General features: G+C 39.8%; 2 protein-coding genes across 4 annotated transcripts; both read left to right on the top strand.

Annotated features, from left to right (window-relative positions):
• The first annotated feature begins 6,961 nt into the window (after positions 1–6,961).
• BCLAF3 (BCLAF1 and THRAP3 family member 3) lies at positions 6,962–42,446 on the top strand. The gene is made up of 12 exons (XM_065637727.1): positions 6,962–7,098; positions 15,697–15,770; positions 17,767–18,345; positions 18,689–19,348; positions 21,663–21,841; positions 22,477–22,591; positions 22,786–22,849; positions 23,680–23,798; positions 25,650–25,764; positions 31,195–31,290; positions 35,813–35,968; positions 37,423–42,446. The coding sequence occupies exons 2-12, from the start codon at positions 15,730–15,732 to the stop codon at positions 37,450–37,452; spliced, it is 2,154 nt and encodes a 717-aa protein (XP_065493799.1). The 5' UTR covers positions 6,962–7,098; positions 15,697–15,729; the 3' UTR covers positions 37,453–42,446.
• A 3,370-nt stretch (positions 42,447–45,816) lies between these two features.
• Positions 45,817–282,151, top strand: SH3KBP1 (SH3 domain containing kinase binding protein 1). Of its 3 annotated transcripts, XM_065646464.1 has the most exons (19): positions 45,817–46,298; positions 75,479–75,636; positions 133,059–133,182; positions 162,016–162,122; positions 171,649–171,772; positions 176,953–177,027; positions 187,784–187,980; positions 212,222–212,297; positions 223,627–223,721; positions 242,802–242,903; positions 250,028–250,079; positions 253,903–253,983; positions 256,389–256,551; positions 261,702–261,787; positions 271,468–271,577; positions 272,891–273,016; positions 276,676–276,947; positions 278,365–278,428; positions 280,376–282,151. In XM_065646464.1, exons 1-19 carry the CDS (start codon positions 46,295–46,297, stop codon positions 280,415–280,417), a joined length of 2,058 nt encoding a protein of 685 aa, XP_065502536.1. In that variant the 5' UTR covers positions 45,817–46,294; the 3' UTR covers positions 280,418–282,151. The 3 variants fall into 3 exon arrangements, with proteins under 3 accessions (XP_065502536.1, XP_065502545.1, XP_065502554.1); XM_065646473.1 differs by lacking the exon at positions 176,953–177,027; XM_065646482.1 differs by lacking the exon at positions 45,817–46,298 and having other exon boundaries at positions 75,489–75,610.
• Positions 282,152–284,946: the final 2,795 nt, after the last annotated feature.

Genomic DNA, 284,946 nt, shown 5'->3' with positions numbered 1-284,946 from the left:
GTCTCTCCCTCACTTCTTAATCCCATCGTTTTATCTTCTCCTTATGATCTCCTGCAGCTGAAGAGCAGGTGATACCATTGACTCAGTTCGCCAATTTAACTTGTCTGTTCAAGCAATATTTTAAGTGTAAAAGCCCTTAAAATTGCAGGTAGAAACAATAAGAGAAAGGGTGTTTAAGCTTTTAAAATAAAGTATAAGAAAATGGTTTCTTGACCACCAGAATAATTTTTGGCACTTGCTTCTCAGTTGCCTTGTTCTTGAGCTTGTAGTACCAAAGTACAATAATAGGTTTGGTAGTATTTCTAATGACTCAAGACTGAGGTAGTAATGTTTTTAAACTAGGGGCTTTGATGATTACCTGAGGCCTGCAATTTTCAGGATCAAAATAAACGCTCTGGAAACCAGTGTGTGATGTTTGCTTGGGAGCTTTACAAAACCAGATTTGTATCCCTGCTGTAATCAAACCTTCGTGATTTCCAGAGAAAAAAACAACTGTGGTGCAGGAGAGGTTCAGTGAACCTCAGTGAAAGAAATGGTAAGCCATGTGCTGCATGCTCTATGAAGTCCTTGCTTTAAGAATAAACTTTTAAAGTAGTTACATATATAGCTCAAACCAGAAGCTTTGCATTATCACTCATATCTTCTTGCTGTGTCCAGAAGGAATAACTGGAAGCCAATGGCAATTGTAGGTGATTGATGTTGTATGGGAATGGACCCAAGAACCTAAAATTACATAGTTGGAGAAAAAAAATTAATGGGTGTGAGAGATGTTCACTATAAGGGGAATTACTCTGACAGTATTTTGTCTTTTTTTTTTTTTTTCCTAGAAATAACAGCCACTCTCACCAAATTCAATACATGAGCAGCACAATAAGGAGGATCAGGGCACTATCTGTAACACCATATTAACATTATGTTCACACATCCCTTTTAAGAATAACTTCTCTCTTTTAAAATACATGACAACATTATCTAAAATAATATTAGTGCCTTAAATAGGCAGAGCTATGGGGGTTTATACCAATAAATTATATGGAGTTACTCATTTTCCTGGTGTGAAATCTCAGGAATAGTTTTCACTCTCATCCACTCCTCTTTCCTTTTTCTTTTCTTTTCTTAAACCTCTTATCAGTTCAAATACACAAATAAAAATACAAATAATACAAATTCTGGTCATCGCCTGCTGGAATGAGTTTGTTCTTTTAGTTCCTGGACAAAGAGCCTTGGCACTGCAGCTGGCAGAGAAACAAAAAGCCTGAGGAGTCTTTTAGAGACTAATTATCTGCAGTGGTGTGTTGGAGACAGCAATGAGACACCACTGGCACAGGCAGTGAAAAAAATCCTGGTCAGAAACAGCTAAAACTTCCCTAGGTGAAGACCAGGCCAGAATTTCTTTCCTTTTGGCAAGAAATATTTACATTCCTAACCCACGTTTTTACAAGGTTAATTTACGCTGATGTTCTTGGGTCAGTGCTGGTGTTAAGGGCAGAAGGTGTTCTGTAGCAAATGAAACTGCTGGTGGATTTAGCAAGTAAATGAGTTGATGGAATGAGGGATGGAGGCCAGACGGGTGAAGGTAACAGCCGCTGAAGAATGCTAAGGTATTTGCACATATTCACTACCAAGTAATTACCATTAAAATTCCTAAGACAAATTAACATCCCTCACGCCCACAATGTCCTGTCAAGCTGGACATTTTGAAATTTGATCTCTCCTCCGATGCCTCATCCTGCTGTTTCATTGCAATTTCCCTTTCCCGAGACGTGGCTCTTGCACAGGTGAAGAACTGCAGCCTGTCTGCGCCTCTGCCTTCCTCCTCAAATTCATCTGCTGGGGCCGCTTGGGTGCTAAGCCTGGTTCAAAGCCTTTGCTTTAAAAATCCTGTTACTGTATTTATGTCACACATTGGTGTTAATTCATACACCGCGATTGTTTTCACTGGTACATTGCCAAAAACCTCTTGAGTTTACACAGGCTCTACGCCTAGCGGCAACAGCCCAGTGTGCACATGTTGCTACAGGAAAGTCATGATAACCTCATAAATAAAACATACGGACATCGTTACCTCACGAGAGCCCAGCCCCACTAAAGGCTCCCTTTAAAGAATAATTTGGTGATACTACCAGAGCCAAGTCATGCAGTCAGTCATCCTCTCATGTTCCTTCAGGTTTTAACAAAACAATTACTTCACAGCTTTCCTTTAATTTCAAAGCTAAATAATGTAGGACTTATTTCCTCAATTAAATAGGGAATCGTTATCTGTTACTCTGAGCCTAGACTGAAAAAATATCACTGTTCCACAGAAAGCTGTTAAAGGTCTTACAACTGAACTTGGTTTTGTTGTTGTTTTTGTTTTGCTTTATTCTGGATCAAATTCTTTCCTTCCCTGGATGAGGTGTTACAGATCTGAAGGTGTTTTGACAAGTAACCTCAGGAGTTGTCCTAAGCACCAGTGTCTCAGTTTCTATAAAGTAAAAGAAACAGCTGACGTGCCTTTGCTGGAGGCTCAGAGGTTTAGCTAATTTTGTTCCACTGAATGATAGAAATATAATTTTTCTATTAGAAGAAGCAAATGAGTAGCATGCCCGCAAACGATTAGGCATCTTGTTCTCCTTTCAAGACAGGAGACATGCTTTGTGGTTTGGCAAAAGTATTTTGATAAAACTCGAAGAAAAAAATCACCCGGTTGTGCTAAGGGGCAGGGGTGGATGAGAAGTGTAAGAAGAAAGCATAAATGTGACACTCCTCCAAAAGCAGAGATGAAAGCAATGAAGCCATGCAAGTCTTATCAGGAGGTGTAATGAGATAGCGAAGTACAAACAAAACATTTCCCTTTAGAAGTTGGCTGGTAAAACCATGATTACCCTTGGGCAGCAGTTCTCGATGGTGGATCCTGCCTTTGGAGATGTTGATTCCACCAGACTCTCACTGCTCAGTCGTCTTTTTTCCCTGTGTTACCATCTATGGGGTCTCTCTGCAGACACCACAATGAATGGTGTGTAACAACCAAGCTAACTCGCTCCCGACAAACAGCTTTTAATTTCATTTATCTGGTCCACCTCAGTGGAGAACAGGCACCTTGCCAGGGATCAAGGAACGCTTTATTTCTACTTAAAAAAATAAATTAATATAATACAGTTCAGCAAAGTTCAGCTCCAATAGTAATGTTTCATGTGGCAAACGCAATGCCTTCTCAAAGAACAGATAAGCAGAATCTGTCTGCTGTCGAGGGCTTGTTTCTGCCTTTGAATTCTAGGTGACTTCCATTCATCATTCCCAAGTATTTAGCATGCAAAACGCAGCCGTGCTCTTTCCAAAGGGAATGTTTACTAAATTAAACATTAAAGGAATATGAAAGCTATGTTGTATTCTAATGATACTTCATTAGAAAAAAACACGGAAATAAATTAAAATAATTAGTCTTAATGAGCAGTAAGTGCCAAGTCTTGTGCAATAGAATAGCCTTCACAATTTAGAGATGAAGAATAATGATGTGGAACTAATAATAGACACTTCTTTGAATATTACTCTAATTTGTAAAGCATATTTAGGTTCTTATTTTGTTAGACTACGTGGTCCCAACCACTGAGACCCTTGTACACTTTCTTAAGGCTATCCATCAGGATAAAGGCATATTGGATCAAGACCATCCAAGGAGAATTCTAAGAGAGAGGTTAACACTGAAGATTAATAATTTAGTTTATGTAATGTAGAAGTTTATCATATGCACATAGGGGTGGGCTGTCCATAGTTTCTTTTTTTGAGCAGTTCTTGCTTCAAGTGAGGTGTCTGATCACTAAGCCAGGTGAAGCTGGCGTAAACCCAAATACTTTCTTTTTCTGTTAGTTTGAATTTCCTAGTCTTGCGAATGAAGCCATAACTACCTATACAGGGATTGTCCCGCGTGTTGTAGGAGCTACGCCAAACTTGTACAGCACATTATCTGGTTGAGCCCCCGCCCTGGCTGGCCCAGGTTTCTTTGGGAAAGTGCAGATTAACTGCAGTCTCTCTCGCTCGACCTAAAGCTCACTCTGCCCAGTTCTCACCCTGAGCTCCTATTAACAAAAATACCACCATGGCAAAGAGGAAGCAAGCCTTGTATAATGCAGCTTGCCACTGTGTTTCTATGCCATATAGCTCAGTAAGTCTTTTGCTTTTTAACTGGAAAGAGACTACTACTAAATTTTAAAATAATCTTATATGTGCTTCTCTTATGAAAATGTCCAAGTGTTTTAGTGAGGACGCAGGAAAGTATTTTGTATGGCAATTGCGGTGTTGCTCAGGTTTGAGCTAGTCTATAAAGGGCTAAGGAACCAAGCAGGATCCTGCAGACACTCAGATTTATAGCTGTGAAGGGGGATCTTTCAGTCCCACCTACAGCAACTCTACCAAGGTTGAGAAGATGGAGAACAGAAGATAATGCTCTGCCAAAAGATCAGTCCTATAAAAGGAGGGCAAGATGTCAACAGCTGTAAGTTTGAAGGATAGCCAAAGTCAGCAGCCCACTCTGGTGTTGGGAACATAAGGAAACTGAGACTACGTCTTTGAAGTACATCTAATTATGAGCCAACGGTAGGTGACCCTTTCTCTCCCCTCTTGATCCAGTGAATATAAACATCTAACTTCACCCTGTGAGGCCATGGCTTGATGACAGAGTAAACACAGCACAACGGCTCTGAGCTGTATCAGAAATGTCAAGCCTGTGTAATACGGAGTGCTAAGTCTGGCTCTTTTTTGTTCTTAAATTATTATTTGCTTTAAAAAAAATGTTGACAGGCTAACTTGATTTTGGCAAGCTTTACACCAGATCAGGTATCTTCTGCCTGTGCTGCTCTAGTGATGCAGTATCAGGTATCGCTCATCTTCCTGCACCTACTGTAAAAATACAAAACTAGCATCAATTCTGTGCTTGGGTTAAAACAAAGGCCTGTTCCTGCATCTGATCGATCTGAATGAAATTTATATTAATGAGTTGATCTGACAATGCACCAAACTAGTATTCACGGTCCTCCACCAACGGCCTCAGATTCCTAATGTAATCTAGATAGATAGCGTTGATGACTAATTGTTAGAAGTTATGGTGACATTATTTACTCTAACAAGGAATATACTGAAGATAATGAGTAACAGGATATCTGTAACGAGGAGTAGAAGGTCAAAAGGATTTAAAGCAATGGACATACATCCTTGAATGTCAGCATCCTTATCTAGACTAACTTGGTAAATCAGCAAAGTTCCGCTAATTGGTGTTCTGAAACCTGAGCTATCTAATCAAAATATGAAAACCACACCTCTACTCTGGAAGTCACCCTCTGCCCAAAGACCCCTACCCACTGAATGTATGCAATGAATTTTTAAGACACTATATTTTTAAACGAAAGTGAGAAGACTCTCAGCCAATTAACATATAGGTAGGAATGTATATGTATTAGAAAGGATGGGTTCGATACAGACCAATGTATAAATAACTTGGAAATTGAGTTGTGCTAGTTTAGCGGATTACTGCCTAGCACACGTTTCTGCACAGAATTGTAATTGGTCATTGCACACCAAGTGCACACGCCAACTTTGGGACAACAGTGTCAGCGTCTCCTCTTACATGTGGTTTTGCATGATCTTTAAATCTATTTCTCAGTTATCTTCTACCATAAAAAGATACTCGGTTTCAAAAGAGCTTCAGTACGTGTTGGCATGTGCTCCTGCTGTTTACAGCTCCTGAAGAAAAAACTCACTCAAACGCCAAACCTGTTAGGCCTGCTGCGTATCACGATTGACAATCAAGGGAGTGCATCCCAGCTGCCGAGAGAGGAGAGTGTTCAAATCGCTGGGATCGATCCTGACTCCCAGGGAAAGAGGAGAGCTGCAGCACACGCCCCAGTGGGCACTCTGCGGACCTGAAAAGAGCCTTGGAAAAACCCACCAAGGCCTTGCTCAAGCCCCAGAGCAGCGGCCCCGGCAAGCCTGCCATGACCGCCCCACCGGCGGGCCAGCGGCAGCACCGACAAGGCTGTTGCTGCCCGGCAGTTTGCAGCCTCTCCACAGCCCCGCAGGGTGTTTATCTGCGGGGACTGACCCCTAAGGCCTCGGGAGAGCTTTTGGCCGAGTCCTTCCTGCCCAACGCACCAGGTCACAGCTGAGATCGGCAAAAGGGCTGGGACCACGGCGCCCCCCCAGTAAACCCCGGCGCTTCGGGCCTGCCCCACTCCAGCCACCCTTGGCTCTGTGTGGGAGCTGGTGGCTGCTCCCCGGGCTGAGGGTGGGATGAGTGGGAAGCGTCATGGGTGGGGTCTCCTTTTCATAGAACCATATGATAGTTTGGGTTGGAAGGGACCTTCAGAGGTCATCTAGCCCAACCCCCTGCAGTGAGCAGGGACACCTTCAACTAGATCAGGTTGCTCAGAGCCCCGTCCAGCCTGGCCTGGAATGTCTCCAGGGATGGGGCATCTACCACCTCTCTGGGCAACCTGGGGCAGTGTTTCATCACCCTCGTTGTAAACAATTTATTCCTCATGTCTGGCCTGAATCTCCCCTCCTTTATTTTAAAACCATTACCCCTTGTCCTGTCATAACAGGCCCTGCTAAAAAGCCCGTCCCCATCTTTCTTATAAGCTCCTTTTAAGTACAGAAAGGCCGCAGTAAGGTCTTTGCACCCGGCTTTGCAGCTGAGCGGCTCCTCCGAGCACTGAATAACCCCCAGCAAGGGCCAGGGCTCCCCGGCTTCTCTGCGCTGCCGCCGCCGGGAAAGAGCGGCCGGCACGGAGCCGCCCCGCGCCTGCCCCCACAGCGCCCAGCCCGGCCGGCCACGGCGGCTGCGGGGAAGGCGGCACCACGACGGGACACCCGGGAGCGGCCGGGAGGGGAACGGGACGGAGACCCCGCCCCGCCCGGCACCGCCCACGCGCCCCTCCTCTTCCGGGGCGCCCGCCCCGCGCCCGCCTTTTCTCTCCGCCGTGCCCGTGGGCAGCGGCTGCCGCCGGCGCGGCCCGCCGGGACCCGCCCCGCCTCCTCGCCGGGCACCTGCTCGGGGCGGAGCGGCGGCGGTGGCGGCCGGAGGAGCGGCGGGAGGCGGCGGCGGCTCCGGAAGCGGTCCCACTGGTGGTGAGTGCGGGGACTGACGGCGGGCCCGAGCGGCGCCGCGGTGGGGTTTGGGCAGGCCCGGGGACGGTGGGGCGGGGGCCGGGCCTGTGCCGCGGGCAGCGTGAGGTGGAGCGGGAGCCGGGCGTTCGGGGCCCGGGGGCGGCGGTCATTGTCCCTGTGGGCGCCTCCTGGGCCTGGCCTGTCCCCCGCCTTGCAGGCCGGGAAGGAGCGGGCCGGGCCTCGGGGGCTCCGGCCGGCCGGGATGCACGGAGCTCGCCCGCCCCGCGCTGCGCCCTCCGGAGGGCCTGCCCGGCCGCGGGGAGGTGGCGGAGGCGAGTGGGAGTTGCCGCTTTCCTTCCCCACGCTGACCGGAGAGGTGTTGGCCGGTGGCTCCGGTTGCTGCGGGGACGGGAGGTCAGCGGGGATTCTGCTGAAGCCGTCTGGGGTCTGTGGCTGCCTGGGTGGCCTGGAGCAGCGGTGTCTGTGGCCCGCCTCTGCCCCCGTGTGTGCCCGCGTGTGTCTGTGCATGCACACGTCCGTGCGTGTGTGTTCTGTGGTACCATGCGTGTAGCTCGGGCATTCAGCGAGGTTTGGGGGGGCCAGGAACAAAGCACGGGGCAAGGGCGATGAGATGCTTGCGGGGCTGCCGGTGCCGTGTCCCTGTGTCTTGATGGTTCCAGAAAACCCACGTTGCTGTGAACCCCCGGGCGAGCAGCAGAGCTGAGGTTGCTGCTCGCTGTTACTGTAAGGACAGCGTTTTCCTCAGAGGTGAGCAAAGCATAAGCACCAGCAGTCCCTATTCCTAGTAATTTATCTGTTGTCACATGCAGATGTGTACCAGTTAGTGTTTTTTAGAATAACTTCAATCAGTACACGTTTAGTATAGTGGTCACATCTTAGTTTTAGCATGTCTTTGGTTTAGCGTAATATTTTTTTCAGGTTTGAGTCAAACCAAAGCAAGATGAATTGGTGCTGATTCGACTAAATCCTGTGGTTTTTGATAATTCTTTAGTCGATTTAGTTGATTATGCGCAATTATTCATATGCATCTGAGGGGGCAGTAGTTTCTCAGGAGGAATCAGTGATAGCAGTCTCTTCACTTGGCTCTGCTCCATTCAAAACAGCAACACCTAATTTTTATTGCAATTCTTAAATACCCTAAGTTGGTTGTAAATATAGTTTAGGCCCCTGAATTACAAAGGTTTAAAACAGAGGGTACTCAAATTACTGGGAGATTTTAATTACCTGCTTACGTTGTGTGTTTGTGAGTTTCGAGGAAAGGTGAATCTTTAGTGAAAGTTTTGCTGGGTGTGGGCAGCTGCGGGAAGAGTGTGGAAAAAGATGCCAGGGAGGGGAAGAAATATGCAAAAGGCATGGAAGAATCTCTGCTGATGGAAACCACATTGTGACAGGCTGTGAGACAGAGGGTTGGGCAGAGAGGGGCAGAGAACATAGGTGACTAAGGCTTTCCCCTTGTTTTCATCCTTCCACTCTGATGGACTGATCAGAAGCTATGAGAATTTTTCTGGCTTTTTTTTTTTTTTTTAAATATTGGTGTTGATGAGGTGAGCTGAAATTAATTAACTTCCTTTAGAGGCACACCCTGTTACCCTGATAAACAGCTGTCTGTCTTACTGACTGTCCATGCACTCCTTCACATTGCCTTCAGCAAAATGACTGGTATTTCTGCCACCGCTTTTGTAAGAGTGATCAAACCCAACTCTCCATCTGCCTGCGCTGTGATGAGATGGGCTTTATTTTGGCAGAGTCTTGCCTTGTGGGTGTTCACCTGTCAGGAGGTAACGTAGGCTGGGTTGGTGTCACAGTGAGCTCCTGATGGATGTGGTTGCACACAGTTAGGTTTGCTTTTCCTCTCAGGTGGCAGCAGGTGCTTGCTGTCTGTAGGGAAGGGAGGAAATGTTCTGGGAGTCTTCCAGCAAGGGCTTATTTCTCTGGTGTGGCCGGGTAAGGCAGCCAGGACTTACCAGCCTCCTGGCAGTGCTGCTGTGTGGCATTGTCCATTCTGAATAAATAAAGGGGTTATTTTATCTTTTTTTTTCTTTTTTTTTTTTTTGTGGTGTTTTTGTGACTTAAGGTGAAAAAGCAAAGGCCTTCTTTATGGTTTGTACACATTGAAGAGCTTTCAGTGGGCAAGGACGTTGTTGCGGGTTGTCTTTAGGACTGTGACAGGAGTGGATTTAACAGGAAGGCAGGGGATGGTGCTGTGACATTTAAGGCTCTGTAACAGACGAGTTAAAGGCCTGTAATTCAATGTGTTACAGAAATGGCTTGATAGTATGCTTATAGGTTGTGACTTCTTAATGTAAAAAAAAAACCCAAACAAAACCCAAAAAACCAAAAGCCATGGAAAAGGTGTTTGAGAGTGAAAGACCTAAATTATCATGTAATACAGATTTATCCTGCTCAGTCTTTCCAAGTTGGCACTGTGATCTGTTTTTCTGCAAAGGTGAGGCATTGCGTGCTAATTAGTGTCATTAAAGAGGTCAGTTTTAAATGAGAGCACACTGAGCTTAAGTTACATGCTCAGTAGATCTACTCAGTTATTTTTGTTCTTTTGCTTGAATATGCAGGGAAAGGGGAATGCTTTTTATGTATCCCAAGGAACTGCTTAAAATTTGTTTGGTGATCCATTAAGAACTATTGTATGCTTCTGCTGGGGCTGTACTTTCTGTAATAGGTCTTCATCCTACTGGGAGTGTAAGGGGGAACAATCATTTTTATTTATTTATATATCTATAAAGATATTCTGTACAGCAAGCAGAGGGGAGTGATGCTGTGTGGGATGGTTACCTTGCTAGCATGAGGCCTGGTTGTCTGTTAATGATCCTCAGTATTGGGATAGAACCTGTGTAAAGCCTGCCTTTCATATCTTGTGCCAAAGAAAAAGGTTAGAGCTGAGGAGGAGGACGACAAGAAGTTATCTAAAGCTGCAGTGGCTGTGGTTTCAGGAAGCCAGAGGGGTGCTCCTGGTGCCAGGGAGGACCCTATGTCTCAGCATGCAAACTGGAGTGGCAGAGCTCACTTTGCTCAGGTTGTGAGGTATTCAGCAGGAGTGTGAGCTTGTGGGAGATGCCATGGACCAGATCAGGAGATTTGGTAAAATGTGATTTAAAAAAAAAAAAAGAGAAAGGAAAGGGCGGGGGGGAAATAGCCCTGTCATCTCTCTGGTGGTGTCATCTCCAGGCTGTGTTGCCAGAGCAACTGGAGCTGCAGTGGTCTGGGGGTGCTGCCAGACCTGCTAGAAAATACTCAGGAAATTCAAAGAATGACCTTGGAAATGTGACGGGTGCCCCGAGGTGCGACAAAAGCCTGGGAGAAAGGGTCTGCAATCAAAAGGAGCACTCATGGACTATTGGAGAGTGATGAGGAAACTGAGGATGAAAACTTTGGATCTTGGTCATTTGCATTGGTCAGTTACCTGCTGTGGCATCTGAAAGAGGGAACTGTTTAGAAATCCCTCAGCTGAGTTTCATTTGCCTCGGGTAGGGGGGAGTGGGGTGTGTCCTTAAGTCAAACAACTGTTCTAGCTCATAGTTCTCAAACCTGTCACAGATATCCTGCCCTGGGGCAGTGTGCCTTGGGTTGGGAGTTACCTCCATGCACTGGTAGAGCTGTAACTTGGCTCCAGGCACCTCTCTGGTGCTGGGGCATGGGGCAGGGTTGGGCTGCATGCTTCTTCATGGCATGCTTCAGCCTCCAAAGGGTTGGAGGTGCCAACTGGGAGCTGTGATTTTGAGGCTGAAGGTGTTTAGTAGAAAAATCAGGAAGAAATGAGTGTGCGTGTGGCCTAGCGCAGCACTGGGAGCCTCTGCCTGTGGTAATGGCACCCAAGCCAGTCTGGGAAAGCGTGGCTAAAGGAGATGTGCAGATATCCTGTTGCAGTTCAGAAATGGTCAGACTGGTTTGCTGGGGGATGTTTCTCTGTTCTTATGCCCTTCCTTGGATGCTTGCTGTTGGAGGTGATAAGATTTGCCTGGAAGCCGAATTGGCAAGAACATACCAGACTTGTGTCCTGCTTGGACAGTCACTGTGGTGGGAGCTGTGTGGAACAACCTTTGAATCAGCTTTAATAACTTGCCTACTAGAAAAGTTGCCAGTACGATACTTCTCATTTCAGGGTGGGATAAATGGCTTTCTATATTGTAGGCTTCAAGATTTTTTTTCTTAAGTCTGGATTGCAGCTGAGCTTTTAATTTGATTGTATTTCTGTCAAATACTTGGCTACCTTGGTGTTGAGACTCTCAATTCCTGGTTTTTCTTTCTTGACAGACTCTGCAGCAATACATGCTCTGGCATGTTGCTTGGAACCTGTGATTGATCCCTCTCAAAGAAGACAGTCAGATGGAAAGCTTGCAGCTGCTCCTTATCTTTTTGGGCAGAGTGAGAGAATAGTGAGCTGGGTAGCTTTTGCAGTGAGGGTTAGTATCCGTCTTCTTGTCTGCTCTGTGGCCCAACCTACAAAAGACTCACTTAGTTCTTCCTCCTCTAAAAGATTTGGGAGACTGTGGCAATGGCAGTTGGGCAGTCCCTTACAAAGAGGTGAGGAATGACATCTCCCTTCACTACAGGTGAAATGGCAATTGAAGAGCATCTCCTTGATAGTAAGCAGTACTACTATTGGTCTTCCCTTTGTGTTTTCTGCATAGGGTTTCTTCCATCTTCTTTGTTGTATGTTGATGAGTTTTTACAGGATTATGGACATATAAATGTGAACAACCCAGTATTTCAAATAAAGTAAAAGTGTACTATAGATCAAGCACGTAGAAGCAGTAAGAGGAGATAGATGCAGATGAGGGATGTGCCCAGCTTGATGTAACTGCAAGTCGCATCCTGAACCATTTGCTCCTGCCAAATGGATAAGACTGTTACCGCTTGCTCCTGCCAAAGGGATAAGATTGTGCTTTTGTGTGATAGATAGTAACTGTTCAATGTCCTTCTTTCTTTGTGTAATAGATAGCCATTGTTCAAGTTGTAACATAGATGTAGTACGTAATTGAGTAAAGAATGGATAAATACATCAGTGTAACCAGCAATAAATTGGCTCATGTTGATCATATTGATCGTGGTGTGAAGTCCATAGATCCCTCGCAACAGTTGTAGATGCTGGAAGGTGCCCAAAAGGCATGTAAAGCAGTCCACGTATTTATGGTCTGTTTATGGGAGAGTTAATTACTTCTGTACTTTATCTGCAAGGTCTTACTGGTATGGGGCTGTTTACATTAGGAAGAGCTCCAGTTTCCCTCTATTCAGCTAGATGACTGCAGTCACGTGTGATTTCTTATATTTCATACTGGAGAAAATAAAGGAGGTTGAAGATTGTTCTGTTCAGGAGAGCAGGTTGCTAAAAATTGATAGCCTTTCTGAAAGACTGTGTGTTCAGGCTGGCACATCACATACAGTGTCTGGTCATTTTTGAGTTACTTCTCTCAAGATATTCCTTTTAGGTTCAGAGTAGATAGATACTACAAGAATTTTGTACTTGTCAGAGCACTGATCTCTCACGGGTGGAATCAAAGGAGAGCTGGCAGCAGGCTTGAAGCCATCTCTCCTGAGAGGGTACTTGTCTTGTTTCAATTCCAAAGTCAAGGAAAATAAAAGATGGGACTTCCATTAATGTTTAAGAACTGTCTAAGCACAGTTAATGATAACTCCTCCTCTGAGTCACTTATTGTAACACAACAAACACAGGCAGCACTGTGAACCTATTTTTTTTAACTAGGAAGGAATATTGTCAGTTCATGTTTTCATAGTGCCAGCATTCCATAAAGTACAGCGGAGGACCTGGTGAAATTTAGAACCCAGAGCATAACAGGTCCCTGGCACCTCTGCTCCAACATGACCTGGCCTTTCAAAGCACCCGATGACTGACTTGGGAATTGTAGGGCCTTCGCTTGATTCAAGTAATTCTGCTATGGACAGGCTGCGGCTGTCGTGCAACAAGCTTCTTTTGGTATGAAACCATGTTGTTGGTCTAGGTGAGATGATTTAAACCTGAATTTAGCAACATGCTTACAAAATCTGTGTAGATTAAGTTGTGATTCTGGTGTTACACTGGAAGTGTTGATGGGTATTGAGTATCTGCTGCCTTCATATGCTCTGTATTGCATCTCGAATCTCACTGTGAGGAAATCGTATTGCATGGGCCACTTCTTAGGAGGTGCATGGAAACAAATGAATGCTTTCTTTCCACTAAACAAAAGGAGTGTCTTCGCTGGGAATTACAGTAGTCCTCTTTATCCTAAGGCAAGATCTAGGACATACTGTCACAGTCCTTCTCATGCTTTTAGTATGATTGTTTAGCCAGTCTCAAAACAACAAGGAATCTGTGGTTATGTATGTTCAGTTTCCAGCTTGATCGGTCTGCGATGAGAGATCCTGGCAGATCAAGTTCTGTGCGATGGCTGAGTGGGGTTTAATGGTGCTTTTGTCTTTTTAGTGTTTGCATACTTGAAAATGAAGGATAAAGTTCAGAATTGAAGGGAAGATAGAAAGAAAGGATTTGAATGGCATATAAAATACTGTCACTTTTTAAAGTTTACAAGAAGAGAGGGTAGTAATGAATCTTTGAAGCTTGCAGGACATACACCTCTTTTTGAAATGTGTTAGCCAGGGGGTGTGGTTTTTCGTTTCTGAAATGTTTAGTTTGTGTTTTTGTTGGTGAGAAATAGGAAAGTATTTTGGTTGTGATGTTACTTTTATTTGAAAAATAATATTTAATATGAGTACTGGCATAGGAGCATCCTATTTAACTGGCTAGTATGGTCTTTGAGCAAAAGGCCTGAAGTTAATTCATGCTATGCAGTCCTCAGAAACATGCCTTTAGCATCTAAGAGGCAATGCTAACCTCATATTTAAAAGTTCAGGGAACAAACGTTGCATGTAGTCTTTGGGGTACTTTGGAGTTGGGTTTTTTTGGCTTCACTATCCCTTGCAACGCTTCTTACTTCATGCCTTGTCACATGGAAAGATTAATTGCAGAGCAAATACTCTCATGGTAAACAGGAGACTTCTGAGGTTTAAAAAATGAATTCAAGAGGTTTTCTCCAGAACTAGCCTATTGCTGTGTCTTACATATCATTGTCTGGTTGCCTTATGGTGCAACGTAATGAGCAGGAAGTGAATATTTCCTGAATTGCTCTGGAATATTAGAAGGTGGCTTGTCTCATGTCCACCTGTGGTGGTAGGCATCAGAAAGAGGCTGTGCATTCTCCTCTAAGATACTGCTGGTTTAGCCATGAGCTAACCATACCAAAAAAATTGGGTAGAGCAAGGGGTAATATTTTATTTGACCCATTAGTGTGATGGGGGGGCGGTGAGGCAATGGGTCAGGTGTACGGGTACACACATACTGCTCCAGGTTTCTTATGTGCCTTAAAGCTTGCTGTGTGTGGTGTGTTTTTTCCTTCCCCTTTCAATTTTAGTTGGTCAGGTAAAAAGATTCAGCTAAAGAAATAATTTGAACACTGGGAGTGTCAAAAAGGCCATGCTTGGCCAGTCCAGACTAGTCTTCTGTCTTCATGGGTGTCTGTGAGAAAATAATTACAGAAAATACCAGAGCATATAAAGAGCGACATTGACCTGGGCATATTCTTCCAGTTTCAAGTGACTGGTTGTTCATTAATTTCAGAGCTGTTGATGGATCTGGGTTTGTAGCTATTTATATTTCTGGCCTTTACAGCATCTTGTGGTAAATTAGGAGCTGTAGGCATGGACATGTGGTCCAAATTCCAGCTTTTAACCAGTGATGTGATAATTTGACTCTGGTTTAGTCCTTGTGTTTGCTAAATAGTAATCATTCCATTCCTATTCACCAGTTGTCACTGATGAGTTTGTGTATCCTTTTATCACTTGTTTTCCAAGTTTCTTTTTCCAATATCTTTTTGCAAAGAAGAGCAAGGAGGGTAGATTCTACTGATATTTTTCTCATTCTTCCGTAACTTTTATGAGGAGGAATGCCCAGAGTTACTTCCAAGATTCAGGAGCAGTTAAGGTATAAAAATGAAAAGTGATCTCTTTTACATGGTTTTATTTGGATGAAGTGTGTGATGATACAACAGTTAATACTTGATGGAACAGTTAAAGCTTAGAGGAGGACTGTAACTGTGTAAAATTATCAGTGTATATTACAAATTTGAAGCTCGATATGTATATGAGGTTCAGAATATAAGTTGATGCAAAAATACTTTTCTTCGTAAACTTGATTTTAAAACTGGCTATATCTTCCTTCTCTATCATCTATAGCATTTAATGCATACTAACAAATACAGCATTTTTTTCAGTTGCTGCAGCTTGCTTGTGAGATAATTTAACATTTAAAACCAGAGTGAATAGACGACATTAGAAACTGGAGAGAAAAGGGGAGCAATGGTCAAATATTTGAGTATTTATAAAGAAAACAAGCTGTGTTCTAAGATCAGCAATCAGGGAAGAAGTTACTTGCTTTAAAATGGGAATTAGAGGTAAAAGTAAAACATCCTAAAAATATACCTCACCCCAACCTTGAAGCATCTAATACTGGACTTCTTGAAAACAACTGTGTGTGTTGCAATTTGTCATGTGATTCTGTTACTAGACTAGTAAATCGTATCATTTTTACAGCTTCAAGAAACTCATATAAACACGTCAGAGAAGATGACAAGATCTAGATCAAGATCACCACGATGGAAACAAAGGTAAATATTTGTCTATAACTTGTCTTCTGAACTGTAGCTCTATATAAGGATTTATAATTGGGACTTAAAACTTGCATAAAAGAAATAAAATTGCATCTAGAATTGCAATTTGTAAAGTGTATTATATAAATTTTAATTAGTTTTCCTAGCTGAACTGCTTCTGTATTTTTCCCCAACTTGTTTTGTTTTTTAAAGCTGGAGGTGTTAAGGTTTTGCTATCTGCCAAGAATGTTCAGCTCGTGTGTTTTGGGACTTGGAACTACCTTAAGCACAAAATCCAAGCACCAAACTAGTTAAAGTTATTTTTACTCAAACACCACCTGATGCACTGAATGTCTGTAGCTCGCTCCTGTTTTGCCACTTGGTCTCCAGGAAGGGCAAGATTGACTGTTAAAAAAATACTGCTTAGTCCAAACACCTCAGGCTTTCTGTTTCTGAGCCTTTGGAGCTGATCTGCAAACTGATCTCTAGCACAGTAAGATATGGCTTGCAACATCAAGTGAACTGAAAACATGGGAGTCAGTGCCCCTCTTTTTGGACACTAGCCTAGCAGCGTATGTCATTGATATGTCACCAGAATAACTTGTCGGTTACTTCAGGCTGTTACCTGTCTAATTTTTAGGACTGGCACTGCGAATTTGAGGCGTTAAAACTAGGTGGCTGGAGTACAATTTGAAGCTTTCAAGAGCTAGTAGTGTGTAATGTGAGACTACTTTTTTGCTGGTTTTGGGTTGCTTTTCTAAACAGACTAAGTTGTGATGGTCAAGACCAAGAAAGTTTTTTGGATAACACAGAAAAATTTATGTGAGTTTTTATTTTTGTTTTTTAAGAAGGTGAATTCTATCTACTTACATACTAGATTGGTAGTTGTGAATACTTCCTTTGAGTGAAGGGCAGGGAGGAATGTCCCAGCTCATGTTAAAATGGAAGCCTTAACCAGAACAACACAGGGCACCAGCAGTACGGATGCTGTTGGAAGTTGGCCATTACATTTTTATGAAGAACTGTGGTTCTCAGTTTGAACTCATTTGCAGAAATGGAGCAGTTGTGCCAAATTGTACATTTGCAATAGGTGTGCAAAGCAAGGGACTTCCTTGAATTTTTTCAACTTGTATTTTTAAATGTTTTTATTAAAGAGTGTATTGAGACCCTACAGTGAATACTTGAACACAAACAGAACTGTTCTGTCTAGTATTACTTTCTCGTTCTTGTTCGTGGCTTGTGCTGCTTTTTTAAAAATTTATTTAAGGAGATTTTGGCTAAAAGCTCTTAACAGGTTACTTTAATTTTTGTAATTGTAGGTGAAGATGGAAAGCTGAGTGATAAAATTGAGTGGATCTTAGAAAATGTATCTTTAATAGCAAAAGCTGTGATAAGTGTGGAAGTGCCTATGTATGTATGTGTATACATGTATGTACATGTATGCACAATTATACAAAAAGAACAAACTCGGTCTTTCCTGCAGTAAAAAGCCTACCTGTGTGACATTTTAAATAGGATATTTGCTAATGTTTTCAATCAGTTTTTGGGGTTATTTTGGCATGCAAAGAAAACCTGAGAAGGTTGGGTGTGTGTGTTTTTTTTTTTTTTTTTCTTATATGCTTTTTTCTTCCCCTTTTTTCTTTTGGCACTGAAAAAGATAGGGAATACTTGAGAAGTGTGAAAATGTATATAACAGGTTTTTTCCAATGTAGTGGAAACTTCATATGTATGATATTATTTTTAGTTTTTTCTCTCTTTGCATTTTTTCATTTAAATGATTGACTTACTAGTATTTTGAGTGTGTATTTTTACTACAGGAACTTTCAACACAGTGAAAATAAGCTTGGTACTCTAGCCAGGCAAATGACACTTCTAATATCTTGGTTTGCTTTTAATTTTTTTACCTGTGTAAAATTGTGTACTAAACTGTACTACTTTAGGGAATAGATGCTCTCACAAAGAGGCGGATTCAATTTTATGGAACAACTCAAAGTGGGTTTTGTTTTTGCCTCAGGTCCTTATCTCCAGCATTTAGGAGTCCAGAGCACCATAGGCAAAGGCATGCTCACATTAATTATGACTGTGAATATAAAAGCTTTCGTAAGGACCCAAGGAAACCTATGCCTTGGAGAACAGAAGATGAAAAATACGGACAAAGCAATTCCAGGTTTGCACCTCATAGAAATAACCACCAGAGAATATACGAACGTAGATCACCTTCACCAAACCTGAAAAGAATTTCCATGGAAGATACTTACAGTCATAAGCCCTACAGAACACATTCATCTGAAAGAACTGAAAGCAATAGGAGATGCCAGTTACCACCAAAATACTTGGAAATACCATATAAAGAGCACGATCATCCATTTTACCAACACAAAATGGAAGAAAGATACACGTTTGAGCACTACAAAGTCACTGGAAATGAAAAAGGCATGAAACCTTTTCATAGACCTTTAGGGCCTTCATGTAAACTGGAAAGAAAATGGCATGAAGATGACTTGAGGCACCAGAGGTTACATGAAGAGAAGTATGGTCAGTCACCCAGAAGAGTTTCTGATGAATTTACGGCAAGGAGCTCTTTACAGAAGAGGTATAGGAATAAAATAATTAAAACCTGGGTATTGTGGTGTAAAGCCTCAAGTGAAAGTCTGTTTTCATTATAGTTGAAGATATCCACCTTGAAACACGTTGGCCACTTTGTAGTTTAATTATGGGCGACTGGTAGTAGTGAAGTATTTGTCTTTTAAGTAAATCGTATTGATGGCTAGAGTATGAAAGGATAATATTTCCCTCTTAAGAGCCCCTGCACATCTATACCTTGGCCTGAGGGATTATGGGTTAACTTGCCACGCATTCTGCTGTCCAACATTCTGCACATATAAGTTCTCGCTTTCTTCTCTAGTGCAAGTGTAAATTGCTTTATGTCAACACAGGTATCCTGAAGATCACGATTACAGAGAATATGGGCACACGTCTAAAAGGGCTAGAGAAATGGAGAGGTATGACGGTGGTGAAGTAGCAAGAAATTCCAAGTGGAAGCAAGAACATTCTTTTCCACCCTACCAAGAAAAGGACGAGCAAAGAAATCTGGGTGCCCAGTCCCACCGGTCGGCTGAAAGGGAGTACTCGGAGGGTTCTGTCACAAAGATAGCCTACGAGTATAGTCATAAACGGCGCAGGCATCTGGATGGGGAAAAGCCTTTTTCAGATGATAGAGTTCAGAAGTATGTGAAGCAGGAAGACCAGAAATACGGTTCTTCTAAGGGCGCCCGGAATAGCAAAGAGTTAGATTACTTCAGCGGTGGAAGAACGAGACGGACTGAAGAAGGACACGTTGATGTACCTCTTAAATGTAGTTCAAAGAAAGGCTGCAATGCTTGTGTTAACTCTTCCAAAACGGATGTTAATCTGAGGTCTTTTAAACCGAAGGAAAGAGTAAGGGAAGAAGGGGAATTCAGGAAAAAAGTAGATTCCTCCGATAGTCAGCATGACTCAAGTCATACTGTTTCAGATGTGAAAATGTCAGAGGTGAACTGTAGGAGGGAGCATCTCACAATCAAAGTGGATATGAAGAAAATGGTGACCAAGTACAGGTATTGGTTTTCTCTCACCTCTTCTGTCTTCCTGTCTCTTTACAGTTTATGAATATTGAAGGAAAGCACAGTTTCTTTAAAGAGGTAACCAGGACAAACTAAGGTTGTATGTTTTAAATTTTATTTTGTTTAAAATGTTAACTTGCCTGGCCTGGAAACTTGCAGCCTATCTCTATTAAAAAACAAACAAGACCAAACCTTAGTTAATTTCATGGAGAAGTAGTAGGAAGAGGAAAGAGCAGATATGCCTCATACAAACCTGTAGTTAAAAGTTGTTTATGATCAGTAAGTGTGTTACCTGCTGGGGAGAGGAGGGGGAGGGGGAAAAAACCCCCACAACACAAAACCAAACAAAAACCACAAAAACCCCACCAACCAAAAAAAGAAACAACAACAAAAAGCACAACAGAAGAGCCTAGTCCTGTGCTTTCTTCTGGAGTATCATGGCATTTTTTTGACTGAGTCATCCCTCATTTCTTCTAAAAAACAGAGAACCTTTAAATTACATAAATCTCAGGCACACATTCAGATGTTCAAGATTTCAAGTTCAATAAAGCTGCTGAAAAATTCGAGATCCCTGGGTGGTTATTTATTGTTGTAACAAATGAAGTGGCAATCTGTTGAGGCATCAGAACTGAAAAGCAGTAGAGTCTCCTTCTGTCTTCTGTGTAGTACTTGCAGTTGCCTTTAACGTTCCCATGCCCACTGAATTGGAAAAAAAGTAACATTATGAAAACCTGAATGATGTATACATGGTAGAGAGTAGGCAGCTGGGTTTGTGTAGACTTTTGCAGTCTTATGGTTTGTTGCCTTGCTGTTGCAGACAGGAATGTCATATAATGGCAATAACCCCCTTTGGAAGGGATTACCTTCCCTTCCAAAAAGATCAGCATTCATTTTAAATGTATTTTGCCTCTTAGCCCAAATAAAACCTCTATATCAATTTTTTCCCTTTCCAGTATTTCAGAAAGGTCTAATAAAATGGAGAGTTACAAAAACAAGTTACTGTCTGCATGTAAGGGGCTACTATTTAAGACTGAAGAAAGAGAAGTGGAGTAATGCCTACTCCACCCCCTGCCCCCTGGGCTAGGACAAGCATTTAACTTCCTGAATAATAATGCAAGGAAAATAACATAATTATTGTTGGGTTTTGTTGTAAGCCCACAGAATGGTTCCTGTATCTGGTAGCCTTGTGCTTCTGCTTTTGAAAGTCACACATAATAGACTTGGTAATTATCTGCAGACTCTACATTGTTTGCAGCTAATTTCATGTGTGGAAGGTTTGCTTCCACAGTTGAAAGTGCTAAGTATTTTATTTTTTTGAAGATGATAACACTAATTTCGCAGAAGCTGATGACTGGGAATATTAACGATGCATATCTTAGGCATTTAACTAACACCTGACTTGAAATGACTCAGCTGAGAAGAACACTTTCTTTATAAACCTGGGGAGCAGGTAGATAATACATCTTGCATGTGTTTATTTCCAGTTTACTGGGGGCAAACAGGTGACTTCTGGCACCTGCTAGAGGCTATTTCTGATTCAATTTTTGTATGAAATTATAGTCTTGTATGCTTCAAATGCAAGATGGGCAGGCACATAATCACTTTGCAGAATGCACAGTAAACATGGTCTTTATCTGAAAAGCTTTTGCATGGGCCGGGTCCTCAATTTATCTTTCCAAAGGACAAGCATTTTCCTTGCAACAAGAACAGCAGGATTTTTGAAGTGCTAGTTTCCTTGTCAAAATAACTCTTAAGCAGCAGTGCAACCATTTGGGGTGTAAACTTATTTAGAATGAGTAAAATTTGACAGAAAAATGCTAAACATGTTCTTAAGTTCACACACTGCCACTGGAAAGCTGTTTCACTAGGCTCAAGTGATGATTCAGTTCCCAAAGATACTCTGAGATTTTTACATCTCTGAACTGTTCCTGAAAATTGTCTGGTAGCTCCATATAAACAGACACACAATTTCCTTCTAGAATTATACTAAAGAAGTATATCAAGATCTGCATTTGCCTGTTTTATTTGATAATCTAGATGAAGTTTAAAATTCACAAATTTTGTATTGCATACTTCACTGAAACAAGGATTCCTGAGACTGTAGTCATATCTCTTTGTATTTTATTATAGCTTTTCTTCTTTATGGTCTAGGAGTTTTTTAATTTTAAAAAAAAGGAACAAAATGAGATTTTGGTTTCATCACATTCCTAAAATGAACTTCATTTATTGTTTTGTTTTACTTGTCTATTGGAAGTTTTCAGATACAGTGAATTATTTTTAAGTGAATATCTGCAAAATTTTATTCTAGGACTGCTACTAGTCATACTACAGAGAGACAGATGTCACATGATCTGGTTGCTGTTGGCAGGAAAAATGAAAATTTTCATCCCGTGTTTGAGCACATGGAATCTGTAACACAAAACATTGAAAACGACCCATCAAGAGAGTTTACTCAGGAAATAATCACAATTATCCATCAAGTTAAAGGTGGCTGTAATATTTGGAGTATATGTATGTGTTTATGTATTTGTAATTATTAAAACCAAATCTAATTAGTTAGATATGCTGTTCTTGTCAATCTCGGGTGTTTAAGGAAAATGTAGGTTGAGAATTTAAAGTAGTTGGGTGGAGAATGATTAGAAGAAGATCTCAGTCTATAGTAGAGGGATCGTTGTGGAGTCTTTAAGTCAGAAGTATTTTGTGCTAGTACTTTAGAGTAACCTACCTGTTTTGGAACAAGAGAAGTAAAAAGGAGCTTTGCTATAGTCACAAACTCCTAGTTATATATAGTTCTTTAATTTTTCAGATTAGCGTTTAGACTGCTGCGTAATATTGAGTGTTGAACTTTATTTGTAGATTCTAGTCATTTAAGTACTACTGTTATAGAGCTGACAAATAGTTAACTTTCTATTGAGCTTAATTGTATTAAGTAACAAGGATGTCTAAGTTAGGCTGGCCTAGTCTTTCGTTTGTGAATGTCAAATTGCAAGTGGAAATAGTTTGAAATTTAGTCTCAGAAGTTGTCTTGGTATCCTTAAGAGCTGATCTTTTAAAAGATACAATTTCCCACCATGCCTTTCAAATACTACAAATAAACATTCTTGTATTTAATATCTTCACAGCAAATTATTTTACGTCCTCTGACATAACTCTACATGAACGGTTCTCAAAAATTCAGGAAAAACCAGTTGCAAATATGAATGAAGTTAAAATACATTTGGATCCAGAGATTCACAGGTAATTGGTGTGCTTTTTGCCTTAATTTATTTGCATTAAGATAGTAGTTAATCTTCAGTGGACTTTACATGATGTAAAGTGTGTTTTCACTGGCTCTAACTGTCTAAAGTCTGTAAAGATTCTGTAAAGCATTCAATAATGCTTTTGCTATTTATAGTGATGGCACTTGTTCTTATGTAATTTTTGTGTTCCAGGAGGATTGACATGTCTCTAGCAGAACTTCAGAACAAAAGAACTGTGCCCTCTGAATCTCCCCAGGTATCTTGAATACTTAACTTTTTTTTGGCAAATAGCAAGGTAAAATGATAGAGATGTAAACAGCATCTTCCCCTCGCTATTGCTAAGTCATTTTTATGTGCTTTGAAGACCATCAGTAATTCTGACTGTTTTCAAAGAAATGGACACTTGAGCATATTTACACATACCACAGTGGTGCAAGTATACTGTGTTCACTGATGAACACATCTGCATTTTATTAAGAGTAGCTGCAGTGTGGTTATTCCTGCTGCTTGAACCTTTAGCTGTTTCTATATTGTGTAAATACTGAGTAGGTGACTGACACGTGGCTCTTTCCCTCTGAGATTAGAAAAAACCTTAATGTTTGTTCTATCCTAATGTTAAAATGGCCCAACAAGCACATAATTTTTTAGAATGCTATTTTATCCCATGTGTTCATCCAGGGACATAAGACTTTGTCTTCCCCTTTCGAGCTACGCTACTGTCATTTAGTTACCATATTTTTTCTGTAGTGCAGGTATGTGGAGATTCAGCTTAGTTGTAGAACTGCCTAAGACTTACTGGAATAAATGTGGATATTTTTGCCTTGACAACTCCATGCAGAATTCCAGTGGTCTGTTCGCTGTTGTTTGGACACTTGTAAAAAGGCAGATGGTGTAAGAAATGTTTGGGACTGCTTTTTGGTTTTGTTTTGGACTTTGGATCCTTGGGTTGATGTGCATCTATCCTGTGTGCAGATAGTTGAACTACATTAACAAGGTTGTATACCAGATGCAACCCCTGAAGGACAGAATCACATTAGTGTTTAGTTATTACTAGCTAACTTTACTTTAACCCTTCCTCTTAACTAGAACGTTATGAGAGTGTTAGAAGATCCAAATGATTTACGGCATGATATAGAAAGGAGGAGAAAAGAGAGGTTGAAGAATGAAGATGAGAGAGTGTTTCATGTAGATGGTGTAACTCCAAGGTAATTCGCAAATAACCATCTTGTTGGCCCAAGCCTGTAGTTCTCTTATGCGTTTATTTTCTGACTCTTCCACAGTTGGATTCGTATCTGTTGTGATTCTTTTCCATAGTTTGTCCTTTTTAAGTCTGACTCAGACTGAAATTCAACTGACACACATTGCAAACCACTCTGTAATGGAGTGTTACCTTGAAAGAGGTTAAGCTGCAGTGGGAAAATAATGAAAAGCTCAAACTGTATCACTAAAGCAGAAGAGGGGAAGAAATTAATTTAAAGATGCTCAACTGTTTTTAATCTCCTTGATGTGCCATATAACATATTTTGTAGTTCCATAAAAGCATCTTGGGATGAATACATTGTTGTGTTGCCCTGGTTGTTTTGTGTTGTCATGTGGAATATTAACAAAGAATTGGATTTTTTTTCTGATTTTTTGGAGAATTTTATGAAGAAAAGCTAGATTTTTGGAATAGCTTTTTACTGCTATGAATTCCTCCAATGGGTTTGTTAAAGGTGTTTGCCTCAAAGGTATTTGCTAACCTCAGTCATCCTGTTTCACTTGTGATGTTGTGAGGTTGGTCGATTAGAGATGACCTGACTTGTTTGTGTTAGAAGAAATGTTGATTAAAGAATTGCCAGAGTGTAACAAAATGTATCTACACTGTAGTCATGATCTGCAGATAGCTCTTAATATGCTGCTGTTTGTTCATTTTAAATACAATTATAATGGCAAATAGTGGCAATGCACACGTACTTGGGAAATCTAACTTGTGAAGCTGCAGAATAAGTATTTCTTGTATTTGAGATTCTTTAAAGAAAAAAGAGTAGAAGTTATCAAGAGGGAAAAAAAAATATTGGCCTGTTGCATATAGCCTTTTATGTACCCCAGGCTATGTCTTCCGTGTATGTTTGGCCTGATCATTTGGGAAGGCTTTTAGTTGCCACTTGTGCAGTTGCTGCCTCGCTTACCTTTTGTGTGTGCTGCTCAAAGCAGGAGGCTCAAGTTTCTGCAGTAAGTGTGGCTGTCCTGGAGTTCAGTGTAAGGAGGGGGTCACACTGTCAGAGTAATATGAGCTGAGAGCAGTAATGGTATGAACAAGTAGAATTTTCCTGAGAATCGGAGGTTTTTCATAGTTCACATACGAGATGCTGGCAATGCCTTTGAGCTAGTTCAGTGTGCCTCTATTTTTGTCATAGTCATTTATTTTGCAGCTATGAAAACTGTTTCCATATGTTTTGTGAGCTATGAATTTTGACTTCTGGTGGTTAGTTTTCATGCTACATGTTTTATTTAGAGATTTAGGGACATATCTGTATTAGCAACGTGCTCATTAAAAAAAGCCCAAGCAAGCAAAACCCCAAAGCCCGAGCACCCTGCTTGCTGAGGATAAAACTGGAGCATCTAGCCATTTATCTGAGTTTGTGTCAGATTTGAGATTGCATAAAATGAAAAGTTCTGTACGGCTTTAAAGTTAGTTCAGTGTAACCCAAGTGCAGAAAGCATTTCAACCAGTGGAGGGCAGCAGTGACCAGCCGTGCAGGCCTAATGGGGTGAGCCAGAGAAACCTCATTTGTGCGGTGAGGATTTCGAGGAGGTAGAGTATCCCTGTTAATTTGTCATTGCATAAGAGAGTACAGCTTGCTACATAATTCTGTGCAACTTAGGCTTGAGTTTAGTCAGAGGACTGGTAATTTGTCAAATGTTCTAGAAAAAAATTACTTAAACCCCCTCACTTTGTACTTCTGAGTGATACAGATACTAGTCTACAGTTATTTAAAATACAGGGTCTTGATACGCTGTGGCTTTAGATTTTAATTGTTCTCTTTCTCTCTCTCTCTCATACACATACATATCAGGAACCACCAAAGCTGCAATCTTTCAAAATTACAAAACTCTCAACTTGATGGCTTCCAAAAGCCTATGAGGTTCATTAAGCCACCTTTCAGGAAATTTATTGGGAAACCTCACCTGGTAAGCCTAAATGTAGCTTCTGTGTTGTTTGTTCTTACATTTATAATTCATTTTTTGCGCTCATAATTTCACAATTCTAGTGCTATACTTCCTCAGATATTCGTTGAAGTATAGATTAATACAAGTGAGCTAAAACCACTCTTATGAGCAAATGCTGATACAACAAAAATAATTCTTGTGTTTTTGCATGCCTGTGCACTACTCTGTAACAACTTTGCTACTGTTCTTTATAACCTAACAGCAAGTTGGCCAGGGGTTTGTTCTTTGGGAAAGCTAGTTTAGATTGTATGTTGGGTGAAATCAAAACATTTTTCAGCTAGTCCAGAAATAAAGTGGTGGACTTTAGATCACTTATCAAATAGCAGGAACAGGTCATGCTAAGCATCTGAGCTAAATTTTAGGTTCAAAATGACTTAATGAAATTAATTCATTAAAGGGCTTTATGAAATACAAAGTTACAAACAATACATGTTTTTAAGAGAAATTGGTACCTAATATTGCATTTCTTCCACTTGGTGATGTGCTTCCTAAACTATAAATTAGAAGGCCTTGTTATTGAGCACATAACCCGAGGTAAACTGGAAGAGTTTGAGAAAAAGAATACTCTCATGCATTCTATTTGTCAGTGGCTGGAAGAGAAAGTCTGAATCTTGTCTGGTGTGTATTAGTTTCAGCAGAAATAAATTTGTAAAGTCAAGTCCCCAAACATAAGTAGTAATTGCTCATTAAGTAATATAGTAATTGCAAATAAAAGGAGTTAGCTTGAAATAGAAGCTGAGCTATTGTTAGATGTGCTGAAAGTTCAGGAAGGTTGCATTTTTATATCTAATAATGAACTGCAAACATGCAGTTTTTAGAAAATTCTGCACTGCAGTGAGGAGTTATCTGTTGAGAACAACAGTAGCTGTGAAGGCATGGGTATTACAGATGCAAAGCATCCTAAAGAAGGAATGACTCTTCATGAAGTCATCCATGAAAAAGCTGGCTTGTAGACAAGTGGGAAAATGAAATACTTCACTTCGCTATTCACATTTGTCAGTAAAATTAGGATTAATCAATGCTTGACAACTGGCTCGGAGAGCTTACAGATACTTCGTGAATGTGTCTGCAGTACAGACACATTGGCACTTTTTTATTGCGTCTCCTCTTCTGTTATTGTGTTTTTGTTCTTGCCTTTTGATTCTTTTTCTGCTCCCCTTGTCTCTTTTCTGATTTATCTCATATGTCTGATGCTCCTGCTTATCTAATATGTCTAATACTCAATATGGAAAGTAATGTAGAAGATGGTAATATTTTCCTGGGCAGAGCAGATCACTAATACAGTTAACTCGTATCTGAGGCAGTACAAATAATTTGGCTGAACAAGCTCACTCCAGTAGTGTGGCACTTACCATGACATGTAGATGTCTGGGGTCCAGTGGTGAGCTACAAAGATGATGAGGGATCTGGGGCACCTTTCTTATGAGGAGAGACTGAGAGAGCTGGGTCTGTTCAGCCTGGAGAAGAGAAGGCTGAGAGGGGATCTCATCAATGTTTATAAATATCTCAAGGGTGGATGTCAAGAGGATGGGACCAGACTCCTTTCAGTGGTGCCCAATGATAGGATGAGGGGCAACGGGCACAGACTGAAGCACAGGAGGCTTCACCTGAATATGAGGAGAAACTTCTTTACTTTGAGAGTGCCAGAGCCCTGGAACAGGCTGCCCAGAGAGGTTGTGGAGTCTCCTTCTCTGGAGACATTCAAAACCTGCCTGGACACATTCCTGTGCGATCTGCTCCACATGAACCTGCTTTAGGAGGTGGGTTGGACTAGATGATCTCCAGAGGTCCCTTCCAGCCCCAAACATTCTGTGGTTCTGTGTGTTGTGTGAGAATATATGGTGCTCAAAATGGCTTTCCTTGAAGGAGTTCTTCATGTCTGGATTTGACTGGAGAAGAGCTTATCCTGGTGGACAACAGCTCAAGCTCAGTCTCCATACCTGTAAGCTGCTACAGTTGCTTTAGTGTTTTTCGTGGGAGTTCAATGGAGCGGCAGCCAACTGCCATGTCAGCCACGTGTATCATTTCTGTGTTGAGTAGGTTTTCTGTAATACATTCAGAGCTGCGTGACTGTATTTACTACTACTTTGTTTGGAAGTGTAGTGTTAGTAGAGGTGAAAGTAGCCTTAGAAGAACAAAAATGAATGAAGGTAAAGGCTGTTTGTAGCTGCTTTCTGCAAGAGGGCAAGCATTTGGCATTTGCCATTCGGAGAGTTTTGTATCAGGATAGTATGGTTCAGGTGTCAACACTGCCGAGCACCTTGAAAAGTGTAAGGGCCATGACTAACAGGAGGTGTTTGGAGACCAATGCATTGGATTTAAGAAGTGGTTTGATGGGTCGTTAGAACATTGGTGTTGGGTTGGCCACACCTTTTTAAATAGGAAACATCTGAAAATGAAGGATATGTTGCTAGGATACACCAATATATGGAAAAATTGAGGAAGAGTTTGAAAAACAAGCAAGAGCTAAGGTAATAGTTGTTAAAAAGAAAGTAACTTTTTGTGATTTTTTTTTTTTTTTTTTTCCCCCTCAGTCTTCTTACAGATTCTTGGGTAGATATTGGTTCAGTTGGTTTCACAGTCCAAGCAGAGCTTTCCAGTTTTTGTGGGAGGCTGTTTTATGCTGCAGAAGAGAGGTAGCAATGGCACATTGTGTTGGCAAAATTGTAAAGGTGTGAGAAAACACAGGAAAAAGTAAGCAACAGACATCTCTTACCACTTTTATTGAGGAGAGTTCCACTTGTAATGGTAAAAGGAAACCCTTGGAAATCCAAAACAAAAGCTCAAACCTTCAACATTCTCTGAGGTTTGTTTGCTCATGTTTATAGGTAAATATAAAGAGAAAAGTACATCAGGGAGCCAGGTTTCAAATGACAAGCATAACAATGCCAAGGTTCAGAAAATACAGCAAAAATGAGTTCCAGAAGGGATGTTTAACAGGAAAAACACTACAGCATCTTAAATTATAACACAGGACTTTTAAAAAATTAATTTACTGGATAAATACTTGCACATTTTCATTTTTGTTAGTAAAATTCATTGTGGTTTTTATCACTGTTGCTTAAGGAGCTGTATGTATCAGCATTCATAAAAGATGGATGCTTTAAAACTAAGCCTGATGAGTAGTTCATATCTGATGCTTGGATGTTGCGTAATGTGAAAACAGGTAATGTGTTGGTCATATTAAAATGTCCTTACAGTAACTATGAGAATGGGATATTAACACCACTTCTTGCTCTCTTGTTAAATGGATGATATTAGTCATCCATTTAATTGGTTTAAAATTAAACAGGAAAATGGTCTTGCCTTGGTTGTGACCTACTTTTGGTGTCCCATGATTAACCAATATGAACTGGTCAGTGCAAGGTATGAGCAGCTTTTACAGAAGGCCAGTGAAGGGGAGTGTTTCTTGTGTTAATAATCAATAACTGGGGCTTGAGCTTAAACCTCAGAAGAACTTGTGCCTTGAAGGTGCAAATGTCTATCTAGCCTTGATTGTAACGAATGTCCATCTAGCCTTCTACCCTATTGACAAAAAAGAGCTAAAGAGTAGAAGATCAGAACAAGTATTTTCCCCCCCCTTTTTTTTTCTTTTCCATTTAAAACCTATGGTTTAGGAAATTCCTGAAGAGTAGATTGCTGTATGTTTGCATTAAGCTGTTCTAATGTTTTTGTTTCTGTGAATGTGCTTGAATCTTGAGGTGGGGATGGGGAGGGGTGTATCCACAGTTAGTTGAGAAAAGCTTTCTTTTAATTCCCAAAGGTTTATTTTTAACTATAACAGGAAACTTTATTGAATTTTTTTTTTCCCTTGCTGAATTCTCAGTTTTAAGGAGGAGAGAGCTTCCTGATTTCATTATGTGTTGTATGGAGAAAGTTAATTTGATTTCATGGAGTATCTTCATATTCTTAGAATAAGAAGGGTGCTGGGAAGTTCCTGACATGCTTCTTCCTCTGTGTATTTAGTTTTCCATAGCTTTTTTTTTTCTTGGAAAAGCCATTTTGACTACTTTGATCTCACTTCATAAAGTCTTCCTTCCTCTCTTTTTGTTCCCTGAATCCCCTCTTGTCAAGGCATTTTAAGAAGCTAAATAGTTGACTTGCAATGGTGTATTTGCAAAAAAAAAAAAAGCTAGCCACATCCCAGATAAAAGTTAACTTGGATTCTATGGATTCTAACACTGTTCTGTTGCATTTATAGCCTTACCCCCAATTAGTGACAGTGCTAGAATGCATATCCTGAAGTGGTTTTGCCACTGAAAAGGTATGGTACTTTGTTAAAGAACAGAAATTCTGTAAACAGCAAAGTATGCATTTGCATTTATTATTAGATGTTAGTACACACAAAATATTTCATGAGAGTTCTCAGGCTCCTTTTAAATTGTATTTGAAGCTGTTAAAATTTCCTTGGAAAAAACAAGTTCAACAGCATTGGAACACTTTTGTGATTATTCAAGAATAGACCATTAAAAAATGGTTAATTTGATTGCTAGGAGTTTGCTAGCAACTCTATTTTGTCTGCATTAGATGACTTTAATGTAGTAAATGCCAGTATGTAATATTTGTGTGAATATTTGTAATCGTATGCAATGATAGAAGAGAATGGTATTTTAGCCCTGTGCATCCTCTCAAGGTAGCTGTCATGGGAAATGTTGGAAAAGGGCCAAAATACACAGGTAGGACAGTGGCTGGAAGGAGTGCTCTATTTTAGGCAACTGCAGCTGTTCAGTGTGACACACAACAACTTCACCACCACTTGTCTGTGCCTCTTGCTTTTGAAGTCATGTGTGTTTCTGTGGCAGGCAAGTAATCTTCAAAATGCTCTGCTGTAATATAGAATTAAAAGTAGAGTCTTCTAAGGACTGGTGTAACATGCAGCACATCTGTTGTCTGGTTGCTGCGGTGGTGTGCACAGTAACAGCGTGTGTCTCTTCTAAAAGATGCTAACATGTATGATGCCCATATGCCACCCAGGGATGTCCAGAGTACTAGAGTACTAATCTTGTTGCCCTTACGTCTGACTCAAGGGATGATTGCTATAGCAGCCTGTCTGCTGCACTTTCCTGTGTGAAAATTGAGGTGTCTGTTCTTGGGGGAGCAGGGGTGGAGAACCTTAATTGGGTTGTTACCTGCTTAGATCTCTCTGAGATTATGATATTCCAGTAGGATGGTCTGTATCATCTTTGGGTTCTGTGGGCTCTGCCATCGCTCCAGCAAGCCTGGACTCCAGGCCCTGTGCTCCTGTTACTCTTGTTCCTTTAAACAGTGTCATTGTTCAAATACTACCAGTTTGAAAGCGTTGCAATATTTCTTAGTATAAGCTGAAATTTTTTTGTTTTCTTGAATAATTTAGTAACATTAAGCTAATAACTCTGTCTATTTTCCTACTAGAATTCTTACTATTCTTCAAAATCAAGTGATACTTACCCCCACAGACATATTAGAGGACACCTTGAAAATGCAGGACCCATCAGAAGACACTTTAAGGTACAGATCAGCTTTTATCAGATGTATGTTACCTGAAATGGTGATTCAATCCTGTTGAATTTGGTAACAGGAGACACATTTTTGAAGATTAAGTGCCATGAAAAATAGTGTTGTCATAGCCTAATTGTTTCCATTGAAATAATGAGAGGCTTAGCTTTTAGTAGGTAAGAGGGCTGGCAGGATTGCCCAGTATTGTATCTGTGCAGTTGAAATAAATAAATTAAATGCAAAGTTGAGAATAAGAATTGCAGACATTAGACAATGACTAGAAAGTTGTCTATCCAAAAAAACCAAGCTGTTCAGCTTTTTTCTTTCACTTGATGAGTGTGGAAGCTTGAACTATTTCCTAAGACTGGGAGACATGAATTGTATTGCTTTCAAAATTGTATTACTATTATTTTATTAGCCCTTTCGTACAGGGATTTCTGTGGAAGCTTTATTTTCAGGACCTCAAGATCATAAAGGAACAGACAACTGTGCTTCTTCCTGGGGTAGTGCAGTGGCTTTCTAATGCCTTTGGATTGCAAAATGTATCATGGGTTCAGAAGAAAACCAAAACCTACTTTTTTCCTTTTCTGCTGGCAGTGACGTGCTATGCATGGATCCAGTTAAAGCTCTTCAGATTAGAAAAGTATTAATCAAATCTAGAACAATGTACACTCCTTTTCTTCTGTAAAATGACTCCTACTTAACAGGTGTGTTCTCAAGAGTAAAATAACGTACAGAATAGGAGTCATCTTTCCTGTTTGTAGATAGCCATCAAAACTTTACTTGAACTAAGTTAAGTAGCTGGCATTTTTGGATAACATTTTGAAAGGAGGGCAGTGTAGGTGTGTTTGTGTGGGGGTTGTTTTGTTTTGGTTGTGTGTTGTGGGGGGGGATTGTTTTGGGGTGGTTTTTTTGGTGTTGTTCCCACCCCCACTTCAGTCTAAACAGAAGAGAATTGTTGGATAAAAAGGCTTTCAGGCTCTCCCATTTAGGTGTGCTTTGCCAGTCCATCTTAATCAGATAGCATTTTTTTATTAGCATTAGCTTAGCTAACTTTGGGAAAAAAAAAGTCTTTTTCCAAGCTGAAGTTAACAAGTTTAAAGTATCAGTCTGATATAACCGTTCCACCATATAAGGACATCATAACCTCTTCATCAGTATCCTCTCTGTATTGTCAGCCTATAGGGGATGGGGGGATCTTTAGCACTGGCTGCCATATCATTGAGGCAGTGTTGGTAGTTGATGTAATATAAAGAAAATGGAAGGTTGCCTTCATTTACATGAGCCTACACTTCTGGAAATTATGCAAGCATGAAAATGTTAACTTAAGTTGTCATCACACATACATATGAATATTGCTGTATCTAATGATCTGTCCCGTAGTGCTTTAATATTTGTAGGGAAAATAGCATATGCACTTGTATTGCAGTTTGCATATGTGTACAGCACATTTATCATTGCTATGGAAACAGCAGTACTGACTTGATTTAATTTCATCGACTCTTTTTTTTTTTTTTTTTTTTTTTACATTTAATTTCCTCCTGCGTAACATAGAGGGCTTTTCCTTCCCATGCTGCTGCTAAAACCTGCTCAGGAAGGTGATTTGACTATCTTCTATATTCAACAGACTTTATTGGCTTATTATTTAGAAAAACCCCAAACACACAAACAATAAAAACCCCACCAAAACCACACAGAATCCCATTCCCTGCCACTCCCTCTCTGCCAAAAAGAAAAACAAACAAAACCCAAACAAAGAAAAAACCCCAAACAACAAACCCCACCACATTTCTTCTAGATATAGAAAACAGGGGCATTTTAACTTAATAAGCACAAAAGAGGGTCTATTTAGAGTATTTTTAAAAAATATATGGTCTTGCAGTATGTTAAACTTCTTGGAAAAATATTTCAGAACAGCAGTGTTTATGAAGGATCTGGAGAAATGTTATAAAATTTAAAAGGTCTTTTTTTTTGTGATGACACTTTGCAGTGAATCACTAAGTCAACCTTTAAGTGGGTACATGCATGGTAATCTTTAGAACTAAACTTCACTGGCTGTTTAACGCAGTTCAGTGTATGAATGGCTGTGGTGGGTTCACCCCAGCCAGCAGCTGAGCACCACACAGCTGCTTGTGCACTCTCCTCTTAGCTCCCCTTGTCCACCGGCATGATGGAGGAGAGAAAACAGAGAGCAAAAATCAAACTCGTGGCTTGAGATGAAGGTAGTTTAAGGAAAGAGGAAGAAAACAGTGATGCAAAGGCAGTCACCACCTCCCACAAGCTGACTGATGCTCAGCTGGTCCCCAGGCAATGGTTACCTATTTTCAAGTGCCCTCCCCTCAGTTTCTGTTGCTGAGGTTCTGTGGTGGAATATCCCCTTGCTCAGCTGTCCTGGCTGTGTCCCCTCCCAGCTTCTTGCCCATCCTTGGCCTACTTGCAGAGCAGGGAAGATGAGAAGGCCTTGGTGCTGTGCAGGTGCTGCTCAGCAACAGCCAAAACACTGGTGTGTTATCAATGCTGTTGTAGTTCCAAATCCAAAATACAGCACTCTGATGGCTGCTGTGAAAAAATTAACTCCATCGTAGCCAGAATCAGTGCAATGGCATATATTTGCTCATATAGAAATATTTCTGAGATTGAGGCCATTGGTTCATAGACATTGTCATTAGTGTTATTTATTAAATAGTCTGAATGTAAAACTAGATGTCACTTTAGCAGATTTTTTTTTCTTGCTTTAGACCAGAAGCTATTGATGTTTTCCACACACCTTAGATTACCTCATTTTGCTCTAAGCTATGTGTGACTGCAGTGCCTACATACCAACTCTGTCAACTTTGTCTACAGCTGATTCTGGTCTACATTTATAATACCACTATTCCCCTCCCTCCCCACTTATGGAACATGTAGATACTTGAGCTGAAACTTTTAAGCTGTGTGTAATCTTGTTTTCAGTATCTTGTACCTCCTCCTTCTCTGTTATTTGGCCTGCTCGTTAGCTTGTTGTCATACAAATGCAGTGGCAGAGCACTAAGGCCTCCTCCTTTCCAGCCACCGATGTCAGAGCAGAGAACCACAGCAGCTGTGGGGGAAATTGGAACTTTTAGCTGTGTTCAGGGGCTTAAGGCAGCATTAAAAATGCCTTTCAATTTTCCCTGTAGTAGGCATATACCTCTTAAAGAATTGACTTGCACTTAGTTGTATTGTGCCTCGACTCTGATACTTTTCAGGAAAGGGTTTAGCAGTTAATAACCTTCTGCGAGTGTCCGCTGCCTACAAGCACTGTAAGAGTAATGCTGGGGGACTGATGGGGCCAACTTCTCAGTTACCACCTACGTAGTAGGTGGGTGAAGTGATTTAGGAAGTAACAAACCCTCTGCATTTGCATAAAGGAACTTCTGTTTTGTACAGTCCTTTCTCAGCTGTTCACCAGCCACACAGTGGAAAACACAGTGGAAAAACCTGGTACTGAACGTATTGCAACCTCAGAGCATGTGATTTGTCTTGAAGTGATCCTTACTCTGTCACAAAGAAGCCCTGTTCGCTGAAGGAATTGGGTCATACTGAAGAAGGTCTATTCCTGTGACAGATTTTGTTCTCTCCTACCCTTTAAAAGGGTTTGTAAAAGATGACAAGAATTTTATATGGTCAGGATGTTTCCTCTTTTTTTAGCTGGAAAGCCATTGTTTGTTTAAATTTCGGAGAGGGAAAACCTTTAAATTTAATGATGAATGTATACAGGAATGCTTTCTGTCTGGACAGTGTTGGAAAACGTAAAACAGCAGTACTGGAAAACTGAGAGAAATTATAATAAGCAGGGTTTTTCTTATTCTAAACATTTTGACAGCATATTTTGTTGGAGGTCTGAGTGCTCAGGAATAAAAACATTATGTAACTTTTAATGGCTGTGGTCAGTGGTGATCTTGCCGTATTCTTTCTGTGTGTTTATAATGCCATTCACCTTTAAGCCTTTTGTTACCTCTGTGGCCTCTGCTTCTGGTCCCACACTAGGTTAGTTTACAATATTGCAGTCTGGAGGTGACAAAGGCACAGAGCAATGTTCCTACTGTAAAGTCTCAAAACTATACGAAAAATATATTTACTGACTTCTGTTTAGTATGATTTTTTTTTAGACTCACCATGTGTGCCCACTGCAGGCCTTACATTACTGAATTTATTAGCAACAGTGAGATGTCTTCAACTTTTTGTTGATGCTGGTTTACTGTCAGTAAAGTTTGAAAAAATGTTAATGTTGTATAATACATTTACTTTTTTCTATGAGGAAGATAATTTTGGATGTTTTAAACAATAAGTACACTATAGCAGCTCTTTGAGCCACGTGGTAGCTAGTGGTCTGAGGAATATTAAATGAGAAATAAAGGAAGAGGCTCTGCGCTTGCAAATGCACACTTCTGTTGTTCAGTACTACAAGTTTTACGTCTGTATAATTGTAAATATAAACTATTGAGTTTTGGTGCCCTCATCTTGTGATTGATTTTTTTTTTTTTTTTTTTCTCCCCTCCCTCCACCTTTACAGAGCAACTTTGCAGATGGCCGTTTGCAATCCCATTATAAATCGGGCTTAGTACAGAAGGGTTTATATATTCAGGCTAAGTACCAGCGGTTACGTTCTGTTGGTGTAAGGGGATTTACCACTAATAAATTCAGAGATGGATTTTTGAGGAAAGAAAAGGTAAGTTGGCTTAATTTATTTCTCACTAAGCCATTAAAAATATTCATATTCATATGATCCATTCCAATTTTTAAATCCCCATGGAATAACTCAGATGGGATTTTCTGGAATATTGGCTCTTCGCACTTTACAGGCAAACTTGATTCTGCACTCCTATTTCCTCCATGTTTATTCCATGGAAACTTTCTGAAACTTGCTTTGGGTGATCGTGAATCAGAGGCAGCCTCTGAAATTCTACAGTGGCCTCTATTTCATTATTCTGTCCTTGAGCTCAGTTGATCGCTCTTCCTATTGATAGGAACTGCAGAAGAACTTTTGAACTGTATAAAATGTTACAGCTTTTGTGAGGATCAGTAGTTAAAACATTCTAAATCCTTTATTAGAATTGATCAAGTATGATCAAAGTAGTACGAGGTTACTTGTGACATCAGAGAATTGGAATAGACAACATATACAGCCCCTTGCAGTTCAGCATTCCTGTGTGAATTCTTGTTTGCTTTGTAATTGTGTCCACCTAGCTACAAGTAAATACACTTGCATAAGCATTTGTAGTTGGATTAGAGTTCAGTTCTTAGAGCACAGAAGCACAGGTTCTTAAGAGCCATTTTCAAAAAAACTCAAGTTTGCTTTTTCCCCCCTATTGTACTGTAAAACAAAAAATCACACCAAAACACAAACAATAGAAAAAAAAAATTTAAAAAACCCACACAAGAAAGAAAACCAAGTGCTTTGGGGAAATCTGTCATTTGTTACAGAAGTATACTGGTGAATACCTTTTACATTGGCAAGGACTCTAAGAAGTATGATCTCCGAAGGCTAAATTGAATGGGAATTAGTGGAAAATAGATGGAGAAGGTTTTTTTCCAAAAACTATGACCTTGTAAAATGGGCATAGAAGTGCCATAATTATGTTTTAAGTGAGTTTTTCCCCAATAATTTCCAATGCTCTTCTATAATTGAATATTCAGGTTCTTGTCTGGAACCTATAAAGCACATTTAAGACAATCTGGCTGCTGGAGATTGACTTGAATTAGAGGAGCATAATAAGATCTGAATACTGATTTTTAGGCCCAATGAAGAGTTTGAATATCTTTGAGTTAAAGTGAAATAAATCCTGAAGAATGACAACCATTTTCTTAACAACATACTGATTGCTGGTTGGCTAATTCTTAAAAACTAAAACTGTTCCTCATATTCTAGCAATTCCCATATTTTGCCTATTGTAATGATTGAACTTGTTTTTGAGATTTGTTAAACATCTTATTTCACCCTTTTGAAATAATTATGCATATGCATGCTTTAAGGTATTCTCTTTGAAGTTTTGCTGTTTCAATGCATAATTGAAAGAATCTTGTGTATTACATTCTATAATAATACAGTACTTTTGAAAGTTCGAAGGCTTTTTTCCACTGTTACAACTTGAGAGTAATGATTTTTTTTTTTCTACTCTGTAGGGAAATCTAAATATTGCAACGGAAACCTGAACTGAGCTGTGATCCTGAAGTTGAAACACATAACACAGCAAAGGGAGCATCTGTTCATTTTTTGACACCTTTGTCAAGACTTAAAATAGGATAAAGGAACTAACTCTGTAACTTTCTTGATTAAAAATTATTTTTCAGTAGTGGAATGCTGCAGGACTTTTTTTTACAGTTTTAATAATTGCTTTTAAAGTACAGTATTCAACTGAAACATTGTAGTATGTACCTTTTAGTTCCTTTTGCGTACCAGTCTCAAGTAAAGAAGTCATTGAAGGTGGTCTTATTTATTGAATACTTGTTCTCTGAGCATGATGTTACAGATGGAACTTGAGTTGTGACACCCAGAGGTTTATATGTTGAAAGTGTATTGCTTATGTAATAAAAAAGGGGAAAAAAAAAAGTGCCTGAATTGTTTGGTAATAGGACATTAGCTCAGGATTTTCCAAGTAATGACCTTTTAGGTTACACAATAGATTTTACACCTCTGTTCAATCATTTCCGTAAAACAGTATTTTGTATTACTTTAGTTTAATAATGTACTTGGGTTTCTGATGTGTATATACATTTGTAAATTGTTAGAACATTGGGACAACTTTCAGTGTTTGACTAAAATGAATGGTAATGGGCAGGTATGTAATGTACTGTAGCAGTAGCTGATAACTGCACTGAAAGCATGCTTTGGGCTGTTAGAGGATTAGTTGGTCTGTATTCAAAATTATTCTGTCTCATTTTGGTGTATGACACTCTTGACCAAGCCACATGTTCTCTTTTTTGTTGTAAGTGACTTGGTGGTTTCCTGGATTCTGAAATTGGGGTCTGAAATATTTAATTACAAGAAAAACAAAAAGTTTTTATAAGCATGTCTTCTAACAAAGCTGTTAATAATTGACACTGCTTTAAATGCAGATAGCTTGTAATTTTCTTCAAAATCCCAGTAATTCTCTGAAGCTTACTGTACTGCAATATTGTTATGCTGTATGCAGAACTAATAGCCAGAGATGTTTTCCAAGCAGCTATAAACAATATTGTGCTTATTTCCTGTTTATAGCCTTTGCCTTAATATATATGATAGGGTTGCGTGTATGTATTACAGAATTGTTTGGACTTTTTATTGCAGGTAAATTAAAGATGCATAGCAAGTAGTTTTCGGAGATGTTTTTATTTCAGAAAAAAGTTGTTCACAATATCCACAACATTTGCAGGCTAATGTGTTTCTGTCACTTCCAAGACAGTGTTAGCTGTATGGAATGCAGGCTAGTCTCTGTTGTGGATGGTAGATCAAAATTCTAATACTGGGTAGAGGTATGTTCAGAGGAAAGGAAATCTGGGTTTTGGGGTGGAACGTCAGGATGTGATTGCTGCATGCTTTTTTGTAATGGTTTCTCTTTTTTTTGACAGTGCTTTCAGTAGAGAGACTATTTGAAAGTGTGGGTATGGCTCAGAAACCTAAATAGTGTTTACTTAAGATATTCAGATTCTGAGGGGTGCTGCTTAGTGTTCATAGGGAGTAGGCAGGCAGGACGTTTGCCATGTTCATTGACGTTATGGTCATTCAACAATGACACCAGATGGCTTGTTTCTAAACCCCAAATTTTCGGTTTAAATAAGTCATTAATGATTCAGCTAGTTTTTCAGTAACTTTATGCATACACAAAATGGGAAGCTAAAGGAAAGAAATACCCTGGTCAAATAGAGGCAGGTAACTTTGTGCAGATAAGAAAATATATATTTATTAACACTTATGCTGTCAGTGATGAATCTGGCAAAATCATCCTGTATAGATTTACTGGGAGATGAAAATAAGGAATTGGAAGAACAGGTTGAGTCAACCTGAAGAAAAAGTAGTTGCAGTTGAGCAGCCTGCTGGCAGGGGAGTGCTGCATGTACCCCTGCAGATGAGGGAAGGTTTACCGTCAAGCCGACAAGCTGTTCACACTGCTCCTGAATGTGCTAAGGCACTGTAAAACACATCAGAAGTGAAACCATGTAAGATATAGGACAAGCTACTGAAGCTATATTGTCTTATTCAACAGGATACTACTGTTTCTGTAAGCTTTCTGCAGTGTTCTTGTTAAAGCCTGGAAGAGAACTCATTGAGCAAATGGGGAAAATGGATACGTGAAGAAACTTCTGACATGGCAGTTTTGCTAACACTGTTCGGAAGTAATGCTGAAGTAGTCAGACTTCAGTCAGTTAATGCTGCTTTATCTAGGTTTAGAAGTATGCCTGGCTCCTCTGATTTTGTGCTTTCTTATTTTAACTGTGCATGACTAGGTATCTCTAATTTGGTTTGTACTTCAACAGTTTAGCCTTGTTTTTTATTTCTACAACTGTGAGCAACCTATTACAAACAGGCTTTTTTGGGCATGCTTACTGACTTTTTTTGCTTTACCCACTTGCCCACCCTTGGCCCCAAATGAATGTCATTTGATGAAATTTAGTCACTGTTTGAGTTGCCTTAGCTTTTACTTAAGGTAATAACATTTGCTTGAATCACATTCTTTACTGAGAACTAATTTAGGATTCTGTCATGGTAAAACTTCCTGTATTTTATAAAATCGATACAGAAATTGAATTCTGTGACTGGCTTTGGTGCTGGAGGCATCTACTCTGTGCTGGTATCTGGTATGAGGCATTGCTATGTAGATTTATCTTTGTGAATTACAGACACTTGTTTTATAAACTCATACACAACTCAGCTTATTTATTCTTCTAGCACAGAAGAGTTCTGTTGTACTGGAATATACTGTTTGGTTGAGAACAATGTATTGAAGTTACTGATTGGGTGGTGAAGGCACAAGAAAAAGTATTAAGTAGAAGAAAGGTCAATTTACTTGAATAACTTGGTGCCTTTCTGTATTGTGACTGCATTGTAGAAAACGCCTGTACGAAGACTTAAGTAATATCCTGGTTATTTCATTTTTTCCAATGGGAGCATGGACTGATAATGCTTCTTAAAATAACCCCTTTAAATATGTGTATAAGCCTCACCCTGAGAAAGAAAAGTGTCTCTTGTATTAGTGAAGTCTGTCACTGCATTTGCATTGCAAGGGCAAGTTAAAAATGTGACTGTCTAAGAGCTTTCTAGCTTTCTGTTTTATACTTTGAAAGTATAAATGTGAAATGCTTTTCTTTTGGTTGACTTGAAATGACTGTTAAATGCTCATGCCGTATTCTCAATTGTTCACCTGTGAAATTGTTTTGGTTTTAATTTCTATCCAAAATGCAATGGGTTTAATATGACTAGAGTCTTCCTTATAAGTGTTTGAAATAATAAGTTGTTGTGATGTTAGCATTTATATTGCTGATCCATTTAATCTCTACATAGATTGGTTAGAATCTTCATTTTAAACTTTGATGATTGAGTTCACAAGGTTAACAAATTTCTGGGGCTAGTAAGAAGCAACACATTGCAGGGCTTCTACAAGCCTGCCTTAACTCTAATTATTACTTATACGTTTAAAATCACCTTACCTGATGGATTTAGATGGTCTTGAGACCTGGACATAACTGTCCTAACTCGGGTAACTGACAGCAGAAGATGGGAGTAAATTCAGCTGATTGCCAGTTGTGGTAATGGTTTACCTGCTGCCTTCTCTCCCAGGGCCTCAGGGTGAAATGCTGAATTTTCTTTATATGAACTTAGTTGCTTTAAAAACAAAACAAAAAACCCCCAAGATTACACTTATGTGGCATTAAAAAAGGCAGGGTTCTCAAAATTTGCTTGTTATGCATTGTAAAGTCATTTTTCTGTCTTGAAAATGGATAGTGAGAGCTGCCTGGAGAAGATGATTACAGATTATAGCAAAGAGAGACTTGGTTTCTCACTATTCATTGTAGAAGACTGTAGATCTTTAACCTCCCTGCTTCCTGAAAGGATCTTTTTCCATGCTGTGTAGAAACATGCCTCTTGCCTTTCTTTAAGCATCTGAACAGCCATCTACAAAGTTTTCTGTGGGAGAGCTCTCTCAAAGAAAGACTTCAGACTTGCATCCTAATGAATCTGGAAAAAAAAAAAAAGGATGTTTCTGGACATAATTCTGGCCCTTGACAGACTTCATTCCATTGCTGCAGGATTTGAAGATAGGAGGTTCCTCAGCCTCCATATGAAGGGGAAAAAAAAAGCCATTTCAAGATCTTTGAAAGCCTACTTGTAACACTTGACTTCTTAATAGACCTTAAAGACAATGATGAACATTTAAGACTGTTCTGTTTCAAGCTTGGTGAGCATAAATTTTCAGTGTTAAGATCAGAGAAAACTATTGTCATAACACCTGCCCCTTCCTTCCATGCCTGATGGTTTTTGTTGGTGGGAGGGGGTTTTGAGTAGGCATTTAGCCATGTGGTTTAATGGCTCTATGCTGCCTGCCATTTCAATAGAGTTTTCTGTTCATTGCTCTGAATTTTGTCTAAGCAGGCTAAATCTTATGTTGTCTTTTAAATATTTCATTTTCTGTAAATAATGTAGTAGATGGCTTTTATTTTGTGATTGGCTTCTCCTACATCTTTATTGTTGAGGGAAGAGACAAGGTGCAAACAGCTGTTATTTGAGTATATTTCATGGAATTTTTAAAAAGCCTCATTGTTTTGTTTTAAGAATAGTAGGTGTTTTTCCCCCAATTGAATGAGTATGTGGATTAATGGCCACTTCCAAGAAATATATTAATGTTGACCTTATTTATACTGTAGTTTCACAAGGACCATCTAACACATGTGCACGGGGGTACACATGCAAACACAATATCAGAAACCTCTAATGTAATTACTTCTAAGTGTGGATAAGAAATGACATTTTTAAACTACTGAGGATGGAGTTAAATGCAAACACATTTTAAGTCTGTAGTCTTTGGAGTCCACAATGGTGCTTTTGACAATGTTTTCCCATATCTAAAAGCCTCATAAGTACGTATAAGATGTAGGTATGTTTATATGTATGTTTAACAGTTTATATAAAATCAATGTACATTAGGTTTCTACAGACAATAAATGTTTTAACAAAATTTTTACTTAAATAATTCAGTAGTTATTAATATTTAGTGTCAGAGTATTTTACTTGGATCTGTGTAGCCATTGAAATTTTTTTGTAGAACTGTTGCTTCTATAACTTATTGCTTCTTTTGGGGATTAAAGTATATCTACATTCTAGGCACACTTTTTTGGCTAAAAGAAGCTCCCTTTCCAAAGACACAAAATATGAATGTCCTCTCATTACTAGCACAAAGTAGATGTTGTTTCAAAAAGCTTTGAAAGTGGGTATGTTCATCTCCTCTGTGGCATTCAAAATCCTTAGCATCTCTGACAAATCCTGATTCTTGCCCTGTAAAGGGGCAGAATGGGGGAAGGTGCACACTTGGTTAACTTTGCCAAAGTTTATAATCAATAAAATAGTGTGCATTTCTAAGACTTCCCTTAATACAGTATCATCAGTGTGAGATGAGAATAACCATGTTAAATACTAAGAGTTCATAACAGGGTGGAGTGAGAATGAGGTGAAGCTAGAATACACTTGCAGTGTTTCATTAAAGGAAAAGGGAGAACTTGCCCATTATTAACTTCAGCTTTCCATAATCCAGTCTGTCTTGAGCCTCGCTGTATGTCAATAATTTGGGCTTCTTAAAAATAATTCTCCTAATCTGGTTATCATCATCCAGCTGGACAGTAAAGCAAAACTCCTTCACGTGTGATAAATCTGTGATGTAGAGTAGCTACAGTGGGGAGACATTGTTCCTCTTTTCCCCTCAGGGAAAATGTTTAAATAATACTGGGGGGGATATAATAATAATGCTTCCCAACTATGACACTACAGTCTTCAGAAGCGCATGTCAGTTAAGATAAAGTGCAGTAGGTCATGTTCTGAAGTGCATGTCACTCTAGATAAAAGTTGCTAATTTTCATCAAGATCACTTTAAAAGCCTGTCTACCTTCTCTAAGCAGTTCCTTAACAGGTGAAGTTTCCTTTCTAAATGCCATCGTGATGTATAATTGGTTCAGCTCTTCTCCCACAAAGGTGAAGTATCTGAATAAGCCACATACATTGTAATGTTACTTTGAAGTCCCAGCTGAGGGGTGCCCATTAAGGTAGGCATTATAGGAACATAAGAGCAGTCCTACAGAAATTCTTTGGCTTAGCAACAATGGGAAGTTAAGTCTTGGAGGTACTACAACAGTGCTCCCCCCAGTTCAGCATGATTTTTTTTTTCTACCTTCTAGAGAGGACAACTTGCTGTACTGTGTTACTGCTTTACTTGGGAAAGCCAAGAAATTCCCATACATTACTTGTTAGTGATAGTTGACATTGGAAATATGTTTGAGCCAGCCATCTAAATGGCTTTCTCCTATGCATTGTAACACTGACTTGTGACATGACTACTTTGTATTATTCCTTACCACTTCTACTACCAGCCCTGAAGAGTTCTAATAGAAGCAATGCTATTGGTATGTACCAAGCTAAATTATTGAGTTATACATTGTTTTATTAAGATGTGTATAAATGAGTGAATGTTGCCTTTCTGGTAGCACATGACTGGCTAAAAGATGCTCTGTGTATGTGTGAAGATAAAATGTGCTTGTTTGTGTTTTTCCTCCTCCCTGCAGTCTTGGAACTCTGTCAGTGGTTTGTGCCTTGGTGTCCCAGTCTTCCTGAAAACAATACTGAGGTGGTTCAAGTCTGATTTTTCAGTGAAATGCTGAACTGGAGGCTGTCTACACCTACATCCAGCCAATTCCTGTTGTATTCCTTTTCATTGTTGGACTTTTTTTAGTTATGTTTAAAAACTTTTTTAAAAACTGAGTTTCTCTGAAGGTTTTGTTGTGTCACAATAAATATTTTTTTGCAAAAAAATAGAAAAGACAAACTGCATTAGTCCCAACATTCCAGTGCTGCTATGGCACCTAAATAAGTAACTTACACAAAAGTAAGTTGTCATAGCTGTGGTTAAAGTTTTCTTAAAAAAAAATTAGTAAGTCAAGAATTAGGAATTCTGTCTAAATACTTAAGCCTCTCATTGGTTAAACTCCTCTACTTTTCTCCCAGTTCACTAATATCACAGTATCAGAAATGTGGATTTTCATAGCCAAGAAGCCAGATGCCACCTGGAAATATTTCTATTCTTTTTACACATTTCTAACCTGACACTTTTCTTCAAAACAGACTCTGTTGTACTTAGGTGGGAGCAGGGGAAGAAGTAAAAAACCTTATCCTTTGTCATTTGTAGTTTTCTGTCTTTGTACCAAAACTAACTACCTGAGGCTAGAACAGGCTCTCTTGCTTAACCTGTCATTGATGTGAAGGTATTTGTACTGTAAAATCATTAAAGATCATCTAGTTCCAACCCCCCTGCCAGTGGCAGGGATGCCTTTCAGTAGACCTGGTTCCTCAAAGCCCCAACCAACCTGGCCTTGATGTTATCTATACCTTTTATAGCAGAGTATGTAATTTTTAAATCTGCTTTTCTCCTCTGCTGCTAGTATACTGTGGGGATGTTGGCTTTTTTTTTTTTCCCCAGCAATCTTTACCTGTGACAAGACTTGGCTGTGAAGTAGGCTCGTTGGCTTCATTAGGTGCCTTTCTGTCCAGAAACGTCTATCTGAACTGCTCTCTTTTTTTCCTCGGTTTTATTGTAGTGTGCGTTTCCCATCTTCCTGCAATACCTAAGAAGAACAATCAGTTTCTCGTGTGTGTGTTTTGTGAAGCACCACTGCTACCCCAGAAGCCACTATTCATCTGATACTTTCATCTTTCTTACGTTTTTCCCTTCTCGCCAAGCCTGTGAAGGGGTGCGGGGGGAGGGGAGCGTGTCAGCTTCCCCCGGGTGCGGCCCGGGCGGCCATCCCCGCCCTCTCGGCCAGGCCCGGGGGAGCCGCGGCGCAACGAGGGGCACCTGCGGAGCAGCCGCGGCACTGCCCAGCGCCCCCAGGGGAAGGAGCGGGCAGGGCCCGCAGCAGGTCACTGCTCCAGGACGGGGCGGGGGGGCGGGCAGAAACCTGAGCTACCCGCCCGTCCCGCCGCGGGGGAGCGGCCGCCCGCTCCCACCGACGGTGTTCGAAGCCCAGAGCGCCCTCCCTCCTTCCCCAGTACCGAAATGAGGCAAGCCCCTTCCCCTCTCCCGCCCGCGCCCCCGCTGACGCTTCCTGGCCTGAACTGGGAAAGCCGCCGGGCGAGGCGGGCCCGTGGCGCCGCGGCACCCCTGTGCCCCGACTCTGCCGCGCCTGGGGATCGCCGCTCCGCTTCCTTCCTCCCTCCCTCTCTCCCCGCCCTCCTTCTGCCGCCGCCGCTCCCGGCGGCCCGAGGCGGCGCAGCGGCTCTGGCGCAGTCTCGCGACACTTCCCGCAGAGCCGAGCCGCGCCGATCGCTCCGGCAGCAGCAGCTGCCGCGGGAGCGCCCGGCGGGGAGACCCGGCTGCTCCTCGCGCCCTCGCCCTGCCCCACGTACCGGCCGGCGGGGGAAGGCGCGCACCCCCCGCGGCTCCGCAGCAGGCGCCTCTGGGCGTCCGGGCTCGGCCGCGCTTTCTCTCGGGCTGCTCTGCCCGGCGGCAGCGGGGACCCAGGTGGTTGTCAGGAGCTGAAGGTTGAGCCCCTTCTCTCGCCTCATTTTTTTTTTTTTTTTTTAATACATACAAATACATACGCTGAGAGAAGCCGAGGTACTGCTGGCAGGACGCAGAATGCAGCACGGCTGCAGCGGGTGCTGAGAGCGGCGGCCGCCGGAGGAGGGAGCGGCTCTGTCAGCAGCCTCTTCTCCTTCCCGTGGCGGCGGCTCGGGCTGTCTCTCGCCCCCTTCGCCGTGGTCAGCCGCCTCAAACTTTCAGCGTGTTTTCGCCGCCAAGCAAAGCCCAGCTCGACATAAATGGGTGAGTTCAGGACGCCGGCTCCGAGTCGGCGGTGCTGGGGGGGCGGCTGGGGCTCTCGCCCGGCGGGTGGGGTGCGTGCCGCCGCCACCGAGGGCCGGGGACGACGAGAGGGGAGCTGGCCGCCACCAGCCTCCGCTCCTCCGCCTCATGGCTTTTAACTTCTCTTCCCCTCCCCCGGCCGAGTTAATAATTGTTTTCATGTGACAGGCGGAGGAGGTCGGGGTTTACGGCGGCGGGGCGAGGGCCGAGCGCCTCTCGGGGCTGCCGCGGTGGCTGATCCCGAGCGGGGCTGACAGGGTTACCAGCCCTCCCGTGCACCGTCTGGCCGGCTTCGCCTCCTTCCCGCCGGACACAACCACCCCCGGGCAGCTTGGGGTGTGGTGGCGCCGGGCCGGGCGGAGAGAGCGGAGAACCCCCGCCCCGGGCGCGCAGGTTGCGCTCCTGAGGGGCTGCCGGCGGGGAGAGCTGCGGGAGGGCGCGGGGCGGCCCCTGCCGTACCGCCCCGCCGCGAGGGGGCGGCCGTTGGGGCCGTCGCGCGGGGGGTCGTTGGAAACGTTGCGCGGGGAGGGGGGGTGCGATCGGCAGCCGCTGCCCGTGAGGTGGCTCCCGCGCACTTCGGTAAGAGGCTGCACCTGGCTGCCCGGCCCGGGGTGGGCAGCGCCCGCTACCTGTGCGGCGAGGGAGGCGTGGGCAGCGGGAGGACGGGGGATGAATCGTACCATTATGCGGGGCGAGGCGGCGGTGCCAGGCGCGGGCTGGCTGAGCGATGCGCCCCTGGAGCGGCGCTGGCCCGCGGCTCCCTCTGCCCAGCACGGTGCCCGGCGGAAAACGACGCGTTGGAGGGAACAAAAGAAGCCGCCAGCTGTTGGTAGGCAGCCCTGGATGTACCCACCGGCCGGCGTCTGAAGGCAGCGGCGAACGGTGCTCCAAAACACCGGCTTTTACGTGTGCTCAGGCCCCCAGCAGCCCGTTTTGCTCGCGGTAGCGGAAACGCTCTTGGACTGTGGGGGAACATGAGAGCAGTGTCACTGAAACGACTAAATACAACGTGTTACGTGGGCAGACATTTTACACTATTTTACCTGTTGTAACACAGTGACGTTGGGAATATAGTGGGGAAAAAAAAATCATCCCTTTGTTCTTTGAGAGATTAGTTCGTGGGGTACTGTCAGAGCCAATGGTATCAGCTGCTCTACCTGTATGTTACGAGATTAAGCACTAGCTTTTCACTATTGACTTTCAGTTAGTCCTCCAGTTCAGGCTGAAATGCGTTCATCCCTATGCAGCTCATTCAGCAGTATCGATCGGGATGAACTCTGCTGCTGACAGCAGGCCAGCATCCCAGGCCGCCACATTTAATTGGGTGCATTGTAGAAGACTCTGTTAGGGTCGGTTTGCCTGCTGGTTAGCGCAGCTTTCAACTTCTGTCTTCTGTAGTGACAGATAAGATTTTAAACATAGTGTGGTAATGAGGTGTAGGGTTTATAACTGCTGAATGACTGTCTTCAGTAGGGCATGTCACAGGAAATAGGTTTTTTAAATATTATTTTTGTTTTCTTATCCTCTCAGTATATTTATTTCTTACTAACTTTATTGCAATACAATAAGACTTTTCTGATTTCTGCTTAATCTGTAGTCCAAACGTTAGCCTTTTTTTCTTTTTAGCTTCATGATACAAAAGATTAAGGAAAGCAATAAAGGAGCAGTGATGTAACTTGCATTGGCAGAGCTCAAGAGAGGTTTTTGAATACTGTAACTTAGCAGTGAAGGCCGTCTTTTTTCCTTTTACCCACTCTTCCCTCCCTTGGGCTGGCCATGATTGTACACATCTGGCATCTTTAAAGCTCATTTGGATAATGACATTCCCAAATCACTGTAATTCAGTCAGACTTTTCTTTGCAAAATGGGAGTGGAGGGAGGGCAGATATGCTTTCATTGTTGTTCATATCTTTAAATGGTAAGTGATCCTTGTAGTTTAAAAACAAAAGGAAAAACTATGCAAGGAAGTGCAGGTATGAGTAGTATGAAAGCAAAATCTTTCTAAGAGACATCAAATGAAAACAGTTTTATTAAAAACATTTTTAACGTTGTTAGCATTTTTGAAAGATATTTTAGATGCAGAAAAGTATAGGTCAATTCTTAGATGTAGGTGGGGACGTGGTGCAAGGGCCACCTACGAGGTCACATAGGAAGAGGCGATTGACTCCACGCCTCAAGACTGCCTCCGATAAAAAAGAAAAAGGGTAATTGTGGTAGGCAATTCCCTTCTGAGAGGGACGGAGGGCCTGATATGCAGAGCTGACCCTCAGCATCGGGAAGTTTGTAGCCTACCTGGAGCTCGGATCAGGGACATTGCCAGGGCGCTCCCCAACCTGGTGCGCCCAACGGACTATTACCCCCTACTGATCTTCCAGACAGATGGGGAGGAAGCGGCATCCTGTAGTCTGAGGGAAATGAAGAAAGACTTCAAGGCCTTGGGATGAATGGTGAAAGAGTCTGGGGCTCAAGTTATCTTTTCTTGCCTCTTTCCATTTTTGGGTGATGATGTGGGATGGAATAAAAAAATTAAGTCCGTAAATGATTGGCTTCGGGACTGGTGCTACAGGCAGGGCTTTGGGCTCTTTGATAACAGCTGGTTTTATAAGACACCAGTCCGGTCAGTGATATGTGGGAAAGGTTTATCCCACAGGGGTAAAAGGATGCTGGGACAGGAATTAGCAGGGCTCATTTGCAGGGCTTTAAACTAGATTTGAAGGGGGATGGGGTTGTAGCTGGGCTTGCATCAGTGGGACAGCATGCTGGAATCCATAAAGACCGGGAGGCCCCTCGGGCCCCTAGGGTGAAATCGGTGTACTCGGCTCGCTCCCTGAAGTGCCTGTACACCAATGCGCGCAGCATGGGGAATAAGCAGGAGGAGTTAGAAACCTGCGTTCGGTCAGGAGATTATGATCTGGTGGCACTAACAGAGACATGGTGGGACAACTCACATGACTGGAATGTGGTCATGGATGGCTCTGTCCTTTTCAGGAAAGACAGGCCAGCCAAGCGTGGTGGTGGAGTTGCTCTTTACGTGAGAGAGCAACTACAATGTATAGAGTACTGTCCAGGTGCGGTTGAGGAGCAAGTTCAGAGTCTGTGGGTGAGAATTAAGGGGCAGGCTGGCAGGGGTGACACTGTTGTGGGACTCTATTACAGGCCACCAGATCAGAGTGAGGATGTTGATGAGGCCTTCTACGGGCAGCTGAGCGTGGCCTCACAGTCACAGGCTCTGGTTGTTATGGGAGATTTTAACTACCCTGATGTTTGCTGGAAGGACTACTCAGCCAGCCAGCCTCAGTCTAGGAGGTTCCTCCAGTGCATTGATGACAACTTTCTGATGCAAATGGTGGAGGAGCCGACTAGGAGAGGTGCGCTGCTGGATCTCGTCCTCACTAACAAGGAGGGTCTGATTGAAGCAGTAAAGGTGGGGGGCTGCCTTGGTTGCAGCGACCATGAGATGGTGGAGTTCAGAATCTCCTGTGGTGGGAGCAGAATACCGAGCAGAATTGCAATCCTGGACTTCAGCAGGGCCGACTTTGGCCTTTTCAGACAATTGCTGGAGGAAATCCCGTGGGCAAGGCTGCTTGAAGGTAAAGGGGCCCAAGATAGTTGGTTAACTTTCAGGGACTGCTTCTACCAAGCTCAAGATCAGAGCATCCCAACACGTAGGAAGTCAAGGAAGGGAGCCAGGAGACCTGCGTGGTTAAACAGGGAACTGCTGGGCAAACTCAAGTGGAAGAGGAGGGTTTACAAATCATGGAAGGAGGAGGGGCTGGCCACTTGGGAAGAATATAAGGCTGTTGTCAGAGGATGTAGGGAGGCAACTAGGAAAGCTAAGGCTTCCTTAGAGTTAAACCTGGCGAGAGGGGTCAAGGACAACAGGAAGAGCTTCTTCAAATACATGGCAGATAAAACTAACACCAGAGGCAATGTAGGCCCACTGATGAATGGGGTGGGTGCCCTGGTGACAGAAGATACAGAGAAGGCAGAATTACTGAATGCCTTCTTTGTCTCTGTCTACTCTGCCGGAGGCTGTCCTGAGGAGCCCCGCACCCCTGAGGCCCCAGAGGAAGGCAGGGCAATGGAGGAGTTTGCCTTAGTTGATGAGGACTGGGTTAGGGACCAGTTAAGCAATCTGGACATCCATAAATCCATGGGTCCAGATGGGATGCACCTGTGGGTGCTGAGGGAGCTGGCTGAAGTCATTGCTGGACCGCTCTCCATCATCTTTGCCAAGTCTTGGGAAACGGGAGAGGTGCCTGAGGACTGGAGGAAAGCAAATGTCACTCCCGTCTTCAAAAAGGGCAAGAAGGAGGACCCAGGCAACTACAGACCGGTCAGCCTCACCTCCATCCCTGGGAAGGTGTTGGAACACCTTATCCTTGGTGCCATCTTAAGACGTATCAAGGATAAGAGGGTCATCAGGGACAGTCAACGTGGCTTCACCAAGGGGAAGTCGTGCTTGACCAACCTCATAGCCTTTTATGAAGACGTAACAAGGTGGATTGACGATGGCAGAGCAGTGGATGTGGTCTACCTTGACTTCAGCAAAGCATTTGACACCGTCTCCCACAGCATCCTCACGGCAAAACTGAGGAAGTGTGGACTGGATGATTGGGTAGTGAGGTGGACTGTGAACTGGCTGAAGGAGAGAAGCCAGAGAGTTGTGGTCAATGGGGCAGAGTCTGGTTGGAGGCCTGTATCTAGTGGAGTGCTTCAAGGGTCAGTTCTGGGACCAATACTGTTCAATATATTCATCAATGACTTGGATGAGGGAATTGAGTGTACTATCAGCAAGTTTGCTGATGACACCAAGCTGGGAGGAGTGGCTGACACGCCAGAGGGCTGTGCTGCCATCCAGCGAGATCTGGACAGGCTAGAGAGCTGGGCGGGGAAAAATTTAATGAAATATAACAAGGGAAAATGTAGAGTCTTGCATCTGGGCAGGAACAACCCCAGGTTCCAGTATAGGTTGGAGAATGACCTATTAGAGAGCAGTGTAGGGGAAATGGACGTGGGGGTCCTGGTGGACAGCAGGATGACCATGAGCCAGCACTGTGCCCTTGTGGCCAAGAAGGCCAATGGCATCCTGGGGTGTATTAGAAGCGGGGTGGTTAGTAGGTCGAGAGAGGTTCTCCTTCCCCTCTACTCTGCCCTGGTGAGACCTCATCTGGAATATTGTGTCCAGTTCTGGGCCCCTCAGTTCAAGAAGGACAGGGAACTGCTGGAGAGAGTCCAGCGCAGGGCCACAAAGATGATTAAGGGAGTGGAGCATCTCCCGTATGAGGAAAGGCTGAGGGAGCTGGGTCTCTTTAGCTTGGAGAAGAGGAGACTGAGGGGTGACCTCATTAATGTTTATAAATATATAAAGGGTGGGTGTCACGAGGATGGAGCCAGGCTCTTCTCGGTGACAACCAACAGTAAGACAAGAGGTAATGGGTTCAAGCTGGAACACAAGAGGTTCCACTTAAATTTGAGAAGAAACTTCTTCTCAGTGAGGGTGACGGAACACTGGAACAGGCTGCCCAGGGAGGTTGTGGATTCTCCTTCTCTGGAGACATTCAAAACCCGCCTGGACGCCTTCCTGTGTAACCCCACCTAGGTGTTCCTGCCCTGGCAGGAGGATTGGACTAGATGATCTTTCGAGGTCCCTTCCAATCCCTAACATTCTGTGATTCTGTGAATTCTTTATGTGTACTACACTGTTAGGATTCCCAATGTTTTATTTTTAAATTACTTGTGTGCCTTCTATTTTAACCAATTATATTTTCCATGTGGCACTGCATACTGTTATTAGTTCAAACCTATGCTTGTATATATGTGTGTATGTTACACATACGTGTATAGTAAAGTTCAGCATATGGCCCCAAGATTTTTTTACAGCACATAAGGCAAACCTTACAAGAAATACGGTTTTATTGAGGTTTTATGAGCTCTTCTATGACATTATAGCTAGACTGTCTTGAAGTCAATTAATTTACACTTGGAATGGACTTGTCAGGAGAGTTGAGTGGAATAACATCGTAGTTCTTTAAATATAAAAGTCAGGTAAGGCAAAAACCTTAAAAGTAATTGGAATTCAGTGGAACAAGCTCAGTCGTAATGTTTGAGAAGTGAAGAGGTGGTGTTTTGTGGGGATTTGTGTGTATGTGATTGTTTGTGTGTTGTTGTTTTGGGTTTATTTTGTTTCATGAACACTTAGAATTGCATATGGTTAGAGAACTCCTCAGTCTCATTTGCGAGATCTTTGCGTGCCCACACATCAGACTGTCCTCCTGAAGCTGGAGGTCTAGAAAACAATGGAAGAACAAGGTATAGTAGCTACTTGGGGGAAAACTGGTTTGAGGTGTACAGCTTATCAAATTTAGAAAATGCCAAGAGTACAAATCTGATTCTAGAAACCAGTGGTTAACTGCCGTCATCACAAAACAACTGGTGATGTGCAAATCCTTCTGTCAGTTGAGATACAACTTCCAACTTCTGCAGATGAAGGAAGATACTTTTTTCTGCTCTGCAGTCCGATCGTCTTCAGAGCACAGACATTAAATGGGGTGGATATCCTACATAGTAATACAGCTATGAAAGTACTGCATCCAGTTCTGGGCTCCCCAGTTTAAGAAGGACAAGGAATTACCGGAGGGAGTCCAGCAGCGGGCTATGAAGGTGATTAGGGGCCTAGAGCACCTTTCTTATGAAGAGAGACTGGGAGAGCTGGGTCTGTTCAGCCTGGACAAGAGAAAGCTGAGAGGGGATCTCATCAATGTTTATAAATATCTCAAGGGTGGATGTCAAGAGGATGGGACCAGACTCCTTTCAGTGATGCCCAATGATAGGATGAGGGGCAACGGGCACAGACTGAAGCCTAGGAGGCTCCATCTGAATATGAGGAGTAACTTCTTTGCTTTGAGGGTGCCAGAGCCCTGGAACAGGCTGCCCAGAGAGGTTGTGGAGTCCCCTTCTCTGGAGGCATTCAAAACCTGCCTTGATGCATTCCTGTGCGCTCTGCTCTGGGTGAACCTGCTTTAGGAGGTGGGTTGGACTAGATGATCTCCAGAGGTCCCTTCCAACCCCAACCATTCTGTGATTCTGCAAGCAGTTGAAGGTGCTTGTAAATACCAGGTTATAAACAAACACTTTCATCATCAGTATTTTTATCTTAGTATTTTCAAGGGATTGTTAAAGCTTTTCTGTTGGGAAAGGAGAGGATAGGTTGCTTTTGTTTATGTGAAATCACATTGATCACTTCTGCTGTCACCGTGGTTAGAAGTCTTGTGCCCTTTGAACCAGTTAGATTACTAATACTGACAGACAACTATTGTCCACATGGTTTTACATTAGTGGTTGAGAAAGATACTTTGCTGTGAAGTACTACAGCTGGTTTGTGCACACCAAAGGAATGTTACACCAAGATGTAATGTGATCAAAAAAACTTGAATCTATGTGAGAGTCTGATTGTTCTGTACCGGTTACAATCCCTTTTTGCTGTTTTTCCCCTATCTTAATTCTCATTTTTCCCCTTTCCAAATTTTCCTCTATCCCTTGCCCTCAAATTCTACCCTGCTTCCGTCGTAAACCCTTAGCATTTTATCTTTTTTCCGTCTCTCTCCTCCACTTGATGCATCTCAGACATGCCACTTCCCCTTTCTCCCTCTCTCTTATCAAAGCATCAACAGAGGGAGCACTCAGAGCGCATTTCCTGTGTGTGGGGCCACGCTGACCTCCAGCAAACAAGAGCTGCCCTTGCATCAAAACTTCTGCTTGACCCTGTGGGGTGGGTTGTGTTGGAGGGTGCTCACTGCAATGGGAGGCCTGCGGGGTTCAGCTGGTGAAGGCTGACAGCTCTGCAGCTCTATGTAAAATAAAGCATTTATGAGCCTTGAGCTTAGCAGAAATTGTGTAAATTGCACGTGGAAGGCGGGAGGCGTGTTTGTGGTTCTTGACTGCTCTTTGCTGAATTTTAAGTTCTCTCTCCAAAATGGTGGAGATTTTGGAGCTTTTCAGCAAAATAGCTGTAAGATGGTTTTAAATAGGAATAGCATGTGTCATTTTTGTCATTCTTGAAAATAGTTGAACAGTTTCAGCTGAATAAGGAAAAATCATAAGAAAGATAAGTAGCATGATTTTTTCCTTTTTTTTTTAAAAAAGGTTTAAGCAGCTGTAAAGTGGCTTCATATATGAAATGTTGTGTAAAAATCTTCCCCAACCTGCAGAAAGTCTTTATTCTCCTCCTTCTGTGGGGTGTTACACATTTTAAGTCCTCTGTTGTCATTGGTAGGTTTGTTTCTCACAACAAGGTGGTTGCATTGGAGCTGTTCAGGATCATATTTCCAGTTGTTTGGAGACCACATTTATACAGCCTATGAATGTCTTCATGGTCTGAGTTCAAGTGGAGTTTTCATAAACTGTGATAAAATATTTTCAGTAACCTATGTAAAATTTCGTTAAAAAATAGCTGGCACAAAGCTTTTTTCTCCTAGAAACCAAGAGATATTGACATTTCTGTCATAAAAGGTGGTCAGAGTTGCCTTCTAAATGGATCAAGGTAGGAATCTGAAATCAAGTAATATAAAATATATGAATATGTGTATATACGTAAAAGATTATGGAAATAATTTCTGATCACGTAGTCTTTTTTGTGTGTTGGTATCTCTTCTACTTGCCCCTTTCAAGTAGCTCTTCTTTTCTCAGTGTCTCCATTATAGTTGTTTTTTAAAATTTTTTTTTATATTAACTGTTGCTTTTAGATCAGAAATTGTGATAAAGATGATAATATTTTTAAATAGGTGGTTTCTTAAAACAACAGAATTCTTGCTCTTTTTTGTGCTAATCAAATATTCATATGTAGAAAATTATGGTCGAGCTGCTAGAACAGTTTTTTTTTTTTTTTTCTGCTGGGATTTAATGAAGTATATGTAATAATTAAAACACTTTATTTAGAAGCAGTTTGATTTTAATGCTGAATGCATAGGTATCTCTGGTTAAACTGTTACTGATGCAATATATACAATGTATCTGTAATGTTATTCAGGTTACTTCTTTCGTAATTACTATTCATTAGATGTTAGAGGTTGGTGGTTTGTGGTGTGGCGGTGGTTTTGTTTTGGTTTTGGTTTTTTGTTTGTTTGTTGTTTGGTTGGGTTTTTTTGTTTTTTTGGGGTTTTTTTGTGGAGAATACTGCTGGTAATCATTCTACCAGCAGTGCGTCAGAATTAATGTAGCAGATCAGCATTGACCTTGTAGATAATGCGTTGACTCCTTCCCTGCTGGAAGAGGAAGAGATGCATGTGTTAGGAGGAGAAAAAAGAGAGCTTGGTAATGTGAAATGAGCAGCTGAAATTTCAGGGCTGAAATGTTAGAGGTCATTGAAGTGCTGAAAGCAGGTTAGCCCTGATGGGATCAAAGGAGAGAAAACAGCCACAGAGATGGTATCTATTGTTTTGCTCTGATACTGCTGATATAGAGCAAGCTCATAAAAAACGATGATGGATTTTGTATGGTTCCTATCTGTGTTTTTCTAAAATCACAGAATACAAAACCTGAGACCAGGGAGTGGATGTTTGTTTTCCTGGGATGCAAGAACAGGAAGTAGCTGTAGGGCATATCTACGTTCTGCATGCCATGGAATGATGAAAAATTGTATTTGGGGAGGGGAACAAGAGAGGAGGCGAGTATCAAGATTCACTAATTCAGTTAATGTAAAAGTAATTGCTGACATTTTACTTCACACAGAGAGGAAACATAATAAAAGCTTTAAGTCTCTATGTGTGAGAGAATATGCAGTACTGCAGTTCAGTTGTCATGGATTGTATTAGCAAATGGAGTTGACTTTTTTTCCTCTTTATTGTTGATGATTGAGAAGCATCAGTAGAAACCAACTCTTGAGAATGCAGTGGTAATGTCCACTTAAAAACTGTATGGTGAGATGACTGTTGCAATGTCTCAGCTATGCTTTGTTCCTAACATAAATATAACTTTAGCTTAGAGAGAGAGGAGCATCCTGGATGCTGAGAGGTGGAAAGGATGTATTTGTTCTCATTCTTCAAGCGATTTGTATTCCAGTGGGGGGTGTCGCTGAGAATTCATGCTTCTGTTTTAGGATGAAGAGTTGTCTAGAGTTGTGGATCAGAAATTATGTCTGTGCTGAAACAATTCTCTTTAGCAACAAGGATAATGTGGTATAGAAAGCTGAGCAGTTATATGAGGAAAATATCCCTAACCTCTAAATTATCTATAAGGGTCAGTGTAAAGAGATGCCTTTTGAACTCTACCTTTCAATTTCTTTAGAAGTATTGTAGAGGAGGAGAAAGTTCCTCTGCTTTTCTCCTTCTCACTCTTTTGTACTGTGCAGCTAAAACACTTCAGATGATTGAAACCAGCTCATGACAAAAACAGTGTAAATCTGCTCATTTATTTAAAGACCAAAGTCATCACTGGTGCACGGCTCCCCGGGGAACTAATGCTTTTTCAAAAAATGTCAATATAGATTTGTTGCATGTGTTGCAAGTCGAGGCCCAACTTGATCCCACAGCAGTGGGGTTGGAGTAGATGACCTTTAGAAGTCTCTTCTGACCCAAAGCATTCAATGATCTATCAATATTTAATCATCTTTCAATGGTCACACTGCTCATATTTAAAAATTAAGCGCTTTGTGTCCCACAAGTGATTTGTAATAAGTGAATTTATGTGACCTACCTTTAAAGAAAACCCTCCAAAACTATCACAAAACCCCTCAGCATCCAAAACTATCACAAAACCCCTCATCATCCAAAACTATCACAAAAACTCAGCAAAACAGAAATCCCCATGACATGTTCTGTTTTGCATTTGCAGTTTCCAGGATCTTGCTTATTCATTTACAAAGCAACATGTTGGTGCTTGTTATTGATAATGAGGTCTCAAAACAAACACACACACAAGTTACTTCAGAGTGTTTTCCTGTTTGTTTTGGTTTGGTTTTGTGGGAAGAAGTTCTTGAAGGTCAGTGCAACTGCTGGTGCTATCCCATGCTATATTGACTACCACTGTCAACCTGACTCTCTTTGTATGTAGCACTGTCTTCCCACATAGCTAGATGTATAAAGATTTTAGTTAAACATAGCAGAAGTAGTAGAGCATAAATGTACACAAACAGAACTTTTCATTTTTGAGCCAAATGTAAAACCATTCTTTGAGAATTCTCATCTCAGGTTTAAATTGAATATGTCCTCTATCTGTGGTTGCTGCTTCATCTTTACCACTGGCAAGAAACATTTTTAATACTCTGGTAACCTGGCAGAATGGATTTTATTTTCTGTGATAGGCTTGTGCAGCATTGAAAATTTGCTATCCTTGTGGCAGATATAAAGCTGGCAAGCAGCAAGACCTCAGTGTTTTTCAGTGTTTTTCTCATTCCTGCTGTTCTTTCTGTGAGGTCTCACCGAGCTCATATTGAGCTGTTAATGCTCTTCTGTCTACTTTCCATTGTAAAAGGGCACACCAGAAATTCTAAAGTGCATCCAGAAAAAGACACCTGTATTTTCAGGTTTCATTATGACAAGGTTTAAAAAACTTTTTGCTGTCAAATTTCAAGTGCTTATTAAAAAGTGTTTTAACTTTGGAAGAGTGGTGAAGTTTATTTATAAACAATATTCAAATGTTTTATGGACAAAGATTGCTTACCTTGATACTTTTCTTTTTCATCAGCCATTTCTTATGAATGTGTCCTTATTGTCATCACCAGCTTTATGGAAAAATATCACATCAAGGTCTTTCACTCTAGAAAATACCATCTTAATTTCCTGTGAAGTAGTCTGGGTACTGTATTTCAGCAAGACTGCAGAACTGCAGTGTTTGTTGAATACGAATATCAAGCTTTCTGCTTAAACTATCTGTTTAAAACAAACAAACAAGCAACACCCCCCCCCAAAAAAAAAAAAAACCAAAACAACACACACAAACCAGCCAGAACTCCTCAAACAACTCCTACAAAAAACCCCAAACCCTAGAAGAACCTAACTTTGTTCCCATCAGCTTTTCAATAATGGGGCAAAGGGAAAGGAAGGAGAAATGGATGCAGAGAGGAATGGCCTCTAGTCAAGGTTAAGTTTGGAAGCCTTGCCTTGAGTGCATGATCAAGCAGTTTGTGACAATGGATATTTCTGAACCAGCTGAGAGTTAGCATCAGTACTTCCAGGCAGGGTATGGTCCTGCTAACTAGGAAAAGAAAATTGCACCATGTGAAGGCTGGCCTGGTAGTAAGCAATGTGTAGAACTTCACTTGCTTATGTAATGGAAATTTGAATTCCAGTTCCAGAAGAGTACAAAAGATGTCTGCAAATTTGTGAACCCTTGTGATATTAACGATTTTTTCCTTAATGTCATGAGCCACTCTTTATTCTTCTGTTGAAATTTTTGTTCAAGGATGCAGCAAACTGCCAATAGTCATTGAGACTACTGGCTTGATAGCTTTCAAACTTTTTTTTCTTTTTTTAATACCTGTATTTTTAGATTGCTTGTGGGAAAGAAAAGGTTAATCACTATGCAGTCTTGAAATCTGGAGTTCGTTCAGACTTAAATATCTTGATATTGAAGTCAAATGGTTTAAACCAGCTCCAACTAGTGGATTTGAATGATTTTGATACACTTCTTTGCTTTTGTTGTGTTTTTGTTTAATGAAATGGGTAACATTAATTTTAAGATTCTAAGCCATTTGCTGCATTGAGCTGATCATTTAAGTAGTTCAGTCATTAATCTCAGTCTGATACTGGATTATTTTTTATCTTTATTTCATTGTTAATTGCTATATTCTTAATATTGGAAATGTGTTCTTTGTAGCTATTTTTGTTAGTAACTTTTACAACACAGTTACTTTTTCAGGTGATGCAGATCTAAATTTTTTGGTGGATTTTGTTGGATTTTAACTGATTAGCTTATACATTTGACCAGGCTCTCAGTTGCTTCTTTCTTTTTGTAGCAGTCAATGAGTCTTTTTAGTCATAGTGAGCCAGGTTTAGCTATCTGTATAAAACTGCTCCAACTTCGTAGAGGTAGCCTGTATTTAATAGAGGGATTTCTGAGCATAGTTGATCTAGTTTAGTTAACTTGTATTACTGATGGAAGGTTTTAATACAACACCAAGAAGCACCTTCTATGACTTCTTCCTTGCTTGATTGAGTGCAGCTGAAGGCTTGAACTGGGTGTCCTGTGTGATGAAAAGAAATACACCTTTGAACAGCCAACTCATTTGTACAAGTAAGATGGACTCTTTCTGTTGCAAGCAACAGCCTTTCAAGTGGGAGAGAAATCTTATTGCTACTGTTGCTGTCAACATTGGTTACAATTGTTTTTAATGTTCCTCTGGACAGCTGCTATATTTCCTCCTCTGTCCAATTATCTCTTCTAAAATGGGAAAGATCGTTATATTCTTTGAAACTTTTCATATTAAAGTCCTTTGTATCTGCTTATCATTTCATCAAATACCTTTATTTAGCTGCATTTAAAAACAGTTGAAATACATTCCTCAGTTTTACCTTGACCATTGAGGTCAACTTGAATGGTCTTTGTTCTGTCACCTCATACCCCCTTTCAGAATTGCTCACTTCGATTTGCATTAAGCATGCTACTTATTTTAGAGGCTACAATTTTTCTGTGGGATGCACCTATAAATAGTATTTTTGACAAGCTGACATGTCAATTATCTGGCTGTGGTTCATAGCAGATTGAGATAAGATGCCATCTAGTTCATGATGAGCTATGGTCTGACAATTCAAAGTTGTCTGCAGTGGTTCTGGAGTTGTAAGAGATCTATTAATACGTATTCCTCCACAATATATTTGATAGTTTGTTCACATTCGTGCAGAAAACAGTCTTGTTTATTCTTGTGTGTTTCTTGTTCCTTCACTGCATTCTGTCAGAAAGCAGTTGCTCTTCTTCCTGTTGCTTATAGAAGTGCCTCTTTCCCCTTGTAAATTGTGTTTTGTTGTTAATTTGGGTTAGTGGTGGGGTTTGTGTATCATGTCGTCTTTTCATATACACTTCCTCCAGATTCATCTGTCTTTCAAGTGCACTACTTCTCTTTTTAGGAAAGTTTTCTATATACTTCACTTACACAGCCTCAAAACTCCCTATATTAAGATGCAAACATCTACAGAATCCTGAAGACAATCTGGTGTGGAATACAGCAAAACTGTGGGTAGTTCTTTACGAATTTTGCTTCAGAATTAGGGAAACAACAAACCTTCAGCTGGTTTCCTATAAGTACTGTGTCAGGGAGGGGAGGGTCTGGCTGTCTTTCAGAGACTATTGCTTTAGTCCACTGAGTTTTTCAGAGTTGGAATTGGTACCTTGGAAGGTAAATGCTGAGGTGTGTTGCTCATTGTGTTTTCCCAGCCACCTTTTTGATATTTTCTGATGGAAGACTGGTGCCTTTTGTGTGCGGAGAAAAACGGGTTGTGGAAGTCGGCAAAACTAAATGCTGAAGTTCCAGTGTTTTTTTAGTTTGGAGAACTTAGAAGCAGGATGTTGCTATTTTAAGTAGTATTTCAGTTCCTGTCTGTTGAAGTCTGTTGGTGTCTCTCTCAAGAACCAAAACCAAGGAGATGATGTAAATGTAGCTGTTCAAGGCAGAGATTTTAAATGCAAGAAATGCTCTTTGCATCTCCAGACCCTCTGGAATGTAGGATTAGTTTTGGCTTCCGACTTCCTTGGCTCCAAGAGCTTGGATCATTGGAAACCAGGGAAGGTCATTAGAAGATTTTTTCAAATGGATGGAGCCCAGGAACCTTGTTCTTAGATGAGGGAGAAGTAGATCTTTCTGCTTGGCCTTGGAAGAAGTGGTCAAGGTAGATAACATTCAGTGACAGCATTATCTCTGTCCTTTCTAGTTCTCTTGGTTGCATGGTTTTAGCCTGAACACTGCCTCCTGGATGCCACAGAAAGATTCTGTACCAGTATTCAAGGTGGTTCTACTCATCTTGAGTAGAATCTGCCTTGTTGTTTCTTCCTTGTCTGCATGCTTTGTTCTGTTCCAGACAGTACCAGTGTTGGTAACTAGGGGTAGATGGGAGGAGGAGGATTTCAGAACAATAATTGCTTATAAAACAATAGGGTTCATTGCCTCTGTTTATGTTTACTTGGGTTCCACAGAGCTCCATCCTGCTGCTTCCTCCCCCTTCTCCCTGCAGCCTCAATGTGGCAATAGGCTCTCTAAATGCTGTCTATTGTTTGTGCTTTCATTCCATATGCAGCTCTGCTGAGCATTGTCATTCACCCAGCACACAGTTGCTCAAATTCCTTATTGGAGCAATGTGGTCATCAGGTCACAAGCTGTTCTTACTTGCAATGAAAGTTTGTGACAAGCTTTCAGATGTACTTGTTTGGCTTGCATCCGTCTTTGCTTTCAGGATTATTCTTCTGAGAAGGAGCTCTGTGTAGTATCTCTTTGTTTGGAGATTTATTCTAGTTGCAAGCATTAAAGAAGGTCTCTTGGAAGTGAGTGTTCAGGTGGAGGAGACTTCTTGAGTTATTTAACCTGCTACCAGAGATACCTTCTAGAAGAGCTGTGTCTTCTACTTGCAGCATAACCTCTGCTTTGTGAAAGGCTTTGCCTTGTTCAAAATCCAGAGGATTTCTCTAAGAGAAAATGAAAATAAAAGATGTTAATGGAAGTGCCTCCTTGCCCAGGCCTAACTGACACATGGGATTTTGAAAATCACCATGAAAGAACAGAGGAGCTAATGGCTGTGATATGGGAACATTTTTATTCATAAGAGCAACAGAAAGTATGTTAGTTTGTGAATTCCATTTATTGTGACATCCAGAAGAATGCAGAAACTGATTTACCTGCAGAAACTGATTTACCTGCAGGAACTGATTTGAGCTGAGAAAAAAGAGGCATTAAAGATATAATCTAAAATTTATTTCTCCAGAATTGCATCCTGAATTCTAGAATTGAAATTTGAAAGCTTTTTAATGCACAGAGTCAATACATGTTATTTGATATGATAGTTAAGTTTATTTGCCCAAGGGTTTTCTGGAACTTGCAAATCTTTATATGCAGTAGTTTCTGTTTCTAAAATGGCATATTTTTTTTTCAGCACTATTGCTCTTAGCATAGTTCGAAGGAGAATAAAAAAACCTGAAGTGAAAAGACAAGTTGCTAAGAATTGCGAGCAGCAGAGTTATGAGACTTCATTATTAATCAAGAAAAAATATTATATTGGTGGGTGGTAAAGGTGTTATTTTAATAAAATAACTCCTTCCTTCAAACGCTCCTATCCTACCTTCTGCTGTTGCTCACATGATTGAGCAAGTTAGGAGGTTTTTTTAGCACCTTAGGTGGTTTTTGGCTGTTGTTCAGTATGACCTAGATGTTAATGGAGAGGGTTTAATGCTGGCATGTAAGTCTTCTATTGGACCATAGTGGTGAAATGCAAATTAGCTGTGGTCTGAGCTGTTGTACTTAGAGCTATGAGCACCAGCACACACATAGCTTTTACAGGTCCTATAAAGCCTTACAATCTGTTGTATGTGGAAGCACAGTAGCGAGTGTCCTTTCATTTGGATTATAAATTATGAAACTGCTGAGGAGTTCCATACTGGGCCTGATCTTCCTCTGACTGTGAAGCTTTGAAGGTTGAAATGCTTGGATTTATGTAAAAGAGGGTTAGAAGAAAAAAAAAAAGGAGTCTGATTATTTACTTTCTATATCAAGTCCAGGTTCTTACTGTTGTACAGTACATCTCTTAGTGACATTTTATAATGCATCAGTAAAAACATCGCACTGGTTTCTAATGGTAACATTTGACAGGTCAAATCACGAAGAGCTGCAGATGGGGTAAATATTTTGGAACTGCTGTCTTAAAAATAATAGAATTCCATGAAACTGAGAGAGAATGACGTAGCTTTGAAATTATGTTAAGACACCGTGTTTGTCTGCAGCTGGCATTGCATAGCAAAGGTCTGTAAACACCGTCCAAGGATTTTGACTGTATCAAGCTGTTGCTGCCAGCAATCTCTTCTTGCAGGAACTGCCACTTCCAACAGGAGGAACACCACAACATGATGTATCTGTGTACCACTTTGCAGTCTAGTTGCTTAATGTAAACCCATCTTTATCAGTACTTGAAGTAAATGTGGCTAAGATGAAGAGGAGTACGTCATATTCTCCCCATCCTCCTCCTGTGTGAAAGGGTTGCTACTTTTGGCAAAGACGGGTGGTGATAGTAACAGCTTAGGCATCTATAGTGAAATCTGCCAAGCTTGTCTGAGATCATATTCATAATTACACTCGTGCATCTAGTCTGATTTCAGTGAGACTAGGTGAACATTACTGTTCTGGAAGCTCTGAAGCTTTAACAATTAAATGCTATGCAGTACACAATGTGAAGACTGCGAATAAATTGTTGACCAAACCCTCTTCTCATGTTCCTGGGAGTTAAATAATGCTACATTATGCCACTGAAAAGGTTAACTGTTACCTTGCTTTCCACATTTTTTGTTTATTTGACCTTCCACCTCGGTGCGTATCTATCAGCATCTACAAATACTATCAAGGCAACTTTGGAACTAGAATCACGTGGCAGTTACACTGGACTAGTACTTCTGAGTAATCTTAAACAGCAGTAATTTTCATGGTATCAGCTTTTCTATCCTGCTTCCTCTTTATGTTGATATACCCATTTGGTAGCAACTCTCATGAGTTTAACCAAATAGTAATTTTGTATATAGTTTTAGCTGTAAGTAATCTTTCTCCTTTTTGTTCTGAAGAAATAACTAATATCCTTCCTAGCTTCTCAGTTGTCTGAGAATATGATTTAGAAACCACAAGAGTAGCATTACTAACAAGTTTTTATGAATAGATAGTTTGTCAAATGGGAATTATTTGTCTTTGTTTGCATAGCTTGACTTACAATCCTCTTCTCCTTTCCTGTTTATCCCAGCAATGGCTATAATCCTTTATACCGTTCAGAACTTTGAATTATTTTTATGGATGTTGGAGGAAGCAGGAGCTCATGTTGATATTACGATATTAAATGTCTCCCTCCAAATCCGATGTCTTCTATTTCTTCTGGATGGCTTCTTCTGGGCATTAGTATCTGAGGGGAAGAACAATGTTAAAACAAGTGAACTAACTCTCAAGACAGTTTTGCCTGTGTGAGGCACCATATTGCTTCAGTTACAGGTTAATGCACTGTGCATCATCTACAAACTTGATGACAATGCGAATCAAAAGCAAGCTTGTTTGTGAACACTATGTACTGGGATCATCTGCTCTAGCTGAGAGGTACTCTGGTTGATAGAACCAGTGAATTACAGTAAAATTAATCTCTTTCAGTAGCAACAGTCCGATTCTAGCAGTTTGTTGTCGAAGGCAGAAGGACCACTTTGCCCTGCAGGAAAAGATGAATTAATTAGTGGAATAAAAGTGCCTCCCAAACTGCCTGCCACCTGAATGCCAAAGATCATCTATGCAATCACGCTCTTTCAAAAGGGTTAAGGAGACTTGGCCCATAAAATCTGACATATTGTTGGATCCACAGTGGTATATAAGGGAGCCTTTGAGAATACAGATGCCATTTAGAACTACCACAACAATCTTATATTTTCTTGCTTACTCTGTAGTTGTGTGTCCATTAAAATCTCTGATGATCAGATGTGCTTTGGCATATCGTTTAAAAAGTTTGTATCAGAGGTGTGAGTGTGATATAATAGATTCAGTGAGAGGCAACTACGGTGGTAGGCCTTAAGAACAGCTGAACAAATTAATAATATTTATTAGAAGTACCTGCCTGAAGTCGTTTACCACAAAATTGCTATGAGATTCAAGTTTTATATTGGAACACCTTATCTATATACAGAAATATGAATGCACTGACTTATTGTTGTTCTTTATTTACCTAACTGGAAATGCGAGATTTTTTTGATTGTGATCATAGCAAAGGTCTTAGCTGGAATATAAAGTATTTCTTGTCCTGCTGAGTAAATTCTACTAGAATAACTTGGTGTTTGTGGTTTTTTTAAGAGCTGGAACCAAGCATGCTGTTCCCTCTTTGGAAAAGAGAAAACTAGTTTCCTCTTTTTCTGGAGGACAGCTCAGGTGTTATGTCAGCTGGAGTGGCTTCAGCTCTGCTGCTGCCCAGAGAAGAGTCACGTCAGGACAGCCTTAGGCCAAGTGCTCACTCTTTACTCCAAATTAGGTTTTGGTTGGGGTCCTCTGCACAGCGCCTTTGCTTCTGTGCCTGTGTGTGTGTGTACGTGGGAATTGCACACAAAGGGGCTTCCTCTCAAATGCTTCTCGTCTGTCCTAAGTGCTCCATGGCTACCTACTACGTTTCCAGTGAATGTGCAGACTTGGTGAAGAGCATTTCTGGCCTGTGGGAGCAGACTGGGACTATAGCATAAAAAGATCCGTGTACAGCATGACTTAGGTGGCCCTTTCTGTGACTGCTCTGCTCTTGGATGGTGTGATTCAGTGAAGATACTATTCCAGGACTATGACCTTTAGTTCCCCCCCGTTGTTTTCAAAGGGGAAACAAGAAAATATAATGTAAACTGAAAGCTGTTGTCTTAGCAGAGGAGTTGCTTTTTATCTTGCAACATGGATTCAACCTCTTGAAGATTGAGTAGTACATGTTTTCCTTCTGGTATTGTCTTTTCCTCCCCCTTATCCTCCCCCTTTCATGAAGCTGAATCCTTGCAGATACTTCTAGCAGAGAGTATTATTTCTGATACCAAGTGTTGCAAAAGAAAAAGTATTAAAAAATGAACAAAATTGGAATTAATTTTTCCATAAAGTTATGGTTCTTTGATAATTGCTTGCAATCAAGCAGATACAAAATGTTTAAGTTATTTTTTTCTGCCACAGATGTGCTACAAAACTGAGAGCCCAAGCTTTCTTAAAAATATCAGTTGCAATCTACATTTAAATTGTAAAGTTAGTGGTATATTATTATCATATAATTGGTTTTGGTGTGCTTTTCAGAGGTAGCGTGTGGCAAAGGGCATTTCCATTTTGGTAGAATAATGTCCCAAAGGGCTGTTCAGTGTCTCCTTCATCTAAAGCTGTAAAGTGTGATGACACTGAGGAAGTTGACTCTTTACAAACTACAGATTATTTTGTTCTCTGGTAGAAGAGCCCCATCTGAACTCTTCTTCCCAGATGCTAACAACCATTTAGTTATAATCATCATAGAGATGTTATAGCTAATGCCTGCAATAGCTGCGATGGTTTTGGATAGAAAGGGCTTTTGGAACCCCATATGGGCATTCAGTGGTTACACCACTGCATTCCCCTTTCATCAGATCTGCGCCATCTGTAATAAATTCCGCCAGACCGTATATGAATCTGTCTTCCTCCTCCTCCCTCAAACACATTTGTACCACAGCATCCCACATGTGATTGGCCTGCCAGCTACTCAGTGTTCCTAGAGTCCAGAAGACAATGGCCTTGTGGGTCATGTTTGGTTTTCAGGCCTTCTGGCCCTCCAGATCTAGCTTAGGAAACTAGCACTATTGAATGTAATGTATGTTTGTTTGTTTTGAGTTCAGAATGTAAGTTGCACTTTGTCATTTGGTCTAATAAAAGGTACTGATTTTTTCCCCTCCTAGTACCTTCTAATGTTTTACTAAGAGTTTTCTTGCAACCTGTTGTATAGCAAAAATATAGATTGTTTTTTTTTAAAAATTTTTATTTAGTATGCCCATAAGCACTCAAAGCATAGTACGTTCACCAGTTTGTACCTATGTCTCTCAAGCAGAACAGTGCATTTGAAGTAAGTCCTTTTTTAGCAAGTTTTGAGGCAGATGGAATGTGATGGCCAGATTGTTAACCCATTATAAAATGTACTTATAATTGAAAACGTTGATAAACTGTTAAGTATTTGCTACGAAATGAATCTTTGTAACTGTTTTATAAGAGAAATGTGGTGTAACAGAAAGGCAACACATTCCGACTTCTTGATTAATAGGTTTTGATAACAAATCCATCTACTATAGGTGGTAGAGAACATGAAGCCAACTGTCATCAGTGAGACCCTCCTGTAGAGGCTTAGGCAGTGTGACCTGAGAGCAAGGTTGTTGTGTGATGCTTGTTCACGCTGTCAGTATTTGCTACTTCTGAACGGTTATCGTCATGCAAAAGAGAAAGGCTCTGTTGCACTCTCTTCTGAGGAACTGTAATTTGAACTTTAATTTAAAGCTTTAGTGTAGAATATTTGAAGGTAGTTTGTCTAGTTTCGGTTCTGTTTTTTTGGGTAAGCCAGTGCAACATATGTGTTTATCATTCGCATGAAGCTGAGTGACTAACAAAAGTGAAAATGCAAGACTTACACTAGAGAAGCTCTTCACTCTCTGACTGCTGTGTCTAACTGCATACACTAGTTTTAAGGCCTGGATTTGTGTGTAAAACCGTGCTCTGCAGAAGGTGGTGTTGCCATATGGATGCTGTTATTTGGGTGGAATAGTGCCAAAGACGTTAATAACATTCCCATTGTGCCTACACACTTCAGATGTCACCAGAAGCTGATTTAATAATGTAGTTTTTGTTGCACAGTAGCAAATCTCTGTTTCTTTTCTTGTTTCATTTCTTGCTTGGAAAGACACTGAACAATAATTGAAAGTACCGTAAACCGAGACACTTCTGTCTTCGAATATTGGTGGCGTTGTTAAAGAAATACTTATTCTGACTACATCAGTTTTAAGATATTAGATTTTTCTTGTAATTTAAAATGTGGCAAGGAAACAAACTAATCAATAGGAAAAATGTTTATAATTATCTACAAAATCATTTAATGTGTGTATGTAAGACTAATTTGGGTAATGAAAAGTGGGAATAGTTAAACTTTTAATAATTTTTTTTCCATATATGCTTATTTTAAATATAGCTGAGAGGTTACATTTTAGTTCCTGATTTACAGCATTGTTTAAAATTCTGTATTTGAAACCCAAACCTCTAAGCATTAAATTAAAAAAAAAATCTTTGTCCCTGACATTACAGTAATGAATTGTACTGTGCCAGTCTCCAGCAGCGTTGGTAATAATTAGCTTTGATTCTGTTTCATGAGTTTTTATGTTACAATTTGGATTGATGGTAATATAAGGCTAGGGATAGCTGATTGTGTTGGCATGGGAATGAACATTCCCCTTTTAGATCAAAATAACTTGAATCGCTTTTGATATTGGATTTCATTCCTAATGTGAAAAATGCCTTTTTTTCCAACAGAAGGAATCTAATAGCTAGAGTTTGCAAGCTGGGGCAGGTTTGACTTTCAGGCATGATGGCGCACAATTATTTTGAAGAAAAATACACCAAAAAGAGAAGCCAGATCTGTCTGCTCCAATTTTGCCATTTTATTTTGCTTTTGGCTTAAAAGGGTCTTGGGTTTTGGCTGTTAATGTAACAAGCTGTTTACCTTGGCAGAGCTGGGCCTAAGACCAGCCTTCGTTGGTTAACAAATAAAATTAGTTTGAGCTCACTGTCCATGGAGTGTTTTCTCACATCATAAATCATTGTGCAAACTGGGACACTGTTTTAGTCCAGTTCCTGAGGAGAAATCTAGCACAGTGCTTCAGGAATTAGATACATTGTATTTGCAGCTGTGGGGCAAAATTCAGATCTGCTTTATTCTTAGTGTATCTGGATCGGTGTTGTCTCCAGTACCAATCTAGCTTCCATGAAGACAATTTTTTTTCTCAAAAGAAACAAAAAACATTTAAGTTTGACTAGCAGAACAAATTATTCAAAACACAGTTTGAGAAAGTGGTGGGGTTTACTGTGATAAAGAAAATGAGCTTGATTTAAAAACTGCAACTGCATGGACCTATAAATTGTGAAGCACTTTTAGCCTGTCATATGCTCTGCAAGCTTCAGTAGTGTGATAAATGAGAATTTTGAGTGATCTCAGAAGTACCTTCCCGTCAGTTTGTCACAATCTGCGCATTTGTTAGGTGTGCTCTTGTTCCTCTTTCTGAACTGTGCTCTTGGTTTTCTTTGAAGAGCTTATAAACATCTTGATTGTGTGGTCCATTTTTGGTGACTCATGTCTCTGACAGCTTACACACACTTATGTTAACAGTAATCAAATTCTCTGAGAGGAGACAGCTTTTAAAAATATTTATATGTTTTTTAATAAGTGGAAAATTGTATAGACAGAGAAGAGCCTGCACAGTAAAGGGTTTTTTGTTTGTTTAATAAACTTCCAGTAAAACAAAGTGGTTGAACAGCTGCAGCTGTCTGTATATGAACTAGTGCAAAGCAGACAAACTCCAGGAAGATAACTCCAGTACCTCCAGCTGACCCAAGCAGCTGTAGAGTCAGTTCAAGAACCCTCTCATGCCTTTTGGTCTCTCTTCCTAAGAGAGTGAACATAGCTAATAAGAACACAAACCTATGAAGAATAAGGTCAGTTTTACAGCCTTCTTAGGAGAAAACTGCAAACACAGCAACAGGTACTAGAACTCTTTTAAAACAGGGGACTTGGAGAGTGGCAGAGTTGTTTGCCTTCCTTCAGTATGTCTTGCTGCATTCTGAATGTTGAGGAGTGTTTGAAAAATCAGTAGTTGGAGCCAGTCCGAATCTCTGCTCCATGTCCATCTCCCCCTTACAGCTCTCTTACCACCTCCTGATTGCTTAGGGAGAACTCAGAGCAAAGCAGTATGTAATTGCATCCACAGCAAAATGAGAATAGGATTTAAAAGCTTTTTAAATAGGGAGGAGAAATGACTTGGCACATACAAAAAGCTGTATATAAGCTGTGAGTCCTGAGAGCAAGTGCATCCTAGTAGGCTGCTTAAAAATGAAGGACACATGGCCTTACTCTCAAAAGATCTTTCCTGGGGCTAAACCAAATTGGAAACACCCTGCTAAATAGTCTGAGTTCTGCATTTTTTTGAGCCTGAGTACTGTTGTGTTCTGTGGAGATTTTAATTTTTTTTTTTTTTTAATTGTCGTTGTTGTGAGACTTAAAGTAGCGTGTGTACCTTCATGCCTCTGCCTGAATCCAGTAGTCTTTGGAGAGATATTATGTAAATACAACTTCTGAACAAACTTTACTGGTTTCTCTAAGGTAAAGGGTGCATATGTGGCATAGTATTGATGCTATTTTTATGGACTTTAGTTAATATTTTAGAAACTTACCTTTTTTTTTAAAAAAAAATTTTTTTCTAACTGGAATGGTTAGTTCGAAGTCAACAGATTCTGTGGTTTGTGTAGCAGTTGCCATAGAATGGATCCAGAAACTCCACCAAAGGTGATGTGGAATGGCTCAGTAGTTGTGGTGGAATGCTGCAGGGCAACTAGGTGAATTTAAAAATTGGTTGGATGATTGAGCTTAGAGAGTTGGGCTTTCCAGATCTTCTCCACGTTCTGAAGGCTTCAAGAGCCTAAAGCCCCAGCTTTCCTGCATGAAGGGTGGGCAGAGTCTGTGTCTGTTGGGGTGGGAATGGAGTTTCCCAGAATGGCGAGTCTGGAAACCTGGAGTTTATAACTTCTGACACCAGCAGGAAGGTTCCTGCTTTGCCTCAAGGTCTGCAATCACAGAACAGATTCAGTGCTCTTTTAGGTGGTAAGGGTCTGAGTACTCCAACCAGTGAAGCGCCAAAGCTGACTAAATCTGAGCCATGCAGGAGCACCAGGAGAAAGCGGCAAGTGATAATAGTAGGGAAATTCCCTGTTGTGGGGGATGGAGACTCCCATCTGCTGACCTGCCCTGTCATCTAGGGAGGCTTGTTGCTTGCCAGGGACTTGGATCTGGAACATTGTGGAAAGACTGCCACGGTTTGTCTGGCCCTCAGACTACTATCCCCTGCTGCTCTGTTGTGTAGACTTCGATGATATTGCCAGGAGTAATCTGGAAAGTATCAGTTGTGACTATACGGCCCCAGGGTGATGATCAGGGGCATGGGAGCCTGGCTGGTTTTCTCCTTGATCCCTTCAGTGAGAGAGAGGAGTGTGAGGAAGTCTGGGCAGATCCTGTGGTTGCATAGGTGTTGTCAGAAAAAGAATTCTAATTTAATGATCATGGGATCCTCTTTTGAGGATTGCTTGGAAAAGATGGGACCCACCTGACTAAGTGGAGCAAGGGCATCTCCTCACCAACCAGCTGAGGAGAGCTTTAAAATAGTAATGATGGGGGAAGGAGAGAATAACCAACAGTCTTGTGAAGAAGTGGTGGATCAGATTTGCAAACAAAATGTGTGGAGTGACGCAGACTATGGAAACCCTGTAATCAACAAAACAGGACTGAAGGGGGCCCTTCCCAAGCATATCTGTATAAACAAGGAAGTGCCTTCATAATTACAGAGAAAACTCTTGTACTCTTTCTGGGAAATCAGCGTGACTGGTTGCCTCTCTGAAATGTCTGTGCTCTCATGCATACAGTATGGGGTGCAAATAAGAGGAGTTACATGTCTACATGCAGTTGCAGAGTTCTGATTTCGTTTTGATCCTGAAGATATGATGGGATAGCTCACGTGATTGGAGCGCTGCGATAGATGGATACAGGTTGTTTGGGAAAGACTGGCTAGGAAGGTGAGAGAGTTGCTTTTTATGTAGCAGAGCAGCTGAAATGCATGGAGCTCTGCTGTGGGACACATAGTGAACCACCTGAGAGTTTATGGGTTATGGGTAGAGGGCAGACCAATGTGGACGATGTTGTGGTAGGTGTCTCTACAAACCACCTAACCAGGAAGTAGTTGATGAGGCCTTCAGACCATTGGAATAAGGCTCTCGTTGGCAGGACTTGGCCCTCATGGAAGATTTTCGACCACCCTGATATCTACTGGAGGGATAGAGTAGTTGTTTGTGCCCTGGGTTTGAGCAATCTAGGAGGTTTCTGGTGTGTGTTGGCTGCTGCTTCTCATACTTGCAAACAAGGAAGAACTGTTTGTGGATCTGAAGGCTGAGGGCAGACTTGGCTGCACTAACCATAAGATGGTAAGTTTGAGGATCCAGAGAGGAGCAGGGGGAAAAAGCAGAAAGGAGGATTGCAACCCTGGACTTGAAGAGGGAAGACTTTGGCCTGTTGAGGGCTCTGCTTGGAAGAATCCCATTGGAGACAGTTGTGGAGAACAGAGGGATCCAGGTGAGCTGGTTGCTTTTCAGAGATCACTTCCTCTGAGCTAATAGTGGTCCATCCTGATAAGCACAAAAACAAGCAGAGGAGGTAGGATGCCTTCATGGATGAATAAGGAGCTCCTGACAAAAATCAAACATAAAAAGAAAGAGGACAGGAGGTGAAAGCAGGGAGAAGTGACCTGGGATGAAGGTAGAGAGAAGGTCTGTGTGTGCAGGAATGGGGTTAGGAAAGCCAAAGCTCACCTCGAGTTGAATGTGGAGAGGGATGTTGTTGTGGGTTAACCCCAGTAGGCAGCTCAGCCCCACACAGCTGCTTGCTAACTCTTCCACAGAGGGATGGGGAAGCATATTGAAAGGGTAAAAGTGAGAATACTCATGGGTTGAAATAAAGACAGCTTAAAGAGTAGAGCAAATGCTGTGTATGCAGGCAAAGCAAAAGAAGGAACTCTGCTCTCCATCAGCAGGCAGAAATTTAGCCATCTCCAGGAAAGCAGGGCTCCGTCACGCATAATGGTGACTTGGCAAGACAAATGCTGTACATCCCTTCTTCTTTCCACCAGCTTTTATTGCAGAGCACACACCGTATGGTATGGAATATCCCTTTGGTCAGTTGTGGTCAGCTGTCCTGCCTGTGTTCTAGTTTTTTGTGTACCCCCAGCCTACTTGCTGTTGAGCAGTGTGAGAAATGGAGAAGGCCTTGAGGCTGTGTAAGCATCCTTCAGCGATAGCTAAAACATCTGGGTGTTATCAACAATGTTTTAGTCACAAATCCAAAACGGCACTATGTGAACTGCTATGAAGAAAATTACCTCTATCCCAGCTGAAACCAGTACAGGTGTGAAAGACAGGGAGAGGAAAAGAGGCAATGGGCATGAATTGAAATACAAGAACATTGAAACATAAGAAAACTTTTTTAACCGTAAGGGTGATCGAACACTGGAATTTCCATTGTCAGAGATATCCAAACCTGGCTGCATAAGGCCCTAAGCAACTTGCACTTTAGCTATCTCTGCTTTGAATAATGGGATTTGGCCTACAGATGTGCCTTCCAACCCCAAATGTTGTGTGATTTGGGTAGTGATTAATGGATAGTAATCTACTTGCAAGGTGGTAATAAATGGAGTACCACCAGAGGCTGTCCTGGGACCTGTTCTGTTTAACATCTTTAGCAATTACTGGAGAATGCAGTGGGCTGCACTCTCCTCAAGTATGTGGTTGATATGAAATTAATTGAAAAGTTGATGTACTGAAGTGTGGAGGGAACTGAGGTTAGAGAAACTCCAATTGCCTAGCTTAGAGAAAACGGGATGTGCTAATAACAGCCTTACAATACCTACAAGGAGGTGATCAAGAAGATGGAGTCAGGCTCTTCACAGCAGTGCATGGTGGGATGAGAAGACCAATGGATGTAAATTGAAACAAGAAAGGTTTCAATGGATTCTCCCAGTCAAGCAGTGGAGCAGGTTGCCCTGTGTGCCCTGCCTCTGTCCTTGAAGATTTTCAAGACCCATGTGAACAAAGCCTTGGGCAACCTGGATTGGCATCAGAACCAGCGTTGCTTTGAATAGGAAGATGAACTAGAGACCTGAGGTCCTCCCTGGCCTGCATGACTCTGACTTTTCAGTTAAGTTTCAGTGGTAACTTTTTCAAGTTCTGCTTGTATGTCAGCTTGTAATGTGTGGTGCCACTCTTGGGCCATTCATTATGTAGTTTATCAGGCCTCTTGTGAACTGGTTTTATAATGGTTTTGGGCTTCACAAAAGAAGTCATAGATTAATATTATCAGCTGTAGTCTCGTGTCTGGGATGCATCCGAAAGTCAAAACACTCTTTGAGCTACGACTTGCAGGCTCTGCGGGTGGTAGATGTTCAGCATTGTGTCTGTGTGGCATTTTGGGTGTTGAAAGGAATAACTCTGCTTCCCTGTCAGCTTAATTCAATTTAGTTCTCAGGGTTTCTGTTATTTAGGCAGAACCTTTTTACAGTCTGTGGTGTAATGGTTAGCTTTGCTTTGTGAGCTGTATTGCCTGGTTGCTGGCCACATCTTGCAGGGTTTACATAGCACAGTCATTTGTGCAGAAAGCAGATGCCTATTAATAGTTCTCATTTTGCTGTTTTAATGGCTGAAGTGCTAAATATTTGGTGGAACATCCTGGGACATGGTTTTCTACTGAAGAAAACAGGAGTAAGACTTTACAAATATGGCTATCCTTGACCTTGCCAATCTGTCTCCTCCTGATGAACCACTAAATATAACCATGGCTTCTGTATTTGCATACCCCAGATCTATTGTTTTTGATTGTCCTAAGGAATTTTTCTGTCTTTCTGACTTCCTTAATTCTCTACAGAGACTTTGTTGTCTGTGTGGTTTCAAGGAATGGGAAGCCTTCCTAGGAAAAGGCAAAGATAAACCATACAATGGTAGCAAGCTTATAATGCGCCTCTGTCTGATAATAGGCATACAGAGCAGTAGGAGTATTTCATCTTCAGATCCGATCCTCTGATGCATAATCAGAAGCAAAAGTAAATTTTTCTCCCTTTGGTGAAACCTTGCGAGAGCATGTTAATGCAGCAAAGCTTTGCATTTTTGTATAGTAAAACTACTCATGATGCAAAAAATTGTTGTTAAATACTCTTTAGGTTAATAGTGATGTATTTAGCAAAGCATATGCAGTGGCTTGGGATGCTTATGAATTTGAGACCCTTTCCAGAAATAAGATGCTTTAGAAGTCCCATGAACAAGTGCTAAAATGTTGTCCAAGAAATAAAAATAAACCTTGTAATGCTGCCAGAGTAGATACTGCTGAAGCATCACAAATTGATTTCCTTTAAACAGTAAAGAAAAATGTATGCCATTTGTTGCCTTAACCATGATGGGCATGTGGTTGTTTTTTTTTTTTTTCCTTTGGCCTCTCATGTCGCAGTTACTCACAAAACATTACCATTACATGTTTCCTATTTGGTGTGCTCTCTTGGTTAAACTGAATATATTACTTTCACTGAGAATATGTAATTGCATTGGTGTTTTCCTATTCCTCTCATGGAAACTTAAGTGTAGTCAATAATTATGTGTATTTATGTTTCTCTTTTAGTTGAGGCGATAGTGGAGTTTGACTACAAAGCTCAACATGATGATGAGCTGACGATCACTGTAGGTGACATAATCACCAATATCAAGAAAGATGATGGAGGCTGGTGGGAAGGACAGCTCAAAGGCAGAAGAGGTTTGTTCCCTGACAACTTTGTAAGAGTGAGTACAAAGTGGAACTGTTCTTGTGTTGTATGTATACGTTTTGTGTACTGTGCTGTTTGGGCTAGATACCAGCCTTTATATCATAATATTATCCAAAACCATAATATATTGCAATACAATATGCTATTGAGGCTATGTTACAAAGACAAGATTACTTTCTTTGCAAAGGCAATGTAGTTTTGATATCCTGAAAATAAAAGTAGCTACCCCTACATTTTTCTGCTTTTCAGTTATTCTGTTTCACTGTGTGGTCTGGGAACAAAGTGATTATTCGAGAAAACATATGTCATGACGTGCAATATTTTGTCTTCTCTGTAACTGCTACTTCTTCTCCAGAGTGCTTTCTTAGGTTTTATAGAAGCTTTTTGTGAGTATTTATTCCTGGCTAAACAAATTGAGAATAATTAAAGTGTTTTGATTGGTTGGTTGGTTTGTCTGGGGGGGGAGTGTTTTGTTTTTATTGTTTGTTTGTTTGGGGTTTTTTTCTTTTCTTTCTCTCCACACCTCTCCCCCGCCCCCCCCCCCAAACAGTTGCCTATAAAAACTTTTAAAAAAACCCAAACAAAACATTACTTTGTATTTCACGTAATGTGTCAAATAACTTGCAGTGATACTGGTGTTAGGAAAGCTGTTCAAAGTTTTAGAAATATCTTTTTTACTGGGCATGTGTGTGTGCATGTGCATGTCTGCACAAATGAGACTAGCCGCTAATACCTCTGGGCCTCCTTGATTTGTCATTGCAGAGCTAGGTTGTTAGTTTCTAGAAAGCTCCATAAACTTGGCTTTCCACTATGGAAAAGAGAGTAAGAACTAAAATAAGTTACATAAATAGGTTTTATGTTAATCTGTTACTACAGCTTCAGAGGATCTTTGGGACTTTCCCCTTTCCAAGGATATGACTGTATTTTTCTTCTGCTTCTTTTTCTTCTGTGTGAGCCTGTTGTGTGTTTAGACGTGCACATAATGAAGTAATTTCATTTTGCTGCAGTAATGCTGCACGTGTCCTGGTAATTTGCGGAAGTGGTTTGGTGGCAAACTTACTGAGCCTGTAGTGGGGTGGGGATGGACACGAGAGCCTCAGTGTCCTGTGGGGACAAGCATACACCATCCTAATCCTTGTTCTTGTCATTGCCAAGAAGATAGAATAGATCCGTGTCTGTCAGGCAGCAATGATGAAACAACAATAAATGTTTTGGATTTTTGTCTTCTCATAAAATATCACTATCTGCTCTTTGCCTCTCCTCCACTTTTTTTTTTCCTCCGCATTGAGAGCTGTTTTCTGAAGAACTAAAAACCACATTAAATTCTTCCCTGTTTTTAACTTGAATGCGAAGTCAAATATGTTTTTCACAGTTGAGCATTCCATCGCTAAATAAAGTAATGTGAAGTGGAAGATACAAACTTCCTAAAAGTATAGTTAGTTTGTGAATATCTTGAGTGAAAACTTCCATTTTTCTTCAGTTTTTCTTGTGTAAATCTCCTTGTAGCTGGAGATTGTAAGAAATTGTAAACTTTCTCTTTCGGTTATGGAAAATCTTTTAACAAGCGCACGCAGAGTCCAGCTCCCCAGTAATCAGTTCATACCCCATTGCTGTTCTGTTGTGTCAGCAAGGTACTCGAGAGGCAGGCAAAAAGGAGTGCTACAAATAAGTGGTGGAGCTGAATGCAACTCCAAATTCCCATTTCTTATCGTAATTGGTTGTAAGAGTGGTTACTTGAGAAAGTTATTCAGAGGTAAAAATCACTAGTGAAATTCTTGAGATACTTTGCATTCTAGCTTCAAGTGGAGGGAATAATTTCTTATGGAACATAGATTTTCCTTTCTGTGATTTGATTTCCTTTTGAATAAATTCATGATGACATTCCAAAGAAACTGTTGGGTTTTGCAAAAAATTGAATGTTTAGGCTGAATTGAAACCACTGAATTAACACACTGAAGAGGCCTGAGTGTTATCAGTTAGCATGTGTGAATATATTCTGGAAGTGGAGTTTGAAGATAAAAGAATTTGGAAGAAAATATGTACTAATCAGAAATGGAAAAATTAGGGAAATGCAATATATTGCAATGTTTATGAAAAGACATTAATACGAAGTGTTACTTACGAAAATTAAAAAATATGTTTTCAAGGGAGTACTGGGTTGTGACGTGGAAAAGATATTTGGAGTTGCCTGTAGCAAAAGTGGTTTTAAATTTCACGGAATAAATGCAAATCAGGAGATCATTGAAGAGGAGTTGTCTGAAGACAGATGTGAGAAAGAAAGAGGAAAGGAGAGGTAGCAATGATATGTATGCAGTACATCTGCAGTTATTTTTTTCAGGGGACTTTCACTGTGAAGTTATATCAGAGGTGCTTCCTGTTCTTGAATCTGCAAAACAACTGCTCTGAATTTTGTGTATTTTTATACATACAGACACAAGATAGATTCATACTTTTCTTATGCTCTGCAATTCAGTATGCAAGCTGTAACAGACGAGGTATTTGAAATTTCTTTTATCTTTCTGCTTTCACTGCCTATTAGCCTGCAGCTATGGTCACTGAAGATTTTGTGGGAGTAGTTTGTCTAAATATGAGAAAATTGTCTTTAATTAGATCTTCTTTAAGATCTAATTTACCTCTATTTGCCTTTGTAGATACCTACTTTTGTGAGAGATAGTGATGCCTAATTTATCATAAGAAATGTGTGGAATGCATATCTGGTTGTTGTCTTTTCTGTTTTCTTTCAATTTTTCAGGCAGAGAAATAGAAGTATGGGTGGAGAATGACCTACTGTTTCTGGTTGTCTGTTTTACTCCGCTGTTACACAGTTGAAAAAAGGAGGTAGCAGATGTGATTGCAGTGTTGTTCATTTGCATGGTATAAAGTTGGTCTTTGATGCCTTTCTAGCTTAAAAACTTCAACTTGAAATCTCATATCCGTACTTTTATAGCCAGAAAATAAAGTAAATGTGGATGATGTGTAGGGTATTAGTGTGGGGGGTTTGTGTGTGTGTGTTTTGTTTTGTTTTAATGCCATTAGGAGACTGGTGGGGGGCTTTTGATTTTTTTTTTGTGGTCTTATTTTGACAAATTCCTCATCTAACCATGCTCTGCAGTGTAAAACTGTGTTTGTAAGTGTGGCAACATCTGAGACAGTTAGATTTTGCTGATAGCAGATGAAGATGTAGAAAGCAGGAAACTGTGGTGCAGAGCCATGCTTGCGGGTTTTAATTTACAAACCCCATTCTATGTGGGATTGGGTAGCATTATACTGGTAAACTGAATGTGCTTCCTGTGGCAGCCTCCAGCCTTCTCTGTACTCCAGAGGACTTGCCAATATTGCTAGCTGGATTGGGGAGGTAAACTCATCTTAAATTTAGTAAGAAGTGTGGTAGTAGTTATTTTTGGAATTGTGGTGGGTATCTTGGATTTTAGAATGAATGAAACAGGACAGGGGATTTGTGTAACTACTGCTGCCTCAGGTCAGAACAGCAACCTGGATTTCTTGTTACACAAGCAGAATACAATCTTTAAACAGTGCAAATTAGTTGTAGGATGTCAGGGATGTTTGTGCTCAATCATAGGTACACAGTCAAGATCCTTGTCTGTTATTTCTCATTTTGTTTTCTTCTCTATCTGTTTTGTTTGGTTGGTTTTAATCTTCACAGCCAGTTAGAGGCTGCAGGGAATTTTGAGTGAAGCTGGGACTCTTGTGCTTGCTACATACCTCACAACACCCCTACCCATTCTTGATAGTGCTTTCCTAAAATCTGTCATAAGACTGGGCCTGTGCACATGCAGGGGCTCTTTACAGCCATAGTTTGGCTCTTGGGAGGGAACGGAGAATATTCCCTATGTCCCAGAAAAACACTTTGGTTCCTGCAGTGCTTTCTGCTTCCTCAGCCCTCTGACTGCTGCTCGGTACCCATCAGGTCGGAGAACAACCAACTCCTGTTGTCTTTCCCTCCTGCGTTGTCACTGCGCTCTCTGAAACCACTGTGCCTGCCTTTGCTTTGGGGCTTGTAGGTTCCTGTCGCCTTCACTGCTCTCCTGGGTACCCTGAATACTATGAATTGAGGTCTGGGTCAGCTTTGCTGAAGTAGCTGCTTCTGAAAGTTGTGGCATCTGCTGAGGCACTGGGGTTATATGCAGACTAGGGAAAGTGGTGTTATTTCTGTGTGTACCTGAAAAGATTGCTTGCTTTATGGGTCAGTGAATTATTAGGGGTTTTTTGGTGTTGGGTTTTTTTTTTACATACTTGACAGGAATTTGCAATTCAATTACTGAGCTTTTTGTTGTTGTTGTTGTTGGAAATCTTACTAGAATACTGTCTATGTGTTTGTTCTTAGGAAATGTTTTTAGATTGTGGAATCCTAACTGTTGTCTTGGGAATGAGAGCCAGGAGTTCTAGTTTCTTATTTCAAGTTCTGGATATGATCTTTGAAGTTGTTATCCTTATGATGAAATACAAGAGATCTTTATGATGAAATACAAGATAATGTAATTGGTGAAAGAAACTTTCAGATAGGTTCCATTATGTGAAAATTTTGTCTCTTTGAGCTTTTGTTTCTGTTAACAGCAGTGAGGATTTTGTGTGGAGCAACATAGCATCACTCCTGTGTTATTATTTATTATTGCTGCTGTTATTACTGTTAAAATGGTGAAAGCGAAACTAGTAAAATGAAGTCTTTCTAGCTCTCCTAGCCCATCTGCCCTCCCTGAAGACACAGATCCACCAAGATGGTGTTGTACCAGGCAATAGTCTTTGATTTGGCAGCGTTCACTCTTCGAAGGGAACTCAGCCCAGAGCAGCAGCAGCACTCTGGGCTGTCCTGGATGCCCAGGGCGTAATTACAAATGGTGTCACGCCTCAACCTGTTCATCTGGCTTCAGAGGAGGTGGGAGAGCTCCCAGTGAGGCAGCTGTCCTGGGTGTTTGGACTGGAAGTGATGTGAGACTCCCTGGCAGCAACAGAGTCTCTTTCCCATTCCCTGTCGGAGGGAACTGCTGACGTTCTCGGTTGAATGGGAAGGGTGTTGTGCTCATTGCATCAGCAGAATGGATCCCGTATGTTTTTCATGGGGGCAAGTGTGGTACTGGCTGTCCTGTGGTGATCAGTTGGTTGGATATGTTTCGATGCCAGGCTTTGAGAGGGAGATTACTTGGGGAGGTGTGAGGGTATGGAATGGAGAGGAAAGAAAGGTTGCTCTTTGGGGCTATCAGCTGTTGGATGTTTTGTGGGAACCAGCATGTGAACATTTAATGAATTATGCAAAAGTGGGAGGGTTTTAAATACGTGCAGTGGTCATGCAGTGGACACATGGCAATGTGAAGCTTCAATGTTAAGGTTATTAGCTTTTAGTGACTAGTACTTTATATTGCAACAAGTTATTAGTGAAAAGTAACCTTCTGAAAAGGCAGTGGCTTAATTGTAACTATATATTGGTAGAATTGTTGAAAAATTAAGTTTGAAAACAAAATGTATTGCTTTCCATTCTTTAATATGCAGTGTAATTGCTGATGTTTAAAAAACATTTTAAGAATTCTTATTTAAATGCACATCATATTGCTTCACTGATGGAGTTCGATGTAGGTAGTTTAAATTGGTATACTAAGGAGACTCAGGTTTGTCCTTTGTATTCTTAAGAAAAACTCAGTGGAGTATTTCTGTTTAAAATATGCTGTCGTTTAATTTGTAAATTAAAAAAAATATACAGGTTTTTGCTAAAAAGGAAACTAAGCACTTCTTGGTTTTCTGTTCTTGAGGCTCCAAGCCATGAGCAGGAAGAGAAGCTAATCAGAGATTGAAACAAGGACCAAATGTGCTATGTAGAAGTTATATTTTCAAAGATATAACTTCTTTGGAGCTCTAATATTGCAATTCTTTAAAGCAGTGTCAGTTTCTTCAGAACTTATTTATATAATATTATTTGGAACTGTGTGTTACACAGGGAAGTGAATATGGTTTTGGCAATAGCCTCTTGAAGTGGTTTCCATAAGGATTTATAGAATTGGCAGGATTAGATGGTTGACGGTGTTTCTCTAACCTAGACCTAGAAAAGGTTGGGAGGCAAAGAGAAGGTGCCCTGATCTTATACTTTCTCTTCCCAGAAGTCAGTTTCTTCTCCTTCTCCTTCTCCTTCTCCTTCTCCTTCTCCTTCTCCTTCTCCTTCTCCTTCTCCTTCTCCTTCTCCTTCTCCTTCACCTTCTTTCTCCTTTTTTTTTTTTTTCTGCTTCCCTGGCAATTTTCCAAGCTCCGGATGTTTTGATGTTTTTATTTTCTCTGTGGCTTGTTTTTGTGTGGGTGGGTGTGTTAGTAATCCATGTATTTTGGTCTGATTAATTTTTTCACTTGTTCTGGCACTTGTTCTGTTTTACTGTTGGAGCAGAGTGATGTGAGAAACTTTTCTCTGTCGGTAAAATCTGTAGATGTGCTTAGCAGTATTTGCATATAAATGTCTTGCAAAACATACTTTTACAGTTTTCGATTTACAAAGGGCAGTGCTGTGTGTCCGATTTTTTTCCTGACAGAACCAAAGCCTCGTTAGAATTGTTAAAACATGATAACAGAAAACCCAGGCTTCTAGAAACTGAATTGCAGTTCAGTCCAGTTACTGTTTGAATCTAATGTGAAAATACTTGTTGATATTTCCACCTTTCTTGCAATTGAATTACATAGCCCTGAGATGAATTCCCTCAACTTTAGGAAACATTGTCTGATTTTGGTGTTTTTAATGTTTGTTTGCAAAAAAGGATGTAAGAGAAACAGTATTCTGGATGCCTGTGGTCTAACTGCAGCATTTAATAATCATAATTTTGCAAGGTTGCACTTGCATTCAAGCTTAGCCTGACAGATATTCCATTTACTCCATTAGAATGATCCAGACTGTATCCTGGCTACATCTACTGATTATCTTTCAGTTTCTATTACTTAAATGTTAAGTAACATTAACAGTAAGTAAGAATAAAGACGTCCCTCTTGCTTTCATGTGGGAAAAAGAACACTATCAGAGATTGTAAGACTAGCTGTTCTAACTGCTGCTATCATGACTTAATGATACTGTTTACTTCTGAATATTCTTGTCCTGATCCAACACTGTAATTTATTAGCAGTAAGTATATGTGCATACGGGGAGAGGGGCGTTGATTTTTTTTTTTATTTTTTTTTTTTTTTTTAATTGTTTTGGTTTTCTTTATGTACAGAATGTGCTGGGTTTTTTTCTGAAGTATCATATGTAGACCATTTAACAGCTTTCATGCTTTTATAAAGTGCATATCAGTTGGAATGACAAACTAATTGTATTATTTGCTGTTGGAAGTAGTGTTTGACTAACTATGTATCTTTGTATTCAGTGTTTTAAGTGCTGCAGTTCCCTCCTAGAATCTTTTGGGAAATATTTGGGAAACCGATGGTGGAGACAGAGTCCTTAAAGGGTCCCCCATTTCCTGCCATCACATAATTATGTACTCTACTCGAATTTTACTGGCACCGTTAGTAAAATTATAATGTGACAGAATATGTTAGAGCAGTTTACATTTATGATCAGCACATGTTGTTCTCTTCAGAGTTGGAAAGAGACAAGTGTATGAAAGTCTCTTAATCCTCATTTTTTGGCTTTGTTACAGCCATATGAAATATATTATTGTTTATATATAGACTCTGTAGTCATTTACCCTAGGAAAAGACAAAGGTGCAAGTAAACTACGATCATGTAATAGGATGAGTTATTTACTCTGACTTCAGACTCTTTCAGTGATGGATATTTAGTGCTGATGGTTGTGACAGGAGGTGGTGAGGGATGGAAGGGAAGAAACAAGTAGAGCATACATTTTTAAAAGCAACATTGGTACCTCCCACCCAGGGAGAAGGAACAAGGCAAACCTGTCATCTTTATAGAAGGTGGTAATGACTTCTGCTTTTGTTGATAGGGGGTTTTTTGTTATTGATGGTGGTGGTGGTGTTTGTTTGTTTGTTTTTGACTGGGAATATTGAGAAAAATAAATGCATCACAAGTCATTCAAGACTGCAGGGTGTTGAGTGTGTCTGCTGCTTCTCAAAACCTTGATTTCTCCATTTCCCGCTGCATGGGGACTCACTGCACCCTTTGAAAGATTAATTTAGTACTCACAGAATCACAGAATGTTAGGGATTGGAAGGGACCTCGAAAGATCGTCTAGTCCAATCCCCTTGTTCTTCAAGAGAACTTGCATTTGCCTTCCCTGAAGCTATAAGCCAGTATTACCAAAAACCTTGATTAAAAACACCAGTCCAACAGAAACCATCTCTAAAACAGAAACTTCTTTCATAACTTCCATGATTGCTTATGGTTACAAGTTGTTGCCATTACTTTGGCTGGTTCATGATAAGCAGCTTAGCTAAGCCTTGGTTTCCCTTTTGGAAATGCTTAGGTGAGTTTAGGCAGTTTGATTTTACCTATCAGTATTTACTTATTAATTGATAGCACAAAGCAAATGAAACTCCTTTTTATCCTTTTGGCTGAAAATTATTCTCTTACTGCTTGGAGCCAAGAGCATCCAGCTTTCCTTTTGCCACCTGTGTTTATGAGCTTTTTGGTTGCTTGAAGGGTTTTTCTGTTTTTTGTTCCCTCTCCCCGAGCTTCCTTTTCATGCTGTCCCCAGGACCTTGCCAGGATATGAGCAGACTGCCCATCTTACTGCATGTTGCTCTCATGTCTGCATTATGTGGCCATGGCACTTTAGAGACATGGTTCATACACTCATGTCAGCTGTTGCCAAATCACTGGCCCAATGAACGCCTAGTAACTATAGCTAGAAGAAGGTAGGATGCAAATCTTAGTGTTTTCTTTATCCTTCCCTAATGTCTTGTGTCTCAATTTTATTGTACTGTCAAGCCATAAAGACAAAATGTAACCTATTCCTCGTTTAAAAGTCCTTCTAAGATGACCTGAGTCATTCTCCTTCCAGGGTTGAATTAGAGAAATATAGATGGGAAAATGCCTGTAATTCAGGACTGCCATGTTAACTATCTAGAATTAAAAAATGTCTAAAATTCACTCATCAAGAAACTGCATACAGGTTTCAGTGTAGCTTTCAGCAAATGTTTTAATGCTTCACTTTTGTTTTAGAGGAGTCTACTTCTAAAATTTAGTTAAATATTTTCTGTACAGTTTGTTTCATGGAAAAAGGTACTTGTAAGTGGAACTACCTGAAACATACTGTTGCACATGTACAAAAGGGCATATGCTCAGTTGTTTTCACCTGTCCCCACACAGCTTCTTCATTTTGTGACCTTCATTCAGTTTGTAATGCTCTATGTACTTTTATTTGTTCACCTTTTTTTTTGACTCTGAGATCTGTACTTTCAAACTGAAAGCTCCTGAAGGCTTAAGGTTGTGAATTTGGGCTGATCAGTTCTCACAAACAGATTGTTACAAATAATGACGCTTAATTCGAAACCAAAAACTGCTTTGTTACTGATGTTTTGTAAATTTACAGAATGCTAAAGCTAAACTGAAGTCCTGGAAGGAGTTAGAATTTGTGTTAGCTGCCGTGAGGTATTGCCAGTATTTTTCCCTGCAGAAGGAAAGATTATATGTACTTTGAAACCTCCTTAAGTGAACAGGTGAGGGCAGATCCTTTAAAATTATTGTACAGAAAGAACTTCCCTGTATGGGTAGTTCACTGAAGTTGATGGAATGACTAGGAGGATGCAACTGCTTATGTGCACTAATTCTTGCAGGATTGTGCACTGGGTTTCATAGTCCTTATGACTCTGCAGTTCTGTGTAGAAAACTAACCGATTTCTGTATTGTCAGCCCATATGTTTACAATGGGTCATTTGAACTTCTTCAGCCTTTTAGACAATGTAAAACATTTTTTAGAGAATCCAGGCAAACATTAGAGGAAAATGTTGAGTAAGCGGCGTGCTTCATTAAACTCTAAAATAAAAGCTCTTTAAAAAATATACCTTTCAAAATTTTACAGCAATCCATATATGTGCATATAGCAGACACGCATAACGTATGTGTGTGCTGTGCAGAAGTAGACACTAGGTCTGAAACTAGAACATACAGGTTAAGGTATGGGAAATTGTTTTTAAAGGGACTTTTATTTTACAAATTAGAGAGAAAGGAAATATATTGTCTTGTCTCATTAATTGATTCAGCCTTCACTAAGTGGTTTTATAATGCTGATCTTCTGTATCTGAAATGGAGTTTTTACAGGGAAATAGAATGCATATTGCTCGCCCTTCTGAACTTTGGTGACACCTGCAGTGGCACTCTGTAATATTGTCCCTGTTTCTTTGTGCTGGGATTTTTACCTTTTCTTTGTTTCCTTAGTGAGGATTCAGATATGTAGAAAAAGGTCATTTCTGTTTGGTCTCTTTAAAGTGAGTATACACTACTCCCTGATAGTTTGTTGTGTTGTTTTTGATTTTGTTTTTGTTTTTTTACAGTTCATGTGTTTCCATTAGAAGCTGTCCTTCTGTTCCCACTCCGTCACCCAGCAGCTTCTCTGTGTGGGTTTTATTTTCTGATGAAGCTGAAACTGGGCGTACAAACAAGGTTGAAGAACGCCTTCAGGGCTTCCTTGCTCATGCCTTGAGTCACTCAAAATGTGTCGGTAACCTGCCTCTCCAGTCTCTGCACTATGTGCTTCTGCTGTCGAATTGCAGCTCCATGACTCTGAGCACTATAAAGAAAAAATATAGAGAAAATATCTGGTATAGCTGGGTTAGAGAGTGGTTTTTATTTGAAGACTGGTTATATTAATGGAGGCTTTCTGGGTCATGCCTTTGAGCCTGTCTGTACTGAAATGAGCTACTTGCCTCCTACCATTGAAGAATGTATGTGGAGGGACAGACGGGGAGATGGGTTTTGAGTTTTAACAACCAACACCACCAGCATTTGCTAATGAGTGCTAACAGATGTATTTATTTCCTATTGATGTTTTCAGTTGTTCATAAAGCAAAACCAAGATTTGCAGGGAGAGGCTAATTACTATCTCTTACTAGATTGTGTTGTTGGAAAAATTGACTAGGCTCCCAGACTCAGTATCCCCTCATCAGATCTGGCAACAAGCAACAACAACAACGAAAAGATAAGTAGTGAGTAAAGGCAATTATTTTAGTTAAGGCCAATTAATATTAGCTGGTTAGACTACTTGAGAGAAGAAGGAAGTTTGTGTCATTGGAGTGTGATACATAGTAGCAGGAGGAGACCTGAACTTGAAACAGCTTTATTACTGATGTGCTTCCATTATACTGATACCATCATTTTATTGAACTTCACCTCAAAGTAGTAAGTTTTTGCATTCCTGCTACTCTAAGGCAAATGCACGTAAACAGGACTTGTGAAAAGGTGTTGCGAGTAATGATTCAGTGAAAATGTAGAGTGATTAACTACAAATACTTTTCTAGGTGTACAAAAAAGACATCGGCGTAGTAGTAATTGTCTGGTAAAGATCATTTGGTGCCACCAACAGACCTCTTGATTTTTATGATGTTAACAGTGGCCACCTAAAATATTTTTTTATTTTGCTCTCAATGTGTGTACCTTTCAATGAGGTGTTGTCAAAGTTTAATTGCAAGGCGACAATAAACCATGGCAGATGCTCTCTGTTCATCCACCCCACCCTCTACCCTCTCCACATAGGAAAAAGTCCTCGCTAAGGGAAGGTGATAGGAAAGAAAAAGGGAGAGAGCCATCAAGTTGGAAAGGTTTTAAAATGCTTTACTAATGCTACTAATAAATAGAGAAAATAATACAAAATATTCAAAACCCAGTCTTGAATATCCTAGGTAGCAGTGTTTAACCCCTCCTGTGGTGGGCGGAGCTGGCGTGGCTCCAGCGGCTCCAGGGCAGGCACCCGGAAGTCCTGGGTGGAACTTCACAGCAAACTGGAACTGGATTCAGGGATGCAGGGTCTCAGGCCTCGAATTTGCAGAGACGATAGGCAGGGTCCTGTTCAGATGCCAACTGGTCGAAGAGAGCGAGACCCTCGTGATCCCCCTCTTTTATAGGGTGTACGACGCGTATGGGATGGAATACTCCGTTGGTCAGTTTTAGTCACCTGTTCTGTCCGCCCCTCCTTGCAAATATGTCCCGTTATCAGTTAACCTTGGTTACCATAGTAATAAATCTAAACATGAGCTGCTTCTGCATTCCATTGGTCACCTTATCAGTTTTGGAGTGCAGTGTCTGAAAAACATGTAGCTAAATTCAGAAAAGTGCAGTTACTTAGAAGGTACTTAGAAGAACTTAGCTGAAAGGAAAATTCACTACAAGAGAACTGGTCTTGTTTTCAGCAAAACCAGGACAGGTGTACATATTATCTGCTGCAAAATTCCATAGCATAAGGTAATACAAAACCAAATGGTTCTTTGTAAACATTACGGATGCACAGCCTCACTTGCGATAGGTACTTCCATCTCTCTTGCTCTGTCTGTAACATTGGTCTTTCATGGTTATAGGGGTGTTAGTCTACTGGATTGTCAAAGTGCTTCTGCTGTGAAGCAGCTATACAGCCAAGTTTTGCTTCATGGCTGTCTAGTAAAACCCTGTATGGCAAGTAAACAGGGTGTACCAGTAAAAGCTCAATCAGTTAAACCAGTTCAGCTAGTTTAATTAAGTCAGTGGTAGGGGTTTCTGCTGGTTCAGTTACAAATCACACCTGGCAGTCTTCCTGCTCCAGCTGTGCTGTCAGAAGTCTGCAAGTAGGTATTGTTTTAGGAATTCCACTTTGGCTGTTTCTAACACATATAGTGAATTGTTGCAATGCAGTATCTTCCTTTTTTCCCCTTTCCCTTTTGTATTTTTTTCCCCCTTGTCTCCAGGGAATTTACAGCTATGCCTCTTAGTTAAATGTACTTTGGCTAGGATATAGTTATTAACCACCTGCCTCCTTACCTGATGCATTTTCTGTACTCTTGGAAGACAGAAGAGAAATTTAAAGCTTAAATTCTGTGAGTGGAATCACAGAGTAGTTTGTATGCTGATCTTATTTTCAAGTGAAAGGGCTAGAAATACTATGATAGCAGTAGATGTGTAAGTTGTGTGAGATAGTAGGACAGTATTTAAATCCAAATAACTATTGCTTTATCATAAAACACTAGCATGAACTCTGTTTTTGTATTCAACTGTTAGCAGGTGAGACAACTAGAAATAAATGATTGAACAGTTTCTCAGTGTTTTTAAGTGAATGGATACCTACAGAGAATCTGGAAAAGCTTCTTTGAGATGAACTCATAGTAAACTAACTCTAACTGTACAGACTGTCACAGGAAATGTAGCTGCAGCATTAAATGACATTGTTTAAAATGTTAATGAAGCGTTTCCTTGCACTGCAGAAACCATAGCTATGCTAGCACAAAACTGAAGTTGTGTTCAGTGGTGTGTTGCCTTGCAGCTCCTCTCTGCTGGGTGCACTTATGTGCAGAGAGAAAAGCTGTGCAGCTTGTACCATGTTAGATTGCTTTCGTGCAAGTAGTCAGGATGAAGAGGTGACTAAGGAAAGTTTGAGGAAGCACAAGTTTGATCAAGAAAGAAACAGAGAATTATAGAGGAAAAGACATGGCAGAAATGGGCAAAATGCAGACCACCTGAATTCAGGCATCTCTGATAGTATTGGGAAAAACAGTGCTCTAATATCTGCCAACTACACGGTGGATTCCATGGGGTCTTCTCTAGAACCTTGTCCACAACCTGCTCCCAGCCTGTACCATTTCCTTCCTTTTGCTGTTTCCAACTTAACCTGTTAGAAATTGTTCTCAGAAGTTGTTCAGCACCATGTCTATACCTGAGTTTAGGAAAAGTAACTTCTCGGCTATGAATTCTACCACTCTGCCTTGTGTTAAAGGTTAGCGTGAGCAGATTATGGTTCTTTCCAAAAGCTCTGTAATAACATAATTTTCCACAGGAAAGTTGGATGCTCTTAAATGTATATAACATATGGTCACTAGTTTTTGTCTTAAGATATGTATGTTCTGAAGAATACATTTTTATCTGAAAGTGTGGCATTTTAGTTAATCATGGTTATCTAAGAATGAGTACTGAAATTACTTGAATAGTTATGTCTTACATGGCTTTGTTTCTTCTCTTTGCTCTCACATGGATACTTGGTCTGTGTTAAGATCAATTGCAAAAGTAAAGATAACTGTATTTGCAGTGTTTTGATTTTGGGAGGCCTGCTTTATTCTGTAAATGTCATTAAGGAACTCCAGGTCATATTTGCTTCCATGGTACAAAGCATTTTCTGCTCTCTCCATCATTGCTGCAGCCCAGCATGATATCTAAAAAACTGGAGTTGTTATTTTCATTCATACATCGTAACGGTAGAGTAGATGGGTCTGCTATAATGCCTAATCCAGAAAAAAAAATCTCGGGGGAGATTATTTCCAGAATGAAAATTGATTTTCTCAGAAGAAAACTCAGGGAAGGCTCCTGAGGACTATCAGAAAGCAAAAGTCATTCATGTCTTCAGGAAAGAAAATAAAGAGAAACTGGGGAACTCTAGCCTCACATCAACCTTCTGGAAGCCATTTCCAAACATATGAAGGACAAGAAGCCGGCTGGGAGTAGTCAGCTTGGGTTTATGAAGGGAAAGTCATGACTGACCAATCAGTTAGCCACCACTGACTTGGTGGAGGAGAGGGCAGTACATGTTATTTACATTTACTTCAGCAAAGCTTTTGACACCGTCTCCTGTATCATCCTCATTAACAAACTGATGAAGTACAGAGCAGGTAAATGGACAGTGAGGTGGACTGAAAACTGGCTGAAGTACCAGGCTCAGAGGGTTGTGATGAGCACATGACCTCCAGCTGAAGGCCAGTCACTGGCAGTGTGCTGCAGAGGTGGATAATGGGGCCAGGGCTGCTCAACATCTTCACTAGTGACCTGCATGATAGGGCAGAGGACACTCTCAGCAAGTTGGCAGATGATGTGAAACTGGAAGAGTGTTTGACGCACCAGAGGGTCATACTGCCATTCAGAAAGGCCTCAACAGTCTGGAGAAATGGGCTGATGGGATCTTTGTGAGCAAAGGGAAATGCCAAGTCCTGCACCTGGAGAGGAATAACCCCAGGCACCAGTACAGGCTGAGACTGAGTGGCTGGAGAGCAGCTTTGGGAAGAGGGGACCTGGTGGACATCAGGCAGACCACAGGGCAGCAATGTGTGCTTGTGGCAAAGGCAGCTCCTAGCTTGCTGGGCTGCATTAGGCAGAGGATTGCCAGAAGGTGGGGAGAGGTGATCCTCCTCCTCTTCTCCTTTCTGGTGAGGCACATCTGGAGTGCTGTGTCTGGTTTCTAGGTTCTCCCATAGAAGAGAGACATGGAGATACTGGAGCTAGTCCAGCGAAGGGCCATGAAGATGGTTGGGGGATTGGAGTATCTGACTTCTGAGGAGAGTCTGTTTAGCCTGGAGAAGAGACAGCTCAGGGTGATGTGTCTGAATACGTGATGTGGTGGAGTAAAGGAAGTGGAGCCAGAGTCTTCTTGGCAGTAGACAATGAAAGGACAAGAGACAATGGACATGAATTGAAATACAAGAAAATCCATTTAAGCATAAGGAAAAATATTTTCTTGTGAGGCCAGGTCAAACTGTGGAACAGGTTGTCCAGGGATGTTGTGGAGCCTTCATCCTTGGATGTAATTAAAAGCCAACTAGACACAGCCTTGAGCATCTTGTGGTAATTGACCCTGCTCTGAGCCTGATGGGTTGGAGTAGGAGTGGTCTCCAGATGTGCCTTCCTGCTTCAGCCATTCTGTGAGTCTGTAAAAACAAAATTAGTTCGATCACAGTAGTTTGGCTGTATAGGGATCGCTCTACTTTGGAGTAGCAAATAGGAGTGTCAGTTAAGTATAGAGGAAAATACTCTGGGCCCACCTACAGGCAGTATCTTGTGAACAAGTGATCCCTTTTCTGTATAATCAAGTGAAATGTTGGTTTTAGTTTTCACTTCTAATTATAACTACATACTTTTTCTTTCAATGAGCAGCTTTTTTCACACTCCAGTTAAAAATTTGATGCCTGTCCCACTGCTTACACACACATGCGCTTATGCCAAGAATAAAGAGGAAGGTTTTAGCAACGTTATGAAATTGGGACTCTTCAAGCATTTGAATAGGTTCAGTGAACTCGCAGTGCCTTTTGTTGAGATGTGTGTATATATATGTGTGTGTGTGTGTATATGTATATATATATATGTATTCTAACCCTAGCTTTTTGCAGGCATGCTTTTGTGCATATCCCTTTCCCTCCCTCCTCCTTTCTCCCGATATCCCCCAACTTCTGAAGTGACCTTTAACTGTGAAGATGTGAGATGTTAGTTTATTATGAGTCATATGTAGCCCTTCGTGAAAGTATGCAGCTACAGAGAGAAGCGTATCTGTGTTCTGTGAAATACACCAATATGAATTCAAGGCATGTCTGATGTAAAAGAATCAATGGAGGAGAGTGCTTGGAAGGAACTGCTGCAAAATCTTGCTTACAAGAAAGTAAAAGTATCAGAATATTAATCAACTACAAGAAATAGATATTGATCCTAAGTAGCTTCAAGTTAGAAAAAAAGAAAATTATCTCCTTAACATGAGTGGGGGTGTGTATATGTATGGATTTATTAATGAATGACAGAGCAATAGCATGAGATGAGTTTGGAAAACATCTCTTGGATCATAGTTCCAATCCCCTTACTATTGCAGGCCCCATATTTCACCTTTATGGAGCTTCACTGTGTTGTTGCTGTGCCCAGCAAATATTGCCTGAGAATCTCTTTGCTCTCGTGGTTAGAAACATTCATTTACACTTTATCCTAACTTTATTAATGGTCAGTTTTTATCACTTGCTCCAGTGCAAGCGCTCTTATAAGATGGCTTTTTGGTTTTCCCCATGGTGATTCATCAGTCCTGTTTATTCTTAAACAGTCATTAAAGGTCTTCTTTTTGTGTGAGATACTGATGTAAGGTAGGCTGTCATTTTCTTGAGAAATACTAGCAGCACTTCTCTGTATCTTGTTTACAACACATGTTCACATGCTGGACAGACATAACATGATAAAGAATGATACCTAGTATTCCAGATTAAGCCTCACTATTGCATTGTATGTTGACTTTGATTCATCCATTATCCATTTAATTGTTTCCTCTCATTTTCAGTAACCTATAAATCAGTTCGTGGTCCTGTATTTGCCAAATGGGCTTAAAACAATGTGAGAAGCAAAATCTATATTTTGTTTTGAAAAACAGATAGTAATTTTTAATATATCTTTCTAACTTGTCTGAATTGATATAACTTTCCCTGAAACTTGTCCCATTATAAGGTTTTTTGGGAGTTTTTTTTCCTCGTTTGTTTTTCTAGAGCTGTACATTAATGATAATTTTGGATTTGTTAATGCCATCAAGATTGCTCTTGCCTCATTAGCTACTAGATGTATCATTTGGTCTTTTCTCCAAAATTGCATTTTATTGGTTTGTGTGCCTCTGTGTGTGTGTTAATCTGTAGACTTTATCTGTCAGCCAGTGAACTACCTGTGTGCTCTCTGGTAAGCAGGATGCAGGCTAGGATGAGTTTTGTTGAAGGAGGCATGCACCGGGTTTTTTGGTTACCAGAAATAGCCTCCACTTCACAGTTCCCATAGACCCATGTTTTCTATACAACCTTTTTTCTTTTACTGCTAATTATAACCTTCTCTTATGAGTTCTTACAGAGAATTCTCAGACCGTAACAAGAGGAAAGAAGGATTTAATAATTTAGAGAAAAACAATTGAGTGGAAGGGAAGAGAAAAACAATTGTGGAAGACAAAGGTTGTGATGTGTATGGAGCTTTATATGCCTTTGTGGAATGATATGAATAATTTGGCTGCCTAATGAATCACACTTCTCTTTTGTCATTCATGAAGGGCTCTGCTAAGATAGAGCCTTTGTATGAAGCTTTTCAGATGAGAGCATTTGAACAGCCTGTTCTGTCTTGAAGTAAAATTTATTTTCAGCAGCCATATTCAAAATGTATTGTAGCTGTGTGAGGGAACTACAGAGAGCAAAAAATCTTGCAGTAGAATTTTGTCCCTGTATTCAATGACACTTGACAGAAGCCAAGCCAAGATATAGTATTATCTAGATTACATTTGGAAATGACATGTTTGTCTCTCGGATTTGTAAACCTAGGACACACTTGCAAGGAACTAGTATTAGCTTGGTATTAGATTCAAGTCAGGAAAATAGAGGAATGATGGTAGAGAAGTTGAGGGAGAATATTGTAATGACTGGGACATGCTTGCTGTTCTGAAGAGTTAGAACTGATGACCACTGTTAAAATAGGCAGAAATAAAAAAGAAAAAAAGGATGAAAAAGAACAGCAATGCAGGGTTAAGATTTCTGTTGAATTATGAACAAGAGCGGAATTTGAGAAGGGTGATCAAAAGGGAGTGAAGCCATGGTTTGGGGTTAAAAGGCTTGGCTAGAGCACCATATCCCTGGGTAATATGCTGAAAAATTAACTGCTGTAGAAGAAAATAACAGTAAGATTGAAGTGGACTGGAGGAAATGTGGAATCATGTTCAAATGCAACATAACCTCTGCTGAGCTTTTTATTTGGGGGAGGGGGTGGAAAGGCAGAAGGGTGTTTTTTCTTTCATCTTCCTCAGTTATCACCCCTATTAATAAGCATGCCCCTGTGGCCTTCTCAGCAGACCGTAAAGAGTGTCTGTAAACCACCTCTACTCCACCTGTTTCACAGAGATTTAGTAGTAAGGCAGAGTGGCAAGGTGAGTCAGGCTTGAGGGCTTTATTTTTAGTGGTTTGTAGTATTAGCTTCACAGATTTCATCTAAAACTCATGTAGTCTATTAAATGGCTCTCTTTGGATTGCACTGCTTATTGCAAATAATAAGATGCATTTTCTTCAAGTTATGCTTTTGCTTGAGATTTTTAATGTATGTGTCTCTTATTCGTCTCCATACTGAACAGGAGCAGAAAACACTACAAACTGCATGGACTAATGTTGTGACCTAAAATAACATATCCATGGGGTTTGTTTATTGTCTTTTTCTTTCTTGAAGCCTCACTCTTTTAAATGACATTCATAAGAATTTATTCTAATTGTCTAAGGACAAAACTTTTAAAGTAAAATCAGTAAAATGTGTTTCATTGCATTAAGGTGGAGTAGAAAAAGGTAACCCTTGCATCTGTCACCTTTGAAGAGACCGAGTGTCATTCTGAGTTCTCTTTCCTCCTCTGTGGCAAGAATGGTATTTATATAATCTTCCTTGGTCACATCTAAAGATCAGCATTAGTTATGACTACTGTTTTGGATAGGTACCTCTGCAAATGGTATCCTTGGAACCTACAGGAATACTCCTTGTACAAGCTGATGAATCTCTGTGCTGGAGCTAAACAGCATGCCTTTGTTCCACAGCTAATTAGAAATACTTCAGGCCTTAGGGCTGCAAGTACTCTGCATGTTAAGAACTGAACACCTGCATTAATCTAACCTTCTTTCTCCTAAATACCTGGTTAATATCTAATTAATGAGTACATTATTTAAAATTGTTCATGCATTCATGTAACTTTGCCTCTAAAACATTTAGTGATACCTCTAATATTTGCTTACAATAAAACAGATCTGAACATTCAAGAAGGACGTTCACTCTGAGCTTTTGCCACCTGTTCAATGACTGCTGTGTAGTGGATTCTCTGACACTAGCATTTAACCAATCCCATTAATACTGTTTGGTGACACTTAAAGCATAAAAGGTGCTAAATAAAGCTTAATGTTCTGTAGTACAACACTACCAGTGCAGATGGCAAACAGCAGTTTCATTCTGTATGAACTTGGACTGCTTGGACAGTGTTTGTGTAAATTCAAGCACGATCTGATGCAAGGAGGAATAACATCTACTTGTCTGTTTCCAGAGTAGCATGCCAAAACCAGAGCCAGTTAATATAATAACAATATGTTTCTGATTTGAGTTTTAGATGTTTTTTTTTCTTTTCGGGAAAACATGAATGATTCAAACAACAACTTGTATATGTGAGTATAACATCCCTAAAATGATCATGTAAATAGTGTGATCAGAGGATCTACTCTGCTAGTTTGATGGAGCTTGTGAATGAGCTAGAGCTTTTGGTAAAGAAGAAAATGCTACTTAATATGGAAAGTATTTTACATTTTGAAGTGGAATTGTAACAACTGGAGTGACCAACAGCTAGGAAGAGATTGTCCTACTGAATTCTGCTGCAATTGAAAACAAAAGGTACTTAAGTCATTTTGCTACCTTCTTGCTAACCTTGTAACAACAACTGTGGAAGGAAGTGTGACTGTTCTCTTTTCTTGAGAAGATGCTGACAAATGCAACAAGGCTGAGGTAAAGGCTGCAGCAATTTATTGCAGAAACTATTTCTACATCAGTTTTATAACCATTCTGCTGAGATGAGAAAAGTAACTATTGCTGTAGTTTACTGTCACGAGTAACCTGACCCAGAGGACTTCTACAGCTCAGTGCAGCATAGTGCAATGAAAGCTGGTAACTCTTGAGATGGTAAGATTCATCACACAGTGTGACAATGATCATCTTGGATGAGCATCTTATTTTATGTAGGAATTCTTAGAAGGCACCTTTTGTCAAGAGCAAAGGTCTTTCCCATACTCCTTTGTTTCTTCTAAGGAAAAAAGGAGTTTTTTGCCTACTCAGGATGACCAGCTGACTCACAGGAGCATGAGACTTGACTTTACTGTGTTTATTCAAATATGATAGCCTGTCATATCAAATATATTTGCTCAACAATGTGTTTCTACTTCAAAATATCTTTATTTAAGTATTTTTTTTCTTTCTTTTTAATGAGAGAGTTCATGAAGAAAATGATCTGCTTGCTTTTTAAAAACAGAATAAATTTGGAATAGATGAGTTGACATCCCTAAAGCCTGAGGCATAAGTTTAATTAGTTACTGACGTAGCTTCCACTACAGCTATTATGCAGTACGTACCTCAGGGAATGTTTGTCTCAATAGATTTATAACATCTTATGCTTTGTGGATTTATCTTACCAACGTTAAAGTAGTGAGAGGAAGTGTTAGGGAAAGTTTTTTTCATTAATTCCTAAAACAATGTTAGAATTTTTAAGCATATCACTGTGGCTCATCATCTCCATACTTTTTTTCTTTTTGCACTTTCTAAAAAGGGTTTTTGAATCTTTGCAGAGACATTAGGAATTTATTACACTTGAACAAAATCCTTCTTGTGTGTCAGGGCAGTTGTTTGTATCTATCTCTGTATTAGCAGGATCATAGCACAGGTACAAAGCAGGAATCTGTTTTCGTGATGTTGTTAATGGAGTGAACTTGAGGTTTTTAGTTATCCTGGAAAATGTTAGTTTTTATGAAATTTGTCCCCATTGCAGAACTGCAGCAGTTACCCTTGCACTTTCTTGAATCTGAATGTGTTTAAGTCTTCATAGGATGACTGGGAATTTGCTCCAAAAGCAGGCAAGAAACCTCACTTGCAGGCCAGTTCCTGAGCACCCTGGTAGGCCCAGGCCGAAGGGAGTCTGTCTGGCCCTTCACGGGGCTCCTTCTTGTGCAGAGCTGCAGATTGCAGTTCGGCATCTGCACCCTGAGGACAATAACCACTAGAGAGGCCGGAGGAATGGATTTTCTAATGGATACCACTTTAGGACAAGGAAGCTGTCTCTGTCATTTAATCTTCTCAAAAGATTACATTCCCAGCCCCAAAATTCAATTTGTATTATAAAGTTTTGTGTGCTTGTGCACGATCTTACCATTCTAAACCAAGAAGCTGTAGTTTCAGATCATGCCTGTGATGCCAGCATGAATATCTGAGAACCAGGAATAAGTTTCCTATCCCTGAGACAAAGGGGAAGATGAGATAATCTCAGAGAAGCCTGTGGATCTAATCACACTAGTTAGAAGGGGTCAGTGAAGGAAAGTATCCTCTCCTGATTTGGTTGAATGTGGAAAACTACTAATAGTTAGTATGCAGTGCTGTGGATTTACTTCTCCTTGTTTTGAAACTCGTTAAAGACAGCTGTGAAGAAGACATCTTGAAATGTGTGGTTTGGGACACTTTGTGTTACTTGCATGGTTTATGAACTTGCCTTTGAGTAATTAAGAAACATCACAAACCCTGGGAGCCACCTGTTTGCCTCTTCCTTGTTTTGGTTTGCCCAGAAGCGGCAAACATCTGCAAGTCCTCAGCTGCTCATAGACCTTCCTTTCAGAGGATGTGCCAGAGACTATGACAAAATCTAGACATGAGGTGTGTTATTAACTACTCTTAGGTAGGCATAGCCCTTTTAGGGTCTTGAAGACCTCAGACAATCTTGGCAAGATTTCTCCCCCGGTCTGGCTCCATTAATCTGTGTTCAGGGAACTCAGACAGTTGTTCATTTGGCTGCTACTGCTACACTTTTTTTTGAGTCCTGAGTAGCAGTTGAAGGAGTTGTACGTTTCTTGTTTTTAAAATGATTGTTCTCTTGCTCATGTTCAAGCTGAAGCTGCTCTTAGAGATCAAGCAAGAGGCACAGGTGAGTCATTCTCCTCTCTCCCTGTGCAGTGCTGCAGCGAGTTACTTGTGGCTGATGGCTGAGCTCCTGAGACTAAGGGGGAGCAATAGGAGGCAGCTGGAGATGCTGTCTTTTAGACCTGATTGGAATACTTAAGTTTATCATCAAGGAAAATGATTTAGGAAAAAAAATATTTTTTTCATATATCTGCTGTTAAACCCCACATATTTAGAACACTGAAGGACTAGGAAATTATAGTTCAAGTTTGGGGATTAAGTACTAAGGAAGATAGGATCTCTCCTTAGTCTGAGAAATTGTTAGAAAAGTGTTTCCAGGCCTGGAAAATTATTTGATGTCACGGCTGCAGTCCTGAGGCTCTACATAGGAGCAAGCCTCTGTATCAAGCTGTGTGAATGTGCGTGATCACTTCACTCAATGAAAGGTTGATTGTTTTAAAATAATTTCAAAAGCTCCATGACCTCATCCTTTGGTGTGAAACAAGCCAAGAGATTTTTTTCTTATTCACTGTTTTTCTCTGAATGCAAATCAAACACATTCACCTACATGTTGAAATATTTGTAATAAAGAGATGCTAAAGATTCAGGCAAATGAAGAACACATGAAAGATAAAAGTAGAAATAAACATGATCTTGCCTGTTGACCAGCTTTGAATACCAGTTCTGGCTAATGTCTGCCATGGTGGAAGCAAGACAGAAGAGGAAAGAAGAAGATGACCTGTAGATGTCTCAAGAAATCCTCAAAGAATCTGACATCTTTAACTATTATACATCCATACTTGTGACAACTGGTCTTTGGGGTAGAATTTACTGAAAGAAATGCCTTTGCATGGTTTTATTACTATTGTAGACTAGCCACTTCACATACTAGAAGTAAACATAACAATTTAAGTTGTACAAGCATCTTACAATGATCACATGTGCTAGGTATGATTGGTATGAGTGACTTACCTTGGTTAGCATTTTGTAACCACTGTAATTTACAGCTAATGAATGTGGTTCCTGCAAGAGGAATGCCTTTTCTTCCTTGCATTCATGGAAATAATACACATTTTAGATTGATAGGATAGAGAACAGGTTGCTATGGGCTGATTTGAGGGTCTCAGGGGTTCCAGGAAGCTCAGAGACCATGTCTGGTTATCACCACAGGAAATCTAGCTTGGACTTTAGTATTTAAATGGACCTGGCTTGGACCCTTCCAGCATTAGTCACTGCCTGCCTGCATTTGTATGTCCAAGGCATGTCCCTGAAGAGACAGCACTGCGACTGTGGTAGTGGGCAGGGAATAGGTGTGCCTGGAGTGCTCCTGGCCTCTTAATGCCTTATTTGGAGGGGTTGTGACCCAAGCCTGATGGCTTCTGGGACCTGCTTTACAGTGACTGCTGTGTTTACTTGACCTTTCAACATGGTACTTTTGGACATGCTAAAATTTCTTAAGGTTGGTTTGGAAGTTTGTAGAAACTCCCTGAGTGTGTTATCTCGCCACTTGTGCCCCGTGAGGGTTCCTTGTCTTTGCTTCTTCCTCTTCTCAGTTCCTCCTTCTCTTCTGCTGTAGAGGAACCACTCCATTGGGCAACTCTTTGAAACCTGCTCCGGGTGGTTACCTCCAGTTAGCTTGTGCTCAGCATGGGCTGCTAGTCAGCTGTAAATGCAGAATACTTTGGATTGAACTTGTAGTGTGAAAATGAAAATACAGCCTTATGTTTATCACGGAAGAAATGGAACATTTGCATGCTGCTTTGTGTCATATCAAATTTCTGTACAAGAAAGGACACTCTGGTTTCCACAGAGCAGGAGTGTAATATATTGTAATTTTTTACTTTCTTATTAGTAATTTATTTACTTGTTATGTATTTTCATCTTTTTCTTGAAAAGCAATGCAGCAGTGAAGCGGTAATAGTGATGCAGACAGATAACAATTAGATTTGGAGCTTTCAGCTGTGTTTTTAATTGAAGCATGCTTTTAGAAAAAAGCTTTTTTTTTTTTTTTTGATCTGTCATAGCAGACAGCCCTGGCAGCCAAGAGGGCCATGTCCTGGGGTGCATCAAGCACAGCATTGCCAGCCAGGCGAGGGAGGTGATTGTCTCTCTCTGCTCTGCACTGGTGTGGCCTCACCTGGAGCACTGTGTGCAGTTCTGGGAGACATAGGATAAAAAGGAAACAAAGGTGCAGGAGAGTGTCCAGAAGAGGGCTACAAAGTTGGTGAAGGGTTTGGAGGGGAAGCCGTATGAGGAGCAGTTAAAGTTTGTTTGGTTTGTTCAGCCAGGAGGAGACTGGAGGGAGACCTCATGGTGGCTACAGCTTCCTCACCAAGTGACAAGGAAGAGCAGGCGCTGAGCTCTTCTCTCTGGCAACCAGAGACAGAACCCGAGGCAATGGCAGGAAGATGTGCCAGGGGAGGTTTAGGTTGGACATTAGGAAAAGATTCTTCCCCCAGAGGGTGGTGGAGCACTGGAACAGGCTCCCCAGGGAGGTGTCACGGTCCCAAGCCTGACAGTGTTCAAGAAGAGACTGGACAACACCCTCAGACACACGGTGTGAACTGTGAGGTTGTCACATGCAGGGACAGGAGTTGGACTCAATGATCCTTGTGGGTCCTTTCCAACTCAGGACATTCTATGATTCTAAATCAAAGTAATTTCATTGATGCTGGGAAGCATGTCTTGCTAATAAGTTTGAGTGCATATATTTCTCATAATTTCCCAGGGAAAGGGCCTTTTGGAACATTAGAACATCTGAATTCCAAATTTTTTTTTTGTTGTTATTACATTTCTGAAGAGAGAAGCTATACTAAAACCCGGCCAATGGTGCACTGATGCAACTGAGAAGTGTTGATTTTTAATTTTTTTTTTTAAAGGATGTGGATGAAGCCAACAACCCAGCAACTGAGGATGAGTGTAGTCAGCCTAGTCTTTTAGTGTAGGAATGTTTTACAGAAAGTGGGGACAGAGAGACAGATAGTAGATGCCAAAGCACTCTTGCTAGGGCATAGGACCTTGTGATGCATTTTAAAGGATTTGATCTCATTTGGAATGTATGGAGGACTCGATTGAAGTACATTCACTATTTTATCAGCTCTTCTTATTAATTCACTTTGATTGTTCTTACAGCACTGATCTGGTTTCAGTGTGCTTGCACAAGAGGTGGAAGCTGCCCTGTGAAGGAGGGTGTATTTCTGTGTGCAGTTGGTCTTGTGTATTCTTCTCCCACCCTCAGCCTTTGTAGAAGTGATGTATGAGAAAGGCTTCAAGATCGGTGGAAGTTAATATTAACCTATGGCAAAGATGCATGAGTTTGGAGTAGCCTTTGTCAGTGTGTCTGCGTATGCAGGTGGGCAAAACAACTGGTTAAGGTGGGGTTGTGCTTTCAAAATTCTTTTTGCAAGAGAAAGAAAGAAATGATCAGTTTTGAACAAAACCTGAGATATGGATGTGATAAGAGCTGAAGCCTTTTGTTTAGGGTTGCAGGGCATCCATAAACAATGCAATTGTAAGTGAAAGTGTTTTTATTTTACACATAAATAACATAGAATAACCTGGATGTTCGGGAGTCAAGAATCAGGGCAAAAAGGATGGTAGATGTGTGAGTGGGCTGGAGTGTGTTGGAAGATGGATTAGCTGGAGTTTTTATTCCTCTTTAAATATTTATTAGAGGTCCTATGAAGTAGACCTTTTGAAAATAATTATGCAAACTAAAAGTGTTCATTATGGTACTACTTACAAAATGTACTTAACAGCCAAAAGGCTTTTTGTCTTTTTTCACCAGAAATGTGCCCAGTAACTACTGGAGGACACATACAATTAACCAGTTGTTTGGGGGAGTTCTCTGTTGTGGGGACCAGTGTGTCTTTTTCCTCATAGCAAACAAATGATGAATTACATGTGGTTTATTTCTAGATCATTTTGCTTAAAGGGAAGTCTGGTTGTTTTGGAACCACTTTGTTTAAATAGAAACAAAATGTTTTCAGTTGTGGTATATTGTACCTGCTTTTCTCCTGAATGGAAAGATGAAACAATTGTAACTACTGCATTCTGTGGTTCCAAGGTAAATTTTTTGTCTGGAGTAAAATCCTGGTCTCGACTCAAAATAATGCTATAATTCATATTTAATTCAATGGAAACAGGACTTCACCCTTAAATATGAGTAGATCTACTCTAAATGAGAGTAGGACAGTGATTAAACAACAGTTAGAAACAGAACAAAGCCTCTTGTCAATGTAGATAATGTGCATGTGTGTTATTTTTTACTTACATAGGGCCCCAGAATATATCCAGAACTCTTGTTATTTCAGTTTACAGGTCTTTCAATAAAGTGTATTTTTATATTACAAAAATCATTCAGTTAATGCTGCTTTCCTTCAACTGTGAAGTTGTTGTACACAGTGATGTCAGAAGAGCATTACAGATGTTTCAAAGTCAGAGCACGGAGCTTAAACAAACAAACAAACCAACCAACCAACAACAAAACTCCACAACTTCCTCCTCAAAAAACCCTGTCTTTGTGTGCTGGTCTCATAGTAAACCGTGGTTTGCTGGCTCCCTGCTGTTGGCTGTAGTCGTTGGAAATTAAGAGGCTAAAAGCAAAGCTGGCACAGAGAAGAACCACGTGTTGTTTTAGTCTGGAGCGTGTTACTGGCTCTGGTGCTGTTGGGAGGAGGAGAAGAGGGGCAGCCCCGGTACAAAGCCCTGTGGGACAGGGCCTGCAGGTGAGGGCCCTGCTGCTCCTGTACACCTCTGAGGGCTCTTCTCACCAGCACAGCAAGTTCTGCTCCACAAGAGTTAAAGGTGGTGGTTGAGGGGGTTTTTAGAGGAAGGAGTTTGGCTTGTTAGCTTGATAGGGCTTTGGGTTTTTTGTGCATTAAAAAACACGTTCTCGTTGCATCTTTTCAGATGCTATTCAACATACTGCTCCCATGATTTTAAAAAGAAAAAAAATCATACCAAAACAAACAAACAAAAACACCCAACAAGAAAAACTTCCTCTCTTGTTTAGCATAAATTATTCCTGGCAGATCTTGGCTCATTTATTCTCATGATTCATATTTTTTATTAAATAGTTCCTTCTCTTCCTGTTATTTTACTATTCCTTCCCCTCTGGTATATTTTTAGTGAGCAATCATATATATTTTAAACCTAGCAAACAGGCCGAGCTCTTTTGCTTTCCCCTTCCAGATGTCCTCTCCTTTCCACTGACACTCCCAGCCCTTTGCTTTACCTCCATACGTGCGATTAGTCCATTCTTTACTGCAGAACTGACTGCAGCACTTCAGGAATGGACCTAATATTTCTTTAGCCTTTGATAACATGGTAAGAGACTATTTTTCTACAAGGCTCCTGCCTTACTCCAACCTTTTCATTTTTTATCCAGGATTCTTCACAGAATCATAGAATGTCCTGAGTTGGAAGGGACCCACAAGGATCATTGAGTCCAACTCCTGTCCCTGCATGTGACAACCTCACAGTTCACACCGTGTGTCTGAGGGTGTTGTCCAGTCTCTTCTTAAACACTGCCAGGCTTGGGACCGTGACACCTCCCTGGGGAGCCTGTTCCAGTGCTCCACCACCCTCTGGGGGAAGAACCTTTTCCTAATGTCTAACCTAAACCTCCCCTGGCACATCTTCCTGCCATTGCCTCGGGTTCTGTTACTGGTCGCCAGAGAGAAGAGATCAGTGCCTGCCCTTCCTCGTCACCTTGTGAGGAAGCTGTAGCCACCATGAGGTCTGCCCATAGTCTCCTCCTAGCCGAACAAACCCAGTGACTTTAGCTGCTCCTCATATGACTTCCTCTCCAAACCCTTCACCAACTTCATAACCTCTTCTGAACACTCTCCCGCAGCTTAATATCTTTTTTATCCTGTGGCGCCCAGACCTGCACACAGTGCTCCAGGTGAGGATTACTGTGAGGAGCAACTTCTTTCAGTTGCTTTCCTTCCCTCCCTCCTGGCTCTTTCTACAAGTAAGCTTCATCCCATTTCTGATGTTCCCTTCCATGTCAGGTGTGACTGCCTCTTCCCTGCTCCAGCCTCTAGGGCTTCTTAACCTTGTCATCTTTTTTTTTCACCTGGGCCAGGCCTCCTCCTCTTTCCCTTGACCCTGTGTTTCCTTCTCCCTTTCCTTGCATCTCAGCTCATCACACTGAATTTGCTTTGCTTCACCCTCCACTCTGCCCCTTATGTCCTTCCCCAACAAGTTTTTGAGCCAGATCCTCCCTCAGTACTTTTGTTTCTCCAAGTTGATCTTTGATGAATTCCTGCTGCTGCAGTACTATAATAGCATGAGGGCACTGGAAGCTCAAAGCTTAGTCTTGGTGTGAGTTTCTGCACTGGGCTTTGACCCTGCCTGGCAAAACTGAGAGCTGTTGTGAGGGGAAGTTCTGCCCTCCTTCCTAGTCTTGCAGTAGATGCACTCAAGCATCGCAGCATGTGTGGTGTGGTTTGCTTTAGGTTTGAACAGAGGCTCCAACTTGGTCAGTGAGGATGAAATCTGTGAAGATACTAGCAACTATTCCTAAATCTGTCAGTTGTGCACTTTTTAATATTTTCAAATTATTATATTTTTTATCATATTTGTCAGATTTTTCTCTGGATACCAAAAAGCATATTCCTTGTATAAATATTACCATGGTAATTAAAGGCATGGCATATTAAACCATGCCTCTGTGTGTTTTACAAAGGTTTAGGATTTTATGATAGTTAAAACTTTGTCCTAAGCTTGTTTTCTAGAAATAGGTTCTTGTTAGAAAGAAAAAGGAAGATTTTAACATTTCTCTTTTTAAATCTCAAACATTTTGTTATATAGATTTTTTGAAACTTCACTAAGATAATAACTAAATAAATATAGGTTTTAGAATAGGAAATCATTTGCAATTATGGAGAGTACTACTGGGATCCTGTGCAATTTATACAAGGATAAGTTACGTTTTCCAAGGGACAAAAGCAAAGCAGGTCAGTTTTGTTGTTGAACTTGTCTTTTAACTTAAAACATAGCTTTAGACAAATAAGAGCCAAATAATATTTTATTTGTATAAAATAAATGTTTCCCTATTTTTAAGTAAAGCAAGCTTATTAAAAAAAACCAAACCATAAAATTTTCACTGGTACATTGGCCAAATTATATAGCTTTGTTTTAATCCATGATGCATAAAATGCAATAAAAGAAAAATAATAGGTTCCAAATACAAAATACCAACAAACAATTAAAGGCAAATTGTTTTTTTAGGTGGAGATTTTATTTGTCTGGTGTAAAACTTTTAACTAGTGGCAGGCATAAATACCACAGCATATGATCTGTGTCCACATGCCAAAGTGTACTATATATTTGGTTAATAACTATTTGCTCTACATTTGATTCTTTTTGTCTTACATTTATATTGTTGGCTGCTGTAAATTAAGTAAAATCTTGTTTCCTAAGATTATTACACTCCTTGACCTGTTCGTGATGGGGTTTTTTTTCCAGTTTGTACAGCATGTGTATATTAAACCATTAGCTCTTGAGTACTAGGGGTCCACCTTGAAATGCAAATGATGTTAGTGCTGGTTTACAAGTTTTCTGGAAGGCAAAAGAATCATGAAACAGCAAACTGTATTTCCTTATATGCCACAAAAACAACAAAGGCAACAAAAATCTCCTGAAGCAACAAATAGGTATCGACTGAAATATCTAATATCTGCTCACTGCTAGGCAGAGATAGTACTGAGCCATGCTTACAAAATCTGGCTGTTCCAGAGCCCACTAAATAGATTCAGAAGCACGTAACTTTTATGAGGGAAGTAATTGCATTACAAATATCCTGCTTCGATTTATTCCTTGGCGCAAACAGTTTAAAGATATTATGAATAGCAGAAAAAGTGATGAAAGCTAGAAGTGGGATTTTGTAATGTGCTTTGGAAGTTCTTCTGTATTATGAGACTGAAACTTTTTAATTTACAGTAAATAAATTTTTTAGTGTTAAAGGTAAACAAATAAAAAAAGTAAACATGCTTGCAGAGATGAAATAATTCTTTCCACTTTTGGCAGTGTTGTGAATCCTTTTTTGTTTCTCATCAGCATGGAGCCTAATATGGGGATTCACCTGTTTGCCTGGGCATCGGAAGGAGTGCTATAGAAAGGGGACTTAGGGATCACCCTGCACCTTTTCTTTATGAGGGGCTTCCTTTTTGGGAAATGAAGGCGTATTTTTATTTTTAATTTTCTTTTCCACTCCAGCTGACATGCTGTCTGACCTGGCAATAGCTTCATCCTGAACTATATCTTAATTCTACCAGCACTGTTAGTGCTAGATCCTTTAGCTGGACTTGGAGGGAGCTCCTGATGAAAGCCCCTGCAGATTTATTACAGAATCACAGAATCACAGAATGTTAGGGATTGGAAGGGACCTCGAAAGATCATCTAGTCCAATCCCCCTGCCAGGGCAGGAACACCTAGGTGAGGTTACACAGGAAGGCGTCCAGGCGGGTTTTGAATGTCTCCAGAGAAGGAGAATCCACAACCTCCCTGGGCAGCCTGTTCCAGTGTTCCGTCACCCTCACTGAGAAGAAGTTTCTTCTCAAATTTAAGTGGAACCTCTTGTGTTCCAGCTTGAACCCATTACCCCTTGTCTTACTGTTGGTTGTCACCGAGAAGAGCCTGGCTCCATCCTCGTGACACCCACCCTTTATATATTTATAAACATTGATGAGGTCACCCCTCAGTCTCCTCTTCTCCAAGCTAAAGAGACCCAGCTCCCTCAGCCTTTCCTCATAAGGGAGATGCTCCACTCCCTTAATCATCTTTGTGGCCCTGCGCTGGACTCTCTCCAGCAGTTCCCTGTCCTTCTTGAACTGAGGGGCCCAGAACTGGACACAATATTCCAGATGAGGTCTCACCAGGGCAGAGTAGAGGGGAAGGAGAACCTCTCTCAACCTACTAACCACCCCCCTTCTAATACACCCCAGGATGCCATTGGCCTTCTTGGCCACAAGGGCACAGTGCTGGCTCATGGTCATCCTGCTGTCCACCAGGACCCCAGGTCCCTTTCCCCTACACTGCTCTCTAATAGGTCATTCTCCAACCTATACTGGAACCTGGGGTTGTTCCTGCCCAGATGAAAGACTCTACATTTTCCCTTGTTATATTTCATTAAATTTTTCCCCGCCCAACTCTCTAGCCTGTCCAGATCTCGCTGGGTGGCAGCACAGCCCTCTGGCGTGTCAGCCACTCCTCCCAGCTTGGTGTCATCAGCAAACTTGCTGATAGTACACTCAATTCCCTCATCCAAGTCATTGATGAATATATTGAACAGTATTGGTCCCAGAACTGACCCTTGAGGCACTCCACTAGATACAGGCCTCCAACCAGACTCTGCCCCATTGATCACGACTCTCTGGCTTCTCTCCTTCAGCCAGTTTGCAGTCCACCTCACTACCCGATCATCCAGTCCACACTTCCTCAGTTTTGCTGTGAGGATGCTGTGGGAGACGGTGTCAAATGCTTTGCTGAAGTCAAGGTAGACCACAGATGGTGCAAACAATTTGGAGTAGGGTGGTGGGAATTGACCGGCTGTTTGGTGGTGGTGATGGGGAGGCTTCTTTTTTCCCTTGAGATGGTGAATGGGTCTGAATCACCATAATAAAGTGCTTCAGGGTTGTTTCACAATCTGTGGTTGCTCTCTCATGGCATATGAAAATAGACATTATTGTTGTTTCCATGTTCTTACAGTTTCTCAGGAGTCTGGGAATGCGTTTGTCATCTCCTCCACTGTTTCTTTCTCTTCTTTTTAGTTCTGAGGCATAAGAGGTACTAAAAACGCCACATTTATTAGGCCTTCTGCAGTGGCCTCTGTCACCATCTCTGCCATTTAATACAGGGTATGTACAATCTTCCACTGAGTGTTCAAGATAGGAAGGGAAAGGAGAATCTCAGTCTGGGGTGGTAGAGGAGTTATTCTTGGTGTAGTCCAGCTGAGAGCTGAGATATTATCTAATTAAGCACCTTAATAAATGAGGGAGACTGAAGGCAGAAATACTTTGCATCCATATGGAATCTTAACACTTTAACTGGAAAACAAAGCAAAACAAACAATTAAAAAACCCCCAACAAGATTACCATGTCAGCACTACTACTTTTTTTTTTTTTTTACTAGAATAGGCTGATGTTATGACCTAATAAATTAATTCTGTTCTATGTTGCTATTTACAAGGACATTTAAAGTGTATTAAAAACAACCACAACCTAACAAATCCAACCAACCAAAAGACCCCCACCACAAACCCAAACAAGTACAATAGAATACAAGTTGCAAAATACCAATACGAAGTGTTATTATGTTACATATATGTAACAAAAAGAATTACAATATACTCTGTGTCCAAAAGGAACAGTTATTTCTAATCCTATGGACTCTGGCATTGAAAGGGCAGGTGAGGCTTTTATTTTCTGAATATTTCAGATTCATGTGGCAAGCCAAAGCTAATAAGCAAAAGAAGTGACTAATGTGTTAGCTACACAGGCACTAGTTACCTTTCTTAAAACTTTACTTCTGCTCTCACTGTTGTTTGGGAAGGGGTTGCTGTGAAAACGGCTGAAGTAGTTTGGCCAGAAAGCAGTTTGCTAGCAGGCTCACTGGAAAGCTGGTGTCTCTGTGGAGTTGGGGTTTCACAAAATGATTTCTTCCCTGTGCTCCCGTTCCCATTCCTGCTGCCACAGCTCGCCCAGGTAGCGGTCACAGGGCTAAGACAGCATGGGAGACTTTCTGCAAAATCCTGGGTTGTGCTTGGGCTGATCGCAGATGTGAAAAACACATTGTCACTCGTCGAGCTTTATGGGCTAGGCATCTTATAGTGGTTCAGATGTGCTAGCGTGTGGTATATTTTTGTTCTGCTAGACTTTGAATGAAGGTAACATTTGTGACTGTGGTGGTGTGGTAGCTATGACAGTGCAGAATATGTAGTATGGGATCATAGAATCATAGAACAGTTTGGGTTTGAAGGGACCTTCAGAGCTCATCTAGTCAACCCCCTGCACTGAGCAGGGACATCTGCAACTAGATCAGGTTGCTCAGAGCCCCGTCTAGCCTGGCCTGGAATGTCTCCAGGGATGGGGCATCCACCACCTCTCTGGGCAACCTGGGCCACTGTTTCACCACCCTCATTGTAAAACATTTATTCCTCATGTCTGGCCTGAATCTCCCCTCTTTTAGTTTAAAACCATTACCCCTTGTCCTATCACAACAGGCCCGGCTAAAAAGTCTTTCCCCATCTTTTTTTATAGGGCCATTTTAAGTCTACAACAAGGTCTTCCCGGAGCCTTCTCCAGGTTGAACAACCCCAATTCTCTCAGCCTGTCCTCGCAGCAGAGCTGTTCCAGCCCTCTGATCATTTTTGTGGCCTCCTCTGAACCCTCTCCAATGGGCCCATGTATTTCCTGTACTGAGGATGAAGAGAGGGAGATATGCTATTTAGGCTGTGTAATTTCTCCTTCTTTTTTTGTAGTCTAGCACAACATACTAAATTCATAGAACTTTAAAAGAAAGAAAATTTGTTTGAAGTTTTGAAGAAAAGGTTGCTCTATTGCTGAATAAAGAAAAGTTTGTAGTAATGAAATGTTCATATGGTTATCTTATGCAGTCTTAAAACTATTTTCATAATTTCTATGAAAATTATATATTTCTAAAAATTTGGAGTTGTGTGTTTACTTAACTAAGATTCATTACTCTGAAGAAAACTAATTTGCCTGTCTTGAAAACCGTATAGAAAGAATCCATGATTCACCTATTAGGCATACTGCATGGTATTTCTGAAAATAATTTAAAAGGAGGAGGAGGCCTACCTGAAGCAGCCTAGTGTTAACTGCAAAGGTCTCAGAAGAGATATAGCTGAGCAGGATCTGTCAAAGCTTTGATGAGCTAATAGTGAAGAACATCAGCAATGAAATGCATTTTCTGTTGGTTGACCTTTTAAATTATTTGATATTTCTTCTAGTGTTATTTTTAAATGAGCCTTCCTTGAAGTAAGATGCTGGCATCATTTTTTCACTTTGTTTCACTCCACCTTTACCCATTTTTATTTAGCTCCCCTTTTCCCCTCTTTTTTTAAAGTATATTTTAATATGTCTAAGTGCTGTCAGGATTATAAAGCAGAATCAGTGAGATGTCCCCTGTTGTGTCTCAGATATTATTCTAAGTAGTAACTGAGGGGAAGAAACTGGAGCTAATATCCTGAAATCGATCTTAAGAACAGCCTGAAAGGATGGACCATGACCTTGGTATCTTCTGTGCTTATTTTGGAAGGGTTCCGGAAAGTCTTTATAGTTAAACTGTGGGTGATTGTCCGTGTGAGATTCCTCTTCTGCCCATACTACAAGTTTTTCCTTTCTCTGTAACTAATTAACTCTATAGCTGGTTCTAGGCATGGTTGTTTACAGCCTGCAGAATTAAAACTCGGTAACCGTGGCAGCTAACAATGATCCCGGGTGTCTGGCAGCCTTTCACCAATTCAGCACATTTTTTTCAAGCTGTAGGACTGGGTTCCCGGGTCTGTGTTAGCAGTTTAATTGTCCTCGCAGCTCCATTCCTAGTGCAGTAGGACAGCTTAGAGTGCATTTCCTACTGGATTTGGAAATTATTTTCTGTGTGGAGTCTGAACCTTCATACGTAGTAATAAAGGTTTAAAACACCGCCCCCCCCCCAAAAAAAAAAAAAAAAAAAAGCTGAGTGGATGAGGCCTAGCTCAGAACGTATTTTATGACTAGTTATGGATACCTTGAAGGCCAGCAAAAAAGCTTTGGAGTATTGCTTCGTCCATTTGACAGCCTTGTCGGTAAAGTATGAAGACTCCTACTTCACAGGAATGGCTAAGTTTGGGCCTAGAGCAACCCACTTGGTACTTCATGGAGGGGAGAAGGCAAGGCTCTTCTTTAGACTGTTGCATGTACACTTGTAGAGCTTTGGCATGATGGAACAAGCAATTACTCTGCAGATTTTGAAAGGAAGCTTAAAAATGTATGTCCTGGTTTATGGTTTACATTTTGCTTGAGCAGCTGGAGAAGTCAACAGCTATTAAATCTAAACATCAAATCTCTGGTTAAAAATACATATTTGTTTTCCTTTCTTATGCCAATCAAAGTTCATTTTTGTGTGTAATAGAAGGGATTGCATCTTTTCCATTTAGCACAGTGATCTTAGTTCTCACTTCTTTCAAGCTCATTTTGAAAAGCAGAGGACTGCCTTGGCTTTTAAAAGGCTGTGGCAAAAGGACTGAAAATACTTAGATAACAATTGTGGTTTTGCATGAAGGTTTCATTAGCAAGGTGTCGTGTAATAGGACTGCCAGTGCCACAGACTGGGTCTTTCGTAGGTGTAAGAAAGCACAGGTTACTTGCTTCAAATCAGTTCATGTAGGTGGTAAGTACCATCACTATGTGGAGACAAAGGTTACCCTTTAAAATGAAGGAGCTGCTTGTAGTGGTGGTCTGTCTTGTCCACTGTCCTGTAATGGATGGTTGAGAAGAATAGGCAGTAGAATCTTCTGAATTAACCTGTCACTGGGATGTTTCTTGTTACCTCTCAAAATGGGTGTGTAAAACTGCCTTTAAACCATTTTTTGTTGTTTTATATATGATGATGTATAAACTGACAGTTCTAGGTTTGATGCTTTGAATATTGATGAAGTGCTTTGAATATTTACTTCCAGCGCCCATCTTGCCTTTTGTTATAAACTGTAATTGCGATGGTTGAGTAGATAACATGCCATGTCTTCCATTTATTTGTATGCACATTGGGTTGTGATCTAATCTTGCTGACTCCTTGCTTGATCTCTTTTGCAGGAAAAATCCTTATGAATTTTTAAGAAAGGAGAGCCCAAGCTTGTCTGCCTTATTCAAATTGCCAATTTTATTTGTTAAATTAGGTCTTCCAGCTAATCTGACTGTCACTTATAATTTAAATGTGAGAGAGGAGGTGGATTTGTTGACCACTGAATTGCATTTAGTTTTATTACCATGAGAAAACTGTAGGTCAAACTAAAATTATAGTGATGGTGGATTGTTACAGTCCATAGGGTGCAGGAGGAGGACAGTGTAACATCATATCTGCCTTGTTGATTTCATCATGTGGTAATCACTGAGTTGATGTTGCCCATAATCTACCTTTTAGTAACATAAATGTCTAAAAATCCTGTAATTTGGATAATCATTTGTTTTCCTGAGCAATGAGGGAAAAAAATTGTCAGATGCAATTATAGTCTGTAGGTACTATTTTACAAGTCTGGTCAGAAGAGCTACAATTCTGCTATTGAAGGGGAAAAGTGCTATAGAAACTAACAAATTACATTAGTACTATTTTGAAATGTAATAATATGTTAAAATTACTTTTCCCAAGGTAGTTTAACTCTTCGTGACTAAGTGTGCAATGTATGCTGATAGAAGAAATGTATAGATAAAAAAATGAAAGCCTGTTGCAAAAATAGTTTTAAAAGAGTGAGCTTACTGAGTTGGTAATGCTGATGAGATCTTTACTTGGCCTGCTAGAAAGTAATCTGTGCTGCTCACTGTGCTTTTTAACTCCCTGTACCTTTGTTTTCACAACTAATCACTTACAGAAATTATCTATAGATCAGATTGAGAATAATCTAAATGTAATCCTAGGAGAGAAATACTGTGAATATGCCTCTCCTGCTGCTTGCAGTATTGTGCTGTAATGGAGTTGAGCTTTTCTGTATTTGCCACTCACAATCCATCTGTACAAAGTTGCAGATGCTATTTTTTTTCACAAGAAAATATAGATGCTATAAGTTGGTGCTGACATAGTGCTGTAACTACTGTCCTTCAGGAGCAGGAACTCAGTGTCTCAGGAAAGTGACTGGGCAGAGGTAGAGGTGGAACAATTTATATTATAATTTGTCCTTAGTGAGCAATTTGTATCTTACAAGTCTTATTTATTTACATATATATATATTGCAAAATCACTCCCTTCTTCCTTGAAACTCTGAGTTCATCAAACAATTGTAATTAGTACACTGGGATTTAGTCTACCAGTGTCTGCTGACTTATGTGTTCTAGGCCCGGTGCTTGGTTTGCCCGACTTCTGGCTCTGTTAGGACATGTCTTGCATTCAGCAGCCTTTTCTATACACTGATTTGAGTTTCAAGGGAGAGATGGAAGGAGTTTCCCTTTCCATAGCCAGATCTTTGACTGTAGCTGATGCCCAACCTGCTGGGTTGCTAATCCCCATTTCAAAGTGTCCAGTTTGTTTTTCCTTACTCAGGTTCTTTTCCTCACTTTCCCTCCTCTTAAATCTCAGTTATTATAGGAATAGTGAGTTCCAGTGACAAACTCTTTCACTTTTTCTTCTCAGGTACCGTATATAATCAGAGGAAGCTTATTAGCAGGACTGTTATAAACATGCCTGTTATTGCAAGATTTGTATTTCTTTCCCTTTTATCAGCACAGCCTCTTATTGTTGTAATGCATATATTTACTAATGGGAAAAGGGCTGTTGTAAGGGTATTTATAGGACTGTGCTGTAGTCTAAGGAAATTCAGAAAGGCTGGTTTGCAGCCTGTCCCAATTGCCACCTTCTCTGGGAGCTTTCTTGCATAGTTTTCTCTAGCTGTGAATTTACAAGAGTACCTCAACACACCAGGGGAAAAAAAACTGAGTGGGATCCACTGGATATGGGACAGATACTACCTTGTACAAATGTTACGGTGTTTGGAGGCTTTCTTCCCAGTCTGCTAGACTTGGATCTCATACATTTTCATTAGATTTTTGGATCTAATTCAGTGTATGTATTTCCTTTAAAAAAAAAAAATTGTTTGTATTTTCTTAGCAGGTAGCCTCTATAGTTTCAGAGGGTGGAAGGCAGAATGCTGTGTGGGAAGACAGAATATATTTATGTTGAAGGGTTCTTTACCTGCACTGCATGTTGCTAGGCTTTCTTTTCCCCCTCATTTCTCTCCATTCCTACGACCTACTCAACCCCCATTTTGAGGATTCCTTTGCTTTTTTGGGTCTTAACCAAAACCTTCTGGGCTTTGATGGCTGTCCAGTTAGCCTAGCAGAAGTTATATCAGTCCCTTTAGGACATGTAGCACTAAAAGGAGAATTGCACAATGGGCTTTTCTTCTGCCCCCAAGCAAATAAGATGGATGGAAGGTAAATTTTGATTATATACAGGCTTTGGAGCTGGATCTAATATCTTTGAGCTCTTAACTTCAAGCTATTCAACCAAAAATCTGCTTTAGAAATTATCATCAGCTTGATGTGGATATATTGTGAATAAAACCTTTTTCTTCAAACCGATATCTCAATTTTTGAGGCTTATTTTTTGTTGTTGTTGACAGTCTGTACAAAATGCTAATGGCAAAAGTGTCTCATGGTGCTTTTAGTGCTTGCCCTCTTGAGATTCAGTGTCTCAACAGGGTACACATCCAGTGTAAAAGGTTATAAAGATAATGACTTGATGAAATTATGCTGTTAAAAGTGACATCACTGCAACAGGCATAAGTGACATCTGGCTGTGATCAGAAACACATGCTCTTGGGTTTTGTTTTGTTGTTCTCTCTGACACCTGGATAGTGCAACTCCAGGTTTACTTCCTTTGAATAACAAAAAGACAGGTCTCGTGCTTTTCTGCTATGAAAGCCCTTACAAATATATAAAGCTAACTTTTCATATGTAAAGTCACAGGATGGGAACTACCAAGCAGTTTTTCTTGCTACTGTTAAACCCTGTTGTATCATGGCCCTTTGCCCCACAGATAGACGACTTCTCAACTCTTTCAGCCAGGCACTGGCTGTTGTTACTGCCTGGCTGGAGTTACAGGTGATGCTCATGATGTCAGTGTTGCTACTTCTGCTTCAGACTGAATCACACAAGTGTGGAATTGAGTTCAACATATTAAAATCTAAAGAACCACTTCCATATTTTATATCATTTAACAAGATAGATTTTTCAGGAAAAATATGTGAGAAAATCCGGGCAACTTTAACAACTTCATGACTCAGCTAGATTTCCCAGCTTTGTCTTAGAATCCATTTGGAGAGAATTTCTACTGGTCACTTTTAGATGATAATTTTCTAATCTATCCAACAGACACCTATTCAAGCAGTGACTGAGCAATAGGATCGAAAGAATCAGAGAGTTATTTGTTTAAATAATTAAATTACAGCATCCACTTAATTGGGAAAGATGACATTTATGAAATAAAGCTTGCAAAATGAAATGGAGTGTAAACGAGTGTCAGTTGACTACTGTCTTGCCTTATACATTCTCAAAAGGATTTTGCATGTAATATGGTAATTTAGATTTTTTTTTTACGTTATTGTTATTTTATACACTGATCAGTTATATTTTTAAACAGTTTTGGTATTCATTTATACAAAAGCTTTTCCTAAAACACTGTTCACTGTAGAATAGTGTAGTCTGGAAAATCGTGTTGTTAAGATGGGGAAAGAAGTTTAAAAGATGTGTTTTAAGAAGAGATTGGAGGTAGAGTTTAGCTGTGCTCTTTAGAGAGTACTTTTTAAATTACTGGTGTTTTGAAAAGTGCTGTGAAGATTGATTCTCATTTTCTCTGATTTTATTCAGTTAACCTTATTGTGAAGATACATTTGTGTGTCAATTAAGAAGGCAAGACAAATATAGTTGTGATAATTCTTGTGATTTAATATGTCATTTTCTCCCTTGCTTTAAGAATGTCCTGTAAATTTTGAAGAACTGGTAGAAGTATTTGACCAAAGATTCTTACTGAAACCAAGTTGAGCAATGCTTTTATAATAATTATTTGAAAAGTGTAATTTGTGGCAAACTCCCACAAATTTTGAGTGAATGAAAATAAATATCCCAAGACAAGAACAGAGTTTGATTTTGTGAAAAAGAATAGTATGCTTTTCCAGTTTTTCTTGCACGCTTCGCAAATCTAGGTAAATATTTCGCAGTGCTGCTTGTCTACTAAGAAATGTAACTAAATGAAAGACGATCTTATTTTCTGGCCTTAGAAGCATCTTTGTACAGAAAATTACTTTTGAAATTTAAATTCTGAATAGGAAGAACTTCAGAGAGAAACTAAGACAAAAAAGTAGATATATAGGAGTTCCTTGAGAATTGCATATACATATCTCATAAATAGATTTGAATAAAAAGAAAATTGGAGTATGAAAGGCGATTTTGTATTATTGAAAACTGAACTGCTTTATTTTTCATCTCTGATCAGTGAAACAGTCATACTGAAGGCAGTGTTACGAGGTACAGAAGAACCTGAGAGAAGAGCAAAATCCTAATGCCATGCAATAAGGAGGGAGAAGCTGAAATACTGATTTTGATTACCTGCATCTTCAACCTTTGTTTTTCAAATGGTGAATGATTTCCCATTAAGTTGTCAATAGTGTTAATGTTAAGGGAGTGTTGGCTCTGTTCCAGGGTTTGTGTAATTAGGTAAATAAATGGAGACCGGAGGGTTCCTTTTGACGTGTGTGTGTTTCATAAATATTTAATAATTCAGGAAATATGGAGTTGACCAGTACTTGAATAGTACAGCCTTTATTATATTCAAGCTTCTTTTTTGCTTTTTTAATGGCTTCTTCCAGGTATTGCATGTTTATTTGAGTGGGTCTGGCCACAGCAAATGTGAGATAAAGCTTATCTAGCTGAGTGTGTAATTTTTTTTTTTTTAAAGCATACTAAGTAATCATGAAAAACATGATTTTTAAGGATTTAATGTGCTTTAAAGTTGTTGATTTAGGAGCTTCTTGTAGCTGGTAGAATGGCAGGCCTTAGCATATTGACTAGTAATTACCACACGTTTGGTCATACCTGTTACTCCCCTCCTCCCTTTACAGATGAAGGCCCCTGCCCCAGCACTTCAGCTGCTCAGTGTGCTTGTGTGACTCTCGTCACTGTCCCCACCCTGTTCAGTACTCCAGAAAAAATGAAGTCCAAAGCAAACAAACTCTTTCCTCATGCCCTGTAGTCTGTGCCAACTTAAATTTAGTGATAGTGTAGATGGTAGGTAATGAAATATGTGTTGAAAATGCCTAGGTCTGAAAATTCCTGTAAATACTTACAAATCAATTAAGTAGTCGCTGACTGTGCAAAACTTCCATGGTGAGGAACAAAAGACATGTGAGAAGTGGCCAGCAGCAAAATGTGGTATCAGCCAATTCTCTTTAGAGGACTGTAAGCTAAACTGAGATACTGTTATAGGCATGTACGAGTTTCGTCTCCTTAAATGGGTACTGGCTACAGCATGCCTAAATTTCATTGCTAGCAGGTGTACACAGGCCAGCGTCCCTGAAGATCTACTGAGATATTGCCTGCCTTTCACATCTTTCCATTTACCACCACTTATAGGTTAGTGAATGTCACCTTTGCAGCCGAACACTTGTATGGTACAGTGCAGACACATCCAAACTACCCGGTGTAGCACCAGCTGGCAACTACCTGTCCACCTCCCCGGCTCTGTCTGGGGTTTGGACTTCAAGCCGCTTGCCAGGACCTTGGATCTAGTGGTTGCTGCTTACCTGCTTTGCATTCATCCTCCTCTTTTTCTAGTAGAATATACTCAACAGGCCTTGTTTCTTCCCCATCTTAAATTTGGATTAGAAGGGATCACTTCTCCTTTTATGCTTTGCAGTGTGGCATGGTATATATTTATCCCTGTTTCTTTTTCAGAGGTCTCTGTACCAAGTCCACCGCTCCCATGAATTTTGGGAAGTGTCCATCACAGGCCTTGCCTAGAGTGGCTAATGAATTTCCTGAAGTAGCCTGTTAGTTGATTTGTAGAGCACGCCTATGTGTTTGTGTGTGGTGGTGTGTTTTGTTGTTGTTGGTTTTGTGTGGTTTGTTTGGTTTGTTTTGTTTTTAACAACTCCTGTGCAGGTTCTCCTGACTAACTTCTATTTTTCAATATTCCCCCACCTAGCCTGGATCACAGAGAGAGGGAACAGTGCACTGACAGTGTAAGAAGTGCTGACAGGTTTCGGGTCTTGTTTTTCTTGAGGAATCGGCTTTTACATACAGCTTATTCATTACCCATTTCTTAAACCACAACGTGTTCAGTTTCTTTTACTGATGATGTTCTTTCAGGGCCCTCTTCCACAAATAGATGAGATATCTTTTTCATTTTATTTTCCCACATAAGAAGAACTGGAATAATATAACTCAAAGTTATGAGTTATATACTGAATATGAGTTGTAATTTGAAGGGGTTATTACAGAACTTGTAGCATAAATATATGTTCCTTCCTAATTTTTTTTTCTAATTGGACAAGTGTTAACGGGCTATCAAAATTAAGTTGGTTTTGTGTGTGTTTTAAATTTTAATACAGCCTATAGAGAGTATTTACATACAAGTATACGTAGCATCTGCATGTTAACCCCAGATACAGCTAGCAGAGGGGGCCATGAGAGAGGTGGTTTCATGGCATGTAACAGCTACATCTTCAAATGCCAGTGCATCTGTATTTTTATTAATCTTTATACAGTGCAACTGGGTGATTTTTGCTGTTGCTTGTCAATAGCCAGCCACTTTTTCCTCGTCGATCATTACTCAGAAGAGTGTTACTGTGTTTTCTGTTGTTTCCAAGGGGCAGAGGAAGTTACCCTCACTTAAAATACCTAAATATTTTACTGCATGACGAGGCCTGTTAAAATCAGTACGACTACCTGTGCCTAAAGTATACTTGACCTGGAGTAAACATGTTAAGAAGGGCTCCCAATGAAAACAAAGGAGCCAAGTGGTTTCTGCTCTGATGTGCCAAAGTTGATATTGTAAAGGTTAAAAAGCCCCCTACACCTGAACTTGAAGCTGTTTGAGGTGAAGGAGTTTCAATCTAAATGCGTCTGAGATATCCTGTAATTTCTAGAAGCTGTCAGAGTGTCTGAGAGAAGGACTGTTGTGTTTTGCCTTTTCCATAAGAAATACAGTTCAGGGACAGGATGGATAGAGAATCCTCTTCTGAATTGCCTGGAAGAAAAATACTCAGCTTTGCCTGCAACTTCTTGAGTGTAGTGTTTGTCACAAATGGAAGGTTACTGTCTTCTGCTAAATGAGATTCCTCCCTATTTTTTCAAGAGGTGTTTATATTATTTATCCAAAGATTTTTCTGATGGCTTAATTTTCTGTGGTTTGTGTTTTGCATACACACACATCTATCTTTTACAGCAGAGAGCTACTTTCAAGGTAAACAGCTGCATTTTTCCTGTCTTCCTGAGAGTCGCACAAGTTGATATTTAGCAGAGTTTCAAGGTGTAGTTCTGCATATATATAATTTGAAACAGTAGTTTCATAGTTAAGGTTACACTAAAGTCTTCACTTGAAATGTAGGTGAGCCCTCTTGAACACACAGGAATAACACTTAGTGTCTTCCCTCAGCCTACAGCACTCACAGAGCCAAGAGTGTATCAAATGTTCCAAAATGAATTATTCTATTCTTGATAAACTGGTCAGCAAAAAGCCCAATTAAAAAGAATTGCTGATGTTTCAATAAACAGATAGGTCTTCCTTCCACATATAGCATATGCAACTTTTTCATCTTGATTATTGTTTAAATGTAAAAACGAAAACTTAATACATAAGTTTTAAAAAGAAAAAGGCAATTTCCTTAGGAGTTTGTGGCTGCTGAAATCTTCATGTTTCTGCTTGCTGAGTCAGTTTGCATCATCATTCGGTGATGTTGAACAAGGCAAGCAGTCAGTCCTAGAGTTCAAATAAATCTTTATATATGGCCAGGCTGCACCATTTCTTCATCCTGGATGACTCCGACACACCTGCTGTCTGCTTGCTTTCTTTTAACTCTCATCTTCAAACTTTCCAGTCAGCAGAACTATATAATTAGTACTTTTCTTTCACCTCTGTCTTATAAAGCTGGAGTTTTGGTAGCAGTGAGCCTTATGCATACTGGTGCCATATGTCACATTGGGAAACACCATAAGATGGCTGCCTCCACTTGGAAGGAGACTTACTCAAAGATTGTACTTTCTCAAGCAACTCTTCTTATCTGTAAACAGGAATCCTGTTGAGTGTGCTAGGCAGATACACATCAGTTTTGCTCATGTAGACTTGACCATAATCTGTCCTCTACTCTTTATTTCTTCTTTCAATACAAGCTACTGACTCTTTGTGGCTCTGATATCCATGCAAGTTTATTTAAGGTTTCATGCTGGCTGAATAAACACTGGGTTGGGAAACTGCGAAGGTAGTTTCAGTATGATGCATTACTTCAAAGGTAACATGCCGATCTCTTTTGCAAACATGGAGTAATTATGGGATTGAGTAATTTGAGGAGAGGATCATGATCACCAAATCTTCTCCCATCTGAGATGCTAGGCTGCACCTCTCCTACAAATACCAACGGCAGATCAAACTCTCTCAGGCAGCTGTGGCACTCAGGTTTTTTCTAGTCTTGAGCAACACTCTTTACTGTTCTGGATCAGTGCTGACCATGGTTATTTCCACTGTTTGCATTCTTTATACATCTTTTTCTCTTGGATAAGACCAAAATATAGAGGTTGCTCTGCTTGAATATATTAACCCATCCATCTCCTTTTGCCTGCTTCTTCCTTTTTCACAGGTGTAAAAGAGCAGATGGAACATATGAAGGGCCTAGGGGTTCTACCATGAAAAGCTTTGTGTGGAGACCTCACTCTACTAAGAGAAAGTAGTCTAAAGTGTAAAGGACAGCTGCTGCATTTTTCCCTGTCAGCCAGGGAGTTTTTGAGACTTGCTGTTTAAGGTTTGGGTCAGTTTTCCCAGCTCTTAAGACTTCATGAATAGGACTATCTTTTCCAAATATCAAGTCTTTAGGATTAAGTTTAATACCTCCGAAGAAACATGTGACCTACTTTTTATAAAAGGATTTCCATAGCTCTGTGACATCTTTTAATGAGGATTATTAAAAATCTTGCTCTGAATCTTTTGAGTTTCATCTCTCTCTTTTTTTTTTTTCTTTTCTTCCCCTAAGAAAAGGACCTCTTTGATTTTTTGCAGTAAACTTTTGCATACCAGACCTATTGGAAAGAGAACCATTGGTGGAGATCAGCATATCAGCAACATGCTGGGACTCAGAAGGCTATACTAGACAAAAAGGAATCCACAAGGTGTATGGCCCTATTCTAAACTCACATGAATTAACCTCTACCTGCTGTAATGTTTGCAGGAAGCAAGGTCAAATTAAGAAGAAAAATAATTAAATACCAAACTGTGCTTGACAGTTGCAAGGGTTGTAAGACTTGAGCAATGTGACTGTCAGAAGTGCTGTGGAACAGCCGCCTCTGCCATCAGTTCCCTCTTGAAATTGTTGGTGCTTAGTACCAGGAAAAACTGGAATCATAATACATTTTCTTGTGAAGCTGTGGCAGGTGGATGCCAGCAATATTTATGAAGAGACTTCTAGCCCTAAACTGTCAGACTGTGGAAAGAAGAGTGTTAAATTCTGATCTCTGATTTACGAGTCTGGCAGCGCATACTATTCATGTGGTGTGTGATTTGAATAATGATGTGTCTACTCCTGATCTCATTAACCCTGATTTAATCCAGGATCTTATTTCATTAATGCCTGCTAGCTTTCATACAACTGGTTACTCAAACAAACAAAACCCTAAAAATCCTGTAACACTGTAACTATCCAGATAAATATTTTCATGAGCCTCTTTTTATTCTTGAAATAAGTCTCTGCTTGTCTACGGAGACTCTTTTGACATACCAATGCATCTTCAGGAATCTCAATTTTAATTTTACATGCAGTGGAATTATACAATGCTTACCTTGTCTGTGAAGGTTCAGTGGACTTCTCTGTATAATGTTTATACAGTTCGAAAATTACCTTTGGCCCTTCGAGGGCCACCACGAGGCTGATGTGGCCCCCAGTGAAAATGGGTTTGACACCTCTGCTGTAGAGGGTTGAATAATTGGGTTGACTTAATAGAGTAGCTATGTATTAATATTTGAAGACAGATCTATCAAAGAACAATAGGAATCTATGTAATTTGCCCAAAGCTTTTTACAGCACAGTTCTTCATTCTGTAATGTAGAATTATGTGATAAAAGACTTCTATAGGAATTCGTATAATTTTTCCAGACTTGTTAATTGGAAAGAAAAATAGCTGTTCTGACCATCACCAGGGTTTTTTAAAGTATTGTTGAAATGAAAATTTTGACATTCTGTGCAGCTGTATTTTCTGTATTTTGTACGTTTTGTTTAGCACAGTGCCTTTTATTCAGGGTTTTTGTTGTTGTTTGGTTTTGTTTTGTTTTATTTTTTTGTTGTACAACATATCACTTAGAGAAGAGAAATCCTTTAATAGAAAAAATTCCTCCATTTGATTTTAAACAAGGCCTTGCATTCTCTGTTTAAGACATGAGTCAGTTAATGTTCTCATTAGAAAATCCTGCTGTTAAGGATCATCTGGTGTGTGATAGGATTCTGCATAAAGGATTTGTGCTACTTAGTTTCTCTCTGAACCTGTCTGTGTCATACAGATAGGTTATCTGATTATCTAACACATTACAATTTGTGATAACGTCTCTCACTGCTTTTTCTCTAAGAATGTAAGCTACGTCTTTTTCTGTATTGGTCATCTACTTAAAATTTTACGGTTGTGAGAAGGAACAAAAATACAACTGTGGAAATTTATGGATTCAGGTAGTTTCTTGTATATCTTATCAACTTTGCTTTACATGGTAATATACACATGGCTTTTTATACTGACAGCGGAAATATTTATACTACACAAAATATCCATTTATCACCCTCTAAAACTGTAGTCTGTTACAGCAGGCTTTTTCAATGTGCCCACTTGCCTGTGGGGGGAAACTATTAACATGCTAAATTGTGGCATATCCCACTCTCTGCTCAAAGAAATGAGGAATGATGTTGCACTTTCAAGCAAAGTAATAATGCTTCTAATAGTTGGATGAAAATGGAGCCTTTAGGAGAAGAAACTTAATTCTACTAAAAAGTGAAATTGCTTGAATAATTTCCTGCTGCTGGAGCTGGACTGAGGGGAAGTTGGCTGAGAAGCACCTTCTGTGCCTTGCTCCAGTACCACAGGACTCACAAATGCAGGTAGGGGAGGATACATAAGTACATGTGTTGAGATCATTGGGCAGCTGAAACACATACAGACTGTACCTCACTGTTGCTAAACACAGGTGAAAAGCAGGAGACTCAGCTGATGAAAGTCTGGCTGGCCATCCATTGTCAGGAAGGTGGTGGAGGTAAGAGAGGAGGAGGGTGCCCGTTAAAGAGGCTGGTTGCCAAACATCAAAATTCGCAGCCCCAGATGAAAACTGGGGTGTGCTGCAGGGGTTCACTGGCGGGTGCTAACAGACAACTTGATCGCCATATGAAATAAGGAGGTCAATTCCAGTTCACCTGCAGGTGATGAAACCTGCTGCAGCTGTACAATGTCCTTGTCTGTAAGGTTTCAGAAATGCAAAGCCCATATCAAGCTCTGCAACTTGTCCATTTTGAATTTTAGAGTCTTTGGGTCGCCATCTCTCCAGTGCCTCAAACATGGGTGGTGGGACTATGTGCCCCCATCTTCTAGTGACAAGATCTGTTTTCCTCACCTCTTTAATAAATTTATAACAAGCTTCTGATTTGGTATTCCTCATGTACCTGGGCAACCTGCATGTAAAGATCTGCACATAAAAACCTCTCTTTTTGTCTTTCAAAGACTTCGTTAAAGGTGTCCTGTCACAGAGCTTACTGAGTGCTGACAAGTGCTTATGTACCTGGTCCGTACTGATTGCTTCTACTTCTTCATGCTTCCTGCCATCTGCTGTTTCTGTTCATCAGTTCTACTTTTTCTTACACCTAGATTGTAACATCTCAGAGAGAGGTATTGTCATTTTTCTGTCACTGCAGTGTGGGATCCATAGGTGCTGTTAGAGTACCTGCTAGAGAGGAGATCAGGAACAGAACATCAGGCCTGGACTCCTCTCTCCTCCTCAGCATGCCAACATTGGGATCAGAATGAATCGAATGGCATCCAGCATAGTATCTTTTTCCTGTTTGCCTTTTTTTTATTGCTCTAATTATAATTTTCAGCCTTGGTTCATTAAGTGCATTAAGATGTAATGAATTGCTTGTCCTGGTGGTAGTGAAGCTAATCACTGCTGTAGCCAAGTGCGTCTCCAAAACCTAAACCGCAATGAGCAGAGGGTGTGTTCTTTTTTTGCCTCCTGACTTTCTCTGAGACAATTTGTGGTGTGTATTCGGTACACATTTTTTAAAATGTGCTCCCCACTTTTCTTACTGTTATACTCCTTGCTGTTTCTCTCTCTCTCTTTTTTTTTTTTTTGCTTTCCACTTACTTTTATTATTTTATTTTATTGTTTGGTAATTTAAAAAAAACTTCAGTGGTATAGGTGAATGTGAACTGTTTCCTTTGAACTGAAGAACAAAGTCTGAGGCTAATGACATGGAACAAGGAGATTTTCTGGACCTGAATGGATACAGGAAAACACACTCATATTCATATAAAAACAGAGCTGAAGGATTGCATAAGACTTAACAAATCTGAGAGTTTTTCAGATTTTATTATAAAACATGCACTCAGCTTTCTAAAACTCAAGACTTTTTGCATGTGCAGGAGTGCATATCCTATCCAGAACACCTTTTATTCAGAGGGGTGTACAAAAGATAAAAAAGCTGTTCCAAAAAAAGAAGAATGTGGAGATTCTTTCAAAAGGGGCTTCAGTTTGCTGTAGTGGACTGGGCGTTCATGTGGAGGAGAGGAACAGAGGAATTCAGGTGTGGCAGAGCCACCTTAAGGCTGTGGTAGGGCAGGTGGTGTAGCAGGGGCATCTCTGACTGGGGTAAACTGGGAATGTTCAGACACTGGTACCACAGAGAAGTTGCCAGCAGTTTAAGCAGGAGCTAGTTGCACTGTGCCTCTGGTGGCACAGTATTTTTGCAGTTTGGGTAGAATATACTGAATGTACAAGTTAATTTCCTTTCATAGCAACTTTTGCTTTGTCATTCCATAGTCATTTTGTTTGTTGCAACTTGTTTGCAGTAACCCAAATTATTAGTATTTTTATGTGGATGATTCCATGTAACCCAACATAATGTTCCAAGTGTTTGAGGTATTGCTTCTCTATTAAGTAAAGTTCATAAAGTTAATAATGAAAGTAATATTGAAATGCTGCAAGAACAATGCTCATGACAGATGGGCTGTTGAAGCCTTTACTTAGGGCTGTGTAATGAATTCATGATTGTGCAGGCGAGGTTCTAGATGCATATGATAAATAGCCGAGCAGCATCCTGACAGGAAGCCGTGCAGCGTTCAGAAGGCCTTCCATCTCAGAAGGGAGGGTGGCACTGCAGGCCTCGCTGAGCCACCATGCAAGCAGCACTTCTGACTGTACATGGACGACGTTCAAGAGTTTATTCGCAAAATAAAGAGAGCAAACCAGAAGATTACATCTTGTTATGTAACACAACAACAACAACAAAAAAGAAGGCTAGGGCATCTCAGAGCTTTCATCCTTAACGTGCTTCATACTGCATACTGCTCCTGCTACTGCTGGAATAGATGCACCGTTCAGCATGTAAAACTCTGTGAACGGATAATGCTTTTCTCTATCAAGCTGTAAATCAGGTAGAAGTCATGTGAGCCACAGAAATAGACTTGATTTTGAAGGCTGGATACAGAAACCAAAGAACTCTTTGAAAGAGGCCTAGGAGGCTGTGGTTTAGAAGCAACCCCAGAACTAGGCAGTACTAGCACCAACCAGGAGGCTCATGAACTGTAGCCCTATTTTTTGTCAAAGATTATGTCACGTGCCTGACAGGCAGTTGGGAACGTGTTTCCTATAAACTTGGGATAAGCTGATAGTGAAAGAGGAGAGAGGATGTGTCAATCTGCTGTGGTGAAACAAGAGCGTAACTGTTGTCATGAGCTCAGCAGATGTGTGCAATAGCAGTGAGGGATGTGTGCAGCTGTTAGAAGCTGGGGGTCACTGCTGGAGAAGCACACTCTCCAAGCTTTCCTTCCAGCTCTACTTGCTGACAGAGCCACTGATATTATCTCCTGTCATGACCAGCTAATGGAGAGATCTCAGTCTTGATCGTAGTGGTTGAAGGTCCCATGTTCTGCCTCAATGTCTTGGAGTTGGTAATTGCCCTGGGAAGGAGACACCATGGACTAGTGTATCTCAAGTGATGCCAAAGTCAGGAAAATAAAACCTAGGTTGTTTGGTTGTTTCTTTCTTGTTTCTGAAACATTGTCATTTTGCATTTTATGGAGTTTAAGGCTAGTGCTATGAAGGCATACTGGAATTTAGTGCTGCCACCATCTTTCTGGTTGAAAATAATTTTCACATGGATGCTGGTTCAGTTGGCTGGGGAGGTTTGTTCCAACCTCACTGCTCTGTATATTGTTTATTTCATAGTAGAACTACAAGACTCTTGACAGTATCAGAGTCGCATTTATATCTAAGCACATTCATAATTATTCAATAACTCTTAACTAGTTTTAGTGAAAATGTCACAGGAAATTACTCAGGAGGACTAAATCTTGCATTGATGTACTCTACAGCACAGTTACATTTTCAGGTTTTAATATAAATGGGTAATTGAGTTAATATATTGTTTGAAGTTGCAGACATTGTTTGCAGGAAATCATGATGGCAGTTGCTTCTTGAGATGTAAAGTATGGTTTCTGAGAAAAGAGATTAAAGAAAAGCATTCTGTATCTCAGAGGGGTCAAAACGCTCCTGACATTTCCATTGTCATCTTTTGATAATGCGAATGTGTTGCGTGGTTTCCTCCCGGCTGTGTATGATTCTGGGTTCTTATTCCTGCTCCCATATTTGGCTTCAAGCAATGTACAAGCTGTAGATTTTTGAAGTGTGGAAGCCTTATTATTTCTCAGCTTTTAACTCTTTCAGTATGCATATGTCTTGTTTTTGAAAAGCTTTGATTTTGATTAAACCTCTTGCTTCCAGTATGCAAGAACCATATTTCTCTTTGCACATGGAAGCCATAGGTAAATCACCTTGTAGTGTGATAGTGATTTTTGTCATAATTTTTCGTGTCTCCCAACAACTACAAGGAAGGAAGTGTTGGCTGGAATATTTCATACCTGCAGCAGCACAGAATAGCATTTAATTGCATTTACAGTCATGGAAAGGTTTGCAGCAATTTTCTCAAATGTTTTCAGCTGAGTTTCTTGTAAAGGTCAGAACTGCTAGAATAAAAAAAATCTTGAAACTATGGTGTAGTGAAAATGGCAAAAATGCCTCTATTTTCCTTCAGACTTGGTTACAGATACTAACTGTAACTTTTGTGGCTGACCTAATTCACACATTTGTTATAAATTAAAGGAAACTTTTTGATAGATGAGTGGAAACTTCAGCATGTAGACGTGCAAATAGAATAGACTTTCCTTGAAAGGTAATGAATGATGAAATTCTGAAAACAAAGCTAGGTCTTGCAAACAACAGTAGAAAAATAGCAGATGGGCCAAAGACTTTTCTCTTTGGAGACTGTTAACCACTCTTTTTGTCTCTCTCCAGCTTGACAGGGCATGTGTCATGTCAATGAGTAACAGTTTTTGACTTAAAAAAGATGAAAGATTCTTAATTTCTAGATTTTCTAGGTTGAAATAGCCATTCAATAGGGCACAGGTATACACTTGAATACGTTGTATTTTGCTATGTGGTGTTGTTTCATCACAGTACATAATTTCTTGTTAGTTAACATTTTGTTGCAAGCTTATGGAAAATGTCTTACAGATTTTCTGTGGTTTATACTGATGTAGGATAGGATTAGAGAAGATCTAAATAAAATCAGCTCAAGTGTTATCTAGGATTTTGTTTTTGGAGAAGTTTTTCTATTTTGAAGTTTGCTAGAAGAAAAGAATCTTTTCATGGCAATTTGACTGTTGGCATCTAGGCAGTATGGTTGAAACCTGGTTACAATTTTTTTTTTTTTCAGATATTAAAAGGGCATATAAAGTGTAAGTGTACTCTAAAATACATTTACGTTCCCATAATGTTTTTGAAATTGTAAATATCATCAAATCAGGCTTAAGGCTTATTTTGAAAGTTCATAGTGACTTTTTTCCAGAATTTCTCAGATTGAGGATGCCTCTTCTCAGTAAGAACTGCTTATCGTATTGGAATCACTCTGAAACCTGCATACACAGGAGGTGGAAGCTGTCTTAAAATTTGTGTCATCAAGAGGGCCTGGTTTAGTTTTAGTGGTTGAAATGTGAGGTCATTTACTCAAGGGCTGGGTTCAGAGGTACAGGCCCTTGAAAATGATCTGCTAATAACCTGCAATTATCTTTGTGTGGGCTGGAAAAAAATGCAGCATTTCGACCTCTGAAATTTATACCGGGCATTGCCCCAAAATCAAGTATCAAATAGTACCAAAGATGAGGTTTAGAGATATTTTTGAAGCTGTTAGCACTGTGAAAGCCTAGCTTTTTGCAGGTAGGCTGTGTGAGTGAGACTGCAGCTCATTCTGCAGAAACATCTCAGTATATCAGAGAAGTGGGCGAGATGCTTCTGGTGGGGTGAAGAGCCATGTGCTGCAGTTGGGATCCCTTTGAGCCCCTTCTGAGACTCAGCATGGGGCTCTGCATGGACATTTGTCTTGTGAACTTGGTTCTGGAAAGTGCTCTCTAGGTGGTTGAGTCTGGACTGGCTGGTGTCACCACAGTGAAGGTGCTCACACTGTGTCCTTTTGAGGAGACTCAGCATACTGTGGATGTCCCACAGTACCTCTCCTGTCCCCCGTGTCCTACTCAAGGGCAGATTGGCCTGCAGTGAGTGGTGGTTGTATCTAATCAGGGTGTGAGTATATTTGCTGTAGTCAAAATACCACAAGAAACCAATACAAGAATCCTGGCCAGGAGGTATACAGAAGTCCGTGCTGGGCAGACAGCTGATTTTTTTTTTTTTTTTGGCCAGTATTTTAGAGCAGTATAATATAATTTAGTCTCCTACTTTTCTTGTCTCCTCTCTCTTCTCATACACAAGTTACTTCTTCAAGAAACAACAGTCCCTGAGCTCGCAACTGGATTATTAGTTTCTGTTTACCCTCTGTTAGCATTTAAATTCAGCTGTTCCAGAACTACCCATTACAGAACTGGGGACTTCCTAACTCCCACCTGTCCTAAGTGAAAATTTACTTTCTACTCATTTGTGCAAATGGAGTTTTTTCTTCAAAAGAAACGATATTTACAAACTTCAATTTGAAACCAGAACCGGAAATGGATTTTGTCATACACTGACAGAAGTGCCCAAAAGCCATCCTTGGTACATGTGGGTTTGGAAGCTCATTTGCCTACTCCTTCTTCATGTGGTAGGTTTCTGTTCCATGCAAATCTAGAATGAGTGGGATATGTAGGGAGATTTCTGTAACCACTAGTGATCAAACACCAAGCTTTTAGGGCCACTATAGTTGCACCATTTTCCAAATATGCAGGATAGCCATGTTCAGTATATTTTTTGTGGTGAAATACAGTGAGCTGGCTTGGTATACCTATGTGGCCAGAGTTGTCTGTGTATGTTTTCACTCAATTTTTCAAGCAGAAATGCAGTCTCCAGTAGTGCAGTATAGTGCTTTAGAGTAATAAACTTTTTTTTTTTTTACAGGAGGTTAAGAGACAGGATAGATATAAAGGACTGTGTCAATATTTCTGAATTTAACAGCACTAGGGCCCCTTTCTTTGTCCAGAGGATATGAGTCACAGCTCAACTTGCATGGCAAAAACCTCTGTCCTGCCCTTCCTCTGCAGTCTTGCTTCTTCCGTGTCGCTTATTTGGAACAGCCTGTGTGCTGGGTGGTTTGCCGGGCAGTGCCCAGGCACCACGTAGGAGAGGACTAGGCCGTGTGGACCAGGAAGTGTGTTAGCAATGAAACAGACAGCTGTGGACCAGGCCAGCATCCTGGCTCTGTTTGGGCCACAGCTGAAGAAAAGTAGTGAAATCCTAAGGTCCCCAAGGGTGAGCAGTATAGAAGACAATGCAGAGGCAGAAAGAAAATACTAGAGAGAGGGTTGAGGACAGAGGATGTAATATTGGCACTAATGTTTGCTGCAGGATACAGCAGTGAGGTTGCTTAAGGTGTGGGGCTTTGATTTGGTTTTGTTTGTATGTTTTTAAGTCTTGTGCCATAGATTAAGACCAGGAATGGAAAAAGTACACAAGTGGCTTAAAGCTGGTATAACTTCTCTACTGAAGAATGCGTGCTGAGCCGCTCAGATAGGGGCTTCCCGTAGGGTATTGCTGAGTACGTTTCTGGTATGATTTTAGTTTATACGGCTGGATTGGCTTTTGCTTGATTTCTGTTTCATTATTTAGCGATTTCTTTGCTTTTCCTTTCAGTTCCTCCTGGATCTGTAATTTCATGCTGCATGCGGTTGATCATGTCATGTTACTGTGGGTAGTAGCTATAAAAAATTATGACACTTCTTATGAGCACCAAAGGAAACAGTGATGAAAAGTAGCCCAAACCAGTACTAGAAAGGTAGGAAAAACACAGTTCTTAGATGATTTTGGTGGCTGCAAGGTGCTGTGCCTTCTATATGAATTTTGGCTTAGTGGACACTCGACATATGTGCCTGTCTTTTTTCCCTGAAGAGTGGACGAGAAAGGAAATGTAAGACTTCCCACACTACAAACAAATGCCAGTGTTTGGGATTTGGCTGCTTGTATTCCTGTTGAATTTTTCAGGAGCAAAACAAGGCTTCCTCAAAAAGCTGTCAGCAGCAGCAAAGGCACCAGAGTCATGCATCTGGAGACTCGAGGGTGCAGCACTACTTTATCTTATAGCAGACAATTTTTTCTGTTACTTTTGAAGTTGCAAATAGGATTTAAAAATAAAATGCATCATACTGTTTCAAAATTTGTGAGTTGAGGATTTAATTACATTCTGACATAAGGAATGGAAAATAACATACTAATGACACACAGGAAGCAAGTTCTGGCAAGATGGGGTCTTCTGTAGGCAGTTGTCTTGTGGTCCTGTTCACATGAGAGTGCTGTTTGACTCACAAATTCTGTTTAAACTGTAGATAATTTTTTAGTATACCATGAATTTGTCACCTAGCTGCAAAATAAATTTAAAGCTTTAATACAGCAAGCTTGGGGCAGACTCACTTATTATATATTTTAATTTTTAAGGCTGTGATAAAAACTCGTGGAATAATGCATTACAGAATCACAGAATCACAGAATGTTAGGGATTGGAAGGGACCTCAAAAGATCATCTAGTCCAATCCCCCTGCCAGAGCAGGAACCCCTAGGTGAGGTTACACAGGAAGGCGTCCAGGCGGGTTTTGAATGTCTCCAGAGAAGGAGAATCCACAACCCCCCTGGGCAGCCTGTTCCAGTGTTCTGTCACCCTCACTGAGAAGAAGTTTCTTCTCACATTTAAGTGGAACCTCTTGTGTTCCAGCTTGAACCCATTACCCCTTGTCTTACTGTTGGTTGTCACCGAGAAGAGCCTAGCTCCATCCTCGTGACACCCACCCTTTATATATTTATAAACATTAATGAGGTCACCCCTCAGTCTCCTCTTCTCCAAGCTGAAGAGACCCAGCTCCCTCAGCCTTTCCTCATAAGGGAGATGCTCCACTCCCTTAATCATCTTTGTGGCCCTGCGCTGGACTCTCTCCAGCAGTTCCCTGTCCTTCTTGAACTGAGGGGCCCAGAACTGGACACAATATTCCAGATGAGGTCTCACCAGGGCAGAGTAGAGGGGAAGGAGAACCTCTCTCAACCTACTAACCACCCCCCTTCTAATACACCCCAGGATGCCATTGGCCTTCTTGGCCACAAGGGCACAGTGCTGGCTCATGGTCATCCTGCTGTCCACCAGGACCCCCAGGTCTCTTTCCCCTACACTGCTCTCTAATAGGTCATTCCCCAACCTGTACTGGAACCTGGGGTTGTTCCTGCCCAGATGCAAGACTCTACATTTCCCCTTGTTATATTTCATTAAATTTTTCCCCGCCCAACTCTCTAGCCTGTCCAGATCTCGCTGGATGGCAGCACAGCCTTCTGGCGTGTCAGCCACTCCTCCCAGCTTGGTGTCATCAGCAAACTTGCTGATAGTACACTCAATTCCCTCATCCAAGTCATTGATGAATATATTGAACAGTATTGGTCCCAGAACTGACCCTTGAGGCACTCCACTAGATACAGGCCTCCAACCAGACTCCGCCCCATTGATCACAACTCTCTGGCTTCTCTCCTTCAGCCAGTTTGCAGTCCACCTCACTACCCGATCATCCAGTCCACACTTCCTCAGTTTTGCTGTGAGGATGCTGTGGGAGACGGTGTCAAATGCTTTGCTGTTGTTTTCACTTTCATGAAACGCCACCATATATATTTTCTCTGTGTGCTGCCAAGGAAGTTGATCACCTTAAAAGGTAGTCAGCTGCAAAATGTGTTAGTGTTAGCAACGGCTCTGACAGCAGGCTCTCTATAGGCTTCTGCCAATTATGGTAACATTTGTCATATTTTCCTAGTTAATATATTTCTTCCTGCTATGGTGTTTTTTCCTGTGGGCTTCTCAACAGAGGGGAAGCAGACTTAGCTGCCTTCACATCAGGAGCACTGAACCTGGACCTACCCTGTGCATCAAATGTACAGCTAATTGACGGATAAACTGAGAAGTCTTCCCCCCTCCAACTTTCAGCTTTCGTGATCTTTAGTGAGAGATTTGTAAAGCTGTTGTATAATTTTCTCACATAAATAAGGAATTGTCCTATTTTAAAAAGAAAAAAAAATCTGTTGGAAGAGTTACTGAAAATTACTTTAATTTTGTGGCATTTTAACTTAATAGTCTTTGAGATAGCATTAGAATAGGCAGGGGTGTATGCATAGAAGTTTTAAGAAATCTTGGGAGCTTCAGATTTAGAATATTCTGCAACACCTTTTTTAACTGTTTCTTCTTTTTCTTCTCCTTCCCCCCCTGCCTTTTCTTCTACAGGAAATAAAGAAGGACATGAAGAAAGAAAATACTGCCAACAAACCACCAGAGAAGCCTATAAATGAAGTTTCCAATGGAAGCCCTTTACTGTTGTCTGAGACAATTATTAGAACCAACAAAAAAGGTATAGTATATGGAAGCTTAAATGCAGATTAAATTCAGATCTTTAAAGGAAACAAAGGTAAACCTTCCTTGCTTCTAGAAATAAAGCTAGAGTCTATTTAACTGTAAAGGCATAGCAGGAATTAAAAAAAATAATCTTATTGTCCTCTTAGACTGGCATATGGATGCATGTATTATGTCTAATATTTCCACATTGATTTGCACAGACATCCCTTTCTTCTTAAAGAAATCCTTCCTAGATACATTTAATTAAGGGAAGCCGTATGAAGAGATTACTAATTCTTATTAAAGTAGGGAACTGACAGCTTGCATATATGGAGGTTTTTGCACAATGATGTCAGTCCACATTCTCGTATTTGTGTTCTATCTGGGACAGAGCTGGTTACTGACAGAGAACTTTGAAAAAAAAGGAAAAAAAAAAGTGGAAAACATAAAGCTTAACACATTAATTTCCTGGGAAGTGTCTATCACTGTCTTCTGTTTCAGACTGGAATGTGTACTCTTCATGTCTGGCTTGACTCCCAATGCAGATTCCTGTGTATGGTTTTGAGTTGCTAAAAATGAAAGCCTCCAGATATTCTGTCTCTTTCCCTAGCTCCCAGTCCTGCTCTCAGAAATATCAGAACAAAACAAAAAACTGGCAATAAAAAAGCTGGATTTTTCTTTAGGTTATGTTTGTGCCCCATGTTTGTTTTATGGGAGGGCAGCTGGCTATATGCAATAGATGGGCTGTATTTTTTCCTGGAGAATTCACTGACCAATTTCTTGCTTACTGTCTTATACAGAATTATCTGCTGTCGTTAATCATTGCTGTAATGTAATTTCCATTTTGGCACGTCTTCTATACTGTTTAGACTATGCATATGGAAATTTCCTCTTCTGTATTATCAGCAAATATTGTATTTGAGCTGGCAGTTTGACTAGAGGTCTTAAACCTAAGGTTTGCAAAACATATGACTTCCTTTGAAGTGTGAGGGGGAGTAGCATCCACCTCTTTTGCAAGGAATGGTGTCTTCTGAAAGAAAAAAATTGGAAATAAATCTCAGAAAGCTTTGTCTTTTGAGTTGGCAATGTCATCTTGAATCTGGAGACACATCCAACATTTCTGCTTTGGGTCATAGGTTTTTCAAGCAACAGCAGGATTAAATTACCAAGAATTATTCGTTTTCATGGCTGCTATACAGAACCATATGACTAGTTGGGAAATTATCTAGGGACCGAGCCTGTTCCATATTGCTTCAGAGGCTATTTGAAAGGCTGGGGCAGATGCAGAGATTCGGTTCAGTCACAAGGGGATAACAGTCCAAATATGATCCTTAGAGCACAGGCTTTCTCCTCCTCTTTCTTCACTCTGGCTCAGAAGCTTTAAAGCATTCAGAAGATAAAGGAAGTTCTCTTTTTCTGGCTGTAGCTAGAGAACACAAAACTTCATATTTATTGAAATGAACGAAGCAAAGACTGTCACAAAGATCTGTAGCTTGAGGAAGAGGTTAGGTTCGGAAATAGTAGATTTCATATTAGGATGTTATTGCATTGGATTTCATTGGTGGGGATGGCACGTCTCATGGCTACCCCTACATAGTGTCAGGGTTAGTAAACTTGTCATTTTGGCTGCTTCTCTGTGGCTGTTGCCATTGCTGCAGAGCAAGCAGTTGCAGCTTGCTGTACTTCAGCAGTACAGCTAACGATGCATAGAGCAGAGCAAGGCCAAGAGCACCTTCCCTCTCTTATTTTTCTGGGGTCAGTTTGAGCATGGTGCCAAAGTGGCCTTGTTTAAGTTAGGACAGCTAAGCAAGTAGTTACTGTTGTGTTCAGTAATAGAGTCTTCTAAGATCTATGTAGTGTATCTCCTTGTGGAAAGTCTTGCAATATTTTACTGAAGAGGGACCCCTATAATACTACAGGGATTATTTTCTTCAAGTGTTCTTGTGCTGTGGTTATTAAGCCCTACCTCCATCTGTTTACTGATCACAGAATGTGACCTGACCTGAAAGAAGGTGGTTTTTTTTTTTCTCCTTGCTGTTCAGAAATGAGGTGGGATACAGCTAAAGGTCTTTAGCCACTCTTCAGCCGTGAAAATAGTAGGCAGTATTATTTATTTGCTTGGGCAATGTAATCTTGCTGCTTGGAACTTCAGAGCAGATCCAGTGACGTGGGAGTGAAGCATTCTGTGCTGGTGTATTGTTTCTGTTACCAAGATGATGGTAAGTGTTTTCCTACTTCTGTGGTGTTATGTTGCGTAGTTTTACTACTTAACTTGGTTGGCCTAATTTAAGTGGCAGCACTTTAGCAGGCACTTACATTTTGAGCAGAAGAATCTTGGCCTCTTGGGTTTTTGGCTTGTAGAGAGTTTTTCCTTGAGGAATATTGACAAGTGTCCAACAGTGCTATTAAAGGAAAATAGCTAAATTATTTGTAAGAAACATCTAAGTAGTTAAGAGGAAAAGAATAGATTTCTGAATAAAAAAGGTATTTCAGATCCAACTTCAGATCTTCTTTGTACATGCTAATTATTTCTAAGCACTGTGTTGAAATTAAGTTTCTTATAATACAATCAGTGTAAAATTGAAATGCCTCTTCTAAGGGTTTATTTCATCAAATAAGTAATGGACATTATTTCTTTGGATTACAGATGTAATCTAGGAACAATTTAAAGCTGGTGTAACACCACTGGTAGTAGCCTACCTGTGTTAGTACTTCCATTACATACTGAAGGTGGTAATTGATTGTGGTATTATTAGTTGTAGTTCACCATCCGTGAATCATTCAGGTTTTTGTTAGAAAGACCAGGAGAAGATGGAAGGATTTGATTTTATCTGCTTTTCATTTGAGGCAGTAAAACCAGAACATTTCTCATCCTTTAATGTTCCTTACTGACCACAAATACTAGGGACCCAATGGAAACATACACTAGAAATGACTTGTGGTATATTTAATTCAGGAAACTCTGTGCTTGGCCTTGATGTATTTGTGAGAGTTAATATTTGTAGGTACTTCCTCTCTTTACAGGGTTGTAAGTTTGATGTAGAAGTTAGGGCTACACCTAAAGAAATAATGGGTTTATTTTCTAGGTCTCCCATGGAGTTGCTGTACAACTTTTGTTAAATTCCTTAAAATCTGTTGGCCAAATTACCACACTTTAATTTCCAAGGTCAGGTATCTTAATGTGTATTCATTTTTCAGATAGGCAGAGCCTTTTTCTGATTTATTGCAGTGGCATATCCAAAATCATTTACAACTCCACGGTATTTCAGGTGTCTCTGCCTCAGGCTGCCTATTGGCAAAACCTGGGTTATACCTGCCACATAAAGACGTTGAGACCTGTTATAACCATGCATGGTAGTGATGGCAATTAACATCTAGGAAACAGAGCATTTTAATATATAATAGCATTCCAGTGAGTTCATGCTTCATGTGGTTGGCTTGCATGTCCTTTGTCAGAACCTTTTCTGATTATTCTTTTGCTTCTTTGTACAGTTTATATGCCAAGAAAATCCTTTCCTCACCAGGTGTGGGTCTTCTAGTATATCTTTTCACTTCTACAGAATTCTCGATTGGTATATAGAACTATTGTTCTAAAACTTCTGTAAAGCTGACTTAAAAACAAACCTTTGTTCTATTTAGTACTGGCATTTTTGCACCCTACTAACAACAGGCTGTGAAAGCCCTTTCTTCCCTGAGAACATTTTCAGATTGTTTGAAAAAAGCAAAATTATGGCTATTGTTACTATTATTTAATAATGTAAGAAAATTACAGTCAGGTCTTGAAACAGGAAAACATCGAAAGATGTCTTTTCTTTATTGAATGCTTTTACAACATGGTGATATTCCGTCTTTTCTAAGTTACCTTTCAAATCTAAAAACAGAGCCAAAGTTGTGCAACTGTTTCAGATCTGTCATAAATTCGGTATGATCTTCATCCAGGTATAAAGGGGCATAATGAAAACTTAGTTTAACTGTTAAATGGCTTATTTTAGGATAGTTTTGTTCTGATTTTTGAGTATCCTATTTTTGAGTATCCTATTGATGGCACTATTTCATGTATCTGGGAATAGGAGCCCACTTGCTTAGGCCAAATCGCAAAACTGGAGTTGATAGTCTGTATTTTCTAAGTAAACTAACAGTTGTTATACAAGTAAACATATTTAAGGAAAATATATATTGCCTTGCCAGATGTATTTGTTTTATATAAATTGTAAATGCAGTCTGCATTGAGGTTATTCAAGCCAGCAAATCTGGTACAGCTCATGTTCTTAATCAGAGCCAAACACTGAAAGCAAGGAAATGTTTTTTTTTCTAGCTCTCCTGAGAATTATTTATTTTACTATTTTACCTTATACCCTACACTTAAAGGATAAAGAGAATTTGCATCATATCCTAAAAGGGAGAGTTTTGTGAAAGTAGGTTTGATAATATAATAGGTTTATTTTATTAATAAAAACCAAGTCCGTTGTGTACAAAACTGAGATCTAGATCTATTTTTGTAAACAGAGAAATGGTAAAAGTATTTTACTAGAAAAAATGCTTGATCATTTGGTTCAATAGTTTTATGATTACTTGCATCCAAAAAGACACCCCATCTATTAAAAAGACAAGCTCATGGTGACTCAGCATATGAGTGTGTCAACTGAGTTTTATATTAAGTAATGTATGAAAACTATTATTCTGGTCATATTTTTCAACAGAAAGGCAAACTTCAACATTTCCTTAATAAAATCTTTTATTACTAAACTCTAGTGCAAGCAACTGCCTCTGTCGTGTGCCAGTCGTGTTTGATGAGGCGTCTGACCCTCAGTACACTCAGCTTTGGTTTTCCTCTCAAACACTGTTTTTTGGTTGGATTATCTTTCTGCTGTTTATATTTTCAGGCCGTCTCCACAGACAGTCTTTGGTGTTCCCTTGCAAGTACTGCCAACTTCAGAGAAATTATAGCTAGCATAAAAAAAATCCTTTTCATTTTTAAGATCAGCTAATTGGTGTATAATCAGTATACAGTTTACATAAATATGCACAAGAACATACTTCTCAGGCTATTAAGGTTAAAATATGCATACAACATATGACACAAACCCAAAATGACACATAAAAAATTAATGGCACGGGAAACTCGAATTCAGCAAAATATTTATTCTTTGAGTTTGAATACCATGTCTGCATACATATACTGAAGTAATGCCTCAGATAATACACATTTCCTTTAAAAGTACTGTTTCTTGAAAAGAAATACTCGGATAATTTTTACCCTCAGGTAAGCTACACTGCACTGAAAGGCGCTGCTTTCAGTTCAGAGGCAGGAAAAGCCACCGGTCTGTGCTGGGCGTATGGGTGGCAGCCAGAAAGAGACTTGGGATGTGTGTATGGTGCGTGGGATCTGTAGTAGTTTAACAAGTTTTTTGTGGAGGCAGGTGAGAGGACTCTGTCCCATGCTAGAGGAAAGATCTCTACTTGTCGAAGTTCCCATTTGGTTATTCCAAACAGTATATTATTTTATACATGCAACCTGTAGAGGATACATGGAAAAAACATTATTCTCTCTAGTGTTTCAGTTTCATGATTCTTTTCTTCTGATGAAAAAATAATTCTCAATAGTGAAAGTAAGGGGAAACTTAATGTGCATGGAATAAAGCTAATCTCGGAGCTGACGAATAAGATGCTCTCAGATGAGGGGTAGTTGTCTAATGTGTGGACATCTTTCTTTGCATCATGGGGCCATGCTTCTGGATGCAATATCGTTTTGGTAGAAATGCATTTATGTAGTAAGGGAAATCATAAACCAGTGCAATTTAAAATTATTGCATTATCTGTCTCATGACATAAAATTAGTTTAGTTCTTCTGGGGTTTCTCTTGTAATTGTAACTACACTGTGAAATCTGCCTAAAATGGGCTTATTATGTTGAACAAGAATACAGAGATAGGTGTTACCATTGTTCTTAATTTGAGATTAATCTGTTGACCATTGACATGAAAAAAATCTCAGTGCTGTCTTGGTAACAGTGGAGTGGGTGCTTACTCGTTCTTTTCAAGCAGATCTTGTTTATAAGTCCTATTACAATAATGACTTAATAAATTTAAAATCTAAACTTTTTTTCTGTGTTATAGTAATTTGCTGCCCAGGTTTTCAGTTAAGGTTTTATTATCCAGGTTCTAAGAGCTTATCCCAGTGAGTTCATTTATTTTCCTGTCATTTACTGTGCAGTACCCCCCATCTTCTTTTTATCCTATGTGCCTTCCTGGTACTCTGCAAAATGCACGAATGCTGAGCCCTGATGTAGCTTCTGCAATTTTGCATAGTTATCCATCTCCATTGTGGGATCCTAGTGAGTATCATGAGGCTCTGTGCAGGAGCAGCCTGTAGAAGTCGGTTGTAAAAATCCCTCATGGTTTGAATTGAAATTCTAAGTTAATTCTGTCCTCTGGGCATCTTCTGTTTGTGTTATATGTGTTGTGTTACATGTTTAGCTCTAGGAATCCCATTTATGGACCATGCTGTAAAAACACTGAACAAAAATACAGCCACTGCATCAAGGAGCTAACTATATATACACACCTGTGTGTGTGTGTGTGTGTATATATATATGCATGAAAAAAGGTAACAGATAACTAAAAAAAAAAAGAATAATAAAAGGGAAGATACATTATTGGGATGATTGCTAGCAGTCTCTTTTCAGGTTTCTTGCAGACAGAGAACACTTGTTTTAAAGAAAGATTTAAATCTGGATCCGCATTTGGAAATTGGGAGGGCAGTATGGAGATAATTGTGACAACATTTGGTTTAAAATTTAACAGGCTGTTGGATGCTGATACCCAGGACAGAGAAGAGGCAGAAGTTGACCGTTTCATATAGAGTCTGAAGAGATGTGGGAGAGCGGTCAGTGATGGGCATTCTGTGCAGCTTGCAGATGAAACAGAGGGAGGTAGTTATGAAGGCAAATGAGGACGTGAGTTAGTTTTGTTGCTTGGTCTTTTTAAAAGTAGATCCAGAAGTATATTTGTATCAATGGGAAAGCAGAGATAAGTGAATTTTTAAGGAAGAGAGTGAAAGGGAACAGGTCAAGTCGAGGAATAAGGCTACAGGGACAATTGAAACAATAAGGAAAAGCACGTCTTTTCACAAGTAACTGATGGAAATATGTAAAAAATGCTGCACTAGAATAGTCAATGGAACTGCATCTTCTCTTTCGTGAACATTTACAAATTTTTGTTTAATCAGTTAAAGGAGTTTTTCCTTTCTAAAAGCTTTGCAATATGTTTTACAAGTCTAAAGTATGAAATGAAGTCAGATGTATCTTCTAACACTTGTACGAGAATTTGCTGGTTCACTTTTTTGACAGTGTATGATAATTGTCCAAAAGGTACTAGTCAAGAGCAAATGCGTTGTTAAACTCAGGTGCAAGATATTTCTCTATTAGTGGTTATATTCAAATCTCCTTTAACAAAAGCCCAAACCAATAAAATAATACTAAATGCCAGGTCTATTCTTGTTAAAGTAACAACAGCAATGACTTTGAAACTTTCTCTTTTCTTAAAACCAAGTTTCTCCATCATAAAAGAGATGCTTTCTTTTTCCACAAGGTTTTGCAGAGAAGTGTCTCCATGCTGCCAGGAGTTCCCCCCTTCTCATTGCTGTAGGTTATGTCACTTGTCACCTAGTGAGGCCCAGCTACCTTTGAGGTCTGTCCCTGACCTTCTGCCTCCTGACTGTAGCTGTGTCTGTCTCCTTTAGCCTTTCATTGTGGTGGTGTGGGATTTTCAAGAACAGCACAGCTAACAGTTAGCAGACCAACCTTTCTCCTCTTTCCCCTCTCACAGCTTTCTGTGATTAAGGAATGGCAGAAGATGAGCAGAGTGGCTCATCTGAAACCAAGCCTTGAAGCAAATCACTGGGGTCACTGTACATTTCCCAGTTGCTAGCTTGGGGTATCTCCATCTCGTATCTGGCAGCTGTGACAGGAGAAAGTCAGACTTCCTCTTCTGTGATAGCAGAAGCATGAAAGCAAAGGAGGAATGCAAGGATACTGTTGTGGAATATAAAACTGGAATGAAAATTTGGGGTCAAGACAGTATACTTTCACTGTGCAAAGTAATACCTTTCGCATGAGCTCTGAAACTTTGCCAGTGTACTTTTATCTGGGTCAAGAATGCTTGTCCCTTAGTTCCTGGAGTTAATCTTGATGAATTTGTAACCGCTAAGTTAAATGTGCCCATCTAAGTATGCTCTCATGCTGACAAGTACATTCTTAGTTCAGTGCTGCTTTACCGTTGCTTGCTGGGATGGTGCTATGCTGCTTTTATGGGGATAGGGAACTGGCATGAGCCTTCCCTGTGGGGCTGCAATCAGGGCTGTGCAGCTATTGACGTCTTTTCCCCCATGGCCTATAGGCAGTGATAAGAGCCAGCCATGCTATGGTAAGCTACGGCAGCCATCAGCGTACTGAGGCAGTTGGAGGTTCCGGCTCCTGTGACAAGCAGAAAAATCTTTGAATTATTTCTGGGGTTGTAGGTGACCAGCGGTGCCTGTCAACAGCTCGCTAGGGTCTCCTCCAAATTGCTGTGTCATGTGACATGAAGACCCAAATAATTTGTATAAATGATTGGTCTGAGAATTTGTTCTTAACCAAGCAAGCATTCCTCTGTAAAGATTTTCGCCTATATGTGAAAGTTTAATGTAAGCATATGCATTTGTACTTTTTTGGGTGATTGTATTTTTTAAAAACAGCTCCATGCTTGTGCTCTCTGCATTGGGACAGAACAACTTGTTTTGCTGCTTTTGAATCCCTTCAGTGGAGGAAACTTTTTTACGTCAGTCTACTTGGACCAGAAGGAAACTACAATCATTACTCAAGAGCTTCCTCTTCTGATGGAATGATATTTATAAACCCAAGTTGGGGTAAACTTCTGCATGCAGTGGCAAGAATATACACAGCAAAAATGAACCGTTGCTGCTGGTAGAAAGGGTCATCACTGTATTGGTGGTTTAGGAGAGCTGAGCAGAGAGTTCTGTACAAGTATGCAGTGGGAAGGACCTCTGTGAAACAGCTGCCAGTCTGGGGTTTGGTTAGGAGTGTGTCTGGGGGCAGGGGGTGGGGGTGGGATATAACTCTGAATGCACTTTGCACAGGATTTTTTCACCTGTTCTCTTGCCCTGCTCCCTTTCCTATGTGCTAATATGCAACATCTAGAGTGCTTTAAGCAAAGCTTTGCTGTTGGCTGCAAGTGACAAGAAACGATATGAAAGTATTGCCCGTAAGGCACGTTGTTTGTGCCTTACCTGTGATAGATTCTATTATACATTTTACTTCCAAGAACTGATACAGGCTTTAAAAACTTCCTTCTGATAGAGTGACATGCCTGGAATGAACTCGATATTGCATTCATTAGAATGATTTTTCACATGCAGTGTGAAATACTTCAATTCATCTGGTTAAAAGCCCCTAAAGTTAAGTTTACTTTGCTGTAACTAGATCTGAAAAACACTTAGAGGTATAAGGCAGTGCTGATAATGCATGGCTTGGATTATTCTGAGTAGAATGGCATTATTAGCTATGTTGGCTTTCAGTTTTCAGATGCCTATATTACGAAGGTGCAGTGACTTGACTGACAAGATACTATGCCTGCAAAAGTGTATTTCTTGTTTCCACTGGCATGACATTTCCTAGGTTTTATTCACTGAATACTTCATGCATGTCTTATCTTATTTTAGAATTTCCTCCCTTACAGTCTACTCCACCATTATCAAAGTGCTCACAGCATGGAAAGTTGTGCTGTTGTTAGTGGTGTGTTGTGATGTATTGTACTGTTTATCTTTGGTTTTTTATGGTTATCTCGCTGCTTTCTAATGTTATTTCACAGTTAAGATGCACCAGTAGTTTGCAGTAGTTCTTCTTCTATATCTTTCTGCATTTGCTTTTCAATTATAAACACATTTGTGCCTCTTTTTTGCTTGGTGTTAATTTGTAATATCATTCTCTTTAAAAATTCAAAGCATGTTGCTGATGATGGTAAGGTGGTTGTGCTTGACAAGAGAGTGAAATGTGGAAGTGCTGACAAGTGGTTGATTGCGAATTCTTGGCCCCAAGCACAAGATTGCAATATGAAAGATTATTATTATCTGTCACACAGCAAGAGCCATTATTTCCTAACTTCAGCACTGACTTTATTTAGCAACTGAAGCGGAGGCTGGGCAGAGGTCCTCATGGTGAGAAGTAGCTCCCTGCAGATGCCCAAATTAGCTGGGAATGAGTTGTGAAGTCAGAGAGGGCATAGTGCCACTAGCATGGTCCTCTGCCTTGGCTGCATCGCCCCAGTGAAGCCCCTCGTGGATTTAGCTGTTAGTATAGCATCTGCTGTGGCTGCATCTTCATAAATCTGCCACTCTACTCCATTAAATATTCCAGAGAGCACTGGCAATGCAAGAACCCAGGCCACTCATGGCAGCCCAGCATACATCTGCTTCCCCCCAGAAACACTTGGCTGCTCCTCAATCTGTTTCTGATACTGTTTTCTCCAGGGACTAGATTTTATCAGCTTTGTTACCTGTACAGTGCTCAGCCTGGCACTGTATTCATTGCTCCGATCTCTTGAGTCACGTGCAGTAGTAGATGACAGGGATAACACTGTGTTTAATGATCAGACAGGGTACAGTAGCATCCCAGCCTTCCAGTAGCTTGAATTTAAACCATTGTATACATTTAAGCAGCTCTTTTTTACACTAGGTCATGTATTTTCCTGTTGACTATCATCCTCTGTCATGCATTCATTGGGGATATTTCAGTGGTAAAATAACCAATTGAAGTACCCTCACACAAGCTTCAGTCATTCACCAGATATTCCATTCATTTTAAATAACTTTAAATGCTGTATATTTGCATTTCCTTAGTTCATTTAGTACCATGTGTACCTTGTGTAGACTTATGTTAGACTCCTGACAGATTCCAGATGTCCTTGATCTGTATAGTCTGGTATCTAGTTCTGCAGAAGTTGCAAGATGCAACATCAGCCGTTATTGCCTCATTTTGCAACTACAGTCGTAAGACTTCTTATGTTTTAAGGTCTCAGAATTCTCTGCTAGACTACTGACTCAGCATAACGTTATCCTAAATTACACGGGTCATGGTTAATTCTGGGAATTCATAAGAGGTCAGGAAGTGTCCAGGAAATGATTTAAATGAAAAAAAGCTCAGATGGGTCATGGAGAGCAGAAGTCTGGGTTAAATACTAGATGAGGGAGATTTGCAGCAAGTAAAGCAACTGAAGTTTTTGATGGGGAACTATGTACAGCTTAGAAGTTGGAATTTGGTACAGTGTAGTAGGACTGTGTTATTTCTGTATAGAAATCTTTCACTGTGTAATTTAAAATCCACTGCAAACTTGTAAAAAGCTGAAAAAGCAAGGTATGTTAAAATAATTAGAAAGATGGTTGGCAATAGTTCCCTTGACTAGGGGACAGAATGTTTAATTTGTTAATCACTTACTATTCTCAATTTTATAGGGGAAGTTGTCATGACATGTAGAAAATAGAACTATGGAATTAAAAGGCAGACAAGCTTTTAATATAAAGATGCAAAACCTAACAAGTATCTATTCTGCAGTCAGGTTGTAGGCAGTTCTGTGCCATAAAACTGGGAATACAAGTATGAAGTGACCAGTTTATCTACCTGATTTCATATTGAGGTTAAGAATAAAAATAAACAGTAGCTCTGGAGGATTTTTGGTATAATGATGAAGGCTTCATTCCCCCTCGTCTTTCAGTTACCTAAATGGAAGTCTTACTGGTTAACAAGCAAGAGAGGAATTAAAAGCGCTAAAGAGATGCTGTCTGCAGCTCCCTAGTGAAATGCCAGTCCTCACAGTCTGCAGTTCTAATATTTGCCTCTGATCCCAAGTGCCATTTACTGCAAATAAGATCCTAAGGGAGTTCAGTTCGGCCTGGTGAGCTGCGGGATGGGTTGTACTAACATGAGGTTTGTAAACAAGGAAAGGCATCAAATATATGAAATCAAGTTTCTGTGAGTTTGCTGACAGCTCACACCTAGTTGCAATAACATGCTTTGCTCTTAGCATCTTTGCCTGTCAGAGACTGACTTACAGGAAGGAGAGTGCATCAGAGCAGCTCGGCTGGATTTTAGCAATCGAGCTGTAGGCAAGGAAGATTAATAACAGAAATACTATAGAATCATGGGGCATAGGGGGTTTAAAGGGGTACCCTTAAAATAGACTGGCAGCATAGCTGAGGTTGGAAGGCACCTCTGAAAACCCTCTGCTCAAGCAGGACAACCTAGAGCCAGTTGTCCAGGACCATGTCAAGTTGGTTTGTTTAAGATCTCCAAGGATGAAGATTGCACAGACTCTCTGAGCAACCTGCTCCAGTGTTTGACCACCCTCCCAGTTAAAAAGAAAAAAAAAGAGGGAAGAAAAATGTTAGCTATATGCCATTACCAACTAGACATCCCAGTCCAATGAAAACCCTGCTTTCCTTCTTTTCTGGTTGCTGGCCAAATAGCCGGATGCTGTACAGTCAGGAGCTTGTAGTCTTGAATGCTTAAGGCACAAGTTGTATGTTACTGCAAAATGAAGACACACCATGTCTTAGGCTAGTTTTTTAAAATACAAACTTACTACTCTATATTTACAAAGACTTTCTGGAAGGGAATGTTCTAGAAAGTGTCATTTTACATGGAAAAAAAAGATAAATGTGGCAAGGATAAAAGGATGTCAGGAAGGCTGAGGGAAGCGTGTTGTCGATAGGGGAGAACTCAGCTGAAAAAGCAAACATGAGTGAATAATGGCCATAGTGTTCATTAGCCAATGTGGAAAGAGTTGAAGGTCAAAGAGGTATTTTTAAAAATCCATGCCAAGCACTGCTCAAGTGTGTCTGCCTCTCTTGCCAGTGTTCTCCTATTAGAGCAGCAACTCCAGCGTAGATGGCTCTGGTAACTGTCGTGTGGTCAGCTGGTCCCAGTAGTGCATTGAATCTTTTAACTTGCAGCTTTGAACAGAGAAGCTTTTAGAGACTTAGGTGTATTTCTTTTAACACCACATAGCTCCCATGCTGGAGAGCACTGGAGCAATTAATTTTCAGTTGCCTCTCTTGAAAAATGTATTTGGATGATCATGCTATCAGTCGTTTATTTCTCACTTTCATCTCACAATAGTCATTTAAAACAAAGAATATATGCATGTAGAACAAAGATTAAAACAATGAGAACCCTGAATATATACAAGGTAAGTAAATACAACTTTGGAAATTGGGGCAGGTGGCATGAGTAGAAGAAAAAAAAATCAGTTAATGTGTGTTTGAAATTAGAAGATATCAATGGTGCTTTTTATAAATAAACTGTTCCTGTATTATTTGAAATCAGCAGAGAAGCAGTCAGGAGGAGAGAGGGCAGATGATAAATGATTCATTTGCTTGCCTCCTCCTTGAGATTCTTTTCTTTGCCAGCTTGAGATAACAGATGTCTTAAAGATTATGAATTCACAGGAAAATAACTCAAGACAGTGGGCAGCCAAGACAGTATTCGTATAGTCTAAATATATTTTTTTCTTCTATTTTATTGCCTTTTGGATCTCAAACTCTCGAAAAGCTCTTAGATCAATGAATGACTTTGCTCACAAACATTTTGGTTCAACGAGGCTTTCAATGAGGAGAAGCTGTTCTTCTGTATTTGGACTATCATCTGTTTTGTTCATTGTGAGTCAGCTTTTGGCTACAGGCAAGTCAGCTGGGCATGGGGCAAACGTGAAGACTGATCGTCTGTTGTGCTATACATCAAATATGGCACTTCATGCAGAACTTTGATCATTGGTGAGAACACATTTCAAAGGACACTTCATTTCTTTAACTGTATGAAATTTTTCAAAGTTAATTCAGAACAGCCTGTGTTTTCAGCTTCACCAGGGCGGCATTTCTCTGCAGTAACTATTCATTAGGTGAGGTTCTTGCATTAATATGCTAATCTCTTAGGCATGACAAACTCCCACCACCCAGGTCTCCTTTGAAGATGCCAAAGAATAACCAGAGACTAGTTACAATAAAACTTTTGCAACCTGAAACAAACATGATGGTGTATTCTTTTTGGTATTCTACATTGAGAACACACTGCATTTAAAATATTGGAAACAAAATAAGATGTGAAGTAATTATTCTGACTCAGAGTGTATTTATAAACTCCCACTTTTAGAAAAAGGCTGGATACATGGGTGAATATTTTATCACTCGTGGATCTGTGTGAAACTGAAGTGAAACTGAAGTGAAAACTGAAGGACTGACAGTTCTGCAGTAGCAGCCAATACTATGTATTGTAAAAGAAGGGGCCATGTTTGCATAGTCACTCTGGGTTTGTCTGCAAGCAAACATGTGGCCATGAAGTGCTATATTCTGTATCAGAGGGGTGGTCTTCCTTTGGATAGACTCTGTGACTCTGTATTCCTCTGTTTCCACATACAAATTTGGCTTTGTTCACTCAGCTATTTGGAGTTCAGAGGTCTTTTATGTGCATACATAGCCATTGCAAATTGATTTGCAAGAGCATGTTTGGTCTCGCAGTGAAGGCCAAATGGTCATCAGATTTGTTGTCACCCCAGCTTCAGGTTAAACTTGATCTGTTGAAAAAGGAGATGAAACAGTGCTGGGTTTGCTTTTGCCTCTTGCTACTGAGTCATCATCCCACTTTACCACACTCTTTTCTAAGTACTCTCTTTGTCTTTACAAAAGACTGTTTAAATTGGAGTTTCGGTGCAGGCTTCTTCTCTCTGAGTGGGTTTTAAGATATTGAACATCTATGAACACTGCAAAATAATAAAACAAGCCATCTAAGAGCAGACAAATAAATGTAATATACTCAAAAAAATCCCACCAAAACTTAAGTAATAAGTTATTTACAAGGGTATTTCTGTAACTAAAAAAGTATTAATTACCTCAGAGGCAAATACGTTATCAGATGTTTTCCATGCTTCAGCATCTGTCTTCAAAGGCAAAACACTGTGAATTACACAAAGCTTTACATATATTTATATTAATCTTCCCTTGCAGCACAGAGATATCAAGTATCTTTTGTGTGGTGCTTGATTTATAATTTTGTCTAAGATACGGAGTCCTAGATTTGCTTTTGTTATTTTTTCGTCTTAGGTATTGATGGCCATTTCTTCTATACTTAAATGAAGCTTTCTATATTACTGAATTTCCTTATGCTCTGTTTTTTAATAATGCAAGCAGCACACACTTTATAAGAACAGCCAGGGTTCATGTTAGTTCCCAGGTTCTGCTTTTTGTGAAGATATTCAGATGGATATTAGTTAGATGACTTAATATTTACAGATGATTGTATCAGGATATAGTGTAGCTCATAGTACTCTGTAAGCAAACATGCTGCTGCTGTTCGTAACATACAAAATCATTTTCCCCTGAGGACAAATACGAGCATGAGCCTGGAAGGGGAAGTTGTCTGTGGCTGCAGCTGTGCTGTGGGGATGTGTGTACAACACGAGACATGACCGAGAGGCAGCCAGGGCAAGAGGCTTGAAATGCCTTGGTGAAGCAAGGGCTGCCTATGGAAGCCGTATACTCCTCCTGTTCCCTTTCTCCAAGCAGCATCAGAAATTAACAAGAAAAAGCTGCTTTTAAAGCAAGATTTTAGTTGATGTTTGTACCTGAAGTAGTCGGGTACAGCATATAACACAAGGGCTTTCAAAAACGTCGAGCTCTAGTACAGAGGGGGTCATTGACAGCTGTCTTCCCTGTAAGCATGTCTTGTTTCAATTGCTTTTGTGGTCACGTGCTTTCCTGTGTCCCTTTCCACTCTATGTCAAGAAGCTCTCCTCAACTTTCAGAATCGTAGCTTCAACATTTGAAGGGGTGTGTGGTGAAACTGGAGGATGTACTTGGGCCTCTCTAAACAAATGCGAATGCCATCTTTAGACATAGCAATGCTCCTGCTTGCTGATAAAGCAATTAAAACGTTTCACTATTGCATTTTGTGTAATATAGATGAAAGAAAAGGTAAAGTCATGAATGATCAGTGAGCTATGATGGCAGCAAGGTTCTGAGAGGCTTCCATGTGCATAGTACTTAAACAAGAAACATTTTTATACAGGTTCTTCCAAAGTGATGGAATAGAATTGTAGACCCATGCATACCTGTGACCATATACACAGCTCAAATATCAGGTTACACCTATGACTATGTTATCCTACCATCTTAATCTTGAATAATATAAAGGAATACAGAACAGGGAATATGTTACTGGAAAGTCATTTAATAATTGTAAATCCTGTGGGTAATGAAGTGCCAAGAGTATATTATGAAAAGCTGTGTGTATTTATGTTTTCGTGCTTTAAAAGTGGTTATGAGAAAGAAGTAACAGAAGAATGCTTTATTGTATTGACATTTTTGAGCAGTGTGATTCATACATTAATCACACAGACTCAGTCCCATAATTTTTCTGCTCTCATAAACATAGAGTGTCCTTGGGTTTTTTAATTGCTTTATTTCATTACTGTAAAGACAAAAATGCATCACTGCAGGATTTCAGGGATTTTATTTTTGTTCATGTAGGGAAACAGTATTATAAGAGAACAGTGAGAAAACACCAGACAAGTAGAGTATTGGATAGTTGTAAGCAACAGGATTTGGGTCGAGCACATAGGGGCAAATTATTGTATCATTTTGTACTGGCGTCTCTTCTTGAGGTTGTAAGATGTTCCATGTTTTTAGTTTTCTGTTTATGCTGAAACAGCTCCTGTTCCTTGCTCTCCTGACTGAATTTGCCTTAACTTTGAGTGAGTTTCCCTTTTCGCTTTTCAGAAGGCAAGTATTTGGAGGCCCTTTCTTTTTGTCTCTTCTTTAATGTTGAGCAAGTCCTCTTCTTTTATTTTTTATTTATTTTTTTTAGTGCAGCTCAGGATTATAACATATTCCATCATGTAGTTTGTTGCTGTCTGCCTTGGATACTTACTTGCAATAACAGCCAGTGCTCTGTTAAAAATCTAACTGTGGAAGAGGTTTTACGAAGCGCTTGAAAGATGCAGAAGGAGGGATCTTTTAGAGTGAGCTTAACCTTTCAGGTGCCTAAATATCTTAAGACTTGCAAATCTTTCCCATGTTACTACCATTTAATTATGTTGGTCATTATGATGAAATTAGACCTCTGGGGTAGACAAATGGAACACTCAGGACTGGAACCAGAGGTTAGTCATTTGTGATAAATGCAGCAAAGGAGATCAAATAGTGACTAGCAAGCTATTCAAAGAGATTGTAACTATAGTTTAAGTTCTCTGGGTGTTCTGTGGATAAAAATACATTTGTCTTTTGGCAGCAAGCCTTTTGATCATTTGAACTATGCTGCCATCATTCCTGTCCAATTCTAGGTGTTCTTCAGCAGTGAAATGACATGCAAATGCAAGTAAAAGCCAAATGAAATGAAGACATAGTCATAAGGGAGAAAAATGCTGCCTATATGCCAGTATCTGGAAGATAAGTCAATAGGCATGGTATAGTTTAAAAGTTCTGCTTGTAGTGCCTAGTAAGCTTTTTGTAAGAAATGGTAGTATGTAGATGTCTGAGGTTTCCTGAGAGGTACAAGGTGCAATCAGATACGCTAATGAGCAAGTTTTTTAAGTTTCTGCATCACTTGCTTCCACTTTTATTAGTAATGCACTATTGGGGGGTGGCATAGGAATTATTTAATTATAGTTAGTTTTGTTCAATGCAGCTTACCTGGAGAGTTTTCCAGACCTTGATGCATGCATTTGTGTTTGGATAAATGCTCTTAAGCAAGGCAAACCAGAGGTTAACAGGTGGACTTGCACTAGAGTAGACGGTACTTTGAAAGGCTGAGACGTGACAGGACTTCTCTAATTTGCTTCTTAGGTTGTGCCTGTGATCTCTCTACAGACCTGTGTAGGAACTCTTTGTCAGAGTCGCTGAAAGGTAGTGAAGTTGTGCAGGTGCAACTAAAGAGCTAACTTGTCCTGAAGAACTTTGTCTTGTAAGAGGTGAGGTACCAAAGATAATCTCTGACAGTCAGGGTGGAGGAATTAAGCCGAGCATGCCTGGAAGCAAGAAAGAAAATCTTAAGGGAGTTTGACATGGAATAACTGGGATGCAGCATAATATCAACAATATAAAGTTCAATGCTTAAACCTAACTTCAGGAAGTGGAATCTTGTTCTGTGGTTTGCCAAGCCAAGTGCCATGCTCCTCCTTCTCCAGCACTGGAGAAAATGCACTGCTCACCGTGAGCAATTTGATTTGTCACCGTTGATATGTGTTGTTGGTTTAGCATTAGTGATTGCAGTCAAGCAAATCCCTTAAACTCAGAGCTATAAACCTGCGGATGTGTGGGATTTCAAGGTATAAGGCCTGCTTTCCATGAGAACTAAAGGTACAAGGCAGTAATGGGAGAATTAAACATTATACCTTTCAGATCTTTTGATTAAACACCCCCTTGATAAATCACAGCTCTTTGAATGTGTTAGAATCTTGTGAAAAAAGTAAAAAGAAGGAAGAAGACTGAAAGAACATTTATCTGTGTGTTGCATCTTCTGAAAATGACACTAAAGAACTAAATTGCTGGCAGCCTTCTTACCACGAGCCATTGCTCTTAATAGTGCATTTGTCAGTTTAATTTAGTACAAATGAATGCTTATAAATACCACAGAGGCTTGTTTGAATGATGAGAACAACCAAGAAAATATGGGAAGATTTCTGTGGCATTCAAGAGTTTCTCACCACCAAAAGCTCAAGATGCTGCAGAGCTGACTAGATGCAGCTATTGCAGAACTCTTGCCTCCCCTTCAACATTGCCTGGGGCGACATGTTCTGCCTCTGCACTCTATATGCAGGCTGGTAACTTGCCAAAACAGATAGCCTTTGGGTTTGTTTCTTGTTTTTCCCATTTGTTGCTCAGTTTTGGAGGACAGTGGTACACATCTTGTCTGCCTGATACAGAAACACTTGTCCTGTGCTGGTGGAATGAACTATCGTGTATGGATACTGTGGCACTGTTCATTTTTGAGGATATGGCACAGTGAATGTTAATTTTCATTCTCAGAACTGAGAGATCTTTTGGGAAACGTACCAGTTGTCATACAGCTAATGGTGCCTGGGGCTTCAGAGGGCCAGCAGCAGCAAAAAGAATGGATTTATTTCAATTTATCATATTTATTTATTGCTCTTCTGTACATTATTCCTGGGCATTTGTGCAACCCTCAAATAACAAAGTACAGCAGCACAACATGCCCTTTAAAACTGCAGGTTATTTTGGATTATAGCAGTTTCATGATGGAAGCTGAGAAATAACAACGAATCTTAACACGAGGAGTACAATTGAGGGCTCCTCCTGCTGTGTTTTCGTTTTAGCAGAGCTGAAGGATGGGTAGTTGGGTAACCTTGCATGCTGAGCTGGTACATGTCAGCAGCCCAGTAGAGCAGTCCTCCCACAGCTCTGTTCTCTACAAGGTTTTGAAAATGTCGTGGCTTAATTGCCATGGGAGACACATGCCCGAGTGTTTCTGCCCAAGTGACTACTCGTCTTGGTGTAAGTGTTGCAGAATCAGACCCATTACATCAGACTGGGTCAGTCATTTTCCCAGTTCACCAGCACATCGCCTAGATTCACACATGGGCTTCCTAGAATTTAGGATTTGTCTGGGCTTGTGTTTCGTGGCAAATTTCATCTAGTTTCCTAGATTTCAGAACACTGCTGGTCAGGAAAGTGATGTGTTTGCTTTGTCTGTGAACGTGTTAATATTTTTTGTTTAACTTGATTTCCTTTAATGGCTTCAAAATGAATATTTAAATTGTATAGATATTCTAGGTTAAACAAGATTCTAGGTTAAAAATCTGACTGATGTCCCAAGTGCCCAGTATGAAAGAGAGTGGTTTTTTTCGTTAAATGTTGTTGATATATTGCATGTGTTCATTGTATAATGGCTCTCATGAGTGCAGCAACCAGAAAATGGGTTGCTATATTTTTTGTATCTTTCCATCATTTCTTGAGGCATTTGTTCAATGTATGTTGTTACCTGTTGGAGTGAAAATAAAATCTTGACAATGTTGGGGGGTTTTGCCTTGATAAGAGAGACTTACTTGAAACTGATGTAGCAGAGGTCAGAGTAAGACCTGCAATGTAATGTCATCACAGAGATTTTGAACCTGTCAAAAAGTGCTGATACTCTGATAGCTAAAAGTGAAGTAGCACCACTGTTCGCATTCTTTAAGAAAAAGGCATACTTTTTAAAGCTGTTCTGGAATTGCTTTTTTTGTTAAGTTGGACTGAAGTCAGCTTCAAGGCAGCAAGCCGGTAGTACAAAGTTAATATTTTTGGAGATTACTGTTTAGGAATCCATGTGGTTTGATATAAGTGACTTTATTTATAGAGAGGAGAGCACATAGTAAGCTCAATGTGCACAGTGGTTCCACAAATTAGAGTTATTTGCTCTCATTCACTGTATGTTGTGAAGTGCTACTGTGCGTAGGCAATTTTAGCAGTGTGAATTATGTGATGGAACATAAGAGAAACGGGAAAGATGCAATAGCAATTCATGTTTGGTTTTGGTTTATTCAAACACTTTCTCTAGAGATCACTACAAAAAAGCAGCAAAGAGCAAAATAGTCGACTACTATCTCAAAACCTGGCTGAGGGGATAATATTTTGGGATTATCTCATGACAACATGAGAGGTGTGCAATGAGAATAAAAAGAGAAAAGGCCTTTTATGGGCCATTTGCAAATCTTGTATTTCTGTTCTTGGACTTTGAAACTTCAGCTGCTATCCAAGAAAGAATACTTCAAGCATGTGTGCCTCATTCTTTAGAAAAGCTAATTTATTGCTACAGAAATCTATTGCCTGCAGTATTTCTTAAAGCTCCTTATACAGTCATTTTGTATTAATTATATGCTAGTAGCCGGTGTAGCAAACTCTTTTGGTAATGTATACTTGAAAGTTTTCTTCTGAGTGTGAGAGAAGAAACCAAATACGCAGGGAAGTGCAAGATCTTCTGTTGGGTAATAGCCCCCCTCATGTCAACAGGTACTCACTACACAAGGGATGGTGGGGAAGCCCAGTGCCAGGCAGCGGGACCTAGCGCATGTTGCAGTGAACGAAGTCACAAAGCTACAGGTGACCAGGGCAAGCCTTTCTGTTGACACATGCTCTGGCTTACTCAGCATTACAGTGAGAACAGAAATATTTACTCCACCTTGAAATGCACTGCTTGTGAATGGCACTAGATGAGAGCAACAAATTGTTGTTGTTGAGAATGGGCAAGAGAATGGGTCATTCGGCAAAAGGTGGTGTAAAGGCACCGCTTGCTGCTGAGGAATATTTTTGCATCTCTGTAAGCAGATGAGAAGCTGAATGAGCTTTTCCAGTCTTTACCAGGACTGTGCAACTGCTTTTAAAGTACAGTTTAAAAAAAACTGTTTGAAACCCTGTCACCAAGTTCCAGTTTTTGTCCTGTGATGGAGTGTTTCACCTGTAATGCTAATCCAAAATAATAATCTACACTATGAAATTGAAAAGATACAGGTAGTAAAACTAGTAGCTTTGATGAACTTGCACATTTTCAGTTCTCCATGCGGTCGAGTTAATGTGTAGTTTAATACTGTGTTTTACACTTTCCCCTTAAATGATGGAATATAAAATATTCAGCCTGTATGGGAAGGTCAAGACTTTCCTGTTGGAGTTTAGACTTCCTTGTCTAATTCACTGGTGATGATTTGACTGCATTCTTGATGTTGCACTTGCAGAAGTTTCTACTCCTTTTATATGCATTTTAACACTTCCAGTCCCAGAAAGAAAAACATTTTGGTGGTCTATGGTTAACCTATGCAAGTGTCTTTTGAGTTTGTTTACAGTTGCTTTTCTGGCAATTCCTTCTGCTTTGGCTTAGGCTTGAATAATGATCTCAGCTTCACTAGTATTTCAGTTCTAATTGTCAAATGCACAAGCCTGGCTCCTCCTGTGGCATATGGAAATGCTCCACTTCTTAGTTAATTAATGGTTTTCTCCCAAAAGCATATGACCACTAGTACTACATTGTTGCTCTAAGTTGCTTCCAGTAATTACTGCTGTTATACAAAAGGCTTATACATGATAAAAGGCCTGAATATCTCTGCATGTTTTTAACAAAAGAATGAATTCATTGAACAATGCGAGGATAATTATATTCAAATTGCCATTATTCTGATGGTGCATATGTGTTAAAATGTGATGGTGTAAAAAAAATATGTTTTCCAGGCTCATAGGTTCCTCACAGACAAATCTTGGTCATAAAATTCAGAGCAGCAGCCAGATGGCAGAAACCTGGAAATGTTGCTGTGGCGTCTAGCAAGAAAGAGAAAACCTACTCCTCAGTAACAGTAGAACATTAACATACTCAGAGTAATATATTACTAGCAGCGATGGCATATTGCATTGTGGCTTAATTGTGCTTAATGGAGTCCTGCAATCTCCAGGATTCAGCTGCACACGTCAAAACAGGGCATTTCCCAGTTCATCTGCTTGTAGAAAAACACAGCAGCTTTACACAAGCAGTTTGGTAGAGTACTGGAAGCACCTCAGATATTCTGTCTCCCCTCACCCCTCCTTGCAGTTTGATCTTTCTCTTCTCTGGTATACTAATGTCACAAATGAAAAGAAAAAAGGCAAACCAAACAAAAACCCCCACCAACACTCCCTTCCCCAGCCCCCCTGAAATACTAACACCCAGCTTACTTCTGTTTTGTGCTAGACAGAGAACAGACAGACCTCAGTAGGGTGTTCGTTTTGGGTTTTTTTGGTCATCTCTCCAAAAGCATTTACCCTTCTAAACAGCATGTGAGTGATGAGAGAGTTGGAATTGACATGTCACATCCCAGGTCAGAAAAAACCTGCCAGAATCCTCTAGGATAAGAAGGAAATTGCAACTTGACAGTTCCTGTGCATTTTAAAATCGGAATTGCATTTGTACTAGTGGGTGGGTTTAAGGTGGTGGCGTCCTTGTGTTGTAGAAGATAGTGACAGAATCCACATTAAAACTAGTGTGACCAAGACTTTATCTGAAGTCTCTTAACACTATCTTCAATATACTTTGAAAAAGCAATCTAAAAAGTTAACATTTTAATGCTGTTTGCTCTTAATTAGGTAACTTCTGTTTCTCAAAAGCATCTGCTGAGGGTAGTGTTTTTAAGTAGAATTTTTTTCAGAAGTAAGCTTGTAGCTCAACCTTTTTCTTAATATTTGCATTTTAATATACACAATTCAATGATTTATAACCAAAAGTGATACAGCAACCATCTAGACTGGCAGTCCAAAATAGCTGTACCAGAGCTCCATCAGTACCAGTAAAATCAGTAACATACAACCTAAAAGCATATATGTCATCTCTTACTTGTACAATAGTTCCCTTTTGTCTTTTTGCACATTTAATTTAGAACTGGTTTCTAGCTGAGTCATATCACAGCCCAGCTTGTCTAACCAGGAGACACTGTGCACTGAGCCAGTTACCCCTGGCTACAGATACAGCTTTGAAAGCTGGAAGGATGGAAAGTGCAACTGCGGGTGATGGGCAGATGATGCCAATGTGCAGGGAAATCTGAAACAGAAGATAGGATCCTCCAACTTGTCATTTTCCTCCTTACAGACCTGCCTGAAAGGGGCCTCTTTGCCACACAGTTTTACTGGATTCAGTCACTTTGCATCTACTTGAAGGGTGGCCCAGTGGATCTCCGTTTCCTTCCGTGGTTCACCTGGGCCTGCCCGGCAAGCCTGCAGTAGAGGGAAATATGTGGGTCTGCAGTAGCTGCTGTGTGCTTTCATGTGTTTGACATTTTTTAGGTGTGGGAAAGATGTCTTTAGGCTCCTCGTGCTGCAAACCTTGACTCTGTTCCCAGCCTAACCCATGCAATTTCTGTAGCAACACTCCTTTATTAAAAGCCAATAATAAATCAAGGAGCAATTGGGTTGGATTTTTTGTCTGAGCTGCAGTGATAATTGTTATGTCTCTTTTTAAGACAGATCCTATTACAAAACTATGGGGCCTAGTTTTGAAGAGATTGTCAGCCATTTAGGGTATACCTTTTGTCAGCAAGGAGAAGGACAGACATTTGCTCCATGGGTCTGTTCTCTGAAGGTTTTAATTGAATATAGGGGTTTTTTAATTTTATAGAATAGCTATACTGTGCTATGAAAAAAAATGCTGTACTTGTTCTCTTGTGGGAAAAAAAATGGATTAGTATGTAGAGTGGTGGTTTTCACTGACAGGACAGGCCGCAAAGACGACGGCACCAGTGAAAAGTATAACCTGTTCATATATGCACACATTTGTATAAACATCTGTTTCATGATAGAGGTTTTAAGTTTAAAAAAAGTAGTCTGGATTTGAAAAATCCCAGTTCATTTTGAAATAGTTTACTTCCTATCTGCTGCACTTTTCATCTAATCCCACGTTGTCAGTTTGTGACCTTTCCTGGGTCTGATGGCAGCATGTAAGGACCAGTGTGACTTCTTGTGCTGTGTTGCCTCAGCTTTTGGTGCCACTTACAAAAGTAAGCATTGAATGCCAATGCGTTGTCATTGCCCCTCCTTCGTCTTCATTGCTAGTGCCAGAGGGGTGTTTAAATGTCTAGAAATCATGCTCTGTCTTGTATGTGTACAGCTGGAGGAAGCCTCTTTATTGGTCTGCTGGTGTCACAGGCAACCACACCATTTTTAGAATCTGATCAAACGCTACTTTGAAATGAATTAGATTTCTGCCCTCAAAGATTTTTTTTGTTTATTTGTTTTAAGTTTCTAAAGATATGTTCACTTCTTTTTCCATTTGACCTAACTTTAGGCATTTTAAAGTTAGATGTTGAAGTCTGATTTAGCCGCACCAGTAGAAAAAGGCATCTCAAGAGAGTCATTCATCTGATGTACTATAGTTGTCTATTTTACAGTGACATTAAATACCCTCTGGAGGTATTAGGTTCTCTCCACTCCTGAGTGATAAGCGCAGGTTTAGACATCTGACTCAGGGACACCTACAGTGAGAGGTAGGTGAATCTTAGGATAAAGCCTGAAAGGAGCTGTTTTAGCAAAGACTGTCATTTGCACTTCTAAGCTGCCAAGTTTTGCTCTGAGTGAAAGTGTTTGGGGAATGACTGGAGAAGCGGTTCACCTCACAGGGCAGAGGGAACAGTAGCCGCAGGTGGGGTAAGCAGGAGTTGGCAATCAACAGCTGCCGATAAGGAGGCAGCCAGTATAACTCGGAAGGTGTGTCATGTGACACCTTTTGCAATGTATGCAAGGTCCATTTTCTTTCCTCCGTGCTGGATCTGCAAGCACTTTGTAAGGGTACAGTGCCCTTAACACAGCCTTTACAGGGAGCGGAGCAAACTCAGGCATGCTGTGTGGCACACTTGTTGAGCTCCTGGTGCTATTGCTTCAGATGTGATGCGCTTTGCAGACACTGGTTTGTTAGCGCCCTTGTACACACTCAGCTGTCTGGTTTGTTCTAAGAATAAAGTGCACAAACTAGGCATGTGGTTTATTTCTTTTTTTTTGAGGTGCATTATTGCTATATAAATGGGAGCCAGTATTTTTTACAAGGGTGAGTGACATTATTTCTGTATGATAGCTCGCTCTGAATTAAATGTATCATGCTTAGTTCCCAACCTGCAGCTCATAGATGTTTTGCCTTTAAACTGCTCTGATGTCGCACCGTAACCGTGGGAAATGAAAAAGCCTAGAGCTGCAACCAGCAGGCAGAGCGCAGTGTGGTGCTGCCTGCAGCAGGTTACTTGCCACAAATTGTTATACATGGGCCAGTAAAAGCTCACTGATCCCTTTTTTTTCTTCTTCTAAGCCTGTTCTAAGCCTTTCAAAACCCATTGAGGACTTCGCAGCACACCTTTTCTGATTTTGAAGTATTGGATTTGTTAGCTGCCTTTTCACCACTAGGTAGCTTTTCACTTGCAAGTAACTCAGTTTATGCTCAAGTGTGGAGAAAAATGCAAAAAAACTCCTACAAATTATTTTCTCCATCAAGTTAGAAATCATAAAAAATGAATTAGATTAGAAAGTATCTTTAGTCTTCATTGCGTAATTGCTGCCCTATATGGTTTTAAATTAACTTTACATCAATCAGTCAAATTACTTACATTTTAAAGTCATGGTGTGCCATTTAAATCTCATATGATTAGCAGTTAAAGCACAGACTGTAATAATACTCTGCAATTACTGGAAATATTAGCAAAAGAGGAAATGGTGACAGAAGAGCAAGACTTCATTGTTTCTTTCTAAACTGCTTGTCAGTTGTCCAAGTTGGTCTTTCTGGTTCCTGACCATGCTGCCTTTGGAGACTTTGTGCTAGTTAAGAAACAGAGAAAAAATCAGTGAGGCTGGGATGGGACTAGTGCGTTTGCAAAACTGGAGTTTTTCTTTACTAACAGTTTTTGTATATGCATGGCTTAGTTACTTTGACTTCCTATCAGCTCTGTTTTCTTAGAAAACTCATACTGCTGTATTACCCAGTCTGCTTTAGTGTAGGAAAAAACAGATACGCCTTCTCTGTAGAGCCCTTCACACCACTCATGCTCTGTTCAACCACTCCAAACATTAGCATGCAACACCTTGAAACCAAAGGGATTCACTGCTGGGTCTTCTGGATAGTCTGGCATTAGACTACAGAGAGGAACTATTTGGTACATAGAGTCTATGCCTCTTGTTGGTTTGCTGCTCTCTACTTCGGTATTTCTTTAGAGAAAGTTTAGGAGGAGAGGGAGAGCAGTGAGATAACCATGAGACTAATGGAGATAAATGCAGACTTTTGCTAGATTTTCTATATAGTAGTAAAAAAACTTCATGGGACAAGAGGGGAGAAAAGATTAATAGTTTTATTATTAACATCCAGAATTGTGTTTCTTTCTTGCTCTCTCAAAAATATTGTCCAAGAGTCACACAATATTGATTATTAAGTAGGATGGCAACAGACATCTGTCACATCAGGCAACATCAGCACATCATTTGCTACGTGACATTAGAAATCATATTGGGACTGTTATCGTTAGGGAAAATAGCCATCCTCTTTTGCACAAACAAGCACTCAACATGGAAGGTATTTATTATATTTAAGTTATTTTGAATGCAGCTGTGTAAAGTTGTCAGTTTAGGACCATTTTAGTTTAGATAGTGAAGAACGAACAGTCATCTGTAGGTGGAAAAAAGAGCTAATTTGAGTGAGTTTGGTTACATTTCATTAAGGTATTAATTTTAACATTCAAAAAGCTGCCACTCATGCAGAATTGCAGTTGCTGTGAAAAATATTGTCAGAAAGCCAAATTCAATGGCTTCCCTTCTCCCTTCTTTCTCTAGTTTCAATTAATAGATTAGGAAAAAAAAAAAAAAAGTTCTGTAACTTTTTATTATCGTTTGCCCTAGAGCAGGATCATCAAGAAATGTTACAGGAGAGATAATTGACCATAAGATCAATTTTTGTAATTTAATGTCAGTTTAAGGCCGTTCTTAGACAGTGTTTACGTAACCGATTTTGGTGTGTATTAAGCGTGTTTAATAGTTAAGAGAAGTAGCATAAGAGAAAGTACATTTACTTGCGTAGAGTACATATATATGCGTGGATACATATATATAAATAATATGATGTAGTATGGTTTATACATTCCACATCTTCTAGAGAAGAGGGAGTAATCAGTGAATCTTGTGTTTTGAATTATTTCTCTCTTCCTACCACATTCCAACATGGTCATGATTCATGTCATTAAGTTGTCCTTCAGCTAATAGAGGCCGAGCAGCAAGCTTTGGCAACTTGATTTTGAGAAGTTCTCACCTCCATGCTGCGACAAATCATACGACTATAATTATATGTAAGCCAATGGATCTGGCAAACAAAGCTCTGGAAATGAATATTTTCATTTATCTGTCTGTCTTAAACGCGTGATGCAGAAGGGTCAAGTAAGGGGTCTTACGGGGTCTTACTCCTATTCAGAGCTATGAATTCAAGCTTCTCTCCAGTTGTGCATCCAGAGATGCACCCTCATACCAGCTTCTCATGGTAGCCTGGATGTCTGAGGTGAAGAAAGAGATGGCTGGTAACATCATTTCCAGTAGCTGGTTGATCGTCGAAATTAGCCTGTCTTAACTGCTCTAATTCAATGACACACCTAACTTTGGGGCTCTTTGGGGTTTTCTTCTATTTTCTTTACTCTGATATTAGTGCATAAATATGCACCTTACAAGTAGCTGTGCATACATATATATCTCTGTGTATATATATGTGAAAGAATATGCGTTAAAAAAAGGTCAGTGAGATATTTGTATACCCGTGAAAGGATTATGGAGAAAAAAGATACAGGACAAAATGATCAGTTGAGAGCTTATTTCCATATGAGCAAAAGCCACAAGGTTTTGAATCCCTTCATCACCCCCTCCGCTTTCTGGATTTGCCTACACCATGTGTATGGAGCATTAGCCTAGAACAGAAATCATAGGAAATACACCTGGAAAGATCCTCTGGGTAAAGTTTGTTTATCCTGTCACTAGGAAGCACAATCTATTAGTTAAATTTTGGTTCTTGAACTATATTACAGAAAGGAAAAAATCCCCATGATTTATTTTCATTTATTAATTGCATTGAATTATAAAGATAGTTGAAGGAAATAATATGCACCAGTAATCTTTTCTCCACCCTCTTTTTGTAAATTAATACTAGGCAGATGTGGTAAGCATTGCAAATATTCTGATTCTTTTAATAGTGCTCAAAGAATAATATCTCATCTTTAACTGTTTCCCCTGGCTTGTGTTTGGCATGGAATTTTGTTTTCATTTTACAATTTCCCTGTTTCCTTCCTTTCCACCAGGAGAGAGAAACAGAAGAAGAAGATGTCAGGTGGCTTTCAGTTATATGCCTCAAAATGAAGATGAACTGGAATTAAAAGTTGGTGACATCATTGAAGTTGTGGGAGAGGTGAGCGGATCTTTAGTGGAATACACATACATGTAGTTCTGACATATCTTGTTCGTGCCAAGATCTCAGATACTGTGTGTTCTAAGACGTAATTTAAACCAGACATTTTTCTTCTCTGGTATATTGACATGTTTGATTTGGGTTACTGTTGGGAGTGAGGGGATGTGGTTGTTCACTTATGGATTTTGTAAGGATTTTTTCCCCTGTAGCACTTTGGCTGGTTTTACTTGATCAGTTGATGCTTCTCAGTTCTGTTCAGGGAAAAAAGCTCTAAGTTTGTGCTACAGGGCTACTGAATTTATATCTCTGAAGAATGAAGATTATAGCAGAAAAAACTCTTCCCAGTTTTAGTAAGCCAGCCACAGGGAAGAATTATCTTTACAGAGTTAAACACATTTTGGAAATTTACTTGAAGCCCTCTGGAGTTCAGCCATGACATTCACCTTTTGTCATCTTTGCCTGCAAATTTTAACAATTTCATTTTACTCTAATCAATTTCAAACAACAACAACAACAACCAAACAAAAACACATACATACAAAAACCCAACCAAACCAAAAATTCTTTACAGACTCAAGATGCACTTATTTTGGATGGAAAAGGATGTGGAAAATGAATGCACATCTCTTAGAAGGACTGGGAACAAATGATGAAAACTTGGACAGAGATACAGAAATTTTCTTTTCATGAGTGAATCTGATTGCAGGATCAAGGAATACTGTTTACTCCCAATATCTTCAGTTTTGTTCCATTAGGGATTTTAGAAATATCTTCTTGAGCTTCATAGCATGAGAACCGAAAGTCAAAATGCTAATGTGAAGCCTTTAAGTAGAAAGCAGTAAAACTCATTTAGTCTTTATTTACTTATCTTTAAAAAGATCTAGGAGCTTAGTCTGCTCAAGCAGCCGATAAAAGGTGTATTTCAGCTCGTATCATTTATTTGTAGGATTTTTTTCCTTGTGACTCAGCAGCTACTAAGTCAACATTTTTTTTCGTATCAAAGATACATGATTAGTTTTCTTTTTCCTGCATCTGTCACTTAGGAAATCAGCTCTAAAATAATGTAAATTCTACTGCAATCTATGTGACATCCAGTATTTTCTTACGAGAGTTTAAATTCTCACATCTGAATATAAGAAGCTTAGTGATCACTGGTTTTCCTTTAAGCTAGCTGCACACACCAGCTCTGCATGTAGTTCTGCCTGGAATCAGATGTGATGTGTCATGTAACTAACCTTATTCTGTCAGTGAGCAGAATTGTAATGGGGGGTATCAAGGCTGTAAGATATTTAAGACCATATTTTGAAGACAACGTGAACCTAGTATTAGATTCACAACAGCACATGACCTGTTTTCATTGCACAGTTTGAGGTATATTTGACCTCACATGGCCACACAAATATCTTCTGTCAGTTGCCCTACTTAAAAACTTTTAAGTCTCTCTTTCAAGAGTAAAGGGATGGAATAAAACCCCTTCCTAGTATGCAGCCAATGAATTAACTCTGCCAAATGAATTGTATGGTTAAATAATTTACATGAGACACTAGACTTCTCTTATGAAATGCATCTCTTGTCTTTGTATAAATTTGAACAACTTAATTATAAATAACAGATTTATTTAAATTCAAGTGAGTCTGAAAAAGTTTGCATTAAAATTGAAAGATGTAGATATATGAAACATTCCCGCGCTTGCATGCACGTGCTTACAGTTAAGGACACGTTTTTTGAAACTCACTTGGATTGCCAGTTACAGACTTGGTAGTCTTAAACTCATAATTGTACCTTCAATTACTGCTGTTGAAGAAAGCATTGACAACATACTTATTCTAAGGTTTAAGACATTGTATTGTCTAGGGCTGCTTTTTTTGATTGACACTCCTAAAGAATGTCATACTGGAGTTGGTTTTACTGTAGTGTGGAATAGGGTTGCTCATGGCTGGCCTGAAGTGCTGGCCATAAGTAAGTGCCAAAGAAGAACAGCTGACACAGGTGAGGCTGTGCCCACTTTGACCTTACAAAATACTCTGTTCTGTCGGCTACTGAAACAGAAGCTCTGCCTCAGGCAACATCTGGTGCATTCATGTGATCCAGGACATTGTCTGACTCTAGGTGGAAGAGGAAAAATAAAGGAATTAAGAGAAAAAAATCTCAGCACCTCAGGAAGTGTTGTTGTGTGACCTTTATTTTCCATAATGGTTCATACCAAGCAGTTGATGTTGACTACTTGCTGATATTACTTCCTCTTCTGCCCTTATCAGAATAGTGTTAATTCCTCGAAAAAGTAGGGCAGAATTTTTCTTTTGAAACAGGAACTGTTATTCAATGTAGAAAGCTGCACCAACCTATGTACTGATTTCATTGTTTACCCTTCTGCTTGTAGGCAGCGCTACATAATGTGCCATTGCATTGAAATAACGTTCACAGTGTTTATGTCATTATATACTGCTCCTTATTTCAAATGATAAATGTTTGATGTGAGTGACTACTTATTACTCAGTTGCGAAAATGGAGGTTTTTTTGCAAGGGCCAAAATCACTCTGTGTTATTGTATAAAAAACCCCAAAACAACAGCAAAACCCCCTCCCACATAGGCGACAACAGGAGGCAATTCTTGCAAAATATCAATTTTGTTTATCATTACTCAAGATGAAAAACTGGATGATAGCATCTTCAGCATAATTTACCAGAGTTCAGCAGGTAATTAGAGCGTTAATGGTCATTCACTTTCCATTTCCAGTTGTTCCTTTCTCTTACCCTGTCTTTTTATTCATGAATAGAAGGTCTCAGATTCCCACAGGTAATACTTTATTGTGTCCTCCTAAGTTGCATCAGTGGAATTAATTGATTTTAAATTGACTTAGATGAATATTTTCAAATCTCTGTGGATTTCTGTTTATTTGGAAGTAAATAAATTCTTAACTGACAGCAAACTAAAACAGATATTGTTTAGATCAAAAATATTGTCTATGTATCTTTATGTGGCTATTTAGCAAAAACTGTGTTTAAAATGTCACGGCTGACAACTCACTAAACTTTACGTGTTGCAAAGAAAAGCTGTTTCCTGTTATACTGTGCTAATTTGGCTTCATCCTTCAAGAAATGAGTTCAGTTCCTCCTCAAAGCCCTCGAAAGTCACTGCCTTCAGCAAAGGGTTGGCAGAAGGTAATTCAGGTCTTCTCCTTAGCTGCCTCCATCAGTGCCCAAGTGTCTTTCCCCAGACCCACAGTGAAAATGGGTTACACTGATACCACATGCTGAGGATGAGGATGTCTTCCCTTATCCCACCTCTGTTTCAGGGTACGAACCAAGACCTGAGGTGTAGTAGCATCTAAACCTGTCCCAGATACTTCTTCCTGATACCAACAGATTGACTAAGATACTTTTTGAAAAGGTTTTTATGTCTGTGGTAGTGGTAGCTACTGTTGGAAATTCCTGTTGTGGCAGAAGTGGTTTGGGGTTGGACAATGGATTGAAACAACGGCAACTGCAAGTGTAAATTTTGAGATACAGTTCCTTCCTATTTGCTCTAAATAGTTAAAAATTAATTCTAATAAGATCAAACATTCATCACAATAGATAAAAATACTTGTTCTTTAACTAGAGGTTTCCATAACTACACAGACACTGATACCCATGAGATATTAATTAACAGACTTAAAGTGCATTTGAAACTAACAAGAGAAGCATTTTCATTATTGTTTACATTCACGTTTAATATGTGATTGATAGCTTTTTGCTTGTCTTTTTCCTAGTTCATTAGCTCTAACTCTAATTACAGTTGTCCCAAAATACAACTGTAGCTAATTGTCTTATTAAATGCAGATACCTGAATTCCAATTATGTTTCACCCTTAGACTTTCATGGGATGCCAGACAATTAACCTGTAGAATCAGAATAAGGACATTTGGCATGTCATTCAACAGTTCGGAACTTGCTTTCTTTTGGGATTAATCTGTTGCCGTGCTGCTATGTTCCTTGTGGCCTCATCCTGCTGAGAAGTCAGCTTTTAAGCAATGTGTAGTGCATGGAGTTAAGCTCATAACTGAGTCTTTGACTGAGACATGCTGTAATACCACTGAGCTTATTCTTTGACTTTTAGTTAACATTGCCATATATAACGTGATCGAATCCTGTAAGTAACTCATTTGAAATCATAAAAATGCAGAATGGATTTTTACAAATCTGTTGCTCCATTTGGGTAAGGTCGGTGTAGTTTTTGGTTTTTGTTTTGTTTTGTTGTTGTCGCTGTTGTTGTTGTTCTTCTTCTTCTTCTTGTTACAAGGTAAAGTAATTCAACACATTTCCAGGAACAGCATAAATACCAGGGATAGAGCTGGACTTTCCTTACAGTGGCTTATTTTGGCAGCCGTAGAGTTGAAAGGGGAATATTTAATAGTGGCAAGGGTATGGTCTGTGCCACAAGTGCAGAACTGTATACTACTGCAGTAAAACACCTGGGAACGAATGCTGTGCTTCCACATCCCTCAGTTACTTTTCTGTGAAATGCTATGGTATGGTGTTTTTCCTGATTCTATTCCAACAACTTCTGTGACTACTGCTTGTTTGGTTAGTTTATATGGTAGGAAGGTTTGCGTTCCTTTTTTGGAAATAAGGGTGCAAATATCTTTGACTCTTTATAGGGTCATTCAAGTTCCTTGTGATTGCTTTCACTGCCCCTCAGTTTCTTAGAAGGTGATGCTAAAAACCAACAAAAAGCCAAAACAAAACAAAACAAAAACAAACAAAAAAAACCCCCAAAACCAAAAGCACATTTTGACATTGTAAAATGAAGAACTCTGAGGCAGAAAAGATCCCCTAATGCAAGGTACTTGTGCAGGTTTTAATTCTTCCCTTCTGCACGAGAGTTATCAGACAGCTTCCAGATGTGCTGCAGCAGAAGCCCAAGGGCTGGTTGACATTTCGTGGGTATGACCCTCTCCAAATGCACTCCCAGAATAAGCCATCAAGTGGCACTGTAGGCACCGTCTTCTGTTGGGGTTTTGCTTCCAAAATTTCTTTTCCCATTGGCAGTGAATATGATTTGTTTATTTTGTTTTTTGGGAATCTATATTTTTAATTCCCTTTCAACATATGATTGCTTTCGTCCTTCAGGCTCAAGATCTTCCTTCAGAATTTATAAAAGAAGAGAGGTTTTTTTCCTTTGCTTTTTGTGCTCAAATTCTCTCTAAGCAAAAGAAAGTTGACTTTGGGCTTCTCTCCTTCCTGTTGCCTGCCTCTGGCGTTGCTTTTATTCCTGGGACTGTGTTTCACTTTTAACAGCCCAGAAAGACTCTGTTGTGATCCAGGGAGACTTTCTTCCACCTGACTTTCTTCGTTGACTCAGAGCCCTCCTTGCTTGCCCTAGCTGAGCTGTAAGATGTCTGTCAGCCTCATAGGCAAAGCCACAGCTTGTAGAAAACCTTGTGAAACAGGCAGATACAGGAGCTTATTGGAAACACACTTTAGGTTGGTAATTCCAAAGAGCTGAACATTTAAATAATTTAACAACTTTAGCCTGTTAATTATCTAGCAAGGTGTAAGCAAGCAGGTGTGGCATTCTTAGATATTTTGGCAAGCAAATGCTGGTAGCTGGCCTCAGCATTTCCTGCTCTTTTTGGGTATCTGATCCTGGTGTTCCAGGGGTGGCCACCTGGTTCTCTGAGGGGAAGGTGCTTCTAAGCTTGTAGCAACAAGATTTATTGCACTGCAGGTCAGGCTGGTGACAGGCTCTGACACTTCTTTCTTTAAAGGGGGATGCTGCAGATTGTATTTGCCATGAAGAGAAAATGGACAGAAAATAAAAAGTAACATTTCCTCACTTTTGGAATATCTTAATCTCGTAGTCCTAGTGACCTACTGAAGTGGTTTTGTTTTCTTTGGTTGCTTTACAGTTACATAATAAAACTGCATTCCCAGTCTGAAGTAGAACTATTATGTTTGCCTGAAGGCTTGAACTTCTATCATATTATTTTCTTTTTTATTTTTTTTAACTTTAAAGCTTGAAATGGGTTGTTTTCAATATTTTTTGTTGATTTCTGAGCAGCTTAATATTCTAGCATCTGTATACCTTTTTGAGAATGTCTTGTTTGTCTGAATGGATGTCTCACCCATATAATTCTCTGTGTTATTTTCTTGTCTGTCCACTTCCATGGTATCTATTTTGAGCGCTTCATTATTCTTATTTATAGTATTATTTGTAAGTAAAATTAACTATTAAACCTCTTACTGTCTTTCTAGTCTAGTTGTTATTGTGTGCTGAGCTGTAACAATTTGATTAAACACTTTCTAACAAAGTAAACCAGTATTTTTTGAATGATTTTAATCTGTACTTGGTTTATAGCTTCCAAAAACCTCATCTACAGCAAAAAAGGCTCTAGTGATTGAGCAATTCAATTGAAAACAAAATACAAGTATTCTTTCTTCATTGGAAATGTATACAAAACCAAAGCCCAACAATACTGGAAGAACATTTAAATGTTGCATAATAATTATGTAGATTAAATTTCCCTTTAAATCCCAGAGGTAAGGCTTCTTAATGGGATGACTTTCTCTAGAGATGATGCACCATTCTCTGGTGATACTGTGGTTCGTATCTCATTCAATGACATCCAAGGACTGGACTGCAGATAGTTGTCTGCTATTGCATCTGTCCCTGCCCCACACGTGACATTGACTGAGTTGCAGTTGGGTGCACGTGTTGTTACCTCCATAAATATATGAAGTGAAGTAATGAAGTACTTCTCTGTATGTTGTTGCTTTCAAATATGGTGTGACAGCAGTACCGGCAGCCCAGGGGCCTGGCAAGATGAGGACGTGCCATGCAGTGAACAGAAAGGCAGTGAACAGATATAACACATTGAAAACGTGTCTTGAAAATACCTCTAGTTGTAGCCACTTATATTTGGCAGATTGGAAAGATTCTTCTTCTAAATTTAAACCAAAACCTTTGTTTTCAGGCTGAACTTAGAATATGTGTGTAGGTTATTATGAATAGTAGAACTTATTTTCTGGCATAGGGACACTGAATGAAATCCTCCTCTTTTTAGTTGGTTTGGTGCGGCACATGAATGCTGGGCATAAATCAAGACCTAGATGTATAAATCCTGAAAGCACTTTGTTATAGTAGTATAGGAACAAATTTTATTGATTGCTTGTACCTCCAGATGGATTACCCACATGAATAATGGATTTTCATTTGTAAGGTTTTATTGGCTGGAAATTATTGTGACATTTCAAACCCTATGGCAATGAATTGCCCCAATTTGGGATAACTAAATCCTGGGGGTATTTTAGTGTCTTCTTCATTGTATGGTTTAATCTCTAGCTGGTGTGTTTTGAGGCTTGAAAGTATGTATCATGTAGCTATAGTGTTTAAAAATACTTAAAACTTTTGAGGCTTTTGATGCAAATTTCCTAATTAATCTTTGGAAGACAAATTTGACCTGAACCTCTGATGTCTTGCTAACATCATTCTGCATTTTCTTGGGGGGGGGGGGGGAGGGGCAGAAATCTGTGTTCTGCTTTAGATTTTTCTGAATTTGTAAAATTATTTAATATGACATGTTATTTTCAGATAAATCATTCTTGTATCAGCTGGAAAACTTATAAAAAGCTAATGAATGCTGTGAGTATACTCACACCCAATTTAGATTTGCTTGTCTAAAGATCTTTGTATGTGTGTCTTTCTATACACGTACATAGAGATCCATGCATAAACATAAAGAGTGCTAATGTTAACCTGTAAGAAAACTGTGACATGTTACCCTGGAAGAAAGGAGCAAGAGAAAATTACTTGAGGTAAAGATGGAACTGAGTGATGTTGGTCACCTTTTTTCTCTCAAGTAATTCTCAGCATGTTGTAAAGCAGGGGTCTTAGAACTGTGTAATTCCCCTGTGTTTAATCTTCTGGTCAATCAGCTAATGCAGTTATGGTTTAATGTTTAGCTCTAATCAATAGAGCCATCTGGGAATAGTGCATTAGAAAAATTGAAATATTTTATAACTCAAAGTGTATTGGCCATGTTGTGTATTTTCTGTGTAATGGTATATAATATATAAAGAAATATAATTTGTAGGGTCTTCTAAGTGCTGTGGGTCATGCACTTTCAGTTTTCCATATAGTTATTAGTTTGTGTGAAGAGAACAAAATAAAATATTACCTTTGAGAGACTTTAAGACTTGTATGTATGGATGAGATGGAGAGAAAGCACAGGAAATACTGCTGGAGTAACAAGAATTTGTTTTGTAGTCAAATCGTATGTGCAGCTAATTTGAAATAAATTCAACCATTCCTCTGTAGTTTGAGGAAATATTTGCTTGTGTTATATAACTAAACATGTTAGATAACAGATTTGTTTTCTAAGAACCTGAGATTTTCATGGATAAATGATACAAAACAGACTTTTGTTTTCAATAATAATTAACTAGTACCATTTAAGATGTGGGGTTGGTTTTCTAACAGTAAATGTGAACACCCTCAACTTGTAAAGTTAACTTTCTATTTTCACGATTTTGGTTGTGGGGGCAGGAAAGAGATGAGTCAAACATTATTGGAGACTGATGTGTCACAGACGGACACTGTCTTCCCCTGTTATTTTTTTGGCAAATGAACAGTGTTTGACAGATGTAAAATATTTATCTGTCAAGGGTATGTTTAGCTGATGCATATAATAAGTCATTTCTTGCTGTCCTGTTATAACCTAAAGGCATCTGTTTCTAAGGGCTGTTGTTTCACTGCCTGACACTGCTGTTCAACCCAGAATGGGTTATACAGGAAGGAGTTTGTCATTTTTAAGTGATATTTTCTCTCGGGATTGGGCTAGGAAGCCTCTCTCCTCCTTCTGACTGTATCATTAATATGTATTTCAGTAGGTCTTTGTAAATCTAGAGTCAAATATACATTAGTACTGTTCTTTGTTCTCCTTAGATTTCCTGTATTAATGTATTAATGATGTAGTAACTTTATTAATTTTTAAAGCAGAGAATTTCTGATTTTTATGGGGGAGGCAGGAATATTTCCATGATTAATATTAAGATACCTAGTTTAGATTCTCTCAATAGCCCTTTGCAGGCATTTCTCTTTCACCTTTAACTGCTTAGGGAATTTGAACTCTTACAATCTGTAAAACCCTTACATTAAGAAGATGGTCATGAGTAGAAGTATGGTGTGCACTGAAAATTACCGATCGACTTGATATCCATAAAAATGAAATATGGAGACACTGCGTGCTCTCTAGTTGTTCTCCTTTCCTTTTATTTAATGCACATCCATGCTTCTGACTGCTGTCAGCACTGCTGACGTTCACCTGTGAGTACAGGTATCTTCCTTGTTTTTACTTGGGAAAAAAAAAACCCACAACAAAAACATGTTCTGGCTTGGAGCCCATGTCATATGCTTCTTACACCTGAAATTAATGCAAACTGCTCAAAATCATTACTGTCATTGTTACTGAGAATCATGTATATAATGTAACTCTGTGGAGTGTTGCTTATGTTAAAACTGTTTTTTGTTTTTGTCTTGGTGCAGGTGGAAGAGGGCTGGTGGGAAGGTATACTCAATGGAAAGACTGGCATGTTTCCATCCAACTTCATAAAGGAATTGTCTGATTCTGATGATGTTGGAATAGCACAGGAAGAGCTAGTAAAGCCAAGTAAGGAAAAAAAATCTTATTGATGTTCTGTATTTATGTCCGTGTCTTTACCTGCAACACATTGATAGGGTACTGCATTCATATCTCTTGTTTGGAAGTGGTTTTGAATGCTATGCTCTTAAATTTATGCTGTGAAAGGGTCAAATGATGATAAGTGTGTATTTGCAATGCAATTTGAGTTTTGATATTGGCATCACTCCCTGAGCTGTGTTAAGACTTGCCAAGCTGCAGCAGACCAAGAACAGAGAAGGCGATGATAGATTAATTGATTTGTATTTCATTAGATTAGATTTTTTTTTTTTGTCTTTAGATGTGGAAACTGAGAAAAGTAACTAAACATCTATGAACTGGCTGTGCTTATTTAAACAAGGGATTAAAGTGCCATGCCTTCTGTAATGACTCCAGTAGATTTAAGGGTTCATAATTATCGGTGTGGGACATGCGGCACTTTTTCCCTCCAGGTGCTGAGCATGTTACTATCACCTCCGTGACCCACTGCCCCAGCAGCCAAAGGGAAAAAGGCCAGAACTGGGACATGGACTTTGTTCTCTCACTTACAGTGGGCCAGTACTACTGCAGGTGAAACGCATGTTTGGTAACTTAAGTTTGCAATAGTATGAGCATGATAGTGGGTTGTCCAATTTATAACTTCCCTTGGAGAATAACCGGAACCAAAACTATGTTGTTATATGAAATGGACACTTGTTGATCTTCATGTCTTTTCTGTTCTTCAAACAGATATTCTTGTTATTTCCTAATTCAGTGGCTAATTTTCAGTCTTTAGTGAAAAGGAAAGAAGTAAATTGTATTTACATATTTTGGGCTAATTCCACAATACCTGCCAAGGTCTTCCTATTTTCAGCACTGCAGATATTCCTTGTGATGTAGTGTTCTTCTGAGATCTTTGAACAAGTGTTGTGGTTTAACAAGCAAAAATGAAATAATATCCCAATATGGAAATAATATCCTAAAAAAACCTGACCTTTGCAATGATGAAAATTTTTCATATTCTTTTCATGATGAAGTACATGTTCCTGTGTAGTGGCACTGGTGACCTAGTCTTGTGGTCAGTGCTGCTAAAGATATTTAAAGGTAGCTTCAGACCAGAATGAAATGTTTTTTAAGGAAGTTAACAGTTTTAGCGTGATTGAAAGGGACAAAGAGCATTAAGTGAAGCTGCACATTTCAGTGAGAGAGCAAACTGCTTTCAATAACCCGTATATGCTATCATTAATTGTTTTCATTATAAACTGAAGTCTTAGAAGAACTAATTGTGTAGATGTAGTTTCAACTCTGGATTCTGTAGTGTTCGGTACTCTATAAATGAACATGGTAAGTGATACTGTTCAGGATGGAATACCCCAATTTTATCTGTATGAATGAATGAATATTCCTTCCTCAGGTAATTTGGTAACATTTAATTGATAATAAGCACCCTAAAAGCATCTTTTAACAAAAATGTACATTGGAGTGTGTAAAAGCAGCCACAAAGCATTGGCTTGTTTTGTTGACATCCATAATGGCATGTGCTTAGTTCAAACTCAGTTTTCTGTGCTGGTTCTGACTGTCAGTGGAACCTAAACCTGTGATACTTGTTTTGCGAAGATAACAGTAACACAGATACCATTTTTGCCTCTTTAACTAAATTGAAGATAACTATAGCTGAGATACGAGTGATGAGTTTTCTTCTTTCTTGTACGTAATGTAACTCTTTGGAGGTGCTTTGTGGCTAGCTAAGATGATGTGTTATTAGGAGCTATTTTATAAATAGCAAAATACTTATAAAGCAGAAGAGCACTGTAAAACTCCTCAGAGAGACACAGAGATTTTTATGAGGGTTTTGCTGGGGTTTTTAAATTTATTTTTCTTAAAGTAAAACCATCAATTTAAGAACTGCATTCCCTAGCAGAATTATGGGAAATAGCCATTAACTCGGTTCTTTCTGTATGGTTTATATAATTGTTATATGTGCTGCTCTCTAACATGTGGTACTTTTTGCGGCTCTATTCAGGTACTATATGGATCTGAAAATCTCCGTAATGAGATTGCAAAAATTTCAACAAGTTTTTACAACTGACTAGGAATTACAATCTCATTCCAAGTATCTATGCTTAATCTTAAAACACAGTAAAATAAAAACCAAACAAGTAAACTCTGCAAGATTTGGGCGTCAGGCTAGCATTGCTGTTGAAATGCTATGGGTAACATCTCAAAAGGGTGTACATTCATATCTCTAGATCAACTCCTTCCTGTGTGGATGACAAGACATGACAGCACTTCAAATCTGCAACAACTCCTTTTTGATTCTCTGGAAACATTGTTTGAATATGTCTGTATCACAGGACTTCGTAAGGCAGAATCCTTGAAAATGAATTCCAGATTATTAAGTTAGCACTCAGGTACGAGGAGCTGTACCCGCATTTGAACTAGAACCTTGGGCAGTCACTGAGGTTCTACACAGCTTTGAGAGGGACCTAGTAAGGGTTGGGGGCTGGTTCTGCAATCTTGAGCAGCAACCTGGAACTCTTCAGCCCAGCTTGTAAAATGGAGAAGGTAACACTTGGCAGGTTTCCTATGAGACTTGGGAAAGTAGCATGGGATCTTCGGAGAAGGGACACTGTGCAAACACAAGAGTATTTTTTAGTTATTAGGTGAATTTAATGCTTGATCTTTTAATCACATTTTACTGACCCTCTCTAAAGAGAGCTGTTTTAGAAGGGCAAATGTAATTTTTGGTGAACTCAAAGTGTAAGAAATGCAGCAGAGAAAAAATATATGACTTGGCTTTTAGGAATAAGGTTAATAAAAATGCATATTGCTCTGTCCTTCTGTTATGGCCTACACAGGCCCAGTAGGGAGAAAGGTGTTGCCTGATTTTATTGCTTTTGTTGTATCCATGTAAATTACATGGCAGATCAGAGTAAATGGCCAGAAGGAATTATCTTGGTTTCTTTTCAGGCTCTACCATAGAATAACTCAGAAGTTTCTTCAGAACAAAAAGCCTCTTTTTTGAAAATGTCTGGGGCTAGTTTTGGAAATGCATAAATATTTCTGAATATGGACAGTGGGATTTGCCCCTTAACTTGGAAAGGACTGGGAACCTGTGCTTCCTTTCAGATGGTGGGTGCTCAGCAGATTGGAAAGTCAGACTGTTACAAGATCAAGAGGTTGTGGGTTTGGGAGTTGGTTTGTCTGTTTTTAAAGTATTTGTCCCAGCTCTAAGGTGACTGCCAAATTTTTTGTATTCAAAGGCGTATTTCAGAATGTAACTATGGACAGGTTCAGGTACCCCTACAGTAAACAACAGTTCCTTGTTCTTCAAAGCGTTCTCTTAAAATAAGACATAGCTTTCCTTTGACTGACTGTTACAGCATGAACAGAAAGTATACATTATAATTGTATTATTATATTAAATGGATACATGAACTGTAATATTTTTTCTAGATTTCTCAGATATCTAGTATTAATTTTAAGAATATTTTCAATATCACATCTTGTCATTACAGCCTGTCAAGAAGCAAAAAGTTGTCAAGGAGTCAAATAAACTGTATCTGAAAGAATAACAACTTAATATTAAGGAGGTGATTTCAAAAGCATTTTAGTATGTCCATGGCAATGTCTCTTGTGTTTGTCTGTTCAGGAATTGCTAAGCCTCATCGTATTCATCAACTATTTTTAGAACCTGTTAGTGATGGCCACTGAGAATTCATGACTGCTGGAGTTAGAGCTGATGACAGACTCATCAGCTGATGGCTCTGTCAGGCAGCCTCCTGTATTTTGACTTCTTTAAACTGTAGATATCCATTAGTGTCTCTCTGGCCCTCCCCAGTGTCATGAAACTTAACATACCTTTCTCTTAGCAGTTTCTTAGTTGTTGTTTGACTGTTTTAATAGCATTCTTTTAATGGTATTTTGTAAAAACAAGGTGGAAAGATGGATTTGTGACTTTTTTCGTTCCTCATTATGTAAAAATAAGGCAAGGAAAAACTTTTGTTGTTAGTTAAACTGCAAGGACAAAACAAAGACATGTCTTTTTACAATACATGAATGAGTATAGCTTTTTATTTTCTGGAAGTCCAACGGAATATTATGCAGAGGAAAAAAATACATGATCTTGGTACCAAAATGGGTGTGATGCTATGTTGAGACAATTCAGGTGTACTGGCTGTTTTGCTATAAAATTTTACTGAAGATGTTATTTTTTATGATGGTATACCTAGGTGAGATTGACAACAAGCTGATATTGGTATATTCTTGAAGCTTGCCTGGTTACCTCACATTTGAAAGAAAACAAACACATAAAACACCTCAGATGCTAATGCCTTTACCTTCACTTGAATTTCAAACCATAAATGTCAGAGCATGAGTTATCTTGCTATCAAAGAAAAAAACCCAATAAATTAATGGTTTTGATAATAAAGATGTTATCTTAAATATCTAAGATTTGTTGGGGGGGGGTTGTTGTTTTCTTTTTTTTAATTTTAGTATTTTCTTTTTGTTGGTGTACGCTGAGTCAAAACGCCTGATTAAGCTACTGGCTGAAAAACTGATTTATTTAGGTTTTAGTGTGCTGTCCCTTCAACTAGGCATTGTTTAAGAGCAGTTCCCATGTCTAAAACAGTTCTAATAAGTCATCTTGGAAAGATGCAGAATTTCTGATGCTCACAGGATCCTGGTATGTTAAAGACATGTGAGTATTTCAGTGCCCTGTTTGGATGTCAGCTGTGCTTGTTCGAGTGCACTACATCTGCATCAGGAGTGTTGAGCCACTGTGAGTACATCATTGCAGTAATAATTTTTTTCAGGCTTCCCCTGTGCTCCATGAGGAGGCTGAATAAGACAGACAAATAATTTCATTTGCAAGTCTCGCACCTCGATGGACAACAGACAAAAACTCTGAAAAAATGCATTCTGTTGAACATAGTAAATAACAGCTTTAGCAAAATCATGAGATTCTTTTATCTGACATACATGCAGTATGAATATTTTAACTTCATGTACAATCAGATACATTTGTTAATATTCTCGTTGTTTTGCTAATGAGGCTTTAAAAATGTTAGTGACTGAAAATACAGATTAAAACTTCTTCCTCTCCCTTCTTTTTACCATCATTCGATCTCTTCACCCCTACCCTGCCCCTTCTCTTTTTTTCCCTCTTTCCTTCTCTTGCCTGCTGTCAGGAAAATCTGCCTTTGAAGGGACAATTCTGTACAGAGTGGCACCGGCAAAGATTGACAGCTACAGACGCTATAACAGTGAGTGTGATTCAAAATCAACAAGCAATAGCTTTAGTCCTCAATACTTGTTTGATTTATCTACACTTGTAAAATGTGCCACTGCTACTCACTTATGGCTACTCTACGTGCATATATTTGTCTGTAAGCTAAAGTCAGTTTGCTGCTGATGAACTGCCTAGCCTTAATGCAGAAAGAATGCACTCGTTCCTTCTGTGCATGTGTATGTTATGTGTCCATATAACATATGTGTGTAAGCCTACAATAAATTGTGAATTACGTGGGATGTTTGGGTTTCAGCTATGGATTGAAGTTAAGACCATTTAGTCCCATCATTTTTAGCACCTGAAAAGGAAAAGGATTGATAATAACCACAAATCTTTGAATTACAATTCCTTCTGCTCTAAAAATAAAGTTCCCATTATGATTGCTGAATTCATAAAATATGCTTTGCTTTTTTTTAAGGAACATTATGGGGTTTTGGTGTTTGGTGTGTTGTTTGTGTGTTTTGTTGTTTTTTGGTTTTGGTTTTTTTCAATTTAATGCATGCTCTTCATTTGGCATTCTGTCTTTGACAGCTATTACTCACAGCATTTTGGTTGATACGTTTGTTCTGCCAAGGAAGGTAAAAGATAAAAAAGCTACTTTCATTTCATGTTCAGGTTTTTACCTTCTGCATTTTGGAAGCAGGGAACATGCTGCTTTTCATATGCTTTTGCTACCCTGTTAATACAGAAGAAGAGAGGCTGATGACATCAGATGCAAGACAGAGGAAGCAAGGAAGACAGAAATCTGTCCTTCCACCTGCTTTCTTATTGAGAAATCTAGCAGAAAGGCATCCTACTGAGTCACATTCAGAGTGACTGAGTACAAAGTGTTCAGTCCTGTCCTCTGGTGAACAGGATGTTGTGCTAACTTCGGCATCTGCTTTCGTCCCAGACAGCTTGCTCTTCTGAACATCCAAGCTGTGCTGCCCTTGTTCCTCCTTTCTCGGTGGATGTGTTTGCTCTCGTACCTCTGAGGACTTCTGTCTTATGCGTATTCACAGCAAAGGATGAAGCCATTGAAGTGGAGTCTTCTATTCTGATAACTTGCACTTATACCTTTTTTTTTTTAAAACAAAAACTGTGGCGTTTTTTAAACAAAAATCTTTGTGGATGTGTGCAGCTCTGAGTATTTGCTTGTGGAGAATTCTTCTGTTTTCTGCAGCTCTTCTCAAGCTTCCAACCAAGCTCTTGGTCTGGCTGGAGCAGACCATGTGGCTGGTGGTCTTCACATTTTTCTGCTGTTTCTCACCTTATAGTCTTCATGACTGCTTATGCATCACTCAAATTGCATGCTTCTTGCAGAGTTCTTCAACCATCATGTCCTCGAATCCACCTATCTGATGAGCATAATAAGGATTTATAAATTAGAGCTCCACTTTGCTTGACTTCTGACTTTAAGAGCTAGCTTCAAAATAGATGCAAGATCTGCCTTTGGAGCCTTTGATTCCACAACATTAGTCTTTCTGGGCAGTGTTGCCCTAACATTACCTTTCAGAGTTTTCCAGAAACCTGCTCTCCATGCCCAGCCTGGTTTTCATTAAGTGTCAAATGGCCCTTCGTCTCTTTTAAAGTCATTTAGAGTGAGCCTAAATGAAGTCAGGAAGAATTCAGTCATTTTTCCGCTTGTGCTAGACCTCTGCATTTAGTTCTTAATAAGACTGGCTCATGGCTATGCCGTGCCACAGAAAATAAATTTCATCAGACTGATTTCACAGAGTACAGGATTGGATGGGTACCTACAGGTATGCTTGATAACCAGCTGCAAGAAGGCAGCTTAACCCACAGTAGATTGTCTCATGTTGCTCTGGGCAAACACCCATGTAAACTTTGTTTTTAAAGCTGACCAAAGATGTCTTGTTTAATACTACTTCCCTTGGCATTTGGGTGAGACTTGCATGGGGTTTTTTTTCATGCCACAGAGGTATTTTGCTTTCTCTGTACAAGTGCATCTCAGAAGGCTGGATGTCCAGCTACATTTGTGGCCTCTTTGTTGCTTACTGATTTGAAATTGGGACTGAAATAGGTGATACACAAAAGCAGGTCATCTGGGAAAGTTTTAAACAAAATGAGGTTTGGCACCATTTATACTATCAGAGATGCTATCTCTCAAACTAACACACAAAAAGGAGGGTTCATTATTCTTCCTGCTACATCAGTTGGCCACTCACTACCTGCATACTTGTGTTCTTCCCAAGCAGGCCTCCTGAAGGTGTCACCAGCTCCTTCCATTTCATATCTGATCTGTGATCCTTATTTTTAGGGAAATATCCATGTCTTTATTTCTCCAGTGAAAATCATTTGGAGGCATTCCACAGAATTGTTTTCATTTAGGGATGTCTGTTTCAAACAATCCACAGCTGCTCTAATTTCAGCTTTCTCATTTCTCCCTAAATTAAGCTCGTGAATTCATAGCTTTAGATTAGTTATGCCTAAAGGGGGCTTGGATTCACCTGTATCACATTGCATGAAGCGTTGCTCAACTTCTGAAGCGAGCTTAGAGCATTTACTTTACAAATATACGCTTAGCACTAAAATACTTTCATTTTGAAAGCTATTTCGCAACTGCTGTGTTTAAAAGAAATTTTCTTACTTCACCAAGGCCTGCACTAGCCAAATGCTGTTGAATTAGTGTGTAGCTGCTTCTAGAGAGACCTTCCACCGACAGGCAAGATTGTTTCCTGCGTAAACACTCGGCCTTGCCTTCATATGCTGACATGGCTTTTTTGGTCAGTAGGTATGCCAGGCTCTGCTCAGCAATAATTCTAACTCCTTTGGCACTTTGCTCATTAACCTGCTGTCAGAAAATTTTTGCTACTGCATATGCTGGGCGAAGAGGGACACACGGCAACAAAAATTACTTACTGGTTGTTTTGTTGATCACAGCCCTCTTTTCTCTCATCCTGCAACTTTGCTGCACCTCCACGAAAAATGCTTCTTGGATTTTTTTTTTAATTTTTACTGGTTTTATTTCTCTTTCTTCCTTCACTTTCCTTTTCTTCAAAGATGCTATAAATGAGGAATAGGGCAGATAAAATGCTTGATTTGACAAATATTTACCTCTCTTTCCTTGTATGTGGATCCACAATGCTGTCAGTAATAGATATTAGATATAATGGAAGAAGATGAGACAGGATCGTTGAAACAGAAATATTCGTGAGTAACTTTACTTGTGTTTTCTATTGCTCCACCACTTTTTCTTTTTTTTTCTTTTTTTTACCCTCCCCCTAATCCTTGGCAAACAATGACTTGTCAGAGTTCAAAGAAACCAATATGCTTGATGTATTTATGATGTTATGAACCACATTTAAGAGTGTCTGAATGTGAGCGAAGTTAAATGATAAACCGAAATGTGGTTTTAACAGTTCTGAAGAAAGCACAATTACAGTTTTTTATTTCACCTCAACTTCTTATAACTTGCTTACAAAGAAGAACATATTTAATACACAGCTGTTACAATGAAATATAATATCTGATAAAGAACAATGCTAAAATTGGGTGAGGGAAATTTTTATGATTAAAAATAAGCATCCTATTTTCTGGAGAATGAATGTATGGATGGCGATGGATCGTGGGTGGTGGATGGAAGAATTATGTTGACTGGGGTGAAACACGTTAAATCCTTCCATTGGTTCAGACTCCCACAAGTGCTTTTCCATGAGTCTCACAAAAGACCGGTTTTTGCTGAGTGGCAGGTAAAGAATCCTTTTGGCTGTGGGTGCTTACCTGTCCTTTCATGTGTAATAAGTTCCTGTACTTGGTGAGAACAAAGGTGGTGAAAAATAGTTCCAAAATGAAGAGGACGATGCTACAGTTGTAGAGCTCCTGAATGATTGATTGTTTCTATTCGCTCTTACAGTACTCGGGGAAATGGCTGGGGATGAGGTGAAGCCACCAACTTGCGTATTGATGGCTCTGCGTTCATCCCACAGAAGATGCTTGTGCTGTGTTGCCCTTAATGCATGTTGCTGTGTAGTGCTGGACACCGCTCCCCTTTCCCTGCATGATTTCTTGTGCAAGCATAGAGGTTTTAGGGCTGTTTCTTACACGGCAAGAGCTGTTGTGTTAAGGAAAATTAACACACTGAAAGGAAATGACAAAATGTTTAGATTACATGGTTACATTTCTTCAAGGAATATAACTGAGAATAACAAATAATGACTAGTATTGAGATAGTCTGCCTCAGCCATTTGTACATGTATAACCCCTCTTGGTAAGGCAGCATAATTTTTTTTTTTAAAGCATGAATTTATTAACCGTTAGGCTATGAAGGATCTACATGGCGTTGTTCTACAGTAATATTTAAAATCCAACTTCCTGTTCTGGTTTTGATTTTTTTATTGTGCTATGGGATGTTGTCGGATATGACTTCATCAAAATACAGGACTTTGGTAGAAAGCAAGCTCAAGAGAAATACCTCATAGGCCGTGGGTATTTGTTCTGTCTTTGCCAGTACGTGAGGAAAAGGAAGGACAGTTCCTGTCTCACCTACTGCGGTTGCCATGTATAACTTCACCTTCTTCGTCATTCAGATCAGTCATTTGGGCATTCCTCACTGTCATTTTCTAAATAGAAGGAAAGGACATACTTCCCCTCACCTTCCTTCCCTTCCATAAAAGGCAAAATCCCAATAAGCTCTATTTACACAGTTCTTTGTTCTACTAAACATGTTTGACAGCATTTCTTCCTGGCTGCTACACCAAACCAGGAGATCCTTTGCATCGTCTCAGGTGCGTGTCTCTGAACAGCTGACCTTTACATCACTTAACAGAGCTAGCCTGAGAAGTGCTTAGAGGACTCATAACCTTATTAGCTTATACATTGTGAGAGTGATCCATCTTTTGCCCAGTGCCATAAATTGTCTGTGGAGAGAACAACCCAGAATAAAGAACAAAAATTAAATTGCTAAATAGCAGCTCGAAATAGAAAGCTCTGTAAAACTCGCAATGTATTCCCCCTTTTTTCCTGCCATTTTATGCTATTTAGAAACAATTCATTTCCTGTTTTGAATGGAGTTAATTTTATCGCAGCTGTTTATTTTTGGTTTTAACAGCTTTAGTTTACACAGCCCTTTATCATCCCTAAATATCTTTCTGATTTAGAATCTTGATTTGATGCCAGCACAGCTCTAGGGCCACTGGTGAATTAACTCTGATGTTGTGGTCTCTTTTTAGTCCCTGTTTGAGCTAATCTGTTTTGGTACATTTCAGAATGTTGCTCTCAAAAAACCTATAACTGACATAGCAGGAGTGTGGTGTTTTTGAAATGTCTTGAGAAAACTAATGTCTCTTCTATATCAATAGAGGAAAAAATTTGTGTGAAGTGTGAACTCTCTGCAGACAGTGTTGTCAGAAGTTAATCTTCATGAATACAAAATTATCTTGCATTTGTAAAGAGCATGAGCAACAGAGGATCTTATTGCTCTGAGTGTTTTAAAATAGCCCTGTGTCAGTAGTCCCATATTTTGTCCCAGCCAAAAGCTGTGAACAGTTGGCTCCTGGGAATTTTAACTTCTTGCTGCTGATGCTGCCCTTGTTCAGACTTCGAGGAGCTTACTATAAAAGTGCATCCAACACTCAGATTTGAGCTGTGCCTTATGGTGCCACAGATGATTCAGCAACAGTAAATCCAGGGAAAACAATAGTGTCTTTGCTTGTAGAGCCAGAAATGGGAAGTGACACTCCCAACAGATTTGTGTCCTTCCTGAGAAATTTTAAAGATCTGACAAATTTTCCTACTGTTAGGACTGGTGTGATAGTAGGCAGGTTAGTGAGCACCCTGTTGGTGTTATGTACTTAGCTTGTCGGTTTTCCAAATGCTGACAGAGAGCTGGCAGATTCTAGAAGAGTTACTGTTAAAAATTAAAAATCAAAAACAAACAAAAAAAAGTGAGAGGCCTGATTATTGTAGCTTTTATCCCATCCTGGCTATACTTGAAGTATTTAATAACTAGACTTAAAAGCAAAAGCTGTGCTGGGTGTTTCTGAGGATAGCTGTTTGCTGAGCTGGTGGCCTTACCTCAGTGCTCAAGTTCACAGCCTCACCACAGCTGTGTCAGACTGCGTGGGTGTCTTGGTCCGCAGCAGCAGCAGATGACCGCGCCAACTGAAATACTCTCCAGTTTTTAATGCCCATTTAGCGACCTGACCTCCCTGCTAACTGTAGCTCTTCTTGCTGAAAATTTCACGTTTAAAAATTGTCATCTGACAGTCTAGGTCACTCAGATTCCTGCTTAGTTCCCAGCTCTATCTGTGGGCTAAATTTGTCTTTTGAGGTAACTGTCCATCCCCCCGTGTCTGTTTATCCCACTAAGCTGTTTGCTGTAGCAGCAAAAAAGGCCATAAAAAGCTGAAGAGAAAAGAAAAAAAGAGGATGGTTGGAAGAAGCACATTTTTCCAGTTTGAATAAGAGGATCACCTCAGCTACCAGCTATCCCTTCCTTGTGTGGGCAGGGCCAGGGAGGCCAGTGCAGCTGCACGTGGCAGGATTGCTCGGAGAGAATTGCTGGCATATATATATGTTGGTGTATAGATATATATAGAGAGATAGATATGGGAACAACCCAATGAAAAAATAAATGAGAGAATTTTTCAGGCAAGGGTGGGCATAGCGTTGCAAATCCTTGATTGCAAGTTCTTTATCTGTATAAATCAGAGGTGTAGGCATATATCTCACCTTGAGGGGAAGGTAAGAGAGATTCTCCTTAGCATGTCGTTAAGAGGAAGGGCGTGTTAGTTTGTTTTCTGCAGGACAGTTTTGTACTTAAACACTGCGTTATTGTTTCTTAATGTTGCTGCAGATCTTCATTTTATCAAATTAGTTCTCAGTTTCCACTGCATGTAGTTCTCCTCTTCTGTCACCTTTGCGTCTTGCTCTCAGGCATGAAGTAATATTAGCAAGAGCAAACTAGTTCTTGGAAAAGACAGGTCTTTTGTTCTTATTTATTTAAGTCCAGAGGGCTCCTTATTTTGTGTCAGTCAAAAAATAATAAATTATGTCATTTTCCCAGTCAATCAGGAAGAATGGAAGAACTCTTTTAACTTTGAAGGAGCTTTGTAAGGCTAGCCTCTGTATCTGGCCACTCAAGAGCAGTTTAGCTTGGACAGTCATCACTTCAGTCTGTTCTGTCATAATTTAAAAAAAAAATGCTGCTACTTCCTACGTTGCTTTCATTATCAGGACTGTGTACTGAGACAAAGCTGTGTGGCAGCATAGAGAATAAAAAGACACTTGGATTATCATTAAACACAGATGGATGATGCTAGGGAAATCTGTTGTAAGCCTGAGGTGAGGTTTCTGATACAAGGTGTGATGTCTCATCATAGAAGAATGGTCACAACAGATGAAGATGCCATAATGAAAAACCCAGAAACAAAAGCCTAATTCTTATTGGAGCCCCTTGAGGTTTCTGATCTCTCCTTCATGCAGGCTTCAAAGATCTGGAAGTCCGTGTGAGACCTGTTAAGTTAATTTCCATAATTACTACCATATTTTACTTCTATCCACTGGCCAAGGTCCAGATCCTCTTTCCCCACAATTAGCAATGCAGAAAACCTATTTTAATTATTTATTTTAAAGACAGTTTTTCTGTTCATTTTAGGGAGTGGTTAAGAGCAGTCATGGATTTTAGCAGTTAAAATTCAGTTTCCTGTGGAGGAAGGTCTCTGGACTGCTCCTTCCCTCCATCACAGAGTAATCTGAGGAGATTTTGATAAGGATGAAAGGATGAAAGAAGGAACCTTTGCCAGAGGGTAATTTTCCCATCCCATATTAAGAAGAGAGAGGTAGTGATTTTGCTGTGTTACCTGAAGAGATTTATACTTCTCTGGCTTAATTAATTTACCCTTGCATCTCTGAGTGCCTCTGCACTGTAGAATGGCTCTGCTATGGAAAACCTTTCCCCTCCCGCCAACCACAGCACAGAGCAGTGAATGCTTGAATTCCCTGGTTATTGCTTTCATGAGCTCTGGAAGAGAAAGAGCACACAGAATTTACTCATGGCAGGAATACTATCGTTCCAACTACCATAATAAACCAGTGAAACCAGATTTGAAGTTTTCCCCTAGGACATCTTGGGAAAATAAATAAAAAGGTCCCTGTAAAGAGACTAAGACCCAGCATATTTAAGAAAAGAACTGTAATAATATTATTTAGAATGCTTTAGAATTCCAGTCCTGAACAGTTTATGGAACAAATAACTTGTTCAGTGCTATCTAAATTGCATGCTTGAACAAACAGAAATGTTACCTATGTTCAACAGGTAGATGTAGGAGCCACTCAGGAGGGCAGAGAGCCTAAGCATTTTGCTTAGTGTTTAGTCTTTTTGTTTGTTTCTAGTTGGGAACTTTCTCTAATTCTGCATTCGTACTCCTTTCATGTTTTGGATACAGAAAACCTCAGAGCAGCATATGATGACTTTTCTGCTTAGCTTTACTAAAAATCCTGGCCTGATACATAATTCCTGGTTTCATTTCCTAGCAGCACCCTGGTGTTGAAACCAATTTAACAGGTGAGCCCCTTGTGTCCTTGGTCATGAAGTTCTGCCTGTAGGCCATAGGATTTGCAGTTGTGTCTGTCCTTTGTCAGAGAAGCTTAAAGTTGCCTTTGAAGAAGATGCTGTGTTTTACTGGGTAGTTGTATTCCTAAACAGTGAATTACCAGGAAGAAGTCTCCCCCAAAACAAGTCGCTGCTCACCAGCATGGCAGAAAGTTGTTGGATGGAGACTGCCTGATTGTTAAAACTGAAGCCATCACTTGAGTCAGGGAGGCAAAAGCAAAGCATTCAGTTGTCAATATTAAAAATGTTATTCATCAATATTTTTATTTGCTTCACAAATATATTTTTTCTTTAGGTAATTCCTCTGTTTGGTTTTGAAGGGTTATTCTAGTGTAGGCTGGAAATAATATTCAGATGCTTTCAGCTCAGGAATGCTGTTTCATTCTGTTTCTGTTGCTTATACATATCAGAGAGTTGTAGAAACTGAGGCATTATGAAGGTTTTATAAAACATCCCATGTGCTCCACAACTTGTAGCCCTTTTATAGGTATCCGGTAGACTTTGCCCTATCTTAGCACTATTTCTTTCCTTTTGGCAGAAATACAGATAGTTTTGGGGTAACATTACTTACTTACCAAAGGGAAGAGGGAAAGAGATTAGTATATCTCTACTTGATTATAGGTGTCTAGATTTTAAAGAAGAATCTTCTGTATTGGCAACCTCTTATGATGAAACTCCATTGCAATCACTTTGTGGACTTTGATACAAAACTAATTAAAAAGATAAGTTTACTTGAAATTTTTCTTTCTTTGACTTGTAAGATCCACATCTGTAGCACCATGAATCCTTGTGAGGGGAATGGCTGCTGTAGTAGCAGCAGTAGCTGTGGTTTTCCAGGAAACATAGTTAAGTCAGATTGTAATGTAGGAAGGGCCACAAAGTTGGTGAAGGGTTTGGAAAGGAAGCTGTGAGAGGAGTGGCTAAAGTCACTTGGTTTGTTGAGCTTGGAGAAGAGGAGACCGAGGGGAGACCTCATGGTGGCTACAGCTTCCTCACAAGGGGAGGAGGAGGGGCAGGCGATGAGCTCTTCTCTCTGGTGACCAATGACAGGACCCAAGGCAATGGCAGGAAGATGTGCCAGGAGAGGTTTAGGTTGGGCATTAGGAAGAGGTTCTTCCCCCAGAGGGTGGTGGACACTGGAACAGGCTCCCCAGGGAGGTGTCACGGCCCCAAGCCTGGCAGTGTTCAAGAAGAGACTGGACAAGGCCTCAGACACACGGTGTGAACTGTGGGGTTGTCCTGTGCAGGGACAGGAGTTGGACTCGATGATCATTGTGGGTCCCTTCCAACTCAGGACATTCTGTGATTCTATGAAGGAAGATTTAAAGGATCCAGGGAACAGTTTCAATTGGAGGAATCTTCAGTGGGTCACTTTTGCTGTCAGTTACTGTTTGGCCTGATTCTGCACCTTTCTGCAAAGTGGCTGAAGCATCACCATATTGCATCTGTGGCCTGTGCTATTCAAACAGCAGATATTTCAGATAAGCACAGATAAATTTTCCTATTCTCTGAGAGAAGTAATGCAAATCAGAATGTCAGTTTTGATTTATTATATTCCTAGCAGATAGTGTGCATGGGTGCTTTTCTTATGAGGCTGTCTGTGCTGCAGAGAGATTTAATTTTCAGCAGGGAACGTATTATGCAGCTTATTTTATTGCAAATTTGTTTAAACAGCTTTTAGCTTTATATTTTTTCAGTTAGGTAATGTAACTTTAGATACTAATTGCATAATTGGCTTGATATGAGTCACACAGATTTAAGGTACAGTGTGCCTGGTCTGACTGCTTGTTAGCTTTAAGTGGCTTTACAGGATAGGTGCCCTACAACTGAATTTAACTCTTTCATTTATTGAGTTCTCTTCCAAATAATTTTTGTCAGAGGAAAAAGGATTTTCATGGTACTCAAGGAATGAGCGGCTTCATGCAGTTTTGATATTGGAGTATGCATGTTTTGTAGATTGGTGTAAGTACTAACTAGTACACCAATGCGATGAAATAAAGTGATTTTTAAAACTCAAAAATGAGCGCATGGCACAGAGAGCATCTTCTCTACCTATTTCTTGTGGTTTCATTTTCCGTTAGAGGATGGTGGGAGGGATCATTTTCCAGTCACAATCTGTTTTCAAAATCATGAGCTTCACACCTAAGATTCCTTCTTTCATCCTTTCGTTTCACAGGCCTAAAAGATGCTACAGGCTCTGAGAGTGATGGTGGTGACTCCTGCAGCACAAAATCAGAAGGAGCCAATGGAGGCACGACAATCCAACCCAAAAAGGTCAAGGGTGTTGGCTTTGGAGATATCTTCAAAGACAAACCTATAAAGCTACGACCAAGGTCAATAGAAGTTGAAAATGATTTTCTCCCAGCAGATAAGGTACGTGTCAGTTCTTAATTCTCTCTTGGTGTTTGTTTAAAGAAGTTTTCATCCTGAAGTTCTAAATTCTGTCACTGGCCAAAACGTGAAGCTTTATGGTCATTATTTCCTAATCTTTCTGTGGACAAGATTCTGCTTTTTTCTTTTGCCACGCATCCAAAAGTGGATTCCAGTGAGATTTGCTGCCTGTGTGAACTGTTATGTTGCTTAAAGGTTTACTCCTCTGTTAGAGAACTCTTTCTGTTAAAGAACAAAACTGCAAAACTGGAGAGGCTTTTCATGTTTTCACTTACTCAGATTATGGTAAAAAGAAATTGCTAATTCTTATGTAAACTGTCACAGTGCCATCAGTTTGCTTAAAAAAAAAAAAAAAGGAAGCTGTGGCAAATACATAAATACCTCAAATAGCTTTTTAAAGGGATTAGTAAAACAGAAAGCATATTATTTATGGGTTTGTTCTACGTGACATAAAAATAAAGTCCTGAGGTGAACACTTGGGGAAAAAATTTACTTTCTGATAAATTGAAGCAGACCATCTTTTTAGAGATCACGCTTTGTTCCAAAGCCTCCAAGACTATCACTAAGTAAATTAGAGAGACTAGAAAGCAAAATGAGATGTTTCGACTAAACTGGAGCAGGCACATTTTTTTTTGGTTGGTTTTTGTTTGTTTGTGGGTTTGTTTGTTGTTTGGGGGTTTTTGTTTGGTTTTGGCTTTGTTTATCTGGGTTTTTTTAAAAAGGATTGATAACTCTGAGCTATGTTCATTAGGGAAACAGACGAAAAAGTGCATTTGTTCCTAATGAAGTAACAACTAAAGAAAAATCTGTGAAATCCTTCCTTTAAGTGAACAATTAGATTTGCAAGGTGTTACTGATACACTAAGAAGCATTAGGAGGCTTCCACAGCCTGGACTTCTGCTATGGCAGTAGTTACGTGATGCATTTTCTTTGACTCCTCGGTAATATTAAGAAGCTCCTGGGCAGCTGCTCTTGTTCCCTGGTTGCAGCAGCTTCTCACCTTTTGAGTTGTGATTGCTTCAGGAATTACATCTTTTGGCCCAAAAAGCTTTTCTTTTTTTACCTAGATCATTTGCATGACCTGGTTTATAGCACAGCACCCACTCCCACATCCACCCTGAGGTACAGCAGTACAGCAGAAGGGGAGACCCTGCAGAGGCGTGGTGGAAACTTAAGTTAGTTATGTTGAGGGAGTTTTAGTTAATATTTTATAGTAGACTGCAATATATGTTCTCTATAAGGAGGGTAGTGGAGAGCTAGGATAATCTAAACAAAGGAAAAACCTAGATTGTATTACTCCTTAACCATTTCTGACTTCTTCACAGTCTGCAGGGTACCCTGCTTGCCTTCTGATTCTGGATGGGCTTATTGACTCTCGTGCAGGGCATGCTTAACGTGCAGGACCAGGACATGCTGAGCTGTATTCCAGTGGCACCTCATCAAAGCAGCCCCCCTGGGATACAAGATAGGGCCAGGCCAGGCCTGGCAGTGCTCACTGCTCACTGACCACTGAACCTTCCTCCTGCCAGAGTGAGGGAGTGGGGCAGAGAGCAGTGAAGTCAGCTTTGCGTGGAGCCATCATGGTCTCTATCTGCAGCGTGGTTTATTTGTGACCCTGGCAACCTGCCAGTGTTTAAGGTGTGATTAGGCTTTGTGAAAGCTTTGGAAGTATGCTGAAAAAGAATTTTCCCAGCACATGAAGTTGGTTAATAAAAGGCATTTTGGTTTTTTTTTTTACTCTATTTTGGAGGATCTTTGTTTTTATCATTTGATCGCTGCCTGTGATCTTGTTCATACAAGTCCTGTTTAAGGAAAATTGCTTTTTATATAGGAAGCACCTGATAGCAGGGAGACCTAAACTCATGCATGGCTGTACTTAAACCTGGGGGTTTTTTTGGACTCAGGACGTAAAGTGTTCTGTAGCATCAGGAAATGTCTCTTTAATAATGCAGTTCTACAAGAGGTGAGTTTTAAATTATACACTTTCCCACATCTAAGTATGTAAAGGAAATACACAGCAGAGGAAGAAAATAATGTAAGATAAACACACTATTATAATTTACATTATAATAGTATTTATAATTGGTGTGTAACATAAGCATTCACTTGTAAAGGTGATGCATATGTAGGCACAGACCAGAATTCAAGTGTTGCACAAAATTCAGTTCTCTTGAGTCTGATATAGGCAAATTAGAATTTACAAATGATAAGGCCTTGTTAGTGCCACATGAGGATTTCTTGTGTCTGCAGTTTACTATAATTACAACTGTTGCTAGAGTAGTGATTGTAAATGGGAACTGGTTAAAGTAAATTACATATCCTTTGGACTCTGGAGTGCCTTGTTCTAACGTGAAGTGTCCTCAAAGTGTTTATGAAGTGGCCTTCATTCCCTGAAGGGAATTCTTACTCTGTAATAATGAAAAGTCTTACCTTTGTTATTCACAAAGACCAAATATTTGTGCAGCATAAATCAATTGGTTTGTTACCCAGAATTTTCAGAATATTTAAAAAATTCTCCATCCTACCCACAGACCTTCCTTCCTATATCGTCAGATTTCACCTAAAGTTGGCATGGTTTATGGAAAATAATGGCTTCATTTTTGTTAGTAAAATCCATTATTTGTGTTTCAAGTGTGTCGCTAACTAAAAGCAACACATCTTTGCTGTTGTTGCTTTTTTCCTGTCTAGAGTCAGGCTGGTTAATCTTTGAGCAGTGCCCTTCAGAGGCTTCAGCACCGTTGTCTTTGCCTGCTTGTGGTACCAAAACGTGATGCACTGGCACATTTGGTTACGATTGCAAAACATTAACCTCCCAAGCACTTCTCTCCTGGCTGCAAGAAATTCCTCCCCCATCATTACCATGTTCTTTGCCATTTAATGCTGGCTGAGAGAGAAAATCCTGCTTTAAGTTTGTCATTCCAAGCAAAGTCATATTTAGCTTGAGGGCTCTGCATACTGGATCAAAAGTCTTGCAATGTATGATGCAGAGTGCCAAATCAGTACAAAGTTTTCTCTAGCAATGTAGTTTTTAATGAGATCTTTGCCCTGGTATGTGCCTTGCTCATTTACAAGTAGCCTCAGTTTTTCAATGATTTGCAGTCTTTTGAAGAGGCAGAAACAATGCTTTTCTTTTTTTTTTTTCTTTTTTCTTTTTTTTTTTTTTTGGCTCCGAGTTTGGAGACCCTAAAACTCTTTCTCTTGCTTCTTCTTGATACAGTTATTGATGAAACACATATTATTGTAATGATACTGCTACCTTTTGATTTAAAATATTTCTTAACAACTACTGATTTTTTTTAAAAATATCAATAAATTACTGTGAGGATTTTATAACGTTGGATTATTTAGAACAAGGTAATTCCCATGGAAAATGTCAGTCCCATTTACAGAAGAATCAAGAGTCTCATTTTGTTGGTGTTATCTCTTGGTGTTCTAATGTGTTTTCAATTTTATGAATCATAAGTTTAGATCATCTTTCACGCAGAGGTGATATGTATTATTGAGGTGTTAAGAATGCTTTTACGCAAATATTGGCAGGATTATGAGGACAGAAAGGATTGCTGCTAGCTGAGCAGAAGCAGATGCCATTATACTCTCCTATAAATCACCGGGCAGTTTGATGTGCTCCAAGTGTTAGCCCAGTGGTAACAATGTAGGATATAGTGGCCCTTGTCTTTTAAGGTGATCAATAAACTCTCTAAAGATAAAACTGAGGAATTGCGTGAAACCCCATTGGTTTTATAGGTGTGCAGAATTCATTGCTTTGCTGTTCTTTATTCTAAAAATCACAGAAGCACATTATCCTAGGGAAATTAATGATGCAGTTGTGGGAGTTTAATTTGAGCAGTGCCATCTGAGCTGTGCTTTGTTAAAAAAATAAAATAATCAAATACTTGTGCTTTGTAGTCCTTTTCTTTGCCTGTTTGCATTGATGAATCGACCACTGGCCATGTATAATTGGAATCAGATTCCTTGGCTCTGTCAAATTTCCATTAACCATTGGTGTAAGTGAACTAATTTACAATGCTTCATGTGACTGAAGACATAGCTTGCTGACAGATGAATTTTTAGAAGAAATACAGTATGCATATAGGTAAGTTGTGTCTCCTGAGAAAATTCAGTGTAACATGGTTAAAGTAGCACAAGTATTATGGTCAAATAGAAATGCCTGTTTCAAATGTCCTCCTTTTGCTCATGCAGCCTCAAGACATTTATACAGGTGTTCATGCCTTTTTTTTTTTCCTTTTTCATTTTGTAGTAGCTTATCTAAAGCTTCTCTTTCTAGGTTGGGCTTCCTTCCATTACGATCTATATGTGCTTCCGTTCTTACAAGCGATCACTTTTTCCTCTCCTGTATCTAAAAATAAACCTTGAAAAGTATAGGAAAATTAGTTCAAAATTCTCCATTTGAGATATATTTGTACTTTTCTTCAGGCAAGACATTCATAGTTGGCAAGCAGTGGTGAATTTGAGCAGACCTAGATTTCATTAACAGCCTTTGATGAGGTCACATGAGTGTTTGCCAGAACTTAATGTAAATTATACTCAACCATCAAAGTGGGGAATGTTGCAGCCACTGTAATGATTTAATACATAGGGGGAGGCTATCATGGATGTAGATCCAACAACTTGTAAGATCTAGTTAACTGATATTTGGGATCCTTCTCACTGCAAAGCACTGAATGTATACAGAAATGTTTATTTCTGTATTTATTTAGTATGTTTGGGAGAGAAGAAATGGAGAAGAAATAATGGAAGTAGGCAGAAGAGTTATAAGGGCTAGAAGCTCATGTCAATTATTGACTCTACCTGTCCTCTGTAATAAGGTAGAAATTTGTAAACTCTGAGACTGAGTGCCTGCAAGCTCCAAGTTTCTATTTTGAGCTGGTGAGCTGGGGACCCAGAACCTGAGGTGAATGCCTTGCGCTGACAGTCACGTCTTTCCCACACCTGTTCTGTCGACCCCTGTCTGCTTGCTTGTAGAAAACATTTTCCCCCTTATTTTTTCAGTTGTCATTTAAAAAGAAATCTTGGAGAGATGCAAGTTGGAGGCTCTTCCTGGTGTTCTAAACCGGCTGATAATGTGCCAGCGCTGCCCAGCAGCACCTATGGTGCGCAGCTGGCACTGGCTGCGGGTGCTGTACATGTCGGTCTGCGCTTCCTATGGCACAGCTCGCTGCTGCTTGCTGTTCCCCTCCGATGCCTTTGGAGGTGCTTGCTCCCCTAACAGGAATGTTGAAGCCAGTGTTCAAAATGCTGAGATAATGGAAAAAATGGATGCGAACAAAACCACCTGGTACTGAATACAAACGCTATTAAGAACGCCTGCTGATGTGGACAGCGTGCCTCAGTCCTCTGCTGAGCACATGTAGCACTCTGCACTTGAAAGCACAGGCTCCTGGTGTTCATTTATTCAGAGACAGTCATCAGTGATGGCAGCCGTGGTCGTGGCAAGCATCAGCTGCGTGTCAAATGCTGTGTAGGAGCAGAGGGAAGCACTCAGCTGTTTAAGCAGCATTCGTGTTTTGCTTTCAAGTTGCTGTCTGCTGTAGTCTGGCATCCCTGCCCTCACCATTTATTCTAGTGCTGTCTTGTGAGGGAAGATACAGGGGAAGAAGGACACTGACCTCTTTCTGTCGCTGTCATGAGAGCCAGGCTGCCTACAGCGGGGGGCTCGCTCCTCTGCTGGTCTAACTTGCCATTTCTCAGGAAACAGGATTTATGTGTTTCTTTCATTATGCAAAAAAATAGCACATGTTTGCAAATGGTGGCTGATGTTCATGAAGCACTGTGGATGTTATAAATAAGTTATTTATAACATCGTTACTCTTTCTAGAGCAACTAATTCACAGCAATAAGAAGGAAGGGTAGGGGAAGTATGGTTGGCTCATGAAATGAGGGACAGTCAAAAAGCAGCATGACCCCTTTGGGAAGGCTGACTCAAAGCAGGACTTGGTACCAAGGGAACAGAACGGGAAATGGGAAATTAAATTTAAAGAGAAGAACAAATTCTATAACCTTGGCTGGCAGTGAGTCTCTGCTGAGTCACTGAACTGTGCTACATGATTGAAGAGTGACTCCTGATCTCCTCTGTACTTCCCGCCCTTCCCTGCTAGCCCACCAGATATCTGTGCTTTCATGTTTTCTCACTTTGGTTTGTAAGCATTCAAGCTGCCTGAACAAAGTTGTCCAGGTATTGGTGACATGGTTCAGCTTCCACATCAGTCTGCACTGGCCGTTTTTGGCAGAGGAGGTTTCCCATACAATGGTTTGTGCTGCTTGTGATGTTTTTTAGGCTTTTGTTTTTAGGAAAGTACCTTTTGGACTCTAAATAAATGCAAGATAGTCATTGTCTGTGCCAGGAGACTTCATATGTGTGTTATTAGTCTTTATTCAGAAAATATTTGTCCATATGAAAGAAACACATCAAGCATGTGCATGAAAACCATTTTCACATTATGTTCCTGACTTGAACTACTTGAAGAGCATCTAAAAACAGCAGCAGAGTAATGTAAGAAGTATTGATAGTACCAGAAGTTACTCTTAAAACTAACAAGGAAAATCTCATCTGTCCTCCTAAGGGAGAGCACTGGGCTTCTAAATTCTCCTAGAGGAGTGCTCTCTGGGAGGGAATACTCCTAATTTTTCAGTCGTGGTTTTGATTAGGAAATCTTAGGATGCTTCAGTCTGAAAAACAGGATGTGTAGGTTTAAGCTAATGCAATTATATTTCATAATAGGGAGAGAATAAAAGTATGTATGTTGTAAGTTGCTGTGGATCAGCCGATGATTGGTAGCTTGCTAATCACAGTAAATCTCTGAATTTCAGTTGAGTCTGTACCATTACCAAGCCTTATACCCCCCACAAGCATTTTAAAAGAAGAATGGTTAAAAACCCCCAAATGCAGTGCTTTAAAATAAAGTTTAAAGTAGTTTAATATATAGCTGATTTGCTGAGTTTCAGAGATACTTGATGGAGACATAAACTGAATTTCTAGGAAATATTTGTATCATGTTTCTAATTCAGAATGGAGAAAATGCTTCAGAAAGTAACAGTATTGACATGCAAGCTGGCTTTTTTTGCAGATAAGCTTCAAGAGAACTGGTTCATGAATTAATGTAATATAGTATGTCTATAATAGCAGTAAAATCTACCTAAGTAAAATCTAATTTATACAAATTGATATAAAAGGATTTAAATTAATATAATGACGGCATTAGGAATAAACAGTTTTATAAAATATCTTAGTGTTTCTGAGTAAAAAGATTTTTTTTTTTCTTGGCCAACTTGTATTATGTCCAATAATTTAACTTTATTTTTTAATTTATTACATCTGAGTTGTTAATTTTTTTAATCTTTGAAAAGATTATAAAAATTCTAATGAAATTATGTTTGCTATTCTTAGTACATAGGAACTTTGAAAATTGAAAGAATGAATATAGTTATGCAAAAAAATGAAATATCTGTCTGACTTTGAAAATTACATAAACAACTTTCATGTTCGATGTGGTATTAAAAAGACTGATGGATGTAAACCAAACCAAACTGAATATAACCTCTAATTTGCCAAGAGTACAATTCATACACTCATCTTTTGCAGTCTATTTAGCTTCATTAGTTTGTGGAATTTTTCTAAATGTGTTTCCTTTTTTAAATTTTCCCTAGTCAGGAATTATTTTTAAAAGTCATACTTGGTTGTAGTACTTCTACTTTTGTACACTCATAAATTGTATAAACTATAAATGTGTTACAGATTATTTTTCTCTCTTAAAACAAATACCATTTTTATTTTCTGTTTTCTGGAAGTGAAAGTAATGATGTATTTTAATATAATTTTAAAATAATTAGTGATTGGAAAACAGAAATCTTGAGGAAGGGGGTTGCAGGCTCAGGAAGCCTCCTGACTTTGCTCTGAGTCACTCCTGAACCTGTTCTGCAACGTGATGCAGGCACAGGGAGTGTTGCTGCAAGAACTCTTGCCTTTTCTGTGAGCCATCATCTCTTGCTCATTTCCATTCTTTAAAACATCCCGATATTTTTTCTGGAGATCTTTACTTACAGTGATAGTCCTACTCAGATCAGCTGTGATTTACTTTTGGTATAAGGCTAAAGGGGATCACAGAGATCATCTACTCGAAGCCTCTCAAGTGGATTGGGACCGAATATATATATATATATAATCCCTAGGGGACAGCTGTTTTTAAAAAAGAATCCAGTGAAGAAAATTGTATATCCTCCCTATGTTATCATATTTCACTGTTGTAGCAGAAAATATATTGTAATATCCTGGCTCTGCAAAATAATTATTTTCTTGTTCTTTTTTTTGTTGGAAGCATGTTTAACAATTTATTGTCCTCCTCTTTAAAATCTCCATACTGTCTAAATTTATCATGTCCTTTCTTACACTGGTTCTTAAAACTAGAGACAACCAATTTTTTTGCTTTTATCTTTTTATTCTATCAGCTTAGAGGCTTTTTTTCTTGTCCCATAATTCTATTGGCACTCCCATGAGAATGCCTCTGTAGGGAATGTGTTGAGTGTGCCTAAGTACGTCCATAGTAGATGTGTTTGTGTGTAAATGCTTACTGAATAGTATATCAGGTCAAATGGGAGTGAGAGTGTATCTTGTGGCTTGCTTAAATATAAATCTTTAATTTCTTCCAAATTCTCTAAGAAACCCATGATGTGTTTCCCTCCCCTGCCCTTTCTCGGTAATTTTAAAATTGAAATGTCTGTGAGGAGGCTGTATTAAGAATTTATAAGATTGTCATGTAACAGAAAATCATGGAACAGTTTCTTGATCATCTTTCTTTAAAAAACAAAAGCCAGAACAAAGGCATAAATGACATGAAATGTCAGCTTTTTTTTTTTTTTTTTTAACAGAGAGACCAATACACTCAGAATTTGTCATAAGCTTCATAAGCTCATTTTTTTCCGTAGAGTTACTTGCAAAACTTTCTGCCTGGGCTATTCACAGAATCTCTGTACATCCTCGCTCACATTGCCTTTCCTAGCTGTTGGTCTGAAGAAGCCAGCAGAGATTAGGCTGGCTTGAGAAAGGAGAGGAAACTTCTCTCTGGGAGTGAGCAGAGGTAGGAAAAGCTCCAGATTTCCTGTGATATAAACAAGTGGAACCTTTGTTTCCCTGGGATGGCCCGGAGTGTGAGTCAGTGTCAGGGCCGGGCTCCCGCTCTCGCTGAGCTGAGCTCATGCGAGGAAGGGGCAGGACTCCAGGGCTCTTCTTGGACACTTGGAGCTGCTGAAAGGCAGCTTGGCTTGACAATGGGAGAGGAGGTATTTCTTTTACAATTAGTTGTTTCGGGTTTTTTTCTGTGACTGTTTAAAACTGTATCGTAACATATATTCTGCAGAGCACAGAATTAGACTACAGGGTTTTTAGTTCTTCTATACGTTTTGCAGATGCTGGGTAGGTAAAAAGTGAAGAAAGAGAAAGAGTGCTGGGGATCCTGAAGTCCATTTCTGCTATAGAGAACTGTATTAGAATAGGGGGTTACTTTTGTGTGAAAACATATTCTGTCCTGACTCTGTTTAGCTTAAGTTTTTTTCCTTTTGGACTGTTTGGCCATTAAACTTGCACAGATGTTTTTTATTTCTATATGATTTGGTTTCAGTTTTCTTACTCTAAAGAATAATATAAGTTTACAGTTAAGCAAGACTAGTTGCACAGTCTTCAGGATGTGTTGCTCTTTCAAATGTTTACTTAGTAAACAAAAATTCAGCCCCCCCCCCCTTTTTTTTGTCATTCTCAAATGCACGAATAAGATTGGACTTCTTCTTTTTGGCAGAAAAAAAAGAAGGAGCTTTACTAATTCCTCTTCTGTGTGAAATGACATTTGGAGTCTTTTGTACAAATGAGGAAAACTGATACGAATGATTTTTTTTGAGAAAATTATGTTGAGATAATAAAATCTAAATAGAAATTATCCTTTCCTTCAAGAAACAGCAAGGAAAACTGGAGTCAACTGATGCTTGTAAAATTTTATAGAAAGCTGAATGGAGAGACACCAAGTAAACTGTTTAATGATTTGCAGATACTTTGGGGACTCTTAGTAGAAAAAAGTAAATTTCTCTCACCTTTGGCTTCTCACAGCTAAAGTCAGTAAGCTATGTGCAGAAGTGAAGCTACAAGTTTTCCGAGTTGCCATTTCTCTTAAAATGTGCCATATGTCTTTCTTTTTCTACTGCCTTAAAAAAAAAGAGAGGAAGGAGGAAGGGAAGAGGGCAAAGGGATCATAGACCAGCCAGGCACTCTGTGGGATAAAAAGTCTGTAGGCCAAGATACCTTTTTAACTCTTTGTTGCATGTGTTTCTATAGCAGGTCAGTGGCATTCTGTGTTTCTAAAACCGTTCTTAAAATACAATGGACATAAGCTTATATTATTACAGTTAGTTGACTAAATGGTTTGTAAAAACTTTCTAATGAAAGCCGAGGAGGGGGAGAGAGGCCTCAGCTCCTGGAGAGGACGTTCTTATGCAACTGCGACTGGTGGCCAAATAGGGGCTGCTGGTTCCTGCTTTCTGCTGGGCCTGGGCTATTTGCCACTCGCTGGCCACCCAAAGAGCAGTAGACATCCGCATATACAGCTTACCGTTTCTTCTGCAGTAGTCTCTGTACCTGAAGCACTGGCTGAAAAGCTGAAATACAAATATAGTCATTTTCCATTTGTGTTTTGAGTTTCAGAGCTTCATTCAAAGGAAAAGAGATGAAATTCCAGTCAGTTGAAAGAGAACTGGATGGAGATGCTAACACATTTTGCTTTGTCACTTGTTCCGCAGTTTTCCCTGTAAGAGTTTAAAATAAAAACATCTCACTGTTTTGCTTCAGTAACTTCTGTCCTGATTTCAGTGATGCAAGGTGAGGGAAAACAAAGAAGAACACTAAAAAATGAAAATTAAAGATAACATGAGGAGAAAAGAGGAAATATAATCCCAGAATGGAAGAAATATTTGCTGTCAGCACTAAGTCTGGGACTATCTGCATGACAGTATGGGTTTAGTTTTTCTTTTTAATCGTTGAATTTGAAAAATATAATTGAACACCTACTTGGCAGTTTGTTGTCAGCATCATAAATTTCACAAAAGAGCAAAGAAGTATTGTTGCCACTTCAAAAACAAAGAGAAGAGCCATTCCCTACGTGTTGTTTTCCTAGACTTTTTTTTTTCAAGAGATGAAAGGAGCTGCACAGCCTTCCCTACTGCTGCAAAAGGAATTGGCAATCCATGTAGTGGTTGTAAGGTTCACTAATTTCCCAAAAGAGAGAGGTTTCATAACAGCAGTTTCTAAGCTGGATGGTACAATCTGGATCATGCCAGTTAACCAACAGCAATCTGGACAGGCATGGTTCCCCTGGGGGAGTAGAAGGGAATTTCATTGACTCAGTGCAGACTGGCTGAAGGATTTTTCCTAGAAGAGATAGGAATTAATTGTGAGCTACAGCCTGAAAATGGTAGAATTCATGGTGAAGGGTGCAAGGAGACATGATCTTCTACATTTGTGTGAGCCACAGTCAGTAAAATGGGAAAATGAGAAATAAATAAAGCAGGGAAGAAAGAAGACTTAACTGCTCCAAAAAATACTGTCTTTACAAAAGCACCTTCTAGCATTGCAAATCTGTAGTTTGAGGAAGAAAGAAAATGAGTGTGTTCATAGAACTCATTTAGATGTGCGTGCTTTCAGTGCTTTGAGATGAGGCAGTTGGGAGAGAGTTCTGTGTGGGTTTCATTCTGTATTTGCCTTTTTTTTTTTAAATTTCATTTACTAAAGTGTTTTTCCTCGTCAGTGATTCTAATATGTCTTGCTCCATTTGTTTCAGCAGCATCTACCTAATCTAAACTCTTACATTCACTTTCTCACCATTAACCTTTTGGGAAGGCAGATTTTTAGTTCATTAATGATTTGAAACTGACAGCCTGACAGCATCAAATGTCAGGATTCCAAATTTTACAGAAATGTAAGTGTTATAAAGCATGTGAATTAAGACACATAGGTTTATCTCCAGCACATCAAGCCATATCAGTAGAAAAAAGCCTCTCCGCTCCCCTCCCTGCCCGTAACATGAGGTTTTAAGAACTTGTCAAAACACCAAGTTACAAAGCTTTAGAGTCTGAACTCATCTGCTGGTTGAACAGATTTAACTGTGGAGAATATTGATGTAAAAAGCAAAATGTGCACTCTTCTGCTCTCCAAGCTACCCAGAGTTTTAATGAAAATTACGTTTCACTGTTCATATTCATTCATGATTTTTTCCTACCTCCTTTTCCATCCAAGAAGTTAAAATAAGAAATTTGCATTATATATTTTTACCTACTTATTTGTTGACCGTTATTTGAAATAGCACATATTTCTCTGGTGACTTGCATAACGCTAATGAAGATACTCTTCATCTGTGGTTTGTAGACTTCTGGTGGTCTGTGAAACACCTGGTAGTTTTAGCGCATGGATAGCTGGATGGGACATTTGGTGCTGGCTCAGGTCATTTCGTAATGGAGCTCAGCAGCTGCAAACAAAGAACTAAAGTAATTTTCCATTTAAGCAGTTCTGAAATCACTGAAGAGATGTTTTATAGTTGTAAATGGGAAGTTAGGAATCAGTGAAACAGTCTCTCTAATTAGATGTCTTTCCCATTATGAAGGTTTGAGACTCTTCTTTTAATGCAAAAATATAAATTACATGAACGTGAAGGATATAAACAGTTACAGCTCAGCATAAACATCAATGCCATTGCTGAGGGTGCAGTGTGGATTCAAACACTGAAATATTGAAACACTGTGCGTCCGAAGACATCTTAAATCTATAGCACTTTCTCAGAGAAAGTCAGAGACTGTTAAAGCCTTTTCAGGCTGCTCGACAGAGTCAAATCTATTCAGGAGGTCGATAAGTTATTCTGAGCACTTCACTGATAGTGTTGTGGTAGACGTAGTCCATCTTGCAGGTCAGAAGTTTGAGGTGGCTAAACAGGAAATGTAAATGTGTATTTCTCTACAGCGGCTTTGTCTTTTTTGTTACAGTAGCTGACTGTCAATCCTTTGTTTCCTTTTTTATAATATTTTAGACTCTCAGTGGTTTTCTCTGCTTCTGTGAGAACTACAAAAGAGAGCCCAGGAAAGCAGACTTACATGCCATAGAGCATTTTCTCCATTGAAAACTTCTGTACTGGCTTAGAAACCAGAGGACTTAAATTAACTTGTAAGAGTTATTGCTTTATAATTTTGAAGACTTTTCTAATTATTTTCTCCATATATCTTTGTTCTCCCTATGGTTCTGTTTTCTTTTTAGCTGAAAAACATAAAGTTTGTTTGATAATGTTTGGAAGGAAAGAGAAGTTGGAGTAATCCTTTGAAGTTTCCCTTGTGTTATCACTCTGTTTTTTTGTCACCTTGCTTTATTTAAATTTACTTTCCAAAGTGTACCGTATTCAATATTCCATTTCCATATGTTCAACAATGAGATTTCCAGGGAATCTGAAGATCACGAGACATCTGTAGTTGAGATCAGAATTGTGCCGGGGCTGGTATCGTGCCTCCAAACAGAGGTCAATACTGGAAGCCTAGGGAAGAGTGCAACAACAGGCTAAACATACGGAGAAATTCCTGCAGTGTCTTCACAGCCTCTAGTCATTTTGAACTTTGCATTTAATAACCCTAGTGGATTTTTTTTTTCCTCGTCAAATCAGGTAGTCACCTTTTCATTGCATGTAACATGTTGGCATCTGTAACTCCTGTGAAAGAGTTCCACTCAGCTGGATCGCACACTGTGGGAAGGAGTTACCTCCCTTTGTTTGTTTTGAATGTGGTACCTGCTAATTTAGTCTAATAGTCCTTAATTCTTATTATTGGAAGAGATAATGAGGGAGTCCTCCCTAACTGCCTTCTCAGTGCCACTCCTGATTTTCATAGACGTGTTTTTTCCAGGATGAGGAATGTGTTCCACAAGTTTGATCATTCTTGGTGACTTTCTGTCTTTTCCAGTTTCTTTAGGGACTGAGGTGGGTTATGTGTAAGGAGGGGGAAAGGGAGTGAGAACTGCACACAATGATCTACGTGTTGGATATATTTTGATAGCTCTTTCCGTTGCTCTTTATTTCTTTCCAAAATATTAACAGCAATGTATTTCAAAGTCCATCGTTTCTGTCTTAAGATAGTGGGTTTTTTCCTCCAAGTGTGTCATTTTACTTCCATTTGAACTGAAGTTTTGAATGTCTTTCCCCATTTCTGGATCATCTGTGAACAAAATCCTTGATCTCGATTCCTGAAGGATTCCACTGGTCACCAAGATGAAATCCTGCCTTTTGTTTTCTGTCTTTTAATTGATTACTTATCCAAGTTAATCTTTTTAGAGAAGGAAGAACAATAAACTCTTTCTACGCATCTCAGTTTTAGTTTTTACTGTGCACTTTGGTCACAGTTTCAATCTTTAGGTGCCAGGACCAGCAACTTCTTAATTTGTGTATTTTAATGAAAATTGCCGAGAATTGTCCTTGTAAAGTAGTAAAGCTCATACTGGACTTGCAAAAAGACAGCATTGTATTGCTGTAACACCAGCATTTATTGATTAGATAGCTGAGTTTATAGATTTGTAGACAGAGAGATACTTAAATAGATACAGATAGATAAAGACACATCTATGATTAGATTAGCTGGCTGCTGTCTTAGCAACTCTCCTGGGATTCTGTTGACTGAATTTAGATGTCTATGATATTGGTAGGACTCAAGTTTTCTTCACTGTCTGTAGTCCAAAAAGCATTATTAGGACATGACCTTTCTTATACCAAAGGAGATGTCCAGATGAATTACACCCTAAAAGGGCTGTTTACCTCCAGTGACAGAAGGGAGGCCTGCAGTGCCTGGCCCATATGTACACATCTGGCTCATAGATGACGTTTAAATGAAATGAATTCCATCTTGAATAACTACTTCAGAACTGCAACATATTGTCATTTTACATCTCAGTGACAAAACCAGTTGAATGCCATTGTACTGAGAAGTGTGACCAGATCTCATGTAAAATGTGATCGACTCACCTGTAGCTATAACACAGCAGAAACGAGGGTCTCTATGAAATGCAAAACTTTAAGATTTCTTAGCTTTTGAAAGGCTAAGCCAAGAAATCATGCTAAATTATTATTAAAATAATAAATAATAGTGAAAAACACATTAAATAGATCAAGTTTGAGTAATACAAGATAAGTTTAATTGCAGCACCTAATGCTTTCTCCTAAAAAACCCACACGCCTGGAAAATCTACCAAAGAACTTACTACTCTGATCTTTGTTTCTTTCTTGTTCTCCCTTCTTCTTTTAAAGTACTTTTTCCAGAAAAAAAATAGACATTTAATTGTTGTTATCAAATAAAATGTGAAGGAGTAAGAAAGTCTGAGCCATCAAGGAATGTGGACATAAATTGATTAAATCGTCCCAGTCTTCCTTTATCTCTTGCCTTTCTGCTGTATGTCATACCTTCACAGTGGTGCGTCAAAGGTAGTACAGGCTTGCCATTTTGTCTTTATTTTGTCTTGAACATTCAGAACCACATAAATTGTTCCTTTTCTGTCCCAGTAAGTGGTTTTATAGGTCGTCTTTGTATGTGATTTCCAAATACTTTTTGACCTAATTAAGTAAAGCACCAGTAACTTCTTTCATTAAAAATTTTAGAAGTTACAGTTATTTTGAAAAATAAAATAATTTTTAATCAAATTAAATGTGACTGTTCCTTAAGTATTCAATGCATTTGTTCATAGGCTTGATGTAGTTTAAGGACTTTAACTGATGATAATGGATAGTGTTGCTTCTTTTTTTTCAACTGTAAAAAGGAATTACATAAGAAGAATAAGCATCTGTGATGAATCGGAAAACAAAGCCCCAGCAAAATCATATTTTGTTCTAAAATTTCTCTAGTTTGGAGACCTCTGTGCTGTTTCCTTTGCTTTGTTTGCTTGCTTGTCTGCTTGGATTCCAGTGCCACGACAGTGGATGACAGATACAGCAGTTGTAAGGTGCTCTGACATTCAGTACTCTATTTCTAGGGCCCCAAGTGAACCAGCTGTGGTGTGAAGTAATCACAACCTGTTTACCATTCTCTGGAATGAGAATTAGAGTATTGTAGTAGGCTTTACACTGACATACTATTTTTGTGTCGTAATACCGCCCCCTCCGCCTTTTTCTTTCGCATTCAAGAAATAACCTTTGTATTTGGTAAAAATCTGTTTCTGTGTGAACACTAGGAAACATTTTTCCCCAAGATACCTTTAGTTTTTCTGCATATGCATCTTAATTCCCAAATCCTTTAACATTCAAGCAGGATTTCCTTGCTGACTACTTGAACGCTGCTTTCCTCTAAAGCAGTGCTGGCGTAGTGGCCTTTTCCCAGAGGACTGTTGTTTGTGAGCAGTTACGGGGCCTTCACCTTTTCGCTGTTGACTTCAGACAATTTGTTCGTTTTGTCCAAACTTGTTAATTGTGGTAAGAGTCATGCTGATGGCTGAAATGATGTTGATTTTCAAGGAGTTCCGATGGGATGAAAGCTTTGCTCTTTTGCTTTGTAAGACCAGGATTTTATTTGGAGGGACATCTGTTATTTAGAGATTTGCTGATTTTGTCTAGACAGAGTGGATTAAGGTTCCAGCAGTTCATATGCCCTTTGCAGCACCTAAATACAGGGTTTTGCAACCTTGCTGTAGAAGGGTAAAACCTTTCATGGGTAAAATCTTTCTCAAAAGAAAAAAATTATATATTTCTTTACAAAGATATGCTGTAATTCAGAAGGCCTATGTTCATCCAAGTCCAAATATCATCTAGTATAGACATCAGTTGGAAAAACTGCACTTAAGTCTGCTGGAATATGGACTATGTGAAAATGCGTTATTTTCAGATTGTCCTGTAGAATGTTATATAGCTTGACTATGTGCAAATAAACTATAGTATGAAATTTAAAAATACGTTAATTGCTTTGTTGTCTGAATTCTGTGAAATATTTGCCAAACATCCCGCTAAAAAATTTCTGTGGTTGTATGCCACAGCCGATCCTGTGGTCAGGGCACCCGTTCTTCATGGAAGTATCATCTGGTATGTAGAGCTCAGTACTTGAGTGTCATTCATATTTTGTCTTTTGAATGATGTGAAGGCCAGCAGTACTGCAACCTTTCCTTGGGTTGCCCTGAGCATAGTCAAAATGTGACATGCTGGCTCCAGGATCTGTTAAAGCACACTGTGCCATGCTCACCGTGCTTTCCTGGTGAGCTTAAGCTGGTATAAAGGAGCGCTGCACCTGAGACTTGCACCATATCCCTATGACCATAAATTTTCCTGCCACAGTTCTACCCAAATGTTTGTGCAGCTGTTTATTGAAGCAGATAACATTAAAACTCTATTTTGGTCTTCCTTACCCTCTGCAATACTTTTTTACATGGATTAATTCCTTCCTCTCCCCACGCAGACATGCTAATGCCACGGCCGAGAGGAGGAGTGGTGGCAGGAATCCACGGCCAAGGGTGGCTCCCTGGGGACATGGCCATCTTTGGGTGGGCCTGGGTGGTGACCGGGCTGTTCCCTGTCTCTTGCTCATAGCACATGAATTATGAGACACCTTCAAGACACCAGTTGTGAGATATCCTGTCTCTCTGCTCATACTCAGAGTAAACTAGGAGCAGGAGAATAAAAAAGGATTTTGCTTGCCTGTGCTTGCAACAGTCTGGTTGTATTCGAGGACTTGATGAACACTTGTTTCCTGGCCCATTCATTCACCTAACCTAGTTTTAAGGAAATTACCCTGTGTTGTGGCTGGAACGTTCTCATAGGCAGTGTTAGAAATGCGTGCAGCTTGGGCAGCTGAGGCTCTCTATATTAGCTGGGTGTGCACTGGGCAGATATAATATCTAGTTGGTATTAAAAAATATTAATAATTGTAGTTCAGGAGCATATGGATGGTATTTCCACCAAAGCACAGCTGGGTGGAAAGTAGGTACAGATGAAGAAGCTATAAGCTATTTTACATTACTGAGGCATTCAAATGTGAGGTAGGTGCTTAATCACACTTTCCCTAAAGAATTTTTTTCTCTGAAAAGGTTTCTTAAAATTCCCATTACCCTCTTTGAAGTGCCATGCAGTAACCCTTTAGGAAAACTGTTAACTCTGTCCTTTTGGGAAACCTCAGGACAGCAATACTTGATCACGCTGTCACAGAAAGTACTTTATGTGCAGTTGGATGTTGGTATCATGGGAAAAATTGAAATTCTGGACAGTTATTTTATCTCTGACAGAGTAAGGGCATTTTGACATCTGAAAACCTTTGGGGTTTTTATATTTAGGCTCTTTCAATTTTTTTTTAAATGTAAGTTAGACCAGGTAGGATGAATAAAGGACTTGATGATGTTCCTTAAGCACTTAAAGCATATTAGAAAAAAAGAAATTAATTTGGTTCCCCCTTCACAGCACCAGCATTATACATAATCAGTGAGAAGCTTGTTTATGTTGCTGTTCATCCAGAGCTGGAACAATATAGTGACCATTTCCGATTCTTTGTGAAAAAATGTTCTCGGTTACAAAATGAACTGTTAAAAATACATTAAAGAATACAACTTTTATATTGTCACTAATAGGGGCCTCAGATTTGCACATAACCTATAGACAAAATTTGTCATGCATATAAACAAGATTCTAAAATAGTAGTTGAATGTTAAAAGGAAGTATTATGGTCAAAGAAACAGGGCACATTTTCCCCCTGACCTAATCACTGAGGTTTTCTGAAATTCTAAAAGTTCTCAGGATACATAACTCTCTTTTCCTCCCCTGTAAAAAAAACATCAGTGCATATTGTTGTATTTTCACTATTCAAACCGATAAACTATGTTAAGCTTCAAAACATGAGTGTTTCCAGCTCATACAGCCCATTTTTATGAATTCTTTAGTGTCTGATGTATTCCTTAAGAATATCTTTAAGGAGTTACGTTTCAAGTAGCAGTTCCAAAATATTTTATCTAGGGTAGACTTCAATACTCTTTCCAGAATAAATACTGATGCTGGGTAATTTTTTTTTTTTCCCCTTTTCCCCTGAGTAAATAAGCTGTTGCTTAGAGAAGCCTATATTTGTTAACGGAGAGTCAAAGGAGAAGTATGTTCCTTTAGTGCAAAGAAGCATAGCAAAATCTTATGTATAGACCTAGCTGGTGCACAAGTGACAATTCCATTTGAATTTTGAGATGAAGTGTTCTAGAGACATACAATCTGAATAGCAGAAGTAAATAGACAAGTCAGTGTTCAGTAACAACAGAAAACCCTGAAATATATTTTTAAAACATCCTGAAGGAGGAAACTTGATCACAGGTCTACTTTTCTTCCTCTGGTCAGGGTTGAATAATTGTGGGGAAAGGCCGGAGTGCCCTCAAGTGAGAAAAACTCACTTGTATGCTGCCCATTACGTGCTCTGATTCTCTTGTGTTGCTCTCTGCTGTTACAAGGATTGCAGTTGAGCCAAAATACATAAATGAAAGGAAATGAGACTGTTTAGATTGTACTGTGACCTCATTCACACAACTTTGTGTGCCACCTCAACCACTTTTGTAATCACTGTTAATTCAGTATCAGAGGAAACTGGTCTGCAGAGACTGGGATTTCCAGTTTACCAAACTGCCATCAAGGCCTCTTCTGCTAACAGAACCTGTTATTTAGTGCTAGACTGTCCTTCCGTTGGCTTCGTAAAACCAAGCATTAAGACTGGCAGGTTGCTGTTAAATCTGTCTTATCTCTCTGAATATCTATACACCAAATCATGGTCATTATTCATGCTTTTATCAGCTATTTCTGCAGCAAGAGGGCACTTCATCCCCTTTCATCTTTTGGATTCACTTGTCAAGCGATTAGGGGGATTTGTGTCTGACAGCTAAATAATCTAATTATACATGCCTTGCAGAAATAGCGGGATCAAGATTCTGCCTGCTCTGTTGATACGCTCTGTTGTGTGTTGGGAGTCAGTCTAGGCTTGGAGTCAGGAAATCTGAACCCTACTTCCACCACGTTTCTTGCATGACAAGACTAAGCGAGTTAGAGTGAGATCTATGGAGCAACGTAAGTGAAACAAGGCTGGCTGCCACCATCTAGAGGTGAGATTTCTGCTAATCAGCATACTGGAGTAGGATAGAGGGAATCTGAAATGGTACTCTTCAGGAGTGTCTCTGAACCACCAGGCTAGAGATATAAAGGCGAGGGAAATATGCTGCCCTTTTTGCTGGTGCTGAAACCATTCTGCAGCCAAGAACTCAAGATATATGCAACTAGAGAGAAAATGCAGAACTTCACTTGTCTTCGCAGCCTGGCGATTAGGGCACTGCTGAGACGGGGCCATTATGGGCCTTCTGGTTCATGCTGCATGTGACTTTTTATTACAAACATTATTGACAAAATCATGGAGTTAGGTAAATGGAGATAGAGGGTTCATCCCGGGGAGATACCATGGGATGCTGGCAGGGTTGAGGATCCTGCTCTTGGATTTGGAGTGTCTAGATGCCCAAAAAGTCCTTCAAATTCTAAATCTCGTTTTGTGCCTGTGCCCCAAAGGGCTAAGATCTGCTTGCTTCTTGGAAATGTTGAGCCTCATAGGTAGGAATGAAGAAGACTAAATAATGTGAAAACTGGAGTTGTGTATCAGTGTTTTGCAGTGTAGACCAATGTGTCTAGAAGGGCTCGGAGTACATTTTTTTCTCAAATAGAATGACCTTCTTACATAAAGGAAGAACAGAAGAGGAGGAAGAATTATATTGAAAAATTCATTTCAACCCAATTAAAGTGTTCTTCGCTGCCATGTTTCATTTTTTAGAAGTGAAAGAGATTTTGATAAATTACGCTTGGCCTTCAACTGGAGGAGAGACCAAAATACCCTATAGTGATGAGTCCCTGAGAAGAAGAGTCTGTGTCATGGAGATGTGTGTTGGATCAGCAAGGACTTAAGTTGGGTTTGCTTAGTTTTCCTAGCCAGTAGTAAATTTGGTAGATATTTGACCAGTACGGGAGTGCGTGTGATGTAAACAGTTGGAGAGTCAGAAGGAAAGTTTCTGGCTCGCATGGGAGGAGATGTGTCTGTCTCCCATTTCTCTTTTCTTGTCAGAAAAATTGATAGCTGTGATAAAATTACTTGATCTGGGACTCTCAGCACACAGATTTTAGTTATGCTTGAGTTTTTATCCTATTAAAGCAGAACCACCAGACCCAACAGATCATAGAGTATTCAGTGTCTCTTGGGGTGAGGAAAGTTTTTCTTGCATGTTTCCTAATGAACAAATGAGTACTGTATCAAATTTCATGGAGATGTTTTCAGAAAGTGGTTACAAATGTTTTCCATGCAAATGCATGGATCTGTGTAGACCAAATGTAAACATAAATAAATTGTAATAAATAAAAAATCTTCTTTAGTACCATTTTACAAGAAGAGTAAAATATCTTGGCAGCACAAGTCCACCTGAAAACAGATTTGTGTGGCTTATCCATTTTGTTGCTTTTTTCCTGTCAGTGGTGCTTCTATATCACCCTTATAAATCCTTGGGTGCATTCCCCTTACAATTAAAGAATACCAGTTCCACTTGTTTTCTGTCCCTGTCCCACAAAAAATTCAGGTGTCCCTCCTCACTAGGGTGGGTTCAGTGCAACACTTGTTTAAATTATTTGAATTGTGACTTTCTGTGTCCTTCTAGTAGATATAAACATACCTTCCTCTCTTCATCGCAGAATTTTGGTACAACTTTGCTCATCCTACAATAAGTGATCCTTGGATCTTCTAGGTCACTGTGTTCTTTCAGCACTTTCCATGTGCTGCACTGAGTTTTGTGCTGCTCTTCATGTATCAGTAGACCTGTCAGGAGGCCGGTTTCTCATTTCTTTGCTCAGGCTATTTTTTCTATGTGCAAAGAGAATCATGTTTTCAGCCACCTTGCACCCTGGGCTTTTTACCTTCTCTTCTGAACAAATTGCAACTCATGCAAAGACTGCTTTCTGACCTGTCTCCTAGCATCCAACAAGAGAACAGCCTTGTTCGGATGGTGTTCTCTTTTCTGTTCTCAACGAATCAGTTGGTTCTCCATGCTGATTTATCACCTGCACAGGCATTCTTTCTGAATGAGCAAATGAATGAATATTTTCAAGCACTGCTCTTGCATCTGCTTCTAGAAATGAAGAAATTACATTGCAGCATCCCCTGCCACTGGGATGCACTAGTTTCTTCCTCCTTGCCTTTTGCTGTGATTTTTACCTTGTTAAATTTTAGCTTGTTGTGGGTTTATCTGAGTTTTGGTTTCGTGGCATAAGATCAAGGATTCATGTATGATAAAGCAATTACCAAATGCTTTCCTTTAATTAATTGTTCTTGAATACCAATTGCATTTTTTAAAAAAGAAAAACTCCCCTAAATTAAATTTTTGTTATTCCTTTAGTAAACATTCCTTTCTGAATTAAATGGCAGTGCTGTTTTGAGTATGTGCTCTGATCATTTTCCAAACTATTTTATGAAGCTGAACTGCAAATAAAGGTTTGATCATGAACGAGCATGTACCAAGACGTGCAGTTATCTGGAACTGCTCTGTTTGCCTCTGAACCAAAGGCTGTCTTCCCAGTCTTGCTTTCATGTTGAAGGCATTCGGTGCTTTTATCTGTGCGAATGCCCAGTAGCGTCACATTCTTCATTACATCTCTTCCAGTACAATTTTCACTGCTGTCCAGCTACATCTCAGAGTCAGTTCTTCATTGTCATCCTTCTTGAGTTTAAGCTTCTTCAGCACAGCCAGGTCATGCTCTTTTCTTAGTTTTGTCCTCTCCTGATTTGCAGGAGTCTGTCATCTCCTGTTTTTCTGTTACCTCCCTAATCACTGCTTCAGACACTTCTTGTCTCTCATTCCCACCTTGGCAAAGAAGTTGGGAGGTTCTGTAGAGTTTTGTTGCTGATCTCTCTTCCCAAGCAGTTCACAAACTCTGGATTGTAGGCAGAGTTGCAAGCTCATCAGAAGGTCAGTTGTTTCTGCTGCCACCTGCAAGTTAAGTTGCAACAGGACACTTGGGGTATTCCAATTCATAGTTTGTCCTACATGTCAACACAAATTCGATGACTGTCTTGTGCACATCTCTCAAAACTTACCTCTCTTCCAGAGGTGCTCTTTTGCCAGCCTAAAATCCCTGTGCGTGTATTTTACTCCTTTTCATAGAAAAATGTTGACATAGTTAATGTACAAAATGACTCTTCATGTTCTTTATACACCTTGAAATTTTTCAACTACTTGAAGTGCTGTACTCCTATTGCTTCTCATATTGACCAGAGTTTTCCTCGTGGTTCCCAAGAGGTCCTCAATGCCTTCAAGAGTAAATTTTAGGTCTCTTGTCTCTTAGCTTTTACTCAGAAGGTCACTGGAGTATGGAGGAGGTTTTGTGGTGTTTATGCATACCTTACCAGCAAAGGATGTTGGAACTACAGATGGGGCTTTTGCGTACTCTATGTATCTATATAAACAAGTAATAATTATGCTTATGTCCTCAACTAGACAGTTTTCTTGATAGGTAGAAAACCTGAGTGAGAGACGGGATAGCATGCATATAGTTGTTGGTGAAGATACAAAAAGATGAATATCACCAATTTTATTTTATTTTGCTGGGGGTGCAGATAGTGTTTGTTTACTGTTCTTTCAGCTTACCTGTCTGAAGCTGATTATTGCTTATTGCAGTACTCCTCTGTAAGTTATTTTTGCTCAAAATAAACAAAAATGGGAACCATTGAAAGAGGTGTTGTCAACTTAAAAATCACACTCGGTCTAGAATTACTGAAATGGATACTCTTTGTACAGAGAGAAGTCAAGGGTTTTTCTCCCTCACTCTTTTTTCAGTTTTACTTTTTGTACTGAATAGCACCTTTCCTTAAGTAATTTCATCACATATGCAGTGCACCAATGAAGCTTCTGTGACTCTCCCCTGAAACTGTGTTAAGCGGTTAATGTTTAAAAATATTAGTAAACATTTTCCTGAAGGGAAAATTTGAGGATCGAAAATTTGAATTCTTTATAATTTTTTAAAAAAGGTAACACCCCCCCCCCGACAAACCTAAGTATAGTTTAACTTGCCTCTGTTTCTTTACTGTACTTTTTCTACTCCTATATTTTGTATTTCTATTACAATTTTTATGTTGTCCAACTTTTAACCGAACCTGCAAATTTTAAAGGAGAATAATTACTTTTTTTCAGAGTGTTGGGAAGAAATTACCTTCAGCCACAGCAACTCAGGAGCCAACAAAAATAGAAGTGGACAGCAGAACAAAAAGTAGGTTTCATAGTTTTTTCTTCTTTGCACTTTGTGCTGTTAAGCCTCTTAAAACCAAGCTGAACACTTTTCTCTGGTTTTGGTTGAAAGAGCGTCCTCTATATATGAAAAGCAAAATGCAGATATATATATTTAGGATAAACTTTGAGTAGACAGTATGTAGACAGAATGCTTTGTTTCACAGAATCCCCTGAATTGTTTTTGCTCTGGTAGTCCTACCTTGAGTTTTCTGCCACCAAAAATCAAATTAAATTATGTGATCAGCTTTCAGCCTTGAGCGTCCTTCGAAATTAATCAGAGTTGAATAAGATTTAACTTCAGGCTGTAACTTGTAGGTAGGTCATAGAAAAATATATCTCATTGTGAGTGCCCTTGTTTTTTCCTCTTTTGTCTTTCTGTGGCAGCAATAATCTGTGTGGGTGGTATAGTTTGTATGGGAAATGAAGTGTCCAAGAACTTCAGTTCTGTTTTTGTCATTTCAGTGCTTAGTAAACAAAAAGCAATAATTAAATCTTTTAGGCAGATCTCAGTGCTGTTCTGGGAAGGCATATGTAACTATTAATAGCTTACCAAATAACTTAGAGATATATATTCCCCATCTTTTGATTTTATTTATATAAAGTTACAAGTAAATGTTACAGATTCTGGAAGAAAAGAATAAGAAGGCAGAGAACAGCCATGCCTTAGAAAAGAAACTGAGTATAATATAAAGTGTTGAGTTTTTTAAGTCTTGCACAGTCCTTCTTCTCTGATGTGTTCATCCTTTTAGATAGTCAGCAAATAACATTTTGTCTCAGAACTGGAATACATATAGACATAGGAGGGCAAACATCTGGACCAGCAGAGCAGGGGCTGTCTGAGAGACGTATATGGTTATGACCTGTTTTGCCTCTTTTTCGGAGTTGCAAAGGCAGTTTAAAACAGCTTTTAGTGGGTTATTGTCGATTAGGTGCCCCACGCTAATTGACTTGCTGCATCCTCTTACCTTGTTCCCCTTGTGTCACCAGGCTGTTAACAGGAAGTACTGCGAGAGATCTTGCCCTGAGGAAGAGAGAACTTGAAATACCGAAAAATGTGCAAACTGGTAGTGTAGAGCAGGACTCCTGAACCATTGTGGTTTGGAATTACCTTTCCCAGCCTGCAGCATGAGCAGGTTAAGCTGGTCTGAGTGCAGGTGCCATCAGAAAGGGTAGCCCCCTGGACTTTCCTCCCTGCAGTACTAGCCCTTGTGTGGTAAGCCAGGCTGGGAGATGGCTGCCTCTTTCCACATCAGCTCATGCTTCTGGCAGCTGAAGCTGCTCACTGAATTGCAGGGTACTGGGGTTTCATACTTCAAACGCTTATTAATATAATGTGGAACACGGAAACCTTCTGAACGGTGGTTAGAGAACTATACCTTTTATAGTGACACATTGAGCTCTGGTTGACACAGATAGAGACACTTCTTCATCAACACTTTTGGGATCTGGTTGGTTCTTCTTTCACCTCTTTGTAATTTCCCTCAGACTTGTCTTTTTGGTCAGAAAACCCCTCTTCTTCTGTGGCCGTCTGTTTTTACCATGGTTGTGTGCAAACATCATTCAACATCCCTTTTGCCAGAACTTGTGCGAAGGGTGTGCTGCTTATTTGTACAGTATCTTTGCATGTTCTATGAATTTACCTAAACTTTATTATTTAGGACATTTTGTCTTTTCTTGAATCTCTAGGGCCTCAGTGGAATTTTTGGGGTCTTTGTTCTTGCTTGGGAAAGAGAAGCACATGTGTAGGAAGCTCTGATATAATGTAATTATATATAATTGTCTTAGCCCCAAGTGGCATCACAGGAGATACTTTTCAATCAGTTGAAGTTGTGCTTCATTTAAATTGAAAAACCTTTCAGTGAAAATGAAACATATTTCAGTCTGGTTTGGTTTTTGATATAAGTGGAGGAATAATTTTTTCACAATACAGTTAATGTCTGATAATCAAACATGACGAATGTAATCTGAATCTGGCGTAGGACTGTGGTCTATCTACTATTTGTCATTTCTCCATTTTTTTTCTTCTAAAAACCTGCCATGAACAAGCTTGAAAATGCATTGAATCCAGGGAAGTTTGCAGACTAAGAGAACTGATGAATGTTGTAATTGTAGTGTTCAGCACAGAAGTATCATTCCACCTTGGACCTCAGCTGCTTTCACTTTTGCCTGGGATGGTAGAATCCCAGTCTTCCTTGGAGTCTTAAATTGCTGAATAAAAGAGGTAGCGCGCCATTCTCCAAAGAAGCAGCAAGAAACAGAAGATCCATAAATTCAGCTCAGTATGGAGGGGGAGCTTTTGGATATGTGATTCAGATTCCCTTGAGATTACTGGTGGAGATGTGTGCTGCAAGCACGAGAGAAATTATAGGTGTAGAAGAATATTACAATTTTTCATGTTTCACCTGTTCCTTCCCATGACTGATAATGTTATTTCTTAGTCTCAAATGGATAAAAAAAGTTCAGTTGCACTGTAAAAGAACATGCTGAGAGAGGAAACAGGGAGCAGTAGCATCTTTTCTCTCTGGCCACAGAGGCTTCAGCATGAAGTGATGGTTACTGACTCTTCCCACATCTTAATTTGAGTCTGCTTTTTTCTTATAGCTTTTCTTATGTGATAAGGCAGTGATTTGCAGCAAGACACTTGATGTGCTCACCATTTGCTGTTAGTGTATGCAAGATGGCCTAAGTTCTGCAATGGGATGAGTTGGTCAGAGCAAGTGACAGAGCAGTATGTTCTATAGGTGCATCTCCCAACAATTTGCTATGTAAATCTCCATTAAAAATGGGCTTAAGAATTTGGGGGATAAACAGATGACTCTTCAGGGCCAAGGAGGACTTTTGCTCAAAGAGGGAGCACAGTGAAAGCACAAATCCTTACAGAGTTTGAGTGGTCCCTTGGAAAACATCACTAACCTTTTAGGAATGAAAGAATGCATCTTTGAAGAGAAGAGGGGAAAGCTGTTTAATTTAGGCTTGTGGGTGCTAGACTTCAAGGGGAATTATTCCACTGTTGAATTTCCATCTCTTTTACATAGCTGGCATGGCATATGCATGCATGTGTGCTTATAATTCTACCTCTGGGGTGAGACATACTGTTTTTTCTATGAGGCAGATTGCTTTTAGTTTGAGTGGCTTGTGGTGGAAAGGCAATATTGTAGCAAATATATATACATTTTTAAGTAGCTCTGTTGGATTCTAAAATTCAGCAAAGCAAAAACATCCACAATGACGGAGAGAACTATTGCAGATTACTGAGATTGCAAAGATGAGTGTAAATAAGCAGACAACAAAACAGCTAAGTCACCGAATGCATTAACTCTGGCACTTCATTTGATTACTCCACTCACTGACTATTTACAATTCATGTTAACCTATTGCATAGGAATACCAAAATCTTAGCAAGCAACTTATCTTTTTGCATGACGGTAGAAGGTATAAGGAGTAGTCGAATCTAGATTAATGCGGCTCTAATTAGTTCTGTTTCTATTTTTTGTTTGGTGAGGTGGTGTTTCGACAGTTTGCATCTCTCGAAGTTCTATGAAAATATTTACTAGTGCGATCCATTTATGAGTCTTGAGTGTAGCGATTAATAGTAACACCAAATTCTGCTGAATGCAGTGTTTGGATTTTTTTCATCTGGTTTATATTTTTGGTAACGTTGTAATTTTTCACTAGATTTTGTACGTTTTATTCCATTTCAGACACATGTTATGAGTGATATTTAAAGAGAGGAAGCTTAAGCTGAAGGAATACTACTTCAGTGCTGCTTGTTTTCTTACTTAAAATTACTGTTTGTGTTCATATTGATTGGAGTATGATTTAGGCTTAATCGGGGGGAAATACTTAAGCCTCAAAAATCAACTGTACAGGTTTGCTGGGTTTTTTTGTTTTACTAAAAAAAAAAAAAATAATCAATTTCTGAAAAGTTATAAGGGTGAATCCAGCCCAGTGGTTAGCTTGCCTGAGATGGAGGAAGTCTTGCCATGGGGTGGAGCAGTTCTTGCTTCACAACAAGGAAGCAGCAGCAGAGATAAGAGGAGGAAACTCTGTCATCGTGGCCTAAGAGGAAAAGCAAATTCCAGAGTCGCTGTCCCCTGTGAAATTTAAGCTTGAAGGTATGTTTGTCTGTGGACTGCTGTCTTGAATGTCACAGCTCATCCTAAGAGCCTGGCAGGAGAACAAATAGAAGAGGCATGCTTTTGAAGTGAACAGGGTCCACTGATACAGTAAATGGAATTTGCTTAGTTCTAGTTTGAGCAGTATAATATTTAACCAGTCTCTCAAAATACAAACAAATGAATTTACCCGCTACAGCACTGCAGGACCCCAAGTCATATGGAAGGTCTGTATGTTGACGTCAGTGCTTTATACTGCAATTGTAAATACTCATTGAGCCACTGAATTCTGTGGGTGAAATATAGTGCTTGTGATGGCCTAGGTAACGCAGCAGCCATATTCTGTAGAAATGTTATCTCTTGCTATGTTATCTCTTGCTATTGTTCTTCCTCTTAGAAGCAATGATTTTTTGGGCAGGCTTGAGACTGTATTAAATAAGCCACATTTTGAACTCAGGACAGACTGTGGGACATAAGGTGCTGAATGGAGATGTATGTTAACTGTCCCCGTAAAACATCCTGTTCTTTTTAGAGGATAGCCCATTTATAGTGTTTAGGATGGTCCTGAGATTTTTTCCTCAATTAAATGTGGGCAGTGACAGCCCACTTGAGATAAATATCTAGTTCATGGCAGCTGCTGCTGCTTCTTCCAGCTTCTGAGCTACAAGGATGATGCTCGGAAGGGGAATTGCACGTCACCCTGGGGCTTTGCAATCTGTCAGAGAAGGCAGCAATGGTTTTTTCCAAAGGACAGGACTAGAACATGGGCAGAGAAGATGCTTATTGTTGTATTGTCATTGTACCTAGTCTAGTTGGGACAGTACAGTTCAAAAATCACAGGATCACAGAATGGTTGGGGTTGGAAGGGACCTCTGGAGATCATCTAGTCCAGCTGACCTGCTAAAGGAGGTTCACCCAGAGCAGATCACACAGGAATATGTCCACGTGGGTTTTGAATGTCTCCAGGGAAGGAGACTCCACAACCTCTCTGGACAGTCTGTTCCAGGGCTCTGGCACCCTCAGAGTAAAGAAGTTTCTCCTCATATTCAGACGGAACCTCCTGTGCTTCAGTATGTGCCCATTGCCCCTCATCCTATCATTGGGCACCACTGAAAGGAGTCTGGTCTCATCTTCTTGACACCCACCCTTGAGATATTTATAAACATTGATGAGATCGTCTCTCAGCCTTCTCTTCTCCAGGCTGAACACACCCAGCTTCCTCTGTCTTTCCCCATAAGAAAGATGCTTCAGAACCATGATCATCTTTGTAGCCTGCCACTAGACTCCCTCCAGTAATTCCGGTTTGCCTAAACGATCTCTAACCTGATCCTCCTCAACCAAGGGAAAGTCTTCCTTTCTCCAGACTTTCTCTCTTACCTCCAGGGTCTGGGATTCCTGACAGCCAGTCTTAGCAGTAAAGATGGAAGCAAGAAAGGCATTCAGTAACTGCCTTCTCTGTATCATCTGTCACCAGGGCACCCACCTCATTCAGGAGCAGACCTTAATTTTCCCTAATCTTCCTTTTGCTGCTGATGTACTTGAAGAAGCCCTTCTTGTTGTCCTTGACATCCCTGTCCAGATTTAATTCCAAGTGGAGCTTGGCCTTCCTTACTGCATCCCTGCATACTCTAACAGCCCCCTTACATTCCTTCCAGGTGGCCTGTCTCTTTTTCCATATTACATAAACATCCTTCTTCCACCTGTGTTTTGGCAGAAGCTCCTTACTCATCCAGGCTGGCCTCCTACTCCCTTTACTTGATTTCTTGCTGATAAGGATGCATCAGTCTTGAGCTTGCAGGAAGTGATGTTCGAATATAATCTAGCTCTCTTGGACCCCCCCCTACCTTCTAGAGCCCTATCCCGTGGGATTTTTCCAAGCAGGACCTTGAAGAGGCCAAAGTTTGCTCTGCTGAAGTCCATGGGTTTAGTCCAACTTATTGCCCTGCTTCCTTCACACAGGATCCTGAACTCCACCGCCTCATGGTAGTTGCAGCCAAGACTGCACCCAACCCTCACATCTCCAACCAGTTCATCTTGGTTTGTTAGGACAAGATCAAGCAGCACATCTCTCCTCGTAAGTTCTTCCACCACCTATGTCAAGAAGTTACCATCAGTGATCTATAGGAACCTCCTGGACTGTGTGTGCTTAGCTGTGTTGTCTTCCCAGCAGATGTCAGGGTGATTGAAGTCTCCCATGAGAACCAGGGCATGTGATCGTGAGGCTACTTCCAGCTGTCTGTAGAAAGCCTCATCAACCTTCTCTTCCTGATCAGGTGGCCTGTAGTAAACACCCACAACAGTGTCCCCCTTGTTAGCCTCTTCCTTAATATTCACCCATAAGGACTCAACTCATTCTTCATCCCTCCCCGCCAGGCAGAGTTCAAAACATTCAAGCTACTCTCTCACATAACGTGCCACTCCTTCACTTCACCTTGCTGGTCTGTCTTTCCTAAAAATTACATAGCCTTCCAGGACAATATTCTAGTCATGTGAGCTGTCCCACTGTGTCTCTATAATTGCAATGAGATTATGGCCCTCCAACTGCACACAGATCTCTAATTCTTCTCGTTTATTCCCTATGCTGCGTGTGTTGGTGTACCGGCACTTCAGAGAAGTAATGGAACATACAGGTTTCCTGTGAGGATTGCAAAAGGATCCACCATAGCCACACATACCCTTGAGGTGGTTGCCCGTGGATGCAGCCAAGGGTACATATTTTCAAATGGGGTTATACCTAGCCCAAGCCCTCTCAGTTCAGAATGTGTTGGGCCAGAAGCTGCACACCCTGTGTTAGATCCAGGCTGTTGAGTTGTAAGATGTGTAGTAAGGTTTGTCTGCTCACTCAGTTCACTGAGCAATGCCCATTGCCCATGGCAGGTTGTTCTCCTTTGCTTAGGAGGAGCTCTGAGTTTGCAGGGAGAGACTCTGTGGTCTGACAGGGTAAATTATTGTTGAATTAATATATGAGGACTAAAAAGCTCATGAGTATCATCTTTTCTCCTCCCTTACTGATTCCAAGATGTCTGCTGTTGGGGGTTTATTAGCAGGTATTTTTTTAAATGTCTTTAGATCAGAGGGAAAAAGAGAGGCTTATAGAAGAACCATCTGTGATTTTTAAACCCAGCCTTGGATGTCAAATGTAAAAATGAGATTTATCACCTGCAATTGAGGGATACTTAGTATTGGCATCCTAGTTTGAAGCTATAATTTGGCTTAAGTCTATTTACCACACTTGTAATAGAATATATTATTTTGACCTTTAGTTTTTTGGTGTCTCGTTTTTTTTGGTTTGGTTTGGTTTTTTTCCCACTTGGAAAAACCCCAAATTCAGCAAGTTCCAGTTGGTCTCTCAGTGCTGTGTCTGAAAGTAGTATTTCCTTTTATCTTTTCTTCCTTCCTACTTAAACATAGCTGTTGAAATTAAATGCTTCCATATCCTCTTGTGGTATCACGCTCTGCTGAAAAACAACAATTTTAGTACCAAAGTGACATAATGTATTAGATTATTCTCTGCTTTTATTCATCTGATTTTAAAGGTTTGTATTATTTTGAGTCCTATTTGCTTTGTTTTTACTTACTTAAATCACGTTCATCTACCATTCCTTTAGGAGAAGTTTGAAAGCTGATTTTGTCCAGTCACTTACATTGTTCCAAACCCATTTGTGTTGTCGAGAGCTAGCTCTGTTGCAGCGTGATCCACAGGGCCCTTGTTCGGAAGGGGAACGTATTGACTTAGTGTATGTCAGTGCAAATAGCGCTCAAGGAGTCCAGATTTCTACTGTACATACACCATGTATTTTTTCCACAGCAGCACCTTCACCCTGTGTCCTTGTGCCAACCTTCAGTGCATGGGGCAGCCATGAGCCTCCCCCAGCTTCCTCTGGTGCCTCTCACAAGATTGTCTCCTTGCTTTTCATGAACTGCATCAGTATTTGGCTGAGCTTAAGATCTGGGGTTTTTGACATTTTTCTGTAGTTAAATTCCGTGTTTCTCTGTTATCTGGGTATTTTTTTTAAAAAAAAAAAAAAGGAAAAAGTAAGAGCTTAGTAGGGACGGTGAACAGGTCATGGAAGAATAGAATTCTTGACATCAAAACTAGAAGGCAAAGATGCGTAGCCATTTGCTGTATGTGAAAGACTATGAATTCCTTGGTTAAAGTCTTGCTGCTTTTGGCAGCCACTTACTGTGAGATCCACATTGACATATACTTTCAGAGGAAAAGATGGGAAAAAAAAGTGAAAGAGAGCATTTTTCTGATTATCAACTGACTTTTTCAGATGCTGAAGCCACAAGCTTCTCTCCACTCTTGTCTGTCAAGGTCTTCATCTTGAAGGATTATTCAGATTTACAGTCTTCATATAGCAAGGGGGAGCTGAAGGAGGATTGCCTGTTATAGGACTCGGGAGACACAAACCCCGTGGAGACACTTGCTGTTCAAATCATTCTTTAACCTGAAACATGTGGGATTCATCCATGCCTTGGGTGAGAGCTGCACCACTGTCATCCTTTCAGAATAGTACTGTTAGTGTGGTACAGTGGCTGCTCTTCTCAGTTGATTAGCTGTGTGTTATGCTTGGCTTTCCATCTAATCTTTGAGATTATACAGTGTATAGATAACACAGTGAATGGAGGAACAATTTATGTACTTTAGAATGGATACTCAGGAATGATCCTCCTTGGGCCTAGGTGGTGTTTGCCTCTGAGAACCCAGCCTGGCTTCTGTATCCTAAAAAAGAGGTGCTAAGTCTGTTTCCAGTAACCAGACACTTCCCTGAATATGCAGCAGTGAGCTTCCTTAGTATGGTATTCTATCTACATTACCTCTGTACATTGCATTGAATCTATTATTTAGCAAAGCTGTTTTTCAGGATGCAGATACTCTCAGAATAGGAAAAAAATATTATTTAAAGAAGCATACACACTGAAGTGTAAAAGCGTGATGAATCTCATTTTTCTCTTATATGCTGCTCTGCATCTGCCTAAGTCAGTATATGTCAACTTTCCACCAGCTTTTACGTTAAATGTTATTACACTGTCTTGACGACAAGATAGTGAGCAGGTGAAACATCCTTGCTGGATCCATGAAGACAAATCCAAATCCTTTCTCCAGAATGCAGTAAACTAGCAGTTAGAAACCCCTTTCATCGCCTGAAATCTTAGTTGTGACATGGCGGTTCTCACATGCCCAGTCATTTGACAGTGTTACCAAATGTTTATTTGACAGTGTTCCCTGCTCTCAGAAACCGTGAAAGAAGCTTATTTTTTTCCTTGCTCATATTTCTTTTTCAAAGATCATATTTGTTGTCTTCATCTGTCTCTTGTTTATTCAGAGACATCAGAGAGGTTATGGCGGGTTGACCGCAGCCAGCAGCTAATCTTCACCCAGCCACTTGCTCCCCTGTAGGGGAGAGAACAGGGGGAGCAAAAGCAAGAAAACTCATGGATAAAGACAGTTTAATAAGTGAATGAAAGAGGAAAAAAACAGGCGACCCAAAGGCAATCATTTACCACCTATCACAAGTAGACCAATACCCAGCCAGTCTCCAAGCAGTGGCTGCCTCCCAGACCAACACCCTGAAGTTCACCCTTTTTGATTGTTGAGCAGGAGGTTACATGGCTGCAATATCCCTTTGCTGGGCTTGGGTCAGCCATTCCAGCTGTCCCCCCTCCCGAGTTCTTGCCCACCCCTGGCCTACTTGCAGAGGGGCAGTGTGGGGAAGACGAGAAGGCCTTGACGCTGTGCAGCTGCTGCTCAGCAATAGCCAAACCACTGGTGTGTTATCAGTGCTGGTTTTGTCACAAATCCAAAATACAGCACCCTGCTGGCTGCTGTGGAGGAAATTAAATCCATCCCATACAGACCCAGTACGGGGCAGGGCCAGAAGACCAAGTGCTAACAATCATAGATAAATTTAAATTTTTGTGTTCAGGAAAATAAATCTGTGAAGCCTAAGAAATTCTTGTTTACTTGAACCAGTGCCACATAAAATTCATGCTATTTCTGAGTGGCAGTGTGTGAACTGGAGAAGAGCTTTCCTCTTCCCCATTAGTCCTGTTTCATTTCTCAGGCTGACTGTGTTTACAGCCAGCAGCCCTCCAGTGGAGCCTCACATACACATAAGTGTAATCATGCAGGTTCTCTTTACAGTAAGTATAAAGAAATTAGTCCTGTTGTTTCAAATGAATTTTGATTTCTGTGGCCTGCAACTACCTGTTTCTCCGCATCGAATATGACAGTTGACTAGAGGTAGAGATTATCTAAATTGAGACATTTAAATGAGGTGAACAGTTCTAAAAAGTCACATGCCCTTCTACAAAGGGTCCAGTAGTTTCTGTGTGTGTTTCTTTGGTCTTTTCAAATCTGCTGTCTTAGAGCATCACATACTTCTAGACATTATTTAACAGCTGGAATACATATTCCCTTTTTATTTGTAAGGCACATTGACATACTTGTCTGTTGCACAGCAACATCTTGTAAGTAACTTCTTTTCATGACAACTGCTTTTTATGATTTCTGAGTAGGAGTGCTGGCTCCTGTATTTTCCAGATGAAAGTTGAGATGATGCCCTTATTTATAGGCAGTAAAGGGAAAAGGGAAGAGGAAACTTTACACTTATGCTCAAAACTTTTATGCTAAGTGTACAGAAGGTTTAGTTATAGAATCATAGAATCATTTAGGTTGGAAAAGACCTTTAAGATTGAGTCCAACCATAACTCTTTACATCTATTAATGAATTATTTATTATTTTATCATCTTCACAGATGCAGAAATATCTGCTTTCTTGCACACCAGGAGATAGATAAGCTATGTCAACCTACTGAGTCCTTTGTGCTTCAAATTTATATGATCTGGTGGAAGGCCATACCAGTGGAACTATTGAAGCAAGCGTCAGATACAGACTAACTCTAAGAGAAATGGTTTGTGGCAGGTTGCCGTCTGGAGCAATTTCATTTGAGATAATGGTTCTGGGGCTACAGAGCCAAGTCCCTGGATGACGTGTGTGGGAATGCTCATCAGTGTGCAGTTTTTTAAATATTTCATGCTGTTTATGAAGGTCTAAAATGGAAAGGGAAAGAGAAAGATGGCAAGAAAATGAAAGAGACACTTGTGGAACATTTTAGGAAGATTTTCACCCTTGGATAAGCAGTTGTTATAAAGTGATAATTTATCACATTGAATGTTCTTCCTTTCAGCCAAGGAGTATTGCAAAGTGATATTTCCATATGAAGCACAGAATGATGATGAACTCACAATCCGAGAAGGTGATGTCGTCACACTTATCAGTAAGGTAAAAGCAATATTTTTCTCCTATAAGCAGGGATCCATTTTTAAAAATAGACATAATTCAATTGCTGTAAAATCCCTATTTGTGCCTTTGATGGTGTCCTTCCTAAAACAATGATAGTTTGACAACAAAACATTACATAGGCTTCAGAAAGCCCTACATCTCCCTTCCTCTTGTGCTTTCAAGCCTAATCTCAGTAACATTAAGTGAAGAACAGCAGACCTGTTCTCATGAGTCTACAAGTTTAGACAATTAATTTTAATTTGAATCTGCTGACAGATCTACAAAAATTGTAAACTGATCCCTGTAAAAACATAAAAGCCTAGAGGATGAACTGGAAGACTCAAGACAGCAGCAGCTTTGAACATCTCTGTTAGGTGTGTGAGTTATCTTTCTTGTAGGAATTGTGAATTAGATTTTTTTGGGTTAGATGGAACTAAAATGCCTAAATTAGCTTAATGAACTAAACACTTATTTAAAATGTAGCCGTGCTTAACACTGTGGTAAAGCAGAACAAGATGATAATGCAGAAAATAAATCATTTTAGATCTGTGCTCTTATTTAAAATTACTTGAAATGATTCAAGATCAGAAATGAAAAGCCAGTGCCAAGATTTATACTAAATCTCAAAAAATGATACAGTAAGATGGTGAGTAAACAGCTGGTTTTCTTTTAGAAAAGCTATGCGCCGTGTTACAAAGAATGGATTATAGTTTAGGTGCACTTAATTTCCTCCTCTTATTTAAAGACTTTACAGTTTGTTTAAATGTTTTTGACCGCTGGACATAAGTATTTGGGAAAAAAAGCTACAAAGGAGAAAAGGCTGTGGATTTGGCATGGTGAAGGTGGATTTGGCATGGTGAAGGTGAATTGTAATGATGTGCAAAATAGTGCTGTTGTTGTTTGTGTTTATATGAAAGTAAAAAAAAAGAATTCTGTAATTGATAAGTTTTGTAAGAAATTGTTACTTGAGCAATTTGGCACCAGGGCAGAAAAACCCCAAAAACTTGGGAAGTACCTCTGGGGCAGTGTTTGCTATGTACTAAGCCATTTGCAGTCCTAGAGGGCATCTTCTTTGTCCTGAAGAATATACACATAACCAAGGAAAAATAACCAGACATTTAGTAGGAAGAGAAGCCACAAATGTAAAAAATAAATTGTGTACATGTCACCAGGTGGAGTTCTGTTCTTCTTGCTTTTTCCCATTTTCTTCTTCCTGCTGCCTCTGCCCCCACAGTGGAAGGTTATTTGTCTTTTATAGTTACTGAACTGGTGATTTGATTGAATTGATCAGTTTTCCCAATGATGCAGTGAGAAGTTTGTCAGTCTATTCTCTAGTACTTCCAGCTGTCCTTCTACTCTCCAGCCTGATGGTATCAAAGCACTGCAGACATTTTATTCAGTTTTCTTCTTTTTTTCCTGTGGTATGTCACATGTCTATGAACAATTACATAAAACCGTGCCTCTAGTGAGTGAGGAATCTCAATGCAGAAAGGCTTGGCATTTGCTTTTTTGTGCTGTGTCTGAACTAATCTGAGATACTGAAGAACCAGTGCTTAACATGCAGTCACTTTGCAGATCCTTTTGTGGTTTGCAGACTTCGCTGCAGTCAGACTTGTGGGGTTTTTTCATCTGTTTTTACCACATAGTTCAAGAAATAAAATTCAAGTGATGTGAAGTCAGGGTCCTTACTGTAGAGTTCTGAAAAGAGTGAGGACTCCTCCATGCTCTACCGTGGAATTTAATAATTTTATTTTAGTCCAGATCTTCTGAAGCAGGTATGTGTTGTAATTTTTCTTTTAATCAGCAATAACGAAGTCAGCCTTACCTTTCTGCCCACTGATGGCTTCTGCTAGAGATTTGCCTTTTACCTGGAATTCAAATCACCATGCTTAGAGTCCTTTCCATAACCAGCTAGTGATCCATACTGACTAAAAGGAATTAAACAGAAACATATGGAGTACTTCAGAAACTATTACTATAATTTTGCTTTGCTATCAGATTACAGAATTTCTTTTAATCTATTTGCAAGAAATTGTCTTGCAGGGTTTACTTTCTGTGCTGGAGAGCATTAGACAAAATTTATTCTTCCCAATTATCTAGACCCGAGGAGAGAAGATTGTTACTTTTAAAGAAAGAGATGGTTGTTGTACTACTTCCTACAACCACAGATGCATTAACATAAAATAATGCATTTTGTTGAAATTACTTAAACCAGAAAGTGATACGAATTCTCAATATGAAAAGCCCCTCACTAGGCTAATCTATTTTCACAGTCAGATCTATAGGAATGTTGAAGACTCACAATTTTAACTTCTACTGAATTTGCATTTAATTGAAAACAACAGCATTAGTGAGAATGTGTGAAAGTGGCTGAAGTAATGAGTGAGTGACACAAGAATGGGAAAGAAAAATAACGCAAAATGCATTACAAGAATCTTAAAAGCATGAAGGTGAGATAGCACTTGATAGGTGCTCAGAATGGGAATGACTTAAATGGGCTAAATGGCAAGTTACTAGGACAGCCTGTGTATTTGTGCATGCACACCTGAGAATATGTGTGTGAGAAAGCTGTTAGTCTGTATTAATCTTAAAATGCTAAAAGTTTATTTTGTGGAAAGAATCACAAAGGAGTGGTATCAGTAAAAGCAGAATTCAAGATCACCGTTTTAACAGTGCCCCTGCAGATAAAAGAAATAAGATTATATTAGATTTCTCTCTCTTTTTTTTCATCTAAATTAGGTATAAAAGTCCCTTTGTCAAGCTCATCAAATATCTATCTAACATAAAGAACACAGCAATATTTTTTTTTTGTCATGGCCTTTGGAGAATCTGTTTCAAGTTTTGACTCTGTTTTGTTGAATGTTGAGATCTTGAAACAAAAGTTGATTAGACCTCTCCTCTAGGTCTCTCTGATAACGGAATTTGAACATCTGAGGTTTTTTATGAAATAGTCACAGAATACTTCGAAAATATTTGCTGAATCATAAAGAGACCTCCCTAGTCACTTGGAGAACGTGCTGATAAATTTCAGTTAAACACTGAGTGAGTCAGTGGAGGCTGATCATTTACTGGTCAGAATGATATGTATTTTGAGAGATATAAGGGGAAGGATGGCATTTTAAAAGAATGATAGCCAAAAATAATTGCCAATGAAAGAGCATATTGAGTCATTTTTTTATGAACTGCATAGCTCTAAATCATAACCATACATGATGAGATAGAGTCCAAACATATGGTAGTAACAGTTGTTTTCTCATAGGTTAAAATTTACCAAAAAGACTAGAGGAAAAGCAGAAACTAACTTCCCATAAATGTATTCCAAAAATTTCTGGAAAAGGTTTTTCTCTCCTCCTTCTTCTCCAGTGATGCAAATATCCTTGTTAGATACATTGAAAAGATTTTATTTATTAATCACTGGAAATTAAAGTGGACAAAGGATAGTCCTTTAATTCCTTCATGCAAAATATGTAAAGATAAAAGACCAGAAAATACTGCTCAGAATTGTAAAGGAAGGTGAAAACTTGATCTTCAAGGCAATAAAACAGTAGACCTGGTACCTTTGCTCTGCAAAAAGAAGTCTAAGAAAAATACACCTTTGGAAGAATGAGAACAAAAAGCAAAATACAGTAATTTTACTTGTACAGTTAAGGTGATTGTTGTGCAATTTGATGATAAGATACATTCATAACAGAAAAGATACAAATGACAAGAGGCCATGATGCTGACCGTGTTGGTTATTCTTTGTAATGTCAAACATTTGTGTTCCTTAGGTAATTTTTAGTGTCTTCAAAATCTTTCTGACAGCTTTTGGGTAGGGACAAGAACACTGGTAATGACTGCATTATGAGGCTGAAAGAGAGTGGCAAGCAAGTGTTTTATTGTGCTCAAATATTGATTTTGGAGATTGTATTTGTAGTAAAATAGAGTCACTTTCAAGCAACAGAAGATTCACACAGTATTTTTTACTGTCATCTAGAGAATCTTTTAGAATTTTTCACTCCAGCACTTTTAGACATGGCTACTGTAGGCTACTTTCCAGAGTTAATAAAGACTCTTTATGCAAACACTACAGATTTCTTAGTAGCTCTAATAAATTCTGACAAAATGCATAGGATCCTGGGGATTTCACTGGCATACAGAAAATGACCTGCGTGAGGAATCGATGGTAATAGTGTAATAATTTCAAAGCAAATACATCAAGCACACACTGGCAGCTGTGCACTCATTTGAAAGCAGTTTTACTTGCAAGGGTGTGAAAGATCTCATTGCAATGCATCAGTCTACCTGAGCTTTAGGCCATAAAGACCACTTCATTTCCAGGAATGAAAATGGTCTGGATAAATAAAATTAACTACTTCAAAAATCATTGCAAATTTGAAAAGTTGACAGTAATAGAGGAGTATCCTCACCTCAACCCTTATTATCAGAATAGGAGTAGTGGAGGGCAATATCAGTGGCAATTCTGCTAATCTTGAATTTACAAGAAGTTGGAATTAATCGGTGTCAATATATTAGCTGGAATGATAATCTTGTGCCTTGCTCTGCATATCTGACCCAGCTGTCCCTCAGACTCCACCTACCTGGACTGCAAAGCCTTTCTTCTCCTGCTGCAGGCTAACAGCTGAGTACTGGCATTAGGGTAGGAGCGTGTTGCACTGAAGTGATGGATGAACATAACAGAGGGTCCTTTCTGATTTTGCAAAGGAGCTTTCATGAGGATGCAAGTGTCACAGAGGGTGTCCAACCTCCTTGTGGATTCATCAAAACTGTCTGAAGGATTAATGAGGTGAAAAAGAAAGTGACACTGGTCTACAGCCTCCCAAAATCTTGCTGCTGCTTTACAAATAGTACTGGGAAAGCCAATGCATTGGTATCATGAAAGACACAACAGACTAATGCCTGTCACTAGTGAAAAACTTACATGACAAATTAGCTGGTCTAGATATTTAATGATAATCCAGATATTTAATGGCAATCTGATTTGTAGTGTTTAATTCTGTGTTGGGGAAAAAAAAGAATCATAAACCTAGCTTCTAAAAATAAGCATAATGCCAATCAGGTTTTGCAGAGATAGTAGTTGCTTTTGCTGTTATTGTTAATAATTTAGTTTACTGTGAGATTTGCAAGTTTCATGGTTCAAAATGCTGTGCATTTAGTGACTCCCTGCCCCAAAGCACACGCAATTAAGTGATAAGACAGACGAGTTAAGTACACGCGAGTAGAAGGGCAAAATGAAACAATGAAGTGAGATTCAGTCTTGATAGTCTCTTTCATAATGTCACATTTGCACTGTTGCAGTGACTGCTCTGTGTGTTTGTCCACGGTAGAGTGTGGAATCTGTCCTTATGCGGAGTGCTCAGTATTTTCCAATTCTTCAAGTAGTCGTTAGGCACCTAATTTCACCCTCACTCTATTTATAGACAGTTACCCACGTATGGCCCTTTCGTCAGAACAATTCTTCTGTTTTTCTCTCTTATGACATCTTTAAATGCTCATCCTGGTGCAGGAGGTAATTGTCCAGAACACTTTCTTTAGCTGAGCGATTGCCAAGGTGAACTCAGCTGGGTAGGGCTGTGAAGGAAAACAGCTGCTCTAACGGATGCAGGAGGCTCCTAAAGGGATGAAATAACAATAGTAAGTGCAACGTACAGAAATCTTGCCAGTGAGTTGAGGCCGTGAGCAGGGGAAGGAGCGGGAACCGGATGATGTGCTAGAGGAAAACACTAGCTGATACTTAATTGAACATTTCTCTGGGTTGTGGTCTCATTAGGGTAGAAACCTGTCTGTTGCCTGCATTTGTTTCTGTGGGGTTTTTCTTCATTGCTAAATTTTTCTGTACGTTTTTAATTACAAACAGCACATGCATATTTTGCAGCCCTTGGTTACAGAAATATGTAGAGGAATTAGAAGAAGACTTCCAGGTTTTCTTTCAGTATGAGCAAATATGTAAATAGTATCACTCATTCTTCCATATTAAGATGAAATTTTCAGTATTTTCCACTCTATGATAGAAAAAAGAGTGTGATAATATTTAGCATTGTTAAAAATAAAACTAATTGGCCAAGAAAACAGAAAATTTCAAAGCAGGAGTATGGTAGTTTAAGGTTGTCTCTTTTCAAAAGAAGGGAAGAAGTCATATTTCATGATAGTCATTCAGGTAATTTTGGTTTTGCTTGATCAACAGCTAAAAGCTTTTATCTCATTTTTAGAAATGAGCTTAGTACTATAACAATATACAAATTTAGGTTACGCAGGTTTAAACAGTCTCGTTTAATAAAACATAAAAATGTCTTTCTGTCAGAACAACACAGTGGATTTTTGTTCACACTAAATATTTAGTCACACAGATGTCCCTATTTGGGGTTTTAATACAAGATATTTTGAGTATTTGTAACTTGTGCAACAATCTTGCATACAGAAGCTGAAAGGAATACGGTTATTAAACATCAAATAATGTCCAGCTTTAAGAAAGCTTTTATTATGTTTTGTGTTTAAAGAATAGCATGTAAGCAATAAAGGCACTTACTGACTGCCTTTGGAAATAAATAGGTATTTCCTTCAGAGAGAAGGTCTTGGTGCGTGCCCTTTTCTCTCCTAAGATAACCATGAATTATTCAGCACAGCTTTTGCCAGACCTAATAGCCGCACCTAATCTGCTTTCTGTGGTCCTTGCCCCCTATGTTGTGCTCAGCATCAGTTTTTCCCCCAGGACATCCCACCTATTTAGCTGATTGAGAAACCTGCTCATACCAAATCTGCCAATTTCATACAAGAAATTATTTTGTGAAGTGTGCATGCTGAGGGTGCAGTTTGACATGATTGATGGCAGGTGGCTGCTGAAAAGGATGATTCTGCACCTGCCCTCTTGCCTTGCATCTGGCACCCTTGGCCACAGGACACGCCAGGGTGTTTAGTCAGAAAGGGTGACACGAGGAGCAGGGTTGCCCCTGCAGTCAACAACCTGCTTAGCGGTGGGGTCACTTTTCCCTGATCTGAATCTTTGACGGTTTTGACCTAATGGGAATAAGAAAGTTTGGACTTTTGCTGGGTTTCAAGCCATGGTGCTGTGCAGGATGGTAACCGGAGTAGGTCCTGCAGAATGAGACCCTTTTGACATTCTACTAATGTGTGTGGCAGGTGCGTGGGGTAAAACCTGTGTCATTGCATAGAAGCGTGTTTCCTCAGATGAGTGATGTAAGGCGGTTATATAAAACTGGTGGGGACACTGCTGATCAAATAAATAAATATGTTCATTCTCTAAAATAATTTGGTACACTCAGTAAGTTACAGGGAAAATAGACTGTGAGTAATTGTCATCTCATTTTTCTTCTTGCCGGAACCTTGTCCTTGGCTAAGACTTTTAAATGTTTATAAATATTTTTTAACACTTATTCATATCTTGCAGCATTTCTTGGCTGCTCTAATTAGCAATAGGGCATTAAGTAAGGTCTGTGTAGAGATAAAGCCCGACAATACGTTTAATAATGTACCAGGTGCAGCTTACATTTCACTGGTATCTTTAGAAACATTACTGAAACACTAATGTTTGAGCTGAGCGCTTAAATAAACTGTCAAGCCAGAGATTAGTACAAGGGGGAGGGGAGCAGCCAGCACTTGAGTGTTCTTCTTGTTAGTATATTTATGATATTCTTTTTTTAAGTATGCACTGAAGTTCTCTTTTGCTTTTCTTGCTATCACTGATTGCAATGCTACAGTAGTGCCATCAGAGGAAGGGATTGTGTTGTTCCTGGGAAGTCCCAAATTTGAATTTTGACAAATGAAAATTCATGCCAAGCTGTGTAGGTGAAGTGGCAGTATCCCCCATGCATGCAATGGTTCAAGATTTGCATCAATTTAAAAGGGTGAGGTTTATTTGTAAGTACGTTTAATACAGCCAAGCTAATCTAAAAAGTTGACATATTTTAAGATAAAAAAGGAAAGAATTTTTTTTCTGCCTTGTGCTTACAAAAGATATCACTGAAATGCTGAGGCATCTGGAAAACTGTGATTATTGCTCACAATGCAGGGTTTAGACTCACTGCTTAGCTTCATCCTTATTTTATCCTGAATGTTGGATTCACCTGCTGGTTTGATGGTGTTATCTGAAGTCCAACCTTTTCAGGGTAGGGAGAGTAAAAATGCACATATAGTGCCAAGTAATTAGTAATTGTAATTAGGACCCTGGTCCTAAGATGTCTGTGATGTAAGTAGTAATAGCATTAAATAATCCCTCAAATGTTTTGTTCTATGTTTTTATAATCTTTCTAGATACAAAAAATGTAATTATGTACATATTGTATCTTGGCTCATCGGAAACATAAATTATGTCTGTTACTAGTACCACCTTTTGTGTTTGTGTTGGCTAGTTTAGTTTTAATTTCAGTATTAGAATGCTAGGGTTTTATGGTGTGGAACATATTTATTTCTCCATGATATTCTGCTGACTGAACATTGAAGTGAAGTGAATCCCCAGAAGAGATTGTTTTGTTCGATGAGCAATGTAATTTTTCTTGTATGTACAAATATTTCATCAAAGCATTTCAGCTTCATTACTGATTAAACTATTTAGTCACAGAGTGTAAAGTCAAAAGTTTAGATCTAGCCTGAAACAGATTTAACAGACAAAATATATCTGGTTTGCTAGATCCTCTAATTTCCTGGGTATTGCAGGTCATTCATTATTCTCAGCCAGATTCTTTTTTTGCAGGGCCCAATAACCTAAGCCAATTCTTGAACAGACTATGTCTTCTGTAGAGGTATCTTCTATTTGTGCTGTCCAGTGAGTGACACTGTCTGGGAAGAGTAGTGTGACCACAGCTGAAATAATGGCTAATTTCTGACGATCTCTCCCATGTCCTTCCATACAATGTTGATACAGTAAATTCTTAGTAGAGCGTTGGAGCTTATGGATAAAGAAAAATTTACCTGTTTGACTTCTTAAACTTTAAAGATGCAGGTGTTGTTATCAGATGTAAGCTTCCGTACGTCTTGGGCACAAGAGCTAACAGGAACTGGGAAAGATCCATGCAGGATTTGGGGCTTTTGGGACACAGGCTGAGGACCTGAGCAGGATAAATCACTGAGTTAGGGGCCAAACAGAGCCCGGCCGGGTGGTTTCCTTCTCATACTTTTCTTCCAGTATTTCATAATGTATGAGTATTAGCAAGAAAATATATGTAAAGGGAAAACAGGTGTTCTCCAGGACTATCTCAGAAGACTAATTTATTATCATTTGGCCTGTCTCTTCCATCTAAATTATCTTGGATTCAGTAGTTGTTGAGCGATTCATTCTGCCTTATTGCCAGATTTTAAAATGATGTTTCTGCTGGGGAGTACTTGATTAGTAACCAGATGCTTTAAATCATAGCCATTTTCTTCAAAAGTATTGAACAGATTTGGCACTCTACTGTAAGGTCTCAATCCCAGCAACTGATCTTAATAAGTAATAAAGCTTGATCATTTTGAAAACAGTCTTAGGTAGCACAAGGTGGGTGTAAGGTAAGCCTCTGAAGATATGCTTTCCTTCATTCATAGGTATTTTACCAAGTTTTATGAGAATTTATGAAGACTCTAAAATCAATTATTTTCTGACTTTTAAAATAAAATTGGATATTGAGAACGATATGTCTTGGTTTCAGCATGATGATACTGAATGTAGTAAGAAATTTTAAAGAAACATTCTTGAATATTATTAAACAGCTTTTTTTCACCCAGTTTTAACATGATTTTGTTGTTTCCCCCAATGACAAGGTTGTATTAATGAAGATCTGATGCGATATGAGGTCAGGTTTTATTTAGTTCATTTCAGAGTTACTAAAATAATGCTTGTCTTTGACATCTGACCATATATTTAAATCAAGGCAGTTATTCAATAACAGGGTAACAAAAAAAAGTAGAAATTTCCCTGCACATTACTGGTTTTGTGTAGTGAGGTCATGCACCAACTTTAAAAATCACAGAGCCTGTCCTGTGGGCTTCTCCAGCGTTTGTGAGAATCGGGGCCTCTTGGCCCCAGCGCTGCAGTTGAGGCTGGAAACGGGCGGTGCTGCCTCTGGGGTGCCCTGCATGGCCAAGCTGGATGGCAGAGCACTTGTCCTTCAGATTTGTTTTCTATGAGGCCTTAAATTCTCAAATTCAGAAGCCTTTATATGTTACATATATCTGTGTGTGTATGGGTGATGTCTTGCAAAGTGCTGTAGACACTTCTGTTCACATCAAAGCTGGTTTGTTTTTCTTTAAATTCTGAGGTTGGCTATCAGCTGGGGAAAAACTGCTGGAGGGATGCTTACAATGAGGGTAGTAGTAATTTAATGTGCGGCTGCCAGCATAGCAGAGCTGACACATGAAAGCTGTCAGTGCAAGTGTAAGAGGTATTCATGGCTTTCTGAATAATACAATTTTACCAGCTCAACATTCTTGATCAGAACCAACTTTACAAGTGCGAAAGTAAAACAGACATTTGATGAATACAACTGCCAACTGCTGAGTTGGTTTTTTTTTTTTAATTATGCAAGGAACTGTGTACTCTAGTGGAGATTGCTGTGAAACTGTGGTATCCTACCATGAAAATTTAACTTTTTCAAACCCTGCACCATTATGGTGTATCTCAGTATTTTGAATAGTTTGGGGTTTACTTTGTAAATTTAGCTTGCCATCTTTATATATTAAGCTTAGTAATCTGTATATCTTAAATTAAAAAGATAATTCTCATAGGCGAGTTTTTTAGATCTACGTAAACGATGATTATGCATGCAAGAACATCTACTGGTATGAGCAGAAAACTTGTTGTCTGAGCACTCCAAGAGTACACACACCACAGTACGTGCTTTGCAGCTGCCTCTTCTGAGGACCTGCTTGTTCTTGTTCTTGGCATTGCTTTCTATCCTAGCTATAATGATGAAATGTGTATGATGAAATGTTTCTGTATCAAAAACTTTTAATCAGGAAAGCTGAAAATTGAGCAGTTATGGGTTGATGTCTAAACCATGCCTTCATATTTTAATAGTATTTCAAAGTAGCAGCATGTTCAGAGGACTAGCTTGCACAGTGATCAGCTCCATCAGAAAAACAGAAGTCCTATTTACAGATTAGGAGATTGGCCTTTTTCAGATCTATTTCTTCAAGGCTTCACAGAGCTGCAGTTATAGTCATGGACAGGAAAGAGAAAAAATAAATACATAGCTTATTATTTATTTTGGGACCTTGGGGAACAGGAAGAACATCTCATTTACTTTTACCAAGAAAAGCCTTCCCCTTCGCTAGGGGCAGCTTGGAAGGTAGGGTAGGGAGGGGAGAGGTGAACCTGGGCCGTGGAAGTGCCTGAAATGGTCAGTCCCTGCAAAGGCAGCAAGGGATGGGGGAGCAGGTGCTGCCTTGGAGGCCTCGTTGCTTTGGAGGAAAAGGCAGGAAACATCTTTGCCCCTAAAATAAGTGGAGAACATGGCTGAAGCAGTGGATGCTTGCCTAGCCATAAAACTGTTTCTGTGTCTCTTGCAACCCTTTATTATGCCCCCCCCCATACGCTGCCAGGTGCAGTGGCGCTGTACTTTGTGGAGTGGCTGAAGAGGTTATTTAGGCAGCCCCTACCAGCCTTGCCCAGATACTCTCAGGTGTCCGTGTATTTTGGTAAAGCTGCAGAAGCTGCTCAGCTGTTGGTAGGTTCCCAGTGAATATCAGACAGCTGGTGATGCTGGAGGAGCAATCTTGAGGGCATTTGTAGCCAGCTTCAGTGATGAGCTAGATACAAGTCGAGTGGGCTTCTGAACACATACAAGAGAAAAATTAGAATGATAACTGAACAGAGACCCAAGTAGCTACTAGTTGTTACTTAATTACAAAATTACAAAATTACAAAATTACAAAAAAAAAAAAAAGATTAAGCCTAGTTTCATAGCACACAGTAACTCTCCCATAGGTAGCTTGAAGAAAAAAAGAAGAAAAAAGAAAAAAAAAAAGGAAACTAAACAAAAGAAACCCCAAACAAAACAAAAATAAAATAATGCATAGTAGTTGGAATAAAACATAGATTGGCACATGTCTGTCGTTAATGCTTTATTGACTCCTAGCAAAATAATGAGCAAAATCCACATTGTGAGTGTTTATTATAAATATGTTCACAACCAGAACATTTTCAGAGAAAGTTTTGCTTGCCTTTGTGATCCTTTCATCTGGCTTGGGCCAAGTGTAAGTAACAGGGAGGGTTAGAAATAAACCTGTCTGTAATAACCAAGCCTGGTTTTTCAGAGAGAGAGCTTTATATGAAATAAAAACCCCTCTGTCTTTGGGATATACAAAACCCCTGCCTACTTGGAGCAGAGGGAGAGGCTGTGAAGCTCTGAGCCTTTCCAGGGAGGAAGAGTTCAGTCATGTTTGCTTCACAGGGCAATCTGTCACCGTCTGGTAAGGCCACACCTCGGATACTGTATTTGGTTGGGGGGCCCCTCACTACAGGAAAGACATTGAGGTGCTGGAGAGAGTTCAGAGAAGGGCAACGAAGCTGGCGAAGTGTCTAGAGGCTTGTGAGAAGCAGCTGAGGAAACTGGGGCTGTTTAGCCTGGAGAAAAGGAGGCTGAGGGGAGACCTGATCGCTGTCTGCAACTACCTGGAAGGAGGTTGTAGCATGGAGGGGGTTGGTCTGTTCTCCCAAGTAGCAAGTGACAGGACAAGAGAAAATGGCCTCAAGTTGCACCAGGGGAGGTTCAGATTGGATATTAGGAAAAACTTCTTCACAGAAAGGTTTGCGAAGCATTGGAACAGGCTGCCCAGGGAAGTGGTGGAGTCACCATCCCTGGAGGGGTTTAAAAGATGCGTAGATGATGTTCTTAGGGACATGGTTTAGAGGTAGACCTGGCAGTGCTAGGTTAACAGTTGGACTTGATAAAATTAAAGGTCTTTTCCAACCAAAATGATTCTATGAGAGAAATGTGTCACCTGCCAGATATGAACTTAAATCTTTTATTTTCATGGTCTTGAATGTGGTATCAGCTAGTAAAGTGAAGATCAAGTTAGTAGGGGACTGTCAGCTCTGTCTTATTAACCTCCATTGTCATCACTTTTACCACCAAAGAAAACCAGCGATGGCGTTTGACTGAAGGGAATTTTGTGTTCTTGTCTTGAAACCAGCTGTACTCCAGATCTGGGAAGATAACTAGGGCTAGTGTCTTCTCAGCAGAGTCTGGGAAGCCACAGCTGCTTCTGTGTAGTGAGTGGAGTATTTATAAGACTACATAGTCCAAGGTGCCTTATGCTGGGGCTTTTTGTTCAATCTCCAATGGCTTCTGCTTTTTTACGGTTCATTGAAAGCACTGAGGGAAGGAACAGCGTGGTTTTTGTTCTAATACAAGAGCAGTAGTTGCTGCTAAGTAAAACCGTTAATGTAGGATACTGTGTGTATAAGAGATCAAGCAATGTTGTGATTCTTTCACCCAGAAGAGGAGGAAGCATGACTCCAGTCTTTTATAGCTTTTCTTAGCCAGTATGACAGTGACTACAGTATCACTGCAGCTGCTAAAAGGAGACTAAGCCATGATCTTATGCTGTCAACTCTACTTATGTATTTTCTATTATGTATTCAGTTACATTCAGTAACAATATGAAAAATCTGGTGCTCCAAATGGAAAATTTCTTTGCCTGTATGTTAAAATATCTTTGCATAGCTTTCGACTGGTCTCTCTAGTCATGCATCTCTTTTCCCCCCTCTCCCCCCTTTTTAGTCACCACAGACATAAGTTTCAGAATGGAGCTCTGTTCTTTCTTATCATTGGTTTGGGGTTTATATTTTGTTTTCTTCTTTTCTGTTGTTTTAATATTCCCTTCGGGGGCAGGGGGGGAAGTCTGTTTTCTCCAGATTATTCCCTCTTACAATTTTTTCCACAGCTTGAATGTCTGACTTCTAATTACATGAAGGATAGTTCTATCTCTCTCTTATTCTTCACATCAAGAAGAGGACTGGTGTTTTTTAATCCACCTGTGTATACCCTTAAAATTGTGGGCAACATGTTGACAAAATCTAGTTGTATTCTGGTTTTCTGGTAGTTGCCATTTCTCCCATGTTTACCTTTTCCTCTTATGATATTTTTCTGACTCAGGTAAAAATTCCTCAACATCTTTGTTTTTCTCATCACTATGTTTTGTCCAATTCTTTACCCTAATACTTACCACAAAATTAATGTTGCTAATAAATCCAGTGTATTGAGTTTATTATAACTTTTTTTGGATCTAATGAGCTTGGAATTAGAATGGATGTTGACTCTGCCATAGAAGAGCTTTTCAATCCTCCTTTCATTTTGCATCTCCTCCCTCCCTTTACTTCATTCTCTAAAAAGTCATTTGAATTAAATTCATTGGAGACAAGATTTTGGAACAAAACTATTTAACTGGCAATGAGGATAAACCCAAGATTTGTGTTTCAGTGAGAAAATGCTAAACTTTCCCTCTAGATTTTTGTTTTCTCTTTTGTAAATCAGCCTCTGCCTGAACAATGAAAACAGGCTTGGCAATGTGAGCTCGCAGTGGATTTCTCTAAGGTGTTTGATTGCACTGTCACTGCAGTGAGTACGTGAGTACAGTCTCTGAGTGGAGTTTGCTAGGAGCTGATTTTTACAGCAGCTAAATGTTGGCCCAGCTACCACCTAATTTGCATGAACTCTACTATCTGTCAAACACAATTTCTACTTTTTTGCTGTGTCTTTCAGTTTTGTAATTTTTTTCCTTTTTTTTTCCTTTAAAGTAAAATGCATTTTTAGTAATTGGAATACATTTTTTTGATAAAACTATTGAGATATTTCAGTGTCTGATTTTTGTCTGTTTAGGTTGTTGTGAGTCTGACAGGATAACATGGAGATAAAGCAGAAATCCACTTGGTTTGTTAATAAATTTTGGAAAATTCATATGGGATTGTAGTTGCTTGACAGCTTTTCTATAAATTCTGCATTTTGAAATTACAGCCATTTTGCTGACCTTGAACACATGAAGATATATTAAAAAAGACAATATGTTTAGGATTGCACGGCTGATGGGGATCTAGAAGTACTGGAGCAGCTTTTACTCAGTGTTCACAGGCAGCCGCATTGTTTTAATCATGTTGCCTTGATTGTGCTTCATACCTCTGCCACTTGTGGGTAATTCAGGCGGCTTGTGCAGCTGTAACTCAAGTATCCTTGGATGACGGTCTGTCTCATGATGAAGATGTACCGGCTGCCAACATCATACGTGGGCTCCAAGAGGTTGCCGAGGCACAGCCAGCCTGCAGTTGTGGGTAGCAGGAGGGCACAACTGCTGAGATTCTTCACCGGATCTCGTCTGTAGCTTTTAATTTCTGAGATCTCTTTCCATCTTTTTGCTCAGTGACACAAAAACCTCTTCTGGCAAATAAAGTAAATGAGAAAATTAAAGAGAAACTGCCTAAGGATTTACTTACTGTATGAAAATCCAGCGTGGAGATTGGCTGCATAAGCCTGAGCGACAAGCTGGAGAGGAGAAAAACGCAAACCTGCAGCTGTTTGGGATTAATGAATGTGTAACACAAACAACATCTCTATGAAAACAAATGAGCTTTAAAAAAAAAGCATTTATTACAAAATTGATGTGTGTTAACAAAATGAAGAAATAGGAGTAAGATTTGTGTTTCCTGAGAGCATAAAAAAATCCAACCTAAGAGAATATATGCGATGTCGTGCGTTGTTTAGTCAGGATTATTAGCTAGCACTAAGCTGTGCTCTCAGTCGAAGCACAAGCTTTTCCTCTTTGGATGCTCGAATTCTTAATATTTTTCAAAATCTAAATTGGGTCATAAATGTTTTGGCAATTTCAGATTAGCGGGGGGGTGGGCGTGGGGAATTATAAAACACGCCATGTGATGGAACAGTTGAGTGCACTGATTACTAGGCTGCACAAGTAGATAGAGTCAAGTGGGAGGACGCCTTCACATCGGGAGTGAGGGGTGCTGGCTCTGCAGTAAGAGCAATATCCTGCACAGTGCCTGCCCATGCCATGCCTGCCTAGCTGATGATTTCAGTCCTTCGTGGAGCCCTGTATTCACTCAGTGGATAATTTGGAAACATTAGCTAGTCAAGAATCTGCCCTGCTCACTAATAATGACCTGACAGTCTAACAGAACCAGTAAATACCTCCTAAATAACTCCCGGGAAGGTCTAGAAAAGGTAAGTGTCCTTGGTGAAGGCCACCCTACTAAAGAGAAGGGGGAATGCAGGAGAAAAGCACATATTGAGCATGACAGAAAAAGAATGAAAGGATTGTTCAGTGCCTGCATTTGTAGATCAGGAACAGATTACATCAGAGTAAAATACTGAGAGATGAGGAGAAAAAATTAAACACCCAAACCAGACACCATGCAAGAAATGAGGCTGTTTAGCTTGCATATTTAGTTAGCATGCATTCTATCTCAGATGAGGTGGACCAAATAAGCTAAATTAAAAAGCCTAGAACAGACAAATAACTAAAAAAAACCCCACCCAAAACACAAAAGCAATAACCTTCTTTAATGCTAGTCTGTTTTCTCTCAAATATCATCCAGTGTTTATGCATTATAACTTACAGAAAAAATACCAACAAGCAAAGTCATTGTGAACAATATTTTAAGATTTCTCTTGGTATTAAGTACACCTCATTAACTTGCACTATTCTGTTATCCATGTAGCAGCTGAAACAAATGATTTCATGTAACAATAAGGCTATTTTGCATGTATTATCGTGCAATCTTTTATTGCCCATTCACGTTCAGATTTTTTTCAGTGGACCCTCTCCCCTATTTAGACTACCATTTACTTCTTGTAGACAAAGAACTACTCATTTCCTCTTACTTTTTCTGCTTCGTACTTCTGTAGTGTGCAGATGCTTTGTAAGCATTCATCTTCAAAACTTTTCTAAATTGTGAGGGCATGCTATGATTGTTCCTAGGCAGCTGATGAAATGAAGGTCAGAGTGGCTGTATTTTAAAGTCTGCTCATTTTAGAAACTCATCTTGCAAAAAACCAAACAAAAACAACCAACCAAACAAAACCCCACATCTGTCTTTTAATGAGTATTTACCATTTTGTTCCCCTATACACATGGCTACAACAGTGACCAATTTGATCATGTGACATTTTTAACCCTGGAGCTTTTACGTGTACTGCATACCAGGTATGCCTTCACAACCAAATTGTGTATATAAACAATGTTAAGACATGCAGTTCATTTTCTCACAGCACAAGAATGTTAATATTCTGGACCCCTTGATCCAGTGCTGTTTCTGGAGGGAAGTAGCTTCATAGCATATAAGAGGCTTGTAGTATTTGGCCTGTTTCATTTGCTTCTGTGCAATTTTGTCTAGCTTTGTTCTCTGTGAAAACCTAGTACTGCATGTTGTTGCCTCTCCCTTATTCCTAAACTACCTGCCTGCTCTTGCCTACTTTTATTATATCCATACCCCTCTGTTCCTTCTTGTCCCTATGTTCTGGTGTTTCAGATGCACAGCTTTTTGGCTCTCACTTTACTGAAAAGCAAGAAGAGACAGGTGATTGTCATGAGCCAGCTTTGTACATTATTGTGCTTTTTTCCACAGCTCTTTGCAAGGAAAGAACCACTTCGTTTCTGCAGCAGTGAGTGATAGAGAATCCTCACTGCAGGATGACATGGAACAGTGACCATGCCCCAAGCTAGAGCTGTTAGACCTGCATCAGTGTCACCAAGTACTCAGAGAACACAGCTGCTAAATTTTGACTCTTCTGAAATGTGATTTTTGAAAAGCAAAAGTACTTCATTAAATTTGGATGAGTTTCCACAGGGCTGGATTAGAAACATTAGAGGAGGAACATCCAACATGTTGAACTCTTGAGCAATTCCATTGTGGCTCTGCTGCCAGGACGGCTGGATATACCTAGCAGGTGCAGACAGTTTGGTCAGTCCAGATCTGTAGCTGTGGAAGCAGTGATGCCGCAGTGATTACTAAAGGCTGGTGTTGCCAGATGATGTAGGATCCAAGTTGTAAACCCAACTCTGTTTAGTCCTGGCTCTCACAGGATGGAGGGAACCCTAGTGAATTTTTGTCCGGTACTGTTCATTTTGTCATGCACTGAACGTGGGATTTCCCTTTCCCTCATGCCTCAGGTGTGTAATATTTATCGCATTGCTCTGAGCCACATGAAGATGTAGGGCTACTGCTCAAGAGGATAGAAAGGTTGGCCAGCCTGGTGCCGAGCCAACTGCTAAAATTGGCTGAAAATGGTTTTAAGACTGAGCAGACAATGGGTGACTTTCCTGTAATTGTATTTTGGAAAACAGCTGAATTGGTTCAGCTACATCTTTCAGAGAAGAAAAATGTGGAAAATCTCAACTGGAAGTGTTCTCTTTAGCAAACACAAAAATGAGTGAACATATGAAGCTTACTATCCAGGCCTTAAGGAATAATTTTAACCTTTTCTAAAGTGGTTGTGGCTTCTGTTACTATTATTATTCGTTACCAAAATAACTCTACTATTTTTTTATTATTTAGATTCACTGATATAGTAGTTCACTTTTTGCAAGCGTTTACTGTACATTGTTTTGCTACACACTCTGCAATGTGCTGCTAAAAATTGCTGCAGAAAAAGGTGATGCTTTATCAGGTGTATAATGCCTTCTTAATTGGACTGTGGTGAAATTTAATAATTCTAATGTGTCAAGCTTTTATTGAAAGTATGGAAAATAAAGGCGCTTTGTTACCTTCTGGGATGCGTGATGTTTAATTAAGGTATTGTCTTTCTCTAAAATGAAGTCAGAGAGAAGTAGTATCATATGTGCTCAAAATGCTTACTGGTTTAATAGATCAAATGGTGAAATAGTGTTTTGCTTTAGACACAGACAAGCTCTTGAGTTCTTACAGCATGTTTATGGTTCTTCCCTATCTGCTCCATGTGATAATGTAATCTGGGGTGATTATGGAAGTTTTTATGTGGTAGATTACCCTGTTGACCTGGCACTCCAGTAAATTGTCATGTTCTAGCCAAAAGGCAGGGCATTATACAAAAGAGCACTCCAGCACACAAATCTGTCCAGCACACAAGCACATTATGGTTTTCATTTTATTTTACTATTTTGTAGGATTGCATTGATGTGGGTTGGTGGGAAGGAGAACTCAATGGCAGAAGAGGCGTGTTTCCAGATAACTTTGTCAAGCTTCTTCCTTCTGATTTTGAAAAAGAGGTAAGCAATGTATTCTTTCATTTTTACTTTAGGGTACAGAATGAAAGTGGAGTTGAAATAAATTCTCTTTTGGGTATGTCATTTTAACAGTTTTACTTCTAACTTACTAACAAAAAAACATCAAAGGAAACAAATTTCTGGGTTACAAAGCATCCATGAAGAGAACATGTGGCATTTCAAGTCATATTATGGAGTTTCTTTGAAGGGTTTGATTGGCCCATCCAGTCAGTCTGCCTACTCTATGTTGCTCTGAAAGCCCTCTGTCCTGCATCCTAGGTTTGAGAGAGAGAGGAATTGGGGGTCCCAAGGTAATTTGCTGAGGCAGGTGATGCAGCTATGACCAGAATTGTTAGCTCTTCTTCATTGTTTTTGTGCTGGAATATGAAAAGTTAGCGTAGCACCTGCATGCTGATTGTCAGCAGTCAAGCACTTTTCCAGAATGAAAAGGATGAAATTTTAACTGTGAGGTTTGAAAGGCAGTGTGAGCTTTTGTTATCTCAGAGGCATGTTTCTTTACCTCTCTCAGAATTATTACCAAAAAAAGGTATAAAATCTATGCAGAAGCTTTTTCAGCTTCTTTTTTTTCACAGAATCACAGAATGTTAGGGATTGGAAGAGAGACTCCACAACCCCCCTGGGCAGCCTGTTCCAGTGTTCTGTTACCCTCACTGTGAAGAAGTTTCTTCTCATATTTAAGTGGAACCTCCTGTGTTCCAGTTTGAACCCATTACCCCTTGTCTTATCATTGGTTGTCACCAAGAAGAGTCTGGCTTCATCCTCGTGACACTCACCCTTTATAAACATATATATTTATAAACATTAATGAGGTCTCCCCTCAGTCTCCTCTTCTCCAAACTAAAGAGACTCAGCTCCCTCAGCCTTTCCTCATAAGGGAGATGCTCCACTCCCTTAATCATCTTCGTTGCTCTGCACTGGACTCTCTCCAGCAGTTCCCTGTCCTTCTTGAACTGAGGGGCCCAGAACTGGACACAATATTCCAGATGCGGTCTCACCAGGGCAGAGTAGAGGGGAAGGAGAACCTCTCTCGACTTACTAACCACCCCCCTTCTAATACACCCCAGGATGCCATTGGCCTTCTTGGCCACAAGGGCACAGTGCTGGCTCATGGTCATCCTGCTGTCCACCAGGACCCCCAGGTCCCTTTCCCCTACACTCCTCTCTACTAGGTCATTCCCCAACCTATACTGGAACCTGGGGTTGTTCCTGCCCAGATGCAAGACTCTACATTTTCCCTTGTTATATTTCATTAAATTTTTCCCCGCCCAACTCTCCAGCCTGTCCAGGTCTCGCTGGATGGCAGCACAGCCTTCTGGTGTGTCAGCCACTCCTCCCAGTTCGGTGTCATCAGCAAACTTGCTGACAGCGCACTCTATTCCCTCATCCAAGTTGTTGATGAATATATTGAATAATACTCGCCCCAGTACTGACCCTTGAGGCACTCCACTAGATACAGGCCTCCAACCAGACTCCGTCCCATTGACCACAACTCTCTGGCTTCTTTTCCTTCAGCCAGTTCACAGTCCACCTCACTACCCGATCATCCAGTCCACACTTCCTCAGTTTAGCAGTGAGGATGCTGTGGGAGACGGTGTCAAATGCTTTACTGAAATCAAGATAGACCACATCCACCACTCTGCCATTATCTATCCACCTCGATATGTCTTCATAAAAGGCTATGAGTTTAGTCAAGCACGACTTCCCTTTGGTGAAGCCATGCTGACTGCCCCTGATGACCCTCTTATCCTTGATATGCCTTGAGATGGCACCAAGGAGAAGTTGTTCCATCACTTTCCCAGGGACGGAGGTGAGGCCAACCGGTCTGTAGTTACCCAGGTCTTCCTTCTTGCCCTTTTTGAAGACCGGAGTGACATTTGTTTTCTACCAGTCCTCAGGCACCTCTCCCGTTTCCCAAGATTTGGCAAAAATGATGGAGAGTGGCCTAGCAATGACCTCAGCCAGCTCCCTCAGCACCCACAGGTGCATCCCATCTGGACCCATGGATTTATGGATGTCCAGATTGCTTAACTGCTCCCTAACCCAGTCCTCATCAACTGAGGCAAACTCCTCCATTGTCCTGACTTCCTCTGGGGCCTCAGGGGTACGGGGCTCCTCAGGACAGCCTCCGGCAGAGTAGACAGAGACAAAGAAGGCATTCAGTAATTCTGCCTTCTCTGTATCTTCTGTCACCAGGGCACCTACCCCATTCATCAGTGGGCCTACATTGCCTCTGGTGTTAGTTTTATCTGCCATGTATTTGAAGAAGCTCTTTCTGTTGTCCTTGACCCTTCTCGCAAGGTTTAACTCTAAGGAGGCCTTAGCTTTCCTAGTTGCCTCCCTACATCCTCTGACAACAGCCTTATATTCTTCCCAAGTGGCCAGCCCCTCCTTCCATGATCTGTAAACTCTCCTCTTCTACTTGAGTTTGCCCAGCAGTTCCCTGTTTAACCACGCAGGTCTCCTGGCTCCCTTCCTTGACTTCCTACGTGTTGGGATGCTCTGATCTTGAGCTTGGTAGAAGCAGTCCCTGAATGCTAACCAACTATCTTGAGCCCCTTTACCTTCAAGCAGCCTTGCCCACTGGATTTCTCCCAGCAATTGTTTGAAAAGGCCAAAGTTGGCCCTGCTGAAGTCCAGGGTTGCAATTCTGCCTGCTATTCTGTTCCTGCCACACGAGATCCTTTTGGACCTTTCATGGTCGCTGCAACCAAGGCAGCCCTCCACCTTTACTGCTTCAACCAGACCCTCCTTGTTAGCGAGGACGAGATCCAGCAGCGCACCTCTCCTAGTCGGCTCCTCCACCATTTGCATCAGAAAGTTATCGTCAATGCACTGGAGGAACCTCCTAGACTGAGGCTGGCTGGCTGAGTGGTCCTTCCAGCAAACATCAGGGTAGTTAAAATCCCCCACAACAACCAGGGCCTGTGACTGTGAGGCCCCTCTCAGCTGCCCGTAGAAGGCCTCATCAGCTTCCTCACCCTGATCTGGTGGCCTGTAATAGACTCCCACAACAGTGTCACCCCTGCCAGCCTGCCCCTTAATTCTCACCCACAGACTCTCAACTTGCTCCTCAACCGCACCTGGACAGTACTCTATACGTTGTAGTTGCTCTCTCACGTAAAGAGCAACTCCACCACCATGCCTGGCTGGCCTGTCTTTCCTGAGAAGGACATAGCCATCCATGACCACATTCCAGTCATGTGAGCTGTCCACCACGTCTCCGTGATTGGCACCAGAAAGAGATGACATTGTTATTTGCCAAACAATATTTAGAAATCCTGCAGCTTCCTGGAATAAAGTAGTGGATTACTTCCCCCAAAAGTCCATTCCATTTTTAGGAACATTTTAGTCATCAGTGGAATATTACGAGCTTGCAGTCAGGCTTTTGATGAGTGTTTCACAGTGTAAGCCTTCTACGATAAAACCGAGACTTACTGACACTCCGCTTCAATCTTTGGCAATAAAATTGGATGCCGGAGGCAAAAATTAAATAACCTGGAAAGCTTAATGAAGCAACTATTAAACAAATCACAGAAGCTAACATGATAATTATTGAAAATGAAGGTAGAAGAGCATCAAAAACTGTAGGACATGAAAAGATAGTTCCATTGCAGAGTGGATATCCTGGCTTTAGGCCTAATAATAAAAGAAGGTGTTTTCCGGAAGAGGCAGAAATCATAAACCTTGAGACATAGTGAGCCTACTATAGAAGAAAAAGATCTTTACTCTTATACATTTTTTTGGTGGTGAAATTTATTCAGTCTTTTTGAACTTATAAATGATATATCTTCAAGTGGGTTTTTTTTAGAGTATGATGAATATGACTTGTAGAATAAATTAAATATTCTGACACTTAGAAATTACAGCTAGGTTTGCTGTAAATGTGGAGAATAAAATTTTATTAATTTTTAAAATGGCACAGATCTGGCCACATGAGTACGTAACTGGTAGAACTATAGACTGTCTTTGTTTGAATAAGTGCTAAAAGGAAGGAAATGGATACTTTTCCAGTGGTTTTGTCAGGTATTTTCTGATGTGATCCAGGAACCTTGGATTCCATCCCATGGTCTGAAAGTGTTTGTTGCAGTAGTTTTCTGCTTGTTGAACAAAAGCTTGGGTTCTTTTCCCATCTCCTTTTCAGTCCCTCGTTTTCCAATCCTGATTCTTTTCCATGCATGGCTATTTGTCCCAGGCCTTTTCTATTCACTGCCCAATCCCAGTCTGCACCTCTCAGGTGGTCTCAATTACAGGATTTTCCCCTGAGCTCACTACCTGGCTCTAAATAACCATCTGGATTTACTTTCTATCCCTACACCAAATTTCTTTATCCAGCACGTTTTCCTCTCCCCACTCACTCTTTGTCCCTGCTCGGTAGTTTTGTTCTCTTCTTGTCTTGGTTTTCTTTCTGTTGGCTTCATTTCTAGTCTGTCTTCATCACCTTCTCCATTATCTCATCTAGCCACAGACTCTTGTAATTCCTCCTTGCTTCTCCATGTTTTCCTCAGCAGTCTTAAGGGCTCCTTCATGCTACCTCCTTACTGATCTTTGTCTGCTTTTATGAAAAGGTATATTTCCATCATCAGCTTCCAGTTAAAGCCATTTTGTCTGATGAACTATGGGATCCTTTCTCCTTTGTGTTTATCTGCATTAGTGTTGTAGTTTCGATCAGGAGTGGGATTTGCAGTGAAATCTCTCACTTGTCCATCTGCACTTGCTGTGCTTTGGTTTGCCTTGAAGACAGGTCTCAGGGGACATGCACTAGACTTCTTTCAGTGAGAACTAAGCCAAAAGATGTGGTAAAGGAGCACACCTCATATATTCCAACTACTAACATATGGACAGTCAATGGGCTCAGGCTCACACCACTCCAGAATAAAACCCTTGAAGTTTATATTCTGCTGTTGGATCCTAGGCACCAACTATTTCACCCTGCAACCGTTATCACCCAGACTCACAATTGCTATCACAAAATATTCATTGTCCCTGTCTTCTTTCCTTTCCACATTTTTCTTCATTTTTCTGCATTTGAACCTTGAACCCTGTTGCCTAAATTCTTGCAGAAGTGTCTCTGAGAGTATAAGGACATGGACATGGACAATGGCCCACGGCAGTCAGGCTAGAGAAGATTTTTCTGAACTCCTGAGTTCTTGGCCACAGATTTCTCAGGTTGATGACACAAGGTCATCTGGTTAGGAGAAGGTGGTGGGATGGTAACTTCAGAAATTTAAGCTGTTAGACTTACTCAGTATGCCCAAAATTGGTAATTTTTTTTCTCCAGAGATGAATATATTTGCTAGATTTGAAAGAGATCCCCAGGAACAGCGAGTGGCAAGCGCTCAACCTTCACAGAGAACCTGCTCCCTGTCAACATTCAGACTAAGACTTGAGAGTTCTAGGGGAGAGGCTGAACCAATTACTGCAAGTGAACAAAACAATTGATCTTTCTTGAAAGTATGTGAGCCATTTGGCAGATATATAGAAAATAATAGGAGTGAAAAAAGTCAACATGAGTTTGATAGAAAGTATCAACCTAAATGATTGGTTGGAGTTATACATGTCTGGAAAGATCACGTTATAGATAGTTACACAAGAAAATATACAGTGCTCCATAGCCAGAAACGTAGTGACAGCAATTGTGATCAATCCATAGCAAAGGAAATAAGGTCCTTCTCAGAAAAAAAAAAATATGGACAAATTGTCCATATTGTGTCCAGTTCTGGGCCCCTCAGTTGAAGAAGGACAGGGAACTGCTGGAGAGAGTCCAGCGCAGGGCCACAAAGATGATTAAGGGAGTGGAGCATCTCCCTTATGAGGAAAGGCTGAGGGAGCTGGGTCTCTTTAGCTTGGAGAAGAGGAGACTGAGGGGTGACCTCATCAATGTTTATAAATATATAAAGGGTGGGTGTCACGAGGATGGAGCCAGGCTCTTCTCGGTGACAACCAACAGTAAGACAAGGGGTAATGGGTTCAAGCTGGAACACAAGAGGTTCCACTTAAATTTGAGAAGAAACTTCTTCTCAGTCAGGGTGACGGAACACTGGAACAGGCTGCCCAGGGGGGTTGTGGAGTCTCCTTCTCTGGAGACATTCAAAACCCGCCTGGACGCCTTCCTGTGTAACCTCACCTAGGTGTTCCTGCCCTGGCAGGGGGATTGGACTAGATGATCTTTCGAGGTCCCTTCCAATCCCTAACATTCTGTGATTCTGTGATTCTGTGAAATGAAGAAAACAAATATTTTTACCTAGGTCTTATTTTCTTTTTTCTTTATTTACTTATATTTTAAGAGTGAGAGTTAAGGTATGTCACTTGATCCAGTATGGTGCTCTATTTGTTTTTGTGTTCATTCCAAGATATATATGGTGAGTGCCAGTATGGTGTGTGTGTGTACACACACATCGAGATGAAAGCAAAGCCACTCCTCTCCTAGCCTGCAGGTGAAGAGAAATGGTTCTGGCACTGATTTGATGGTCGTGTTTCACAGCCATACCATTACAGATCTGTTAGGGAAATAGTCATAACAGAGACGGTGAAACTAAATAGTACAAATTGGTTAGAATAATTTATTTCAATTCACCAGGCACTTGAAACTCTGATAACTGCCTTTTAGAATTGAAGCTGTAAATGTATAGTAATAAGTGAATAAAATGTAACCTTTGCAGCATTTACTGTGTTATGCATTTTTGCTCCATTTATGAGCCTGAAAAAACACACTTCAGGTTTTGCCATATCTAGATTTTTTTGGTGTTTGTTTGTTTCCAAAAGGTCTTGGAATATTTACCAGATTAAATTTTAAATAAATGGATTTCTTCAGTAAACCAAAGGTCATGTATTTCTCTAATCTTAAGGCACGTAAACTTGAATTTATTTCTCCTCAGCAAGACATTTCAATTGCAAAAGAAGAAAAATGTCATTTTATTTGTCAATGCTATTTTCTCTCTTCAAATTCAATTTAATTAAGTTATTTCAGGGGAAATATAAGGCAGATCTGTAGTCTAAAGTCTTGTGGTTATTAATGTTAAGCAATGTATTATTAACTCCAGCCTTTGTATAAATGAGATTTACAGGCATTTTGAAGCAGTTTGTTTACTTTTGTTACTAAATTTTAGAGACCGAAGAAACCACCACCTCCATCAGCTCCTGTCATCAAACAAGGATCAGGTAAGGTGCAGCTGATTTTGTACAGCACATGTCAGTGAGCACATCTCAGTCTAAATTAAGCGTATTCAAATTTATATAGAATTCCTCTGTACCAAAATTGATAAGCAGGAGGTGTCTAGACAGCAACTAATGAAATAGAATCAAATTGTACAAAGACAATAACCCTGAAAGACTGCGATGTGCTTTTTAAAGGTATTGCAGGCAACCATCTTCACCATTTTAAAAAAATGTATTTCGCCCATAACGGTGTTAATTTGGAGCAAGCATGATACTTCAGTTTTTAAAAGTTCTCCAGTTCCTTGACTAAAGTTGACTGTGCGCATGTCTTTGCAGTATGGACATAGTATGTCGGACTCTAGTGATACCTGCAGGAGGAAACTGCATTCACTGTACAGCTACGGAACTGTTTTATTCTAGAGATAAAGAGGTTTTTTGCATATCTGTAAGATAGCGTCAGAGAACTTGGCTGAAATAAAATGGCCCCATCTGAGTTACAATTGAAATCTTGCAGACCTGCGTGAACGCTGGAGCTGTTTGTCTGTCTCTAGGTTCTATGCCATACTAAGATTCTTGGGTTTCAATACTTTATAGTCATAAGTATAAAACTTAAAGGAGTTATCCTGCATCTAGTTATATAGATAATGGTCTTGCAAATGTTTTAAGGGACTGATTATGTTTTCCAAATGGATAAGTGCTAGCAATGCTGGTTTTGGAATGTGTTAAACTGAATTGTGTATAAATACTGAGAGCTGGAACCACTTTTATTTGTAGTTTTAAAATTACTTCATAATACAAATTTTCAAAAGTACCTGCATGATTTATTTTTTCCATGAAACTTCAAAACAGTTAAAGTATCTATGTGCTTGACAGTTCTGACCTCAGAAACCAAATTCCTGTTGCATTCATGTAAAATCATGAGTCTCAAGGCATGGGATGCTCTCAGAGTTTTCATTTGTATTGCAGTTACGGTGGAAACATAACTATGGCTGGAATTCTTTAATCCCTTAACTCCAGTGGGTTTGTTAAAATTCTGCAGCCGCACTACCACTTCCCCCACTGCTGGTGCGCATTAAAACACACACACAAAAAACTAACAACAAACCCATCCAATCTAGCTAGATTATTTTTCTTGTCACTGTGGTCTGTTACAGCTTTCAGTGCTTTAAAAACGAAATTGCTCTCTCCTACAGTCTTGATCTATTAATAGAAGAACAAGTTACACCAGTGTACAATTTACTGTGAATCAATAGGCTATAATTTAACTAGTTTGAATTTGTCACACAGTTCTTTGACTGCAGAATCATGACTATGAATATTTGGTTTGCTTATTAATACCCGTGGTTTATTCTTCACTCTGTCTTGAGACTCCTAAAAACATAGATTTGATTTTAAGAGCAGTGAGTAACAGTGCCCAGAGAGAGCAGTACAGCTTTGCCATCTAGTGGTGGTTCCATACTGAAGACATCTTGGTGACAACTGACACGTTTTGGAAAAGCTCCGTAAAACGTTATGTTTCTTTCAGTTTATACTCCCATAATTGGACCATAATGCTTTTAATATGTTTGTTTGCATCCAGTGCGTTAGCTGTGTCACCATAGCAGGATAATGTGCCCATTTTCAGGAGGAAAAATGGATGCATAGAGGATGCAAACAATTTGATTAAGGCCATCTAATTCTATGGCAAAGCCAAGGCTATTGCTGTTCTTTGTTTCCATACTCGGTCTTTGACAAGTCCTGGCTAATTATGCACAAGAGTTTCTTTTGTTATGCATTTAAAAGTGAAAATCATCCTACGCTTCTTACCATCCTGACATCCTCTGCTTCGTCAAATTGTCACTTTACCAAGATAACACTGTATTTTACCACATCCCCATATCAGGCCTTACTGTTGATAGTTGGTAACAATTTCCAGTAATGTTTCTCCATATTTAACTAGTCATAGTGTGATGAATAAATTGAGAATTGAGAATTGCAGCCTAAATAATTAAATATCGGTATCTTCTGATGCGGAGCATAAAATCATAGCGGAGAATTAGAAGTGGTTGTTATAGTACAAGTGGCAAACCAAAAGTTAGGAGCACGAGTCCCTTACATAGTCATTGAAAAGCAGTAGGCATTTCCCCAGGTAGCTGGGACAAGCAATACAGGTGCATCTAGACTGGAGGGTGGGAATACTCTGTTGTGTCCCTCTGGGAGCTGGTACGGAGTTCACCAGAGCTTCCTTGCAGGTACTGATTAATTTGACGGTCACAACCCCAGTAAGGAGCACACCTGAGTCTGGGAGCTCCTCAGTTTTTTGTAGACTCATTGTTTCAGACGTGGCCTGAGAGTGTCCCTCTGTGTGTTAATGATGACTGTTAATCTTTCTGTCATTAGGTCCATAGATGTGTGTCTCTTTTTTTTTTTTTCTTGAACACGCGTGTGGAAGATTATCAGTATGTTGATTTGTGCTTTGCATAACTGGGGTTCTGAGCAACCTGATCTAGTTGAAGATGTCCCTGCTCATCGCAGAGGGTGTGGACTAGATAACCTTTAAAGGTTCCTTCCAACCCAAACTATTCTATGATTCTATGATAAAGGCTTTAATTGGTTTCTAATAACAGTTTCTCCTCTCAGGAGTAAAGCGTTTTTCATAGGCTCATAGAATCACTTAGTTTTGAAAAGATCCTTGAGACCATTGAGTCCAACCATACAATGGCAATTCAGTATTATTTGTTGACATAAGGGATACAAGTGTTGCCTGTGCAACACCACAGTTATATAAAGAAACAATGGCCGCTGATCACCTCTGATGAGCACTGATTTCTAGGAACCAGCTGCAGAAGATTTGCAACAGCACATTCAGAAAATTTAAATGTACTTCAGAACCACACATAATAGAATAGATTGAAGCAAAAAATTGCCTTGTGTTCCCTGCCCTGCCTCCTCTGCTATTCTTGGATGTCATCTACTGTAATTTTTATTGAAATACTAATAGTGTTGCCTGAAGTGCTTTTCAACATTACTGAGTTGAAATGGCATTAGCACCTAGTAGTTAGCCAATGCAGCACAGCCAATATCCAGTAAAGTGTTTCTTATAGTACGGGCACTAGAAGATTGCATCTTGCATGTGCCAGGAAATTTTTGCAAAATCTTCCCGTTGCTGGTGCCACAAGTTCCCATATTTCTTATAGGAACAGAAGTCAGTATGTCAAGGTTTCTAGTACAGAGGCAGAAGGCAGCAGAGGCTTCTACCTCCAGGCGAAAAGCTGTCAATTAAAATAGTCATGCAGAATACTGTCAGTACTACTATTATCATCTTTCTAACATGTGGAAGTGAACAGCTAGTACTAGAGCTGAAAAAGAGGGTTTTTAAAACTTAATGTAAAATAAGCCCTGTATGTTAATCTATTTTAATTATTCTCTTGGCAGAAATGCCCAATTAGTTGATTTATTCCTAATGATTCTCCACACTATTGAATTGCTCTTCCGTTAAGTATGTCTACGATGTTAAAGGACTATAAAGTTTAAATATCTGTCCACATTTGAAAATCTATAGTTATTGAACTTTTTTTTTCACAGAATGGTCTGAAAGTGCCCGTTCTTTTGAGGCGCACAGTTCGGAAAGTGTGAACTGGACTGTGAAAACATAAACCTCCAGTTGCTTTTTTTGTCATAATGGTGTAAGCAAATACTTGAGACTAAATTTATGTTCCGTTTTAGCACGATATTTTCAAAGTAGGAAATGCGAAAAGCCTAAGAAATTACAGAATTAAGTCTAGTGTGCCTTTATGTGCTGGCTTGTTGGCTTGTTCAGGATTCCAAATTTTTCCTTCTTTGACAGGTACCACAGATCGAAAGCATGAAATCAAAAAGGTACCTCCTGAAAGGCCAGAATGTCTTCCTAATCGAACAGAAGAAAAAGGTATGAAATGTGCTTTCCTTCTCGCTCTCTGCTGAGAGACAGGGGAAATGAAACCAATGCACATCCTCATTTCCCAGTCTGTGTTTTCATTAAGTGTGTTGTCCTGATGTTTATTTCCCACTCTGATAGATCTGTGATTATATGTATTTTGGAAAGGATCTCATTGTTACTTTTGGGCTAAATTCAGGATATTCATTGGACCAATCAAGAGCTGTTAAGTACTTGCAGCCTCAACCAAAGTCAAGGGGAAATATGCTCTGATTACATAAAATGCCATCTAAAAGCTCTGTGCTCGATAAAACCCAGGTCCTTGATCAAGGAAGATACCCCAGATGAGTGCATACTTTTTTCTTAACATCTATATGCCTTAGTTCTCTAGTTAAAAGCAGGGTTGGTGGTTTTCCTGCATCACAGAGGGCTTTTGTGAAGATACAGTCATTAGTACTTATGAATCACCCCATTATCATAGTCAGAGGAGTCATAGGCAAGCCTGTGAAGAAATGAAAAAATTCTGTCTTCAAAGCCAGGTGTGAACATTGCAAGAAATGGGACACAGTACCATGCAGAGCAGTGACAAGCGAATGAAATTTTTAATGGTTTAATGGCATTCTGAATAGTTTGGGGAAAATAGTTATACTGATTCTCTAACTGAAGATGGTCTCAAGCTTCATACATTTAAGTGGACTATTAGATTGTACAGAGAAGTTTGTTTATGGGATTTCTTAACTTCTAAGTGTTTGAACTTGCAGTCTTTCAAGAGGCACATGTATGCACACGACTAAATGTATAATATGCAGTTATAATTTAGTGCCAGGAAGTGCAGACTTTGCACCAAGATCTGGTTTTGGGTATATGTCTTAGTGATTTGACAGGTGTTTTAGCACTTTCATCTACCTATGTTTACTTCTGGTTATGTGCGTTACTTCTCTTGGTTATCTTAGCAATAAAACCCTTTGCCTTCTATTTTTGAACTTACAAAGCCAACTGTCAAAATGCTGGAGGAAGTTTAAATATGTTACTCTCTCAGAGTATAAATATCTATAACTTTTCTCAATGTTGAAAAAGGGTAGTAGGAGTCATACTTACATTTCTGGAGTACTGGGGAGTGGCAGGAATTGTTTGGTGTGGTGCAGCAGCACGGGTGGCACAGGAACATTCTTTACCCTGTGTGTTGCTACACTGCCTGGCCTGTCCATCATACATAGTTTAGATTCTTGGACACTGACGCAGTATAAAGTGTCATAGGAGTAAGTGTGTAAAATTACATAATACACTGGAAAAGCTTCAGTGTTACAGAGGACCCCATGATTGCAGCAACTGAAAGCGTACTGAAAAATGGTCTATGCCTGTGAGCAACAGTCACTTACTGAGCTATTCCAAATCTAATGTGGATTGTGTTTCTGGTGTTTTATTCCATGATCCTTTCAGACTGAAACCTAGAACCCATTAAGCAATACCCTGTAACATCCCCAATACCTCTTAGGTGTATACAGAGGTGTAATATTCATGACATAGCATAAACAGTGTTGTCAAGGGAAGTGGGGTGTTGACATAGTAAGATATAGAGAGCAAAACTTTGGTCCCTTTGAGAGTTTTGTCCTTTCTTTAGGAAGAACTGGGTTTCGTATGGTGTGGCAAATGTGTTTACATGTTTGGTTTGTATTATGAATTTAGAGCATATTATTTACAACAGTTATTTATGTGTGTTGTACTTTACATGCTCACAGGCATTGCGTGTTTGGCATTCAATATTAGTATGGTGGCACTTCCTAACTATACATAATCAGTTCTGCAAAAGATCTGTTTTTTCATTGGCAAGATGAAAAATTCAGCGTATAAGTCTGTGTTTAAAAACCTAAATAAAAGATCTGATATTCCTAAGGTGTTTCCGTCCTGTTTAATGCTTATATTTTCATTTCACTGTAGTTCACTTGAAACACACTTTTTTTTCCCCTCCAGAAATAGTATTTCTCTGTTTGTTCAAGAGATGTTAAGAAAATCCAGCATAATTATCTGTGACCTTCTAACTTAATATTGTTTCATATTAGAATTTGATATAAGTTGTGCTCATGGGAAATGGTTCCATGTGGTATGTAATTTTTTGCCATTCATATCAGAAACCAGTAAGTTACTAAAATAAAAAATGGCATTCCCATTCAGACACTGCACACACATTTCAGCCATGAGGAATTACAGGGCAAATACCTGATTTGTGTTAAACTTGTTCTTTCAAATAAAGAATGATTTAAGACAGAAGTGGAAAGGAGATAAGTTTTTTCTTTGTATACAGTGTATCTACAGTTGAAGATTTCTTGTTTAATTGTAGATTTGGGAGTGCAAATGAATTCTACTTACTAATATCCATGTTATTTTTTTTAATTTTTCTGGAAATAATTGATTTAAAGAAAGATCAGAGAGAGAGCAAAAACAGTTAGACTTGCAGAAGCCTTCAGTTCCTGCTATACCTCCGAAGAAACCTCGGCCACCCAAAGCAACCTTTGTGAATAGACCTGGTACCTTGCCCCCAAGACGACCAGAAAGACCAGTTGTGCCTGTGACTCATACAAGGTATTGTTTTTCCTCTGTTTGGTGCTTTGGGATTAGTGGAAAAAACAGACATTTAAATAATTTGGATTTTACAGTTAATGTCACAATTTATTTCACAGTAAACTCTATTCAAAGAAAGAAAAGGAAAAAAAATCCTGTTAGTCATCTGAGGGGATCATAACTATCTTCTCAAGAATAACATTCTTAGACTGTTCATGACAAGTTCATTTCTACTGATGAACACACTGTTACTGCAGCATCGTTTCCCCTGCAGAATACGTGGGAAATATCTGCATCAGCATGTTGCGCTATTGTTGGCTTTGTTAGTTTACTTCAAATTATTCCAATTTAGCCAGGGCACTAAGTCAGTGCAAAAGCTTGGATCATACTGAAGAACAGCATTAGACAATGCACTTTCAAATACTGTCAGTTTTGTTTCAGTCTGTTTTCTTTGATCATTTTAGATCAATTTTTAGTCCTCACAGAATGTTCTTTAAGCTGGTGCCACTACAGAATACTGATGTCAAGTATTTATGCTGTAATGTTGGTTGTTATTCTATAGTTACATGATGCTCTTTGTCAGAGGTGGTTACAGCCTTTGAGGAGCACTGAGAAATTGGACTTGCCAACACAGCTCCATTTAATCTCTGCTAGAGCTTGGGAAAGCACAGGTTCCAGAAATTAAAGGCCTCACCTGTAGTCCTAATCAAGTCTAGATGGCTACCTTGGTCATCAGCCTTTGGGTTGTGCACTGTAGACTTCCTTTATGCATAGTGTATAGAAATAGGTGAGAACCAGAAAAAAAGCAGTTGCCTAAAATGGGCAAGCTGCATGTCTTGCAGAAATATAAGAATATAGGCATAGAAATATTTTTACTATTCTACTGTTAGAAATATTAGCTGCCATTGAACTACTGGCGTTCAAGTATGCTAATGGTGAATTAAATACCAGAATGGAGTGTAGGGTAGAGTGGAATAAAACAGAAATCCTAGACATTGATTCCCCTCATTCCTCCACTTATGGTTCATTAAACAAATGCTCTCAGTATGAAATCGGAGGCACAAAAAATAAATAAAAAACCCCCCAACAAACGGTTACTGCCTTGTGCTGCCAGTTTCATCTTCCTGAAGTGCTTTGGCTATGCATCTCTGAGAGCTTACCCTTCTATCCAGGTGCCACTGCCACAGCTTCCTTTGGACTTCTTGACTTTGAACACGCTTGCCCAATTGTTCCAAAATAGAGTCCACACCTGCTGGTCACTTGGGCATGCTTGGAAAACCAAATATTTGCTGTGACTTTTAGATTCAGCTAAGTGATGTCTTTTTGGCAAGACCAGCACATACCCTAGCATTCAGTTCAGTGGCTGGGCATGCAATGGGGTAGCTATTCTTTTGTTGTATCCTTTGCCTGGAATATTTTAAACATATTATAAATATTTTAAACATTAATTTTGTAGAGGAGTGGTTTATTGCTCTTCTGTTCTCCTTTTCTCTAAGTACAAAATTGTATAAATAAACTATGCATTTTAAAGATATTTCAGTTTTCTCATTAACAAAGTGAAAAAGCAGATCTAAACAGAAACTCTTTCACATCTTTAATTGTCCAAACTGTGCTGTCTAGCACAGAAAAAAATGCTTCATTATTTTTGTCTAATACCATTGTATTTGAAAGAATTTTAGTGGTAACAGTAGTTGGATCAAAACACAGAAGGAAAGATGATTTTTAAGGTGATGATGATGTGGGTTGATGATCTCAATGCCAGCAGTTTCCCTATTAATTTCTTTAGCAGCTAATTCAAATGAATGGATTTATCTCATATAGCTTTTCTGCCTGGTAAGTTCTAACTTGTAAGGATGTTTAATAGGAAGAGGGCAGAAAGTTCGTCTAATGAAATAATCCATGGAATAGACTTTGAATGACTTGAATAATTAAGAAATGTGAAACTTGAAATTGAAGCAGTCACTTCAATAAAGGTGTTTTGTTTTTAAATCAGTTCAGTTTAATAAGATAGTCAATATTTTTAAGACCTGCTGGCATCCATTTCCCACATCTGAAAAATCTAAGGCAATTAGCATTAAAATTGAACCAGCAGAATTTTTGCTGACCTGTTGTGGTTTAACCCCGGTGGGCGGTTTAACCCCGGTGGGCAGCTCAGCCCCAAACAGCCACTCGCTCCCTGCAGTGGGATGGGGGTGAGAATTTGAAGGGCAAAAGTGAGAAAACTCATGGGTTGAGATAAAGCCAGTTTAACAGATAAAGCAAAAGCTGCACACACAAGCAAAGCAAAACTACGGATTCATTCACCACTTCCCATGGGCAGGCAGGCGTTCAGCCATCTCCAGGAAAGCCAGGCTCCATCATGTGTCATGGTGACTTGGGAAGACAAACACCATCACTCTGAACATCTCCCCCTTCCTTCTTCTTCCCCCAGCTTTATGCTGAGGCACGATGTTATCTGGTATGCAATATCCCTTTGGTCAGTTGGGGTCAGCTGTCCTAGCTGTCTCCCCTCCAGTTTCTTGTGCACCCTCAGCCTCCTCTCTGAGGGGGTGGTGTGAGAAGCAGAAAAGGCCTTGACTCTGTGAGAACTGCTCAGCAGTAAGGAAAACGTCCTTGTATTATCAACAGTTTTCAGCACAAATCCAAAACATAGCACCATGTGGGCTGTTATGAAGTAAATTAACTCTATTCCAGCCAAAACCAGTACATGACCCTAGAAGGGGGAAACTGCTGTAGCTATAAAGCGAGTGTCATGATATTTCTGCAGCTGCTGCTGAGCAGAAGAGGCTTTTTTTTCTATTCTAAGTGGCTTGCATCTCATGCATCTCACTGTCTTTTTATGGTGATGATTGTCGTTCCATTTAAATATAATCCTTATTCCTTGGAGGCAGGTTAGAACTTCAAGGGCAGTAGGAAAGACAAAAACCGTGTGGGACGGAGAATAGTTGTCAATTTGCTCCAAAGGCTTCACAGCTTATTTAAACAGACCTGTGATTATACAACTTATAGATGACTCAGTTCTCTGGAGTAGGCAAGCCATAAAGACCTACAGAAAGCACATTTTTACAGCTAATCTGAACCAATCTACGTCCATGCTTCTGCTAATAGGGGCAGGTTCCCTCTCCTGGCAGCCCGTTCCTGCAGCCTCCCTTCTGTTAGCACCAGCATTTGCACAACTGTTCAGCCATATGGGTCAGGGAGTTGCTCCAGATGGCAATTAATCAGTTTGCAGTGGGATTTCTATTAGTGGGGGGCTTCTTTCAGGCTGATCATCTGTCTGATCAAACTGACAGCCTGTCTACATGGGCACGAGCAGAGGGAGGGAGATGTTGTAACCAAGAACGGACGGTTCCACTCCTCTCACGACAGTATGGATATAGATTGGCATTTGACAACAGAGTTGGGGTTTTTTTGTGGGGTTGTTGTCATATATATCGGTATCTTTTGTAGTCACATGGTAAATGTTGTGACTTTCGGCCCTAAATCACACCATTTGAAGAATCTCCTCCAAAACTGTACTCACACATTTCCTAGAGTGCTTCCAACTCATATGATGCTCTCAGTTTGCTGGGAAATATATGTGTACAAAACAGAGTACGCAGTCTGATGCTCATTGCCCTGTCAGCCAAGAAACTATGGTGCTTCTTATAGATTTACAAATATATAAGCAATTAAAACAAAAAAAGTCAAACACCAAAAGAGAAGAAAACTAAGTGATCAGGTAGATCACTTGGAGAATACCCTTATTTATCATCTCACCAATTAATACATCTTTCTGTGAATGTGCTAAATTTCTTCTGTTGCCTTCCTGGTGCAGACTACCTGCCATACTGATAGCTGTGTAGGACTAGTTTGTTTTTCAGGTCATAAACTGGTCTCTATCTTTTTTAGTTCATACAATACTTGTCATCCTACCACAGTGTTTAGCTGGATATATGTTTGCTTAATCTGTGACTTCCTTTTTTTAACACAAATTTTCAGGCTCTCTGTCACAGCCTTCTTGAAGTCCGAAATAGGGTTTCCAGCCACTTTGTGTTTTGCTGATAAACTGCTGCCATGAGTTGAGGTTCAGGCCATCTGTCATCAGCTTATGGCATCAAAGGCAGAGACAAATGAAAAAATCAACAAGATTCAGGAGCTTGCTATGTATTTTAGTGTCAATGGCTAATTATTATTGTTCATAGAAATGCACATCTGTCTGGGTTGTTTCAGGGACAGATCTATAGTTTTATCGTTAATTTGGGTACCTTACATAACATCATAATTGTTGCAGTACTATGCTGGGAATGGTCATTGTGGAAAAACTGGTATTTGTTAGGTGACCTGATAATGATGGTAGATACAATTTATTGCATTAATTGAACAGTTGTTATCACAGTAAATGTCCCAGGGATTTGTCTGTGTGACCTGTGCAATGCCAAGCTACTGGCCTACCACTGGCCCTTTTAAAATTAATTGTTTCGATAATCAGATTATTAAAATAAACTTAAGTAGTTGTGAGATAGAAAATACTACAATGAAAGAATAATCATGTTGCTTATGTTTGATCCCTTGTTCGATTTAAAAATAGTTTCTCTGTATAAAGTATCACAACACTTGACACTTGCCTGTTCCAGAGATGTCTCAGACAGACTAGGTTATCGTGGTTCTTTGGACCTGTGGAAACAATATTTGTAGTCTAATCTCATAGGCAACATGCAAAAATGTGGTGGAGGAGCTGCATTTATGAGTGAATACCAGGAACCACTGAAATGCATGATGCTAGCTTGAGGTTCTCTCCCTTTCTGCAGTATTTTACATCGTCGATCACTATAGTTTATGCAAGCCAATTAATTAGAAAAAATAACGAATAAGATGTTGAAGAATGTCCCTTTGCCCTTAGGTTTCCGTCATGTTGAGATGCTGCGAACATCTGAAGAATTATTCAGGACACTACAGTGTCTAAAATAGGCTTTTTTGACAGGTGTTAAGGAGAAATGAGATAAGGTTAATCCATACAGCATGTCTTCTTACTGGAGATTGCTCTCTCTGACAGACACATTGCTATTACTCTGGTGCTACAAAGGAAGAATATTCCCCTCTCTCATTATTAATTGTAAGTTAGTTATCAATTTACTCTAACCCACACAAAAACTCCAATAAAATATCTCCTCTTCTTGATCCAAATGCAGGAGTGATAGTCCAAAAGTGGAATTAGTGGGCAGTACAGTATCCGGCAGTCTAGAGAAAGACTCCTCTGAAAGAAGCAATGACATCGGTAAGTTATAGTGCTTTTTATAGTTTGCCTAAGAAATTTATGCTGTAAATTTCTGCTTTTTAGTGACTTTGTTATGATCCGAAAGGCAGATTGAGGATTTGGCAATTAATGTGAGTGCATATATATCAAATTTTAACTGCAGGATTAAAGGATCATTTCTACTTTACTTTTAAAAGTTTTGTTGGGGTTCTCTGTTTAGAAAAAAAAAAAAAGGAAATACAAAATGGTGAGCTATTTTGAATAGGAGGGTTTTTGTTATTTCTGTTTGAAAGTTTGCAACAAGTAAGAGGGCCAAAAATAATGTCATACTTGTTTAACAGATGTAATATTAATGCTGCAAAAGATAGGGATTTTGGTGCAGTTAGTAATCTTTACAAGTTCTGATGCAAAGGAACAGAGACCAAATTCAGGCCAATTTGAATAAATTGTGCTGCAAACAGCAGTTAAAAGCAGTCTAAATTTCTCTTGAAAATAATAATTGGTGTTTCTGCAACACAAACAGTTTAATCGGGAAATCACCTGGAAAGGAGTAACGGTGGGTTATTTCTCTGTCTTCTCTCACCCTCCTTCCATCTCCAGTTGGCAGTGCAGGACAGATGTTTGCTGGGGTGGGTGCTGCGGTAAGTGGCACTGGGAAACAAGGTGCTCCCACCCTTGTCCCAGGGCTGTAGGCACAAGCCGTGACAGCCATCTTCTACCTCTACTTACAAATAAGCTGGCAACAGCTGCTGCCGTCGCTCTCCTCCGCAGTCGCAGCTGTGCCGCCAGAGACCCGTTTTTGTACAAGGCAGAACCAGGGTACCCTGGATGTGTAAGCATTGCTACCTTTAGCTGGTGGTATTAAATGTTATTTTGGTGTGGTGGTTTCTACTCAAACTGCTTTACTGGTAAAACATTTCTGTAGAATAGTGTGCTTTCAACAGTCAAACCTGCCTTTTCTTCGGACTTGAAAGGAGAGCTTTAAGTTATAGATGCATTTTAATTGCAATGTAACAATAAAATGCTAAATTGATTTCACATAGATGAGCTCTTCAGCATCCATATGTCTGCTTTTTTTTAACCTTCTGCTGTTGCTATGGTTCAGGATAGTAACATTCTTCTGGAGAAGCAAAAAGTATGTTTTTGCCCGATTTGCATTTGGGATAAACATGGAAAGCTAGAAGCTTGTGATATATTGCATGAATATTTTTATTGTAGAGATTAATATAAAGGAATGGTATGGAAATGCAGTCAAATTCTACCATTTGGTGTTCGTAACCCATATTTACAAATTTGCTTCAAAGCATGCAAGCCTTTGCTTACTTGAAAGAGAAGGCTATTACTCCCAATAGCATATAGTGGTGTGACAGAAGTAAACTTTTTAAATCCTTGTGTTAGTTTCCTTGGAACCACTATCAGGATAAAAGCTTAGGGTGCTTTGTATTTTTTTCTATGGGTTTTGTTTGTTGTTTTGTTTTTAAAACAACCTATAAAATGTTAGGAAGGAAATTAAATTTATAATAATTTTTGTTCATTTCCAGAACTTAGGTGGGGATTTTTTGTGTTTTGTTTTGTTTTTTAAATGCAGAATAGGAGCCAACAAGAGTCCATAAATCAAACCGCACACACAACATGTCGTAAAGGGTTTAGCTGGTGACCTCCTGTTAACTGCTAACAAGGGGAACCTATTGAACCCAAGGATAAAATAGTGTGACTACTTAGATAAGTATAACTTGATAGGGTCAAACCAGAGTGGCATTTACAAGGGCAAATCATGTCATTCTAGCCCGTTAGACAACTTGAGAAAATAAAAAAATAAATAAATTATTATTTTGGAATGAGAGTGGACCCAAAGATCATAACTGCTATAAATTTTCAGGAGGCTTTTGATGGCTTCCATCAAATATTGTTAAATAAACAGCCTTTTAAGAGAGGGTAGAGCAATAAATTAAAACTTAATAAACCAAAACAATTCACAGTGGATTAATGTCTTTTACTGTGAGGAGAGGTTTGGAGTTCAGGACAGTTTATGGGGCAATGTAATTGGAAAGATTTATGATAACTGTGTTAGGGTTTTTTTATTTATTTACAAAGAGAACAATGGCTTGGAGAAATTTTGTGGCTAAATGAGTTATTAGTGAAAATGATGGATGAGCAAGTGGAGTTGTGCAGTGTATTCCAGAACACTGATGGATGGGGCAGTGTGAGTCCAGATAATATTTAACTGAGATATGTGTTACTGATGTTGCCCCAGTGCCATGGACTCTGTGGGGAAGACAACCTCAGCTTCTTCGAGGTTCATCCTTCCAGTCAAAATGGATCTGATTAAATCTACCATTTGATGTCTTTTCAGTAATCCAAATTTACACAACGTATTAGAGTGGACCTTTGACAGACAAGGTGGGGCTTGGAACCAGACTTTGAAGAAAATGGAAATGAAATGGCCTTTGCAGCAGCTCAGGTCTATGATTATTCTGGTTACTGGGCTCCTCTTTATTCCTCCATTAGCCCCAGTGCCATTCCTGGGCACTGAGAGCTCTCGGGGAGGACAGAGGAAAAAGCAGCAGTCAGCTGCAAGTTGCCTCACCCTCTTTCATGCTTATGCTAAGTACTGATGGTGAATGGTGGACTGAAAATGAATACTCCAGCACTCTCCTGGCTTTTTTGCACTAGCGATGCTAACCGGGGTAACAGCTGTTGCTTTCTCAGTCCTATAACCAGTCTAAAGCCCTTGTTCTCTCATTCAAAGCAGAGAGATGTACAAAAGCACTGGAGAGACAGTTTTGGTTATAAAAGCAAACCATACTAAAGCTGGATAGAGAGTGGTTTTCCATACTGTGAAACCTTTTTAAAGATTTCTGAGTTGGTTCCTTTTCTTTATCATGATGAGACAAAACCTTTATGACGAGGGAGCAGAAAGTATAGGGTCCTTCCGTATGCCATCTCCCACAAAGTTGCTTGAGAAGCAATATTGGGGAATCCAGGTTCCAAACTTGTATTCCGTCTAGGTCTCCTGTTCTAGATCGGTATGTTAAGCATTGCTTGGTTTGGAAACGGCATTTTTCTGTTTACTTGGTAAGCAATATTCCACCATAATAGAAATCCCCACACCTTTAAAAACACCTTTAAATACATTCTCACCCAACTTTACTGATCACCAAAGTCACAAATGCTTGAGCAAGGCTGAGGTCATGTGTAATACTGTGCATAATGTTCTCTCAGTTGCATATATAAAATGTTATTTTTATGTAGATGCTAGTGGATGACTTGATTTCAGTAGCATGTTCTGCAGAGTTGTGAGTTGACATTGAAATTTCTTGATGATAATACAGCACTGATTACAATTTTGCAATCTGTACTGACAAGAGCAAGTCCTTTTCAGCAACGTCACTGATTGTAATGGCAGCTGTTACTACTGCTGTTCATGCCTTTGCTTCTTTCCACAAAACCATTGGAAAACTAGCCTTATTTAAGAGGAACCGTTCCCCATTCTTCCTCACTTCTTTTGTTTTCTTTTTCCCTGTTTTCAGTGATGCCTTTACTTTCCTTTCCACACATCTTTCATCCAACTTTTCCTATTTACATCTCTTTGCCATGGGTAACTTTTCTTCATTTCATCAGGGTAAGGCTCTTTTCTTTTTCGTTTCTTTTCTGTCCTGTCTTTGCTTTAGTTAACAATGCACAACAAAGAAATACAAAAAGAAGTATTTTTAGAACACCTCATGTATACATGGCTGTTACCACGTTTTTAAAAATTAAAAGTTCAAGTTGAGTGTATGGTGGCAAAAATGAGAAGTCAGTATCGTTTCTTGTATTGTACCATAAGAAAATTTAGTGACATGACATGTACTGTTCGCATGCACTGTTTGTCAATACTGTGGTTTCATTAACCTGTTCTTACAGACAGATGGTGTCATCGCAAAGTTTAATGCATATGTTTAGTTGTGATGTCCTTACCTGTTACAAAACAAAATGTTCAGTTACATAATAGGATGGTTTTCTAGTCTGGAAAAGAAAACGAACAAACAACAACAAAGAACAAAAAACCCCATAGAAATTTGAAGAGCACCTACTGACTGTTGGTAGAAAGTGCACAGTCATGTCACCCAAGACTCTATCTTCAGCATTGCTGTGGTTATATCACAGTAGTTACATCTATTGTAAAGTCTTAGGTACCATAAACTGTTCTGGATTGTCAGTGGCTTTTTGAGCTCAGTTTAAAATGTTCCTAGAGCAACATAAACTACACTGAAAGTTAGCCTTGTTTTACCGACAGAACAGTAGTCCTTATGTAGAATTACATTGATTTCAACAGCTTGCATTCAGGCCTTATTGCATAACTTGACTTTTTTCTAGATTATGCTTTTCTTTTTAATTCCAAAAATAATGTTATATCTGAGGGCCAGGGCAATGACAGAAACATCTAGCACATATAATAGCTCGCTGGATCAAAACCTAATGCTTCCAGAAATTTACTGAATTGTTTCAATTAGTTATTGGTATTGAGTTATTTCTGCAAGTCAGGATTAATCCTAAGTCTTTTAACTATATGTATATATACACACACTTCAGAATCCTGCAATCCTGAAACAAGTCTTGTCTATCTAAAATTGGTTTGCTTTGGAATCATCTAACACTTAAAATCATGTGCCTTTAAGCTAAGTCATTTAAAGAATAAACCACAAAGAAATAAAAATAATGTATCAACTATGGAAGTGCTCAGTTAATCCACACGAGAAGCAGTTTCTCTGCTTTGTAAAAAGTCTGAGCTGCATAGGCGCTTCCCACATGGAGTCAAGCAGATACATCTTTCCAATATTTTTCCTGGCTCTTTACACATTTTGCATAGTATTTATGAAAGCAGTTAATAATCTTCATCAGTGCTAATGTAAGGCGCATGCATATGCCTTAATTGATCCCTGCTGAAGCCTATAGTGTTGGTATGAATTTTCTTCAGAGATTCCCTGAAAGCTGGTTAACCTGAGTCCATTTTTCAGCATATTTCTTCAGACTTTAATCTTCAGAGCATTTGCTGGTGGATCACGGAACACTGGCCGAACCCACGTTATTAGCCATACTCTTGCTCTGTCCCTCCCTCCAAGGCTGGTGCTAACTTGCCTGGAAGGGTAGTTAAAAATACCCTACTTGAAAATATCTAATAAACAAACATAAAAAAAAAATCTTCAGTATATCGTGTTTCCTTGACCTGTACTTGCAGTTCTAGAGCTGCAACGTGCTCATATTTGTTAGATTAGGTGATCGCTGTGCCTCTGAGTGGAAGAAAAAGTGATCTAATAAGATTTGGCCCACAGTAGGGGAAAAGATGGAGAATATTTCCAGTAAAAGGTTGTAGAACGGAGCAGGTTTGTCTTTAAATCACAGGCTGTTATACTGTGAGATATTATAATTATTTTGCCTGAAGACACAAAGTAAAAGTTGGAAGAAAGAAAATACTGGTAAATATAAGGGTTGGAGGACAAAATGTGACTCATATAATGAAGACTGAAATCTGCCTAAGCCAGTTATTTCTTTCTATGCTGCTGTTCATAATCATTTTAATATAGTGAAGCAAAGGAGCAGAATTACCCAATGGGGTTAAGTAGTAATATTTGTGTCAGTGAATCAAAACCACCCATAAACATCGTTGTGAATTGTAAATATTGTAATCAGGGATATGTTAATGGTCCATTACATAAATTAATTAGGTCTCTTGCCCTGGAGGGTCCAGAAAAAGGCAGTAACCAGAAATTTAAATCGTTCTCCAAGTGTGACAAATTGAGGTGCCTGAAAACAGCATATCCATTTCTTCTAGCTCAGTTTTCTTGACCTTTCAGTTCTTTCTTGGCATCTTCTAAATCGTTAAAAATAAAATCCTTATGAGGGCACTGGCAAGTGGTTAGCAAAGCTCATTATGGCAGCTTTCTACATTCAGCTATTAAAGCGATAAAAATCAGGGTTGAAATGGGAAAAGATAGTCATATACTTGAGGAAAGGTGGCTGTCCAGTAACTCCTGGGAAGCCTGGTGAGCTGAGCTGTTCCGTTCCAAAGCAAAGAACACATCACAGTTACACTGCTGACCACAGTAAGCCTGCAGCCAGGGAGTCCTCCTGCTTACAAGTGTGTTACCCAAATCTTTAAAAAGCATCTGCAATTCACTGTGGGTGAGATTCTGCTGCCCTGACCCTGGCCAGGAGCACAGCTGTGTTCCTTGAAGGGTACCATGCTGTTCAGCACGGAGAGAGTAGCAGAATTTGGACACTCGAAGTAGTTAAAATAATTGTGGTCTTCTGAAAATTCTCAGTAATATCCAGGTTATTGTTTGAGTTGGTTTTTAATTAATGCTATATTTTGAATGGACATTAATGCAGAAGATTTTGTCTGCAGTATCTCTATCACATTTGATAGCTTTCAGGGTTATTGTATTTAAAGACAATATATTAATATATACCATTTCACAACTCTATTGTCAGCCTTTAAATGTATTGAAGATGATCACGAAATGTAATCTATCTCTCTGGCTTTTGTGACATTATCTTCTTCAAATGAATTGAATGCCACCTTTGCTTCATTTCTTCCAGCCCTACTGTATTTCTGTTCTGTGAAACCTCACCATTAGCATTCTAAATGTCTTGATTTTCCTATTATCCATCACTTTCCATTTCAGTTTTCTCAAGGTGAAATATCTCTGCTAATTCAAAAAGCTTTCTGTGTTCATTATGTGTAAATTACTTTGCCCAAAGACTAAAAAACCTAAATGTAAAATTAAAGTTAAGACCTACCCACATTTTATACCACAGTAGTAAATGCAGGAGGTGAAAGGGGTAAGGAAGGAAGCATAAGCATTTGACTTTTTCTTTATCTGTTTTTGTTTTGTTTGGGGTTTTTTTTGTGTGTGGGAGAGGAATTGAAGGGTATTTTCCAGGAAGCTACAAGTCTAATGAGCTGGGTATTTTTTTACAAACAGCATCATCATGCTTTAAATAACCATGTCTAGAAATGGACATAGTAATGGGGAAAAATGTCCTATTCTTAACTGCCTTGGAAGAATATCAGGGAATAATTCTTGCACAGCTAACATTTTTCGTGTTCATTAAATATGTTTGCTCAGTAAGCCAGACATTTTATTATGTGTACTACACTAGTATATTAGGATTACTCTGATGTCTTTCTTCCCATCTCATGAATTACTTCACGAATTACTAGCGTGATCAGTGAGACAGTAATAATGATGAATGCATCTTTTTATTTGTGGAACAAGTATCAACTATTTTTTTAACTAGGGAGTGGCACTGTTAATTGATGGGTGCCCTCTATGTTCTGTGTGTTCAATAGAACCTTCCTTGGTGTTTGTTGTTACTAGACATAGAGAAAGCCAGACTGGCGCAGGGTTCAGGTCTGTTGGGTGCTGATGCTGCCTTACTGGTAATTAACAGGGCTGTGAATACAGTAGCCCAGACTTTATTTTTAATGACATCCCATTTGGTCCAGCTCAGGAAGGTTTTACATTTTGTTTAGTATATAAATTTAAGCTCCTAATTTCTGATAGCTACAGAAATACAAACTAAAATCAAACCTCTGCATTTAATGACCTCGGTGAGTATAATATAGTCATACCCATATAACCTTGCTTTCCATCAGCAAAAAATAATCAAATAACCAGTATGAATGAATTAATTACTGAATCTACAGTGTAGATGACAGTAAAGCGGAGGTCTCTTGAGTGGTTCCGTTCCTCATTTTTACTAGTTACCAGTTTACTAGATGGGAATTTTTCTGAATGAATACCTCATAGGTGATGGCTGTGGAAAGTGTTAATAACCTTAGATGCAGAGTGGATTTGGGAGTGCGAACCACATCTAAATAAGGAGAACAGGCAGGGGGGAATAAAGGGCATATGAAAGTACTGGAAATGAATTTACTATTTTTGCATTGTACCAAGTGTTGTCCCTTACACTTAAATAGAATTTCATTTATAGTATCCGCTGAATGGCTGTGATTTCTCTAGTTTGGCAGCAGATTCTACCTATGGAGCCTTTCCAACTTCTGCTCTGCTCTTGCTTTAAAATTAGGTGCAGGTATAGGCTGCTTTAGTTTATTTTTCTAGCTAGCAGAAATGCATTCAGAAGTAGAAAAAAATGAAGAATTCCCAGTATTTCTTGCTAATAGAAGCTTTGCACAGAAATGTTCATCTTTCATGGTATTCATAAAATGCATGGAGCGGATTTTATCTGCCAGTGCTCACTTTGTGACCTACCTTTGGACATAGGTTGCAACAGTCAATAAAAAAGCAATGAGAGAAATACCAGGTAGAGGACAGTGGGGTCACTGCTTATATATAGAAAGAGTTGGTCCAAAAATAGAGTAGTATTTGGAGGTGAATAACCTTAGACTATTTCAGGGCTATTGAAGGTCTCTTTTTTCTTCTTTTTTTATCTCCCAGAGCTGGAAGAATATTGCTGAATAAGAAATGTCTGATTCCATTTACTTCCTAGCTGCCAAATCATGAGTTCTTTGAATCAGTTTAAGTGTCCTTCAGTGCATATAGTTTATTGCAGAGGCCCATTAATTCATTTGTTTTCTCATTGTGTAATTTTGTACAATGGTTATAATATAGCAACAAAGCTGTATCTTCAGAGATTCATTGTTCTGTAACAGGTCTGAAAATTAACTATCCAGTACCTATAACTATTAATTTAAAAGCTATTTCTTCCTACCTGTGCACAATGAAAAATAGTCTTTGAATAATGAATATCATTCCAGTATTTGATTCATGCCTGAAAGTAATTTTATAGAATTTGCATTTATCTTAAGTACCTCTTGTATGTTTTCTGACTCATTTCTGCTTAACATTTGCAGTGGGGCATTTTGGAATGGAGTGAAACTGATATAACCCATAAAAATAGATGAATGGTGTTAAGCCATTTGATTCAGGCATGCAATCACAAGCTGTGGTATTCCTTCAGCCTTCATATCATTCTCTCATGTAAACATGCTACCTCGTGGCTGGATTCAGTAAACACTTCCCCGGTGCATTTCACAGACCGTAAAGACTGTCGATGCTGCACTTGAACAGACCTGTTTTTCCTGTGCTTTGTACAGTTTCAGGAGCCTGTCCGAGTTTTTACTTACCATAACCTCTGCATTACTGAAGGGAGATATTCCTCTCACCTACAGCTACTAGAAGCTGTGCTGCCTCCAGCTGCAGGTGTCTGGGAACCTGCAGATCACTTCAGCTCCATCATTCTCATTCTGTGCTCCCCTAAGCCATTCCTGCAGATGCAGCACTGACAGTACAGTTCTTGAGACAATGTGTGCACTGTCTTATTATTCAGGAAAAAAATTACTAACCCCTTTAATGATGGAAATTTTGAGATTGCTTATTCCATGCCAGAGGACCCATGCTGTCATTTAGCTTTCACTATGCTGAAAACCAAGCCAAAGGCTCCTCTACACATTCCCCCTCTGCTTTGTTGTGTTTGAGATGGAAGGGCAATTGTGCTTTGCAATGGTGACTGGGTTATGGCTGCCTTTGACTTCCAGGTTTTTTTTAGTGCCATCATGGTGGCTAAACATGTGTGGAACACTGTGATACAATGGGGAAAATGGGATTTGTTTTCTTTGAAATGAGAAAGAAGTTGTGGGTTTTTTCCCTTTGAGGACAATTGCCAGAAAATCAAATCAATTCTATTTTATTTTTAAGATTTGGAAGGTTTTGACTCTGTAATACCAATTGCTGAGAAGCTTAATCATCCAACTACAACCAGACCAAAAGCTACTGGCAGGCGACCACCCTCCCAGTCTCTCACGTCTGTAAGTTAATTTTCCTTTTCTTTTTTTTTTTTTTTTCTTTTTTTCTGATTCCATCCCACCCCCTTCTATTTGTGTTCCCTGGTGGTTTTACTGTGTTAACACAGACGTTCCTTCACACATACAGTGAGGCAGAGAGATGCAGCTCAGGAAAATTAGTGTCAAAAGGCTGCCAGCGTTTTGAATACTGATGTTTAAAACATTCCCTCCCTTATAAGATTTGCACCCCTTTATTTGAGTGCTGCCAAGTATTCCTTGCCAGCCATGACTGAGGCCAGAAAAATCCTTTATAAAAAACTTTGGAATAGACTAGTTTGTGCTAAGTACTAAGGATTTTGATAATGTTTCCCAAAAGAAGCATTTCCCTTGGTTTCTCTAGGACCTTTACCAGATTTTGAGGACAAACAGACCATTTCAGCCTTCAACAGCTCTACTTTGAGCCATCATATGTTTCTTCTCATTTGTAACATGAGGGTGATTTAAATTTAACTCTCTAATATCTATCTTTAGACAAGTTGGTCTCATAAACCATACTTTGGAAACTACTGCTTAGTTTTTCAGTGTCTTTTGCTTTGGGGTTTGGGACTTAACTTGTTTCCGTGCTTTTTTGCATTCTGGAATATCAGAATGAGAGCAACTACAGACGGTTACCAGTGTTTTGTGTTGCTGAAGAAAAACAAATTGGAGGGAAGCAGTAAGGACTATTGTGAAATTAACAGAACACAAAAAAGAAAGCTTTCGAAATTGCCTATGTACATAAGTATAGAAACAGAAAAGAGAAGTAAAAAGGTTTTTCTTGCCCTGTGAAATCTGCGGGGAAAGGAACAAGGGGTGGAAAGAACCTTCCCAGTTTGCGCTTTTACCAAGAGGCGGAGCAGGAGGCAGCCGGGCGGTGCCTGCAGGGGCAGCGGCAGCGGCCGCGGCCGCGGCAGCGGCAGCATCGCGGGGCAGAGCTGGCGCCCGCAGCACGGGGCGCAGCCTCCCGGCCAGGTCGGGTACAGCTCTTCCTGCGGACAGCACGGTGCTTTCGTCTTACACAAAGCAACGCAAAGATGTCAATTAATGCTGAATTCTACTCTGAAGTATTATTTCGTGAATGCTTCGAAAGCATTCTGGCCGTAAAAATAAGATGTAAAAAAAATGGGATGGGGAGAGGAAGAGCCCTGACTTTAAGTATTCTAGCTTTGAAAATGATAATTAAAAAAAAAAGTCACCACAGAAGTGCTTTTCTTCCTTCTTTAAATTCTCACACAGTGAACATATCTGCACCTCTTTTTTTTGTCTCTCTTGTGGTATGTGTGTGTTTGTCTACACAGTCATCACTTTCAAGCCCTGATTTCTTTGACTCACCAAGTCCTGAAGACGAGAAGGAGGAACATGCTTCCATTACTCACAAAGCTATGGAAGCGTCAAGGAAAGCAAGGACTGTTACAATATCACAAGTAAGTTAATTGGAATACTTCTATGTGACCTTATCGTAGAATCATAGAATGTCCTGAATTGAAAGGCACTCACAAGGATCATGAAGTCCAACTCCTGTTATCATGTGCATCTTCATTTTTAAAAACAGTATTCAGATATTTCACAGAATCAGAGAAGCTAGGGAAATACATTTTAGAAACAAAAGCCCTTTTTTTGCAGCTGTAAATTGAGTTTACATTAGAAGAGTTTGTAAGCAGGGAAAAGGCAACTCTTTGACCTGCTCTAGTAGTATATGAATTTGAATTTGCAAGTATAATCACTTTTTATACTGGTGTAATTGTATTCATTTTATAGGCTTGTGCCACTGAATAGAAAACTACAGGATAATTGAATATTACAGGACGAATGTGTAGATCAGGCTTTAGAGATGAAAGCTTTTTTTTAGTATGTAAAAATATCTTTAATGATACAAATATTACAGTCTAATTGTATAACAAAAGTATTTGAAAGATGAAGTCATGCACTTCTGTGATCGAGTTTAAGGATATTGTCTTGCTATGTAGCTCCCTCTTCTGGGAGCACTTGCGTTAAGGAATGCTCTTTGGGCCAACATTCGTAAGTTCTATGTTGGTATGTCAAGGATGTAGATGACATTCCTGTAAAACAAGATGACTGCTATCAGAAAGTATCTGCTTAAGGCTTTAGTGTTGATAGCGAGTTGAGCTCTGGAATAAAGTATCACTGTGGATGACTCCAGTTGTGCCTTGCTCACTTGCTCCAGGTTTTAACTCAGCTGACATCTCTTTTCAGTCCAAAGGAAACTTGCATCTACCAATATCGTATTGGATTATTATCCATGAAGGATCCGTTTATAGGTACACATTAGTCACACATGCACACACACACATATATATGTATGTAAAATGTTAAAAGGATATTATTAAGGTCATGAAGCCAAGCATTCAAGCCACTGGAGTGATTCAGCTTTCTTGTGATTATAACGCCATTTTTATTTCTGTGGTCGTAGTGTTTTTCTGCAGAACACTTTTTTTATGTGGTGCTTGCCCAGGACAGGTTCTGTGCTCAGTCGCACTTATGTAGTGGGAAAGACTGTATTTTGCAGAACTTCATGGATCTTGTTCTTTCCTCCCCATCAGACTTTATCTCAATTTTCATCTGACTATTAACTTTTCTCTCAGTTACCTTGTCCAGCCAATGCCACTGCCCCAATCCCCAAGTCCTCGCTTATAGTGTCTCCTTTTGTCTCCATACAATTTTTTTCTTAATATCTTACCCTATTTGCCATTGAACCTCAATATCACTTTTTCAAAGATACAGTTGAGGGGTTGCCTAGTGCTTTTTCCTACTCTTGGCCAATCAGATTTTCAGATACCCCTGGTAACTGTTGTATAATGACATTAGCATTGTCAGTTCACAATATGATAAATAATTAAGACTCACCTTACTTGCCATTGTGATAACTGTATTTGTACACTGTTCTGTGCATGCAATGAAGTAGCTGGTCTTGTACGTTAGGTGGACTTCAGATTTTCTATACCTTGTCTAATAAGTAGAGCAATGGATTGCAATTCAAGAAGCATGGGATCCTTCTGAGATACCCACATAGTTCCAGGGCAACTGGGTTAATGCTGCGGTTTTCTGTTAAGTTCCTGGAGGAATAAAGAGCCATTGTTAGTTATGGGATTCACAGAAGCTTAGGTTAACATAGGACAGTACATTTATTTCTTGTTAATATATTATAATCTTGAAGCCGTGGGATTTTGTTTTTCTTTTTATATCATAGCAACAAGCAAACTTAAGGAATATTTTGCAATTTTAGTAACTGATTTTTTAATTTTTAATAAATGTTGGGTGTTGAAGACTCCTTCAATGGTTAGTTGAAAAATTGTAAATTTAATTTGCAAAAAACATACAACTTGGATTCTTGGCCACACAATTTTGTACTCTGCAGGAAACATCGATGGAGGTAGGTATGTTGTCACAAACTTGTGAGAGAAACACTGAGCATCTTTCCCGGGTTCGTTTCACTGCTAAGTCTGAGAGCTTGGAAACGCTTGTCGCTGACTGGTTGTAGCAACTGTGGAAAGTCTTACTGAAGCTGCCTGAACTTCTGCATCCCAACTAGACCCCCTCTGATGTACATGTACAAAGATAATGACTAATTCTTATATTTGCCATGCATTGGCCGAAACTGTCCGTATTTTACTATGAACTGTGTTCGTTAGAGGGCTATGCTGCCATCCAGCGAGATCTGGACAGGCTAGAGAGTTGGGCAGGGAAAAATTTAATGAAATATAACAAGGGCAAGTGTAGAGTCTTGCATCTGGGCAGGAACAACCCCAGGTTCCAGTATAGGTTGGGGAATGACCTATTAGAGAGCAGTGTAGGGGAAAGGGACCTGGGGGTCCTGGTGGACAGCAGGATGACCATGAGCCAGCACTGTGCCCTTGTGGCCAAGAAGGCCAATGGCATCCTGGGGTGTATTAGAAGGGGGGTGGTTAGTAGGTCGAGAGAGGTTCTCCTTCCCCTCTACTCTGCCCTGGTGAGACCTCATCTGGAATATTGTGTCCAGCTCTGGGCCCCTCAGTTCAAGAAGGACAGGGAACTGCTGGAGAGAGTCCAGCGCAGGGCCACAAAGGTGATTAAGGGAGTGGAGCATCTCCCTTATGAGGAAAGGCTGAGGGAGCTGGGTGTCTTTAACTTGGAGAAGAGGAGACTGAGGGGTGACCTCATCAATGTTTATAAATATATAAAGGGTGGGTGTCACGAGGATGGAGCCAGGCTCTTCTCAGTGACAACCAACAGTAAGACAAGGGGTAATGGGTTCAAGCTGGAACACAAGAGGTTCCACTTAAATTTGAGAAGAAACTTCTTCTCAGTGAGGGTGATGGAACACTGGAACAGGCTGCCCAGGGAGGTTGTGGATTCTCCTTCTCTAGAGACATTCAAAACCCGCCTGGACGCCTTCCTGTGTAACCTCACCTAGGTGTTCCTGCTCTGGCAGGGAGATTGGACTAGATGATCTTTTGAGGTCCCTTCCAATCCCTAACATTCTGTGATTCTGTGATTCTGTTGTGGTTTAACCCCATGCAGCCACTTGCTCGCTCCCTGGGTGGGATGGGGGAGAGAATTGGAAGACTAAATGTGAGAAAACTTGTTGGTTGCGATAAAGCCAGTTTAATAGGTAAAGCAAAAGCCACACATGCAAGCGAAGCAAAACAAGGGATTCATTCACCACTTCCCATGGGCAGGCAGGTGTTCAGCCATCTCCAGGAAAGCCAAGCTCCATCACATGTGATGTTTACTTGGGAAGACAAACACCATCACTCTGAATGTCCCCCCCTCTTCCTTCTTCTTCCCCCAGCTTTTTTTGCTGAGCATGAGGTCACATGGCATGGGATATTCCTTTGGTCAGTCGGGGTCAGCTGTCCCAGCTGCTTCTTGTGCCATGCCAGCTGCACAAGCTGAAAAGTCCTTGACTACTTAGCAGCAACTAAATCATCAGTGTACTATCAGCATTATTCTCATTCTAAATCTAAAACCCAACACTATACCAGCTACTAGGAAGAAAATTAACTCTGTCCCAGCTGAAACCAGGACAAGGTCTGATTTTCATAAAAATTTCTCCAGACATTAAATGTTATTCTTTTTGTTGCAGGTGTCTGATAATAAAACTTCTTTGCCTCCAAAACCAGGAGGTTTGGCTAGTGGCAGTAATGTGCAACCGTCACTCTCCCCCTCACCGTCACCTGGATTTCACTCAATTGCTATGGGAACAACAGGCCACAGGTCAAATTCCCCATCCCTATTCGGTACTGAAGGAAAGCCAAAGACTGAGCACTTGAGCCAAGGTCAGACTGCCCTGGAAGAGCTGAGAACACAAATTAAGGAGCTAAGAACCATCATTGAAACCATGAAAGACCAGCAAAAGTAAGTACTGTAAATCACAAGTGTAGGTGGGATGCGTCCGTTCACCCGTAGGGGTGGCAATTTCTTCCCAAGCTTGCCATCCTCTGTGTTACTGTGCACAGTTTGCCTTTGTGACTGATTTTCATCTGCTTTCCTGACAGAACATGTTCAAGGGTAAGAAGCTCAGGAATAAAGACTGACACTATCCATGTGTAACAGCTTTTTTTTCCTGTGTTATGACGTAAGCAGATGTTTATGGGGTGTTTAAAAAGTTGAATTAGAAGCTGTAAGCAGTGAAGAGGTTCTTATGTTATTTAATTTGCCAGTAACTATTTCGGAACTCTCATGCATTGATCTTAATAAAGGGTGCATTTGTTCTAGTTGTAGTAAAAATGATTACAAGTTCCTAAAATTATTAAATCAGTTTGTTGTTTGACTGTTAGCACGTTTTCCCAGGAAGCTTGTATTACAAAAGAAGTAATCGTGATTAGGACATTTGAAGAACTTTGTGACCCTGAATCTTAATATTTTAGTGTTGGGCGTCTTCATTTTCTTTATGCTGCTCATTTCCTAGGAGAAACTGGTGCCGGTGTGCAGCTTTTGCTATTCCTGAGAATATTTAATGTTTTGGAAGCTAAACTTCCACCGACCTTGTCAGTTGTGTGTAGCCCAGGCAGGAAAAAGAAAAGGGGAAGTAGCGTGCAGAGACTGTGGCAGAACAGAGGTGTGGGGGGAGTCTGGGAGAAGATGGGGAGGGCACAGTTCTCGCTGGATCCAGCAGCGAGCCCCACGGCTTCGGCTCTTTGGCTGCCAGTTGCTCCTCTGGTCGACCTGGCCCTTCCTGCAAGGGCTGCTTCCACCTACTGGTTTCTGTCTTAAGGTGAGATCACTCAGTGGGAACATGAAGAGGTGTCTGCTCCCTATAGCTGTGTTCTGCTTCCTGACAAAGAAGGATGACAGCAAATCCATATTTGGGATCATTAAGTCTTATAAATGAAATTGAATGTTACATTGTATTGCTGCCATAAACAGCTTTTAAGTGGCTTAAGTACATGATAGCATGGGCAGGATTTGTGTTACCAGTTCCTCTAACTCACCAACAGCCAATCCATCTACATTTTGTGTGGAGAAAAGGCCACTGGGTGCTGATAGAGTGTTGATACAGCGAGTGCAGAGCAAAGCCTGTGGATGTGGGGCTATTGGGAGGAAATGTGTTATTCATTAGCCAGATGGGGTGTGGGGGGTGCTGTGCTTTTTTATAGACTTACCTCTCTGTAGTACAGCATATAGTATACAAGAGTGCACTGACTTTAAATAGTTGTTCAGAGGAGAATAGGTGACTAGTGAAACAGGAAAAAGATGTTTCCAAGAGGTGCTCTTTTTTATTCTACTACTTTAGTCATTTTCATTCCAAGATTTTTTTACACTCTTTTAACAGAAAAGAGATTAAACAATTGCTGTCTGAGTTGGATGAAGAAAAGAAGATCCGTCTACGATTGCAGGTACTTAAATTATTTATAATGTTATGGAAGTATTGGCAGGTTTGATTTAGCCTCAGGAATGGGACATAAAGCTCTGCTAAGATACTTAGATTCCAGTGAAACAAAAACTACTAACATTTCTGAAAGGGATATACCTGTTCCCTTCATGGTGTTGCCAGTCTGTGTCATATACATTGCAATACTGGGTTCTTACTGAAACGCCTGATAGTTATCTAAAAATTCATGAGCACAAGTAGACAAATTTAAAAAAATAAACACAGTATAGGATTCAAACTATATCTTTTAGTCTCAGTGTTGATGGTTTGATTTTGTCACAAGCGAAACCTTGTATTTTTTGATGGTTCACTGTCTCCCAGAGCTTTGTATTTTGTAGTTGGCTTGTCTAGTGTTGCTATGCTTGGAATATTATTTCATATAGTAGGATTTTTATGTCTGTGTTACACACTGTGCTCAGGTTGTCTTTACTAAAGTATCGTAAACAATATAAAAGAAGGTACTCTGAATAAGAGCCCAGTGGCCACTACCGTGGTTTGCAGAGTACCTGAGCTCTAGATGTTGTCATGCTGGCTTAGTCATTTGCCAGGTAGCACCTGCCATGCCCGTGTGAGAGTGACGGAACTGGGCCTTTGTTGGCTTCATTGGCTGGGCTGCTTCAGTATGGAATGTAGCTGAAACTGCTTTTCTGCATTTTGGAGAGTGATGTACTTGATAAGTGATTTAGTATTGATTCTATTTTATATTTTTATGGTACAGGTCAACTGCTCTCTTTCTATGTACTAGGGAGAGAAAATTGAATTGTAATTTCACTGGGTTGTTCCTGCTCAGTAAAGTGCTTGGGAACATGGCAAAGGGTGGTGGAACCGGGGACCTCAATGTCTGTTCTCCAGGGCTGCCTAAAGGACTTTATTAATGCAGCCACATAGGAGTATGGCTTCTAGCAACGTGCAATTCATATTAATCTAAAATTGAGATTTATTCAGATAAAATCAATGAACATTTTTAATAGCTTCTCTTGATTTAGTCTAACAGGCCAGGCTATTCAGATGTCTGGACTCTACCTCCTAAGATGGCTTTATCTCTTTATACAGAGACCTGCATTGATGGTTTTAAAATTATGATACTATAGCTTCATGCTCTTACTCCAATTCAAATGTTGCTTATATTGGTAAATGTTCAGATGCTAGCCAAGGGGGCATAATTAGCTTTACATGAAGGTGAGAGTCCAACCAAAAAAAAAAAAAAAAAACTTGCATTAGTTTAACAATGTTCCAATAGTCACAAAGTACAGCTCTCAGTCCATGTGTTAAAGATGACTGCCTCAATGATATGGTGCAGCTGAGCACTGAGATGTGTTTCAGTACATCTAATACCCCTAGCTCAGGGTTTCCAGTGTCTGTCTGAGGGGTCAAGTGTACAATGAGGGGTGACGATGGCTTCAGCCACCTCCTTTGACTGCACAGCTGTACCTCAATCAGAGCCCTTAAGGTGCCTGGATGTAGCTTGATGCATGTAGAAGGCAACTGCCATCCCTACAATAAAAACCATCCCTATGGGAGAGAGACAGTAGGTTTTGCTCCTCAGCTACCAGTGTTCATCGTCAGCAGTTCAGTTTACTCATGCAGCAGCTGCTGCATGGACAGAGTCCACATTCTGCAAGTAATTCATGGCAACAAGCTGCATGGCTTCTAGAAGTTGTGACTTAAAGAGTTTGAAAGGTCTTGTGGTGCATTCAGTGACTACACTTGTCAAGCTCTGAGAGGAGGAAGCCATGAGTGGTCATCTTATACAGCTGAGAAGGTCACCCCAATTCATGAAATCTGTGGAAATAAGGATAGTATAAAACTCAACACCTGTGGACAAGATGGAACATGTGCTTTTCAAGCAGAATCAGCTGTGTCTCAGTTTGTTAAAGCAGCTAATTTCATGACAATTTTTTTTTTCTTGCAGATGGAAGTAAATGACATAAAGAAAGCTCTTCAGTCCAAGTGAATACTTGATAGGTGGAATGTTGCATTATTCTTCATGACTGAGACTCAAATTTATGCCCCAGCCAAAATAACTTTGTGCCAAATGATTTAAGAATTGCCTCAACATCCCTTTATTTGAAGGATTAGCACAACAGTTTTTGATAGCACAACAAAAATACCAACAGCGAAGACAGAATTTCCACCTGAAGCAGTGCTGTGCAGCACTAGTTGTGACTGAAATTGATCTTCTTGTGCTAAAGGCTCTCTACTTCAAGATCCTAGGTGAAATGAAAACTCAGGCAGTTTAGTCCATAGTGGTACTATTTTGATGATATTTTTCCATAAATAAAATGTATTTCAGATTATCTGTTTACAAGCTTTATGATTTTGACTTTTGGTTTTTAATTGTCTTTTGTCACAGATTTTAAAATGTTTGTACTGCATATAGCCAGGAATGAATGTTAACATTGGGACTGGAGGGATTATTTTCGCTTTGAGATAGAACAGCCTACTTTTTGTTATGGTTTTAAGTTCTGATAAATATGCAATTTTATGTCCCCAAACCCTCTACAATTTAAACTTACGTTGTGTACAGTAACGTATTTACAAGAAGGAAACAAACCAACAGAAATCTGGTCTTTGCAATGATTGTGCCTTTCTCTGTCACACACTGACTGGAGCCGGTTGCAAGCCAGGTCTCCCTAATGTAGCTACCACCACCAGGAGGACCAGTGGTGCCCGGCGGAGGTCACCTCAGTGTCCAGCTGCTCAGTCAGTAGAGCCAGGTTTGTGCGAGGTGGCAGGACAAAAGGGCGCAGCTGAGAGCAGCTTTGTCTTGAGCAGCTGTGGCTTTTTAGCTTTCCTGGTTTTGATAGGCCTCTCCCGCAACTGGAATGTTCATCTCCGCTTGATTTTCATTAGACCATTTAAACACCCGCCTCTGTCCCCAGTTTTGCACAGAGTGAACAGAATATGCATTATTAAAGCAAAAATAAATAAAAGTAATCTATAAAACATGAATAAAATGTTGTATTATTTCATGCACAAGGTTCTCTATTGTGCAACATTGTTTCATTTGCTGTTTTTATGTGGTACTCTTTGCTACATTATGCTGTATGCTTATGGACCAATACACTTTATAGTCCTGTTTTTGCAGCAGGACTTTCTTTTCATCATTTTACTTAAACCGATGCTTACTTCATTTCTTCCAGTTTCTCTGTTTGCTTTCATCCTTTCAAAATAAGGTCTCTCATTTTTCTGTTCGTGGCTCTGTGTGTTCTTTAATAGCCACGGAGTATCTCATACCTTGTCAGCAATCTCTGTTAAAGCATTTAAATAATGGATATTTTTGCACAGCGTGGATTGAGTGGGTGAGTGATATTGGTGATGCTTCAGAGTGACACCCCCCGCCCCCCCAAAGAATCTACTTGTCATCTCGTCAAATGGTAGAGCTGGCCCCAGCCAGCATATCCTGTATCACAGCTCTCACCACCCTGCCTGCCAGCAACTGGGTGAGATGTAGCATTCAGTTGGCTGCTCACGTTCACACGTGGTTGGCAGAGTTCCCATAATCTTTGTGATATGCCATAGAGATATCAAATACACACTCCATCGTACCCACATCTTGCTTTATGGGTCTCAACTGGTAATACAGAACCTCACTGTCGGAATGATTTCCTCTGCCATAGCATGTGCTATTGTAACAGTGGTGTCTGGGATTGAAAGATCGGATAATGAAACTTGAGAATTTTTTTTAAAGTCCCAATACATTGCTCAATGTACTCAAACAGAAGCACTAATAAAATATTTTATCACTGAAATGGTCTTATTTAACATTTCTAAATAACTGCATTAAAGTATTTTTTATACAAAGGATAATAGTCCCATCATCAATTTCCAGCAATAAGGATTTCTAGATTACTTCCATATTTTTACTGAAGTTAGTAGCAGAGTTAGGAGAACAAGGGGAAATGAGGCATAAGGAATGAGAATTCTGTTTGGGTTTGTAGTCATACATTTGCAACATGCATCCAGAAATGAACACTTCTGGCTTCCTAATTGCATCCCTGGAAAGCAATAAACCGTTGCGTCTGTGGTAGGTAAAGTATTGATTCCCGAGTTGTACCTCAGAAATACAAGAAGCATCTCAGAAATGTTCAATTTTTTGCAAATGGAAGTCTGAATTTGGCACCAAGTTTCCTTTCATCAGATTACATTCATTTTTTCTTCCTCCTGATGAGATGATAACTTGTCATTTTTATAAATCCAAGTTAGAAATCCAATATGTCATGCTTTGTAAAGGAAGGTTAAATAAGGTTTTGGGAAAATGCTTTGTCCTGGAAGTTTATTATTCTGGGAGAATGGAGTTTGTAGAAATACAAGCTCTTCTGGCTGAATTTCATTGTAGTAATAGAAAGCATTTCACATAGCACCTGGATTGCTCCTTTTTTAAGGAGGATTAGTTATGCATTAAACCTGTGGATATAAACTGCTGATTTAAAAAATATTTGGGTTTCTATTTAAAGAAAACCAGAAAATGCTGGTGAGCTACAAAGTGATTTTGATATGAAATTGATAAAATATTTTTGTTTGAAGAGTTGTGTAAAATGACTTTTCATTAATATGCACACACCAGTCTTGTGGTAGACTTCTGTTTATGTGTAGAAGTCAAGTGTGAAACGCCAGGCTCATACCTTTGGATGATAATATTCAAATTCTTGATTGGGTAAAATGTTATTAAGAAAACACTTTAATGTTAATTTAATGTTCTTTTTTCAGCTCTAAAAGGTTCAAGTATTTCTTAATGTGAGATCATAGCAGTCAGCATTTTTAAAAGTTCTGTGTGGAAATAAGATGGTAAATAGTCAAAGTGTTTATTATGTTCTGTTACCCAAATTTCACCTTCTGTATTTTTCTTATTAACAATCCATTGATAAATGAGGAAAAGTGTTAGATGCTATGCTACAGGTCAAAGGATTGAACACAACTACATGCAGTAAATTTTTGTTTCTAGGCATATGATAACCAACTGCCCAGTAAATATTGTGAGCTGCTTTGCGTATGAAATGTCCACAGGAGTGCCGTACTCTGCGACAGCCAAGACTGAAATTCGCACCTGCAAAAGTGAGGTGAGAGAGTGCTGTGAAACAATACCCTCAGAAATTCACATTCTGCTGAAGTTACAGACTTATTTCACTCATCTTGCACAGTTGACTGACACATGCACGGGCCCCGCTCCCCTCCGCACCAGGTGCCCCGCTGCAGGGGCGGCTGCCCTGGGGCTGCAGCGTTACCAGCTCTTCTGCTCCTCCGCTGCGGGGCTCGCGTGGCGTGAAAACACCTGGTGTTCCTGTGAATTCCTTGCTTGTGACAACTCTCACACTTGTAGCCTGGGTTTGGGGCTTTTGTGCTCCTGCCGACCTGCCTGGGGAGTGGGGGGAGGCTGTGGCCAGGGGCGCCACAGTTTGTGGGTCTCACAAATATTCAAGTGCCAGAAGGCAACGAGAGAGGGCAGCTGGGTGGGGGTGATGCGCAGCTGGGTGGGGGTGATGCGCAGCACTCCCACCCACGGGCACGGCCAGTCAGCAGTCCCAGCTGCTGTGCAAGACGGCAAGAGGTGTGAGGTCTCTGGTGTCTGCTGCTCCTCTGGAGAAAGGATCCTGGGGCTGGAAACTGGAGAGAGGCGCATTGATGAGGGAAGTGGGAAAGCTGGTTAGAGAGAAGATAGCTTTCACACAGGCGAGCTGTGGTTCAAAAGGCAGGTGGGAATACTGCTTAAAAGTAGAAACAACCAACCACTCCACAGCTTCTGCATTGAGGAGGTTTTTCAACCGTGTGGGAGTGGCAGCTGCTGGGCAGCTGCGGTTCCCGTCGGCTTTGGCGAGGAGAGGGTCCTCCAAGCATTGGCTTCTGTTCAGGGCAATCCTTACCCTAAAAAGAGCCAGAGGAGGTGGAGCTGAACTCCCTACACTAAACATCGGGTACTTGTATCCATGGTTATTAATACCCTTCAGACAGAAATTACATTTCACTTGGCACCTTTGGCCTCAGCTGACTCTTGAGCTGGCCTAGGAATTAGCAGCTGGTTGTGAACGCCCTGGCCCAGTCACCCCCCTGCTTCCAGCAGCTGCTTCCCTCCTCCTGCCCTCCCGACGCAGCCCCTCTGCTCCTGCTGTTCCCTGCCTTTGGAAAACAACCACCTTCCTTAGGTCATCAATCCAGAAGGTGAGGGGCTGCCAGAGCTTCCCAGCCTGGAACAGAGCAGCCGAGGAAGCAAAAGACATTTTTTTTAATGTCTGCAGGAAGCCGTGGTGCTGTGTGCGCTGCTGGGGGATGGCAGCGGGCCCCTCCGCTTTCTACTCAGGGTAACAAAGGCTGTCGAACCCCCTCAACACACTGTTTGGTGTTGGCTCTTTTAATCAATATGATTTCCAATCCTGTGCAGGCACAAACTTTTCCAGGTAGCTAGTGTAAACCACTGGCAGCCTCAGGAACAGATATTTGAGAGACTTTGCGCTGCTACAGTCAGGCTTTTCTTGAACCGGCAACGCA

Source organism: Caloenas nicobarica, chromosome 1, assembly GCF_036013445.1.
Source record: "Caloenas nicobarica isolate bCalNic1 chromosome 1, bCalNic1.hap1, whole genome shotgun sequence".
NCBI classification, from domain to species: domain Eukaryota; kingdom Metazoa; phylum Chordata; class Aves; order Columbiformes; family Columbidae; genus Caloenas; species Caloenas nicobarica.
The sequence above is the reverse complement of the archived record's forward strand: the minus strand, read 5'-3'. Positions and strand labels throughout refer to the sequence as shown.

Excerpts from the sequence above, each read along its gene's own strand:
- BCLAF3 (XM_065637727.1), top strand. The coding sequence starts at position 15,730 with ATGACAAGATCTAGATCAAGATCACCACGATGGAAACAAAG. Across the intron at positions 23,799-25,649 it reads GTAGATGGTGTAACTCCAAG|GAACCACCAAAGCTGCAATC; the intron begins GTAATTCGCAAA and ends CATACATATCAG. Across the intron at positions 31,291-35,812 it reads CCATCAGAAGACACTTTAAG|AGCAACTTTGCAGATGGCCG; the intron begins GTACAGATCAGC and ends CCACCTTTACAG.
- SH3KBP1 (XM_065646464.1), top strand. Across the intron at positions 75,637-133,058 it reads TCCCTGACAACTTTGTAAGA|GAAATAAAGAAGGACATGAA; the intron begins GTGAGTACAAAG and ends TTTCTTCTACAG. Across the intron at positions 250,080-253,902 it reads TGTCATCAAACAAGGATCAG|GTACCACAGATCGAAAGCAT; the intron begins GTAAGGTGCAGC and ends CTTCTTTGACAG.